General features: G+C 47.1%; 1 protein-coding gene and 1 long non-coding RNA gene across 4 annotated transcripts; one reads left to right on the top strand and one right to left on the bottom strand.

Moving 5' to 3' along the window:
- The first annotated feature begins 45,779 nt into the window (after positions 1-45,779).
- LOC141058479 (alpha-N-acetylgalactosaminide alpha-2,6-sialyltransferase 2-like) lies at positions 45,780-275,165 on the top strand. 3 transcript variants are annotated; one of them, XM_073554702.1, is made up of 9 exons: positions 45,780-46,181; positions 96,712-97,096; positions 99,464-99,629; positions 99,921-100,086; positions 100,176-100,314; positions 104,295-104,398; positions 105,275-105,358; positions 136,047-136,146; positions 160,087-166,691. In XM_073554702.1, exons 1-9 carry the CDS (start codon positions 46,036-46,038, stop codon positions 160,276-160,278), a joined length of 1,482 nt encoding a protein of 493 aa, XP_073410803.1. In that variant the 5' UTR covers positions 45,780-46,035; the 3' UTR covers positions 160,279-166,691. The 3 variants fall into 3 exon arrangements, with proteins under 3 accessions (XP_073410803.1, XP_073410804.1, XP_073410805.1); XM_073554703.1 differs by lacking the exons at positions 136,047-136,146; positions 160,087-166,691 and adding an exon at positions 274,943-275,165; XM_073554704.1 differs by lacking the exon at positions 136,047-136,146 and having other exon boundaries at positions 160,087-160,249.
- On the bottom strand, positions 173,301-175,595 carry LOC141058480 (uncharacterized). Its single transcript, XR_012222181.1, has 4 exons — positions 174,816-175,595; positions 174,297-174,653; positions 173,748-173,808; positions 173,301-173,542 (listed from the first exon to the last, which is right to left on the bottom strand). It is a non-coding gene; the product is annotated as an uncharacterized lncRNA (long non-coding RNA).
- Positions 275,166-288,358: the final 13,193 nt, after the last annotated feature.

Raw genomic sequence — 288,358 nt, 5'->3', positions numbered from 1 at the left:
ACTTTGTGTCTTTGTCCCTGTGTCTCTGTCTGAACTCAGTCTTACCTCTGTCACTCTACTTGTCTGTGGTTCCTTCTCTGCTGTGTCTTTCCTTGTGTCCTTCCTATCTGAGGCTCTGCTCCCTTGCCACTCTGCCTGGTCTGCTCCCTTGCCGCTCTGCCTGCTCGGCTCCCTAGCCGCTCTGCCTGCTCGGCTCCCTAGCCGCTCTGCCTGCACGGTTCCCTAGCCGCTCTGCCTGCTCGGCTCCCTAGCCGCTCTGCCTGCTCGGCTCCCTAGCCGCTCTGCCTGCACAGCTCACTAGCTGCTCTGCCTGCACGGCTCCCTTGCCGCTCTGCCTGCCCGGCTCCCTTGGAGCCCAGCCTACTCCGCACTCCTGTGGCTCTGCCTACTCCGCACTCCTGCGGCTCTGCCTACTCCGCACTCCTGCGGCTCTGCCTACTCCGCACTCCTGCGGCTCTGCCTACTCCGCACTCCTGCGGCTCTGCCTACTCCGCACTCCTGTGGCTCTGCCTACTCCGCACTCCTGCGGCTCTGCCTACTCCGCACTCCTGCGGCTCCGCCTACCTGCACCTCCTGTGTGAACAGGTCCAAACCTGTTCTCCCATATACCACTCCTGCTTGCCCTGTGTCTCAAGCCATCACCTACCTGCTCTGTGTCTCCAAGCCGTGCCCGCCTGTCCTGTGTCTCCAAGCTGTGCCCGCCTGTCCTGTGTCTCCAAGCCGTGCCCGCCTGTCCTGTGTCTCCAAGCCGTGCCCGCTTACCCAGTGTCTCCAAGCCGTGCCCGCTTGCCCAGTGTCTCCAAGCCATGCCCGCTTGCCCAGTGTCTCCAAGCCGTGCCCGCTTGCCCAGTGTCTCCAAGCCGTGCCCGCTTGCCCAGTGTCTCCAAGCCGTGCCCGCTTGCCCAGTGTCTCCAAGCCGTGCCTGCCTGCCAGTGTACCAAGACGTGCCTGCTTGCCCAGTGTCTCAGCCTGCCTGTTAGTCACAACTGTCCAAGTGACTTGTCCCTGAGTGGGATCAGCAGCCACAGCCAGACACCACCCTGGAGTGGCACCTGACAGCTACCTGCCGCACAAGCCTGACCTCACCATCAGAGGCTCCAGTGAAGACCTAGGTAGCTGTCGTAGTCACGCCCCTTCCAGGGTAGCCTGGTTTGTGGCACAGTGGGTCCACAACCCCCCGACTCACGCCATTCAGCCAAGGCATGAGCGTGACAGCAGCAGATAAGGGTGGGGCCATGGTGGTCATGGTCAGGACTGATTACCTAGAGGAAACACTTAGGCAACTTAGTAACAGAGATCTACAAAATCACACCGCATAATCCAATCAACCAGATAGCCTCCAAAGTCAAATCAGTCTTGGATTTTCATTTAGAGGAGGGCACGATAGATAAGAAACTTAGAGATTTTCTTATCAAGTCAGACAGACCCAATAACACCAATATTTTACATCTTGCCAAAGATCAAGAGGCTGCACAAACCACCCGGGCGGCCTATAGTGTCACTAACAGATTCTATTTTGTCACCTCTAGCTATAGTGTTGGAAAAAATCCTCACACCCTTAGCAAAACAAACAAAATCTTTTTTATTGGACACCAATGAATTCATTAGGTTCATAAAGTCACTAGGCTCCCTCTCTGCTTCTTCATTACTGGTCTCATGGGATGTAAACAATCTGTATACATCGATCACACATGAAAAGGGGATGAGAGCTACAGATCAGCTCTTGGAAAAATTAGGTACTGACTCCAAGGTCAGACAATTTTGTGCCAAACTCTAAGGGTACTGTCACACTTAGCGATGTACCAGCGATCCCGACCAGCGATATGACGCGGTCAGGATCGCTGGTACATCGCTAAGTGGTTGCTAGTGAGCTGCCACACAGGCAGATCTCACCAGCGACATCGCTGGGGTCGGGGGTCGCTACTTACCTGTCAGACGAGGCGATCCTGCGTCCTCCCGCCCGGCTCCACGCGTCGCTCGTCGTCACAGCAGGAAGCGCCGCAGGAAGCTGACGACGAGAAACAGTCCAGGACGTTCTCGCGCGATCAGCGATAACCAGCGGGGGAGCGGGTCGTAGGTAAGTATCAGACACAGCGATATCGCTAGCAATATCGCTATAACGTCACAAGTTATAGCGATATTGCTAGCGATATCTCTTAGTGTGACATGCCCTTTAGAGTTAGTCTTAAAAGACAACTATTTTATGTTTGAGGACACCTTTTACATTCAGCAACAGGGCACCGCAATGGGCTCTAATATGGCGCCACCCTATGCCATTGCCTATATGGCAATTTTTGAAGAAACCTTTGTTTACATTCACCCTCTCTTTGCAAAGCATTCAGTTATCTGGCGTAGGTATATAGATGATATTTTTTGCTTTTGGGATAGTTCTTTGGAATCACTCTTACATTTTGACAGGTACATCAACAATATTTGGCCTGAACTAAAATTTTCAATATAGCACAGTAACGAGCAGATCAATTTTCTGGATACCATGATCCATCATGATGGGGATGGCTTGCTGTCTATTGATTTATTTACAAAACCAACTGACCGAAACAGCCTCTTACACTTCAGGAGTTGTCACCAACCGACTATTAAAAATTCTATCCCGAAGTCCCAATTCAAGAGGGTAGATAGGATAGTTTCTGAAGTAAATGTCAAGGGGTTGAGATTGAGGGAAATGGAGAACAAGCTCTCAGACAGGGGTTATCCACGGGGAGTTCTGACAAGGGCTAAACAAAATAGTACACCTACAAGAACCAGTAATAACAACAAGCGCATTCCATTTGTCAGCACCTTTCACCCCTTCTCCAACATGGTACATTCCACGATTAGAAAACACTGGAGTCTTTGCAAAAAGTTATCCCGACATCCCCGAATTTCAATTACCTTTTCTCCCTTGTTTTCGTCAGGCCAGAAATCTCAAAGATAGACTGGTCAAGGCAGATATAGGTTCCAGAATTACCCCTCCAAGACAAACCTTCTTACAGACCCAAAGACAAGGTATCTTCCCCTGCTTGAATTGCTTACAGTGCAATAACGTGCAAAATGGTCCTAAAGTATTCCATCCCCATACGGGACACGAGATTCCCATCAAAGGGTTTTTCACTTGTGATTCTTCTTATGTAGTCTACGTAATTAAATGCCCATGTGGACTAGCATACGTGGGAGAAACTACTCAGGCTAGATGGAATGCTCCCTTCCACACTCTGCCAACTTATGTGCCTTTCCTGAACGTCTCCTCTATAGTGCCTTAAAGTGTGAAGATCTCCTAGTACTGAGTTACACTGGAGTTCCTCCTGACAGATGTTCCCAAGAACTCTGCTTGCACGGCAGACAGCTGTAGCCTGCTTCGGGGACTCTCTACTCCTAAGTCCCAGCTCTCTATCCGTGTTGCTGTTGTGCCCTCAAGTCTTAGATGGGAGTAGTGCATTTACAGCTCACTACTCCACCGGTGTCTGCTGCAGAACCATTAGTGTCCATGCAACCTTGGGGACCGGGCCCCTGCCTTGCGCTTAGAACTTCTAGGCAGGGTTCTTCCTCTAACCCATGTCCTCTGTGTTCCCTTTTACTCCTACGTTCCGTAATTGTCTTTCTCTCCTATGGAAGCTCAGGCTTCAGTTCAACGTCTTTCTCCTTCTTTCCTTTCCCGTGCCAGCTGGCTCAGATCACTGAGGCAGCTGCAGCACTCCTTCCTCCATCCCTCTTCCAGGGATTCCCACTCCTCTCCGAGTGGCTCCCTCTCTCAGCCTCACTCACTGACTGACCTCTAATCCTAAACCATCCCACTCTTTTATATGTTCTAAACTCCACCCACCTCCCAGCACGTTTAGTGTTCCAAGCAGGGAACCACCAAAGGTGCTCTGCCTCTCTCTAGGCAAAGAGCCGCAATGTTGTTTTGCTGAACTACTCTATTGTGTGGGGTGTGAGTGTTGTAGCGTGGTCAGGAGCCCCCAACTTACCTGGATGGTGGGGCACCACTCCTAAGGAGAAGGTGCAGTACCTCTGTGGCGAATGAGCCTCAGGGGCGCCACACAAACAGTAAACTTCACATTGTGGAAAAAAATTCCTTCCCGACTCCACATACGGCAATCTGAATAGCTCCCTGGATCAACGCAATATTAAGGAAACTAGTGTATATACCCTGTAATATTATACTTTCCAAGAAAGGCATCCAGACCCTTCTTAAATTTTAGTAGGGAATCACTCATTACAACCTCATATGGCAGAGAGTTCCATAGTCTCACTGCTCTTACAGTAAAGAATCCACATCTTGATTATGCTTAAACCTTCTTTCCTCCAGACGTAGAGGATGCCCCCTTGTCCTCGTCACATTTGTTGCATGTGACGATTTGATGTCGTTTTGATTGAAATGTAATTTGCAATTCATTGCTTTGTCTAATCTCTTTCTCCCTCTTTTTTCTTAGAACCATTAAATGTCTCTTCCCCATGCACTGGACAGGCACCACTATCACTCATTATGGTACAGTATTGTTTCACCTAGTTAACTTACACATATATGGGTTTCCATTATACCAATAGTTACATTCATCTAGGGACCATATTGTAATCTATCACCCAACCCCTTGGAGATTTGGGATAACCTTTCATGCAGCTCAACTCTGGGTGCCCCTGATATATACCGTACCTTTAAGTTTATTTCTCCCCAGTATCTAGTATTATTAAATGGTAAATTGTTGCGCCCCTACATAGTTATTGATTTATTAGGTAATAGCTAATTTCAATATCCCCTATACAGTCACTATTTCATTTTACATTATTACTTCTAATATTGTACAAAATATACTTGGCAGTATGCCTATTCCACTGGGTCACCTTATGAATAGTGTTTATTAAGATATTGTCCATACAGTTGCAGTGTTCAATTACATCTACCATTCACGTCATTTTCATACTCAGCTCTAGCGTTGCACCCATTGCTCACACATACATCTCCTGTATACATAGCACTACTTCCTGGTGTGCTGTAACAAAGCGACAACCTCTATCTACTAACAGCAGGTTATTGCGCATGCGCGCTCCCCATAGTAGTGGTCACATGACCGCGATGACGCGGCCGTGACGCGCCTCTGTCCAGGGTCTCCATTTGCTATTAGCAGGCCATTGCGCCTGCGCATTCCCCACGGTCACAATCACATGACCGCAATGACGTGGCAATGATGCGCTCCCTGCTGGGATTTAATCCCTGAAGAATGGCACTTGCACAGCGTCCTCCCTGAGTAGCGTTCCTCTGCACCACGGACCAGGGCACACAAGGTAGCAACAGGAGAGGAGGCCTTTTGGCCGTACTCCTCTACCATGTTGGTGTTACATGTTTCCTTATTTTTTTACAGCGCAATTCACTGGCAATTCTTTTGCAATCTCAGATGCGCTTATTACCTGTTTTAGCTGCCCCTAGAATCCAGGTACATTCACGTATTATCGCTGCACTTTTAGACAGCATGTACATTTATACACTGTACAGTTTTGAATTTTATTCTTTGTAGAGCAGAACCCCGCTTCTGGACCCACTCTATTTAGACGTGCATTCTATTAGTTACAGTACATTCAGGTATTGCAGGCTCGTTTCCCCACTCCTAGTGTTATGGGCCTTTTCATAAGATACAAGGGTTTAACATGACTGACATATTTTCTACTTAACCATTACACTGCTTTCTTCCAGCTGAACACCACTTCCGGGCTACGTGTCATACAGTTTGAATTTTATTTCTTATCCACCCTTAACTGCTAATACAGCACGGATGGGAATTCCTCCGGACTTATCGCTCCTCACAGAGCACTCTAGGAATGAATTTCACAGCCATCACCCACTTCTGATCTTTTCTTGATGAATTGTATTTGCCAAGATATTTTATGTTATTTTCTTTTTGCATTATATTATAGTAATTATAGTTATAGTAATTATAGTAATTAAGGTTGAAGGAAGACTTTAAGTCCATCTAGTTCAACCCATATTCTTTTCTAACCTGCCCTAACATGTTGATCCAGAGGAAGGCAAAAAAAAACCCCATGTGGCAAACAGTAAGCTTCACACTGGGGAAAAAAAATTCCTTCCAGACTCCACATACGGCAATCAGACTAGCTCCCTGGATCAACGTAATATCAAGGAAACTAGTGTATATACCCTGTAATATTATACTTTTCAAGAAAGGCATCCAGTCCCTTCTTAAATTTTAGTAGGGAATCAATCATTACAACATCATATGGCAGAGAGTTCCATAGTCTCACTGCTCTTAGGCTAGTTTCACACTTGCTTTTTTTTGCAGCGCGTTTTTCCCGCAAAAAAACGCATTGAAAAAACGCATACAAAAGCATACAACTGCTGCGTTTTTTTCAAGCATTTTTATGAGCATGCATGAAAAAAACGCAGCGTTTTTATGCGTTTGTATGCGTTTTTAGTGCGTTTTTACCGCGTTTGCGTTTTTTTCCAACATTTTTAGGTGGCCCCTCACACTACCCAAACCATGACTTTACTAACCCTAACCCTGACCCTAACCCTAACCCTAACCCTGACCCTAACCCTAACCCTGACCCTAACCCTTAACCAAATCATACTTAACCCTAACCCAAACCCTAAACCCTAACTAACCCTAACCCTAACCCTAACCCTGACCCTAACCCTAACCCTAACCCTAACCCTAACCCTGACCCTAACCCTTAACCAAACCATACTTAACCCTAATCCTGACCCTAACCCTGACCCTAATCCTTAACAAAACCATACTTAACCCTAACCCTGACCCTAACCCTAACCCTGACCCTAACCCTAACCCTGACCCTAACCCTGACCCTAACCCTTAACAAAACCATACTTAACCCTAATCCTGACCCTAACCCTGACCCTAACCCTTAACCAAACCATACTTAACCCTAACCCTGACCCAAACCCCAACCCTAACCCTGACCCTGACCCTAACCCTAACCCTAAACCCCTTAACTAACCCTAACTCTAACCCAAACCCCTAAATTCCATGGTTAAAAAAAAAAAACGCATATGCAAAAAAACGCATACATGAGCATGCCAGTGCGCACATATGCGCATCCATAGGCTATAATGGCCTTTTTTAGCGCAAAACGTGTGCATATGTGCGCATGCGCTTTTTTGCAGGGCCAAAAAATGCAACATGCTGCGTCTGGAAAATACAAACGCACACCCCAAAAAAACGCAGCGCATGAAAATCGCATACATGCGCTTACAAGCGCGCAGGTATGCGCACCCATGTTAAATATAGGGGAAAAAACGCATGCGCACATATGCGTTTTTTTCCAGCGCTAAAAAACGCAAATGTGAAACCAGCCTTACAGTAAAGAATCCGCGTCTGTGAGTATGCTTAAACCTTCTTTCCTCCAGACGTAGAGGATGCCCCCTTGTCCCCGTCACAGGTCTAAGGCCGGAGTCACACTGGCGAATAAATGACGTCACTGAGGCTGCAGGGAGTCCCCGTAATTTAATACAACGAATTAACCCCTTAAATTAACCCCTACAACTCCATAATTTTACCCACAAACACTCATCTAATTAATAGTGATAGACATAACAAAAAAAACATGAAATGAAATGGTTAACTATATGTAAACCATGTGTCATTTCATGTCGGGCTGGAGAATAAATATCCAAAAGCCGGCAAATGTTTCTGCGGCTATTCTGCTTTGATGAACTGTATGAATTAGAAATATATGTATAAATGTGTCTCTATGACATGTATAATATATATATATATATATTTGTGTGTCTAGATCTATTAATTCGTTTGTGTGGGGAACCTGTCATTGGGCTCCATTATATGTCCATTTTGCTATTCTGCGAGAAAATCTCGCCAGACAGATGTCAAAAGGATGCTTACATGCGATTAAAATCGCATCAATGAAGAAAAATCACATAAAAAACGCATCACTGGTTAAGATACCTTTGTGCGATTTCGGGCCGTTAAAATGGGACCGATTTTTTTTATTCATTGTGTGTGACTCCAGCCTAAGAGTAAAAAGATCATTAGAAAGGTCTTTGTACTGTCCCCGCATATATTTATACATTGTAATAAGATCACCCCGAAGCCTTCGATTTTCCAAACTAAATAACCCCAAGTGTAATAACCCGTCTTGGTATTGCAGACCCCCTAGTTCTCTAATAACCTTGGTCGCTCTTCTCTGCACCCGTTCCAGTTCAGCTATGACTTTCTTATACACCAGAACTGTACGCTGTATTCTAAGTGTGGTATGACATTGTATTCTTTTGTTCTCTTTTTACTGTATGTATACTATAGTTTACGCTATGGAAATATTCTGATGAAGGTCCTGTGACGGACCGAAAATGATCAACATTCATTTTGTCTGGATGCACAATAAAAAGAATTGAACTTCTTCCACAATTGAGTGCCAAGTTTCATTTGAACTAATTCTCATTATTTGGGGTGGAGTTGTATCTGCCATACCCAGATTCCATGAATACTAATGAGTACAACATTATCTTACATATGAGTCCAGTATGGATGCGATTTTCTTTTTTGGATTTAGATCTGCAGGGAATAAACAATGAAATCATCATCACTAAAACACACAAAAAACTCTCAGTGGCAACACTATTTTACATGTCCCAAGTAGCTATCCGAAATATACTATCAAGGCAGTCCCGGCAGGGGAATATATCAGACATAAGAGAAATTGTAGCAATGAGAATAATATGCAGTCAGAGTTTGACATCGTAACAGAAAAATTAAAAAAACACAAATATCCGAATTGGATGTTGGAAAGAGCACTCCATATAGCGGATAAAAAAGTACGGGACAACTTGATCATGTCTACCAATACCAAAATTAAAACGGGAAAGAATTAACCATATGTGTCTTTACAATATAGTGCACAGTTTGGACAAATGAAAAGCATCATTAATAAATTTTTGCCAATTCTATTTGAAGACAAAACGTTGGCTGCAATACTTAATAGCGGAGTTAATGTAGTGGCTAGGTGGGGTAAAACCAAAGGTAATTTTGTTTCTTCGAGTACATTCAGTTCCAAAAGTAATAAAAAAAACGTGGCTAGAGGTCAGGTTTTTTTTAATAAATGTGGCAGCAACAGTTGCACTACGTGCAAACATTTTTGATTGATTGATTGAAACATGCATTGGTAGCTAAAACATTTAGTAATCAGGAAAATACACAAGAGTTCAGTATCAAAAAATATATTAATTGCAACTCTATGAATGTAGTGTGCAAAATTAATTGTTCCATTTGTAATGTGTCATATATAGGGTGCACTACACGCAAGTTGAAAACGTGCATTGCAGAGCACCTGCGGGATATTCATAATAATAAAATAAGTCACAATATCTCAGGAGCACTTTATTTTGGAACATAGAGGGATTACAGCTTTGTTACAGGTCAGCGGTATAGAACAAACTGTCAAGTCTGAACGTGGAGGAGATGTCAAAAGATCAAAAGGCTTAAACTGGCGCAATGAGAAAATGTTTCACTATTAAAGTTCTATCATTTTATATGTATATATTGCTTTGTTTTATATTTCTATATTGTCTGTTTTATAATGATCTGTTCAGGAACCACTCAGAAGTTAATGCTATCAGCAAGCAGCTATCATGTGGCAGCTGCCAAATAATTAGCTTAATTTCAGTTTACTTTGATTGGTTCCTGCATACCTTAAATATCCATGAATGTAAGTAGGTGCAGAGCTTTGAGAAAGATCTGTATTAGATTGAAACACGTCGCTTGTACCGTTGCATGCACACTGTCTATGGAGTTCTTTTTACCGCACTGAAAAATTTTTTTGATACGCACCAATAAAATTTGAAGATTTTTAAGGAGCTGGAACATTTTTTCACTTCATTGTTGGAAACACGACATCTAGTCAAGATGGAGTTCCGTGCACCTACGGGTCTGGTTGGTGAGCTGGCTATGGTCTTGTACCTTTTTTTCCTCCTATGATGGTATATGGTTCAGCTTCCCACTGATCATCAAATTTGTGTACTCGTCTCTTTCTTTTGAGCACCTGTTCTCCAGGGGACAAGTGAACTGTAGGCACGTGCTGATTGTAGTTTCTTTATTGCTTCTGTCTTGCTTGAGACAAGCTTCATTCTACACACTCTTGCACTTTGCGGTATTGTTGCTGCCACTCTGTATCCCAGTCTGCATCTGGTGATGTCACCTCAGGTGTCAGGACTCCTATGTCCAAGTCAATGGACAACTTGCCAGGTCTTGCTCTCATTAGGTAGGCTGGTGTGCAGTTGTTGGAATTCACCGGAATGTGGTTGTAGAGATCCACCAGATCTGGCAACTTTTCTGGCCACAGGCTTCTCTCTTCCGGGGGAAAGGTCTTCAACAGATCAATTACCATCTGGTTCATTTTCTCACACATGCCATTTCTCTCTGGATGGTAGGGCATCGTCCTGATCTTCTTACAACCATGCAGGTTACAGAACTCCTGAAACACCTTTGTTTCAAAAGCTGGGCCTTGGTCAGTAAGCACTCGTTCAGAGTAACCATGCGGCCTACAAAAGTGTTCTTGTAACGCCTTGGCTGCTGCCTTCGCTGTTTGGTCCTTGACATGCACGACTACCAGGAACCTGAAGTAGTGGTCCACTATGGTGAGGTCATATACATAGCCTGAACGGCCTGGGGTCAGCTTCACGTGGTCCAAAGCTACCAGTTCAAGCGGCAGCTTGGTGATTATTGGCTGTAACGGGGCTCGCTGGCGGTCTTTCCTGCGAAGGTTGCATGGCCCACACTCTCTGCACCAGTCCTCAATGGCCTTCCTCATGCCAATCCAGTAGAACCTCTTGCGAAGTAGGACCTCCAACTTCTTCCATCCAAAGTGTCCTGCTCCATCGTGGTACGCTTCCAGGACCATTGGTGCATCCTGCCTTGGGACCACTACCTGCCAGACCAGTTTGTGGGTTCGGGAATTGATAATTCTCCGACACAGCTTCCCCACGTAGATGAATAGCTTGCCCTTCTCTTTCCACAACTGTTGGGTCTCTTGTGGGGCATCTGGGCCAGGACGTGAGTCAGCTTGCTTTAGCAGCTCCTTTACCAGGCGGACTGCTGGGTCGCTATCCTGCGTCTCTGCCCATCCATGGTGGGGCAATGGATTGAACGTGGCTTCCCGCTTGACATAGTGCCTGTCCCTGACACAGTGGGAGCACTGGGCTGCTCCAGGGCGGTGAAAGGCTGGTAACTCGATCTCTTCCAGCTCTTCTAGATCTTCTTCCGCTTCTGGTAACTTGGGCATCCTGGACAGCACGTCAGCATTAGCTTTCTTGTGCCCCGCTCGGTACTTGATGGTAAACTTGTAATTGGACAGCCAAGCCATCCATCGCTGCTCCAGTGCACCGAGCCTTGCAGTTTTCAAGTGAGTCAGCGGATTCTTGTCGGTGAAGATGGTTAATTTTGCTGAAGCCAGGTAGTGTTTGAAGCGCTCTGTGACCGCCCAGACTATGGCGAGGAACTCATTAGAAAGAAAGATGGTAGTTTGAAGGAGCTATAGTTGGCAGGATTCCTTTCAGTGGGATGAAGCTTCCTGCTGGCGTAGGCAATCACTCGTTCTTTGCCTTTCTGTACTTGTGATAGCACGGCTCCCAGTTCCACGTTGCTGGCATCAGTATACAGTATGTGTTACCACGCCTGGTCAGGTGAGGAAAATCTCCAGGAGTGGACCCTCTGGACCGTGGCACCAAGGGGCCCCGGGCGAGCTGCTAGTTGGAGCCGACCCCTATACAGGGATTGTTAGGAGCAGGCCTAGGGGTTCGGGTACCACGATAGCTGGTACCGAGAGGGGCGGCTCAGAACAGACTGGAGTAGGAGCACGAGACTGTAGAAGGTAGGACCAGAGTAGGATTGCAGGGCCAGACCACGGACAGCAGGATAAAGCAGGATCACAGGAGACAGGACCGGAGTAGGACTGCGGGACTGGAGCATAGACAGCAGGACGGAGCAGGAACACGGGAGGCAGGACTGGAGTAGGACTGCGGGACTGGAGCATAGACAGCAGGATGGAGCAGGAACATGGAAGGCAGGACTGGAGTAGGACTGTGGGACTGGAGCATAGACAGCAGGACAGAGTAGGACTGCGAGACTGCAGCAGGAACCACGGAATACCGGACTGCGGGAGACCAATGAGTACACGAGAAAGCAGGGCCCAGTGTGCAAGCAAACACGACGATCAGGCGCCTCCCTCAAAGGGGAACGGCCTGATATGCCCGTCTGGCTGCCATTGGTCCGACGGTGCTTCCGGGTCAGGGAATCGCCGGAGCACAAGTGACAGGTGGAAGGCGCGGCCGCGGCCTACGGCGCATGCGCATTGCATGCAGAGACTCCGTCGGCCGCGGACCTCTCAGAGGGGACCACCGCGGCTGTCAGGCTGCGGGGGGCTGCGACGCGGGAGCAGAGGCGGGGTAAGTATACAGTGGCGGCATGACAGTATGAATGGTTGGCTGTAGTCTGGGTAGGCCAAGACTTCATCCCTTGTAAGGGCCAACTTCAGTCAGGTGAAAGACCTTTCCAGTTCGTCATTCCAGTCAAACAAAGGGCTCCTCTTCTTGGCCTTCTTGGGTTGACCCACAAGAAGATTTTGTAGGGGTGCAGCTATCTCAGTGAAGCCTTTGATGAACCTTCGGTAGTAGCCTACCAACTTGTTAGGAACGGCGGAACGCACTAAATTAAAATAAATAATAAAGTGCGTTCGCCGCTCGGGGTCCACCTTGCAGTAGGTGTTACACCGCTGCTAGGTAATGACAGAGGAGCAATATAGCGGTATAATGCGCACGGGTTCAACTTCACCCGAAGTGCGCAGAGCGGGCTCTGTTCACACACAGAGGAGCCGCAACATAAACATACAAAAACACTGAGCCTGTTAGTGTCACAGGCCTCAGGAAAATGCACACACGGTATCTGGTCACAGGAGCAGGACCTAAGACAGAGGAGCTGCGTCCATCTAGACCTACAGTGTGTGCGGCGTTGCTGCTGCGAGCGCCAAGAAGGGCTGCAACTGCAGCGCGGCGTAGGACACTGCCGCTCGACGACAAAGCTAGAAAGCACGCGCAATGTCGGACGCTAGCGTAGAGGTGCGGTGTGCACAGTGGCCTAAGGCTTGCCACTGACTGGCGCTGACTGCTAAACTAATTCCCTATCCACATACGTAATATCAGAGGGAAGGGGTTTTATAATGAGTTGGTCACCAGAATCATACATCCGTCACCATTCACACATAGTAAGTATAAAGTAGTCTAAAGTATACTAGCGCATGGCGGAACGGCCATGCGCACTTTTTATAGCCGTGCGGGACCTTCTAGATCTTCGAGATGGACCAATGAGATCCGGAACAGGACCTGGGCACATGACTCCCGATCTCCAATGGGAGATCGTCTCGTGAGCATGCCCAGTAGGAGCACAGAGGGACTTAGTCTCTGGAGCGGTCTGCTGCAAAGTAATCTCCTCTGCAGTAGAAAGACAGCAGGAGACCACAGAATGTGAGGCTCTGGATTCCTGCAGAGCAGACGCAGAAACCTGACGCCTAACACCAACCTGAGGAACTGCCGCACTTCAAGGATGTTGTTGGGCTTTTGCCAGTTCCGGATAACAGTGACTTTGTCGGGGTCTGGTGCTATGCCTTCTGCGCTCACTATGTGACCTAGGTACTGCACCTTGGGCTTTAGAAGGTGGCACTTGGATGGTTTTACCTTCAGGCCAAAGATGGGCAGGGCCTCGAACACCTCAGCCAGGTGCTTCTGGTGGTCTTCATAGGTCTTGGAGAAGACGATGATGTAATCCAGTTACAACAAAACTCTCTTGAAATTCTTGTGCCTGAGGCAACACTCCATTAATCTCTGTAATGTCCCTGGTGCGATGCAAAGCCCAAATGGCATGTACAGTAGTTGAACTCTGAGAGGCCCATTGGTGTCGCGAAGGCCGTCTTCTCCTTGTCTGCCTCTGCCATGGGAACCTGCCAGTACCCACTGGTGAGATCTAAGGTAGAGAAATAGCGGTTGTCAGTGCAGCTAGTGACTCCTCTATCCTGGGTAACGGAGAGGCGTCCTTGTGGGTAATGCTGTTAATTCACCTGTAGTCAACACACATTCTCATTGTACCATCTTTCTTTCTAATGAGGACTAACGGAGCTGCCCAGGGGCTACAACTGTCTCTGATCACCCCAGCCTCCTTCGTCTCTCGTAACATATTCTTAGCACACTGATAGTGAACTGGGGGTACAGGCCGGTACCTCTCTTTAATGGTGGATGATTTAAAGTGGGGATAAGATGTTGGACCTCTTTTGCCTGCCCAAAGTGTAAAAGGTGTTTGCTGAATACAAGCTCAAACTCTTGGGCTATTTGGTAAACCCCATACGTTTGTTGTGAAGGGGTGGAGTCCGTTCCTACATGCAGCTTTTGACACCAATCCTCTAGCAGTTCTGCAGAGCCATTGTCCTCAGCCTGGTTGGACGAGACCAAGGGTTCTGCTGTCTGAATTGCATTGTGATTGACAGTGAACAGCCTAGCAATGGTGGCAAACCGAGGTAGTTTAGCCTCCTGTTCTCCCCCAAAATGTAAGATGCGTACAGGTACTCTCCCCTAGCGGACATCGACTACCCCCCTGGCTGTCAAGACAGCAGGCCTGCTATTAGAGTACACAGGTTTTACAAGGGCTTGGTAATCTTTACCTCTGATGCCTATGGCTGCCCGACACCAAATTAACATTTCACTCCTCGGGGGTATGACAATGGGGAATGGATCACTCACTCTGACACTGCCAACTTCTCCACCAGACAGCTCTACCTGTTGCCTTTGCAACAGGGCTTTAATCTCCTTTTGAAGGACCTGTTGCTTACTGGAACCAGCAATTTCGGCCACCAGTTGCAACAAAACAATAACCTCGGCAAGACAATTTTCTATTACATTAGTATCTAAGGTCATTATTGTGTTACATTCTCGTCGCGTCTGTCAATGTCTACAATTATCAAACCTTGAGCTTTTAATTCTTCTCGCCCCACTTTAATGGTCACCTCCTTGTACCCCACCTGTTGTGAGTTCATTCTCCCCTTCACCTTTGATGTCTGATGAACTCCCTCTGCTGGTGAAGAGAGGTAGTGAGATTGATTGGGATGGGAAGAACCTGTCATCTGAACAGGCTGAGTGTGATTGGACATCTGGAATTTCTGAGTGGATATAAGGCAGCCGACGCCCTGCAGGGCTGCTGGTGATCCTTTCTGCTCTGAGCTCTTGCATCCAGCTTAGTTCCTGTCTACTAAAAGCTAAGTTTTTGCCCTGCTATTATTCCATGAGATTTTGTCTGGTTTCCTTAGTGTTTGTATTCAGCCAGTCCTGGTTGAGACTGGCTGAATTCCATTTTTGTCTCTGATCAGTTGATCTCTTTGCTCTGTTTTCAGAATATACCTGAGTGCTGATATAGTGATTTTGAAGTCGCTAGGGCCTTTTTCCCTATCAGACGGTTGGGACATTTTTGGTAGGGTTTTTTGCGGATTGCAGCCAGCATCTTTTCTGTCCTGTCCTATCTAGTTAGTTGGGCCCCATCGTTTGCTCAGCCTGTCTTTCTGTCTGTGTTTTCATCTGTATTTTACCGACAATACATGTTGGGGGCTGTCTATTGCTTTGGGGTCTGCTCTGGGGCAGTTTAGATTTCCCCTTTCCTTCTTTAGGCTTATGTAGTTCTCCGGCTGTGACGAGGGGTCTAGGGCACCGTAGGAACCCCCAACGGCTACTGTTAGTTGTGGTGTATATGATCAGGGGTCTGCAATCCGATAGCTACCAACCTCTCCGGTTTTCTGGACTTAGCTTGTATTTTTGTTTTCTCCTCCTCCGGTGACTTATTCATAACAGAATCACCAGCCATACCACAGATTCTAGGGTACTCAATAGCAGGAAAGAATTGTAAAAAAAAAAAAAAAAAAAAAAAAAAGGTCAAAATTTATTTTTTTTTGGTGTATATTTTTTCCTCTATTTCTCTGAGGCCGTAGGGGGAATTTTTTCTCAATGGAGATTAAGCAATTGTCTGATCGTGTGGAGCAGCTTACTGCTGAAGTGCGGGGAATTTCCGCCTATCTTGCTCATTCACATGCTGCTGAACCAAAGATCCCTACTCCTGATCTGTTTTTTGGGGATCGGTCTAAATTTCTGAATTTTAAGAATAATTGTAAATTATTTTTTGCCTTGAAGCCTAACTCATCGGGGAGCTCCGCGCAGCGGGTTAAAATTGTCATCTCTTTGCTGCGCGGCGATCCCCAGGATTGGGCGTTTTCTTTGAAACCTGATGATCCTATTCTGACTGATGTGAACGCATTTTTTCAGGCCTTGGGGTTGTTGTATGATGAACCTAATGCTATTGATCAGGCTGAAAAGGCCCTGTTGGCATTGAGCTAGGGTCAGGATTCTGCAGAGTTGTACTGTCAAAAATTCCGAAAGTGGGCGGTCCTTACTACCTGGAATGATGGTGCCTTGGCAGCTCTCTTTCGGAAGGGTTTGTCAGAAACGGTAAAAGATACTATGGTGGGATTTCCTGTTCCCTCTGGTCTTGACGATTCTATGTCATTAGCCATTCAGGTTGATCGGCGTTTGCGTGAACGCAAAACTGCATGAGAGGTGTTGCCACCTGTTGAACAAATGTCTGAACCTTTGCAATGTGATAGAGTTTTGTCTAAGGCGCAACGTCAGGAGTTCAGATGGCGTAATAAGCTGTGTTTTTTCTGTGGAGATGCCGCTCATATTATTTCTGTCTGCCCTAAACGAGAGAAACGTTTTGCACACACATTTGCTGTGGGTGGTGTTCAACCTAAGTTTCTTCTGGCAATTACTCTGATCTGCTCCCTGTCCACATTTTCCGCTAAGGCTTTTGTGGATTCGGGAGCAGCTCTGAACCTGATGGACTTGGATTTTGCTAAATGTTGTGGGTTTCCTATGACACCTCTGCGGATGCCTATCCCTTTGAGGGGTATTGATGCTACTCCTTTGGCGAAGAATAAACCTCAGTTTTGGACCCAGGTGGTAATGCGGGTCGCCCCAGACCATCAAGAAAATTGCAGATTTTTGGTGTTGCATAATTTGCATGATACCATCGTTCTGGGGTTTCCCTGGTTGCAAATCCATAATCCAGTTTTGGATTGGAAATCTGTGTCTGTGGTGAGTTGGGGTTGTCGGTGTGCCCTTAGTGACGCTCCTATTTTCTCCACCTCTCCCCAGTCGCATGATGTTCCTGACTATTTGGCTGATTTTTATGATGTATTTAGTGAGAATGAGTCTGCGTCTTTGCCTCCTCATAGGAGTTATGACTGTGCAATTGAGCTGAGCCCTGGGTGTAAATTTCCCAAGGGTCGACTTTTCAATTTATCTGTACCCGAGCACGAGGCTATGCGATCCTATATTAAGGAGTCGTTGGAGAAGGGTCATATTAGACCATCCTCTTCACCCTTAGGTGCTGGGGTTTTTTGTGGCCAAGAAAGATGGTTCATTAAGGCCTTGTATTGACTATCGTTCCCTCAACAAAATTACTATTAAATATCAGTATCCGTTACCCCTGATTTCTGATCTATTCTCCAGAGTTAAAGGTGCTTGCTGGTTTACCAAGCTTGACCTCAGGGGGGTGTATAATCTTATTCGCATTAAGCAGGGGGATGAATGGAAGATGGCGTTTAATACTCCGGAGGGACATTTTGAGTACCTGGTGATGCCTTTTGGGCTCACTAATGCCCCTTCTGTCTTCCAGTGCTTCATGAATGATATTTACCGAGACTTTGTGGATAAATTTTTGATCATCTATCTGGATGATATTTTGATCTTTTCCAAGGATTGGGACTCTCATGTGGAACATGTTCGGACTGTGTTCCGGATTTTGAGGGAGAATTCCCTGTATGCCAAGGGATCGAAATGCCTTTTTGGTGTACAGAGGATTTCATTTTTGGGATTTATTTTGTCTCCGTCAACTATTGAAATGGACCCGGCCAAGGTACAGGCCATTTATGATTGGGTTCAGCCCACTTCTTTGAAGGCCCTCCAGAAGTTTTTGGGTTTTGCTAATTTTTATCGTAAATTTATAGCTAATTTTTCTGGTATTGCCAAACCATAGACTGATTTTACTAAGAAGGGGGCTGATGTGCTGAATTGGTCTCCGGAGGCTGTTTCTTCTTTTCAGGAGCTGAAGCGAAGGTTCACTTCTGCTCCGCTTCTGAGATTGGTGCAGGAGCTGTTTTGTCCCAAAAAGATCCTGTAACATCTAAAATGAATCCCTGTGCTTTCTTTTCCCGAAAGTTCTCCCCATCCGAACGTAACTATGATGTGGGGAATCGGGAACTGTTTGCCATGAAATGGGCATTTGAGGAGTGGAGACATTGGTTGGAGGGAGCTAAACATCAAGACGTGGTCCTTACTGACCACAAGAATTTGATTTACCTGGAGTCGGCCAAACGCTTGAATCCTAGACAGGCTCGGTGGGCCTTGTTTTTCACACGTTTTGATTTTGTGGTCTCTTTTCTTCCGGGCACTAAGAATGTCAAAGCAGACGCCCTCTCTAGGATTTTCTTTGCTGATTCTCCTATTGTGACCAAGCCTGCTACCATCTTAGGTGAGGGGGTAGTTCTTTCTGCCATCTCGCCCGATTTGAGACGTGTTCTGGAAGAGTTTCAGGAGGACAAACCTGAGCGTTGTCCCATTGGAAAATTGTATGTTCCTGACCAGTGGAGGAAGAGAGTGATGTCTGAGGTTCATTGCTCCGCATTGGCTGGTCATCCAGGTATTTTTGGTAGTAGAGATCTGGTGAGTCGCTCTTTTTGGTGGCCCACCTTGTCTCATGATGTCAGGAATTTTTTGCAGTCCTGTGGGACTTGCTCCCGGTCTAAACCTTGTTCTCGCTCTAGTGGGTTGTTGATGCCTTTGCCGGTGCCCAGGAGGCCATGGACCCATATTTCAATGGATTTTATCTCTGATATGCCTGTCTCTCAGAGAATGACTGTTATTTGGGTGATTTGTGATAGATTCTCTAAGATGGTCCATCTTGTACCACTCCCTAAGTTGCCATCTTCCTCAGAGTTGGTGCCCTTGTTCTTGCAACAGGTGGTTCGCTTGCACGGGATTCCTGAGAACATTGCATCTGACAGAGGAGTTCAGTTTGTGTCTAGATTTTGGAGGACTTTCTGTTCCAAGCTGGGAATTCAGTTGTCCTTCTCCTCTGCTTTTCACCCTCAGACCAATGGGCAGACAGAGAGAACAATCCAGACCTTGGAGTCGTATTTGAGATGTTTTATTTCCGCTGATCAGGATGATTGGGTTTCATTTTTGCCCTTGGCTGAATTTGCTTTAAATAATAGAGCTAGTTCTGCCACTTTGATGTCACCTTTTTTTTGTAACTTTGGGTTTCATCCTCGATTTTCTTCAGGGCAGGTGGAGCCTTCTGCCTGCCCAGGTGTTGACACTGTGGTGGAGAGAATGCACCAGATCTGGGACCAAGTGGTGGATAAGTTATCTCTCTCCCAGGAAAAGGCCCAGCGGTTTTCCAACCGACATAGGACCATTGGTCCCCAGTTTAAGGTTGGTGATATGGTTTGGTTATCATCAAAAAATATCGCTATGAAGGTGGCTTCTCCTAAGTTTAAGCCTAGATTTATTGGACCTTACAAGATTTTGGAGATTATTAATCCGGTCTCTTTTCGTTTGGCTCTTCCTGTTACATTTAAAATCCATAATGTGTTTCATAAGTCCTTGTTGAAGAGGTTTGTTGAACCAGTAGTTCCTGGGGTGGCACCTCCGGACCCTGTATTGGTTGAAGGTAACATGGAATATGAGGTAGAGAAGATACTGGATTCCCGCCTGGCTAGACGGAGACTCCAGTATTTGGTTAAGTGGAAGGGTTATGGTCAGGAGGATAATTCCTGGGTCTCTGCCTCTGATATTCATGCCAAAAGATTGGTGCGTGCCTTTCATCGGGCTCACCCTGATCGCCCTGGTGGCGTGGATGAGGGTTCGGTGACCCCTCCTCAAGGGGGAGGTACTGTTGTGAGTTCATTTTCCACTTCACCATTGAGGTCTGATGAACTCCCTCTTCTGGTGAAGGAAGGTAGTGAGGCTGATTACCAAGCACCTGGGCAGGATGATGATGACTGGGGGACGGGAATTACTGACTGGATATAAGGCAGCCGACGCCCTTCTGCCTTGTTGGTGATCTCTCTGAGGGATTCTAGGAGACCAGTCTGATTCCTGCTCCACAAAAGCTAAGTTTTCTGCTCTACTTTTTGCATTTGTGTTTTGGTTTTGTTTTGCATTGTTTTCCTTGATTTCTGCCATTCCCTGCTGGGGTGAGCTGAATTCCTTTTTGCTCTGTCTTCAGAAAATACCTGAGTACTGATATAGTCTTTTTGAAGCCTAGCGTCTTCAGGGTTTTTTTCCCTATCAGCTGTTGGCTCTTGTTTTGATAGGGTTTTGGCGGATTACAGACAGCAGCTTTTCTATCCTGTCCTATCTAGTTAGCTTGGGCCCCATCATTTGCTCAGCATATCTTTCTATCTGTGTGAGTGTTTTTTCATCTTGCTTCACCGTCATTATATGTTGGGGGCTGCCTATTGTTTTGGGGTCTGCTCTGGGGCAGTTTAGATTTCCCTTTCTGTCTTTAGGCTATGTAGTTCTCCGGCTGTGATCGAGGGGTCTAGGGCACCGTAGGAACCCCCCACGGCTACTGCTAGTTGTTGTTGATAGGTTCAGGGGTCTGCAATCCGATAGCTGCCAACTTCTCTGGTTTTCTGGACTTAGCTAGTATTTCTGTTTTTGCCTCCTACGGTGACTCATTCATAATAGTTTTGGCTAGTGCAGCCACACTTTTGGTCAGCTCATGGACCTGAAGACGTAGTTCTGCAGATGGGTCATTATCCAGAGTCATGTGCATCGGAGTCAACAGGGGCCTGAGGGAAAAATGCCGCCTTTTGGTGGTATGTGATTGCTGGGCGCCTAGGGGGCACTGTGCGGTTGCCATTTGGTTCATGCAGCACCCGGATGGCCCTGTCTTTTAAAGTCTGCAAAGTTCAGGTCAGGGTTTTGTAAGGCCATGATGCGCAGCTGTGTCCTATGAATGCTGGACAGGAGTCCCTCAATAAATTGTTCCTTTAACAGTCTATCTCCATCTTGCACACTGCTGGGGTCAATCTGCTTTATAGCCCGCAGCGCCTCCTGGAGGTTAAGGGCATAGTCCCGTATGCTGTCTTGCGCCCTTTGTTTGCACCCAAAGAATCTCATTTTTATCTCTGCGGCAGTTTGGGTGTCAAAGGTGTCTTTCAGCTTAGCCAGTATTTGCTTATCAGTCTCTTTATCAGTGTCCTGCCAGGAGACTTTCCCATGAAAATGTTGACATTTTGGCTTTCAGTAAGGGGGTACACATCAAACAAACTGCACAGTCTTTCCTTGAAGTCGCTCAGTGTATGCGACTTCCTTGAGTACTGCGGTAACCAGGCTGCTCCCGGTATGTACGGCACTGATAGCGGCATTATGGGGGTGCGGCTGCTTTTGCCGACAGATCTCCACCTGCGTTGGACATTTGCTCTCCGCCCTAGTTAATCTTAGCCAGGTTCTAAGGTTCCGCTGGCCTACCAGCTCGTCGCTCCACCAGCAGGATGGGTTGCGCACACCCTGGGATTCCAGGCCTCAGCTCCCGGCTTTCTGTAAGCTGACAGCACAGCGCATGCAGTACTTCTCTTTTCGCACTTGTACTCACGCTCCGCCCATGATAACACGCCTCCTCTGCTTCCCGCACACTATGTGGCATTGTAATGGCCTCAATTTTACAACTTTCGCAAAGTCTCTGGCACACAGGATCCAGTAATACTGGGCTTCGATATCCTGTTTGTGACGCCAAAATGGAGCGCCTGCTGGGGCCCTCAGGGTACTCGGTACCAGGCCGTTCACTCCTTAAAGGGGATGTCGCGGTGGCAGTGACCCGGTCTGTGGCTACGTGCGTCCATGCAAAAATGGTGTAAATGAAATTAATGAAAAAGGGGCTTTTTAAAGGGGAAATGTTCGTGACGCCACCTGTGGTTTGAGGTCAGAGGGGACCACCACTGCAATGCAGATCCTCTGGGACTGGTGGTGAGGCAGCAGAGTTGGTATAGCTTCCCACAGGTGGAGCTGAGTCCCAGGGCAGATGTAGTATGTTCAAGATAATAATGATGTAGTATTTTGCAAGGGATGTAGCTGTGCTGAGTGGGTGAGTGGGTGTTGCAGGAAGAACTTGAAAGGACACAGTCAGGTGCAGTTTCCAAAGCTTTACTCACAGTTCTGCAGGTAAAGTGTCCAGGAAACTGGCTACAAATGGTGCTGGAATTCCGATTGCCTGAAAACAATTTTGGTTCCACCTTGCCAGGAGGATTTAGAGGCCTTCCTGCTGTGCTCTCTGTTCCTGGCCTCTGCTGCTTACAGCTAAGCTGCGGCCCTCTTCTCTGTGTTGTTTTCCAACCTGTATAGCAGGCAGAGTGAGCTTATCAAGGGCACCGTCTCTTCTCACTTTCAACCCTGGCTCTTGTGTTACCGCTGTGCTGGCAGATGTCAGTGTGAACAGAGAAGTTGCAATTCTCTGTTCTCCAGAGACTGTCAGGCTTGGAGTCCCCAACTGGTCCAGAACTCTGGCGTCCTCTTTTATCAGAGCTCAGGTCTGGGTGATCTGTAGCATACAGTTCCTCTCCGACACGTACTCTCTTGTCCTAATTTTTAGTTTTCCCACTTTGCTTGCTGGCTGATCGCTTGTATAGCATAGTAATGCAGGAGCATCCCTATGCTATGCAAACTATCAGCGCTGCAGTGACCGTAAAACTTGCTTCATCATGTTCTGAGCATGATCAAACAGCTTTGCTAGTTGTGGTGACCCGGATGTGTTCATGGCATGGCACCGATCCAAGGACAGAGGGGCTTTCTTCCCTCTGACTGCTCCCGCAATGCTACGATCCAGTTTGATTGCTGCATTTAGGGAGTTAAAGTGTCGTAAGTGGTGTGCTTCTGGCACTGAGTGCCGGTGTCAGCTGTCAGAATCAGCTGACACCCAGCGGAGATCGTGCTCGCACAACATCACAGGGGCGTATGGATATGTCTAAGGTGATAAAGTGGTTAAAAACACTTTTTTTCACTTTTAACTATTTCTTAGCCCCCTTATGAGACTTGAAGCTCCGATCAGTCAAACAAGTGTACAATACAAAGCAGTGCAAAAATCATGTCTCCTATAAATGCCAACTAAACGCTGGCTTTCACATGAGAATTGTCATACCAAGCACGGAGGTCTTCAGAACATCTCCTCTCCACCAGGTGATAGCTGAATAATTCTGTCATCATCTGCAGATAAAAATGCGGGATCGACTTTCAAGCCTGAATCAAAGTCAAGGACCCGACGTATGATGTAACTGTATGTAAAATGTCAGGAAGGGGTTAAAAAAACAGTAGCAGAAAAAATCTAAAATGATGATAATTTAAAAAAACAATACTAGCCAAATCCTTGCCATTCTAGCTCTGCTACTTGTTTTGAGTAGCACTCAGCACTGGAGTTGTAGACTGATTTCCATTGAGTAATCCCTTTACAAGCCCAGTGCTGAACGCTCATCAGTGATGCAGCAGTCAGTCTGTCTGCGCTCCAGCCGACAGTGTGACATTGGTAATACTGTATATGCTGAGTGCTTCTGACATTTAGTTAGGGATACATGGTGATTACTGCATAGGCTAAGCTGTGCCACTGTAAGGGAGGGACAGGACTGTAGTCGTGACCTGTATTACTGTAGCAGCTGTGTCTAGTCTTTCCCCTACATGAAACAATACTCTTCTCCTCGGCATACCTGCATCTCCAGATTCAGCTTCACCCGGGCACTTCCCAAGACATAACGGTCCCTCTTCTAGGCAACTGACATCAATGGAGACACAGTCCGAGACAACTTTGATACTTTCTTTACTTAGGATTTTGCACGTTACATCCACAGTTGGTATATCATAACATTTGCTTGCTTCCTCATCTTTCCCTTGTTTGCTGTCACTTCTGTGCGGTACAGGCCCGGACCGAACCGTCTCAGACTGCTTCCCAGTTCTTTCCTGGAGTGACCTCACTAGAATGACATTTCCTTCAGCCTGTTTCGCCCCAGACACGAATTTATCAGTTACAACATTTGGTGGCCCCTGGTAAAGCATCCGGCCTGTCTGTACCGATCTCGTCGAAGCTCCAACTCCCTTCATCTCTTTAGTCCCGCCAACTTCTGCCCTTAAAGCTTTGGCCCAGGCAATCAGATGCCACATCTTCCTTTTCCTGTACTGACTCACTGCTAAGACATGCAGTGGCCATGGGTAACGTGGGCAATAACGAGTTAACGTTATGTGGCTGTTGAGCTGTCCGGGCTTATAGCCCATGTGGACACTTGGGCGCCTTGGCCCCGTCTGACTAAACTACTCTTCAGCACTAACCTTAACTTCCAGCAGCCCCTCCTACAATTAACCCTCTATGAACATCCTATCAGGCTCCACTAGTATACCCTCATCTAGTGGCCCACAACATAATTACATCTACCCGGTCTATGGGGAAACTATATACTAAGAGTGCCCTCCTCTAATATCCCAAGAATGAATGCACTAACATTCCTTAACTGTACATGTACAAAAGGCATATAATATCTGCAATACTATAATACAGGAATACACGGCACTATATTACAGTTTTCTATAAAATGGTAACACATTAATGTGGTAATACCATAAACAATGTGCGGTAATACATAGTTATACATGTAGCAGTACCGCCGGCAATTATCATAAAACACATTTGTAAACATTAAGAACCAGAAGACAATCAGAGGGAAGGGATGCATGAAAGACGTTATATCTCACCCCCTTACACTACTCCCTAGGGCTAGGAACATACTGACTAATGTGTTCACTGCTGAGCTTAAATCAGAGTAATAAGCCCTCAGGTCCTTGCACCAGGAAACAGTGATGCTTACATTTTGGAGATGACACTTATTCCTGTCAGAAGCACTCAGCATATACAGTTTTAGTGCTCTCACAGTGAGGGTCCCCAACAACTGTGTATTTCCCTGATATTGCTGACACAGTTATTTGATTAAGAGAATCAATCCTCTGCTTACCTTCCATCCCAATTTGTTCCATGTCCTTCTCACTGTGTTATCCAGTGCCCTCATTAAGTGTGTCAGAGGGGGCACAGCAGGCAGCCAGTGGCTCTGATTCACCAGCATCTCCTGCAGGTTGTCTGTGACATCTTGCAGTGTTGCTGCAGCGGCCATCTTGCAATAACACCTTGTCCTCCACTGGGGACTTCTGGGACCTCCCTGCCGCATACAGGATCTCGCTGGGGACCCTCCTCTCCTCCTGGTTACCTGGTAGTTTGAAGATTTGCCCCCAGGCTCCGGTGCAGAAACTGCACCCTGCGTGCAAGCACCTCCTGACTGCCTCTGTTCCAGGGGGATGATGGAGATGGTGCCTGGTCCGGTCTCTGTGCCCTGGTGAGGAAAGGCTCAATATCGCCCTGGGGGATGCAGAATGGGTGGAGGAACGGGTCCTTGTCTTTTTAGCCCCTGATTTGTCCATTCTGAGGTACTGGAACCGATTGCTGGGTGGATGGTGGTTAGGAGCAACAGAAAACACGTTTTCCCTCTGCCATGTCCAGCCACACCACCCTGGTGTTGCAAATTTTAGAAGAGATGCGTGGGGATCCCACTGATGTCGGAGAATTACAGATGCGATTGTTTAGCCATGTTCAGAAGGAGGGGGAATCAGTCACTCAATACATGAATGCGTTACTATAGGTGCACGCAGCAATCGCCAAGCTGAATGATGTGGGAGCCATAGGTGTGAGACCTTCTGACGTGATCTTGAGAGATCAACTTGTGGTGGGCCTCCGAGATGTGTCGCTTTGCGGGAGCACTTGAGGACCAATCCGCGATTGACCTTCTTAGAAATCGGGGCGGAAGCGTGCGTGCGAAAGCAGGAGCTGGGAACGGCAGCCTTGACAGGGATGGTTCTGAGCAGTGACGTACCCGCCTCATCCGCGGCTGAACCAGGATGGGCCAGAGAGATCTGGAAGGAAATACAGGAAATGCGGGAAGAGTGGTCTGGCCTTAGAAGAGTCCCCACTGTAGCTCCAAATCCACCCAGAGGCAGGAGTGACTCAGAGTACTGCTTGCCCATTGAACATTGCGAGGAAATGGGGAAACCCTGAGCAGAAAGGCATCTGAGTTGTTTCAAGTGTGGGGAGGTTGGACACTATGCCAGAGGGAGTGTGAGACAGGGGTCGCCCTCTGACTTGGCAGCCATTAAACTAGTGGGCTAAGTGCCGGGGGGACGTCGCCCGGAGCCTGAGAGGCGCCAGGAGGAGAGAAGTCAGTCCCGAATGTCCCCTTGTATGGACTGAAATGAATAGTCAAGCCGTTCGCTGCCTAGTCGATACAAGATCGCAGACGACCACCATGCCGTAAACGTACTTTAGACGTCATTTCCCTGAGGTGACGCGAACAGAGTGGGGCTCAGTAATCAAGCTGTTGGCTGCCAATCAGTTGCCCTTCCCGGTCGCAGGAGTGGTCTGGATGCAGATTAAGGTGTGCGGTAAAGATGTTGGCCGGAAAGGAGTCGCGTTAGTCGCCGGCGACACTGCCAATGATGGAGCCCACGCACTCCCCAGAGGAAGGTGCTTCAACAATTGATACGGGTTGCTGAGACCCAGGAAACGTCAAGCGAAGGGAAGGTTCTAGAAAAGCTGATAGTCCCTGCAGCAACTAAATTTGTTCTACCGCCTAATCAGACCATGCTCACGTTGCCAGTACGGGCTTGTACGCCTCTCGAAGGGGTGGAAGTGCAAATTAAGCCAACTGTTGTGGATCAGAAACCCTCGGGGTTCCTCGTCGCTCGAACATTAGCCACAGTCTATGATGGTAATGTAGTAGTGCGATTCGTCAATCTGGGGGAAGAAGATCTCACCCTTTCACCTAAAAGTGAAGTGGCTCAGGTGCTGGGAATGCCGGAAAAACTGAAACAACCGGAGGCCGTACAATTGGCAGCCATGCAAGGGGACCCCTGGACCCTAGCCGTCATGACGACAACGGAACATTCGCCTAGAGGCCTGAAGGTGGGCCATCGAATTCTAGAACAGATAAGGGCTGAACTGACGGGACTCTCCCCGCAACAGGTGGAACAGGTGGAAGCTGTACTGGAGTGCTACCAGGAGGTCTTCGCTCATCATGAAGATGACTTTGGGTGCACCACGGCTATAGCCCATGAAATCCCCACAGAAAGTGCTGCCCCAATCAGGGCGAGATATCGGCAGATACAGCCTCAGATGTACAAAGAGTTAAAGGAGATGCTGGCTCACATGCTGCAGAGGGGAGTCATACGGGAGAGTCAGAGCCCGTGGGCAGATCCCATTGTTTTAGTACAGAAAAAGGATGGAACCCTGAGCCTTTGTGTCGATTACCGATGACTGAATGTCTGTACAGTGCGGGACTCCTATCCATTACCTCGAATCGAGGCGTCGTTATCTGCCTTGGGAAAGGTAAAGTATTTCTTGTCCCTGGATCGGGCCAGCGGATACTGGCAGGTGCCCATGGCTGAACACGATTGGCCGAAACAGCGTTCATACTGCCCATTTGATTGTTTGAATTTATTCGGATGCCCTTCGGCCTGACTAACGCCCCTGGGACATTTCAGTGATTGTTGGAAATATGCTTGTGGGATCTGAACTTCAAAGCAACACTTACACTACCATTCAAAAGTTTGAGGTCACCCAGACAATTTTGTGTTTTCATGAAAACTTATACTTTTATTAATCAAATGAGTTGCCAAATGAATTTAAAATTTAGTCCAGACATTGACAAGGTTCGAAGAAAAGATTTTTATTTGAAATAATATTTTTCTCCTTCAAACTTTGCTTTCATCAAAGAATGCTCCCTTTGCAGCATTTGCAGCATTGCAGACCTTTGGCATTCTAGCAGTTAATTTGCTGAGGTAATCTGGAGAAATTTTACCCCATGCTTCCAGAAGCCCCTCCCACAAGTTGGTTTGGCTTGATGGGCACTTTTTGTGTACCATACGGTCAAGCTGCTCCCACAACAGCTCAATGGGGTTGAGATGTGGTGACTGCGCTGGCCACTCCATTACAGATAGAAGCTGCCTGCTTCTTCCCTAAATAGTTCTTGCATAATTTGCAGGTGTGCTTTGGGTGATTGTCCTGTTGTAGGATGAAATTGGCTCCAATCAAGTGCTGTCCACAGGGTATGGCATGGCGTTGCAAAATGGAGTGATAACATTCCTTATTCAAAATCCCTTTTACCTTGTACAAATCTCCCACTTTACCAGCACCAAAGCAACCCCAGACCATCACATTACCTTCACCATGCTAGACAGATGGCGTAAGGCATTCTTCCAGCATCTTTTCAGTTGTTCTGTGTCTCACAAATATTCTTCTGTGCGATCCAAATACCTCAAACTTGGATTCGTCTGTCCATAACACTTTTTTCCAATCTTCCTCTGTCCAATGTCTGTGTTCTTTTGCCCATATTAATCTTTTCCTTTAATAGCCAGTCTCAGATATGGCTTTTTAGTTGCCACTCTGCCCTGAAAGCTAGCATCCCAGAGTCGCCTCTTCACTGTAGACGTTGACACTGGCGTTTTGTGTGTACTTTTTAATGAAGCTGCCAGTTGAGGACCTATGAGGCATCGATTTCTCAAACTGCAGACTCTAATGTACTTGTATTGTTACTCAGTTGTGCAGCGGGGCCTCCCACATCTCTTTTTACTCTGGTTAGAGCCTGTTTGTGCTCTCCTCTGAAGGGAGTAGTACACACCGTTGTAGGAAATCTTCAGTTTCTTGGCAATTTCTCTCATAGAACAGCCTTTATTTCTAAGAACAAGAATAGACTGTCAAGTTTCACATGAAAGTTCTTTTTTTCTGGCCATTTTGAGAGTTTAATGGAACCAATAAATGTAATGCTCCAGATTCTCAACTAGCTCAAAGGAAGGTCAGGTTTATAGCTTCTCTAATCAGCTAAACTATTTTCAGCTGTGCTAACATACTTGCACAAGCTTTTCAAGGGTATTCTAACCATCCATTAGCCTTTTTACATAGAACAACACAAAGTACCATAAGAACACTGGAGTGATGGTTGTTGGAAATGGGCCCCTATACACCTATGAAGATATTGCATTGCAAACCAGACGTTTGCAGCTAGAATAGTCATTTACCACATTAGCAATGTGTAGAATGTATTTCTGAATCATTTAATGTTAGCTTCATTAGAAAAAAATGCACTTTTCTTTCGAAAATAAGGAAATTTCTAAGTGACCCTAAATTTTTGAATGGTAGTGTATTTACCTGGACGATATAATTATAGTGGTTTGAAAAAACCACTATATTGTAATCCGAACGCTGCTAACTTATTCTTCTTCTTATTATTATTATTAAGTTGATTTCCGCAATTAATGCGGCCCGAACCGCTACACGCACAGACTCCGTTGAGGTGTCGTTTCGAAGCCAGCGTCCATGAGAGATGTGCTAAGTATTTTTCGTGTCGATCGGATTTGTAGTTTTTGCGCAATTTGCGTTTGAAAATTTTTTTTCCCGTCATTGGAATGCACTGTCTCCAATGCTTTTCAATAGGAAATGGCAAAACGTGCCCTGAGGCGATTGAAATGACAGTTGAGCTCATTGATATGCGCAGGCAGACCCAGTTACTATGCCAACGCCTACGAACTTCACTTGAACCCCAGCACAGAGCCTCTGCCACATAATATCAGCTCTTAAAGCGAAACCCACAGCACAAATGCAAATCTAGCTTCATCACATGACACATGCCCCTGAGAGAGAATGTGTGCGCCAAAGTGGATTTAAAAGAAGCCCAGTGAGCCAAACTAGCTCTTAAAGGGCCAACGCGCCAAAGTGATTGTTAAAGGGCCAGCGCACTCAAATGAGTCTTAAAGGGCCGACACACCAAATCGGAGACTGAGCCACCCCGGCCTCCAAATCGGAGGCTGAGCCACCCCGGCCTCCAAATCGGAGGCTGAGCCACCCCGGCCTCCAAATCGGAGGCTGAGCCACCCCGGCCTCCAAATCGGAGGCTGAGCCACCCCGGCCTCCAAATCGGAGGCTGAGCCACCCCGGCCTCCAAATCGGAGGCTGAGCCAACCCGGCCACCAAATCGGAGGCTGAGCCAACCCGGCCTCCAAATCGGAGGCTGAGCCACCCCGGCCTCCAAATCGGAGGCTGAGCCACCCCGGCCTCCAAATCGGAAGCTCATCGACCCCGGCCTCCAAATCGGAGGCTCTTTGACCTCGGCCTCCAAATCGGAAGCTCAACGACCCCGGCCTCCAAATTGGAGGCTGAGCGACCCCAGCCTCCAAATCTTACCCAGAGTGGCCCCACCCACCAAATCAGACCCAGAGAGGCCACACCCACAAAATAGGAGCCTGAGGGATCCCGGCCAACAATTCAAGCCCTGAGGGGCCCCACCCTCAAAATCGGACCCTGAGGGGCCCAATCAACAAAATCGGACCCTGAGGGGCCCCAGCCACAAAATCGGACCCTGAGGGGCCCCACCCACAAAATCGGACCCTGAGAGGCCCCACCCGCAAAATCAGACCCTGAGGGGCCCCGGCCATAAAATCAGACCCTGAGGGGCCCCGGCCATAAAATCGGACCCTGAGGGGCCCCGGACACAAAATCATACCCTGAGGGGCCCCACCCACAAAATCAGACCATGAGGGGCCCCACCCATAAAATCGGACCCTGAGGGGACCCACCCACAAAATCGGACCCTGAGGGGCAAACACCCACAAAATCCGACCCTGAGGGGCCACACCCACAAAATTGGACCCTGAGGAATCCCGGCAACTAATTCAAATCCTGAGGAGCCCAGGCCACCGAATCGGATCCTCAGGGGCCCCACCCACCAAATCAGACCCTGAGGCCAAAGTGGCCCCTGAGAGGCACCCACATTTAAAACGGATCCTGAGTTGAAAGTCTTGCAGGGGCAGCAGGCAAGTCTCTCTTAAAGGGGCAGACCGGGCACCATTTCAAACCACTATCTGTACTTCCTTCAGGAAATACACATCTAGTTATAGTGGTTTGAAAAAACCACTATATTGTAATCCGAACGCTGCTAACTTATTCTTCTTCTTCTTATTATTATTATTATTAAGTTGATTTCCGCAATTAATACAGCCCGAACCGCTACACGCACAGACTCCGTTGAGGTGTTGTTTCGAAGCCAGCGTCCACGAGAGGTGTGCTAAGTATTTTTCGTGTCGATCGGATTTTTAGTTTTTGCGCAATTTGCGTTTGAAATTTTTTTTTCCCGTCATTGGAATGCACTGTCTCCAATGCTTTTCAATGGGTAATGGCAAAACGTGCCCTGAGGCGATTGAAATGGCAGTTGAGCTCAATGATATGCGCAGGCAGACCTAGTTACTATGCCAACGCCTACGAAGGTCACATGACATCCCAAGGACAGAGCTTCTGCCACATAATATCAGCTCTTAAAGTGAAACCCACAGCACAAATGCAAATCTAGCTTCATCACATGACGCATGCCCCTGAGAGAGAATGTGTGCGCCAAAGTGGATTTAGAAGCCCAGTGAGCCACCCTGGCTCTTAAAGGGCCGACGTGCCTCAGTGATTCTTAAAGGTCCAGCGCACCGAAATGAGTCTTAAAGGGCCGGCGTGCCAAATCGAAAGCTGAGTGACCCCGGCCTCCAAATCGGAGGCTGAGCCACCCCGGCCTCCAAATCGGAGGCTGAACCACCCCGGCCTCCAAATCGGAGGCTGAGCCTCCAAATCGGACCCAGTGTGGCCCCGCTCAAAAAATCAGACCCAGAGTAGCACAGCCCACCAAATCGGATCCTGAGGGGCCCCGCCCACCAAATCGGACCCTGAAGGGCCCCGTCCACCAAATCAGACCCTGAAGGGCCCCGTCCACCAAATCGGACCCTGAGGAGCCCTGCCCACCAAATCAGACCCTGAGAAGCCCCGCCCACCAAATAGGACCCAGAGTGACCCCGCCCACCAAATCGGACCCTGAAGGGCCCCGCCCATCAAATCGGACCCAGAGTGGCCCCGCCCACCAAATCGGACCCAGAGGGGCCCCGTTCATCAAATCGGACCCTGAGGGGCCCCGCCCACCAAATCGGAACCTGAGGAGCCCCGCCCACCAAATCGGACCCAGATTGACCCCGCCCACCAAATCGACCACGAGGAGCCCCGCCCACCAAATCGGACCCAGATTGACCCCGCCCACCAAATTGGACCCTGAAGGGCCCCACCCACCAAATCGGACCCAGAGGTGCCCCGCCCACCAAATCGGACCCTGAAGGGCCCCGCCCACCAAATCGGACCCAGAGGGGCCCCGCCCACCAAATCGGACCCTGAGGGGCCCCAACCACAAAATCGGACCCTGAGGGGCCCCGGCCACAAAATCGGACCCTGAGGGGCCCCAGCCACAAAATCAGACCCTGAGGGGCCCCAACCACAAAACCGGACCCTGAGGGGCCCCAGCCACAAAATCAGACCCTGAGGGGCCCCGCCACAAAATCGGACCCTGAGTGGGCCCGGCCACAAAATCAGACCCTGAGGGGCCCCAACCACAAAATCGGACCCTGAGAGACCCCGGCCACAAAATCGAACCTAGAGGGGCCCCAGTCAAAAATAGGACCCTCAGGGGCCCAGGTCACGAAATCGGACCCTGAGGGGCCCCGTCCACCAAATTAGACCCTGAGGGGCCCCACCCTCAAAATCAGACCCTGAGGGGCCCCACCCTCAAAATCAGACCCTGAGGGGCCCCAGCCACAAAATCAGACCCTGAGGGGCCCCAGCCACAAAATTGGACTCTGAGGGGCCCCACCCACAAAATCGGACCCTGAGGGGCCCCACCCACAAATCCAGACCCTGAGGGGACCCGGCCACAAAATCGGACCCTGAGAGACCCCGGCCACAAAATCGGACCCTGAGGGGCCCCAACCACAAAATCAGACCCTGAGGGGCCCCAGTCACAAAATCGGACCCTGAGGGGCCCCACCCACAAAATCAGACCCTGAGGGACCCCAGCCACAAAATCAGAACCTGAGGGGCCCCAACCACAAAATCAGAACCTGGGGGCCCCTCCCACAAAATCAGAACCTGGGGGCCCCTCCCACAAAATCAGACCATGAGGGACCCCACCCACAAAATCGGACCCTGAGGGGCCCCGCCCACCAAATTAGACCCTGAGGGGCCCCACCCTCAAAATCGGTCGCTGAGGGGCCCCACCCACAAATCCAGACCCTGAGGGGTCCCGGCCACAAAATCGGACCCTGAGAGACCCCGGCCACAAAATCGGACCCTGAGGGGCCCCAACCACAAAATCAGACCCTGAGGGGCCCCCAGTCACAAAATCGGACCCTGAGGGGCCCCACCCACAAAATCAGAACCTGATGGGCCCCAACCACAAAATCAGAACCTGAGGGAACCCACCCACAAAATCAGACCATGAGGGACCCCACCCACAAAATCAGACCCTGAGGGGCCCCGCCCACCAAATTAGACCATGAGGGGCCCCACCCTCAAAATCGGTCGCTGAGGGGCCCCACCCACAAAATCGGACCCTGAGAGACCCCGGCCACAAAATCGAACTCAGAGGGGCCTCAGTCACAAAATCAGACCCTAAGGGGCCCCGGCCACAAAATCGGACCCTGAGTGGCCCCACCCACAAAATCAGACCCCGAGGGACCCCAGCCACAAAATCGGACCCTGAGGGGCCCCACCCACAAAATCGGACCCTGAGGGGCCCCACCCACAAAATCAGACCCTGAGGGGCCCCGCCCACAAAATTGGACCCTGAGGGGCCCCGCCCACAAAATTAGACCCTGAGGGGCCCCACCCTCAAAATCAGACCCTGAGGGGCCACAGCCACAAAATCAGAGCCCCACCCACAAATCCGGACCCTGAGGGGCCCCAGCCACAAAATCGGACCCTGAGAGACCCCGGACACAAAATCGGACCCTGAGGGGCCCCAACCACAAAATCAGACCCTGAGGGGCCCCAGTCACAAAATCGGACCCTGAGGGGCCCCACCCACAAAATCAGACCCTGAGGGGACCCGGCCACCAAATCGGACCCTGAGGGGCCCCACCCACCAAATCGGACCCTGAGGTGCCCCACCCACAAAATCGGGCCCTGAGGGCCCCACCCACAAAATCGGACCCTGAGGCCAAAGTGGCCCCTGAGTGGCACCCACTGTTAAAACGCATCCTGAGTTGAAAGTCTTGTAGGTGCAGCAGGCAAGTCTCTCTTAAAGGGGCAGCCTGGGCAGCATTTCAAACCACTATCTGTACTTCCTTCAGGAAATACACATCTAGTATTATTATTACTATTCAGTTGATTTCCGCAATTAATGCGGCCCGAACCGCTACACGCACAGACTCCGTTGAGGCCTCGTTTCGAAGCCAGCGTCCTCGAGTGGTGTGCTAAGTATTTTTCATGTAGATCGGATTTGGAGTTTTTGCGCAATTTGCGCTTGAAAAAACATTTTCCTCAATGCATTTCAATGGGAAAATGTTGCCATAGGGAAAACATGGGACAGTCGTGAGGTGGCAGTTAAGCTCATTGATATGCGCAGGCTCACCCAGTTACTATGCCAACGCCTACGAACGTCACATGACCTCTCTAGGACAGCGTTTCTGGCAGATAATTTCAGCTCTTAAAGCGAAACCAACAGCTTAAATGCAAATCTAGCTTCATCACATGACGCATGCCACTGAGAGAGAATGTGCGCCAAAGTGGATTTAGAAGCCCAGTGAACCAAACTGGCTCTTAAAGGGCCGACGCGCCAAAGTGATTCTTAAAGGGCCGGCGCACCGAAATGAGTCTTAAAGGGCCGGGGCGCCAAATCGAAAGCTGAGTGACCCCAGGCTCCAAATCGGAGGCTGAGCCACCCCGACCTCCAAATCGGAGGCTGATCCACCCTGGCCTCCAAATCGGACCCAGCGTGGCCCCGCTAAAAAAATCAGACCCTGAGTGGCCCCGCCCACCAAAACGAACCCAGAGTGGCACAGCCCACCAAATCGGACCCTGAGGGGCCCCACCCACCAAATCGGACCCTGAAGGGCCCCGCCCACCAAATCGGACCCTGAGGGGCCCCGCCAACCAAATCGGACCCTGAAGGGCCCCGCCCACCAAATCGGACCCTGAGGGGCCCCACCCACCAAATCGGACCCTGAGGGGCCCCGCCCACCAAATCGGATTCTGAAAGGCCCCAACCACAAAATCGGACACTGAGGGTCCCGGACACAAAATCGGACCCTGAGGGGCCCACCCACAAAATTGGACCCTGAGGGGCCCCACCCACAAAATCGGACCCTGAGGGGCCCCACCCACAAAATCGGACCCTGAGGGGCCCCACCCACAAAATCGGACCCTGAGGGGCCCCGCCCACCAAATCGGACCCTGAGGGGCCCCGGCCACAAAATCGGACCCTGAGGGGCCCCACCCACCAAATCGGACCCTGAGGTGCCCCGGCCACAAAATCGGACCCTGAGTGGCCCCACCCACAAAATCAGGCACTGAGGGGTCCCACCCACAAAATCAGACCCTGAGGGGCCCCGCCCACCAAATAGGACCCTGAGGGGCCCCACCCACAAAATCAGACCCTGAGGGGCCCCACCCACAAAATCGGACCCTGAGGGGCCCCACCCACAAAATCAGACCCTGAGGGGCCACACCAACAAAATTGGACCCTGAAGGATCCCGACCACCAATTCAAACCCTAAGGAGCCCAGGCCACCGAATCGGATCCTGAGGGGCCCCACCCACCAAATCAGACCCTGAGGCCAAAGTGGCCCCTGAGAGGCACCCACACTTAAAACGGATCCTGAGTTGAAAGTCTTGCTGGGGCAGCAGGCAAGTCTCTCTTAAAGGGGCAGCCCGGGCACCATTTCAAACCACTATCTGTACTTCCTTCAGGAAATACACATCTAGTTATTATTATTAAGTTGATTTCCGCAATTAATGCGGCCCGAACCGCTACACGCACAGACTCCGTTGAGGTGTCATTTCGAAGCCAGCGTCCATGAGAGGTGTGCTAAGTATTTTTCGTGTCGATCGGATTTGTAGTTTTTGCGCAATTTGTGTTTGAAAATTTTTTTTCCCGTCATTGGAATGCACTGTCTCCAATGCTTTTCAATAGGAAATGGCAAAACGTGCCCTGAGGCGATTGAAATGACAGTTGTGCTCATTGATATGCGCAGGCAGACCCAGTTACTATGCCAACGCCTACGAACTTCACTTGAACCCCAGCACAGAGCCTCTGCCACATAATATCAGCTCTTAAAGCGAAACTCACAGCACAAATGCAAATCTAGCTTCATCACATGACACATGCCCCTGAGAGAGAATGTGTGCGCCAAAGTGGATTTAAAAGAAGCCCAGTGAGCCAAACTAGCTCTTAAAGGGCCAACGCGCCAAAGTGATTGTTAAAGGGCCAGCGCACCCAAATGAGTCTTAAAGGGCCGACACACCAAATCGGAGGCTGAGCCACCCCGGCCTCCAAATCGGAGGCTGAGCCACCCCGGCCTCCAAATCGGAGGCTCATCGACCCCGACCTCCAAATCGGAAGCTCATCGACCCCTGCCTCCAAATCGGAGGCTCTTTGACCTCGGCCTCCAAATCGGAAGCTCAACGACCCCGGCCTCCAAATTGGAGGCTGAGCGACCCCAGCCTCCAAATCTTACCCAGAGTGGCCCCACCCACCAAATCAGACCCAGAGAGGCCCTGCCCACCAAATCGGACCCTGAGGGGCCCCGCCCACCAAATCGGACCCTGTGGGGCCCCGCCCACCAAATCGGACCCTGAGAGGCCCCGCCCACCAAATTGGACCCAGAGTGGTCCCGCCCACCAAATTGGACCCAGAGTGGTCCTGCCCACCAAATTGGACCCAGTGGGGCTCCGCCCACAAAATCAGACCCAGAGGGGCCCCTGCCACAAAATCAGACCCTGAGGGGCCGCGGCCACAAAATCGGACCCTGATGGGCCCCAGTCACAAAACTGGACCCTGATAGGCCCCTGCCACAAAATCGGACCCTGAGGGGCCCCAACCACAAAATCGGACCCTGAGGGGACCCAACCACAAAATTGGACCCTGAGAGGCCCCGCCCACCAAATTGGACCCAGAGTGGTCCCGCCCACCAAATTGGACCCAGAGGGGCCCCACCCACAAAATCGGACCCAGAGGGGCCCCTGCCACAAAATCGGACCCAGAGGGGCCGCGGCCACAAAATCAGACCCTGAGGGGCCGTGGCCACAAAATCGGACCCTGAGGGGCCCCAACCACAAAATCGGACCCTGAGGGGACCCAACCACAAAATCGGACCCTGAGGGGCCCCTGACACAAAATCGGACCCTGAGGGGCCCCGGCCACAAAACCGGACCCTGAGGGGCCCAACCCACAAAATCGGACCCTGAGGGGCCCTGCCCACCAAATTGGACCCTGAGGGACCCCGCCCACCAAATCGGACCCTGAGAGGCCCCACCCACAAAATCGGACCCTGACGGGCCCCGGCCACAAAATCGGACCCTGAGGGGCCCCACCCACAAAATTGGACCCTGAGGGGTTCCGGCCACAAAAATCGGATCCTGAGTGGCCCTGGCCTCAAAATCGGACCCTGAGGGGCCCCAGCCACAAAATCGGACCTTGAGGGGCCCCACCCACCAAATCAGACCCAGAGGGGCCCCGGCCACCAAATCGGACCCAGAGGGGCCCCAGCCACCAAATCGGACCCTGAGTGGCCCCGGCCACAAAATCGGACCCTGAGGGGCCCCACCCACAAAATCAGACCCTGAGGGGCCCCACCCACAAAATCAGGCCCTGAGGGGCCCCACCCACAAAATCAGACCCTGAGGCCAAAGTGACCCCTGAGAGGCGCCCACAGTTAAATCGTATCCTGAGTTGAAAGTCTTGCAGGGGCAGCAGGCAAGTCTCTCTTAAAGGGGCAGCCCGGGCACCATTTCAAACCACTATCTGTACTTCCTTCAGGAAATACACATCTAGTTGTCTATGCAGCCACCTTTGAAGAACACCTGCGGCGGCTGGAACAAGTGTTAAGTCGACTACAGAAGCACGGCATGAAAGTGAAGCCCCAAAAAGTCACCTTTTCCGCTAGCAAATCGAGTACCTGGGGCACATCGTATCCGCTGAAAGAGTGAGACCTGCACATGAGAAGATAGTGGCGGTACAGGACTGGCCCACCTTGAAGACAGTGAAAGACGTTCGGGCCTTTCTGGGGCTTACTGGATACTACAAAATATTTGTGAGTAATTTCATCTCCATTGCTAATCCACTGCTGGAACTACTAAAGGGGGTGCTGTTGGGTTCAAAGAATCGGACTATCCAATGGGGAGGTAGCCAGGAAGAAGCTTTCCAAGCCTTGAAGATGACCTTCACTGAGGCACCAATACTCGCTTATGCAGACTTCTCGCAGCCCTTCATTCTTCACACCGATCAGCCCTTCATTCTTCACACCGATCGAAGTCTACATAGTCTGGGGGCCGTGCTATCGCAAATGGCGGAAGGGAAGGAAGGAGTGATTGCCTATTCGAGCTGGTCTCCCCACGACTTGAAACGGAACCCAGATAACTACAGTTCCTTCAAGCTGAAATTGCTGGTGTTAGTGTGGTCGATGATCGAAAAGTTCGCTGAGTTCTTGTCGGGGTCCGAAGTCTTGGTGCTCACCGATAACAATCCCCTAGCCCACCTGGAAAAGGCAAAATTCGGGGCCTCGGAACAACTATAGGTGGCCTACATAGCGAAGTATCGGTACAGGATCGCGTATCGAGTCGGACCCGTGAACACACATGCTGATGCTGTGTTGAGGCTGACCCATGAGCGGCTTAGACGTGACCTAGATGAAGAGTTAGAGGCAGAGGAGATTCCAGGTTTTCGGGACCTCGCTAGGTCGTTGGTGGTTACGCAGGGACAGATTGGAGAGGCATCTGGAGAACAGGTGCTGGGACGACCTCGGGATGACTGGGTGTAACTCCAGCAAGAAGATAAGGAACTTGCCCAGTTGAGACAGTGGGTGGCTCTGAAGGAGCTTACCAGCCAGAGTGAAAGATATGCTCTGTCCCAGGGAACTCTGCAGATTCTAAGGCAATGGGATAGACTCCAGTTGGAGGAAGGCTTGCTGTATAGAAAAGTGCAGTTGGTGTGGGAGTTGGGGGTCACCTGGCAAGTGTTGCTCCCAGAGAAGTTGATCCGTGTAGTGGCTACTGAGGCCCATGAGAGAGGGGCTCACTTTCGTCCGTATATCCTGCTGTTCGGGCAAAAGGGACGGGAAATTACAGAGCTGGAGCTGGATGCGGAAGAAGACTACCCATGGACGGGGGTGTCTTCCTGGGTCTGAGAACATTGACATCGGCTGCAGACTCTTCACTGGCTGGTGAAGACCAAGTTTTGGGAACTCCAATACCATGAAATGACGCCTTTTGAGGGACAGCTCTCAAGACCGGAGATTGAGTGTTGGTCCAAGACAAAAAACTCCATATTGGGTGAAAGACCGAGTCGGGTCCGATGGGAAGAAGGAGCGCCTACCCGAATTGTCCACCGTAGCATGTTGCGTCCTTGCTTGTCACAGGGCCCTGAAAAAGGAGAGCGTGCCAGACACCACCGAAATGCTCACCATGACGATTCTCGACTGTGATGAGGAAGAGACACTCGCCTCATTCTCAGACTTGGATAGTCCGCCGCCCGCCAGGACCGAGAAGTGCATAGGCCTGAAATCCCAGAGACGGACCATTCATCGGATCAAGATATGCTCCCGTCTTCTACCACTCAACCTGAACTACACCATGTGGAGCGAACGACAGCTGGAATACTTCCCACTTGTTATGAAAAAGACCAGTTTATTTTGCAGCGAATTATTCAAGAAATGGAAGCGTGTGAGTGTATGATGAACGTCTGATGAAGGAACTCTCGCCTGTGGAATGGCGAGTTAAAGGAGGGCGGTGTAATGGTCAATGTGTGACTGGACACACCGCCTCCAGCAGGGCGAATTTATATGACACACGCGACCCTGGATACACCGCCTCCAGTAAAGCAAATTTAAATAATAAGACATGCAGCCGGATACGCCGCCTCCAGCAGGCGAATTTCAGAAATACACGTGAAACCGGATACACTGCCTCCAGCAGGGCAAATTTAAATAATAAGGGAAAACACCAGGGAAACAATTACAATTTTGGGCCCTGCGATAGGGAAAGGGGATGAGGAAACCTCCTGCACTCCCCTGAGTCAGTGTCTCTACACTCCTACTGATCCCTAGGCCAGTTCCGCACCAGGCGCCGATCTGGATACCTTTAAACCCTAGCTCGCCCTGCACCTACCCCTTTCTAGTGAAATGGCTGGTGCAGAGACTAATCCCACCACTGAACTGAAACACACATAAAGGAAAGGCACAAACAGGGAAACACCACTTAGCTTTGCTCTGTTGCTCTTGCTCCCAGCAACAGAGTCCACCACCAGAATGCAGCTTTCCTCCTGAATAGCTGCCACCAAGCTCTGTCAGAGCTGCAAGGAAATCCCCTCTGACTCCTTCCACACCAGGAATCTGACTGTTCTGCAAGGAACTCTCTCCACCTCCTTTCTCCACCAAGGATGGTATGGTTGGAAATGAACACTATCACCAACACCGGTGAGAGCACATGACAAACCTTTATAGTTAAGCCAGAGGAATCACACCTGTTAGTGATTCCCGTGTAATAATGCTAACCACCACCGGGGGCAAACTAGAACAAAAGACTCCACTGCGTAATAATTCTAATGGCCACCGGGGGGCAAAACCAAACTTAAGCACACAGCTTAAGGAAAAAAAAAGGTTACATGTGCTTTTAACTGTCGTCATCCAACCTGGATCATGACAGTACCCTCCCTCAATGAGGGGCCTCTGGACCCTCAAGACCTCTCCTCATCAGGGAACCACCTACAGAGGGGATGCCCAGATCCAGAGTTCACCCCTGCAACTACCTGCACTTCAGGTTTATGACAAACGAGCACTGCTGGTATTGGCAATGTATGTTCTGGAGGCACCACACATCTCCAAAGTGCCGACCTGGGGAACAAGTTGTGTATGTGCATGTTTGTGGGTAACTCCAGCTGGTAAGTCTCCGGGCCCTGGATAGCCGACACTAGATACGGCCCGATCACTAGAGAATTCAAGACCCCCGCAACACACTTCCTCTGGATGTTTTTGGTGGCCACCCATACATGCTCGTTCACACACAGGTCCAGACCTGAACGTTTATTGCCACACATTCATTTGTTAAAATAAGGTGAACTCTTTCTGGAACTGACAACAGAGGCATCCCCCTGTGTCACCACACTCACACCCCCACAATTCACCAAGGGAAACACCACCCTCCAACCCCTCCTACTACGAGGTCTGCGCCTCTCAGGGTTGGCTAATGGCAAGGGTTGAGCCTTGCCCCTACTCTTCCGCAGCACCTCTGCTGCTCCCACTGGAGAGGCAGGGGATGGTTGTAGAGAGACGGTAGCCCCTAGGCAGCAGCTTTCACACGACTGCTCCCAGCTGACTACTTCCCTAGTCCACCAATCTAAAACCGGGTTGTGTTTTTTAGACCAAGGGGGGGCCCACAACGATAGGTGCTGGATTTCCCTCCAAGACGTAGTATGACTGGGACTCATCATGATGTTCACTATACAGCACAATGTCTTCTACGACTTGGTTTAACCCCCCTGGCTCAGTGGGACAGAGTCAATGGCCTGGACGCTTATGGGTCTGTCCGGCGTCTCACACCTCAAACCATGAGTCTGGACAAACTGAGCATTTACCAGACTGACTTCAGCACCACTGTTCACAAGCACCGGTATGCCCTCAGGTACCTCGCCAACCATCATCTCTGCTGACATAGTACCTTCTGAGGGAGAGGAGGAAATATACACTCCCAGGTCATCTTCCTCCAAACGACCAGGGGGGCACGGCTTCTCTGACAGTACAGAATTTTCGGCGTCAGTGCCAAGGACTAAATCATTAGTCTGCTCACTACAGGGACGTACCCCTTCACCTTGGGGAACACCAGGCAGCACCATGGGGACACCAACTCCACCCACCTTCCTGGGTACGTCCGCCTGTATAAGCAAGTCCTGCTCCCCAGCATGGACTCCACGGCACATCCTGACCAAAGCCGTATATGGACCCTCTAGTTGAGGCAGATGGTAGGCCTCAGACCCATAATTCCGCTGCAGGTGCTGCTGAACCGCATCATTCAGCTCCTCACTAATCTCATGGCTCACCAGAGAGAAAAAAATGTTGTGGTTGGTGATAATGTAATGGTCAATGTGTGACTGGATACACCGCATCCAGCAGGGTGAATTTATATGACACACGCGACCCTGGATACACCGCCTCCAGTAAGGCGAATTTAAATAATAAGACATGCAGCTGGATACACCGCCTCCAGCAGGCGAATTTCCGAAATACACGTGAAACCGGATACACCGCCTCCAGCAGGGCGAATTTAAATAATAAGGGAAAACACCAGGGAAATAATTACAATGGTGGGCCCTGCGATAAGGAACGGGGACGTGGAGAACTCCTGCACTCCCCTGAGTCAGTGTCTCTACACTCCTTCCGATCCCTAGGCCGGTTCCGCACCGTGTGCCGATCTGGATACCTTTAAACCCTAGCTCACCCTGCACCTACCCTTTTCTAGTGAAATGGCTGGTGCAGAGATTAATCCCACCACTGCACTGAAACGCACATAAAGGAAAGGCACACACAGGGAAACACCACTTAGCTTTGCTCTGTTGCTCTTGCTCCCAGCAACAGAGTCCACCACCAGAATGCAGCTATCCTCCTGAATAGCTGCCACCAAGCTCTGTCAGAGCTGCAAGGAAATCCCCTCTGACTCCTTCCACACCAGGAATCTGAGTGTGCTGCAAGGAACTCTCTCCAGCTCCTTTCTCCACCAAGGATGGTTGGAAATGAACACTATCACCAACACCAGTGAGAGCACATGACAAACCTTTATAGTTAAGCCAGAGGAATCACACCTGTTAGTGATTCCCGTGTAATAACGCTAACCACCACCGGGGGCAAACTAGAACAAAAGATAATAATAATCCTAATGGCCACCGGGGGCAAAACCAACCTTAAGCACACAGCTTAAGGAAAAAAAAAAAAGGTCACATGTGCTTTTAACTGTCATCATCCAACCTGGATCATGACAGGCGGGAGTGTAAGGAGGAAGACAGGGCTGTGGTTAGTTGCACGATGCCGGGTCCGGAACTGTCGAGGCTGCGTCCGGTGTTGTCGGGGGAAAGAATGGGGAACCGTACAGGACACCTGAAATGCTGAGAGGGGGAGAGTAAAGGGAGCGTGGGAAAAGAGTTCAGTTTTCCCTCAGGCAGGGAGAGGAGACACAGGTGTGTGCCGTGCTCTGCATGTAGAGAGACAGTGCAGAGCCGGGACTCAGCAGAGGACATGTGAAAGCCCTGCAGAGACAGTGAGTACGCAGAACGTCTGACACCCGACCATACAATGTGTGGTGCTTGCGTTGATAAGCGTGTGGCAGGTACCGCACTGTAAGCATCATCCCACCCGGTTGGCATGAGTGCGGCGGAGCACATACCCGGTAGAGACTTCTACCCCATTGCCTATTACAGCTTTGCAAATTGATGGACTAGGGGCTCAACGGGCAAAACAGGAGATCGCCCGTTGCCGCCAGAATCTTATCCTTGTGTTGGTGGGCGACACCTGAAGACTTCATACCAGCCGTTGCTGGTACTACTACCCCCAGTGGACTGTCTGCGGCTGAGGAACACAAAGACACGATAAGTTCAATACTGTAACTGGACTGCTGTGTTACATTGCAATCTCTTTTGCTGATTTCCTTGTTTTCTCCCTTATTGTTAAAATTAAATTGTTTTACTGTTAACCCTTGCTCTGCCTTTCCTGTGGGTCGCCCTCACACCCAGGGCAGCGGGGTACTCGGTACCGAGCCGGTGTCAGGGGGAATGTGTCACAGCAGTGACCCGGTCCGTGGCCCTGGGCGCCCAATATCAATGGCAGTGATGTTAATAGCGTAATAGTTTATTTAGATAGTTTGTGACGCCACCTGTGGTGTTTGGCAAGCAAGATGTTAAGCCAACGCTGCGTGCAGATCCACTGGGACTGATGGTGTGGTGCAGCAAAGATGGTGTAGCTCCCCACAGGTGGAGCTGTAGTCCCAGGGCAGTGTAGGTGCAATGGATGAGGAGAGGCGCAGAATGGTATAGATGCTGGTACCCAGGTGTAGCGGTGCTGGAATAACTGGAGGACACCAGAGTATGCGGTTCCAAAGCTTTACTCACTGTTTGCAGTTCACACAACTGCCTGCCTCCGCACTGTGTTCTTCAGGTCAGGGCCCCAGCCAACCTCCAGGCAGGATAGGATTCTCCCCTCCACACTCCGCCAATATGTACCTTACTGAACGACTCCTCCAATGCGCCTTTAGGTGTGAAGCACTCCAGTACTTAGTTACCCTGGAATGCCTCTCTCTAGGTGTTCCTAGTCTCTACTTGTATGACAGGCAGCTGTAGCCTGCTTCGGGACTCCTCTCTGCGTCTCGGCTCACTATCCAAGTGCTGTTGTGTCCCAAGTCTATGATGGGAGTAAGGCGTTAGTGGCTCACTACTCCTCCGGTGTCTGTCGCCGGACATAAAGATCCAATCAACCTCGGGGACCGGGCCTTTGCGCTCTGGACTGGAAGGGCTATCTCTCTTTCTCAACCTGCTTCCCACCGTCCTTCTATTATCCTTCGTTCTGATCTGTTCTATCTCTCTTATGGAATCTGTAGTCTCCAGTCTACGTCTCTTTCTCCTTCTCTTCCTTCCCGTGCCAGCTGGCCCAGCTCACTGGGGCAGCTGCAGCACTCCTTCCTCCATCCCTTCTTCCAGGGATCCCCACTCCTCACCGAGTGGCTGTCCTCTCCTACTCCGCCTGCCTTCTTCTACGGACTGACCTCTAATCCTACACCTTCCCTCTCTTTTATATCTAACTCCACCCGCCTCCCCTGCACCTCTCGTGTTACGAAGCCAGGGACCACAAAAGGCACCCCATGACCTTTCCAGCATAAAGCATGAATGGGTCCCTGCTGAACTATCCTGTGTGTGGGGTGCAGGAGTTGGAATGTGGAAGGGAGTTCCCACCCTACCTGGATGGTGGGACACCACACCTTAGGAGAAGGTGCAGTACCTCTGTGGTGACTGAAGCCTCAGGGGCGCCACACCTGCATTACTGCATCCTGTAACCTGCTTACACACAGATAAGGTGTTATCCGAGCATGCTCGGGTGCTAATAGAGTGTCTTTGGTGTGCTCGAATAATTTGTTCGAGTCATCACACCTGCATGTCTCGCTGCTGTTTGACAGCCACAACACATGCAGGAATTTCCTAACGAACAGCAATCCCTGCATGTGTTGTGACTGTCAAACAGCCGAAAGACATGCAACCGCAGGGTCTCAGACATATTTATTGAGCACGAGTTTGTAATTATTAGGAAATGACTTAGCTGTAACAACCCATAGAATAAAGTTAATCTAAAAGTTAAAAAATTGCTGCTGGGTAATTAGCAATAATCTGATATTAGCCAATATCTTACAGTCTGTAAAAGGCTAGTTCTCCTTAAGAATGTCGCACTCTCGCAGTGGCAGTGACTAATGAGTTAATCATTGCATATTTCAAAAGATATATTAGCCTGACACAGATATAAGTGTATGACACAGCTGCCTCTGTACTGTCCGGGAATGCTCTGCAAGAGACTAACATCGTCAGATTACACGCATGCACACACTGTATGCACACTCATGTTAGGACCTGTCATACACCACTGAGCGCGGAACTGAAGAAGGGCAACACTACCAGCCCTGAGCTCACACCAGTGCCCTCACCCATGTACTAGGAATCCCACTGATAAGGCACTCACATGCCGAAAACAGGATCAACACCAGTAAGAGCTGGAAGAATAAAAAATAAAATCTCAAGATGATGCCCTATGTGAACCTACGATCAAAATCCTTAATGAAGATCCTCCTGGCACTATGTCTGGTCACTATGGTAGGACTACTTATTTCACGCAAGGAGCAGTTAGTTAATAATCTATCGCCACTGTGGACCGCCTATTACAAAAGGTAAGAATGCTCGGTGGGTGGTGGAGACCCTACGGACTTATAGGACTTTTTTACATTTTTGATGGATCGAACACTAGGCAGTGTTTGTGATGCTGGGTATCGGATGGGTACTGGGTAAACTTGAAGCTTGTGTTTCTAAGGGCTCAGAGATTGTGACCTTTAGGAAGTGAATGTGAAGTAAAAGTAGCTGATGGGGCTTGTAGTTCCTCTCCGCCATGTCAAAGTACACAGTCATCTGTGCATCTTTGTGTTTAGGTGATGGGTTATATGATGTTTTCCTTAGTTTTTTTGCGATTACCTGTATTTTTTTCTGTGTTAGTGTTTGTATGTGTTTGTGTGTATATGTTATCATTTATGTATGTGCATATCGGTGATTTTTTTTTTAGTATGTGTATCTGTGTATTTCCTTGTATGTGTCTTTATTTTTTATGTAGCTGTGTATACATTTGTGTATTTGTGTCTTTTTTATCTACAGTAAGTGTTTGTATATTTGTTTTTTGTGCTTGTCTTTTTTATGTATTTGTGTTTTTTGTGAGTGTTAGGCTACTTTCACACTTGTGTTTTTTTGCGCTGCGCACCGTGCGCAGTGCAAACGCACATAAAAAACGCATCATGCATTTTTGTGCGTTTTTTTGCGGTTTTGAGCGCTTTTTTAAAAAAACTGATTTTAAACTTGCTCCAATTAGGCCTCTGGCTCCACTCTGTTTCTAGTATTTACCCTGGGCTCCAACACCGCCAGATGCTGCTCAGAAGTGCCGTCTGCACAGTCAACACTTGCTCCTGTGTTATTGGGGTTCAGTAACGTCAGCTGATCCCCTGTTGTTTGTCCGGCAATTTCTCCTGCTCTGTCCACATTCCGGTGGACAGAGCAGGAGAAATTGCTGGACACACAGCCGGGGATCAGCTGACGTTACTGAACCCCACTAACACTGGAGCAAATGTTGATTGTGCAGACGGCACTTCTGAGCAGCAACTGGCGGTGTTTGAGCCCAGGGTAAATACTAGAGACAGAGTGGAGACAGAGGCCTAATTGGAGCAAGTTTAATATCTGATGTTGTGTGAATGTGGAGGGAGCAGGAGATATTGCCGGACACACAGCAGGGGAGCAGCTGGCGTTACTGAACCCCACAAACACAGGAGCTAGTATTTTTCTCTGTGCAGACGGCACTTCTGAGCAGCATCTGGTGGTGTTGGGGCCCAAGGATTACAGTTCAGGTGGTAGAAACATGAACACAACAGGAGACCTGGATACTGTTGCCAACCAATTATTTAATCTGGAAGAGGACTGGCAAATTCTGGCGAGATCCAGGCCTTGTTCATTTTCAGAAAAGTAAGCCGGTCAACGTTATCGGAGGATAGTCGCATGCGAAGGTCTGTTAGTACACCACCTGCGGCACTAAAGACGCGTTCCGATAATACACTAGCAGCAGGGCAAGCCAGCACCTCCAATGCATACTGGCTAAGCTCTGGCCATGTATCCAGCTTAAAGACCCAAAACTTGAAGGGAGAATAGCTGTCTGGGAGTATATTGAGAGGGCCAGACATGTAGTCTGTCACCATCTGACGGAAACATTGCCTCCTGCTGGCTGGAGCCGTCTGTGATGGTGTAGGCATTTGTGGCGGGGACACAAAACTTTGCCACATTTGGGCCATACTGGTCTTGCCTTGTGCTGAGGCGCTGCTTCTGCTCCCTCTTTGAGCAGAGCTTCCTCCATTGCCTCGACGCACAAAGCTGCTTTGTAAAGCACTAGCAGCACTGCTCTCGGGTGGAATGGAGAACATGATGGAATGCACCAATGTGTCTTGGTACTCCCGCATTTTACGCTCCCGATTCAACGGTGTTATGAGGCTTTGTAAGTTGTCCCGGTAGCGAGGATCTAGGAGGGTGTACACCCAATAATCAGCCGTGTTGAGAATGTGGGCGAAGCGGCGGTCGTTTCTCAGGCACTGCAGCATGAAATCAACCATGTGCTGCAGACTCCCAACTGGCCAAGAAACGCTGTCCCCTGCTTGAGGCGTCATCTCTGCCTGCTCTGCATCACCCCACCCTCGCTCTACATACTGACTACTACAGCATTGTGTACCTCCCTCCTCTGGAGAGATGTCTTCCTCCTCCATTGACTCCTCCTCATCCTCACAAAGTGTCCCCTGCCTAGGCCTTTGTGAGGAACCACGTTGCGCAGACTGTCCAGAAGCAGATGGCATTTGTGACTCCTCATCCTCCACCTCTTCCACAACCTTCTCCCTTAGTGCTTGCAGTGTTTTTTGAAGCAGGCAGAAAAGGGGGACAGTCATGCTGACTAGTGCATCATCTGCACTTGCCATCCGCGTGGAATCATCAAAGGCATGCAAAACATGGCAGAGATCCTTCACAGAGGCCCACTCAGTGGTGGTGAAGTGTGAACGGCGCGCAGTGCAACTTGTTTGCGCCTGATGCAGCTGGTACTCCATTACTGCTGCCTGCTGCTCACACAACCGCTCCAACGTATGTAACGTTGAATTCCACCTGATGGGTAGGTCACATATGATGCGATGTTCCGGAAGGCGGAATTGGCGCTGCAGAGCTGCAATGCGCGATCTTGCCATGCTGGAATGCCGCAAGTGAGCGCACTCTATGCGGACCTTGTGCATCAGTGCATCAAGATCTGGATAGTCAATCAAAAAACTCTGCATGACCAAGTTGCGCACATGTGCCAGACATGGGATGTGAGTGAGGTTGCCTAGGCCCAGAGCAGCCACCAGATTTCGGCCATTGTCACACACTACTAAGCCTGGCTGGAGATTCGCTGGCACAAACCACACGTCGCTCTCCTGCTTGATGGCATTCCAGAGCTCCTGCGTTGGGTGGCTTCGATTCCCCAAAGAAATTAATTTCAGTACGGCCTGTTGACGTTTGGCCATGGCTGTGCTCATATCGGTCTTAACAGGTAAGCGTTCACGGGTCCATGTGGAGGTAGACCGTGACGGCTCCTGCAGCGCTGATTCAGAGGAACTGAAGTATGAGGAGGAGTCAATGTGTACAGACTGGATTCCTGCAATCCTTGGAGTTGGCAGAACACATACAGCGCCGCTCTCAAGATCTGTACCCGGCTCCACAACATTTACCCAATGGGCAGTGAGGGAAAGGTATCGTCCCTGTCCATGGTTACTGGTCCACGCATCGGTGGTCAGGTGGACCTTGCTACTGACGGCGTTTAGTAGCGCATGTTTAATTTTTCCCTCCACATGCTTTTGAAGGGCAGGGACGGCTTGCCTGCTGAAATAAAAGCGGCTGGGCACGTTGTATTGTGGGACTGCCAATGCCATGAAGTTACGGAAGGTGTCAGTCTCCACCAGCCTGAATGAGAGCATTTCAAGGGCCAGTAGTTTTGCAATGCCAGCATTCAGAGCCTGTGCTCGGGGATGGTTTGCCGAGTATGGCCGCCTTTTCTCCCATGCCTGTGCTACCGATGGCTGTAGAGTGGTCTGGTAGTGTGAGGATGACAGGGAACGTATTGCTGTGGGTGGAATTACACTGTGTCTCTGTACAACAGTGCCAGAGGTTCTTCTATGGCGATCCTGTGAGGAAGCTGAACCAGCTGTGTGTGAGCTGGAGGAAGAGGCTACAACACGAGCTGAAGAGGTGGTAGGTGGTGCTGTAGGTTGGCCTACGTCTTCAGTGTGTCTTTGTAACTCCACCAAGTGCTTGGTCTGCACATGTTTCCACATATTTGTGGTATTGAGGTTGCTGACACTTTTCCCTCTTTTGACTTTCTGATTACACAGCTTGCATTTGACAAAGCAAATGTCATCTGCAACTGTGTGAAAAAAGGACCACGCACTGCAAGTACTGGGAGCGCCCGTTTTGGGTTTTGGAAGAGGATTGCTCCTAATGGGTGCCAAAGTGGAGGCTACAGGCAACTGAGTCTGCCCCCTCCCTCTCCCTCCTGTTTTGGCCGTTCGGGGAATCTCTTCCTCAGAGCTGCTCCCACCACCTTCCTGTTCCTCACTCCATGATGGGTCAAGGACCTCATCATCTACACTACCCTCTTCAAACACCTGCTTCTCCTGGGTAGTCTCGCCAGCACAGTACGCACCAGAAAGTGGCACCTGAGTCTCATCATCAGATGCGTACTGAGGTGTGCTGCCCATAGGCACTGGCCCACCCGCCTCTTCAGATTCAGAGAGACAAAGCTGTTGCGCATCACTGCATACTACTTCTTCTTCACATTCTAGAATGCTGCTTGGCTGGCCCCCTATTTCCAAGCCAAGAGATTCAGAGAACAGAAGTAGAGATGGCTCCTGTCCTCGGCTCTCTGACTGTCTGGGCAATTTGGCAGGTGGTGAAGAGACAGATGGTTGCTCCTCTCAGGTCCAGAGCACTGAAGATGTGGAACTAATTGAAGTTGATGCGTTAGCTGCCATCCATCCGACAAAGGCTTCAGTTTGTTCCTCCCGCAGCAGTGGGGTATGGCGAGCTCCTACAAAGCTGCGCATAAAGGACTGTTCCCTGATAAAACTGGGGGATGCTGAGTCACTGGTGCCCACAGCAGGCACAGAATCCCCACGTCCTCTCCCTGCTGAAACTCCACGCCCACGTGCCCTACTCCCTGCCTTCTTCATCTTGGTAGACTGATAAAGATAGGCAGAAAAGTACTAAGGGCTTAGTGCTTATTCCTGAACAGCTGCTAACAGGTATAAGAAACACTAATTTTATAAAGTGTGGACTACACCTTAATATGAGCTAATGTGGCCTACACAACTGTAAAGTGGAGTGTTCGGTGAACTTTTTTTACGTGTTTTTTTTTCACAAAAAAAAGGATGTGATCAAAGATGTAAAAGCGATAGTATCACAAACTTTTTGTAGCTATTACAATGCAGGAAGGTAACCTACAATGCAATAGATGAGGCTCCAAAAAATAGGCTAATACTAATCTGACTGGGGCTGCAGGGCACAAGCCAGCAGAAAGGCTCCTCTATCTACTCCTATATAGTGTTTGCAACCAATCAAGCTGGATACGGATGGAAGCACACTAATAGGAGAAATTCAGGAAAAATAAGCAGCACTACAGCAAAAAAGGACAAAGTATGAGGCAGTGATGCACGCTGAGGGGACTACAACCAGAGGTGGCTGCTGAACACACTACAGCGTGAGCTGCACTCACACAGAGACCTCACAGACAGCCATGAACAGTGCAGAGAACTGTGCACTAGCACTGAAAGGCTGCAGAAAGGCTCCGCTATCTTCTCCTATATAGTGTTTGCAACCAATGTAGATGGATACGGATGGAAGCACACTAATAGGAGAAATCAGGAAAAATGAGCAGCAATAACACAAAAAAGGACTATGTATGAGGCAGTGACGCACGCTGAGTGGACTACAACCAGAGGTGGCTGCAGAACACTACAGTGTGAGCTGCACTCACACACACAGACCTTGCAGACAGCTGTGAACAGCGCTGCAAGGCAAGAGAAAGCTACAGCGGTTGATAAAGTAGCCTGGGTAAAGCACTATATAGAAAATCGCTATCTCTAACTATCCCTCAGAGTCTGAACAGCAGCGTCCTGTCCCTAACTGAATTCACAGCAGAGTGAACCCAAAATAGCGGCGGCGGCTTTTATAGTGCATCATGAAATCATTTCAGCAGCCAATCACAGCCGTGCCATTAGTTACCATGCCTACATGCCTAACAGGATGTGCCCACACTTCTTAGGATTCCTCATTGGCTGAATCAAATCAAACTGGCTCATAGCATTATGGGAACTTCCGATTCCGGTATTCGATATGCAAAAAGTATCAGAACTCGGTATTGGAATTCCGATACCACGAATATCGGCCGATACCCGATATTTGCAGTATCGGAGGGCTCAACACTAATAGTGTCCTTTCCATTGTTCTGTCCTTGTATTCTTACCCAAACAGTTTCCACAGAACTCCCAGTCTCTGAAGCTTCAATGTCTGTGCAGATATACGTGTTTCTAACGTAAAATGCAACACCTCCTCCTCATTTATCAAGTCTGTTTCTAGCAAATAAGTTGTATCCTTCTTGCCTTGTATTCCAATCATGTGTATTGTCCCACCAAGTTTCAGTGATTCCAATGACATCATATTTCTTTTCCTGCGTTAGTAGTTCCAATTCTCCTTGTTTGTTGCCCATGCTTTGTGCATTAGTATAGAAACATTTTAGTTTGTGATTGGTTTCTCTTTCTCCAATATTTTTATAATTTTGATTCTTTTGTCTTTGTTCTTCCTTTCCACTTCTGATAGCAGAGTTCTCAATAGCATTTGTCAGGTGTATGGCTTCTTCTGGCCTTTTGCTTCCCTTCCCACATTGTTCTAGTTTAACCCCTTAACCCCCAAGGGTGGCTTGCACGTTCATGACCGGGCCAATTTTTACAATTCTGACCACTGTCCCTTTATGAGGTAATAACTCTGAAATGCTTCCATGGATCCCGGTGATTCTGACATTGTTTCCTCGTGACATATTGCACTTCATGTTAGTGGTAAAATTTCTGTCACGTGTGGACCCGTCCTGTGTGACGCGACCCGCAGGCCGGTAACTGTAAACAGCAAGACGCGGCACGTGATACAGTCCTGTGTGACACGGCCCGCAGACCGGTAACTAAAACAACAAGACCAGGGGAAGGGAAAACAGTTACAACGGTGGGCCCTGCGATAGGAAAAGGGGACGTGGAGACCTCCTGCACTCCCCTGAGTCAGTGTCCCTAATGCTCCTAACGTTCCTTTTGCCGGTTCCGCACCGGGCGACGCTCAGGATACCTTTCTCCCTAGCACACCCTACACCTATCCCTTGCTAGGGAGCTGGGTGGCGCAGGCACTGGCCCCACCGCTGTACTAATACACACGAAGGAAAAACACAAACAGGGAAACACCACTTAGCTTTACTCTGTTGAACTTGCTCCTGGCAACAGAGTACTCCACCAGAATGCAGCTCTCCTCCTGAAACGCTGCCACCAAGCTCTGTCAGAGCTACAAGGAAATCCCCTATGACTACTTCCATGACAGGGCTAAGTGTTATGAATGAGTCACTGAGGAGGAAAAAACAAAAAGCAAGCTAAGCCCAGAAAACCGGAGAGGTTGGTAACTAACGGATAGCAGTAGCCGTGGAGCGTGCCTACGGTGGTCCTAGATGCCTCGTCACGGCCGGAGAACTAAATAAGCCTAAAGAAAGAAAGGGAAAATCTAAACTGCCCCCGAGCAGATCCCAAAGCAATAGACAGCCCCCAACATGTATTGTCGGTGAAACAAGATGAAAACACAGACACAGGTAGAAAGATAGGCTGAGCAAACGATGAGGCCCTCGCTAACTAGAAAGGACAGGAAAGAAAAGCTGCTGTCTGCAATCACGCAAAAAACCCTGCCAAAAAGAATGTCCAATGCGTCTGATAGAAAAAGGCCCTGAAGTCGCTAGACTTCAAATCACTATATCAGCACTCAGGTATATTCTGAAGACAGAGCAAAAGAGATCAACTGATCAGAGACAAAATGGGGATTCAGCCCAGTCCCAGCCAGGGCTGGCTGAACACAAAAACTAAGTAAACCAGACAAAAACTCATATGAACAATAGCAGAGAAAACTTAGCTTTAGGAAGGCAGGAACCAAACTGGAAACCAGGAGCCACAGTCAGGAAAAATCACCAGCAAGAAACTAGGGAGTCGGCTGCCTTAAATCCAATCAGAAACTCCTGATGTCCAATCGCAGTCCTCTTCCTCAGGTGGCCGGTCTCTGCCATTTAGATCAGCTTCATTACCTCCCTTCACCAACAGAGGGAGTCCAGATAGAGAACTCACTACTCCTTTGTCAGCACAGCCAGCTCCCTAACCCTCACCAGAAGCCAGAGGCAAACCCGAAAATGAGCTCACAACAGTACCCCCCCTTGAGGAGGGGTCACCGAACCCTCATCCACGCCACCGGGCTGATCAGGATGGGCCCGATGAAAAGCACGAACCAATCTATTGGCATGAATATCAGAGGCAGAGACCCAAGAATTGTCCTCCTGGCCATAACCCTTCCACTTGACCAAATACTGGAGTCTCCGTCTAGCCAGACGAGAATCCAGTATTTTCTCTACCTCATATTCCACATTACCTTCAACCAATCGAAGAGCCAATCGAAAAGAAACTGGATTAAGAATCTCCAAAATCTTGTAAGGTCCAATAAATCTTGGCTTGAACTTCAGAGAAGCCACCTTCATAGAGATATTCTTTGATGACAACCAAACCATATCACCCACTTTAAACCGGGGACTAATGGTCCTATGCCGGTTAGAAAACCGCTGGGCCTTTTCCTGGGAGAGAGACAACTTATCCACTACTTGGTCCCAAATCTGCTGCATTCTCTCTACCACAGTGTTAACACCTGGGCAGGGTGAAGATTCCACTTGCCCTGAAGAAAATCGAGGATGAAACCCAAAGTTACAGAAAAAGGGCGACATCAAGGTGGCAGAACTAGCTCTATTATTTAAAGCGAATTCGGCCAAGGGCAAAAATGAAACCCAATCATCCTGATCAGCAGATATAAAACATCTCAAATAGGACTCCAAAGTCTGGTTTGTTCTTTCCGTCTGCCCATTGGTCTGAGGTTGAAACGCAGAGGAGAAGGACAACTGAATTCCCAGCTTGGAACAAAAGGCTTTCCAGAATCTGGAAACAAACTGAACTCCTCTGTCCGATACAATGTTCTCAGGAATCCCATGCAACCGAACCACCTGTTGTAAAAACAAGGGTACCAACTCTGAGGAAGATGGCCACTTTGGGCGTGGTACAAGATGGACCATCTTAGAGAATCTATCACAAATCACCCAGATAACAGTCATTCTATGAGAGACAGGAAGATCAGAAATAAAATCCATTGAAATATGGGTCCATGGCCTCTTAGGCACCGGCAAGGGCATCAACAACCCACTAGAGCGAGAACAGGGTTTAGACCGGGAGCAAGTCCCACAGGACTGCACAAAATTCCTGACATCACGAGATAAGGCGGGCCACCAAAATGACCGACTTACCAAATCTTTGGTACCAAAAATACCTGGATGACCAGCCAATGCGGAGCAATGAACTTCAGACATCACTCTCTTCCTCCAGTGGTTAGGAACATACAATTTTCCCATAGGACAACGCTCAGGTTTGTCCTCCTGGAATTCTTCCAGAGCACGTCTCAAATCGGTCGAGATGGCAGAAAGAACTACCCCCTCACCTAGGATGGTAGTAGGCTTGGTCACAATAGGAGAATCAGCAAAGAAACTCTTAGAAAGGGCGTCTGCCTTAACATTCTTAGTGCCTGGAAGATAGGAGACCACAAAATCAAAACGCGTAAAAAACAAGGCCCACCTAGCCTTTCTAGGATTCAAGCGTTTGGCCGACTCAAGGTAAATCAAATTCTTGTGGTCAGTGAGGACCACAACTTGATGTCTAGCTCCCTCCAACCAATGTTTCCACTCCTCAAATGCCCATTTCATGGCTAACAATTCCTGACTCCCCACATCATAGTTGCGTTCAGATGGGGAGAACTTTCGGGAAAAGAAGGCACAGGGATTCATTTTAGACGTCACCGGATCTTTTTGGGACAAAACAGCTCCTGCACCAATCTCTGAAGCGTCTACCTCCACCTGAAAAGGAAGTGAGACATCAGGTTGCCGCAAAACCGGAGCAGAAGTTAACCTCCGCTTCAGCTCCTGAAAGGCCGAAACAGCCTCTGAAGACCAATTCAGCACATCAGCACCCTTCTTAGTTAAATCAGTCAGTGGTTTAGCAATACCAGAAAAATTAGCTATAAATTTACGATAAAAATTAGCAAAACCCCAAAACTTCTGGAGAGCTTTCAAAGAAGTGGGTTGAACCCAATCATAAATGGCCTGCACCTTGGCCGGGTCCATTTCAATAGTTGACGGAGTCAAAATAAATCCCAAAAATGAAATCCTCTGTACACCAAAAAGGCACTTCGATCCCTTAACATACAAGGAATTCTGCCTCAAAATCCGGAACACCGTCCGAACATGTTCCACATGAGAATCCCAATCCCTGGAAAAGATCAAAGTATCATCCAGATAGATGATCAAAAACTTATCCACAAAGTCTCGGAAAATATCATTCATGAAGGATTGGAAGACAGAAGGGGCATTAGTGAGCCCAAAAGGCATCACCAGGTACTCAAAATGTCCCTCCGGAGTATTAAACGCCGTCTTCCATTCATCCCCATGCTTGATTCGAATAAGATTATACGCCCCCTGAGGTCAAGCTTAGTAAACCAGCAAGCACCTTTAACTCTGGAGAATCAAACAGAAATCAGGGGTAACGGATACTGAAATTTAACGTAATTTTGTTGAGGGAACGATAGTCAATACAAGGCCTTAATGAACCATCCTTCTTGGCCACGAAAAAAAACCCAGCACCTAAGAGCGAAGAGGATGGTCTAATATGACCCTTCTCCAACGACTCCTTAATATAAGATCGCATAGCCTCGTGTTCGGGTACAGATAAATTGAAAAGTCGACCCTTGGGAAATTTACACCCAGGTCTCAACTCAATTGCACAGTCATAACTCCTATGAGGAGGCAAAGACGCAGATTTACTCTCACTAAATACATCATAAAAATCAGCCAAATAGTCAGGAACATCATGCGACTGGGGAGAGGTGGAGAAACCAGGAGTGTCACCAAGAGCACACTGACAACCCCAACTCACCACAGACACAGATTTCCAATCCAAAACCGGATTATGGATTTGCAACCAGGGAAAACCCAGAACAATGGTATCATGTAAATTATGTAACACCAAAAGTCTGCAATTTTCTTGGTGGTCTGGGGCGACCCGCATTATCACCTGGGTCCAAAACTGAGGTTTATTCTTCGCCAAAGGAGTAGAATCAATACCCCTCAAAGGAATAGGCGTCCGCAGAGGTGTCATAGGAAAACCACAACGTTTAGCAAAATCCAAGTCCATTAGATTCAAGGCCGCTCCTGAATCCACAAAAGCCTTCGCGGAAAATGTGGATAAGGAGCAGATCAGAGTAATTGCCAAAAGAAACTTAGGTTGTACACCACCCACAGCAAATGTGTGTGCAAAACGTTTCTCTCGTTTAGGGCAGACAGAAATAACATGAGAGGCATCTCCACAGAAAAAACACAGCTTATTACGCCTTCTAAACTCCTGAAGTTGCGCCCTAGACAAAACTATCACATTGCATAGGTTCAGACATTTGTTCAAAATGTGGCAGTGCCTCCCTTGTAGTCTTGCGTTCACGTAAACGCCGATCAACTTGAATGGCTAATGACATAGAATCGTCAAGACCAGAGGGAACAGGAAATCCCACCATAGTATCTTTTAAAGTCTCAGACAAACCCTTCCGAAAGAGAGCTGCCAATGCACTATGTAGTAAGGACCGCCCACTTTTGGAATTTCTGACAGTATAACTCTGCTGGATCCTGACCATGGTTCAATTCCAATAGGGCTCTCTCAGCTTGATCAATAGCATTAGGTTCATCATATAACAACCCCAAGGCTTGAAAAAATGCATCCACATTAGTCAAAACAGGATCTTCAGGTGTCAAAGAAAACGCCCAATCCTGGGGATCGCCGCGCAGCAAGGAGATGACAATTTTAACCTGCTGCGCAGAGCTCCCTGATGAGTTAGGCTTCAAGGCAAGAAATAATTTACAATTATTCTTAAAATTCAAAAATTTAGACTGATCCCCAGAAAACACATCAGGAGCAGGGATCCTTGGTTCAACAGCATGTGAATGAGTGAGATAGGCGGAAATTCCCCGCACTCCAGCAGCGAGCTGCTCCACACGATCAGACAATTGCTTAATCTCCATCAAGGAGAAAAAGAAAAAAAAAAAAAAAAAAAAAAAAAAGAATCCTCCTACGGCCCCAGAGAAAAAGAGGAGAAAATATACCTATAAAAAAAAATTCTGACACTTTTTTTTTTTTTTTTTTTACAATTCTCCCCTGCTTTTGAGTACCCTAGAATCTGCAGTATGGCTGGTGATTCTGTTATGAATGAGTCACCGAGGAGGAAAAAACAAAAAGCAAGCTAAGCCCAGAAAACCCGGAGAGGTTGGTAACTAACGGATTGCAGACCCCTGATCCTATCCACAACAGCTAGCAGTAGCCGTGGAGCATGCCTACGGTGGTTCTAGATGCCTCATCATGGCCGGAGAACTAAATAAGCTTAAAGAAAGAAAGGGAAAATCTAAACTGCCCCAGAGCAGATCCCAAAGCAATAGACAGCCCCCAACATGTATTGTCGGTGAAACAAGATGAAAACACAGACACAGGTAGAAAGATAGGCTGAGCAAACGATGGGGCCCTCGCTAGCTAGAAAGGACAGGAAAGAAAAGCTGCTGTCTGCAATCACACAAGAAACCCTGCCAAAAAGAATGTCCAACACGTCTGATAGAAAAAGGCTCTGAAGTCACTAGACTTCAAATCTCTATATCAGCACTCAGGTATATTCTGAAGACAGAGCAAAAGAGATCAACTGATCAGAGACAAAATGGGGATTCAGCCCAGTCCCAGCCAGGGCTGGCTGAACACAAAAACTAAGTAAACCAGACAAAAACTCATATGAACAATAGCAGAGAAAGCTTAGCTTTGGGAAGGCAGGAACCAAACTGGAAACCAGGAGCCACAGTCAGGAAAAATCACCAGCAAGAAACTAGGGAGTCGGCTGCCTTAAATCCAATCAGAAACTCCTGATATCCAATCGCAGTCCTCTTCCTCAGGTGGCCGGTCTCTGCCATTTAGATCAGCTTCATTACCTCTCTTCACCAACAGAGGGAGTCCAGATAGAGAACTCACTACTCCTTTGTCAGCACAGCCAGCTCCATAACCCTCACCAGAAGCCAGAGGCAAACCCGAAAATGAGCTCACAACAGCTAAGACAGTGCTGCAAGGAACGTTCTCTAGCTCCTTCCTCCACCAAGGATGGTTGAAATGAATACTATCACCAACCCTGATTGCAACACCTGTGACTCTTTTATAGCAGAGCCAGCAATCACACCTGCATTATAAACATGTGCACTTAGCTAAAAAAAACAGAGTGCAATGAAGCTCACCACCACCGGGGGCAAACTTAGAACAAATGACACCACAGTGCAATAATCCAAATGGCCACCGGGGGCAAAAACCACACTTAAGCACAGCTTAAAAAAAAAAAAGGTTACCTGTGCTTTTATCTGTCCTGATCCCGCATGCATCTTGACAATTTCATTCAAATAACTTGCATTTATTTGTGAAAAAAATGGAAATTTGGCGAAAATTTTACAATTTTCCAACTTTGAATTTTTATGCCCTTAAATCACAGAGATATGGCACACAAAAAGCTTAATAAATAACATTTCACATATGTTTACTTTACATCAGCACAATTTTGGAACTAAAATTTGAGCAGCATTTTCTCGTTTTTGGAACACCATTTTATTTTTAGGGACCACATCACATTTGAAGTCACTTTGAGGGGTCTATATGATAGAAAATACCCAAAAGTGACACCATTCTAAAAACTGCACCCCTTAAGGTGCTCAAAACCACATTCAAGAAGTTTATTAACCCTTCAGGTGCTTCACAGGAATTTTTTGAATGTTTAAAAAAAAAAAAGGAACATTTAACTTTTTTTCACAAAAAAATTAACTCAGGTCCAATTTTTTTTATTATACCTGATATGTGGGGGAGAACCACTGTTTCGGTACATGGCAGAGCTCAGAAGGGAAGGAGCGCCGTTTGACTTTTTCAGTGCAAAATTGGCTGGAATTCAGATCGGACGCCATGTCACGTTTGGAGAGCCCCTGATGTACCAAAACAGTGGAAACCCCCCACAAGTAACCCCAACTAGACCCCCCAAGGAGCTTATTTAGATATGTGGTGAGAACTTTGAACCCACAAGGGCTTCACAGAAGTTTTGTAACGTACAGCCGTACAATTAAAAAATCACATTTTTTCCACAAAAATGATCCTTTCACCCCCAATTTTTATTTTCCCAAGGGTAACAGGACCCTAAAAGTTATTGTGCAATTTGTCCTGAGTATGCTGATACCCCATATGTGGTTGTAAACGACTATTTGGGCGCATGGCAGAGCTTGGAAGGGAAGCAGCGCCATTTTACTTTTTTGGCTGGAATTGAGATCTGACACCATGTCGCGTTTGGAAAGCCCCTGATGTACCAAAACAGTGGAAACCCCCCACAAATGACACCATTTTGGAAACTAGACCCCGCAAGGAACTTATCTAGATGTGTGGTGAGAACTTTGAACCCCCAAGGGCTTCACAGAAGTTTATAACGTACAGCCGTACAATTAAAAAATCATATTTTTTCCACAAAAATGTCTTTTCACCCTCAATTTTTATTTTTCCAAGGGTAACAGGACCCCAAAAGTTATTGTGCAATTTGTCCTGAGTATGCTGATACCCCATATGTGGGGGTAAACCACTATTTGGGCGCATGGCAGAGCTCGGAAGGGAAGCAGCACCATTTGACTTTTTGGGCTGGAATTGGGATTGGACGCCATGCTGTGTTTGGAAAGCCCCTGATGTGCCTAAACAGTGGAAACCCCCCACAAATGACACCATTTTGGAAACTAGACCCCCCAGGGAACTTATCTAGATGTGTGGTGAGCACTTTGAACCTCCAAGGGCTTCACAGAAGTTTATAATGCCTGGGCGTAAAAATAAAAACATGATCATTTGGTCCCCAATGTTTTTTTTCCCAATGGTAACAGGAGAAATTGGACACCAAAAGTTCTTGTCCAATTTGTCCTGAGTACGCTGATACCCCATATGTGGGAGAAAACTACTGTATGGGCACACGTCAGGGCTCGGAAGGGAAGTAGTGACGTTTTGGAATGCAGACTTTGATGTAATGGTCTGCGGGTGTCATGTTGCCTTTGGAGGGCCCCTGATGTACCTAAACAGTGGAAACCCACCACAAGTGACCCCATTTTGGAAACTAGACCCCCTAAGGAACTTATCTAGATGTGTGGTGAGCACTTTGAACCCCCCAGTGCTTCACAGAAGTCATAACGCCCAGGCGTGAAAATAAAAAAATCATATTTTTTCCACAAACATGATCTTTTAGTCCCCAATTTTGTTATTTTCCCAAGGGTAACTGGAGAAATTGGACCCCAAAAGTTGTTGTCCAATTTGTCCTGAGTACGCTGATACCCCATATGTGGGAGAAAACTACTGTATGGGCACATGTCAGGGCTCGGAAGGGAAGTAGTGACGTTTTGGAATGCAGACTTTGATGGAATGGTCTGCGGGTGTCATGTTGCCTTTGGAGGGCCCCTGATGTACCTAAACAGTGGAAACCCGCCACAAATGACCCCATTTTGGAAACTAGACCCCCTAAGGAACTTATCTAGATGTGTGGTGAGCACTTTGAACCCCCCAGTGCTTCACAGAAGTCATAACGTCCAGGCGTGAAAATAAAAAAATCATATTTTTTCCACAAACATGATCTTTTAGTCCCCAATTTTGTTATTTTCCCAAGGGTAACTGGAGAAATTGGACCCCAAAAGTTGTTGTCCAATTTGTCTTGAGTACGCTGATACCCCATATTTGGGAGAAAACGACTGTATGGGGACACGTCGGGGCTCGGAAGGGAAGTAGTGGCGTTTTGGAATGCAGACTTTGATGGAATGGTTTGTGGGTGTCATGTCGCATTTGGAGAGCCTCTGATGTGCCTAAACTGTTGAAACTCCCCACAAGTGACCCCATTTTGAAAACTAGACCCCTCACAGAACTTATCTAGATGTGTGGTGAGCACTTTGAACCCCCAAGTGCTTCACAAAAGTTTATAACGCCTGGGCTTGAAAATAAAAAAATCATATTTTTTTCCACAAAAATCATATTTTTGCCCCCAATTTTTTATTTTCCTAAGGGTAACAGGAGAAATTGGACTCCAAAAGTTGTTTTTCAATTTGTCCTGAGTAGGCTGATACCCCATATGTGGGGGTAGAACACTGTTTGGGCACATGGCAGAGCTTGGAAGGGAAGGAGGACCATTTAACTTTTTCAACGCAGAATTGGCTGGAATTGAGATCAGACTCCATGATGCGTTTGGAGAGCACCTGATGTGCCCAAACAGTGGAAACCCCCCAATTCTAACTCCAACCCTAACCCCAACACACCCCTAACCCTAATCTCAGCCCTAGCCCTAATCCTAACCCTAACCGGAAAATGGAAATAACTACATTTTTTTAATTTTATTATTTTTCCCTAACTAAGGGGGTGATAAAGGGGGGTTTGATTTACTATTTATTGCAGGTTTTTATGTTTGGCAGCTGTCACATGCTAAAAGACGCTTTTTATTGAAAAATAGTTTTTGCATCACCACATTTTGAGAGCTATAATTTTTCTGTATTTTGACCCACCGAGTCATGTGAGGTCTTATTTTTTGCTGGACGAGTTGACGTTTTTATTGGTACCATTTTCAGGCATGTGACTTTTTTGATTGCTTTTTATTCTGATTTTTTGGATGCAGAATGAACAAAAACCAGCATTTCAAGAATTTCTTTTGGGGGCGCGTTTACATCGTTCCGCGTGCGGTAAAATTGAGGCGGTTTTATTCTTTGGGTCAGTACGGTTACAGCGATACCTCATTTATGTTGTTTTTTTATGTTTTGGCGCTTTTATGCAATGAAAACAATTTTATATAAAAAATAATTATTTTCGCATCTGCGAGCTATAACTTTTTATTTTTCACTGATGACGCTGTATGGCAGCTCATTTTTTGCGGGACAAGATGACGTTTTCAGTGGTACCATGGTTATTTATATCCATCTTTTTGATCGCGAATTATTGCACTTTTTGTTCGGCGGTATGATAATAAAGCATTATTTTTTGCTTTGTTTTTTATTTTTTTAGGGGTTCGCTAAGGGGGATAACTAATGGGACAGTTTTAAAGGGTGGGTCGTTACGGACGCGGCGATACCAAATATGTGTACTTTTATTGTTTTTTTTTTCTATTTCCAAAAATTGAATTTATTAGGTAATATTTTTTTTTATTTTAATTTATTTAGCGACTTTTTTATAAATTATTTTGACACTTTTTTTTTTTTTTTTTACTTTTTTACAATGTCCCAGGGGGAACATAACTGTCATGTGACAGATCACTGTGACAGATCAGGGATCTGTCACAGGCAGTGCAGAGGGCTTCCTCGTGCCTGCGCTTTGCAGGCATGAGGAAGTCGGCTCCCTGCAGGCCCCCGATGGTCCCCGCCACCATTTTGGATCCGGGGACCTGCAGGGAAGGAGGCCCCCGTGGCAGCGCTGCACATCGCGCTGCTGTGGGGGTCACAGGGAAGCACGGAGGGAGCCCCCTCCCTGCCGATGCTTCCCTAACCCCCAGTACACTGTGATCGTGTTTGATTGCAGTGTGCCAGGGGTTAACGTGTCGGGGGCGGTCCGTGACCACCCCTGACACATAGTGCCGGGTGTCAGCTGTGATAATTAGTTGACACCCGTTCGCTATCATTGGCGCTCACCACGTGAGCGCTACTGATCGCTATGACGTACTATCCCATCCCTGGGGATTAACTCCCAGGGCACATGGCCGGGCTAGTACGTCATATGGCAAAAAGGGGTTAAAGCTCACCTGATGAGTGTAGCAAGGCGACTTCCAAATACATGTTTTCCAGTCTTCGTAAGGTGCACCCCATCTCTAGCAAGTAGTCCATTGTATAGGTAATTCACTCCGTGATCCAGAAATCCAAATCCTTGCTGACGGCATCATCGACGTAGCCAGTTGTTCACCTGCAGAATCTTATTCCACCTCCTTGTTCTATGGCCATCCACTGGGAGGATGGAAGAGAAGACCACCTGCGCTCCCAGTTCTTTCACTTTCTTACCTAAGTTTTCACTGCAGATGGTTTCCAGGTCGTTTCTTGCGGTGTCATTTGTCCCCACATGTATTAGCAGGAATGGGTAGTCATCTGTAGGTCTGAAGAGTCCTGATATCCTGTCAGACACATCTTTAATTTTTGCACCTGAAAGACAGCACATTTCTCTTTCCCCATGACACCACTCTCCGTTTCTTGCTCACAACATTTTTCTTTCTCCATCCAGTAGGACTCTGAAGGCGTACAAGGTTGCTGTTTGTGGGCAAAGTCTTATGCTGATGTATTTCTTCATCGTTTTCCTGCGTGAGCCTGGTACTGGTTCCTTAGCAGTATGGGCACTGACTGCTTCCCGATCCTACTGCTTCTCTGGGTCACATGTTTCCATTCCTCTGTTTCTTCAGGTGCACTTCGAATTTCTTCTTTCTGTAACATGAAGAGATAATTCTGCTCTGTCTAAGAACTCTTCACCTTCCTTAATGATCTTCAACGTAGCTAACCTCTTCGAGATTTTGCAACTTTTCCTCCAACAGGGACACAAGCTTGCATTTGTGGCAGGTGAAGTTTGGCTTTTCTACTGGTAAGTCTGTGAACATGTAGCAAGAAATGCAGCTCACCAAATGGCTCCTGGCCTCTTCCATATTGTTATTGTTAAAGAGATTTCAAAGAGATGACAAAAATCTTCAAATCGATGACTGTATGTAAAGGCCCCGTCACACACAGCGATCTCGCTAGCAAGATCGCTGATATTGTGATGTCACAGCGATCTCGCCAGCGAGATCGCTGTGTGTGACGGAGATCAGCGACCGGCCCCACTGCCGGGTATCGCTGATCGTGCTCGATCGTCCTGGGTCATTTATTGATTGCTGGTTTCCCGCTGGCCAGCACGCATCGCTGTGTGTGGCAGCGAGAGACCAGCGATCAGCGACGCTGGACGCTGATTTCTAATGTAAACATCGGGTATCCAGGAGCCGCGGCTCTTGGATACCCGCTGTTTACTTTCGAAACCGGCATACATGCTGGTTTCCAAGGTAAACAGCGGGTATCCACGAGCCGCGCGGCTCTTAGATACCCGATGTTTACCTTGGAAACCAGCATGTACGCCGGTTTCCAAGGTAAACAGTGGGCATCCCAGAGCCATGGCTCCTGGCTACCCAATGTATACATTAGAAACCAGTTTGCTCGCTGGTCCTGATCGCTGGAGGGGCTGTCTATGTGACAGCTCACCAGAGATCAGCCTAACGATGTCCCGGCGATCCCATCCATGTCGGATCGTTGGTGGGATCGCTGGGACATCATTATGTGTAACGGGGCCTTTATATGTGTACTATTCTGTGTACTATGTGCTCTTATCTGTGTATATCTGTGTATATCATGAATGACTGACAGAACTTCTTCAGTAGACGTGACTAAACTATGTGGCACTGTGGCTAACAGAACTTGTTCAGTAAACGTGCCTGAACTACATCACACTGTGACTGATAGAACTTGTCCAGTAAACGTGACTGAACTATGTGGCACTGTGACTGTTAGGGTCGGCGGAACGCACCAGATATAAATAATGGAAGGCGCGTTCGCCGCCCGGGGTCCACCGTGCGGTAGATGACAAGACCGCTGCTGGACAATGGCAGATACGCTAGAAGTGCGATACAGCGCTCGGGTTAACGTCACCCGAGAGCCTGAGAGCGGACTCTGTTTAGTCACAGAGACGCCAAAGTATGAACTAGACGTAAAGGCTGAACCTGTTAGCTGCACAGGTCAGCCGGCGTGTGGCGTCGCAGCCGCGAACACCAAAAGCTGCTACTACTGCAGCGCGGCCGTAACTGAAGCCGCTAAGCGACGATGCCGGAGGAGCCGGGCACCGACGGACGCTAGTGTAGGTGAGGAAGGCTCAGTGGCGTGTAGCCTGCCACAATCTGGAGCTGACTAACCCAACATACTGTCACCATTCGTAATATCCGAGGGAAGGGGTTTCATAATAAGTCAGACACCAGTCCATGCATCCATCACCATACACACAGCATAATATGCTACACTAGCGCATGGCCGAGCCGCCATGCAGGCTTTTTATAGCCATGCGCTTCCGGGACCTTCCAGTACTATAGGAAGGACCAATCAGATCCGACATAGGACCTTCACATGTGACCCCTGCTCTCCACTGAGAGGACAAGTTGCGGGCATGCCCAGTCGCACGGCGCGAGGACTTAGCCTCTAGAGCAGTTCCCTGCAAAGCAGGTTGCGTTATCATTGCTGCACCAGAGGTGGCAGCAACATCCAGGCTCACAGAACGAGTCTGCGGGGAATGCCTGGTTCGCCGAGATTGCTGAGCAGGAGTCCGAGCGGTCGGAGGAGAATGGGAGACCGCAGGATGTCTGGCTCTGGATTCCCGCTGTGCAGTGCCAGGAATCCGACGCCTAACATTACCCCCCCTCCTAGGGCCCCGCCTCACTGCGCTCAAAGGCCGCGATCAGGAGCGGTGCGTGAATATTTTCCACCGGCTCCCAGGTCCGAGCCTCGGGCCCATGACCCTTCCAGTCCACCAAATAAAATTTTTTGCCACGGACAAACCTGCGCCCCACTATGGCGTTAACCTCAAACTCATCAGACGATAAGTCTGATGACCCGGCAGATGACTCAGAAAACCGGACCATGTGAACTGGTTTGAGGAGGGACACATGGAACACGTCCGAAATGGCCAAATGTGGAGGTAGAGCCAGGCGGTAGACCACCGAGCTAAGTCGCTCAAGGACCTTGAATGGTCCAATGTATCGCGGTGCGAACTTGGGAGACTCAACCCGCAGTTTAATGTTTCGGGTGGAGAGCCATACCATGTCGCCAGGGGAGAAGCTTGGCGCAGGCCGCCGATGCATGTCGGCGGACGCCCTCATCCTTTCTTTAGATGCCCGGATAGCATCCTGAGTGCGATCCCAAATGTCCCGGGCCTCCACTGCCCAGTCTGCCACCCTGGAGTCAGTGGAGGACACTGGCATCGGGACAGGGACACGTGGATGTTGGCCATAGTTTAGGAGAAAGGGCGTCTGACCAGTGGAATCAGCCACCGCATTGTTTAGGGCAAATTCTGCCCAAGGTAGCAAGGATGCCCAGTCATCCTGCCTGGCAGAGACAAAATGTCGTAAATAGGTGACCAAGGTCTGATTGGCTCTCTCGACCAAGCCATTCGTCTCGGGATGGTAAGCGGAGGATAGATTTAGCTCGATGCTGAGTAAACTGCAGAGCTCCCTCCAAAACCGAGACGCAAACTGGGGACCACGGTCACTCACGATTTTGTCCGGCATGCCATGTAGACGGAATACGTGTTTAATGAACAAGGTGGCCAGACCTCGAGCGGAAGGCAGGCGTGCGAGTGGCACCAGATGCACCATTTTGGAAAAATGGTCGGTGACCACCCAGATGACCGTACTGCCACCAGACTTGGGCAGGCCAACTATGAAGTCCATGCCAACCATCTCCCATGGTCTATCCGCCACTGGCAGGGGAAACAACAGCCCCGCCGGCCTCTGTCTAGAGGGTCTGTTCCGAGCACACGAAACACATGCCTGCACGTACTCCTTGACATCTCGAGCCATATGTGGCCACCAATATGACCTTGCCAGGAGTTCGGCGGTCCGTTTTTTACCAAAATGGCCACCCACTCTGGAGGAATGTGCCCAGGCGAGGACCTCCGGCCGTAGCTGAGGAGGCACCAAGGTCTTGCCCGGTGGTACCGACTCGAGCGCAACTGGAGCCACGGTCGTAAAACTCTCCGGCGGGAGAATTAACCGAGGCTCAGCTTCTCCTTCCTCCGCTGAGACCACTGAACGTGAGAGAGCATCCGCACGGACGTTCTTCTCTCCAGAGAGGTAGTGGAGGGTGAAGCGGAATCGTGAGAAGAAGAGCGACCACCTGGCCTGACGGGAATTCAGGCGTTGGGCCGTCTGTAGATAGACCAGGTTTTTATGGTCCGTATATACCAGAAAGGGAAACCGGGCTCCCTCCAGGAGATGTCTCCATTCAGAAAAAGCCAACTTCATGGCTAGCAGCTCCCTGTCGCCGATGGAGTAATTTTTCTCCGCCGGTGAGAAGGTCTTGGAATAGAAGAAGCAGGGGTGCTTCCGACCTTGAGCATCCTTTTGATAAAGGACTGCTCCTGCACCGACGGAAGAAGCGTCTACCTCAAGGATAAACGGCTTATCCACATCGGGACGATGTAATATGGGAGCGCCAGCAAAATGTGATTTTATAGCCGAGAAGGCCTTGGAGACATGTTCTGACCAAGCATTGGGGTTAGCTCCTTTCTTGGTGAGAGCAACCAAAGGAGCCACCAGTGTGGAAAAGTGTGGTATGAACTGGCGGTAGTAATTCACGAACCCCAAAAAGCGCTGCACCGCTTTGAGGGAATGGGGTTCCTGCCAGTCCATTACCGCTTGTAGTTTGGCCGGATCCATGGCCAGCCCCTGGGCCGAGATGATATAGCCCAGGAACGGCAAGGACTCCTGCTCAAACTGGCACTTCTCCAGCTTGGCAAATAACGAGTTCGCCCGCAGACGGTCAAAGACCCTGCAGACGTCTCTCCGGTGGGTGGTCAAATCTGGCGAAAAGATGAGTATGTCATCCAGATAGACCACCACCGAGGTAGAGAGCATGTCGCGGAAGACGTCGTTGACAAAATCTTGGAAGACAGCTGGGGCATTACAAAGGCCAAAGGGCATAACCAGGTATTCGTAATGGCCATCCCTGGTATTAAAAGCTGTCTTCCATTCGTCTCCTTCGCGAATGCGGATCAGGTTGTATGCACCCCGCAGATCTAGTTTAGTAAAGATCCGGGCCCCCCGCAACCTGTCAAATAACTCAGAGATCAACGGTAGGGGGTATTTGTTTTTAACCGTGATAGCATTGAGACCTCGGTAGTCGATGCAGGGGCGTAGCTCTCCGTTCTTCTTCTGTACGAAGAAGAACCCGGCACCAGCCGGTGACACCGATTTTCTGATGAAACCCCTAGCCAGGTTCTCCCGGATATACTGGGACATAGCCTCCATCTCAGGGAGTGATAAAGGGTAAACACAGCCTCGGGGAGGCTCTGTGCCTGGCAGGAGATCAATCGGGCAATCATAGGAACGGTGCGGTGGGAGCGTCTCCGCAGACTTCTTAGAGAAGACGTCCGCGTAATGGTGGTAGGGTTTGGGGAGCGAGGAGAGATCCGCAGGTACTTCTGTGGAAGCCACCTGAACGCTGCCCCTCAGGCACCTTCCCTCACAGTCCTTGCCCCAGCCCAGTATCCTCCCTGAAGCCCAGTCAATATGCGGGGAGTGGCAACGAAGCCAGGGAACTCCGAGGAGCACCTGATCGATGCCATTGGGCATAATTAGCAGGGACAGAGTCTCCCGATGTGAGGGTGAAATAGAGAGTCCGAGTGGGGCTGTCTGATGGGTCACCTGAGATGGTAACGGTGCCCCATTTACCACCCTGATGGTCAGAGGTTGGGGGAGTATCACCAGAGGGATAGCGTGTCTCTGGGCAAAAGTCGAGGACATAAAGTTCCCCTCGGCCCCGGAATCCAGGGTGACCTCTGCCTCCCAGGAGGAGGACCCACTATCTAATGTACCCTGGAACACCGGTTTGGGTGAAAAGGGTCCCACCTTGGATTGACCACCACCTACGGCCACTGAACGTGGTCGTCTTTTCGGCCGCTGAGGGCATGTGCCAGCCGAGTGGCCCAACTGTCGGCACTGATAACAGCGCACAGAGGTTCGCATCGGACGCAACTTAGTGCCGGTGCGAGACACCTCCATAGGCTCAGAGGAGAGGTGCGCCTGTGCGGGAAATTTCAGCGGCTCAGTAAAGGTGGGAGCCAAATTAACCCTACGTTTGGATTGCGCTCGTTCCAACCCGCGCTCCGTGTAGCGGAGATCAATGCGGGTGGAAACGGCGATCAACTCCTCCAAACTGGTGGGAATCTCCCTAGTAGCTAGAGCATCTTTTACGTGCTCAGCCAGGCCTCTCCAAAACACCGGGACCAACACTTTGTCCGGCCACTCTAACTCGGAAGCCAGTGTCCGAAACTGGACAGCATGATGGCTAACAGAAAGTGACCCTTGTGTTAAAGATAACAGTTGGAGAGCCGTATCGTGGGTGACCCGTGGTCCCAAGAAGACTTGCTTCAGAGCCGCGAGGAACTGAGCAGCCCCCTGTACCACGGGATCACCACGTTCCCACAATGGCGTGGCCCACTGTAATGCCCGGCCAGACAACAGAGAGACAATAAATCCCACCTTAGCCCGCTCCGTAGGGAACCGTGCAGCCAGCAACTCCAGCTGGATGGAGCACTGACTAACGAATCCCCTACAGGAGACACTATCACCCGAAAACTTATCGGGGAGCGGGAGGCGAGACATTGTCGGCAGGGGCAAAAGTGTGGGCGCACGTGAGACAGCCTCAGCGACTGTCTGAGCAGCAGCTAGCGCAGCATTCGCAGCTGAGTTGGTGCTCTCAATAGCCGCCAACCTGCTCTCCAGCTGCCGAATGTAGCGCTGCAGCTGCTGCACGTCTGCCATTGCCAGCCAGACCCTGGCGCTAGTGTAATGTTAGGGTCGGCGGAACGCACCAGATATAAATAATGGAAGGCGCGTTCGCCGCCCGGGGTCCACCGTGCGGTAGATGACAAGACCGCTGCTGGACAATGGCAGATACGCTAGAAGTGCGATACAGCGCTCGGGTTAACGTCACCCGAGAGCCTGAGAGCGGACTCTGTTTAGTCACAGAGACGCCAAAGTATGAACTAGACGTAAAGGCTGAACCTGTTAGCTGCACTGGTCAGCCGGCGTGTGGCGTCGCAGCCGCGAACACCAAAAGCTGCTACTACTGCAGCGCGGCCGTAACTGAAGCCGCTAAGCGACGATGCCGGAGGAGCCGGGCACCGACGGACGCTAGTGTAGGTGAGGAAGGCTCAGTGGCGTGTAGCCTGCCACAATCTGGAGCTGACTAACCCAACATACTGTCACCATTCGTAATATCCGAGGGAAGGGGTTTCATAATAAGTCAGACACCAGTCCATGCATCCATCACCATACACACAGCATAATATGCTACACTAGCGCATGGCCGAGCCGCCATGCAGGCTTTTTATAGCCATGCGCTTCCGGGACCTTCCAGTACTATAGGAAGGACCAATCAGATCCGACATAGGACCTTCACATGTGACCCCTGCTCTCCACTGAGAGGACAAGTTGCGGGCATGCCCAGTCGCACGGCGCGAGGACTTAGCCTCTAGAGCAGTTCCCTGCAAAGCAGGTTGCGTTATCATTGCTGCACCAGAGGTGGCAGCAACATCCAGGCTCACAGAACGAGTCTGCGGGGAATGCCTGGTTCGCCGAGATTGCTGAGCAGGAGTCCGAGCGGTCGGAGGAGAATGGGAGACCGCAGGATGTCTGGCTCTGGATTCCCGCTGTGCAGTGCCAGGAATCCGACGCCTAACAGTGACTGACAGAACTTGTCCAGTAAACGTGACTGAACTATGTGGCACTGTGACTGACAGAACTTATTCAGTAAACGTGACTGAACTATGTGGCACTGTGACTGACAGAACTTGTCCAGTAAACGTGATTGAACTATGTGGCACTGTGGCTAACAGAACTTGTCCAGTAAACGTGACTGAACTATGTGGCACTGTGACTGACAGAACTTGTCCAGTAAACGTGACTGAACTACATCACACTGCGACTGACAGAACTTGTCCAGTAAACGTGATTGAACTATGTGGCACTGTGGCTGACAGAACTTGTCCAGTAAACATGATTGAACTATGTGGCACTGTGGCTGACAGAACTTGTCCAGTAAACGTGACTGAACTATGTGGCACTGTGACTGACAGAACTTGTCCAGTAAACCTGACTGAACTACATCACACTGCGACTGACAGAACTTGTCCAGTAAGCGTGACTGAACTATGTGGCACTGTGACTGACAGAACTTGTCCAATAAACGTGACTGAACTATGTGGCACTGTGACTGACATAACTTGTCCAGTAAACGTGACTGAACTATGTGGCACTGTGACTGACAGAACTTGTCCAGTAAACGTGACTGAACTATGTGGCACTGTGGCTGACAGAACTTGTCCAGTAAACGTGACTGAACTATGTGGCACTGTGACTGACAGAACTTGTCCAGTAAACGTGACTGAACTATGTGGCACTGTGACTGACAGAACTTGTCCAGTAAACATGACTGAACTATGTGGCACTGTTGTGTCCCACGAATGGGAACAACCTGTAATGTATATTTCTCTGTGTTTAGTTTTTCCTCCAATCAGCAAAATTCCCTGTTGTTGCTAGGTAGAATTAGACAGTGTGAAAATTGTCTCTATGTCCCTCCTGTAGTTGAGCTCTGCATTAGGTTGCTCCTCCCTTCTTCTGCAGTTTAGCCTACAGCAGCCATCACTCAAGATGCATGTGTACTCCCCTGTAAAAATTACTCCTTTCTACCTACTGTCCATTGTAAACTAATACAAGATTTTGGAAGAAAACAGCATCGTTTCTCCTGGTCTTTCTACAGTTGCATTGCCAGTGTAGTTAAAACTACTGAGGACGACAGGTGGTGAAAGTACGAGTTACACAATTATCTAAGAAGCTGATAGTTAGGACACTTGGGATTCACAGCAAGCAGGAAGAGTCAGAATAGTAAAAAGGAATAGCTGTGACCAGGGATAGTATACAGCTGTAAACCAAGAAGAGGATTTTTTATAAGCCTAATGTAAAGCCACAACAACAGCAGCTGCAGACATTCTCTTGCTCTTCACTTCAGAAAATTGCACAGTGAAAGATTTAACCTGTTACTAAGAACAGTTCACAGCCTGTAATCAGGAGAAAGGATCCATCTATAGCTATTGAGAAGCTGCAGTTTACATAGACTTGTTTCTTGCTCTTAGTTCAGCTTGTTGCAACTTTGTATTGGTCTCCTTGACAACCAGGAGCAGAACAGACCCCACCCTTGCACTTCTTCCACTATGTCCCAGGCTAAAAGAACCCTTTCACTGCCAGTCCTGCAGCAGCAAGAAATGGAAACAGAACTTCTCACAGTTCGCAGTGAAATATCCAAAAGATCAACCAATCCTACATGGAAAGTCAAAGAGAACCTAGAATCCACCAAAGGTGAATTGCTACACCACACAACTTCCCTATGGAAAAGAGTACTAGACCAAGCTACTGTCTTGACTGTGCCCAGCTCTCATGAGCTACCAGCAGAGGGAGCGCTTGAACAATTGTACTCTGCATGCCAGTCTTATAAAGACACTTGTAAAAATACATTTCTACTCTGGTGAAATTAAATATGCAAGAGTCTTTAAAGGAAATCCAGGACTTCCAACAGCTCAATGCAGAACGAGACTGCACCGTGCGTGACATTGTGGACAATATAGAAGCAAAAATCACACACATGTCAGAAGCTGCATCGCACAGATCCAGGTCCGCTAGGCGCTAAAAGCACTCAATCAAGTCAAGCTCATCTAGGTACTCAAACCTCAGTGAGCAATTCATAAGAGCATGTGCTGAAGTGGAATCTACAAAAGTGCAAGCAGTTTTCGCCCGAAGGAAGGCAGAGAGGGAAACGGAATCTACACGCAAGAAGGCAGAGATGGAAATGGAATTTGCATGCGAAAGTGCGGAAATAGAAGCCCTGCAGAAGGAATATGAACATGCAGCAGCCATGGCAAAGCCAAAGGTCTTCCAGCAAGCCCTAGGTGGGAGCCAAGGAGACAGCTTCGATTTGTGTGAATTTGACACAGAAGACTCACTTAAACACACAAGATACTACGTGCTGAGCCAAGCCAGCGAACCTCTAACCACCACCAACATTCCCGTCAGTACCGTCCCCTCTCCAAAGCATCAAGATGTCGATCCGCCTGCAGCTCCCAGCATTCAAGGTCAGTCCAATGTACCACAAACATTCAAACTCAAACCTCCTTCATGCGTCTATACAGGGCCTGACCCAACACCTCAGCAAATGCCATACGCTAATGTCTACATGCAACCTAACATGCCTACAAGGCACTACGCTCCCGACAACTGTGTGGTTCCAGCCCCGCATACAACAGAGATCATATGCCACAAACCGGTTGCTGGTCTAAACACCTACGCCACTCCGTATCTTCCCATGTTCTTGAACCAAGAAGATAAAACCCACGCTAACAGCATCACTCAGCCAGCAAATGTTTCTCCAAAGTCAGAAAGAACAGACATGTCCGATTTTGCAAGGTACATGATACGCCGAGAACTCACCAACACCGGTCTCACAAGGTTCGACCACCAGCCTGAGAATTACAGAGGTTGGAAATGTGCCTTTAAAGCTGCAATTCGTGACCTTGTCATCACTGCTGCTGAAGAGCTGGATCTGCTAATCAGGTGGCTTGGACCTCAATCCACAGAGCGGGTCAAGAGGCTCAGATCCATCCACATCAGCAATCCAGCAGCTGGTCTCATGGCTGCATGGGTCAGATTAGAACGTAGCTTTGGCAGTCCTGAAGCTATAGAGAATGCACTGTTTAAGCGTCTACAGGATTTCCCCAAAATATCTGGCAAGGACAGTTCAGAATTCCTAGAGCTCAGTGACCTGCTCCTAGAGCTCCAGTTAGCCAAAGCAGACACGCACCTACCTGGTCTCAGCTACCTGGATACCGCTTGGGGCATTAACCCAATAGTTTCTAAGCTGCCATACAATATACAAGAGAAGTGGACCACTATTGGGTCAAAATACAAAAGATCCAATCAAGCCTCTTTTCCTACATTTTTCTTCTTCTGTGACTTCATCAAGGAGATTGCAGAGTGCAAAACTGAGCCCAGGTTCTGCTATGAAGAACCCAGTGGCTCTGCATCATACCCTAAGTACGGGAGTTTGTGTTGCCACAACAGTAACCGCAGCGGTCTGGTGTCTGCAAAAAAGACAGTTCTGCCTACACCGACATCAGCGCCAGACAAAGACAATGAAGGTGAGAAGGTGGAAAATCCGAACCGCCAGTGTCCAATTCACAAATTGCCACATCCCCTAAAGAAGTGCATTGGCTTCAGGAAGAAACCCCTTCAAGAACAAAAGGAGCTCTTGAAGAAGTTTGGAGTATGCTTCAGGTGCTGCGCCTCTACCGAACATCTTGCGAAGGACTGTGTCATCGCCATCAAGTGTCTAGAGTGCGACAGCGAAGACCGCGTACAAGTAGAGTTGAGCGAAACGGGTCGGTCATATTCAAAAGTCGGCGACTTTCGCTGAAGTCGAGTTTCATGAAACGAAACCCGACCATAGCGTGAGGTCGGCCAGGAGGTCGGCGACCAGAGCGCCAAAGTCACGTTTCAAAAGATGCTTCCAGCGCCCTTTTTCAGCCAATGATGGAGGACGCACACTGTGGGCAACGCAATGACATAGGCATCGGTCACCACCATCTTTGAGAAGGGCATGCAAGTGATTGGCTAGCTTTGTGTGGCATCACAGGGGCTATAAAAGGGCGTGAATGCCGACCGCCATCTTACTTCTGCCGATATTAGCATTAGGGAGAGGTTGCTGCTGTTGATTCAGAATAAGGGAGAGCGTTAGGCAGGGAAGAAGAACCAAAAAACTGCTTCTGCTGTTCGCGGTTTCCACTTACAACACAACACTTTGTGTGCAGTGACAGGGGAGGCTCTATTTTTGTGCATCAGCTCTGTTGGTTATTAGGCTGCCTTATAAGGCTACCTGAGAGCTGCATTTTTTAAAAGCAAAAATACTTTTCTTCCTCTTTTCTGCACAGTTACCAAGTGTTCATTTTTCCACCCTTTTGTGTGTGCAGCAGTCCTGCTTATTAGGCTGCCTGCGTCCTTTCTTGGACTGAGAGCATCATTGTCAGCGTCCTCAAATCTCTAGTGAGATCCAAATTCTCACCAATCCTATAGACACCCTCCACCTTGTCACACACCATCCAATTTCAGCCTGTTACATTGAGGTGTAATCTCTCCTGGGCCTGAGACAATAGTTCTGCGTCCTCAAATCTATAGTGATATTCAAATTCTCACCAATCCTATAGACACCCTCCACCTTGTTATACACCATCCAATTTCAGCCTGTTACATTGAGGTGTAATCTCTGCTGGGCCTGAGACAATAGTTCAGCGTCCTCAAATCTATAGTGAGATTCAAATTCTCACCAATCCTATAGACACCCTCCACCTTGTAATACACCATCCATTTTCAGCCTGTTACATTGAGGTGTAATCTCTCCTGGGCCTGAGACAATAGTTCTGAGTCCTCAAATCTATAGTGAGATTCAAATTCTCACCAATCCTATAGACACCCTCCACCTTGTGATACACCATCCAATTTCAGCCTGTTACATTGAGGTGTAATCTCTCCTGGGCCTGAGACAATAGTTCTGCGTTCTCAAATCTATAGTGAGATTCAAATTCTCACCAATAGTAGATACACCTTCTACCTTGTTTTACAGTACCATATAGCTGGTGCTATTTTGGGTACATATTCACAAAAATGAAGTATGGTGGAAGACGGCATGGAAGTGGGCGGGGGTTGCCAGCTGGTCCAGATGGTGGTGTTGCATCTGTGGGTAGTGGCAAAAGCACAATAGCACCTAAGGCAGGAGGTGTTGAGCCTGTGTCATCGTCTGGCTCCACAAGGCCTCGAAGGCTCACTCTTCTGGGAGTAGGTAAACCACTTTTAAAGCCGGAGCTTCAGGAACAACTTTTGGCTTACATTGCTGACACAGCCTCCAGCTCTCTCGCCTCCTCTTCTGAAGTTTCAAAAAATAAAAGCACTGAGTCGTCAGTGGAGGCTCCTGGTCAGGAACAACACCTTTCCTTATGTCCTTCACTCCTACCAAAGGTGAAGGATGTGTCAGGCCACACTACCGATTACTCCATGGAGCTCTTTTCACATACCATGCCTGGGTTATCAAGTCAAATCGTGAATTCCCCAATCCAAGATGAATCTGACATGGAGTGCACTGATGCACAGCCACTGCTAGATTTTTCTGCTGGTACATTCACTCAGAGCACTACATTCTCCTCGCAGTGTACTGAGGCAGAATCAGACCCTGATGAAACTCAGGTGCCCCTTCCCACATACTATACCACCTTACACGGTGACACAGAGGAAGGTGCACATGAAATTGAAGAGGAGATGATGGATGACCCAGTTGTTGACCCAGATTGGCATCCATTGGGGGAAGAGGGTGCCGCTGCCAATAGCTCAGAAGAGGAGGAGGATCCACAGCAGGCAACGACATTACAACAGCTGTTATCTGGCATGACCATAGCAGTCCAAAAACGTGTTACAAAAACCAAAAGAATTGCAGGACAGCTTGGCCAGACGGTCAAATTAGCACAGCGTGCAAGGCCTCAAAATGTCTTCCATAGTAGGAAGAGTGCAGTGTGGCACTTTTTTGAACAAAATCCTAATGACCAGGCAAAAGTTATCTGTAAGAAGTGCGCAAAGACCTTTAGACAAGGGAAAAATCTGAGAAATTTGAATACCAGTTGCATGCTTAGACATTTAACCACCATGCACTTGCAAGCGTGGATGGACTACCAAACCTCACGTAACACATGTGCACCTGCTCCGAAGGAAGGTAGTCAGCAACGCTACATCGCTTCCCCCACTGTAAGCCCACCAGTTAGCACACCACCAGCAGCAAATGTCGAGGTGTCATTGCAAGGGCAAAGCAGTCATGGAATCACAATGTTATTGCTATGAAAGACTGAATCTAGGCCAACAGCAACACCACCAACACCATCACCATCACCAACCCTCTCTCAGTCCGCCATGTCCCCCGCTAGTTCCACCATATGCAGCTCTCAAGTCCAGCTCACCCTACCAGAGACTCTGAGTAGGACAAGAAAGTACTGATCCTCTCATCCGCGTACACTGGCTTTGAACGCCCACATTGCCAAACTAATCTCGTTAGAGATGATGCCCTACTGGTTGGTTGAAAGCAAAGCTTTCCACGAGCTCATGGCCTACGCAGTACCACGCTATGACCTACCCAGTCGGCACTTCTTTTCGCGAAAAGCCATCCCAGCCCTCCACGTGCATGTGAAAGACCGCATTGTCCATGCACTCAAGCAATCAGTGAGTGGAAAGGTGCACCTCACAACAGATGCATGGCCCAGTAGGCATGGCCAGGGCCGTTACGTGTCCATCACTGCACACTGGGTTAATGTGAATGCAGGGTCCACAGGGGACAGCGGTGGTGGGACAGTGCTGCCTAGCCCACGGTATAGGAAACAGTTAGCTGTAGGCGTTCGACCCTCCTCCTCCTCCACCTCCAGAAGAGAAAGCTTGTCCACAGAGCGCAGTCGCATGAGCACTCCATCCGCAGCTGCCAGTGTTGCACACGAGTTGTCCCACTATCGAACAGCTAGTGGTGAGCGTCAGCAGGCTCTGTTGAAGATGATGTGCTTGGACGACAACAGACACACCGCGGAGGTACTGGCCGACTACTTGCAGCGACAAACTGAGTCATGGCTGGGCAGTCTACATCTTGAGGCAGGCAAGGTAGTTAGTGATAACGGCCGGAATTTTGTGGCAGCCATAGCCCTTTCAAAACTCAGACACATACCTTGCCTGGCTCACACCTTGAACCTAGTGGTGCAGTGCTTCCTCAATAATTATCCCGCGTTAACAGCCCTGCTCCATAAGGTGCGAAGACTGTGCTCGCACATCCGCCGGTCGCCCGTACACTCCAGTCATATGCAGCAGCTGCAGCGATTGCTCCAACTTCCCAAGCACCGCCTAATTATCGACATTGCAACAAGGTGGAACTCCACCCTGCACATGGTTCAGAGGCTGTGCGAACAGAGGCAGGCTGTAATTCATTTGTGGGAGGATACACAGGCAGACAGTTTGCAGGCAGACATGGAGTTGTCTGGTGTGCAGTGGTCGAAGCTGAAAGACCTCTGTAAAGTCCTTCATTGTTTTGAGGAATGCACCCGGCTGGTAAGCGCAGACGACACCATCATAAGCATGAGCATCCCACTTATGCATCTGCTCATGCAAACTTTGACACACATTAAGGAGCAGGCATCTGCAGCCAAGGAGGAAGAGGAGGAGGGAAGCCTTGATGACAGCCATTGTCTGCTCAGGGAAGTCTCGTGGACAAGGTGGAGGAAGAAGAGGAAGAGAAGGAGGATGATGGGGATGATTATTTTGGGGAGGAGGATGCTTCTCAGGGGGCAAGAAAAAATGTTGGCGTGGCAAGGTCATGTACAGGGTTTGTGCGTGACTGGAGGGATGTTGATTTGCCAGAAATTGCTCCTCCACCCAGCACTCGCAGTGCATCATTGACACCTGGAACTTTGGCCCACATGTCTGATTATGCCTTGCAGATTCTAAAAAGGGACCCCCGCATTGCCAAAATGATGAACGATGACGACTACTGGTTGGCCAGCATCCCGGATCCACGCTATAAAGGCAAATTCCAAAACATCATGCCACAGGAGAACCTAGAGCTAATATTGGCTAACAAACAAGCAACTCTGGTAAACCGTTTGTTTCAGGCATTCCCAGCACACAGCGGCGGTGATGCTTTTTCAACGAGCCGTAGGGGGCAACATGGAAGAGGTGTTCATGGTGCACACAGCCGAAGTGGCGCTGGACACAGGGGTTTCATGACCATGTTGTGGACTGATTTTTCAAGTACCGCTCACACGACTGGTAATACTGCATCGATCGAAAGTGACAGGAGACAGCAGTTGTCAACTATGGTAACAAACTACTTCTCGTCCCATATCGATGTTCTCCCTCACCAGTCATTCCCCTTTGACTATTGGGCCATAAACTTGACACCTGGCCTGAATTGGCACAATATGCCTTACAGGAGCTCGCTTGCCCTGCTGCTAGTGTGTTATCTGAAAGAGTCTTCAGTGCTGCTGGATCAATCCTGACAGAAAAAAGGACCCGTCTGTCGACCCAAAATGCTGATGATCTAACCTTCATTAAAATGAACCATGCATGGGTTTCAAAGGATTTTGTCCCACCCTCCACTGCTGACACGTAGGATGTCAGAAAAATGGCTTGCTTTTGTCCTCCTCTTCCACGGACTTCTCCAATTACTCCATTTGCAGCTGCTGAATGTCCAACATCAACATATGCCATTTTTTTACCTCCCTAACTGGGCTGCCTCCCCCCCACAGGGCCGGGGTCACCACCTGTCACACGCACCCGTGCGAGTTTCGTTGCCCTGGACAGGTGGGTGGGCACACTCTTTGGCAATGGCACTGGCACAAGGTCCCTCATAGTAGAATCAAGTGCCTCTGACGGTGGGGGTGCACACCCGCCATCAGACACACCGGCGTACTATGAGGGGCCCTGTGCCAGTACCGCCGCCCACGAGTGGGCCCCCCCTGCTTGCTCAGGGCACCAGCACTTGCAATACTTACCTCTCCCTGCTCCACCACTGTGTAGTCTGGCCTGTTAAATACTTCACTGGGACTGCCAATACAAATTTGGTGAAATGATAGATTATGGTTAAGACGTAGCTATGCCCTGTCCTGCTGGGCTCTAGCTTCAGATGATCAATGGCTTCCATTTGTTATGGACGTCGACTCACAATGAGATGCAGTGGTGGTTTATCATCAGCTTTCACGGTTTTCCGACTCACAGATGTGTGACATTCCTGCCCACATTTTTAAATGTGTTCTCTCATGCCAATCCAATAGAATCGCCTACGGCCTGTGGCTTGTGTCTTTTGCACTCCAAAGTTACCTGACAGATCATGATAGGCAGTGAGGACAATGTCTACATCTGTCCCTGTGATCACAATTTGATGGAGATGAGTAACGGTGATGGGTTCCACGGTACTGCGATACAGCAAACCTTTCTTCACAAGAACTATTTTCGCTGTCTCCACAGACAAAGTAATTGAGGGTCAGAAACGCCTCTGAGAATTCTCCCGGGAGTTTTTACCGTGATTAGTAATTCTAACATTTCTGCAATCAGTCCACTTTCCGTCTGTACTTGTATCCATCTCGTTTCCTCTTGCGGAGAGTCTGGACTGTCTTACTGAGACTGAAATATATATGAAGATTGAAAAATACCCCAACAGTGTATACTGGTGTACGCTTCGAATACAAAACCCTTTTTCTACTTTTTAGATTCTTGTCTAATCCATACTGAGGCTGTGAGTGTCTTTGTTGGACTCCGGAAATATACACGCAGATTTTTAATGTTAAACTATGCTATATATACCTGCTATCCAGTGATACTGTACCCTTTCTCAACTTTCTACAATCACGTCGAATCCATACTGGGCCTGAGACCGTCTGAGTCTGCCTCCTGATATATAGACATAGGTTTTTAATGTTTAAACTATGCTATATATACCTGTTATCTGGTGATACTGTACCCTTTCTCAACTTTGTACAATCTTGTTGAATCCATACTGGGCCTGAGAACATCTGAGTCTGCCTCCTGATTAGAGATGAGCGGTGTTCGATTCGACCTGTTCGCCAAGTTAAAATTCCAGCTATTTTGGGCGGTGTTCGAGCCATTCGTCGAACTCGAACACTTTGCTTAGAATTCGGCTGTTCGAGGTTCCGTTCAAGAACGGTTTGTTCACCAAAAGCGTAACTTCATTTTCACATTAATAATGGTTTTCAATGTTAATAGACTGTTTCATGGCATAGTAGTGGTGTTTGGTAGCAAAAAGTGTAGTACACCTGTCAAGGAGCTACACCGTGTGTGTTTCTATTTATTTTTTACCGCATCTTGTCCAGAAAATTGTTTTGGGCCTTGTAGCACTGTCTGCTACTCAGCAGAGGAGCCCACCAGGGAACCAAGCTATGCCGCCTGTTTATGTAAGAACTGCGTGCTACTCAGCATAGGAGCCCAGCTGTTAAGTAAGCTATACCACCTGTGGTTTGGACACTTAATTTTTTCACATTATTTCTGGAATGCCGGTTAGGCCTAATTCCGGAATTCCGGTTGACCTGCACTTACTGGGAAATCCTCGTTCGCGGGGAAGAATTGTAATCCCAGATCCCCATCACTAACGGGGTTCAGCGGGTTATCTGCACCTGTAAGGGTATGACAGACCTGTTATTGATCGATCTCGTGTGCCAGAGCCTCGCGTGTCCCTCTAGTAAGCTTGACGCGTACTGCAGGGGCATGCCGGAGTCTCGTTCGTTAACGGAATTAAGCTGACAAATCGCTAGCACTACTAAAAACGGACATCCACCACCACCCACAGAATCAACAAAGCTTGCAATCTGTCAATCTTTTCTGTAGCTGGCATGGTTGAGGTTTCCCGGGGGGTGTCGAATTAAGCCACAGGCTCCACTCCTGGTGGTGCCCTTCTGGACATTCCTTTAAGGTTCAGCTTTGCAACCATACTGCCCCCGAAACCAAACACTTTGCCTTCATGGATGCTGTTCGGAGGTTCGTCGGAATAACGCCGCCCGATCAGCAGTTGGCCTAATTTATGGTGGGAAGTCCGACGGTATATGATCGTCTTCGATTTCAGATTTTTACTCTTTTTTGGTATTTTAGCATGAACCAATCTCTCAGCATGAATATCGTAAGCAGAAACCCAAGAATTATCCTCCTTGCCATAACCTTTCCACTTGACCAAGTACTGGAGTCTCCGTCTAGCCAGGCGAGAGTCCAATATTTTCTCTACCTCATACTCCAAATTACCCTCAACCAATACAGGGTCAGGAGGCGCTGCCACAGGAACTACTGGCTCCACAAACCTTTTCAACAATGATTTCTCAAAAACATTATGAATCTTGAAAGTACCTGGAAGAGCCAAGCGGAAAGAAACAGGGTTAAGGATTTCCAAAAGTTTATAAGGTCCAATGAACCTTAGCTTGAATTTTGGAGACGCAACCTTCATCGGAATATTTTTTGAGGACAACCAAACCATATCACCCACTTTGAACCGGGGACCAAAGGTCCTATGCCGGTTGCAAAACCGTTGGGCCTTTTCCTGAGAATGGGACAACTTGTCCACAGAATACACACTTGGGCAAGCAGAAGCCTCCACCTGCCCCGAAGAAAATCGAGGATGAAAAACAAAATTACAGAAAAGCGGAGACATCAAAGTGGCGGAACTAGCTCTATTGTTTAGAGCGAATTTGGACAGTGGCAGAAATGAGACCCAGTCATCCTGATCAGCAGATATAAAACATCTCAAATAGGATTCCAAAGTCTGGTATGTTTTCTCAGTTTGTCCATTGGTCTGAGGATGAAATGCAGAGGAGAAAGATAACTGAATTCCCAGTTTAGAACAAAAGGTCCTCCAAAATCTGGAAACAAACTGGACTCCTCTGTCTGACACAATGTTCTCAGGAATCCTGTGAAAACAAACCACCTTTTGTAAAAACAGGGGCACCAACTCAGAAGAAGATGGCAACTTCAAGAGTGGTACAAGATGGACCATCTTGGAAAATCTATCACAAATCACCCAGATAACAGTCATTCCCTGAGAGACAGGGAGATCAGAAATAAAATCCATTGAAATATGGGTCCATGGCCTGCTGGGCACCAGCAGGGGCATCAACAAACCACTAGAACGAGAGCAGGACTTGCACCTGGAACAAGTCCCACAGGACTGCACAAAATTCCTGACATCACGAAATAAGGCAGGCCACCAAAAAGACCAACTCACCAAATCTCTGGTACCAAAAATACCTGGATGACCAGCCAGCGCAGAGCAATGAATTTCAGCCATCACTCCTTCCCTCCACTGGTCAGGGACATACAATTTCCCCACAGGGCATCGTTCAGGCTTGTCCTCCTGAAATTCCTCCAGGGCAAGTCTCAAATCGGGTGAAATGGCAGAAAGAACCACACCCTCACCCAAAATGGTAGTAGGCTCGGTCACATCAAGAGAATCCGCAAAGAAACTCCTAGAAAGGGCATCTGCCTTAACATTCTTAGTGCCAGGAAGAAAGGTGACCACAAAATTAAAACGCGTGAAAAACAAGGCCCACCTAGCTTGTTGGTATGGACCACAACTTGATGTCTAGCTCCCTCCAACCAATGTCTCCACTCTTCAAATGCCCACTTCATGGCCAACAATTCTCGATTCGCCACGTCATAGTTACGTTCAGATAGGGAAAATTTTCGAGAAAAGAAGGCACAGGGATTCATCTTAGAGGTTACCGGATCCCTTTGAGACAAAACGGCTCCTGCACCAATCTCGGAAGCATCTACCTCCACCTGAAATGGGAGTAAAACATCAGGTTGCCGCAGAATCGGAGCAGAGGTGAATCTCCGCTTAAGCTCCTGAAACGCCGAGACTGCCTCTGGAGGCCAATTCACCACATCAGCACCTTTTTTGGTCAAATCCGTCAGTGGTTTAACAATACCAGAAAAATTACTTATAAATTTACGATAGAAATTAGAGAAACCCCAAAACTTCTGAAGAGCCTTCAGAGAAGTGGGATGAACCCAATCATAGATGGCCTGTACCATGGCCGGGTCCATTTCAATAGCAGATGGGGACAAAATGAATCCCAAAACGAAATCCTCTGTACACCAAAGAGACATTTCGATCCCTTAACATACAGAGTATTTTCTCTCAAGATCCGGAACACAGTCTGAACATGTTCCACATGAAAATCCCAATCACTGGAAAATATCAAAATATCATCCAGATAAATGATCAAATACTTATCCACAAAGTCCCGGAAAATATCGTTCATAAAAGACTATAAGATGGAAGAGGCATTAGTGAGCCCAAAAGGCATCACCAGGTACTCAAAATGTCCCTCCAGAGTATTCAAAGCCGTCTTCCATTCATCCCCGTGCTTGATGCGAATAAGATTATACGCCCCCCTAAGGTCAAGTTTGGTAAACCAACAAGCACTTTTGACCCTGGAAAATAAATCAGAATTCAGGGGCAATGGCTACTGATATTTAACAGTGATCTTATTAAGGGAGTGATAGTCAATACATGGCCTTAATGAGCCATCTTTCTTGGCCACAAAAAAACCCAGCACCTAAAGGTGAAGAGGATGGTATTATTGACCCTTCTCTAATGACTCCTTGATATAAGATCGCATAGCATCATGTTCAGGTACCGATAAGTTGAAAAGCTGAAAGTTGAAATTCTTTCCTTCTTTTGAGTACCCTAGAATCTACAGTTGGCCGGTGATTCTGTTATGAATGGGTCACCGAGGAGGAGAGCGCAATAGGCAATGCCACCAAAACACCAGAGAGGTTGGTGGCTCAGCGGATTGCAGACCTCTGATCTTAACAACACAACTAGCAGTAGCCGTGGAGCGTTCCTACATTGCCCTAGACGCCTCATCACACCCGGAGGACTAACTAAGCCTAAAGATAGAAAGGTGAAATCTAAACTGCCCCGGAGCAGATCTCCAAAGGAATAGACAGCCCCTAAACATATTGTCGGTGAGACAAGATGAAGCACAAACACAGACAGAAAATAGACTGAGCAAATGATGGGGCCCACACTGACTAGATAGGACAAGACAGAAAGGGCACTGTCTGCAATCACGCAAAAACCCTAATAATTCCAACACGACTGATGTACAAAAATACTGAAGTTTGAACAACCTCGCCCCCCACTATATCAGCACTCAGGTGTGAACTGACGGTTAGCAACAGGCTAATACAGCAGGGGACTGAGCAAACAAACACAAGATACAAAAATACGGGGCAGGAGCCAGCAGCCCCAGGGGGACAAAGCTGACCCCTGACAGCAAGGCAAAAACAGTTGCAGAGGGTTTAGCAAATGACACTTAGCTGAAAAAATGCAGGATCAGGCAGCAGACAGAAATCCTCAGTAAGCAAAGAAAGGAGTATCACTGGCAGTCACTGAGAGAAGTCTGCTCGCTTACGTAGTCCCAGTCACTACCACCACTCCTCGAATTATCTTCTGCAGCTGTTGGGTTAACATCATGTTGACCAGCACCACTACCAGCAGTATCCACCAGAGGGAGCCTTGCCTCAAAAGTCGGATCAAGAGAGCTCACAACATTACACCTTCTCCCACCACAAGCCATGGCAGGGAGAGTTCAGACCAAGCGACAACCAAGTTGCGGTATCTTCCTCATACACCGAAGTCTGCGGAGAAGGTTTTCGAGACAAGTCCTGCACAAGTTGCAAAATTTGCCTGGCAAGGGTCTATCCCAAGGGTCATCCAGAGAAGGCAGTCAAGGTGTACGTTAGTCTTGACGATCAGAGCAACAAATCACTGGCCAGGTCAGAACTCTTTGACTTGTTTGACTTAAAATGAGATGTCTATCCTTACACTTTGGGCACCTGCAACGGCATTATAAAAACCTCTAGAAGAAGGGCCGGTGGTCTCATAATAACTTCTCTTGAGAAGGACGCCATTGAGATACCCACGCTTGTTGAGTGTAACCAAATTCCATTCAACAGGGAAGAAATCCCAACGCCAGAAGTCGCTCTTCAACATTCTCATCTCAGAATGATAGTCAAAGAGATGCCACTCCTGGACGAAAAGGCAGACATCCTAATTCTACTCAGCAGAGACATTATACGACTGCACAAGATGCGTCAACAAATCCATGGACTACTCAATGAACCGTACTCCCGGCGCCTCGAGCTAGGCTGGGTTATCATGAGCAACGTCTGTAGTGCTCAGACAAAGGATCCAAGCAGCATCTCCTCTTACAAAACGCTTATCACGTCAGGTCACCACGACTTGTTCCCCCTGCCAGACCCACGTCATTACTAGATGAAGGAGGAATCAAATGACACTAAATGACAACAACCATCTGACAATTCAAGTCTGCGTTATCCTCGAGATTACAACCTCGAGAGAACAGCACTCGGTCCTACAACAAAGGACAACAACTCACCACCTACAGAGGAAGACAAGGTGATCATCAGGGTCACGAGCATCAAACCCACCAATGACAACTATAACAGCTGGGTAGCTCCCTCACCTTCCCTTCCCACAGACTGAGTTGTCAAGGGATTCACAGCAAGTAACTGCTAAGTTCCATCACAAGCCTGGTCAAGCCGAAGCCATGCTAGACTTCAGTGCTCAGAGTGAGAGCCCCTCTCTCAACAGCCTACCTCTTACCAATGGTGCTAGCGTTTTCCCCATGCAACGCAGCCTCAGCATACTGCCGGATGTCGAACAAGACACGTTCACTTCCCAAGCATCACCCTGTGATGAACTTCCTATCGAACGAGGAGCCTTGCCTGTTCAAAACAGCATCCATGGTCCTCGGGTTCAAAACACCCATCGCAGTTCAAGGCAGGGAATCACTGAGACAGCTTGCTACTCAGGGCATCAACAGGAACACTATGTTACCATCTCAGAGACAGCAAAGGTGGGAGATGGGGAAGAAGTCCCTAAAGGCCTTACAGCAACTCCAAGTCCTGCACCGTAGTTCTTTAAAGATTCTTTCAACCGTCATCAAGAGACAAGTCTATGTTTCTTACGACGAATCTACGAAGACTACAGCTGCAGGAACCTCTCCAAGTGCTTCAGTTTGCTGGCTCCTTCGAAAAGGAGTCACATGAACGTAACTTTGTTGCTGAACTCTCCCACGGCGGGGAGCATACCTTCGCATGCTACTGCTGTGCTAGGACACAGGATTATCAGCATCCAACTGAACTTTAACTTTCCCTTATGGACTGGAACTTCTACTGTTGGGTTGGTGGAAGAGTTGGCATGTTGCGGCTTCCCCAATCCGAAGATGGGTTTCTATTGGACTCATTTTTCATTATGTTGCATTGTTTTTCTTCTCTCCTCTCATTGCAGGTTTCACGACGTCGAGAGACAGAGTCGTCTTCTTATCTCGCACAAGGACTTATGAAATCTGACGATTTCAGACAGGGAGTGTTGTATCCCACGAATGGGAACAACCTGTAATGTATATTTCTCTGTGTTTAGTTTTTCCTCCTATCAGCAAAATTCCCTGTTGTTGCTAGGTAGAATTAGACTGTGTGAAAATTGTCCCTATGTCCCTCCTGTAGTTGAGCTCTGTATTAGGTTGCTCCTCCCTTCTTCTTCAGTTTAGCCTACAGCAGCCATTACTCAAGATGCATGTGTACTCCCTTGAAAAGGTTACTCCTTTTTACCTACTGTCCATTGTAAACTAATACAAGATTTTGGAAGAAAACAGCATCGTTTCTCCTGGTCTTTCTACAGTTGCATTGCCAGTGGAGTTAAAACTACTGAGGATGCCTGGTGGTGTAAGTACAAGTTATACAATTATCTAAGAAGCTGATAGTTAGAACACTTGGGATTTACAGCCAGCAGGAAGAGTCAGAATAGGCACTGTGGCTAACAGAACTTGTTCAGTAAACGTGACTGAACTATGTGGCACTGTGGCTAACAGAACTTGTCCAGTAAATGTGACTGAACTATGTGGCACTGTGGCTAACAGAACTTGTTCAGTAAGGCCTGTTTCACATTTCCTTTTTTGACGTCAGTCAAAATCCGCCAGTTTTTTTGGCGGATCCGCTTTTTACCCCATAGACTTGCATTAGTGGCGGATGTTGACTGACGGTCGTCCGTTGGATCCGTTTTTTGACGGATCCATGAGAATTTTAGCGGTTCCCGGGCGGAACAGACGGACTCTGAAACGTCATTTTTTTGCTTTGACGGTCCGCTATTTTTAAGCGCGCATGCCCGGAAGATTTGCTCCACAAAACATTTTATCCCTGAAATTCTATCTCTCTCCTTTTCCAGGCTGCAGTTGCTTTAAATTTCCGGCACTTTCCACCTTTGGCGGATCTGTCCTAAAAGCGGTCCGCTGACATCCGTATGTCACAAAACGGAGGCGGATCCATTTTTTTTTCCTTTTGGTGGATTTCAGCTGACCGCCGACAACTGAAATGTGAAAAAGGCCTAAACGTGACTGAACTATGTGGCAGTGTGACTGACAGAACTTGTCCAGTAAACGTGACTGAACTATGTGGCACTGTGACTGACAGAACTTGTCCAGTAAGCGTGACTGAACTATGTGGCACTGTGACTGACAGAACTTGTCCAGTAAACGTGACTGAACTATGTGGCACTGTGACTGACAGAACTTGTCCAGTAAGCGTGACTGAACTATGTGGCACTGTGACTGACAGAACTTGTCCAGTAAACGTGACTGAACTATGTGGCACTGTGGCTGACAGAACTTGTCCAGTAAACGTGACTGAACTATGTGGCACTGTGACTGACAGAACTTGTCCAGTAAACGTGATTGAACTATGTGGCACTGTGGCTAACAGAACTTGTCCAGTAAGCATGACTGAACTATGTGGCACTGTGGCTAACAGAACTTGTCCAGTAAACGTGACTGAACTATGTGGCACTGTGACTGACAGAACTTGTCCAGTAAGCGTGACTGAACTATGTGGCACTGTGGCTGACAGAACTTGTCCAGTAAACGTGACTGAACTATGTGTCACTGTGACTGACAGAACTTGTCCAGTAAACGTGACTGAACTATGTGGCACTGTGACTGACAGAACTTGTCCAGTAAACGTGACTGAACTATGTGGCACTGTGACTGACAGAACTTGTCCAGTAAACGTGATTGAACTATGTGGCACTGTGACTGACAGAACTTGTTCAGTTAACGAGACTGAACTACATCACACTGTGACTGACAGAACTTGTTCAGCAAAGATGAGTGAACTACGCCGCGCTGTGAGTGAGGGTTAAATTCCGCGCCAATATCGCTGATTGCGCAAATCCGTGTGGCAGGAGATGACTTTCAGTTAACGTGACTGAACTATGTGGCACTGTGACTGACAGAACTTGTCCAGTAAACGTGACTGAACTATGTGGCACTGTGACTGACAGAACTTGTCCAGTAAACGTGACTGAACTATGTGGCACTGTGACTGACAGAACTTGTCCAGTAAACGTGATTGAACTATGTGGCACTGTGACTGACAGAACTTGTCCAGTAAACGTGACTGAACTATGTGGCACTGTGGCTAACAGATCTTGTTCAGTAAACGTGACTGAACTATGTGGCACTGTGACTGACAGAACTTGTCCAGTAAACGTGACTGAACTATGTGGCACTGTGACTGACAGAACTTGTCCAGTAAACGTGACTGAACTATGTGGCACTGTGGCTAACAGATCTTGTTCAGTAAACGTGACTGAGCTATGTGGCACTGTGACTGACAGATCTTGTTCAGTAAGCGTGACTGAACTATGTGGCACTGTAACTGACAGAACTTGTCCAGTAAACATGACTGAACTATGTGGCACTGTGGCTGACAGAACTTGTCCAGTAAACGTGACTGAACTATGTGGCACTGTGACTGACAGAACTTGTCCAGTAAACGTGACTGAACTATGTGGCACTGTGACTGACAGAACTTGTCCAGTAAACGTGACTGAGCTACGTGGCACTGTGGCTGACAGAACTTGTCCAGTAAACGTGACTGAACTATGTGGCACTGTGGCTAACAGATCTTGTTCAGTAAACGTGACTGAACTATGTGGCACTGTGACTGACAGAACTTGTCCAGTAAACGTGACTGAACTATGTGGCACTGTGACTGACAGAACTTGTCCAGTAAACGTGACTGAACTATGTGGCACTGTGGCTAACAGATCTTGTTCAGTAAACGTGACTGAACTATGTGGCACTGTGACTGACAGATCTTGTTCAGTAAGCGTGACTGAACTATGTGGCACTATGACTGACAGAACTTGTCCAGTAAACGTGACTGAACTATGTGGCACTATGACTGACAGAACTTCCTCATTAAACGTGACTAAACTATGTGGCACTGTGACTGACAGAACTTGTTCAGTAAACGTGACTGAACTATGTGGCACTATGACTGACAGAACTTCCTCATTAAACGTGACTGAACTATGTGGCACTATGACTGACAGAACTTCCTCATTAAACGTGACTGAACTATGTGGCACTATGACTGACAGAACTTCCTCATTAAACGTGACTAAACTATGTGGCACTGTGACTGACAGAACTTGTTCAGTAAACGTGACTGTCACTGATTGGCCGCGGCCGGCCGAGCGCGACCAATCAGCGACGTGGCATTTCCGTTGCAAACAGAGAGACAGACAGACAGAATTAGACGATTATATAGTAGATGGTTATGTGTGTATGAAAAGTGCATATCTGTGTGTTTTATTGTGTATGTACATGTGTTTAGTGTCAGCTTGTATCTTTCTAGAACGTGTGACTTTATATGAGTGTATGTTTTGTGTATCTCTTTCAGTTCATATGTACTCTATAAGTGTGTGGGTATATATAATAATAATCTTTATATAGCGCTAACATATTCCCCAGTGCTTTACAGTTTGCACACATTATCATCACTGTCCCTGATGGGGCTCACAATCTAAATTCCCTATGAGTATGTCTTTGGAATGCGGGAGGAAATCGGAGTACCCGGAGGAAACCCGCGCAGAACATACAAATGCAGATGTTGTCCTTGGTGGGATTCAAACCCAGGACTATTCACTGTACCAACATGCTGCCCTATATATATATATGTGTGTGTGTGCACAGTAAATCTTGGTGCTTATATACATGTCCTATTTGTGTAATTATTGGTTTGTTTCTAGAATTGTATTATATCTTTGTATGCATGTTTATTACTGTATTCCTGTGTTTTATATGTAAATTACATTATTTGTGGGTTTGTGTGTATTGTGTGTGTATGTAATTTGTCTGTGTGTATTTGTGGCGCCCCTGAGGCTTGAGTCGCCACAGAGGTACTGCACCTTCTCCTAAGGTGTATTGCCCCACCATCCAGGTAGGCTGGGAACTCCTTTCCGCATTCCAACACCTGCACCCCACACACAGGATAGTTCAGCAGGGACCCATCCTTGCTTTATGCTGGAAAGGTCATAGGGTGCCTTTTGTGGTCCCTGGCTTCGTAACACGAGAGGTGCTGGGGAGGCGGGTGGAGTTAGATATAAAAGAGAGGGAAGGTGTAGAATTTCAGGTCAGTCTGGGCTGAGTCCCAGAGTAGGAGGTCAGTCAGACGAGGGTCTGAGAGAGAGAGAGAGAGAGCAGGCTGACAGCAGGTCAGCCTGAGAGGAGCTCAAGGCGGAGGAAGGCAGTCAGTCAGGAGAGGCTGAGGACTGGTCTTAGTGGAACAAGCTCCCTAGGGAAGGAATAGAAGGAGAAAGAGACATAGACTGGAGACTACAGATTCCTTAAGAGAGATAGAACAGATCGGAACGAAGGAGAATAGAAGGACAGTGGGAAGCTGGTTAAAGAAAGATAGAGAACCCTTCCAGTCCAGAGAGCGCAAAGGCCGGGGCCCAGTCCCCGAGGTTGATTGGATCTTTATGTCCGGCAACAGACACCGGAGGAGTAGTGAGCAGCTAATGCCTTGCTCCCATCATAGACTTGGGACACAACAGCAACCGAATAGAGAGCCGGGACGCAGTGAGGAGTCCCCGAAGCAGGCTACAGCTGTCTGTCATACAAGTAAAGACTAGGAACACCTAGAGAGAGGCATTACAGGGTAACTAAGTACTGGAGTGCTTCGCACCCAAAGGCTCATTGGAGGAGTCGTTCAGTAAGGTACATGTTGGCGGAGTGTGGAAGGGAGAATCCTATCCTGCCTGGAGGTTGGCTGGAGCCCTGACCTGGAGAACACGGTACGGAGGCAGGCAGTTGAGTGAACTGCAAACAGTGAGTAAAGCTTTGGAACAGCATACCCTGGTGTCCTCCAGTTATTCCTGCACCACTACACCTGGGTATCAACCTCCATACCATTCTGCGCCTCTCCTCATCCATTGCACCTACACTGCCCTGGGACTACAGCTCCACCTGTGGGGAGCTACACCATCTCTGCTGCACCACACCATCAGTCCCAGTGGATCTGTATGCAGCGTTGGCTCAAAATCTTACTTGCCAAACACCACGGGTGGTGTCACGAACTATTCTAATAAACTTTAACACCATTAACATCACCGCCATTGATATTGGGCACCCAGGGCCACGGACCGGGTCACCGCTGCTGTGACACATTCCTGCCTTGACACCGGCCCGGTACCGAGTACCCCGCTGCCCTGGGTGTGCGAGGGCGACCCATATTATAGTGTATGTGCTTCTACTTAGTGTCTGCTTGTATCTGTGTACATGTGTGACTTTATATATGTTTTATATGTGTATATTCTGCGCGTCTGTTAGTTTATATTTATGCTATAAGTCTTTATACATGTGTACAGTGTATATAGGTGCTTACACATATGTGCTATTTTGTATATTATAGTTGTTTTTATATATATAATAAATTGCACACAATTACTCAATTACTAATTATGTGAGTTCTATAGTCTATTGGCCTCTCAGGATTTTATTTGGGGTATCAGACTACAGGGGGCTGAATTCACATGCACATCTCAATTTTCAGATTTATATTTTTAAAGTACAGTGGGGAAAAAAAGGTATTTAGTTAGCCACCAATTGTTCAAGTTCTCCCACTTAAAAAGATGAGAGAGGCCTGTGTAACAACTCTGCTGGCATCACTGCATGGCCTACCATTCCCCACTCACCAACTTGCTCAATGCTCCAGGCCATGCTGTGAATTATGTTTACCGCCAGCTCCTTGCCTTGCCTCCTGTCTGCTGTGTTCATGTTTCCTGACTGTGTGTATAGGGGGGCTGGCGCCTGAAGTCTCTGCTTCTTATGGAGTCAGGGTGCACCTGGCTAATGTGTCCCTGACCAATTACCTAGAGCCCTCTACTATTTAGGCCTGCACCAACCACTGGAACTTTGCCTGAGCAATGTCTAAACTCAGTTAGTGTTTTGCTGCTGAGTAAGCTCACGAAAGTCGAGGCAGGGACGTAAACCGCCATCCTTTTTCTTTACAAAAAAAACCCTGCCGCCACAGGTGAGACTGAGGGACGGATGTGTCCTTTGCGAAGACTCTCAGCAATGTAATCTTTCATGGCCAAGCGCTCAGGGCCAGATAAATTAAACAGACAGGCTTTAGGCAATTTAGCCCCCGGGACTAACTCGATAGCGCAGTCAAAGGGTCTATGTGGCGGCAACATCTCGGTCTCGCTTTCAGAGAAGACATCTTCGAATTCTTTCAGGTACTCCGGAATACCTTCCAGCTTGACAGATGACACAGATACAGATTTAACAGGTTCAACCAATAGTGCAGACTTATCACCTAACATCGAATCATTAAACCCCCACTGATCAATCTCCCCCGTTTTCCAGTTAATGACTGGGTTATGGCGTTGTAACCAGGGCATGCCCAACACCAGTCCTGCTGGTATATTGTCCAGAACCAAACAACTTAAGTTTTCCACTTGGGTAGCGCCCCCTTTGAGCGAAAACAAGTCAGACATAAAGAGAATTCCCTCTTTAGTGAGGGTGGAGGAGTCAATGGCCACCACTTTGATCGGAACCTTAAGTCTAACTGTCCCTATCTTACAACGTGTGGCCAATTGGGAGTCAATAAGATTGATGGATGATCCGCAGTCCACGAAAGCTGTAGAGGGAAAACAACAACCGTCCACTAACAGCTCCACTTGAAGCAACACCTTAGAAAACGAGGAAAAGGGTACCTGAGGGTCTGAGTAGTCTCCCTGCTGACTACCCAGACCTAGTCGTTTCCCGTCGACCGGGTTGAGGATGGACAATCAGGACACTCCCTTTTCCAATGTCCCGTTTTACCGCAGTAGAAGCATAACTGCTTTTCTCTCCGGCGTTGTCTCTCCTTTTCCTTCAGGGAGAGAGCCCCTACAGTCTCTTTTCCACTAGGGAACAATGGAGTCTCCGCCTGCATCACCCCCCTGACCCGCAGTCTGCGGTCCATCCGGACGGCCTGGGTCATGGCGTCCTCGAGTGAGTTAGGTGGGGGATGTAATGCCAAGGCATCCTGTAACTGCTTGGACAAGACTCTGTGAAAGAGTCCTCGGAGTGCATCGTCGTCCCAAGAGACCTCTGCGGCCCAGCGGCGGAACTCAGTACAAAACCACTCAACCGAGTGTTTCCCCTGACAGGCACTCATCACCATGTCCTCTGCCAATCGCACTCGGTCCGGCTCATCATATATGTGCCCGAGGGCCTCAAAAAACACATTCACAGACACTCTCTCAGAGGCAGTAGGAGGAAGGGAGAAAGCCCAAGCTTGTGGGGACCCTCTTAATAAAGACATAATGACCCCAACCTTCTGACTTTCGTCCCCAGAGGAACGTGGCCTCAAACTAAAGAAGAGTTTGCACCTCTCCATGAAGACCCTGAACTCCTTTTTGTTCCCAGAAAAGAAATCAGGCAGTTTAACAGGTGGTTCTGGGGACACCAAAACAACATCACTCGCCCCAGCCCCCAGAGACCCAGCAGCTAAAGCCCCCCGCACTGTCTCAGAAACCTGCTGCTGAGAACGAGCAAGAGCTTACTGCTCCAGAGATAAACCCTGAAACATCTGACTCACAGTTTTTTATTTGCTCAGCTAGAGATTGTATGGGATCCATATTTCTCAGCAGAGAAAAGAAAAAAAAAAACCCCAAAAAAACTTAATGGTCAGTTATAATGTCACGGTCCTGTCAGCGCCGGCATGCAGCCACCGCGGAGCAAGGACTCACCTACACTGCAGAGGGGCCCGGGGTCAGACACGGCCGGATAGTTCAAGCAAACAGGACCTGGAGAAGTTAAAGTCAGTGAGCAGTGAAGGACCTACGGTCATGTGACCGCAAGGGGGTGGGGCTTAGCGTCCTGCTGTCAGAGATAGGCAAAATACTATACAGGAATGCTCAAAGTCAGACAAACCAGGTCATACATAGAGATAACAATAAAGTACCAGGGATGAGATAGAACGGATAGTCGGGGACAGGCAGTTGTCAAAGCCAAACAGACATAGAAGGTACCAAGCAGAATCCAACAAGCAGTATCCAGAGAACAGACCGAGTCGTACACAGAGTATCAGATAAACAAGAACACAGCACAAACACACTCAGGGGTCACCACACAATGCCAAGGGAGAAAGTATAACTGACAGGGATGGGAGCGTCCTGAGGCTATAAGAAGCTTTCCCAGAACCAGGGAGAGGCCACAATCATAAGCCCCAGGTGTACAGGTAAGCCTGCACTGGGATCACAACCTTTAACCTCAGAAATGCCAGTCATCAGCACTTGTTCCAGACATTAACCCCACATGTGCGAGTCAAACCCGCACTGAGACCATGACAGTTCCTCTGGCCATGCACGTGATAGTTGTTGGGCAAATTATTTCCAATTCGTTTGGAAGACACCTATCTTTCAACCATCTACCTCATACACATAAACTCTACATTTGGTTGAGTGTTTATGCGTTTTCAGTGGGAGAGAAGAGAAAGTCCAACTGCCCGATCCTTCTGCCGAAATTGGCTGGTTTGGCTGACAGTCATCTAATGTGTATGATACATTTAATGGCACTTTTTATAATGATCTAAAATCTACCTCTTTTAGAATCAGAAACTCGGGCTTTTGCTCAGCCCTTGTTCGTGCTTTTTTTCTTTTTGCTGAACATCATCCTGTTCAGATTGGCAGAGTTGTAAAAACACAAACCCACCCTAAATTTACCAGAAATGTACCTAGAGAGATGACTGCCCCATAGTCTGGACTGGTCATGAAGGAATTTAACTTCTATTTCTGAAAGGCTAGAGGCCAACCTCTTGGACCCACTATTAGAGGAGAACGTGATCAACCATTTTAGAATTTTGTAGGTATTTTGATTGATCTCGAGAAAGTATTCAACCTATCTGACCTCATCTGATCCTCTTTTACAGCCATGTTGACCTGATAGAAAACTACATTGGTGCTAAAGAAATAGAAAAAAGAAAAGAAAGACCAGAGATGACCATACAACAGTCTCTACAACCTGAGGGTACCAACACAACCTCCTCACCAAAACCAATTGAAAATGTTAGAAAGTCATCTACAGTCACCAGGAAAACTACAAAAGCAACCTCTAAACCTCTAAATGAGTCCATCAAGCTACAAAATAAGTCAGCAAAATCACATGTGACCACCCAAAGACCAAATGTTACGTCCAAACCACAGAATGTAAAAACTAGAAAACCTATACCAAAACCAACCAAAAAGAGTTCGCCCTCAACAACCTTCAATTACTTGGGAGATAAGTATGCGACTGATGAGACGCACGTCCATTCTGTAAGTCCAAAATTTTGAAATGTGAATACTACAAATTAATTTTTCCATTGTTTGATAGCAGATTATAGTTGGTTGCTGCTTCAGTGTTGGTGAAGAATCTGTTAGGGGTTGAAAACATTAGAATTTTACTTGGTTCAGGATGCTCCAGGAGCATGGGGGTAATCATGATTCATGGATGAGATGAAGGAGAGAGATTATGGAGTTCACGGTGCTACCTCTTCTTTGGAATGACATCTAAAGATGGTCACCCAGTAAAAATTAAGACCTAAACTGTGGAGGAATTTATTTATTGTTTTGATTTCTCCTGTCAAAATCCTACAAGGTCATTCCTCCATTCTGGAAAGGAGAGTGCAGGTTCACATACTCCCATAGTCTAATGGGTGACTCATCATTTCCCATAGCATCCGTAGAATATTCATCTATGAATCATTAGCCCGTAAATATATGCCAAGGTATTTCTCATTGGTACAACTACTACACGGCCACCTAGATATTAAAGTGGCCAACATTGATTAACTTTAGTAATAAAGTAAACTAATGTAAAATGTGTTGTAAATCTTATTTCTTTCTTATTTATTTTGGAAACCAGCAGCAAACTGTTCATCGATCAGGTCTCCTCTTAAAAATATCAGAAATCTGTTGATGAATGTTTTCTTATTATTAAATAACACTTAACTTATTAACACCTCAGTACTACTGAATCCATGCAAACTGTTGTTTATGGATCTTACTATGGCTCTGTGCCTTTTAGCAGTAAAGGAACCTCCTGGTTTATTAGGAGCTCAGATAGATATGTTCTGTGTACGCGTTTCTTTTGTAAACATGAATCACCTGCTTGCTGATATATTAACGTCACCAGACACCGTGACACAGAGAAAAGAAATACTGAGAGAACAAATAGTCTTCATGCTGTAACTGACTAAGGGTACCGTTACACCTAGCGATGCACCAGCGATCCCGACCAGCGATATGACGCGATATGATAAGTGATTGAAGAAGAAAAGTAGAAAATTCCCACATCCTGGAGAAGAACTTATTATCTACTGATGACTGGGTCACGGGTAAAGGCTTACATCACCGTCATTACTGGGGACAGGGGAGGACAATCGGATGGTTGTAGGAAGGTAAATCTGGATGTCCACCAAGCCTTGGGTGAAGAACATGGGAATGTGAACAAAGTTGTACCTGGCCATATTGGCATGACACGCTGGATTGACCAATACTGTACATATACTTACGGTAATTCAAACGATCCCTCTTCATAGATGCCATAGACAAGACTGGCTTTTGTTGAAATGGAGCCAAGTGTAGCATATTCTATTGACTAAACCACCATAGTAAACCATATAGTGACCCAAAAATAATACTATCCATGCTTATGCCAAAAGGTTCACAAATAACACAATCCAATCAATAGTGACCACCCAAAGCCTCCCTGATTTATAAAGTGAGTTCCTGACAAGGTGAGCATCTGCCCCCTGATGACTAGTTGATATCACCGATGGGAAGTAGCAAACAAATTCTTAAACTCTTGTAAGTGGACAAACATAGACAACCACTTTGGATTATGTTTCGTGTTGTCTGACAACATTGTCAACCCAATCTTCGCATTCACAACTCAAGGATCTCGCTATCAGCCATGTTCAGTCACAGCCAAAAAAAAGGTTCCTTATACTAGGAGCTTCTATGTGAGAAGTTCTTCCTCCTTTTGTCTTAGACATGTGGTCAAAATTGTTGTTACCCCTCGTTTAATGACAGAAAAAAACACAGTGGTCACAGAAATAACTTGAATCTGGAAAAGTCAACCTTCAAACATGAGACAACCGGAGCTCTTGAGGAGTGGGCCAAAATACCTGTCGAGAGGTGCAGAAGTCTCTTTGACAGATACAGGAATCATTTCATTGCAGTGATTGCCTCAAAAGGTTGTGCAACAAAATATTAAGGATACCATCATTTCTATCCAGGCCTATTTCATGAATTTTATTTATTTTTTTAAAATTCTGTGAAAGCATGGTTGAAAAACAATGTCTGACTTTCATTTGTTCATTTTCATAGATTTTTTATTTATTACTACTTTTGTCAGATTCAAGTTATTTCTGTGACCATTGTGGATTTTTCTGTGATTAAATGAGGGGTACCAACAATTTTGACCACGTGTGTAGGTCAGTGACCAGCCTACTGCTCAAAGAATATACAGCTCATTGTTTAGGCTAGGGCTAAGAGAAGGTCTTCAAGAAACCATCAAATAGTTGGGAAATATATGGGGGTCAAACAATAGTCCTTCAAAAATATAGAATTTTGAAGAAACCTTTGGACAACCTCTATACATAAGAGTTCAATGAGTTCTTCACCTTCACATCTCCGCAGAAATGTCCAAACCGCATCAGAGATAAGCTCCGGAGCAAGGAATTTCAAAATATGTTTTTGGAAAAAATACCAGTTTTGCAGAGGAAGAAACACGCTCAGGAGTCAGAATATGAAAGACTTAAGAAATACAGTGGAGCTCAAGGGTGGATGGGAGTCACCTGGGAGAGTAAGTTACTTACTTTTTCCGTAGACCGTATGTTCTCTGTCTATCTCTAAAGCATCACAAAGAGCTGAAACTGTGACTAAGATGCTCCAAAATGGACATCTACACTAGTAGTCTTAATTTATCAAAGGCTTGACAAGATACTTAAAACTCCAAAATCATACATTTTTAGGTGATCCTTTACTTCCTTAAGAAATAATCTACCCATGTAACACAGACAAAAAAGTCATGGTAGTCACGCTCATGGAAGCCATTTGCATAATAACTAATATGTTCTTGTATATATTTCCCCAGTTATTAATAAAACTCTGAATCTGCTGAACTCTACGGGTAATGCCTACATGTTCGACACCTGGCGAGGGCAGTCACCTTGTATTCGATGCGCCGTGGTGGGCAATGGTGGCATTTTAAATGGATCCGGAATGGGACAAGAGATTGATTCCCATGACTATGTCTTCAGGTATGGTATATCTTCATGTAAAAAAAAATCCAACAAGGAGGCCATAAATAATGCCTTTCTCATCTTCTGATTATTGGCTTATCTTGCAGGATGAATGGTGCCATTACAAAAGATTTTGAGAAGGATGTTGGCAACCGAACTTCGTTTTTTTCTTTTTCTACAAATACACTGATGAACTCATTATATGCATATGGCAACAGTGGATTCAATGCAGTTCCTAGAACACCGGTGAGATATACAGACTGGTTAGCATTGTTAGCTGTAGTTTGATAGTTTGATAATAGCATCTTAACAACAAACTAAAAGAGTCACCCTAAAACTATGTGCCCATGATCCAGATGTAGCAGTGCTTTGAATGCAGCATATTTTCGCCGTGTCCAAAACGCTATCTTCTATTGGCCGCAGGTAAATCCACATGTGTTCACTGAACCATGCGGATTTACAGCATTCAGTGCATTCTATTGTTTCAATTTCTGTTGCGGAGACTAGCGTCTCTGCAGGAGGAATTGACATGCTACGTTCCTGAAAGACGCACCGCATGTCAGTGTCTGTGGTTGATCCGTAGGCGCACATGCACGCATAGTGGACACGAAGAGGCCATCTCAGCTAAATCTGGATTGCATGGCTGAGCAGTGGCATGATTTGACCGCTCAGCCTGAAAACGCAGATCACATTTTGACGTCAGAGCTTGGAACTGTAGCTGAGGTCTCAGGCTCAGCTCAGTGTCTCTTGGATTCATGGCTGAGACGTTGCATCATGCCACTGCTCAGTCATGCAATCCAGACATAGCTGAGTTGGCCTCTTTGTGGGACAAATAGGTTGTTGTCGGACAGGTGTGGAATATGGTGTTTTATTATTATGCTCAAAGCAAGTGAGCATTTCTGCTACACAAAGCAGGGCTGAAGCTCTGCTGTGTGTGTAACACAAGTGATGATAAGATCGCAGCTTCTAGTCTCCCATGTAGACTATTGAAGCTAGTAGAAAGTAAAAATGTTTGTAAAAATATTTAAAAATATATAAAAGTTTAAATCACCCCGATTTAAAATAAAACAGTTAAAAAAATATATAAAATACACGTATTTGGTATCGCCGAGTTCAGAATAATCCGATCTATCAATATATTAAAAAAAATGAATCCGATCTGTAAACGGCGTAGCAAGAAAAAAGAATCAAAATGCCAGAATTCCGTTTTAGGTTGCCGCAACATTTCGTTAAAATAAAATAACGGGAGATCAAAAGACTTAGCATTTATTGAACATGGTAAAAAAAAAAAAACTATTGTGGAAATGCACTTTAAAAAAAAAAAAAGTTATGGCTCTGGGAAGAAGGGGAGCAAAAACCGGAAACTCAAAAACAGAAAAACCCAAGATGGTGAATGGGTTAAATAAATAACTTAAACAATTTTTTTATAAGCAGTTAAGCTAAAGCAGTAAAGCAGACTGATGTGGGCTGCATCCGCAGTCAGCTTTACCTTGGCTGGTAATCAAAATTAGAGGGGTCCCCATGCATTTTTTTTATTTAAATAAATTATAAAAAAAAAAATGGTGTGGGTTCCCTTTTATTTTTTATAACCAGCCAAGCTAAAGCATACAGCTAGGGGTTGGTATTCTCAGACTGAAAAAGGGCCATGGATATTGGCCCTCATGTTATGAATGGGTCACCGAGGAGAAAAAAGCAAAACAAGCTAAGCCACAGAAAACCAGAGAGGTTGGTAACTATGCAGATCCCTGATCTTACCACACAACTAGCAGTAGCCATGGAGCGTGCCTACGATGTTCCTAGATGCCTCGTCATGGCCGGAGGACTAAATAAGCCTAAAGCAAGAAAAGGGAAAACTAACTGCCCCAGAGCAGTCCCCAAAGGAATACATAGCCCCCACACATGTATTGACGGTGAAACAAGATGAAGGCACAAACACAGACAGGAAAATAGGCTGAGCAAATGATGGGGCCCAAACTAACTAGACAGGAAGGAAAGACACTGTCTGCAACCTGCAAAAAACCCTACAAAATAATGTCCAACACTTCTGATAGCAAAATTAACCCTGAAGTCACTAGACTTCTCCCACTATATCAGCACTCTGAAATATTCTGAGACAGAGCAAAAAGAGACGGAACTAGTAAGGGACAAAAAGCCAATTGGCAAAATACTGATAAATAAGAGTGGAAATTCAGCACAGCCCCCCAACCGGGGCTGGCTTGACCACACAAAAAATTGAATAGACCAACAAAATCAAGTGTGAACATTAGCAGAAAAACTTAGCTTTAGATGACTGGAACAGAGCTGAAAACCAAGAGCTGACAAGCCAGAAGGAATCACCAGCAACTGAATAGGGCGTCGGCTGTCTTAAAATCAATCTGAGAATCCTGAGATCCAATCGTCATCCTCATTCTCAGGTGGCCGATCTCCACCGATCAAACCAGCCGCACCACCTCCCGTCACCACCAGAGGGAGTCCGGAAGGGGAACTCACAACTGGTGAACCAGAGAATGAACTCACAACACCCTCCCAGCCTAAAAAAAGCAGACCACAGCCACCTCAGGAATGGCGCATCTATTAGATGTGCTAATTCTGGCACTTTGCCCAGCTCTTCCCACTTGCCCTGGTATAATGGCAAGTGGGGTAATATTTGTGGGGTTGATATCAGCTTTGTATTGTCAGCTGACATAAAGCCCACAGGTTAGTAATAGAGAGGTGGCTATTAGACACCCCCATTGCTAACCCATAGTCTAAATGTAATAAAAACATACGCAGAGTAAAGTCCTTTAATTAAAATAAAAACAGACTCATTTATTTGAAATAAACACTCACCACCCTCTTTTACCCATTTATTACTGTAAAATTAAAAATAATAAAACACCATATTCCTCACTTGTCCGATGACAATCCATTTGTTCCATGAAGAGGCCAACTCATCTACATCTCGATTGAATGGCTGAGTGGTGGCATGATGCGATCACTCAGCCGTAATTCCAGCAGACACTGAGCATTTTTTAAAATTTGTTTAATTTATTGCACTGCTGCAGGTGGACTAATACTCTCATTGTATGTCTGCTCTTGCTGCCATCAGCGAGACCAGGTGTAGGATGATGAGATTTGTACTTTTATCAGCCGACGCCTGTGACCAAAGGTAACTTTTTTACTGCCTGACAGTGTGGAAACCGCAGTGCTCTGACCAGTGGTAAAAAACTTACCGCTGATCAGAGATGATGTTTCTTGTGCTATCACTCAGATGACAGCGTGGGAAATGCCAAATGTTTGGGTTGTTAAGTCCAAATAGTAACATGGCCTTCAGGGAGAAGTCCTTGTTTGGGGTCCATGCACCGACACTAGATGTTCGGTACGGACCTCGAACTTTACTATTTAAGTTCGCCCATCCATAGTTCCCTCATCCAAACCACATTATATAGTTAATGATAATAGACGACATTGCCCTGCCCACTAGGATTTCTGTGATCCCTTTGATTAATGTGATCCATATTGCAATACTTATTTTGTCGCTTATTTTACTGTGTGTGGGTATACCGTCCATGAGAAAATGGGAGAACTTTGCCTCACATGGTGTCCAACTGTGATGAAAAAGGCATATGATATTACAATAAGCCTGGGGAACCACTAAGGGAGATGTACTAGTAAAGTATTGTAAGCAGGGATTGAACTTTAGGTTGTGCAGAAGTTGCAGTAACAGCCGACTAAGCTGTCCAATCACAAACACAATAGAAGAACAACAGTTGTGGGGGCAATGCGTCAAGTTATACTTCTAAATGTGACTAATGGCACCATTTGTATGCATCACCAGAAGTGGTATAGAGTGTGTGGTCAGGATATTCAAAGACTTAGGTCTGAAAATTTCGATTACAGAATGCTGAGCTTGTCATATGGACCCACCTGTCCACGCTCATCGCTAATTTGGAGAGGGTGTCACTTGAGTTATCCCTGGAGCCACTCAATAGATATTGTGTTTTACTTGTCATTCTATGGAAGATATTGTTATTATTAGATTTTAATAGAGCTCACTGGGAAAAACTAAAACTTATACATTATATTATATCTAGTTCAGGGCCTCAGAGTTTCCTGTTGTGCTTTTTCGCATGCCTCACCCCTGAGGAACATCTTATTGAATGCCTGTGTGGCTAAAATAGATTGTAAGCTTAGTATTGCATCCGGATCATTACCAGGTTTCTTACTATAATCCTTAATTTTCACAGGAAACACGCTATGTCGTTTTACCAGATCATGACAGAGACTATTTAATAGTGTTAGGAGCTCTCACCAACACCATCATTGATAAAGGAACAGACAAAGGAAAAGAGTAAGTAATTTCCATTATGTACAACTGGATTTCTTGCTAAGTGGAGCAGACATTTTAAATGTGCCACATTACTTATCTTTAATTTCAGTCTGTGTTATACTCCAGGGCTGCATTCATTCGCAACTGTGGACTCTTCAGAGCTGAAATCTTCCCAGGCATGTCACCCTATTCTATTAACCATGTAGGAAAATCTTGCCTTTCAATTACAAAATTTTAGCTGAGAAAAGATGTTGGATATTGGGGTTCGGAGGAGTCTGGCAACAACCGTGCTGACGGTTTCTAATAAAGAAGCTGAAAATGACACCAGTATCAATGCCAAACCACAGACATAGAAAGAAGTTGAGCCCAGATGCCCCAGTATAGTATTCCTTGCACTGTCTATACAGCTCAATGTAGAGGTTGCCAAGATTGATTCTTTTATGTGGCTCATTGGTTAGCACAAATACTCTGTCCTAGGTTCAAATCACACAAAGGTGTTTGCATGGGTTTCTTCCGGGTCTTCTGGCTTTCTCCCAATGGGGACAGTGACAATATCTGTAAAGTGCTGTGGCACTTCCTGCTGATGTTACCTCTCCATTTGACTATATGAAGAGTGGAACTATCAGGAATTGGTAAAATGGTGTCACCATTCTCCCGAGAGGTGAAATCCTGGAGGAGGAAATTAATATCTAGTAAGAACTTAGAAAAAATAGTGGTGACAGGGGGCCAAGGTGCAAAACAAGTAAATCTAATTAAACCTCACTAAAATATATTTTTTTATAATTGCATTTATTAAAAATGAAGAAGTAGCAGAAAAGATAAAAAAGAAGAGGGACTTTCTCCCTTCAGGCATTTATTCTAACCATAGTTTAACCCCCTTCTTTTTTATGTCCATAGCCCTGCTAAATATTTTGGGAAGAACCTGACAACAGAACATTTTAAGATTCTGCACCCTGACTTTATGCGTTACTTAAGAAACAGGTGGGTTCTTTATCTTCACTGGCTATAAATATATGCATAAATGTGAATATAAGTACAGGGGGGAAAAGTATGATACACTACTGATTTTGCATGTTTTCCTACCTACAAAGAACAGAAAGGTCTGTAATTATTATCGCAGGCACACTTCAACTGTGAGAGCCAAAACCTTTTAAAAAAATCATTGTATGATTTTTACATAATTAGCATTTTATTGCATGAAATAAGTATTTGATACAATAGAAAAACAGAAGTTAATATTTGTACAGAAACCTTTGCAATTATAGAGGTCAGACGTTTCCTGTAGTTCTTAAACAAGTTTGCACACACTACAGCAGGGATTTTGGCCCACTCCTCCATACACATCTTCTCCAGACCTTTCAGGTTTTGGGGTAGTCGCTGGGCACCATCATTGTCATGCTGGAAGACTCAGCCACAACCCATCTTCAATGATCTTACTGAGGGAAGGAGGTTGTTGGCGAAAATCTGACGATACATGACCCGATCCACCCTCTGTCACGACTGCAGCCGCAGACGCGGCCCAGCAGGCGCCTCCATGCCGACGGCGAGGGGTCGGGCGTCCCCCGGGGACGCAATATGAACCCTCTATACCACAGAGGGGGACCCGGCCTACCCGAACTAGGAAGGGCAGGGACCGGGATACTGTGGCAGCTGAGCATGTGGACAAGGAAACATAGGACTTGATGACACCGCACAACTTCAGGTAAAAAAAGTAAAGTTTACTTAAAGTAAAGTCACAGTACATAGACAAAACCAGGACACGAGGTCATCAGGACATCAGGACACACGAGGTCATCAGGACATCAGGACACACGAGGTCATCAGGGCATCAGGACACACGAGGTCATCAGGACATGAGGGTACACAAGGTCATCAGGATACACAAGGTCATCAGGACATCAGGACACACGAGGTCATCAGGAAACACGAGGTCATCAGGATACACGGGGTCATCAGGACATCAGGATACACGAGGTCATCCAGACGCAGGCAGGACATCAGGGTCACCCACAGGACATCAGAGTCACCGGCAGACATCAGATGGGAGTCGTTTGGTTCCGGACATCCAACACGACCTACAGGCACCACTGCAGTCATCCAGCTCCAGGCTACAGGCAGCGGTCATCAGGTTCCAGACTGCGGTCGTCAGGCTTCGGGCATCGGACCTAGGAAGGAACTCAAGCGTGATGGTGCCAACACCGCAGGATTGCTGGGCCTGCATGGAGCTAGCACCGCATGGTAGTCAGAGCACAGCATAGTATATGCTCAGCAGGAACACCGGTTACAAGAGCCTCAGAGTCACTGGGTGCAGGGCTCCAAACACAGAGGGATTCCAGGTACATAACACAGCAGACAGTTCAGACATGGTCAGGTACAGGACAGGCACAGGATCAAGGATTCAAGCCTGGATACACTGCCTCCAGGGCAGGGCGAATTCAGACAGGGTCAGGTACAGGACAGGTACAGGATCATGGATTCAGGCCCGGATATACCGCCTCCAGGGCAGGGCGAGGGAACAGGACAAAGCAGGAATCAAGGCAGGGAATTTGGTACCATAACCGAGACCGACGAGGTCCACAGACACGAGACACACATAGCAAAGTCCAGGAGCTTTGTGAGTTGTGAGTAGCTCTGCCCCACCAATAGGGCAGGGTAAGTTTATAAAGGGGTTTCCCCTCAGCAATTGGCTGGGGACAGCATTTCAAGTACACACACTAACCCTGATAAAAGCAGGGAAGGTGTGGCTGCGCACGCCCTAAGCACACACAGAAACCATTACAGCACAGTCAGTGCAGGAACTGCAGCCTAGAGCACCTGGCCATGGCTGCTAGCCAAGACACACATAGAAAGTCATGCACCAGCTGCAAATCACCTCACAACCCGCGGACAGCTTCCACAGCGGCGACCAGGGACCGCACATGCGAATGGTCAAGCAGCAGAGCAAAGACCCAACACCACATTTGCAGCTACGCAGCAGAGCAGGGAACCGAGCAGGCTCCACACAGGTAAAAGCTAGCAGTATCCCAGCTCAATTAGGGGGAAAGGAGTAAGGGGTTAAAGCAAAAAACATGCATTGTCACGCCGACAACCAAATACAAACAGAACGGCGTGACATTCTCCCTTCAATAAGATGCAGTTGTCTTATCACCATTGCAGAAAAGCACCCCAAAAGTTCCCCCACCATGCTTCATGGTTGGGATGATGTTCTTGGGGTTGTACTCATCCTTCTTCTTCCTCCAAACACGGCTAGTGGAGTTGATACCAAAAAGTTCTATTTTGGTCTCATCTGACCATATGACCTTCTCCTATGTCTCCTCTGGATCATACAGATGGTCATTGGTGAACTTCAAATGGGCCTGGGCTTGTGCTGGTGTGAACAGAGGGACTTGCGTACCCTGCAGGATTTTAATCCACAAAAGCATAGTGTGTTACTTAAGGTAATGTTTGAGACTGTTGTTCCAGCTCTCTTCAGGTCATTGATCAGGTCTCCTCAGCCTCACATGTAGTTTTTGGCTGATTCCTGATCTTTCTCAGAATCATCCTTACCCCACGAGGCAAGATCTTGCATGGAGCCCCAGACCGAGCAAGATTGACAGCCATCTTGTTTTTCTTCCATTTTCTAATAATTGTGCCAACAGTTGTTGCCTTCTCACCAAACTTCTTGCCTGTTGTCCTGTAGCCCATCCTAGCCTTGTGCAGGTCTAGAATGTTGTCCCTGGTGTCCTTAGACAGCTCTTTAGTCTTGGCCATGGTAGAGAGGTTAGAGTGTAATTAATTTAGTGTGTGCACAAGTGTCTTTTATACAGATAACAAGTTCAAATAGTTGCAATTAATAAAGGTAATGAGTGCAGAGTAGGAGGGCTTCTTAATGAACAACTAACAGTTCTGTGAGAGCCAGAATACTTGCTGGTTGGTAGGTGACTAAATACGAATACTAAAAATACTTATGGTTTTCTAAGTGTTTTTAAAAAAATATATCTGAAAATATAGACATGCATTTGTATTCAGTCTTTTTGGATATGTCAGAACATTTTTAGGCTAAATGCAAAACATTATGTGTGACTGAAAACTAATACTGTACATCCCCCTAAAGCACCATCCTTACTGTCAGACATGGTGACGGCAGCTTCATGCTGTGTGGACGCTTTTCATCAGCAAGGACAGGGAAGCTGGTCAGAGGTGATGGGAAGATGGATGAATCTACAGGTGCTTCTCACAAAATTAGAATATCATCAAAAAGTTAATTTATTTCAGTTCCTCAATACAAAAAGTGAAACTCATATATTATATTGAGTCATTACAAACAGAGTGATCTATTTCAAGTGTTTATTTAATGTTGATGAATATGGCTTACAGCCAATAAAAACTCAAAAGTCAGTATCACAGTAAATTAGAATAATTAACAAAAAAACCCCTGCAAAGGCTTCCTAACCGTTTCAAAAAGGTCCCTTAGTCTGTTTGAGTAGGCTCCACAATCATGGGGAAGACAGCTGACTTGATAGATGTCCAGAAGGCAGTCATTGACACACTCCACAAGGAGGGTAATCCACAAAAGGTCATTGCTAAAGAAGCTGGCCGTTCACAGAGTGCTGCACCCAAGCATATTAATGGAACGTTGAGTGGAAGGAAAAAGTGTGGTAGAATAAGGAGCACAACCAACCGGGATAACCGCAGCCTTGAAATGATTGTTAAGAAAAAGCCATTCAAAAATTTGGGGGAGATTCACGGGGAGTGGACTGCTGCTGGAGTCATTGCTTCAAAAGCCACCATACACAGATATATCCAGGATATGGGCTACAAGTGTCACATTCCTTGTGTCAAGTCACTCATGACCAATAGACCACGCCAGAAGTGTTTTACCTGGGCCAAGTGTAGCGAGATTGTAAAGTATCATGTATTTTTCCCTGATTATCACATTTTCTGGAACATTCCAGAATCTTCTATTCACATACTGAACTCTGCTATGCCAGTTGTGAGGGCTTGACCCCCCTTCCTTTTCTTAGCTTGCCAGCAGCTGCAACTTTCTCTCACCCACAGCCTGTTATACCGTCCACCCCCCTTTCCCCCCAGACTCCACACACACTCTTTGTAACCTTTGTAAGCTGAGATACTAGTGAGTGATTTCCCTCATCCCAGCAGGGAGCCATTTTCCCATGTGCTCTGACTTCTCATAGACAATAATGAGAATCTAATCATTTGGTCATAAAGCGATGTGAGTGTGTGATAGAAAAATGACAGATATATATTTGGAACGTGCTTTGACAGAGCGCCTCTTGCTAAATTCTAGCTTCAGCGGAATCCGAGAAGTGGATTCCTGTGCAGCCGGGACAGCCCGATGCTTCGTGTTTGGTTTTGAATGAACGCCAGCGACAGGCTGAATAAGATGATACTATGTGCATTTCTATACTAGGTACCCTCTGCGAGATATGATTATTATAGTTTTCTTAGCCAGATTGTAACTCTGAAAGCAGGGGGAAGACTGGCACAAACCAGCCCCTTTAGTGATGTCACAAGCCCAGAGGTATAAGGTGCTTTCCTGCAGTCTGCAGTCATTCTAGCCTGGGAAACTGCTTTTGCCAGACCTTCTGATTCATAGTGACGTCTGGCTCCTCCCACCAGCATGATTTTGCCTAAAGATGATCTAAGCAATACGTGAGTTTATTTCTTCTCTTAATCCAATTTTATTTGTAATTGCTTTGTACATAATTTAATTGTCTCATATTGTAAAATCTTTTTATATCTTCTGCAAATACTGCCTATCTTTTGAGAGTAAAATATAAAATTATTAGTTCCATCTCCATGTTCTATACCAAACTTTTACGTGCCTGAAGTTGATTACGCTATAAATTTGGGTTGGTTTCGTACCCCTTTATTAATTTAAATATTGATACAGAAATCGGAAGCTGCTGGCAGCGAACTGTGGTCTGGGCTAGGTGGGCTAGCTGGCGGTGATGGAAGGTTTTTTATAAGCTGTTTGTCTGGCTGCGGCCAGAGCCTTTATAATTCCCTCGCTGCAGTGGGCCTAATAGCCAGTGCACAACAAGTAGCCAGTCTGGCAACGAATTATCCTAGGTGCAGTTCCCTGACTGACCTGAGGGTAAAGGGGGCGCCAGAGAGCTGCAAGTTCCAAAGCGGAACCAAAAGTGGGATATACATAAATCCCTGCAGTTCGTGACATATTGTGGCAGCAGTAGGATAACTACAAGCCCCTGCGGTAAATTGTTAGGGCAAGATTAGCTTGCTGTTTTCATCACAGTGTGGCAGCAGTGGGATAACTAAGATAAGCCCCCTGCGCATGTGATAGCCGTGTGCTGGCCAAAGGTCACACCCCTGATCATGACACAAGGAGAAAAAGAACTGGACTGTTGCTCAGTGGTCCAAGGTGTTGTTTTCAGATGAAAGTAAACTTTCCATTTCATTTGGAAATCAAGGTCCCAGAGTCTGGAGGAAGAGTGGAAAGGAACACAATGCAAGCTGCTTGAGGTCTAGTCTGAAGTTTCCACAATCAGTGATGGTTTGGGGAGCCATGTCATTTGCTGGTGTAGGTCCACTGTGTTTTATCTAGACCAAAGTCAGTGCAGCCGTCTACCACGAAATTTTAGAGCACTTCATGCTTCCCTCTGCCGACAAGCTTTTTGGAGAAGGAAATTTAATTCTCCAGCAGAACTTGGCACTTGTCCACATTGCCAAAAGTACCAATGCCTGGTTTAAAAACAACAGTATCACTGTGCTTGATTGGCTAGCGAACTCGCCTGACCTTAACCCCATAGAGAATCTATGGGGTATTGTCAAGAGGAAAATGAGACACCAGACCCAGCAATGCACATGAGCTGAAGGCTGCTATCAAAGCAACCTGGGCTTCCATAACATCTCAGGAGTGCCACAGGCTGATCGTCTCCATGCCATGCTGCATGGATGCAGTAACTGATGCAAAAGGAGCCCCGACCAAGTATTGAGTGCATTTAATGAACATACATTTCAGTAGGCCAACATTTTAAAATCATTGTTCAAGCTGGTGTCATAAAGTATTCTAATTTACTGAGATAATGACTTTTTGGGTTTCATTGGCTGTAAGCCATAATCATCAGAGTTTCCAGGGCCAACTACCCCACCTGTGGCATACACAGAGAGGAGGTAACGACAAGCTTAAAAAGATGACAGTCCATTGAGGTACAAGACCAGGTGAATGGAAGGTCACGTCCTGGCTTCTCCAAACATTTCCATGGAGCCAAGTGACCAGAGGGTCCCAATCCTGGCTTTCACAAACGTATCCATGGGGCTTAGGTGACCGGTGGGTCCAAATCCTGACTACTCCAAATGTTTCCATGGGTTCAGTGATGGTCAATGGAGCAGATCTGTATTCTTCCAGTTGGAGCCGTGGTCACCTAAGCTGGCATCCTCTAGAATGACAAATGACCATGTCTTCACTGCTGTCAGAGGCATATATCCCCTTTTTATAGTCTACAACTTTTCTTCAAGCCATCATTTACAGGTAAATGGGAAGAATGGTGACGAGATCAACTTGCATTGCTTGATTATTTAATTTATTTGCATAGTTTTTCCTCCTCTGTTTTGCAAGTCAACAAACTAACTGGCATGGACAATGTGTAATCAACATATCAGCAAACATCATGGTTCAATTATCCTGTGTCTCTGTCATTCAGGATAAGAGCACAATATGTTACAACAAATGTCAACAAAAAAGTCAATATTACAGGCTTATACAAACAAAAGACTGTGTTTTCTTGACCAAACACAGAACAAACACATAAATTCAAAAGTCAACATATAGATAACAGTTTACTGATACTTGCTTACTGAAAATAGATGTCTGGTAAATTAAGATAAAATGCTGTGTAGTCACATATACATTTAAGTTTGTAGGTGTAACGTGAAAAAAATTTGGAAAAGTTCAAGCCCAACCGTGCCAGTCTGTCTTTAGTTTGTTGTACTCCTTAGCATCCTGCAGGTCAAGATCGTAGTACGCTTTCTGCAGTTCCTCAGTAAGGTATGGAGCTAGGACCTCAGTCCATTGCTCTGGGGGCAGTTTCTCCCTGTCTGCCACCCTCTCAAATACAGTCAGGAAAGCGTTGTCCTCCAGAGTCATCTTCTGTAAGGCCTCCCATACTGTTCACCTCACTCAGATACCTTCACTTTGGCTGGTAGGTCATGCCACCTTCCTGGCAGTTTATGCCAGGAGAGCCATTTCCTGCTGCATCTGCTGCTGATGCTGCTTTAACTCCTGCTGCTGGATAAGGAGTTTTAGTCTCTTGTTTCTGCTGCTGCAACTGCGGATTGGCCTGGACCAGTTGCTTAACAAACTCCTCCATGCTTTCAAACTGTGTTCACAATGTTAACCAGGACATTCAATCTTTACAGTGCAATCGCCTGTGTTACTTCATGCCAGCATTCTCCACCAACTGCAGGCATTCATGCTCTCCAGTAGGCATTAGGTAGAGTTCACAGATGCACTAGAGTCTTGGGTCAAAACAATGTAACGTTTATTTCTACTGGTTGCCCAGTATCAAAACAAACCCATGAACACAAAATCCCTAGGTTTGTACAGGTGCTATCAAATCAAGATAGACCCTGGCAACTCCCACACGGCTGAGCTAGTTACCAAGTTTGGTCAAACACAGCAGCTATTGTCCATAGAAACCACTGATTCTTGCAGTCTGATGCATATGACTGGTGCAGTCTCTTCTCAGAGAGAGATTCTGACTTGTCTCTCTCTAGCTCTTATCCAATCCACTCTGGTATGTCTCCCCCACCTAACTGACTAAGGTAAACACCTAGCCTGGTTATATGCAGGGCCAGTGAGGTGCACCTAATCAGAACCTGTGAACTAGGATTTGACCCTAACCTCCCTGCTATATAGATATATATATATATACAGTACACTAGCAGACAGAAGAGGACCCCTGATCAAGTGCAATACATGGGCCTTTTGCAGTCCAATTACTTATCGAAAGGCAAAATTACAGCTGCTTTAGAGGTGGAAATTGGCGCCCTTACCCTTGGGCCCCTGTGCGGCTGCACAGCTTGCACCAATTATATGAAAACAAACGTTTTACAATAAACTAAAGAAATAGGAACAACATAGATAGCACAACTTTGCTAATATATCTGGATTTTCCAAATTTAGCCCCCCAAAAGCCACTTTTACTGACTACTGCAATCTTAAAATGATTCACCTTTTCATAGCAAGCATTTTTAGTATTTAGTAGTGCCTCTCTGACTGATATAATATGCTGAATACGTGATGAATAACTAGACAACAGAATCTGACAGCAATTCTGAGGTACATTAGCCCATTCCTCATGGGTAATGGCCTACATGTCAATAATATTGTTGGTTTGTGAAAGGGTGGTCCAAAAAGTTAAGAAAAAATATCATAGCCTTACACTAATAAGGAAAAGGCTACAAAATCGAATGCAGTGAATGTTCCCATAGAGACAGATGGAAGTAGAGCTTACAAGTTATAGTAGCACAAGCTGCACTACCTGGACATGACAGGAACACGAAGTTGTAGCCGATTGTCACCAGATTTCTGAGGAGGCAGGTGGTCACAAACCCTCAAGAGTGAAAAATAGCTACAGCTAGATTTGGCAAAAAAGCGATGTCCAACAGAACATTGATCCCATGCATTCCTTAGCGTCCACCAAGCTTTGGTTTCAGAAGTCCTGGAAGATTCTTGAGCCATAATTACAGTACAGACTTAAACCCTGCAGAAAATGTTTGTTTGGATGTGTAGAAGGCATTGGCAACAAACCCATGGGGAAAGGACTAAGATTCCTCAGAAATGCTGCCAGAAGCTTGTGTCTGACTATGCATCATTGTTGCAGCTGGTTACAACAGCCAGAGGGGCTCTACTGAGTATTAAAGATGCTGCAATTCATTAGTTGTGATTTTTAGGTCACTTTCCTTTTTTTGTCTTGTGGTATTAGTTGCCGTTTTTGGCGCCAAATTTTTCAAAATGCTGCTCTTGATTTGGCGAAAAGTCAAAAATGGTCTTTTTTTTTTCTTGTCTTGAACTCTTTTTATGAATTTTTGGTGTCAAAGGTCATACTGTGTGCAAAATGGTGTAAAAATTGTTCCAAAATTGTACTTAAAAGGACACCAAGGGAGAGACTGGAGTGGAGTTGCACCAAATTCTGAGACTATTTAAAAGGTGTAATTGAAGAATCTGGCAAAACATCTGGAATTGGCAAAATTTGCCCATAAAGCAGAAAAAGGTGCAAATATAATAACGAATTAAGTGTAAACAATAAAAGGCGCAAGACACACAGAACTAGACAAAAAACGCGTGCAAAGGCAATGATGAATTTGACTTTTCTCTGTTCCTGTGGTTGGTGCTGTTATGGAGGCACAGTAGTTGTCAATGTTATAGGGACCCTGCCGTTGGCTTTGTAATGAGAGCAATGCGGTTGTCGCTGTTACAGGGGTACTGTAGGTGATATCATTATAGAGCAACATTTCTGCTATTATTATGGGAACGGTACAGTTATGGGCAATATGCAGGAACGGACTGGGGCTGAAATTCAGCCCTGGCATTTGTAATCACACAGGCCCATGCTGTCCCCATCCCCAAGCACCAGATGTGGATATACAGTGGGGAAAAAAAGTATTTAGTCAGTCAGCAATAGTGCAAGTTCCACCACTTAAAAAGATGAGAGGCGTCTGTAATTTACATCATAGGTAGACCTCAACTATGGGAGACAAACTGAGAAAAAAAAATCCAGAAAATCACATTGTCTGTTTTTTTTTCATTTTATTTGCATATTATGGTGGAAAATAAGTATTTGGTCAGAAACAAGCAATCAAGATTTCTGGCTCTCACAGACCTGTAACTTCTTCTTTAAGAGTCTCCTCTCTCCTCCACTCATTACCTGTAGTAATGGCACCTGTTTAAACTTGTTATCAGTATAAAAAGACACCTGTGCACACCCTCAAACAGTCTGACTCCAAACTCCACTATGGTGAAGACCAAAGAGCTGTCAAAGGACACCAGAAACAAAATTGTAGCCCTGCACCAGGCTGGGAAGACTGAATCTGCAATAGCCAACCAGCTTGGAGTGAAGAAATCAACTGTGGGAGCAATAATTAGAAAATGGAAGACATACAAGACCACTGATAATCTCCCTCGATCTGGTGCTCCACGCAAAATCCCACCCCGTGGGGTCAGAATGATCACAAGAACGGTGAGCAAAAATCCCAGAACCACGCGGGGGGACCTAGTGAATGAACTGCAGAGAGCTGGGACCAATGTAACAAGGCCTACCATAAGTAACACACTACGCCACCATGGACTCAGATCCTGCAGTGCCAGACGTGTCCCACTGCTTAAGCCTGTACATGTCCGGGCCCGTCTGAAGTTTGCTAGAGAGCATTTGGATGATCCAGAGGAGTTTTGGGAGAATGTCCTATGGTCTGATGAAACCAAACTGGAACTGTTTGGTAGAAACACAACTTGTCGTGTTTGGAGGAAAAAGAATACTGAGTTGCATCCATCAAACACCATACCTACTGTAAAGCATGGTGGTGGAAACATCATGCTTTGGGGCTGTTTCTCTGCAAAGGGGCCAGGACGACTGATCCGGGTACATGAAAGAATGAATGGGGCCATGTATCGTGAGATTTTGAGTGCAAACCTCCTTCCATCAGCAAGGGCATTGAAAATGAAACGTGGCTGGGTCTTTCAACATGACAATGATCCAAAGCACACCTCCAGGGCAATGAAGGAGTGGCTTCGTAAGAAGCATTTCAAGGTCCTGGAGTGGCCTAGCCAGTCTCCAGATCTCAACCCTATAGAAAACCTTTGGAGGGAGGTGAAAGTCCGTGTTGCCAAGCGAAAAGCCAAAAACATCACTGCTCTAGAGGAGATCTGCATGGAGGAATGGGCCAACATACCAACAACAGTGTGTGGCAAACTTGTGAAGACTTACAGAAAACGTTTGACCTCTGTCATTGCCAACAAAGGATATATCACAAAGTATTGAGATGAAATTTTGTTTCTGACCAAATACTTATTTTCCACCATAATATGCAAATAAAATGAAAAAAAAACAGACAATGTGATTTTCTGGATTTTTTTTTCTCAGTTTGTCTCCCATAGTTGAGGTCTACCTATGATGTAAATTACAGACGCCTCTCATCTTTTTAAGTGGTGGAACTTGCACTATTGCTGACTGACTAAATACTTTTTTTCCCCACTGTATTACTAATATTACTCTGGATGGAGGAAAGCAAGATTTACTACAAGACCAATATTTCTAATGATACCTGTGGTCTGCTGGGGTAATTGACGGAGTCAGCCACTTTGTGCTCCTTTGCAACTCTTAACAGTATGGGTGTCTTGAGAACATGGATTCTGTTAACAACGCAGCAGACAAGGCAGCTCACAACCAGACAGGCCCTTCTGGCATTTGCCAGAATTGCCAGTCTGGCCCTGGCAATATGTCTGGTATTATAGTGGCACAAAAATTAGCACTATTATTGGAGAACTTCTCCTTTAAGACACAGACTATTGAGTATGGGCAGGTGGTAACTGTAAATATCAGCATTTTTCAATGAGAGATGGATTTCTTCTTGTATCGGGCTTTCTGTCTGTGTGTGTGCAGTGGTGTGTCCTATTTATCAGCTATGGTATAATATCTACACAGCAGATTATTGACCTAAGTATTAGCTTGTAAAATAAAAGGACTGTTCCCATCCGCACTTGCTCAATTGGGATACCTCCAAAAGGAATTTGAGGTAAAGGGGGTCTCCCTGTAATAAGACTCTTAATATGAGAAGGACCATTAGAAGAGAAATGGACAAATATGGTGGCACAATGGCAGGTAGGCTGAGACCTCCTTTGAGCAGGATTAGTTACATCACCAGCCTAGTTACCCTGGTGACCACCAGGCTCAAACACTAATGGAAAGGTAAAGCATGGAAAGTACAGGCGCTCAGTAGTCATACCTATCTAGTTATCAGACAATGCCATCAGGGGAAAATTTGCCTGGACTCAAGTCTACCATGAAGACTAAACTAGTATAGGAAGTAACGACCAATCCAATGTGACGTCACTATCCATATACCTAATTTGTACGTGTTCGTGTGTCTGTGCACAATGAGTCATCCACAGCCCAACCGTGTGTCTGGGCGCAATGAGTCATCCACAGCTCAACAGTAACTTAGATATCATAGTTACTACCACTAGCAGCTAACTGACTATATGCGTGGGCGTAACCATGGATACCTAAGTACTGTAAGGTCCTGTATAGGAGTTAACTGACATGTCTAATAAGGAGAGGAGCTCTCCCTGGTGATGAGTTAAGGCATAAGTCAGTTTTGAATGTTAGCCAGTGAGGTAACACTGTGAGGCAACATTGTGAGGCAACACTGTGAAGAAACATTGGGAGGCAACACTCAGGCAACAGTGTGAGGCAACATTGCAAAGATGGATCAAATTGATCGCGCTGCTGCACATAGAGAAGCGAATCGCAGACGGATGCATAACCTGCGTCTTAATGAAACAGAAGACAAACGAAATTGTCGAAGAACTGCTAATGCAGCCGACAGAGGGCAGTCAGAACAAGAGAAAAGAATGAAGTAATTGAATCACGTAGAACATCTAATGCTGTACGACAACGAGCAACACGCAATGCAAAAAGTGATACACAAATTTCACTAAGACGAGAACAAGATAGAAGACGTGTCCAAAATGCAAGAGCCACTCGACGACGGCAAGTTACATTTGCCGCTAGAGGGCTTCTTAATCAAATTGATGAGACACATATTGAAGAGCACTCTAAAAATTTCAAAGACGAAATGGTGCAGGACAAAACATTCCCTTCTTGCTGCAAGAGAGGGCTCATCCAATTACGTCCCATTTGTATGGATGATCAATTAGTCAAGTTGATGAAAGGAGAGTATCAGCACTCCAATATCTTTATGGCTAATATAAGGCAATACAATAGCTCTCTTGTTTTGGCATCAATGAGAGCACAAGTAGCGCCACCTCCTGGGCATGGTCCATACTGTTTTCGAATTCATGGACAAATTTACCACAGAACTACCCATTGCATCCCGCTGTGGGTAGTACTACCAAGTATGCCCAGATTTATATCTTGGACAGTGAAGAAGCATTAAGTACAAGAGGTCAAGCAAATAAAAAGTGCCTCCCAGCACTGCTGTCATCTCTTGGAGAGAAAATGAAAGCAATTAACCCACTCGCAAGAGCCTTCATAATTATGAGGGAATTTGAAAGAGAGGAAGAGAGGATTGCTGAATTAGAAAATCGCGATCCACTCAAAATAACAATGTCAATTATAAATGGCTGCAATGATGACCAGAGGCGCTACAATGCACCAAGGTGCTATAAAGTAGCTATAATTTATCAAAATGCATTGGGTGAACCCCCATTTAATAGGGACATCAGAATACACTTGAAAAGTGAAAACCAATCAGTTCAAATCAGCTTTCTTCACAGAAAGTGTGATGCTATGACATATCCACTTCAATTCCCATATGGGGACAGTGGATGGACAATACATTTGACAACTCCAATTGCCCTAAGTATACAACATCAAGGAATTGGTGACACTGATCTACCATCCATTCCAGTGGATCAAGATCGACAAGAAAAAAAATCACCCTGTTGCAGTACTATGCATACAGGCCTGCCATTTGTGACGAGTTCAATCCCCTTTTAAATGCTGGGAAGTTGACACAACAATTTATCGCTGACAGTTACGTCAAAATTGAAGCCGACAGGATCGAATATATAAAACCAAATGTAAAGGCATTACACATCGACAGTTATGCCGTCGTTATGGATCACATCCATAATGCTGCGTTACACCAAGGGCTAAAAGCTGGGACACCAATAATTTTACCATCCAGTTTCATTGGCGGCCCAAGAGCTGTACAGCAAAATTACCAAAATGCCATGACAATTGTCCGAAAATTCGGAAAGCCAGATCTTTTTGTTATGATGACCTGTAACCCAAAGTTGAAAGAAATTACTGAAAAGAAACATGGCAAAGGCCAGAGTTCAGACCAGATTTGGTTGCACAAGTATTTAAAATCAAACTCCAAGCCGTGCTTAACGAGAGTTTGAAAAAGCACATTTTTGGACGTGTAGTTGCCCATGTGCATGTAATAGAATTTCAAAAGCGTGAACTACCACACGCTCACATGCTCTCAATCCTTGGAGAGGGAGATAAACAGAGGGACAAAGAAAGAATTGACAAATTAGTCTCTGCTGAAATCCCATATGGGACAACAAATCCAAAACTGCATGAGGCAGTGATGAAGCACATGATTCATGGCCCATGTGGTGAGGAACAACCTGGTGCTATATGCATGACAGATGGTCAATGCGCAAAAAAATTCCCAAAGGATTTTAATACGGAGACAAACCCCAATGTTGATGGTTACCCACAGTACCGTCGACGCAATACTGGGAAAACCAGATGAGGAATGCGAGAAATCGACAATAGATGGGTAGTTCCATACAACCCCTATTTATTACTCAAGTACAATTGCCATATCAATGTTGAGGTATGTGCTTCAATAAAAAGTGTTAAATATCTTTTCAAATATGTATACAAAGGGCATGACCGTGCTAATATTAAGTTTGATACATTAATGAACCAGCCATTTACCTAGATTCTCGGTATATAAGCACCCCTGAGGGCATGTGGTGAATCAGAAAAAATAAAATGCATGATGCTTCACATACCATTAAAAGGCTGGCTGTGCACCTTGAAAACATGCAGCAAGTGTTTTTCGAAGATGGTAAGGATGATATGGTTATTTCAGATTCAAAAGCCTCTACATTGCAGGTGTATTTTGAGCTAAACAGAGTTGACGCTTCTGCCAGTCTGTATTTGTTCAGTGAAATCCCTGATCACTATGTCTGGGATAGAAATGCTATACCAGAAGGATGGAAAAAACATCTGGCTCAATTTGGGAAAACAATTGCCCGAATGTATACAGTCTCTTTAAGAGATGGTGAGCTGTATTACCTAAGACTCCTTTTACTTCACGTAAGAGGAGCTAAGTCTTAGGCTACTTTCACACATCAGGTTTTCGGCGTCAGGCGCGATCCGGCGTCGTGCCGGAATGCCGGATCCGGCAAATGTTTTGTAAAACCTGATGTGCCGGATCCGGTTTTCTGCCGGATCCGTCTTGTTCTTGACAGACAAAACCGGATCCGTCTCATCCGGTTCATCCGTTTTTCTATCCGTTTTTCGACGGATTACGCCGGATCCGGTTTTTAAAATTGACCCTTGTGGCCTTCCGAACGGGATTGGCTACTGGAAAACTATATATAGCATGTTCCTACAGCCCTTCTTTGACAGGTTGTAGTGGGCAGAGCTACTGAGCATGCTCAGACCAAAAAAAACCGGATCCGGCTACCGGATCCGGCTTTCGCCGGATCAGGCGCATTGCGGCGCTCATAGGCTTTCATTGTGTGAAAAAGCCGGACGCGCCAGATCCGGCGTGTCCGGCTTTTTCGCCGGAGACAAAAAACGTTACAGTAGCCGTTTTTTCCAGACGCCGGATCGCGACACATTGCCGGATCCGGCGAAAACCGGATGAAACGCATGGCCATCCGGCGCGATCCGGCGCAAATGCAAGTCAATGGGGGGGGAAACCGGATTCTTTTCTTCCTCTTTTCTGCACAGTTACCAAGCGTTCATTTGTCCACACTTTTGTGTGCAGCAGTCCTGCTTATTAGGCTGTATGCTGCCATACTTGGACTGAGAGCATCAATGTAAGCCTCCTAAAATCTCTAGGGAGATTCAAATTCTCCCCAATACTATATACACCTTGTACCTTGTCATACACCAGCCAATTTCAGCCTGTTAAATTGAGGTGTAATCTATAGTGGGCCTGAGATAATTGTTCAGCCTCCTAAAATCTCTAGGGAGATTCAAATTCTCCCTAATACTATATACACTTTGTACCTTGACATACACCAGCCAACTTCAGCCTGTTAAATTGAGGTGTAATCTATAGTGGGCCTGAGATAATAGTTCAGCCTCCTAAAATCTCTAGGGAGATTCAATTTCTCCCCAATACTATATACACCTTTGTACCTTGTCATACACCAGCCAATTTCAGCCTGTTAAATTGAGGTGTAATCTATAGTGGGCCTGAGATTATTGTTCAGTCTCCTAAAATCTCTAGGGAGATTCAAATTCTCCCCAATACTATATACACCTTGTACCTTGTCATACACCAGCCAATTTCCGCCTTTTCAATTGAGGTGTAATCTATAGTGGGCCTGAGATAATAGTTCAGCCTCCTAAAATCTCTAGGGAGATTCAAATTCTCCCCAATACTATATACACCTTGTACCTTGTCATACACCAGCCTATTTCAGCCTGTTAAATTGAGGTGTAATCTATAGTGGGCCTGAGATAATTGTTCAGCCTCCTAAAGTCTCTAGGGAGATTCAAATTCTCCCCAATACTATATACACATTGTACCTTGTCATACACCAGCCAATTTCAGCCTGTTAAATTGAGGTGTAATCTAAAGTGGGCCTGAGATAATAGTTCAGCCTCCTAAAATCTCTAGGGAGATTCAAATTCTCCCCAATACTATATACACCTTGTACCTTGTCATACACCAGCCAATTTCAGCCTGTTCAATTGAGGTGTAATCTATAGTGGGCCTGAGATAATAGTTCAGCCTCCTAAAATCTCTAGGGAGATTCAAATTCTCCCCAATACTATATACACCTTTGTACCTTGTCATACACCAGCCAATTTCAGCCTGTTAAATTGAGGTGTAATCTATAGTGGGCCTGAGATTATTGTTCAGTCTCCTAAAATCTCTAGGGAGATTCAAATTCTCCCCAATACTATATACACCTTGTACCTTGTCATACACCAGCCAATTTCAGCCTTTTCAATTGAGGTGTAATCTATAGTGGGCCTGAGATAATAGTTCAGCCTCCTAAAATCTCTAGGGAGATTCAAATTCTCCCCAATACTATAACACCTTGTACCTTGTCATACACTAGCCAATTTCAGCCTGTTCAATTGAGGTGTAATCTATAGTGGGCCTGAGATAATAGTTCAGCCTCCTAAAATCTCTAGGGAGATTCAAATTCTCCCCAATACTATATACACCTTTGTACCTTGTCATACACCAGCCAATTTCAGCCTGTTAAATTGAGGTGTAATCTATAGTGGGCCTGAGATAATTGTTCAGCCTCCTAAAATCTCTAGGGAGATTCCATTTCTCCCCAATACTATATACACCTTGCACCTTGTCATACACCAGCCAATTTCAGCCTTTTCAATTGAGGTGTAATCTATAGTGGGCCTGAGATAATAGTTCAGCCTCCTAAAATCTCTAGGGAGATTCAAATTCTCCCCAATACTATATACACCTTGTACCTTGTTTTACAGTACCATATAGCTGGTGGTATTTTGTGTACATTTTCCCAAAAATGAGGAAGTATGGTGGAAGAGGCTGTGGAAGTGGGCGGGGGTTGCCAGCTGGTACTGATGGTGGTGGTGGTGGTGCATCTGCTGGTAGTGGCAAAAGCACAATAGCACCTAAGGCAGGAGGTGTTGAGCCTGCATCATCATCTGGCTCCACAAGGCCTCGAAGGCTCCCTTTTCTGGGAGTAAGTAAATCGCTTTTAAAGACGGAGCTTCAGGTATAAGTTTTGGCTTACATTGCTGACTCAGCCTCCAGCTCTTTCACCTCCTCTTCTGAAGTTTCAAAAAATAAAACCACTGAGTTGTCAGTGGAGGCTCCTGGTCAGGAACAACACCTTTCCTTGTGTCTTTCACCCCTACCAAAAGTGAAGGATGTGGCAGGCCACACTACCGATTACTCCATGGAGCTCTTTTCACATACCATGCCTGGGTTATCAAGTCAAATCGTGAATTCCCCAGTCTAAGATGAATCTGACATGGAGTGCACTGATGCACAGCCACTGCTAGATTTTTCTGCTGGTACATTCACTCAGAGCACTACATTGTCCTCGTAGTGTACTGAGCCAGAATCTGACCCTGATAAAACTCAGGTGCCCCTTCCCGCATACTATACCACCTTACACGGTGACACAGAGGAAGGTGCACATGAAATTGAAGAGGAGATGATGGGATGACCCAGTTGTTGACCCAGATTGGCAACCATTCGGGGAAGAGGGTGACGCTGCCAATAGCTCAGAAGAGGAGGAGGAGGATCCGCAGCAGGCATCGACATTGCAACAGCTCTTATCTGGCAGGCCCGTAGCAGTCCAAAAACGGGTTACAAAAACCAAAAGAGTTGCAGGACAGCTTGGCCAGACGGTCAAATTTGCACAGCATGCAAGGCCTCAAAATGTCTTCCATAGTAGGAAGAGTGCAGTGTGGCACTTTTTTGAACAAAATCCTAATGATCAGGCAAAGGTTATGTGTAAGAAGTGCGCAAAGACCTTTAGCCGATGGAAACATCTGAGAAATTTGAATACCAGTTGCATGCTTAGACATTTAACCACCATGCACTTGCAAGCGTGGACAGACTACCAAACCTCACGTACCACATGTGCACCTGCTCCGAATTAAGGTAGTCAGCAACGCTACATCGCTTCCCCCACTGTAAGCCCACTGGTTAGCACACCACCAGCAGCAAATGTTGAGGTGTCATCGCAAGGCCAAAGCAGTCAAGGAATCACAATGTTATTGCTACGAAAGACTGAATCTACGCCATCAGCAAGACCACCAACACCATCACCAACCCTCTCTCAGTCCGCCATGTCCACCACTAGTTCCACCACATGCAGCTCTGAAGTCCAGCTCACCCTACCAGAGACTCTGAGTAGGACAAGAAAGTACTCATCCTCTCATCCGCGTACACTGTGTTTGAATGCCCACATTACCAAACTAATCTCGTTAGAGATGATGCCCTACTGGTTGGTTGAAAGCGAAGCTTTCCACGAGCTCATGGCCTACGCAGTACGATGCTATGACCTACCCAGTCGGCACTTATTTTCTCGAAAAGCCATCCCAGCCCTCCGGCTGCATGTGAAAGACCGTATTGTCCATGCACTCAAGCAATCAGTGAGTGGAAAGGTGCACCTCACAACAGATGCATGGTCCAGTAGGCATGGCCAGGGCCGTTACGTGTCCATCACTATGCACTGGATTAATGTGGTGGATGCAGGGTCCACAGGGGACAGCAGCGGTGAGACAGTGCTGTCTAGCCCATGGTACAGGAAACTGTTGGCTGTAGGCATTCGACCCTCCTCCTCCTCCAGAAGCGAAAGCTTGTCCACAGAGCGCAGTTGCACGAGCACTCCATCCGCAGCTGCCAGTATTGCACACGAGGTGTCCCACTATTGAACAGCTAGTGGTAAGCGTCAGCAGGCTGTGTTGAAGATGATGTGTTTGGGCGACAACAGACACACCGCGGAGGTACTGGCCGACTACTTGCAGAGACAAACTGAGTCATGGCTGGGCAGTCTACATCTTGAGGCAGGCAAGGTAGTTAGTGATGACGGTCGGAATTTTGTGGCAGCCATAGCCCTTTCAAAACTCAGACACATACCTTGCCTGGCTCACACCTTGAACCTGGTGGTGCAGTGCTTCCTCAATAATTATCCGGAGTTAACAGCCCTGCTCCATAAGGTGCGAAGACTGTGCTTGCACATCCGCCGGTCGCCCGTACACTCCAGTCGTATGCAGAAGCTGCAGCGATTGCTCCACCATCCCAAGCACCGCCTAATTATCAGTGTTGCAACAAGGTGGAACTCCACCCTGCACATGGTTGAGAGGCTGTGCGAACAGAGGCAGGCTGTAATGCATTTGTGGGAGGATGCACACGGGCAGGCAGTTTGAGGGCAGACATGGAGTTGACGGTGTGCAGTGGTCGAAGCTGAAAGACCTCTGTAAAGTCCTTCAGTGTTTTGAGGAATGCACATGGCTGGTAAGCGCAGACAACGCCATCATAAGCATGAGCATCCCACTTATGCGTCTGCTCATGCAAACTTTGACGCACATTAAGGAGCAGGCGTCTGCAGCCGAGGAGGAAGAGGAAGAGGAGGAGGGAAGCCTTGATGACAGTCAGCCATTGTCTGCTCAGGGAACTCTCCTGGACGAGATGGAGGAAGAGGAGGAGGAGGAGGATGATGGGGATCATTATTTAGGGGAGGAGGATGCTTCTCAGGGGTCAAGAGAAAATGTTGGTGTGACAAGGTCAGATACAGGGTTTGTGTATGACTGGAGGGATGTGGATTTGCCAGAAAGTGCTCCTCCACCCAGCACTCGCAGTGCATCCTTGACACCTGGAACATTGGCCCACATGTCTGATTATGCCTTGCAGATCCTAAAAAGGGGCCCCTGCATTGCCAAAATGATGAAAGATGACGACTACTGGTTGGCCAGCATCCTGGATCCACGCTATAAAGGCAAATTCCAAAACATCATGCCACGGGAGAACCTAGAGCTAATATTGGCTAACAAACAAGCAACTCTGGTAAACCATTTGTTTGAGGCATTCCCAGCACACAGCAGCCGTGATGGTTCTCGCACGAGACGTAGGGGGCAACATGGAAGAGGTGTTCGTGGTGCACACATCCGAAGTGGCATTGGAGACAGGGGTTTCATGACCATGTTGTGGACTGATTTTTCAAGTACCGCTCACACGACTGGTAATACTGCATCGATTGAAAGTGACAGGAGACAGCAGTTGTCAACTATAGTTACAAACTACTTCTCCTCCCATATCGATGTTCTCCCTCACAGGTCATTCCCCTTTGACTATTGGGCCTGTAAACTGGAAACCTGGCCTGAAATGGCACAATATGCCTTACAGGAGCTCGCTCGCCCTGCTGCTAGTGTGCTATCCGAAAGAGTCTTCAGTGCTGCTGGATCAATCCTGACAGAAAAAAGGACCGTCTGTCGACCAAAATTGTTGATGATCTAACCTTCATTAAAATGAACCATGCATGGATTTTAAAGGATTTTGTCCCACCTTCCCCTGCTGACACATAGGTTGCCAGAAAAATGGCTCGCTTTTGTCCTCCTCTTCCTCGAACTTTTCCAATTCCTCCATTTGCAGCTGCTGAATGTCCAACATCAACATATGCCATTTTTTCAACCTCCCTAACTGGGCTGCCTCCCCCCCAGGGCTGGGGTCACCACCTGGCCCTCGCACCCATGCGAGTGCCGTTGCCCTGGACAGGTGGGTGGGCCCACTCTTGGGCGACAGCACTGGCACAGGGTCCCTCATAGTACAATCAAGTGTCTCTGACGGTGGGGATGCACACCCGCCGTCAGACACACCGGCGTACTATGAGGGGCCCTGTGCCAGTACCGCCGCCCACGAGTGGGCCCCCCCTGCTTGCTCAGGGCCCCAGCACTTGCAATACTTACCTCTCCCTGCTCCACTGCTGTGTAGTCTGGGCTGTTAAATCCTTCACTTGGACTGCCACTACAAATTTGGTGAACTGATAGATGATGGTTAAGACGTAGCTATGCCCTGTCCTGCTGGGCTCTATCTTCAGATGATCAATGGCTTCCATTTGTTATGGACGTCGACTCACAATGAGATGCAGTGGTGGTTTATCATCAGCTTTGACAGTTTTCCTACTCACAGACGTGACATTCCTGCCCACATTTTTAAATGTGTCCTCTCATGCCAATCCAATAGAATTGCCTACGGCCTGTGGCTTCTGTCTTTTGCACTCCAAAGTTACCTGACAGACCATGATAGGCAGTGAGGACCATGTCTACATCTCTTCCTGTGATCACAATTTGATGGAGATGAGTAACGGTGATGGGATCCATGGTACTGCGATACAGCAACCCTTTCGTCACAAAGAACTGTTTTCGCTGTCTCCACAGACAAAGTAATTGAGGGTCAGCATCGCCTCTGAGAATTCTCCCAGGACTTTTTCCCGTGATTAGTAATTCCAAAATGTCTGCAATCATTCGACTTTCCGTCTGTACTTGTATCCATCTCGTTTCCTCTTGCGGAGAGTCTGGACAGTCTTACTGAGACTGCAATTTATATGAAGATTTAAAAATACCCCAACAGTGTATACTGGTGTACGCTTCGAATGCATTACCCTTTTTCTACTTTTTAGATTCTTGTCTAATCCATACTGAGGCTGTGAGTGTCTTTGTCGGACTCCGGAAATATACACAGAGATTTTTAATGTTTAAACTATGCTATATATGCCTGTTATCCGGTGATACTGTACCCTTTTTCAACTTTCTACAATCTTGTCAAATCCATACTGGGCCTGAGACCGTCTGAGTCTGCCTCCTGATATATAGACATAGATTTTTAATGTGTAACCTATGCTATATATACCTGGTATCCGGTGATACTGTACCCTTTCTCAACTTTCTGCAATCTTGTTGAATCCATACTGGGCCTGAGACCGTCTGAGTCTGCCTCCTGATTAGAGATGAGCGGTGTTCGAGTCGAACTGTTCGCCAAGTTCAAATTCGAGCTGTTTTGGGCGGTGTTCGAGCCGTTCGTCGAACTTGAACTTTGCTTAAAATTCGGCTTTTTGCGGTTCCGTTCGAGAACGGTTCGTTCACCAAAAGTGTAACTTTATTTTCACATTAATATTGGTTTTCAATGTTAATAGACAGTTTCATGGCATAGTAGCGGTGTCTGGTAGCCAGCGGTGTAGTACACCTGTCAAGGAGCTACACCGTGTGTGTTTCTAATAATTTTTTACCGCATCTTGTCCAGAAAATCCTTTTGGGCCTTGTAGCACTGTCTGCTACTCAGCAGAGGAGCCCACCCGTGAACCTAGCTATACCGCCTGTTTATGAAAGAACCAGTTTTTGACTGCATTTAGCCCAGTTAATACTTTGGGCCTAGTAACTGTGTCTGCTACTCAGCAGAGGAGGCCACCCGTGAACCAAGCTGTGCCGCCTGTTTATGTAAGAACCATTTTTTAACTCCAATTAGCCCAGTCAATACTTTGGGCCTAGTACCTGTGTCTACTGCTCAGCAGAGGAGCCCACCCGTGAACCTAGCTATGCCGCCTGTTTATGTAAGCACTGTCTGCTACTCAGCAGAGTTGCCCACCCGTGAACCAAGCTATGCCTCCTGTTTATGTAAGAACTGTGTGCTACTCAGCAGAGGAGCCCAGCTGTTAAGCAAGCTACAGCACCTGTGGTTTGGACACTTAATTTTTGCACATTCTTTCTGGAATGCCGGTTAGGCCTAATTCCGGAATTCCGGTTGACCTGCACTTACTGGGAAATCCACGTTCGCGAGGAAGAATTGGAATCCCAGATCCCCATCACTAACGGGGTAGCGTGCATGCAGCCCCGGACATGTAAGGGCATGACAGACCTGTTATTGCTCGATCTCACGTGCCAGAGCCTCGCGTGTCCCTCTAGTAAGCTGGACGCGGACCACGGGGGCATGCCGGAGTCTCGTTCATTAACGGAATTAAGCTGACAAATCGCTAGCACAACTAAAAACAGCCATGCACCACCACCCACAGAATCGAGAAAGCTTGCAATCTGTCCATCCTTTCCGTGGCTGGCATGGTTGAGGTTGCCCGTGTGGAGTCCAATTAAGCCTCAGGCTCCACTCCTTGTGGTGGTGCCCTTCTGGACATTCCTATAAGATTCAGCTTTGCAACCATACTGCCCCCGTAAATCAAACACTTTGCCTTCATGGATACTGTTCGGAGGGTCGTGGGAATGACGCCACCCGATCGGCAGTTGGCATAATTTATGGTGGGCAGTCCGACGGTATATGATCGTCTTCGATTTTAGAATTTTTTTTGTATTTCAGATTTTTATTCGAGCCTTTCTTGACTTTATAAGGGCATGACATGCCTATATCTGTGTCTCCTCCTCCTCCATTTACTCCTCCACCTCTTTTCTATATGTAGTTGCCCTTTTCCATATGCTATTTGTGTCTTCTGAGTATTTTGTCTGCTTTGGGACACCTTTTAAGGTGTTTTGTATGTGTTTTCTATGTGTTTGTATGTGTTTGTGTTTGCCTGCCATTGTTTTCAATGGGGTTCGACAAACATTCGACGAACTTGCCTCCTGTTCGACGAACCGAACCGAACTTGAACACTAGCGGGGTGGCTCAACACTACTCCTGATATATAGACGTACATTTTTAATGTTTAAACTATGCTATATATACCTGGTATCTGGTGATACTTTACCCTTTCTGTCAGAAAGTCTTCCTCCACCCACCACTCTAAGTGTATTATTGACACCTGGAACATTGGCCCACATGTGTGATTATTTCTTGCGGATCTTCTTTTTATATTGTGGTGTGATCCTTCCTGAGCACGTGAGAGTCTGTGGGTTACTCCTGCAATTTATATGTAGATTTAAAAATTACCCCAACACTGTATACAGCTGTACGCTTGTTATACATTACCCATTTACTGCTTTTTATATTCTGGTCTAATCCAAACTGACCAAGTGAGAGTCTGTATCTGACTCTGGAAATAAATACTGAGATTGACAATGACCCCTACACTTTATACAGCTGTACGCTTCAGATCCATTACCGTTTTACGGCTTTTTATATTGTGTTGTAATCCATACTGAGCCTGAGAGCATCTGTGTCTGCCTCTTGAAATATATATGGAGATTTAGAATGTTTAAACTATACTATATATACCTGCTATCTGATGATACTGTACCCTTTTTCTACTTTTTATATTCTTGTCTAATCAATACTGAGCCTGTGAGCGTCTCTATGAAATATATATGGAGATTTACAATTATCCTTTGACTGTATACAGTTGTACGCTTCAGATACAGTACCAGATGTTATTTTGGGTACATTTTCTCCAAAATTTGGAAGTATGGTGGAAGAGGCCGCGGACATGGGCATGGGGGGGCCAGCTGGTACTGATGGTGGTGGTGCATCTGCTGATAGTGGCAAAAGCACAATAGCAGCTAAGGCAGGAGGTGTTGAGCCTGCGTCATGGTCTGGCTCTGGAAGGCCTGGAAGGCTATCTTTTCTGGGAGGAACTAACCGCTTTTAAAGCCGGAGCATCAGAAACTGGTTTTGGCTTACATTGCCGAAACAGACTCCAGCTAATATGCCCTCCTCTTCTGAAGTTTCAAAAAATGCAAGCACTGAGTCGTCAAGTGCTGGCTCCTGGTCAGGAAGAACCCCTTTCCTTGTGTCCTTCACCCCCACCAAAAGTGATTGATGCTGCAGGCCACACTTCACATTAGTCCATGTAGCTCTTTCTCACATACCATGCCTGGGTTATCAAGTCAAATCGTGAATTCCCCAGTCCAAGATGAATCTGACATGGAGTGTGGGTCGCCAGCCAGGGCAGTGGGGTTAATCGGTACCGGGCCGGTCTCTCAGAGGGATGTGTCATGGGGGTGGTGACCCGGTCCGTGGCCCTGGGCGTCCATGCAATGGGGTGAATGACGTTTATAGGTGAATGATATGTGACGCCACCTGTGGTTTCTGAGCAGATTGACCAGCGCTGCAGTGTCGCGTCTCTGGGACAGATGTTGTGGTGCAGCTAAGATGTAGAAGCCCTGCACAGGTAGGGCCGTAGTCGCAGGGCAGATGAAAGAGTTGGTAGATGGTGTGCAGTGCAGGATGTAGCAGAGCCGTGCGCCAGGTGCAGGAGAAAGATGACAGACACAGTCGTGCAGTTCCTTTCCTGTACTTGGTAAGTGCCGTCCAGGACCCAGAGTACAGATGGAGAAGGAGTTGGTCAGCCTGGAAGCAAATTAGGAATTCTCTCTCTGCAGATAGGTAGTGTGGCCTCCGTTCTAGCGCTTATCTGAGGTACTCGCAGTACTGAGTTCACTGAAGTTCCTCCTGTTGACTCTCTTTTGGAACTTTCTCGTATGGCAGGTAGCCGTAGCCTTTTCCTTCTGGCTCACACTCATCGCTGCTGGGGCCTCCGAGCCTTAATTGGGAACAGAGCATATACAGCTGCTACTTCCTCCGGTTTCTGCTGCAGAACCGTCAATGTCCCTACAAACTCGGATACTGGAATCCAGACCATGCGCTCCAGCTAGGAGTGAGCCTTAACTCTGCTCATCCTCCAGCTCCCCTTCTCACGTCCACACACTTCCCCTTCCCTTCACAGACTGCCCTAACTTCCCTCCTCCCGACCACAGAGAGCAGCTCCTCAGCAGTCAGGTTCAGAGCTCTCCTTGCTGGCCTGGAGTGGGAACTGTGTTGTGTGTTGGTTTAACTGCTAGAGAGATCCTTCGTTGCACCCAAACATGACATCACACTCCCTTGGAGGAAGGTAATGCCACTGTGACGACCGTACTCCTGGGGGCGCCACAAGTGCACTGATGCCCAGCCACTGATAGATGATTCTGCTGGTACATTGACCCAGACCACTACATTCCCCTTGCACTCTACACAGCTAGAATCTGACCCTGATGAAACTCAGGTTCACCTTCCCGCATACTATACCACCTTACACGGTGACAAAGAGGAAGGTGCAGATGAAAGTGCAGGTTCCTTAAGCAGGTGGGGGGGCATACTCATGGGCGACGGCACTGGCACAGGGCCCCTCAAGTCCAAGTGCAGAGAGATGGAAGATGGGGACGACGAGGAGTCCAGAGTACAGGGATTCCCTAGCAAAGAGACTTATTTAATTGTTTTAAAGGTTGGGAGCAATTTTTGGGGAGCACTATACTCTGGAGAATGATATATGGGGCCCACCATACACTGGAGCATTCCAAAGGTGGACATCAGACACTGGAGCAGCATTTACAGGGCCCATTATACACTGGAGCATTAGAAATGGGGCCCATTATATATGGAGTATTATTTGGGCCCATAAGACAGTGGAACTTCATCCATGGGGACCAACATATACTGTAGCATTATGTGGAGCTCATCATATACTGTATCGAACATTATATGGGACCAATGATTCTGTATGGAGAAATATATGGGCCTCATTACTCTGTATGGCGCACTATGCGGTGGCCCTAATACTGTATGGAGTAATATACTGTCCGTTTTTGGAGCTATTGGAGAATTTAAAATGGATATCAGTCATGTTATGTAAGAAGTAAAGTATTTTCCATTGTACTATACCGCTATTTCTCTGCCGTTTCAGAGGATCATGAATTGTGGCATGTGTTAAAGGAGCCCAGTGACACTCTTTGGCCTGGGGTCCACGAAAATCTGGAGCCAGCCCTACCCCCCCCCACAACTTTAGCCAAATAACCCCCAGTTTTCAATGCCTAACTATTATAATAAAGTAAATTAAGGTTGACAAGCTTAAGTAATAATTGATGTGTTTGGCATTAAAATGGGCACTGTAGATGTGTTCCCTATCCTCGACTTTTCTTCCCCATTGACTTGCATTGGGTTTCGTGTTTCAGTCGGCCTTCGACTTTTCACGATAATCGGCCGATTGCATTCGACCCTTTTGCGAAAGTCGGGTTTCATGAAACCCGACTCGACCCGAAAAAAGGCAAAGTCGCTCATCTCTAAGCTAAACCATTGGCATTATGGCAAAAATATAAAATCGAATTTATGGAGGATTACACAAGGCGGTATACTCCAGAAATTGCTGAGCAACTGGCTCTTCGTGATATTAATAAAGTGCTCTTAAGCAATAAAAAGTCCTGTGCTGACTACGAATTGGCAACTCCAGTAAATGTTCCAGATGAAATATTGGACCAACTGAATTATGCTGTAATAAAGCAGGAGGCTGAGCAAAATTGCGGAACAGAAGGGTGTGATTCTCACAGATTACCCTGTAGAGTTTCTTAACTCTTTGAATCCCACAAGGTTGCCTCCTCATGATCTAAAGCTGAAACCAGGAGCTGTAATTATGCTCCTGCGCAATCTTAACAGAAAGCGTGGCCTTTGTAATGGCACAAGACTTTATGTGAAAAGCTTAAAAGCAAACGTTATTCACTCCGTTTCTTTAAATGGAAAAGCAAAGGGTCAGACAGTTCTTATTGCAAGAATTGACATGATTTCCAAAGATAAAAACTTGCCAGTCCAGATGCGACGGCATCAGTTTCCTGTCATGTTGGCTTTTGCAATGACCATGAATAAATCTCAGGGACAGGCCTTGGATACTGTAGGAATTTATTTGCCTCTCCCAGTGTTTTCACACGGGCAGTTATATGTGGCTTTCTCCAGGGGAAAGAAAAGCCAACAAATAAGGGTTAAAATATTTGAGACCCAGAAAGAAGGTAAACTTATTCCTAACTTTGCCAAATGGTTTACCGTCTACTATGTGTACAAAGAAGTCTTTTATTAGGATTTTTAACAATTGTAAAAGCCCAAAAATTTTGTACACAAAAGTGGGACAAACTCCTAGCCACGGTCTACGGACCAAACAAAGGGCATGGGTAGGGGCTTGGGGGCAGATCCCAAGTGCGCTCAACCATGTGAAATAGCTTACGCTCAGGAACATTGAGGGATAGCGCTATCGGATAGCTCTATTTGTTCATTTCCTTTAGGAATAGAGCTATGGGATAGCTCTACCCGTGCACTTTCTTCATGGATAGCGCTATCGAATAACTGTACCCAAACAGTATTAACTACAGAGCTTTTTCACACACAAGGTAGGAGTGGCAACAGAGGTACACCAGGTATTTATGTTTGCTGTTAGTCTGTACATATGCTAGTCTGATGCGTGGTTACACCCCATTGCGTGGTTCGTAATCCCAGTGCGCACCCGAAGTGCGCACAATCACTCGTAAGTACTATAATACTGCCCCCTATGTACAAGAATATAACTACTATAATACTGCTCCAATGTACAAGAATATAACTACTATAATACTGCTCCTATGTACAAGAATATAACTACTACCCACATTTAAAAGGGGATTGAACTCGTCACGAATGGCAAGCCTGTATGCATAGTACTGCAACAGGGTGATTTTTTTGTCGATCTTGATCCACTGGTATGGATAGTAGATCAATGTCACCAATTCCTTGATGTTGCACACTTAGGGCAATTGGAGTTGTCAAATTTATTGTCCATCCACTGTCGCCATATGGGAATGGAAGTGGATATGTCATTGCATCACACTTTCTGTGAAGAAAGCTGATTTGAACTGATTGGTTTTCACTTTTCAGGTGTACTCTGATGTCCCTATTAAACGGGGGTTCACCCAATGCATTTTGATAAATTATAGCTACTTCATTGCACCTTGGTGCATTATAGCGCCTCTGGTCATCATTGTAGTCATTTATAATTGACATTGTTATTTCGAGTGGATGGCGATTTTCTAATTCAGCAATCCTCTCTTCCTCTCTTTCAAATTCCCTCATAATTATGAAGGCTCTTGCGAGTGGGTTAATTGCTTTCATTTTCTCTCCAAGAGATGACAGCAGTGCTGGGAGGCACTTTTTATTTGCTTGACTTCTTGTACTTAATGCTTCTTCAGTGTCCAAGATATAAATCTGGGCATACTTGGGAGTACTACCCACAGCGGGAGGCAATGGGGCAGCTCTGTGGTAAATTTGTCCATGAATTTGAAAACAGTATGGACCATGCCCAGGAGGTAGCGCTACTTGTGCTCCCATTGATGTCAAAGCAAGAGAGCTTTTGTATTGCCTTATATTAGCCATAAAGTTATTGGAGTGCTGATGCTCTCCTTTCATCAACTTGACTAATTGATCATCTATACGAATGGGACGTAATTGGATGCGCCCTCTCTTGCAGAAGGAAGGGAATGTTTTGTCCTGCGCTATTTCCTCTTTGAAATTTTTAGATTGGCAGAACTGACATCGAAATGTCAGTTCGCCAGCATAGTGCTCTCCAATACATGTCTCATCAATTTGATTAAAAAACCCTCTAGCTGCAAATGTAACTTGCCGTCGTTAAGTGGCTCTTGCATTTTGGACACGTCTTGTTCTCGACTTTGTGAAATTTGTGTATCACTTTGTGCATTGCGTGTTGCTCGTTGTCGTGCAGCAGTAGATGTTCTACGGGATTCAGTTACTTCATTAGTTTCTCTTGCTCTGGCCGCCGTCTGTCGGGCTGCATCAGAAGTTCTTTGACAATATCGTTCATCTTCTGATGCAGGTTACGCATCCGTCTGCGATTTGCTTCTCTATGTGCAGCAATCAATTTGATCCATCTTTGCAATGTTGCCTCACACTGTTGCCTGAGTGTTGCCTCACAGTGTTGCCTCACAATGTTGCCTCACAGGTTAACGCTCAAAAAAGGCTTATGCCTTAACTCGTCACCAGGAAGAGCTCCTCTCCTTATTAGATATGTCACTTAACTCCTATATAGGGCCTTACAGTACTTAGGTATCCATGGTTACACCCACGCATATAGTCAGTTTGCTGCTAGTGGTAGTAACTATGGATACCTAAGTTACTGTTGAGCTGTGGATTACTCATTGTGCCCAGGCAGACGGACACGTCCAAATTAGGTATATGGATATTCTTGCACATAAGGGCAGTATTATAGTAGTTATATTCTTGTACATAGGGGCAGTATTATAGTATTTATATTTTTGTACATAGGGGCAGTATTATAGTAGTTATATTCTTGTACATAGGGGCAGTATTATAGCAGTTATATTTTTGTACATAGGGAGCAGTATTATAGTTGTTATTCTACAGAAGTGACTATGTGCACATGGTGCTAACTTGTGCTCACATAGGGCCATAATCTGGCCTTGTCTGGAGGTGGTTTTATAGGTCTTAAATCCTCAGATTAATTTTTATTGTTTTACTTTTACAGGTTCCTCTATGACACGATTTTAAAAACAAAAAGTCATAACATTTATCGCCCGTCCACCGGAGCCACACTGCTGTTGGCTGCCATACACACTTGTGACCAGGTGAGAGAGCACATTTTTGGGAGGCCGGATTGTTACTATAAAATATCACTAGTGTCCAGTAGTGAACACTGTGTGCGTGTGCTAACAGAGCATGAAGAAATTAATGAGCTGGTAGCAATCAAAATACAGCTCCCTGCCCAAGAATGCGGTCCCTGAGAATCTGCCCAGGGCCTGATAAAAGGTCATCGAGGGTCGTAAATGGCCCAGGGGCCTAAGGTTCCCCACCCCTGTCCTAAAGGGATGTCTACAGTTCAGGATCTTCCTGGGTTAGTGATCTCCTCTGACAAAACAGAACAGGACCATCCATGTATCGCAGGCTATGGTGGCCATCAGGGGCGGGACTACCGCGGTCTCAGCGGTCGCCGCTGCGACGGGGCCCGGAGTCTTTAGGGGCCCGATTGCGGAGCTGCAGCCGCTTATTGGCTGTGCAGCTCCGTTCTTGGGCTGCCAGGCTGCAATTGGCTGTGATTGCAGGACCTGTGATTGTTAGGAACGGCAGAACGCACTAAATAAATAAATAATAAAGTGCGTTCGCCGCTCGGTGTCCACTGTGCAGGTGTTAACACTGCTGCTAAATAATGGTGAACACTAAATATGGCGGTATTATTGCACGCGGGTTGGACGTCACCCGGTGTGCGCTGAGCGTACTGTTAGCTTCACAGAGGTATTAACATAAATACTGTGCCTGTTGGACCCACAGGTCTCAGAGAAGTGCTTGCACGGTATAAGGTCACAGGAGCTGAACCCTAGGCAGAGGGTCAGAGTCCATTTAGACATACCGTACGTGCGGCGTCGCAACTGCGGAAGCCAAGAGGAGCTGCAGACCGCAGCGCGGCGACAGACACTGCCGCTAATCAACAATGCCCGATAGCAGGCGCACTGTCGGACGCTAGCACTGTGGAGGATGCTGTTTTGGCTTGGAGCTTGCCACTGGCTGGCGCAGACTCTAAACCTAAGTCCCTATACACACTCGTAATATCAGAGGAAGGGGATCTTAATGAGTCATTCGCAGGTTCATGCATCCATCATCATTCACATAGTAGCAACTAGAGACTATACTAGCGCATGGCCGAGCAGCCATGCGGACCTTTTATAGCCGTGCGCTTCCGGGACCTTCCAGATCTCTGAGATGGACCAATGAGATCAGGAGAAGGACCTGAGCATGTGACTCCCGATCTCCAATGGGAGATCGTCTCGTGAGCATGCCCAGTAGCGCGACGAGAGGACTTAGCCTCTGGAGCATTTTGCTGCAAAGCAGCCTGCATTGCTATTGCTGACCCAAAGGTGGCAGCATCAGCCAGACCCACAGAGCAGGTCTGGGCAGAGAGTCTGGGATGCTGAGACTGCTGAGCAATCTCCTCTGTGGTCGATAGACAATGAGAGACCGCAGAATATGAGGCTCAGGATTCCTGCTGAGGCGCTGTAGGAACCCGACGCCTAACAGTGATGAGGTCACAGGAGGGGAGGAGTCAGGGGTCACATGATCAGGAGTTTCCATGTCTGAATGTCTCTGCTGTGCTGGTCATCATGATGCTGGTGAGGGGAAGTTTATGTGTGGGGGGTCTGGAGGGATTTACAGGGTGGATGTAGCAGAGACATGTGTGTACAAGGTGTACAGAGCGGAGCCGTGTGTACAAAGTGTATGGAGCGCAGCTGTGTGTGTACAAGGTGTACAGAGCGGAACCATGTGTGTACAAGGTGTGCAGAGCGGAGCCATGTGTGTACGAGGTGTATGGAGCAGAGCCGTGTGTGTGTTAGAGGGTGAAGCACAAGAAGATTCAGAGGGGGGGTTACCTTCTCCGCTCCTGATCTGGAACCACTTGGCCAGACAGCAGGCTTGCTAAGAGGAAGACTTTCTGCCCTGGACGTACTGGGTCATGTGACTGCTGGGAGGAGAGAGGAACAGGAAGGAGGGCAGCCTGAGAGCGCGTGAAGCTCAGAGCAACATGTGCAGGGGACAGGGCAGGTTGCAGCTGCACGCAGGAGAGAAAACTTGGGTCGCCCTCCCAGGGCTGTGGGGTACTCGGGACCGGGCCGGTGTCAGTGGGATGTGTCACAGCAGCGGTGACCCGGTTCGTGGCCCTGGGCGCCCAAGTAATGGTGGAATGTATATGTAGTTAATAGTTTGTGTCGTCACCTGTGGTGCTCGGCAAGGAAGGTGTTAAGCCGACGCTGCAGACAGATCCTCTGGGACAGATGGTAGGATGCAGCAGTGATGGTATAGCCCTCCACAGGCAGGGCTAATGTCCCAGGGCAATGTAATTGTAATGGTTGTGGAAAGGCGCAGGCAGTGTAAAGAATGGTACCCAGATGTAGCAATGCTGAGTGGGTTGGCGCCAGAATGAATGGAGGACACCGAGGCTTGCAGTTCCAAAGCTTTACTCACAGTCTGCGGTACACAAGGGTGCCTGCCTCCGGGCCAGAGACTCAGCCAACCTCCAGGCCAGATGGAAAGCTCCTCTCCAACACTCAGCCAACATGTACCGTTCCTGAACGACTCCTCTATTGCGCCTTAAGGTGTGAAGATCTCCAGTACCGTGGTACTCTGAAGTTCCTCCTGTCAGATGTTCCTAACAATTCTACTCGTATGGCAGACAGCTGTAGCCTCTCTCGGGGACTCCCTTCTCCGGAGTCCTGGCTCTCTAATCAGTTGCTGTTGTGCCCCGAGTCTTAGTTGGGAGTAGTGTCTGCTGCAGAATCATAAGTGTCCATACAACCTCTGGGACCGGGCCCCGGCCTCGCGCTGAGAACCTATAGGCAGGGTTCCTCTTCCAACCCACGTCTCCTCTCTGTTCTCCTACTCCTTCGTTCCGCACTGTTCCTTCTCTCTCATATGGAAGCTTAGGTTGCAGTTCTACGTCTTTCTCCTTCTGTTCCTTTCCCGTGCCAGCTGGCTCAGATCACTGAGGCAGCTGCAGCACTCCTTCCTCCATCCCTTCTTCAGGGGATCCCCACTCCTCCCGAGTGGCCTCCTTCCTGACTGACCCTCTGTCAGACTCAACCTCGACTGATCTGTAATCCTACACTTTCCCACTCTTTTATATATCTAAAATCCACCCACCTCCCAGCACATCCAGTGTTCCATGCAGGGAACCACCAGAGGTGCTCTACTACTCTCCAAGCACTAAGCCGCAATGTGGTTGTGCAGAACTACCCTGTTGTGTGGGGTGCGAGTGTTGGAGCATGGAAAGGAGTTCCCACCTTACTTGGATGGTGGGGCACTACACCTTAGGAGAAGGTGCAGTACCTCTGTGGCGACTGAGCCTCAGGGGCGCCACAAACTCCCTTTCAGAGGACAAATCCAGGGGGACTCTTCAGAGAGACTGCATCTTAAGAGTACGTGAGAACAGAGCCTGCAGTGACTGGAGAGGTGCACTCTGACCCTCGTGCAGAGACAGTGACCCCCGTGCATAGCCCCGGTACCTGCGGTGTTGGTGCAGAGCCCCTGACTCCTGTTGAGAGGCTTATAGAGACACAGAGCCCTTGATTCCTGCGGAGAGACTGTTTAGGTTTGGAGCATAAACTCAGAGCAGGGGATACCCGTAATGCCTTGTGTTCCCCCTGCCTTTCTTCATTAATCCCCGAGACCCCTGTTGTGGGTCCTTAGAGACTGCAGAGCCTACAGTGACTAGAGTGACGACAAGTGCCGCTGCTGACGGCGCCGACGCGGGAGAAGACGATCCTACAAGCAAGTACTCAGCAGACTGATAAGTTCCAAGACCACCTGTTTCTAACTTATACTTTTTTACTGTTTGATATACTGCTTTAAAACCAGTTTAACCCCCACTGCTTTCTCCATGCGAGGAGTATCATATCCCTGTAAATAAAACCCTTTAACTTTTGATCTGTCTCGGTTCCGTGGTGACATACCAGCACCTGCACGTTTATTACATTTGATGTAGTCGGCAGGATGTCACACAGTAGCACGGATGGGGCAGATCAAGCAGTTGGGGGAGGCCCCGGGTCTAGCATTTCCCTGGGAGCCATGTTGAATAATCTGCCAAAGTTTACTGGGAGTAATGTGATGTTGTGGAGTTGGACGGAGTGTATCCGGCGACTGATGCAGATGCATCCCATGACACCGGCCCTGGAGGCAGAGATTGCATTAATGGCCCTGGAGGGGGAGGCACAGAATTCTGTTATGCTTAGGTCCCCCCGAGAAAGAGATACCCTGGACAAAGTGCTGCGCATACTTAAATAGACGCATGGGGATCCCAATGACGTAGGAGAACTGCGCATGTGACTGTTTCACCGGGTGCAAAGAGAGGGGGAGACTGTGACACAATTTATGAACGTCCTGCAAGAGCTCCATATTGCCATCAAATGGAAGGACAGCGTAGATGTAGGGTCAGTTGACGTTGTGCTCTGGCAGGGCCAGACTGGGACTAAAATTCAGCCCTGGCATTTGAAGTTACACAGGCCCACTAGTCACATGGTGACTATATAATATCTTTGTACACTTGTAGGTTACAAGAAGTGAGAGGAGATTAACACGACTATATAACATGTAGTCACAGCTGTGCCCAGTATTTCAGCTCAGTCCTATTTATTGCTTTTAGGTACAGTACTCCTCCCAAAGCTCTGTCCCCTTTTGTACGCACGGTCACAGAATTCCTGGCAGAACTGCAATCCATTGGGCAACCAGACCCCCTGGTCATAGTTGCCCCTATCATACCTCCCAACTTTTGAAGAAGGGAAAGAGTGACAAAGACTGCAAATTTTAGGCCACGCCCGGCCACACCCATTTCGCAACTAGTCACACCCATGTCCACGCCTAATCGCACCCATTTAGTACTGCTGATCACACTGACTGGTACTGAGGGCACAGTGGCTGGCATTATGGGCACACTGACTGGCACTAAGGAAGAGAGAAAACAGAGAGAGAGAAAAAAGAAAAAGAGAGAGAAAGAAAGGAGAGCGAGAGAGGAAGAAAGAACAGAGAGAGAAAGAAAGAGGGGAAAGAAAGAAAGAACAGAGAGAGACAGAGAAAGAACAGAGAGAGAAAGAAGTAAAGAAAAGAAAGAACAGACAGAAAGAAAGAGAGGAAAGAAAAAGAAAGAAAGAGGGGAAAGAAAGAACAGAGAGAGAGAGAAAGAAAAAAGAAAGATTAGAGAGAGAAAGAAAGAACAGAGAGAGAGAAAGAAAATGAGGGAAAGACAGAACAGAGAATGAGAAAGAAAGAACAGAGAAAGAAAGAAAAAGAGAGCAAGAAATAAAGAAAGATTCTATAAAGATACTATAGTAGCCCGGCTCCCATTGTAGTGCCCACCTGAGCCTCCCGGTGCAGGAAATATCATGATCTGCTCACATGGCCGGCATCCCCATTTCCAAGGCGATTCTGCTGTCTGCGCTGTCGGAGGAGGACACGGTGATGGATCTGAAGCATTCCTGGTTCCGTCACAATCTCCTCAAGAAAGTATCTCATTTCCGGTCAGCTTCCAGCACATCACTTCAGGTGGAACGTCATGTGTGTGTTTCAAAATGCTCCTCGGGGCTCCGCCATGTACTCCTGTGTCCGTGGGAAAAGCCCTCTTTGTATGCTTCGTGCATACTTGGCTACGCTCCGTACATCCTATACACATATGGCTCCACTCCGTACACACACGGCTCCACTCCGTATACCCCATACACATGGCTCCACTCTGTACACCTCGTACACGTGCGGCTCCGCTCCGTACACCTCGTACTCACGCGGCTCCGCTCCGTACACCTCGTACTCACGCGGCTCCGCTCCGTACACCACATACACGTGCGGATCCGTACACCTCGTACACACGGCTCTGCTCCGTACACCTCGTGCATGCGGCTCTGTTCCGTACACCTCATACACACACGGCTCCTCTCCATGCACTTCGTACACACACGGCTCCGCTCCGTACACCTCGCACACACACGGCTCTGCTCCGTACACCTCGCACACACACGCTCCTCTCCGTACACCTCGTACACACACGGCTCCACTCCGTACACCTCATACACACACAGCTCTGCTACATCTACCCTGTAAACCCCTCCTGACCCCACACATACTTACCTCATCCAGCACCATGACAACAGCACAGCAGAGTCTTGCAGACACCAAGAGGCAAGGCTGAGTGCACAGGACCTGTGATGAGGTCACAGGAGGGGCGGAGTCAGGGGTCACATGATCAGGGGTCTGGACAAAGGCTCCTGATCATGTGACCCCTGACGCCTCCCCTCCTGTGACCTCATCACAGGTCCTGTGAACAGAAAAGAGAGCAGGCAAGCGACGCTGTGAGTGGCTGCGGGGGGGAGGTCTCATGCTACGGCGAGGATGGGGTGCATGACGGCTTATCTCCCTGCAGTGCGGGAGGGTTGGAAACTATAAACAACATGCCTGCAGAGGGCCGGCGGCAGGAGCAACAGCCAGGCCAGTGACCGCACCAGCTGGCAAGCGGCCAGATGATCGGGCGCTGCCGCCCGCGGCCCACATGACAGCGGCCCAGCGGGAAAATGCCCGGTTTTTTATATTATCAATCCGGGCCTGTGCTCCGGGACCAGCTGGTGATGGGTTTGCACGATATATTGATGAAACAGGCCCTGCGAGAGCGCATGGGCTTAAAGCCAGAAATAACTTTCTCTAAAATTGGCAGTGAGGCGCGTGCGCGAGAGCAAGAGCAGGGAGAGTCAGGGCGAGTGGGGAAGGTGCGGAGCGGGGAGGTAACCACCCCCATGGACACTATCTGTTAGAATCTGCTCAGTTTGTGACTATCCGCCATTTTCTTGTAGTGTTCTGGCTGCTGGTCTTTTTCCCCTGGTGCTGGGTTTGCCTTTGGTCAGGTGATTGCATCACCCTTTATTAGCCTGCACCTGTCTCCCATTCCTTGCTGGACAACAGTGTTTATACGCTTGAAGTCTGGCTTGGAGCCTTGCCTTGCTTTCTGTGTGTTTAATTAGTGCAGTTCTGTGACCTCTGGTTCTGCTAGTCTTAGTTTTTGTTTTCAGTTTGTTTCTGCAGCCTTCTTTGTATTTTCTGTTAGGAGGTGACCCGTTTTTGTACCCAGTCCTTATATCTTTCAGGGACCCCCTTCCCCCTATTTATAGGTCTTCACTTGAGATTAGCCTAGGATCATTGTTGGGTCTATTCACAAGGAATGGGTCACCCACCCCATCATAGGGTATCAGCCTAGTCGCAGTGCAAGGTCAGTTCCCCCCCTACTCTAGTCCTGTGCTGCAGAACCGTAACACTATCCCTCAATGGGTGGAAGACCTGAAGATGGAGATTAGACAGATCCATGAAGAAATGGCAGCCTCAAGAAGAACTCAGGCGATAGAACCCGTCCCTATGGTTCAGGACAGAGAAGCTGCCCCCGACGTGAGATTGATACTACCCGGAGGAGAAGCCCCCGTACGTGTTATACCTGTGGAGAGCCCGGCCACATTGCCCGGTGGTGTCCCCAGTGGAGCCGACCATCCCCGCGCCATCCGTTAAACTAGGTGGCTCTGAGCCCGAGGGATGCTGCCCGGAGCATGAAGATTGGAGGAAGAGTAGCAGAAGTCCCACCAGGCTTGTTGCCCCCTGCTCTGGGCACAAATCAATGGAAAAGCAGTGCAGTGCCTGGTAGACACTGGCTCACAAGTGACCACCATGCCTGAAGGATATTTCTGCCATCACTTCATGGAGGCACTACGGCCAGAATGGGTCCCAGTGATCAAACTTATGGCAGCTAACCACTTACCCATCCCGGTCGCAGGGGTGGTATGGATGAACATAGAAGTCTCGATAAAGATTTAGGAAGAAGGGGCATAGTACTGGTGGATGGAGAAGCAGCTAAGGACCATACCGTGACCCTGGGCATGAATGTGCTTAAAGATCTCGGAAGCCTTGTTTAACGAGTCCCTGGAGCAGTAACTGCAGCAATGGAGCGACCAAACCTTTCAGAGGAAGGTCTTTCTGGCCCGGGAAGCATATGGTGACGGGAAGGAACTTGGCAAAGTCATCGCACCCACCTCCGTTAATTGTGTGCTACCCCTGGACAGACTGTGCAGCCCCTGACTGTCCGAGCTGGTATTCCGCCGGAGGGGGTGGAGATTCAAATTGAACCCAGTGGAGTCGACCAGTTGCCATCAGGAGTAATGGTCACATGGACCCTGTCTACCGTGCGGGATGGTGAAACTGATGTAACTTTACCCCCAAAGAGTGAAGTCACTCACGTCCTGGGTCTCCCAGATGAGCTGATCCTGACTGAGACAATACAGCTGACTGCAAGGTCAGAAGATCCGTGGCTAGTGACCGTCAAGGCAGAGGCAGCCCCGAACCCCAGATTGCTGCAAGAGGGGCGACGGATACTGGAACTCATGAGGGCAGAGCTCACAGAACTGACCCCTCAGCAGGTGCCCCAGGTGGAAGCCTTGTTGGGAAAATACCAGGAAGTGTTCGAGAAAAATGAAGACGACTTTGGGCGCGCCATCACTCATGAGATACCCACCGGGGATGCGGCACCAATCCAGGAGCGGTACCGCCAGATACCTCCACAGATGTACCAAGAGGTAAAGGGGATGCTGTCGCAAATGTTGAGGAAGAGGGCGATACGTGAGAGTCAGAGCCTGTGGGCTGCCCCCATATTCTTGGTGAGGAAGAAGGATGGGTCCCTACATTTCTGTGTGGACTACCGCCGGCTCAACACTTGCACAGTGCGAGACTCGTATCCACTGCCGAGGATAGAGGAGTCCCTGTCGGCGCTAGGGAATGCCAGGTACTTTTCCATGTTAGATCTGGCCAGCGGTTACTGGCAAGTACCAATGTCCGAACGAGATCGAGCCAAGACAGCTTTCATCCTTCTGATGGGATTGTATGAGTTTTACCGCATGCCCTTCGGCCTAGCCAATGCCCCAGGTACGTTTCAACGTGTCATGGAGAAATGTCTGGGAGACCTGAACTTTGAAGCCACTTTGATCTACTTGGACGATATCATCGTCTTTGCCCCCACCTTTGAATCATAGAATCATAGAATCGTAGAGTTGGAAGGGACCTCCTGGGCCATCTGGTCCAACCCCCTGCTCAAAGCAGGATTCGCTAAATCATCCCAGTCAGATGTCTGTCCAGCCTCTGTTTGAAGACTTCAATTGAAGGAGAACTCACCACTTCTCGTGGCAGCCTGTTCCACTCATTGATCACTCTAACTGTCAAAAAGTTTTTTCTAATATCTAATCTGTGTCTCCTCCCATTCAGTTTCATCCCATTGCTTCTAGTCTTTCCTTGTGCAAATGAGAATAAAGTTGATCCTTCTACAATGTGACAGCCCTTTAGATATTTGTAGACAGCTATTAAGTCTCCTCTCAGTCTTCTCTTTTGCAACCTAAACATTCCCAAATCCTGCAACCTTTCCTCATAAGACAGGGTTTGCAGACCGGTCAACATTCTGGTCGTTCTTTTCTGAACTTGCTCCAGTTTGTTGATGTCTTTTTTAAAATGTGGTGCCCAAAACTGGACACAATATTCCAGATGAGGTCTAACCAAAGAGGAGTAGAGGGAAATAATGACTTCACGTGATCTAGACTGTGTGCTTCTGTTAATACATCCTAGAATTGCATTTGCCTTTTTTGCTGCTGCATCACACTGTTGACTCATATTCAGTCTGATCTATTAGTGTACCCAAGTCTTTTTCACATGTGCTGTCACTTAGCCCTATTCCTCCCATTCTGTATATGCTTTTTTCATTTTTATTGCCCAGATGTAGTACTTTGCATTTCTCCCTGTTAAAAACCATTCTGTTAGTTGCTGCCCACTTCTCCAGTTTATTTATATCTTTTTGAATCCTCTCTCTCTCTTCTCTAGTATTAGCTATCCCTCCTAGCTTTGTGTCATCAGCAAATTTAATCAGTTTACCCTCAATTCCTTCATCTAAATCGTTGATAAAGATGTTGAACAATACAGGGCCCAGGACAGAGCCCTGTGGTACCCCACTTGAGACATTCTTCCAACTGGATGTGCAGCCGTTTACGACCACTCTTTGGGTCCGATCACTAAGCCAGTTATTTATCCACCTAACAGTTGCCTTGTCCATTCCATACTTAGTCATTTTTTCAATAAGGATTGTATGAGAGACTTTGTCAAATGCTTTGCTGAAGTCAAGATATACTATATCTACAGCATTTCCTTGATCCACCCAATCAGTGATTCCATCATAGAAGGAAATTAAGTTAGTCTGACATGACTTATTAGTTACAAACCCATGCTGACTCTGTTTAATCACTTCATTCTTATCCAGGTACTGAGATACATGTTGTTTAATAATTTGTTCAAAGATCTTTCCTGGTATAGAAGTCAGACTCACCGGCCTATAGTTGCTTGGGTCCACCTTCTTCCCCTTTTTGAAGATAGGAACAACATTTGCTCTTCTCCAGTCTTCTGGGACTTCTCCTGTTCTCCAAGATTTTTCAAAGATTATGGAGAGGGGTTCAAAAATTTCTTCTGCTATCTCCTTCAGTACTCTGGGGTGTAATTCATCTGGACCTGGAGACTTGAATTCATTTAGGTTAGCTAAGTGTTTCCTCACTATCTTTCTGTTTATAGATATCCTGGATTCTTCTATTCCCTTAATAGGACAGTGAAGAACAGTTGATGTTACATTTCCTTTCTGAGAGAAAACAGATGCAAAATAGGAATTTAAAAGTTCAGCCTTCTCAACATCCTGTCTTACCATTTCATCATTTTCATCCTGTAAAAATCCTATAGCATCTTTGACTTTTCTTTTACTTTTGACATATCCCCAAAATCCTTTATTATTGCTTTTGACATCTCTTGCAAGCCTCAATTCATTTTCAGCTTTAGCTAATCTGATTTGTGCCCTGCAGGTTCTGCAGACAGCATTATATTCTTCTTTAGATATGCCTCCTTCTTTCCATTTTATAAACATTTTTTTCTTCCTTTTTAGCATGTGCTTAAGTTCTGTGTTCATCCATCCTGGTTTCCTTAAATGCTTCCTATTCTTCCCTCTTTTCGGAATTGTTAACAACTGTGCTTTGAGAATTTCATTTTTCAAGATTTCCCATCCTTCCTGGACATTTTTGTCTTTAAGGATATCCAACCATTGGATCCCTCCAATTCTCTTTCTGAATCCCTTAAAATCTGCCTTTCTGAAACCTAACCTTGACGTCTGAGTCTTCACAGGTCTTCCGCCTCTAGTTATCCAAAATTCTAAAATAGCATGGTCGCTACCTCCTAGGGTCCCAGCCACTTTTACCTCCTCAACCATTTCCTCCCTGTTTATAAGGATTAGATCCAAGGTAGCAGTTCCCCTTGTTTTCTCCCCTACCTTTTGGAAGATAAAGTGGTCAGCAAGAGAGGATAAGAATTTCCTTGACCTGTTAGTTTTGCCTGAGAGAGATTCCCAACAAATGTCTGGATAGTTGAAATCTCCCATGACAACTATGTCATATTTTTTGGAGAACTTGGCCATTTGATGCATAAAGAGTTCATCCATATCTTCAGCTTGCACAGGCGGCCTGTAGTAAATGCCTACAATGGTGTCCTTTCCATTGTTCTGTCCTTGTATTCTTACCCAAACAGAACATGAAGAACATCTGCAGAGGCTGGAGTAGGTTCTGAGTTGGCTACAGAGGTACGGGTTGAAAGTGAAGCCACAGAAGTGTCACCTCTTCCGGACTGAGATTGAATACTTGGTTGTTTCAGCTGAGGGAGTGAAGCCTTCTCAGGAGAAGATTGCTGCGGGACAAGAGTGGCCGACCCAAAAACTGTGAAAGATGTGCGTGCATTCTTGGGACTCACCGGATACTTTCGACGCTTCGTAAAAGACTTTACCCGCCTTGCATATCCTCTTCTGAAACTGTTGAAGGGAGTACCCTCGTGTGCCAAAAACAGGAACATACAGTGGGGAAAGCGTCAGGAAGAAGCATTCCTAGCCCTGAAGGCTTTGACGAAGGCCCCTGTGCTGGCTTATGCTAACTTATCGCAGCTGTTCATCTTACACACTGATGGGCGTTTACAGGGGCTCGGAGCAGTGCTATCCCAGATGCAGGATGGAAAAGAGCGAGTCATAGCCTATACCAGTTGGTCTTTACATGACTCTGAGAAAAATCCCCAAAAACTACAGTTCATTCAAGCTGGAGCTGTTGGCGCTGGTGTGGGCGATGAAAGAGAAGTTTGCGGAGTATCTGGCTGGCTCAAAGTTCATGTACATACGGATAACAATCCGTTGGCTCATCTAGAGACCGCCAAGTTAGGGGCTCTAGAACAACGTTGGGTAACCCAGATGGCTAAGTTCCAATATAGAATCTCCTACAAGAGAGGATCAAAGAATGTTTATGCTGATGCCCTTTCTCAAGTGAATTATCGCAAACCAGCGCCCAGTGGGGATGAAGAGCTGGAGGCTGTGGAAGTACCGGGTTTTGGAGAGACTGCCTGGACGGTGGCAGCTACGCGGGAAACTGGTCAGGAAGAGGCCCGTGTGAATTTGCTGGAACAGCCCTGCGTTGAGTGGGTCTGAATTCAGCAGGAGGATCAGGAGATAGCCCAGTTAAGACGGTGGGTTGAGTCTAGACAGGGGCCTAGCCAAAGTGAGAGGAGGTCTGCCTCACCTGAGAGGCTGGAGATGCTGCATCAATGGGAAAGACTACGGTTGCAGGATGGTATCCTGTACAGAAAAATGTTCCTCCAATCAAAACTTGGCCTTGCCTGGCAGACGGTTATTCCCTCATCCCTGGTACACCAGTTGGCTACAGAAGCGCATGAAAAAGGAGCGCACTTTGGGCCCGAGAGAACCTTCCAGTGGTTGCAGCGCCTGTTTTATCATCCCAATCTGAGGAACATCGTGGAAAGGGTCTGCCAACAATGCCGGAGTTGTGAACTGGTCAAACCACCGGAACAATGGGCCCCCACAGAGACGGTGAAGTCCTCTGGCCCTATGGACCTGCTGGCCATAGATTACCTGACAATTGGACCCACACATCAAGGCTATGAGCACTGTTTAGTGATGATAGACCATTTTACCAAGTTTGTCCTAGTGACACCTACATGGGACCAGACTGCCGAGTCTGCTGCTCACGCAATCTGCAAACACTTCATTCAGGTGTACGGGTGCCCCAAATGCATGCATTCCGATCAGGAGGCCTGCTTCCTCGGAAAGGTGATGGAGGAGCTGCACCAGCTGTACAAGATCAATAAGTCCCGGACAACTCCTTATCATCCACAGGGAAACAGAGCTTGTGAGAAAGTTAACCGCACCCTGATCCAAATGCTGAGGACTCTGGAAGAGGAACAGAAGGCACATTGGACTGAGTACGTCCCTGAATTGGTGTGGGTATATAACAATCGGAAACACAGCACCTCTGGCTTCACACCCTTCTCTCTGTTCTTTGGGCAGTCCGGGAAGGAGTTGGCAGAGTTGGCAGAGTTGGAGCTCGGGGAGGACTACCCACGGATGGGGGCGTACTCCTGGGTTCAAGAACACCATCATCGGCTACGGACTATCCATCAGCTAGTGCAGAATCGGCTGCAGGAGTTACTGTAGAACATTCGCAAGTCAATCCTCAAAGGGGCACAGCTCTGCGGCCTGGAGATCAAGTCCTTGTGAGGGAAAAGCACCCACACAACAAATTGGAGTGCCGGAGGGAGAAAAGACCGTACAGGGTGAGGCAGCGACTTGGCAGAAAGGGTCCTGTCTACGAGATTCAGCCGTAAACAGACGAAGGGGCCCCCACTCGCACGCTGCATCTGAATATGCTGCGTCCTTGTTTGTCTCAAGATCCTGAACCAGTTCCATTGGCCCCAGTACCTCCATCAGCCGTACCAGTGGTTAATGTTGAAGATGAGGAAGATATCGAGTTTCCCCCAGGGGACCCAGAAACAGGGCTGGTGCCTGAAACTACCAATGTGCTGGGAGTGGCCCATACTCCCGTTCCTCCCACAGCAGCTGACACCACGACCCCTGCTGAATTGAGACGCTCTGAACGTTCAACAGCTGGTGAACCCCCATTCGATACAATCAGGATGAGTTCATCTGGCAGCAGATTGTCAAAAGGAACTTCAGAAATTCTCGCCCATGGAATGGCGAGTGAAAAGAGAGGAGGAATGTAAAGGGGTGAAGCACAAGAAAACTTAGAGAGGTTACCTTCTCCACTCCTGATATGGAACCACTTGGCCAGACTGCAGGCTTGCTAGGGGGAAGACATTCTGCCCTGGACGTGCTGGGTCATGTGACTGCTGGGAGGAGAGAGGAACAGGAAGGAGGGCAGCCTGAGAGCATGCGAAGCTCAGAGCAGCATGTGCAGGGGACAGGGCAGGTTGCAGCTGCATGCAGGAGAGAAGAGAGAACTCCTGTTCAGAGGACAAATCCAGGGGGACTGTGCAGAGAGACTGCATCTTGTGAGTACGTGAGACCAGAGCCTGCAGTGACTGGAGAGGTGCGCTCTGACCCTCGTGCAGAGACAGTGACTCCCGTGTGTAGCCCCGGTGCCTGCGGTGTTGGCGCAGAGCCCCTGACTCCAGTTGAGAGACTTATAGAGACATAGAGCCCTTGATTCCTGCGGAGAGATTGTTTAGTTTTGGAGCATAGACTCAGAGCATGGAACACCCAGATTGCCTTGTGTTCTCCCTGCCTTTCTTCATTAACCCCTGAGACCCCTGTTGTGGGTCCTTAGAGACTGCAGAGCCTACAGCGACTAGAGAGACAAGTGCCGCTGCTGATATCGCCGACGCGGGAGAAGACGACCCCACAAGCAAGTGCTCAGCAGACTGATAAGTTCCAAGAACACCTGTTTCTAACTGTTATTCTTTTTGACTGTTTGATACACTGCTTTAAAACCAGTTTAACCCCCACTGATTTCTCCCTGCGAGGAGTATCATATCCCTGCAAATAAAACCCTTTAACTTTTGATCTGTCTCGGTTCCGTGGTGACATACCAGCACCTGCACATTTATTACATGTATACGAGGTGTACTGAGCGGAGCGATGTGTGTACGAGGTGTACGGAGCAGAGCCGTGTGTACGAATTGTATGGAGCACAGCTGCGTGTGTACGAGGTGAGCGGAGCCATGTGTGTATGAAGCGGAGCCGCGTGCGTACGAAGAGTACGGAGAGAAGCCGCGTGCATACAAAGTGTACGGAGCGGAGCCGCATGTGTATGAGGTGGATGGAGAGGAGCCATGTGTGTACGGAGCAGAGCCACGTGTGTACGAGGTGTACGGAGCGGAGCCATGTGTGTGCGAGGTGTATGGAGTGCAGCCGTGTCTGTACGAGGTGTACGGAGCAAAGCCGTGTGTGTACGAGGTGTACGTAGCGGAGCCATGTGTGTACGAAGTGTACGGAGCGCAGCCGTGTGTGTACGAAGTGGAGCCGCGTGCGTGCGAAGTGTACGTAGCGGAGCCGCATGTGTATGTGGTGGACGGAGAGGAGCCGTGTGTGTATGGAGCGGAGCGTGTACGGAGCGGAGATGTGCGTGTATTTTGGCATTAGGGGGGCCCCATTAGAAAGTTCGCACCGGGGCCCATAACTTTGTAATTACGCCACTGGTGGCCACCAATTCCCTAAATTTCTTGTTTGGCAACATTGATACTAGTAGGCTGATTCTGATACTAAATTTTCACTGGGAATGCTTCACAGCCATAGACAAACAAGAACTTTCATATTACCCCATCTGTACTAAACCACCAGGTATGTTTCACTGTCATTGATCACCATGGGATACTGACATTAACCCCATTTGCCCTAGTTCACCCAAGTTGCTGCCATTGATCCCATCTATCATAGCCCATCATGGTTGCTGGCATAAATTCCAACTTCCATAGACCATTGAGGGAAAGGTCATCACAGGAGGTCCAGGATAGAAGGATGTAATGCCCCCCCTGCATTACATCCTTCTATCCTGGACCTCCAGTGATGCTGACATTTAGGCTATGTTCACACGTGGCGGTTTTTTCGCGCTTTTGCGGCGATTTCAACCGCGCGATTTTGCCACGAAAATGCGAAAAATAAGCATCCCATGCATTCCTATGGGATTCCGCAATGCTGTGCTAATGCTGCGGTTTTTACCGCGGCGGAATCGCTTCGCGGTAAAAAACACAGCATGCTCATTAATTTAGCGGAATCGCGGCGATCCCGCACCCATAGGAATGCATTGTTCTGCTTACTTTCCGCATGTGGCTGTGCACACCATGCGAAAAGTAAACAGAACATTTGCGGATAGTACCCACGGTCCGGAGGAGAGGAGACTGTCCTCCGGGCTTTGGGTACCATATCCCTGTAAAAAATAGAATTTAAAATAAAAAATATTGTTATTCTCACCTACCGACGTCCCGCGCAGCCTTCCCGCCTCTCTCCACGCTCCCGGTCCCAGTAATCCTTTGCGAGCGATGACGTCCGTTCTCGCGGGATCGCGAAGTCTCGCGGTCATTCGCGCGACGTTATCGCGAATGACAGCGAGATGTCGTGATCCCGCAAGAACGGACGTCATCGCGGTAATTCTCGCAAAGGATTACTGGGACTGGGAGCGTGGAGAGAGGCGGGAAGGCTGCACGGGACGCCGGAAGGTAAGAATAACAATATACTGTATATATTTTTTTTATTATTATTTTTTACATCTATCTTTTACTATTGATGCCGCATAGGCAGACTCAATAGCAAAAAGGTGGTCACACTCGTCAAACGCTATGTTTGACGAGTGTGACCAACCTGTCAATCAGTTCTCCAAGCGATGCTACAGATCGCTTGGAAAACGCTAGCAATTCTGCAAGCTAATAACGCTTGCAAAATGCTAGTTTTTCTGCTGGAAAATCGTGGGAATTTAAAATGCGATTTTCCTGCGGAATGGAATTCGGAATTCTCGTGGCAATTTCCGCGAGAGTTCCGCTACGTGTGAATGTAGCCTAACCCTGTTTACTGTAGACCACAATAGGTGCCAATAAAAAGTCCATATGCTCTAGACGACCAGGGTTGCTGGCATTAAATCCAACTTCCCTAAACCACCAGGGATGCTGAACTTAACTTCATCTGCCCTATACAACCAGGGTAGCTGGAGTTAAATCCAACCTCCCTAAACCATCAGCGAGGCAGGCATTTAAACCTATCTGCCCTAGACCACCAGATATTTTGGCATTAAACTCATCTGTCATAGACCAACAGGGTTGCTGGCACTAAATCCAGCTTCCCTTGACCATAAGAGTTGGTGAGGTTATCCTAGCCCATTAAGTATACTGATATTAACTGGTTCACTACTTTAACCACCAAACATTTTGGTAGCTTAATTACAGTATATCCTGAAAGTCCAGATACCAGCAGGGAAGCTAGCATGAACTGGCTTAGATCCCCTGCATCTTATGTAAAAAAAAAAAAGAATAAAAATATTTGTTTTTTTTTTTGCAAAACCATGCCCTTGAAAAGACAACACCTTTTTATGCAGCACGGTGTCTCAGAGGTTAGCACTGCAGCGCCGGAGTCCTGGGTTCAAATCCCACCAAGAACAACATCTGCAAGAAGTTTGTATGTTCTCCCCGTTTTGCGTGGGCTTCCTCCGGGTTCTCCGGTTTCCTCCCACACTCCAAAGACATAGTGATAGGGAATCTAGATTGTGAGCACTGTCGGGAACATTGCCAATAATGTCTGTAAAGTGCTGTCAAAAGTGACCCAGCCTATTTTGACCTTAATGACCTGGCCATTTTTTGCAATTCTGACCAGTGTCCCTTTATTAGGTAATAACTCAGGAACGCTTCAACGGATCCTAGCGATTCTGAGATTGCTTTTTCGTGACATATTGGGCTTCATGTTAGTGGTAAATTTAGGTCGATAATTTTTGCGTTTATTTGTGAAAAAATCAGAAATGTGGCAAAAATTTAGAAAATTTCGCAATTTTCAAATTTTGAATTTTTATTCTGTTAAACCAGAGAGTTATGTGACACAAAGTGGTTACTAAATAACATTTCCCACATGTCTACTTTACATCAGCACAATTTTGGAAACAATTTTTTTTTTGTTAGGAAGTTATAAGGGTTAAAAGTTGACCAGCGATTTCTCATTTTTACAACAAAATTTACAAAACCATTTTTTTAGGGACCACCTCACATTTGAAGTCACTTTGAGGGGTCTATATTTTAGAAAATACCCAAAAGTGACACCATTCTAAAAACTGCACCCCTCAAGCTACTCAAAACTACATTCAAGAAGATTATCAACCCTTCAGGTGTTTCACAGGAACTAAAGCAACGTGGAAAGAAAAAATGGACATTTTAATTTTTACAACATAAATTTTCTTTTAGCCTCAGTTTTTTCATTTTCACATGGGCAACAGGATAAAATGGATGCTAAAATTTGTTGGGCAATTTCTCCTGAGTACACCGATACCTCATATGTGGTCATAAACCACTGTTTGGGCACACGGCAGGGACTGGAAGGGAAGGAGCGCTATTTGACTTTTTGAATGGAAAATTAGCTCCAATCGTTATCGGACACCATGTCGCTTTTGGAGAGCCCCTGTGTGCCTAAACAGTGAAATCCCCCCACAAGTAACACCATTTTGGAAACTAGACCCCTTATGGAACTTATCTAGATGTGTGGTGAGCACTTTGAACCCCCAGGTGCTTCACAGAAGTTTATAACGCAGAGCAGTGAAAATAAAAAATCATTTTTTTTTCCTCAAAAATGATTTTTTAGCGCGCTATTTTTTATTTTCACAAGGGTAACAGGATAAATTGGACCACAAAAGTTGTTGTGCAATTTGTTCTGAGTACACTGATACCCCATATGTGGGGGGGAACCAATGTTTGGGCACACGGCAGGGCTCAGAAGGGAAGGAGCGCCATTTGACTTTTTGAAATTAAAATTACCTCTATTCGTTAGCGGACACCATGTCGTGTTTGGAGAGCCCCTGTGTGCCTAAACATTGGAGCACCCCCGCAAATGACCCCATTTTGGAAACTAGACCCCCTAAGGAACTTATCTAGATGCATAGTGAGCACTTTGAACCCCCAAGTGCTTCACAAAAGATTATAACGCAGTGCCGTGGAAATAAAAAATAATTTTTTTTTCCTCAAATTTTTATTTCCAAAAATTATTTTTTTATTTTTACAAGGGTACCAGGAGAAACTGGACCCCAAAAGTTGTTCTCCAGTTTGTCCTGACTACGCTGGTACCCCATATGTGGGGGGGGACCACTGTTTGGGCACACGTTGGGGCTCGGAAGAGAAGTAGTGACATTTTGAAATGCTGACTTTGATGGAAAGGTCTGCGGGCATCATGTTACATTTGCAGAGCCCCTGATGCACCTAAACTGTGGAACCCACCACAAGTGACCCCATTTTGGAGCTAGACCCCTCAAGGAACTTATCTAGATGTGTGGTGAGCACTTTGAACCCCCAAGTGCTTCACAGAAGTTTATAACGCAAAGCCGTGAAAACAAAAAATTATTTTTTTTCCTCAAGAAAAAAAGATTTTTAGCCAGCAGTTTTTTTTCCATAAGGGTAACAGGTTAAATTGGACCCCAAAAGTTGTTGTCCAGTTTGTCCTGAGTACGCTGATACCCCATATGTGGGGGGCAACCATTGTTTGGGCGCACGTAAGGGCTGAGAATGGAAGTAGTGACGTTTTGAAATGCAGACTTTGATGGAAAGGTCTGCGGTCGTCGTTACGTTTGTAGAGCCCCTGATGTACCTAAACAGTAGAAACCCCCCAAAAGTGACCCCATTTTGGAAACTAGACCTTGCAAGGAACTTATCTAGATGTCTGGTGAGCACTTTGAGCCCCCAAGTGCTTCACAGAAGTTTATAACGCAGAGACGTGAAAATAAAAAAATCATTTTTTTCCACAAAAATAATTTTTTAGCCCCCCAATTTTTTTTTCCCAAGGGTAACAGGAGAAATTAGACCACTAAAGTTGTTGTGCAATTTTTCCTGAGTACGCTGATACCCCTTATGTTGGGGTAAACCACTGTTTGGGCACACGTCGGGGAGGGAGCACGTTTGACTTTTTGAATGCAAAATTGGCTGGAATCAATGGTTGCACCATATCGCGTTTGGAGACCCCCTGATGTGCCTAAACAGTGGAAACCCCTCAATTCTAACTCCAACCCTAACCCCAACACACCCCTAACCACAGCCCTAACCCCAAACACATCCCTAACCCTAATCCCAACCCTAACCATAACCCTAACCCCAACACACCCCTAACCCTAATTCCAACCCTAACCCTAATTCCAACCTAAACCTAGTTCTAACCCTAACCCTAGTTCTAACCCTAACCCTAATTCCACTCTAACCCTAATTCCATCCCTAACCCTAATTCCAACCCTAACCCTAATACCAACCCTAACCCTAGCCCTAACCCTCTTTCCAACCCTAACCCTAATGGAAAAATAAAAATAATTTCTTTATTTTATTAGTTGTTCCTGCTTATGGGGGTGATAAACGGGGGGTTTATTTACTTTTCATTCTATTTTGATCACTGTGATAGACTCTCACAGTGATCAAAATAGAATGAATGAATCTGCAGCCGGCGGGCGCACTGCGCATGTGCCCGCCATTTTCCAAGATGGCGGCACCCATGAAGCAGGACCGCGGGACACTGGGAGTAGGAGAGGGACATCAAAGGTACCGGGGGGGTGAGGGGGGGTCGGAAGGTGGGGGGAGCCTAGAGAAGGGGGAGGGGAGCAGATGGTGACGGCGGCGGCACATTGCCGCCGTCAGTCGGTATCGGGGGTGATCGGCCCCATGAGTCGTGGGGGGGGTCGGATCACTGTCTCCAGCCATGTCTGATGCTACTGCAGCATCAGCCATGGCTGGATTGTAATATTTCATCAATTTTCAGTGATGAAATATTACTATCGCTCTGATTGGCTGTTTCACTTTTAACAGCCAATCAGAGCAATCGTGGTTGTGAAGCCACGCCCCCTGTGGTGAAGAACAAAGCCCCCTTTATCTGCGGGTCGGGTGACCTTTCAGTGACCCCGGTCACCCGACCCGCAGGGGGGCTTTAAAGTCATGACGCTACATAGGCGTCATGGGTCGTTTTGGCACGACTTTTCATGATGCCTATGTGGCGTCAAAGGTCGTGAAGGGGTTAATGGCGCTACATAAGTGAATAAAATAAATAAATAAAAATCCTGCAAGTATTTTGGAATGTGGCAACTTTTATTACTTAGATGGTCATCATCCAAATAATTGTGGATACGGTTACAGCCTTCAAGACAAATATTGTGTGAGACGGCTATAAGGAATCAGTGTTTGTCTAACAAAGTGCAGAGAAAGAAGGAACAAACCACAAGTCAACAATGTGGAGTACTTGTGCTAAGGAACAATATGGCGACGCTACGTAAACAGTTGTGACATGATCGCCACCTACAGATTGGAAATGGAACTGACAGATAACAAGACATAATGGAAAAAAACAGGCGGTATCTAAAATCTCACGAGGACCGCCACCATTTTTATGGTTTTATCATGCCTAGCCAAAGCCGGGGCTTTACAAACCATAATTTTCACCATTCACTGCAATACTGAAGTGTTTCAGTATATAGTACAAGTGATCAAATGATGTCAGGATGGAAAAGGACTAAAGAAAAAAGTAATAAAAGTTTTAAAAGATGTTAAAATAACAAATGTAAATCCCCAGTCTTCCCAAAATAATTAATAAATTAAAACAATAAAAAAAGTAGACATACAGTGACTTCCAAAGTTTCCTCCCCCCGGCATTTTTCGTGTTTTGCTACCTCAGAACCTGGAATTTCACTGTTTTTTTTTGAGGATTTGCATCAGTTCATGTAAAGAACATGCCTACAACTGTGAAGATTTGTTTTTCTTTTTTTTTCTGTGAAGCAAACAACAAATAGGACAAAATAACTTAAAACTTCAGTGTGCATAACTATTCACCCCTCTAAAGTCAGTACTTTGTGGAGCCTCCTTTTACTGCAATTACAGCTACAAATTGCTTTGTATAACTCGCTATGAGCTTTCCACTGGGATTTTTGGCCATTCCCCAAGGCAAAAATGCTCCAGCTCCTTCATGTTAGATGGTTTCCTCTGGTGGACAGCAATCTTCAAGTCTGACCACAGATTCTCAATTGGATTAAGGTCTGGGCTTTGGCTAGGCCACTTCAAAACATTTATATGTTTCCCCTTAAACCACTTGAGTGTTGCTTTAGCAGTATGCTTTGGGTCATTGTCTTTTTGGAAGGTGAACCTCTCTCCCAGCCTGAAATCTCTTACAGACACACAGGTTTTGGTGAAGAATATCCCTTTATGTCACACCATCCATCTTCCCCTGGAATGGGACAATTTGCCTTGTCCATGCTGCTGAAAAACATTCCCACAGCATGATGCTGCCACCACCATGTTTCACTGTGAGGATGGTATTCTTGGGGTGATGAGTTGTGTTGGTTTGGCACCAGACATAACTTTTACCTTGGTGGCCAAAAAATTCAATTTTGGTCTCATCTGACCACAGCAACTTACTTCATACATATAAGGAGTCTCCCACATGTATTTTGGCAAGCTAAAAACAAACCTAACAATTTTTGTAAGTAAAGGCTTTTTGTGCCCTTTCTTTCATAAAAGCCACCTCTATGGAGTGTATGGCTTATTCTGGTCATATGGACAGATACTCCAGTCTTTGCTTGGGTACTCTGCAGCTCCTTCAGGGTTACCTTTTGGTCTCTGCCCTGCCTCTTTTATTAATACCCTTCTTGCCCAGGCGGGAGTTTTGGTTGGTGTCCCTCTCTTAGCAGATTTGTTGTTGTACCATGTTCTTTCCATTTGATGATAATGCATTCGATGGTGCTCTGTGGGATCATCAGAGATTGGGATATTTTTATATAACTCAACCCTGACTTACTCATCTCAACATCTTTGTCCCTGACTTGTTTGGAGATTTCCTTGGTCTTCATGGTGTTTGGTTAGTGCTGCCTCTTGCTTAATGGTGTTACAAACTCTGTGGCCTTTAAGTAAAGGTGTGTATATACGGATAGATCATGGGACGCTTAAGATTGCACACAGGTGGACTTCTTGTCACTAAGTATGTGACTCCTGAAAGCAATTGCCTGCACCTAAAATTTTTAGGGGCTTCATCGTAAAAGGGGTGAATACATATGCACATGCCAATTTTGTTATTTGATCCTATACATTTAATTTATGCCTATATTTTTCTCACTTCACGAACTGAGACTATTTAGTGCTGATGCATCACACACAAATCAGATTACAAAAATATTTAAACACAGGTTGTAATGTAAAAAAGTGGGTATGAAGCGATAGATAAATGGGTAAAAAGCCAAGGGGATGAATACTTTTGCAAGCAACTGTATGCATGTCACATGCAAAAAAGTCCTATCTATGAAAAGCAAAAAAGAATTGAAAAGCTCAGAAATGCCATTTTCAGTCGAAACACCAAATCTGAAATACCAGTAAATACAATAAAATTTTTTCAAAATGTCATACGTACCCCAAAATGGTATCAGTAATAATGTCGGATCGCCACCCAAAAAACAACTGTCGATGGAAAAATCAAGAAGTTATTCAAATCACAGCGTAGTTTAGCATTGCATAATTGATCAGACTTGGAGAATCATTTGAAGTCATAAAAATCAAACCCCCCCCAAAAAATGGTGGGTTTGTGGTTTTATTTTTTTTTCACCATTTCATTGCACTTGGAAATTTAACGTGAATTGTCAATCAAGACTACAACTTGTCCCTCATAAAATTATGGCATAGGAAGCACAGGAGGAAGAAATAAAAGCGCAAAAACATTGGCTGCAGAGTGCCACAGTTCTCCTGGTAGTTGTCCTAAACAGAGGTTAGACATTGGGGTTGCAGTGGTGGTCGTCGCACACAAGCCCTGGCACTACGCCCTATCATTATGCTGGTTTTCAATTCATCATTTTATTTGTATTCATAGGTGCTAACATGGCCCTAAAAATACCGTAATCAAAAAGTTCCTTATTAGCTCATCGAGATTAACCCTCGCTTTTTTTCCCCACCAGGTCAGCGCTTATGGATTCATGACGCCAAGCTACGAGAAATATTCAGACCACTACTTTGACACCACGTACCATAAGGTCAAGTTCTTTGCCAACCACAGTTTCCGTAAGGAGATGATGCTCTGGCAGAAGCTGCATGAGGCCGGGGTGATAAAGCTGTATATGAGGCAGGAGGCGTCACACCCAGTCACGTGAATCAAAATGGCCACCTCGGGACAAGGCCACCACCCTCCTTTCAGAACTGATGGGATAGGACATTGGCGGTGCCAACCGTGTGATGGGCTCTAATTAGAACCTGCCTTTAAAGGTTAGGATGGGCCTTCAGCGATGACCAACATGTCGCTCCCAGCAGACTGAATGGATTTTTTTGTTGGCTTTTTTTTTTAACTTCCTACATCCAAAACTTGAAAAGCTTTCTTCATAAATTAGAATAAATTATTGGCAAAAAAGTCTCACAGCTTTCCCAGACCCCAAATCATCATCTCTGTCCAATTAGGCAGCACAAATCCTTTAATCGAGAAAGGATCATATTCCATCTTATAATCATCCGAACTTTAATATTCCACAAAGGTCGATGATCGGGTTCCCAATAATCCCGAACAGTTTTTAATCTGGGTCAGAACTATAATTTTGTGTAAACCAGGAGTAGAAGATCCGAGAGGAGAGAACCGACAAGGATATTCTGAATTAGGAGTCAGTTGATGGCCAAAGAGAATGTATCGCCATTTTATATTGATAACTAGCTGAAGAGCCCGGCGTTGCCTGGGCATAGTAACCAACTGTGGTTAGTTATAACAAATTATGGTTATATTGCACATAAAAACATTTCACATCATATATTCAACACTACAGATTTGCAACACAAATTAACTAAACGATTACCCAAGTATCCTATCCTGTGTGATACTTTCTGCTGAGCTGTGTATCTAATCCTATCGTGTGTGATACTGACTGCTCAGTCGTGTGTCTAATCCTCTCCTGTGTGATACTGACTGCTGAGCTGTGTATCTAATCCTATCCTGTGTGATACTGACTGCTCAGTCGTGTGTCTAATCCTCTCCTGTGTGATACTGACTGCTGAGCCGTGTATCTAATCCTCTCCTGTGTGAAACTGACTGCTCAGCCGTGTATCTAATCCTCTCCTGTGTGATAATGACTGCTGATCCGTGTATCAAATCCTATCCTGTGTGATACTGACTGCTGAGCGGTGTATCTAATCCTATTCTGTGTGATACTGTCTGCTGAGCCGTGTATCTAATAGACGATAACACCATAGAAATGATAAGAATAATAGGCCTCAGTTACCACAACTGTCTACAAAGAAAACTGTTGCTGATAGCAACCAATCACAGCTCAGCTTTCATCTTTTAAACAGCTCTGGGACAGCGTGGCGAGTTTTGAGTGGCGACTTTTGTGTTTCGACTTTTATGTGGTGAGGGTGGTGTATGTGTGGTGAAATGTGTGCTGAGGGTGGTATATGTGTTGAAGCACGTGGTAGTGTGTGGCGCATTTTGTGTGTGTGTTCATATCCCCGTGTGTGGTGAGTATCCCATGTCAGGGCCCCACCTTAGCAACTGTACGGTATATACTCTTTGGCGCCATCGCTCTCATTCTTTAAGTCCCCCTTGTTCACATCTGGCAGCTGTCAATTTGCCTCCAACACTTTTCCTTTCACTTTTTCCCCATTATGTAGATAGGGGCAAAATTGTTTTGTGAATTGGAACGCGTGGGGTTAAAATTTCACCTCACAACATAGCCTATGACGCTCTCGGGGTCCAGACGTGTGACTGTGCAAAATTTTGTGGCTGTAGCTACGACGGTGCAGATGCCAATACATACACTTTTCCCCCATTATGTAGATGGGGTAAAATTGTTTGGTGAATTGGAACGCGCGGTGTTAAAATTTCGCCTCACAACATAGCCTATGACGCTCTCGGGGTCCAGACGTGTGACTGTGCCAAATTTTGTGGCTGTGGCTACAACAGTGCAGATGCCAATACATACATACACTTTTTCCCCATAATGTAGATGGGGGCAAAATTGTTTAGTGAATTGGAATGCGCGGGGTTAAAATTTTGCCTCACAACATAGCCTATGACGCTCTCGGGGTCCAGACGTGTGACTGTGCCAAATTTTGTGGCTGTAGCTGCAACGGTGCGGATGCCAATCCCGGACATACATACATACATACATACATACATACACACCCACATTGAGCTTTATATATTAGATTATTGATTATGAATCAATTATTTTTTTTTAAACTATTTTTATTAATTTAACAATTTTAACAACCAGGAAAAGGTACAGACAGATACAGCATATTTATGACATTAAGTCAAAATCCCACCTTCCCCCCCCCTCCCCTTCCTACAATCATCATCATTTGAAAGGATTCCTTAAATTTGTGCGTGTCCACTGATGCTTTGTAGCAGGTACCATCTCTCAAATTGCTTCTCAAGTCTGTTCCTAGATTCTGTATCCAAGGATGGAGTAAAAAAACGACCATCTGGTGAAGCACTTCTTTGTTAATTTTTCTTTCCTACCAGTCCATTTTAAACAGAAAATTAATTTGTCAATATTAACGATTTTGACAGAACATTTGAGCGTAACCATTGATGTAATATACTTTTCCTTACTGCTGAGGCCCAAATGACTAACATGGCTTTGGTGTGCTTTGGCAATACTCTTTGGGTCTCCTCTAGGATATTAAAAATAGCCCATTGTGGGGTAAGAGGGAACTCAAAACCACTCAATTGTTGCAACTCAGAGATATCATGCCATAACTTTTGAATTTTTGGACAACCCCTCATATGATGGAAAATGTCTGTATTATGCAGACCACATTTTACACATTGATATGAATTTGTGGGAGATATTCTAGATTGAACGTAAGGGGTAATATAAGCCCTATGTAGCAATAATATGGCCATATCTGTATAACTATTATATGGAATAACTTTCCTTTGTGTCTCAGTAGCTTCTAATATATCTCCCACCTCCAGACCTTCCATGTCCCGTACCCATCTCGCCAGACCCGAGGTTTTGGCCTCCCAAGACCATTCCTTCCGCAGAGTGGAGTATATGGTACAAGTTGACACCAAGTGAGCCCTGCCCTTTCTAAGAAGGATATCCAATTTATCGCCCAAAACGCTCACTCCGTCTGCTAACTATAAACCTAAGGACCAGACTGCGTGCTTGCAGGAATAAGAACAGCCGTCCTTCAAATATGGGATAACGGGCTACTGCCTCGTCAAAAGTCATCATAGAGAAACTATGGTCTAATAGATCCACCCCAAGAGCGCATTTTTGTTGTGCCATAGTTTTATAACTTTTTGGCGGTTTACCTTTCAAAAACAATGGGTTACCCAGAAAAGGCTGGAAAGGTGACAGTCTACCATTCAAATTACGCAATTTCCTCCCTCTTCTCCAAGACAGAATAGTTTGCCACAATATTGGATGATCTCTAATTTCATCAGGGAGTTCCTCGTTAGTCAGATGTAACAAGGCCATTAATGAAATATGTGGGTAAATCTGTCCCCCGCATCCAATCTATTACATATCGTAAATTGTCCGCTATGTTATATCGGACAATATCGGGGAAGTTAATGCCTCCCTCAGATCTTGGGAGTTGTAATTTACATAACCCAATACGTGATCAATTATTTTTCTAACAAAATTGAATGTCATGTTTTAATATTTACTTCTTGGTCATTTTTTATGAAGCCGCTGAAGGGCTGCCATTTTTTTCTGCTGGTATTTGAACACAACACTTAAAGAACTCAATTTTGGCAGCTCCAGGATGTATAGGAGATGCAGTCGGTGTCTGACCACATTTCTTATACTGTGGCGCCCCATGTGCTGTCCAGTTCACAGCTGTTGGGAGAGCCTGGTGCCATTTTGTTGTAGTCCAGAGAGGTGCTCTACGCTACTGTCAAGGTCCAGTCCGGAGTTTATCTTCTGCTGTCTTCACTCTGGACTGGTTATGCGGGGGTTAATCTCCTCAGCCTCGTTCTGGAGTTAGCTGGGCTATTTCAGTCTCTCAAAGCCTGCTGACCAGTGTTGGTGATAGCTCAAGCTTCCAGTTTAGAGCCTCTGGTACCTTGGTGATCCTCCTACCCTTGACCGATATTCACGTGTATGACCCGGACTGATCTCTGACCCCGTCTCTTGGTATTCATCTCTGCTTTTACATTCCCTCTCTGGCATCTGACCCCCCCCGGCTTGTACCCCGACCACGTATTTCATCTCACGTTTTGGACCCCGTGCTCATGTTCTGGCTTTCTGACTCTCGGCTTGGTATTTTGACTACGTGTATTGCTGCTCCTTCTGGTACGTCTGCTCCTGCTAGTTTCTGACTCGGTTCGTCTGACTATTCTCTTTTGTTACCTGTGGCACCTGTGCTGTTGCTCAGGGTTGCTGCTCTTAGGGTGTAACCTCTCTTCCCTCACCAGCTCCCTCTGGTGGAGGTTTCACTACAGCTACAATTTCCCACTGTCACCATTCACAGAGTTTGTGTCACATAGACTTGTCCTGTGTGACGCGACCCGCAGGTCGGTAACTAAAACGACAAGACAAACAAGGGAACGCCGGGGACACAGTTACAACAGTGGGCCCTGCAATAGGGAACGGGGACATGGAGACCTCCTGCACTTCCCTGAGGCAGTGTCCCTGAACACTCCTAACGTTCCCTATACAGGCTCTTCACCTGTCGCCAACCAGGATACCTGAATTTCTCACTAGCTCTGCACCTATCCCTTACTAGGGAACTGGTTAGTGCGGACACTGGTCTCACCGCCGTACTAATATAACATTAGGGAAAACAACAAACAGGGAAAACACACAACTTAGTTTTGCTCTGCTGCAATTGCTCCAAGCAACAGAGTACGGCACCCGGATACAGCTTCCACCTGAACAGCTGATACACCAAAGCTCTGGATGAGCTGCAAAGCACTGTTCCTAATAGCTCCTGTCTCCTCCAAGGTTGGTTGGGGAATGAACAATATCACCAACAGTGATTCAGAGCACCTGACACCTTTTTATAGGAAGGAGGCGAGGGTTAACACCTGCTGGCTAATTTAACGTGTAGTAACCCCAGTGGCCACCGGAGGCAAAACCCATGAGCAGCAACTAGGCTGTAAAAACCCCAGTGGCCACCGGGGGCAAAAACTAACATTAAGCCAGAGGCTTGAAGAAAAAAAAGGTTATATGTAAGCCAAATCTGCCACAATCCAAACATGGATTGTAACAGTTCGGCAGCGAGGTACAGGGCAGTGGCGGTGAGCACAGGTCGGCAGCCTGGTGCTATACTACGAATCTCAGGCTACCAAGCTGTTCTCACCGCATCATGTGTCTATCGAGCCATGTATCTAATCCCATCATGTCATACTTTCCGCTGAGCTCGGTATCTAATCCCATATTGTGAAACAGTCTCCTGAGCCATGCATCAAATCCCTTCCTGTTGTACACTTCGTGTATCTAATCTAAGTGAGTTTTACACAATATATCTAATCCAATCCTGTGTGATATAGTCCGCTGAGCCGTTCATGTAATCCCATCCTGTGTAATACACTCCGCTGAGCCGTATAGCCAACCCTAGCGTGTCATACACTTCGGATATCTAATCCCAGCACGTGATACACTCTGCGTATTTAATCCTAGCATGTGATAAAGTAACCAGTGCATCACCAGCTAACAGCTTTGGCGCTGCCAGCCGTTCTCTGTGACACTGTCCACATCTCAGTATCACTTTGCAGTCACCAACAATATGGCTCTGCATTGTCACCCTAAATTTCATCCTCCCTTATCATAGAATGTTGGAAGGGACCTCCAGGGTCATTGTGTCCAACCCCCTGCTCAATGCAGGATTCAGTTATCCTTTTCGAAACGCCCAGAAGGGGAGGTGACAATAACCATTTGGGCAGACCCCGCCCACAATTACTGCAGTCGTAATGTGAGCTAGCAGGACACTACATTTTAATAGCAAATTTTAGCAGCTGCTCCCCCTAGTGTTTAAAAGTGGAAAATATAAACAATATTTTTCATATTTTATATAATTAAAGAAATTTTTTTAAATTATTTACATTTTTTTCAATTGTTGACTTTTTTTAATGACATTTCAACCCTAATGTTTCGTCTGCAGTGGCCACTACTATCACAAGTTCGTTGTGTTTTTTGCTCTGACTGGGCACACAGGAGACTCCGTCGTTACCAGATCCCCATTTCACCCTTAGAATAGTACATAAAACTCACCGATATGACTTTCCAATAATCCAGACACCCTGTTGATGATGGGTCAAGGAATTTTACTGTGATTTAAAGGCCTGTGGAGAAGTTCTGATATAATAGCAGCCATGTTGGTTGTCTCAAGCACTTATCCCCCAAAATAGTAACTAATATTGGGTTGATTGAAATTAGTAAAAATAGTGGGCGACTCATGAGTGTATTTTTTTTATTTTAGGTGAAGTGCACAAGTATTATTATCACATCTGGTGAAATGTTGAACAAATTATTAATTTATTAATTTTTTTTCTTGGGATAATTGTGAGAATAATGAGATTGTATTTTGTAAAATTTAAATAATAAATGTAAATTTAAAAAAAAAAAAATGAGTCTGTGTTATTGGTCTCCATCCAAGAGGCAGCATTCAAAATGTATCTCCTCCTCTTTAGAAAAGACAAAGGTTGTCTACATTTAGCCTTTAGTAGAAAGTTGCACGAATCTCCCGAAATTTAAGTCGGGTACATGAGCTCAATTCAGAGTGGGTGAGGCAGGGGGGATATGATGCCAATTAAATCTGTCAGTAATTGGTTAAAAAAAAACAATTCTTAAAGGGAACCTGTCATCCCCAAACGCTATGAATCTGCAGATATGGGGCTAATATGCTGGTAATGGTATACTAAAGCGGTGCGGCGACTGCATTAGAAGCCTGGCTACAGGGTGGAAATTAATTCTATTCCTCCCAGGAGCCTCCAGCTTTCAGGAGGCGCAACCAACGTGGTTTCGCACTTAGTGAGTGGCGGCTGTGATGCGCCCCAGAGGCCGTGGGATACTCGCCACCGGGCCCGTTAACTTCAATGGGAAATGTCACAGTGGCAGTGACCCGGTCCGTGGCCTCAGGCGGTTATGTAAAAGGGGTTGAATTGAATGGGGATAAAGTTTATGTAGTGATTCGTGACGCCAGTTGGAGTGTTCGACTGTAGTATAGCTGGCACTGCAGATGATCCCTTGGGGAGTAGATGGTGATGGCAGTGCAGATGTTAACCAGGGCCAACCCCCAGAGATTGTGATGGAAGTAGAAGGCACGGAGTAGTAAGGCAGGAGACAAGGAAAGTCACTTTATCATTTACTGTAGTTCATGTGCAGTTCAAAGGAGATATCGCAACTCTCACCAGGTTACAGTCTGCTCTGGATAATGGGAGTTATCCTTCGATCTGCTTGTGACTCAGTGTGAGCTTCCTGCTATTCTAATCCCTTCTGGAACCAAGGCTTTCCAGAGTCTAAAACTTCTGGTATAGCTTCTACTCACTGTGTATTTCTCCTTTGGCAACTTGCAGCATGGATCCTGGGTGTGAGCAGCTGAAGTTCCCACTTGCACTATCCTTCACTGATCCTAGTTTGTTGCAGTTTTCCCAGGGAAAAACACGATGCTGTTGGTTGTATAATCCCACACAGTCTCTCAGCTTACCACCCTGCTCTGAAAGCATGGATAGTCTAGGGGCTGACACCCTGATGCTTCTTAGCTCTCACTCCTGGAACGAGCACATATCTTATCATGGCTTCCAAGCATTCTTCTCCCTTCTTCTTCACACTGAAAACAACAGCTCTGCTCTCCCCCTCCCAGTTAGGGTGTGTCTGCAAAGCTCTAAGATTCAGACAAGTGAGGGAGTGAGGCAAATTGTGTGAGTGTTGTGGTCTCTAGCAGAGAAAGCATAACGCCCATTTCTCACAAAACACATGCAAAACAGTACATATTTAACCCTTTTGTGGCTGTAAAGACACAGGGCACCGCATTCCCCCTAGTTAAAAGTAGCACATCCTCGGGCTACACAAGGAACATAAGCATATAACAAAATGACATAACATTTAACCTGGGTATGGGTAAACAGTCACATTAACTGAGTTGAGTCATGGATTACAGCCCAAAACCACTTCTGATTGGTTGGATCGTCCCTGAGTGCAGCTGCAGGGCACACAGGCCATAATATGAAATTCACTGCACTGGCTGTTTTAGATGGCTTCCTGCCAAGGCATGATGAACGTTTTTTCTTCTCAAGTTTAAGAGTCTTTATAAGAGTTCTTGTAGTAGAAAAAAAGGCATAAAAACTACTAAAATCTCACATTAGTCCATGTGGGCACAATTTCTCTAACATTTTCAATCACATTTGTGCCCAATGTTATGATAGGTTGACACTCTGCTCTGTCCACCTCTACAACCACGAGACCGTGAGCTTTGAGCTCCACCTTCCCCGCTTTAATGACAACCTCCTTGTACCCTACCTGTGTCAGAGATTGACCATTACTTGCTATTAAAGACAAGATACCATCAGGAAGTTGGGTGAAATCAGCATCAGTCCAATATCTTTGGTACAGTGTGTGAGGCATTGTGGTTACCTGCGATCCAGTGTCCACGAGGGCGGTGAAGAGGATACCATCCACTACCACGGGTATAAGTGGACGTCCTCCGACATACCCGTTCCTCCAGTTAGTTGGACCAGATTGTCTTACTCCTGGGGGTGGTCCTCGCACCCAGGGGTTGCCCATTTAAAGGACATTGCCTTTCAATATGATCAACCTTATGGCACCGTCTGCAGATGGGTCTTCCAGAAGAGTCAAATCGGTCCGTTGTTCTCCTGCCGGAGCGAGTCAGTCGTCGCTGATGTTGTAGCATCCTCTTCGGCCGTTGCCATGGGAGATCATCCGGGCTTGATGCTAGTTGGATCCTCTCTGTAGGGGAACAAGTCTGGAGAGTCTGAACAGTTTTACATAGACCAGCCATATTTTTAGTCAGTTCCTGTACTTGCAGCCGTATATCTGCAATAGAATCATCAATTGGAATCTGCACATGCTGTACTGCAGGCACCTGGGGTGAGGATACTGCCCCCTGGTGGTATGTAACTGCTGGATGTTTAACTGGCTCAGTGCAGACCTAGGTAGATTCTCTTAAGATACGAATGGATCTGTCCTTAAACTGAACAAAGTCCACGCCAGGGTTCTGCAATGACATCATGCGCAGTTGCGCTTTACTGGAATTAGACATAAGACCTTAAATGAACTGCTCTTTCAGCATTTTGTTCTCATCTCTTACACTGTCTGGATCAATTTGTTTAATGGCCTGCAGCGCTTCCTGCAGGTTAAGAGAATAGTCTCTAACAGTGTCCTGTTATTCCTGTCTGCAGCTGAAAAATCGCATCTTTATTTCTGAAGCAGTACGGGTGTTAAAAGTATCCCTTAATTTAGCAAAAATGTATTTTACAGTCTTTTTATCAGTAGCTGGCCAAGATATTTATCTTCTCTCTGAGCAGTGCCACTGAGCTGACTTGTAGGTATACGGACTTTCTGCTCCTCTGACATAGGGTAAATTTCAAACATGCTGCGCAGCTTCGCTTTGAAGTCACTAAAGGTGTGCGAATCGCCATTGTACTGCGGCAGCCATGTCGCACCAAGTATATAAGGTACAGTGAGAGGCAATATGGGAGCTGCAGTTGCTGCACGCTGAGCGTTGCCGGGATTAAACATTGTAATGTAAAATGTCTGTAAGGTAGAACTTTCTAGAATCCTCAATTCTTTCCAGAAAATCACCTTGTCACACAGCAGCATCCCCCCTCCTTATCAGCTGTGTGTCCGCACTGGTAATAGGACACTTCCTCTATAACATTTGGCCCCTCTCCACAGAAGGGAATGCTAATTAGTTAAGGGAAAGCATTTCTTTTGTTCTCAGATCTGTGGCTGAATGAAACTATGGGTGATATTAAAGAGACTGTACCGCAAAAACCATACATCGCCGAGATATAATAATCATATCACTGCGTGGGCAACGAAACCAGCTTTTATAACCTCTAATTTTCGCGGCTCTAACCCCTCCAGAAGCTGAGATAAGGATTGCTCCCAAACGGAGTGTCCTAAGTATGGCATGTCTGAGTTGTTCTATTATATTCGATGAACTACAACCTAGGAGGCCCTCAGTGAGTTGATACAAGCTTCCCTCGTTGAGATATGGTTATCATAAGTTTTTTAGTTAATTGGCAACTTGGAGAAAGGGGGGTTGAACTTCTGCAGACAGCCCCTTTCGTGATGTCACAGACCCTGGGCTATAAGGCACCCCTCCCTTACAGTGCTTCAGTTAAGCTGGAGTTCTGATGCTGAACAGACCTACCCCATGTCTTGGGATGTTTGGCCGCCGCCCATCCCCCGAGCCGCATGGGTTGCCTAATACCAACTAAGCACATGTAAGTGTACTTTCTGCTCTTTCATCCCTGTTATGTTATATTTGTATTGTACATATTTAATGTCTCAACTTTATAGCAACTTTTATCTATGTAATTACTGCCCACATTTTGGGAATAAATGATAAAATCTATTAGCTCTGTCTCCATGCTCTAAGAAATGAACTATGCGCCTTTTTAGATAATCGCTACTAATTTGGGGGTTTGCCACGGACCCTCTTAATTAACTCTTTGATTAAGTAAAGTGTGGCTGGTGGCAGCGTGGTGTGTGCGGTTAGTTAGGCTGGTTGGCCGTCCGGAATGGTCTTATATTGCTGGATGAGTGGCTGTGGCCCCAGCATTGATAATTCCCTCACTGCAGTAGCCTAATTGCCCGTGCACAACAAGCAGCCTGTCCGGCGACTAATTATCCTAGGTGCAGTTCCCTGACTGACCTGAGGGTAAGGGGGACGCCGGAGAGCTGCGAGTTCCAAAGTGGAACTGAGAAAGTGGGATATACATAAATCCCCACAGTTCTTGGAAGGTTGTTAGCAGTGGTGGGGCATCCAAAATAACCCCCCTGCGGTAAATTATTAGAGCAAGATTAGCTTGCTGTGTGTTGGTCACACGGTGCCAGCGGTGGGATAACTAAGATAAGCCCCCACTGTGCCTGTGATAGCCGTGTGCCGGCAGTGCGTCGTGTCCCTCCGTCCGCTAACAAACCCGTGTCAGTGGTGGGATCGTGGCGTATTGGTGGCACCAGCCATGCTGTTCCTCACAGACATCTTCCCCCCAATTAACCCTTGCAGGGGTGCGACTCACCGCTTCAGTTGCTGCAGGTCGTCGCTCCTTTAGGACTTTAGGCACGCATGGTAATCCTGTTCGAATCCTATTCGGGGACGCCAAAAATGACGCGCTCCAGAGGCCGTGGGATACTCGCCACCGGGCCCGTTAACTTCAATGGGAAATGTCACAGTGGCAGTGACCCGGTCTGTGGCCTCAGGCGGTCATGTAAAAGGGGTTGAATTGAATGGGGATAAAGTTTATGTAGTGATTCGTGACGCCAGTTGGAGTGTTCGACTGTTGTATAGCCGGCACTGCAGATGATCCCTGGGGGAGTAGATGGTGATGGCAGTGCAGATGTTTAACCTTCTCCAACCAGGGCTGACCCCTAGAGATTGTGATGGAAGTAGAAGGCATGGAGTAGTAAGGCAGGAGACAAGGAAAGTCACTTTATCATTTACTGTAGTTCAGGTGCAGTTCAAAGGAGATATTGCAACTCTCACCAGGTTACAGTCTGCTCTGGAGAATGGGAGTTATCCTTCAAACTGCTTGTGACTCAGTGTATGTTTCCTGCTATTCTAATCCCTTCTGGGACCAAGGCTTTCCAGAGTCTAAAACTTCCGGTATAGCTTCTACTCACTGTCTTTTCGCAACTTGCAGAATGGATCCTGGGTGTGAGCAGCTGAAGTTCCAATTTGCACTATCCTTCACTGATCCTAGTTTGCTGCAGTTTTCCCAGGGAAAAACACGATGCTGTTTGTTGTATAATCCCACACAGTCTCTCAGCTTATCACCCTGCTCTGAAAGCATGGATGGTCTAGCGGCTGACACCCTGATGCTTCTTAGCTCTCAATCCTGGATCGAGCACGTCTTATCATGGCTTCCAAGCGTTCTTCTTCCTTCTTCTTCACACTGAAATCAACAACTCTGCTCCTCCCCCCCCCAGTTAGGGTGTGTCTGCAAAGCTCTAAGCTTCAGACAAGTGAGAGGGTGAGGCAAATTGTGTGTGTGTTGTGGTATATAGCAGAGAAAGCATAATGCCCATTGCTCACAAAACACATGCAAAACAGTACATATTTAACCCATTTGTGGCGGTAAAGACGCAGGGCGCCGCAGCTGTAACTGCTCACGGCACTGACAGGCGGCTCTGCACTGATGCACTATTGAGCAGGCTGTCAGTCAGTGTTGGGGCGTGGTTACAGCCACCACTCACTATGCACTGAGCGGTGACTGAAGCCACACTGGCTGTGCCTCTATGACTGAAAGCCAGAGGCTGCAGGGAGGAATAATGTTAATTTCCTCCGGTTAGCCAACCTTTCAGTGCGGCAGCCACATGTCTTTACAGCGCCATTAACCTGCAGATTAACGCTGTATCTGCAGGTTAATGAAGATTGGGGACTTGACAAGTTCCCTTCAAACTTATCCATCTTACCACCGCTTGCCTCTGATCGGCTCATCTTCTCTTGTCATCCTTAATAGCTGGGCCTCCTGTTCACCAGGCCTAAAAATGCCATATTACCACATAGGTCACATGGAGCGCAACGCACATCACTGACGTGTCACACCTCATGTGAGGTCATGGGACACAGTAACCAGAATACTAAGACCTGAAGTGGAACAGAATGAAGAAAGACGAGTCAATTGGAGGATTGGTGGCGGGACAGGTATGGTTGTGTCGAGAAGAGTGTGTGTTAACTACTTCCTGGCATTCAATTGGTCAACAACATGTTGGTCGGCCAGCCGCAGGTTTTCCTGGACTCGCCCACAGCGAATCACAAATAAATTAAAAAATTTAGATTCTGGCAAATCTAAATTTGTTTATTTTCCACAAATCAACTTACAGATCTCTAGGAGGTGGTGAGCACAAGAATTAAAGCAAGGAGGGGAGTCACATTCATATAGGGACACTATTGGCATATGGGATCTGTGGTTGGCATATTATCACATACTGGTAGTACATGAGTCTTTTACAATGTAAACTTCCAATAAATCACATCAGACTGCAAGTAATAAAAAAACAAAATAATAGTTTAATCATTAAAAATGAGAGGTACCAGCAAAAATGTGTGTAAAAGACAAACCGGAGAGAAAGCACAAACTAAAGCTCCTGCAGTTGTGTCTGTCACAGGGATGCACAAGTGGGCACCCAGGGGGCACAGGGTGAGGATCGTGAGGGGGGGTTATTTTGCCAAAAACTCTTTACGTTGCTGTTCCAGAAGAGCTTCCAAGTGATCTGCCCTCTTGACTGCCACCTGAAAGGCAAAGTGGGAAGTCAAAGCACCCCCCCTCTAATTATTCCAATCTGCACTAAAAAAAACAGTTGGTGGCCATTGCTAATAGGTTACAGCCTGTACGTTACTGCAGAGCTGCACTCACAATTTTGCAAGCTGCAGTCTCCCAGTATTCTCCACTTGATCAGTGTCTGCACAGCACTTGTGTTAGGTGGTCTTCACTAACCTCGCACTGTTTCCGCAGGCTGTTCACGGTCTCTTCTTTCTTCACTATTGCAGATTTCACTCTGGAAAATAAAAATGTGATCATAATTAGATCCCGGGGCAGAGAAATACCCGCCGGACCATCAATGTATTTCGTCTGTGGGGTCCAACTCCTACACCATTTTTTGCACAACCAAAGAACGCCACCAAGCACAGGAATACAGCTTGGGTTTACCCAATTTCTCAATCACTTTTTCTAATGTATATTCAAAAGGGCAGAGGAATTTGCTCATCTCTAGTCGCAGCAGCACAAAGAATTTCAGGTGAAGGATGTGATGATTCTGTGGGATAGGGTCCAGTGACTGCATTTAGTTGGACTAACACGGTCATAATGTAAGGTATGGAGAATTGTGGGAGGCCACAAACAGAGGGGTCCCCACAAGTCATTCATTGATGCACAATTCTTCCCAGTTTCCAAAATTTCTTAAAGGGAGTTGTCCTCTCAAATCGACCCATTAAAGGATTTGTTCTCAATATGCTGACAACCCCCTTTTTTAATGTGGTGCCTCACCTTTTGTGAACCTCCTCCAGCTCCTCCTCCTTCTCGCGAGTCACCCTCTCCAGCTCCAGACGATGGATGCAGCTTTGGTTGTGACTAGAGAAGAAGTTGAAAGATAACTAGAGCAAAGAACTTGAAATGATGGCACTCCAAAATGATAGAGCATTGCCAAGATTGCAGATAATTGCTCCACTCCCGGGATCGTCCACTTCCTGCTCCTTCTGTTTCATAAGCCCCTGCAGTCTGATCTGCTCCCCCTCCAGCTCCGTCACCCTCTCCTTTAATTGAATGGAATGGTCATGTGACTTCTTCTCGGACAGCTCCAGCTCCTGCAGCTCCGATTCGTACTTGTCACGCACCCTCTTAATCCTACGGAGGCAGAAAAAGGGATCAGGGATGACCGACACTGGAATTCACCTTTAAGTTTTACTCCAATGACTACATCTCACCTGCAACTTCATTTGGAGTCCATCAGCAGCTCTAACCCCCATTCCTACTAATCTCACCCCCATTGTGTTCTGCTCGGGGTACCTGTTTTCGGCGGCCCGCTCACATTCTTCTCTTGCTGTTGACATCTCGGCCTCAAATTGTTGGCTTACTAATTCAATCTCCTTATCTCTCCCCTTCCGCACCTCTTCTTTGAGTTCCCGCTTCCGGGTAAGAAGCCATGCTTCCTAAATAGCAGAGAAAACACATCATAGAAGAGAAATATACTGGCACCATTACATTCACAGCAGAACTCCTCTTTAAATGGGAACTATGCCTGTAATAAAACAGGAACAAAGCCCCTCCTGTATGAGACTGATGAAGGCACACAAGACTACATGCAAGATCTGGGAACATGTAGCTAATATGGGGAAAGTGGAGGATCCTGCTATGACAACAGGTGGTGGAGTAAGTGCTACTATTGCTAGGGGAAAAGGATTACTGCTCTGTCTACTGTTTTGGACATCACTGCTTCTTGTTTCATCCCGCTGCTGGAAGTAGTGGCACCACTATTGTCCTTTGTGTACAAAGATATGGCCCTGCTGTATCTAGAAAAAAATGCAGCCCCCTTCCAGAAAAGTCCAGCACCATTCATGGGTTGTGTCTGATATTACAGTACAGACCAATTCACTTCAATGGAACTAAGCTACTACAACGCACACAACCCATAGACAGGGATGGGCTGTTTCTAGAAGACAGCAGCCATGTTTTCTAATCCTGGACTGCATCTTATAGATCAATGCTGGAGCAGCTACACAGACCTTGGGAGACTGTGATATATGCACAAAGATATGGACAGGCACAATATGGACGTTGTATGCACTGCAAGATCTCAAAAATCCTCTCTACCTGATACAGAATCATCTCATGAATGAGCTTCTTGGGTTTCCTCCCATTACCAACCTACCTAGACGTAATATTTCCATGTGTGGTATTGTGAAGTACAGTATTCAGATGTACAGGACATCTTGTTCTCCAGACTCCATTTTGTGCTTGCGACGCCATTTTGTTGTTTACGAGTTAAATTTTGTAACTTAACTAGATGAAAGTTCATGGTTGTTATGAAACCAGACTGTTCCAGCTTGTACAAGATATGAGACCCTGAAGAATGTGCTATTGTTCTATTTTCTACGTCACGCAACTAGGCACATATTCCGATTTTCTTGCAATCCTATTGGTTTATAAAGTGAATGTGTCACGACGATGTTATTGGTAGCTGAGTACTTTGCATAATTAAGCAAAATACTATAAAAGGTAACATAATAAAGAGGGTTGGGTGATCTGCCTTGATCCTCCCATACAGAGACCCCCGTCTCCGTCTGGTCATTCCCCGTTGCTAGCAACATCCTGTGAATTAATTTGGAAATCACTTGGTCAACCGTGAAGGGTTAATTTAGCCCTCCCTCAAAAGCTACCTCAACAGTTTGGCGCCCAACGTGAGGCCCCCGAATAGGGACGCCTCTGCCCCCGGAGGACTGCAAGACAAAGGACCCTTGGACCCGGACACAGGTGCTGGAAAATTGGGACTGATCATCCCCCACGACAACCACGGTAAGTTGGCAGTTATACTGTTCAGACTGACCGTTGGTGTGGTTTTCCTGTGCTTGTTGCTGCAAAGAGGATCTGAGGTTTGTCCGTTTGTCCTTGATGGTGGGGTGATTCTTGGGTGGAATCATATAGCAGTGCAGTCCCATTGGGCTGAAAAGAGGAAATCGGAAAACCAGGGGAAGAGTCTTGAGGAGATCATTTGCATATTCCCAGTGCCTTCTGGGATAAGTGAAGAGTCTCCGCGAGCTCAACGATCACCAGGTTTTGGCCGTTGCAGCTGGGCAGCACAGTGGCTCAGTGGTTAGCGCTGCAGCCTTGCAGCGCTGGAGTCCTGGGTTCGAGTCCCACCAAGGACAACATCTGCAAGGAGTTTGTGTGTTCTCCCCGTGTTTGCGTGGGTTTCCTCCGGGCACTCCGGTTTCCTCCCACACTCCAAAAAACATACTGATAGGGAATTTAGATTGTGAGCCCCATCAGGGACAGTGATGAAAATATGTGCAAACTGTAAAGCGCAGCGGAATATGTTAGCGCTATATAAAAATAAAGTATTATTATTATTATTATTAAAAGAAGAAATCGGAAAACCAGGGGAAGAGTGTTGAGGAGATCATTTGCATATTCCCAGTGCCTTCTGGGATAAGTGAAGAGTCTCCGCGAGCTCAACGATCGCTGGGATTTGGCCGATGCAGCTGAAAAGAGGAAATCGGAAGACCTGCGCCAATAGGCGCGCGAATTTTGGCTCATCTTTCATCGTTTTTAAGAAATCTCAATATGGAAGAGGCCAGGAGCCATTTGGTGAGCTGCATTTCTTGCTACATGTTCACAGACTTACCAGTGGAAAAGCCAAACTTCACATGCCACAAATGCAAGCTTGTGTCCCTGTTAGAGGAAAAGTTGCAAAATCTCGAAGAGAGGTTAGCTACGTTGAAGATCATTAAGGAAGGTGAAGAGTTCTTAGACAGAGCAGAATTATCTCTTCATGTTACAGAAAGAGAAGAAATTCAAAGTGCACCTGAAGAAACAGAGGAATGGAAACATGTGACCCAGAGAAGCAGGAGGATCAGGAGGCAGTCAGCACCCATACTTCTCGTGAACCAGTACCAGGCTCTCAAGCAGGAAAACGATGAAGAAATACATCAGGATAAGACTTTGCCCACAAACAGCAACCTTGTACGCCTTCAGAGTCCTCCTGGATGGAGAAAGAAAAATGTTGTGAAGAAGAAACAGAGAGTGGTGGTCATGGGGGATTCCCTGTTGAGAGGAACAGAGGCCGCTATCTGCAGACCGGATATAACTTCAAGAGAAATATGCTGTCTTCCAGGTGCAAAAATTAAACATGTGTCCGACAGGATATCAGGACTCTTCAGATCTACAGATGACTACCCATTCCTGCTACTACATGTGGGGACAAATGACACCGCAAGAAATAACCTGGAAACCATCTGCAGAGACTTTGAAAACTTAGGCAAGAAAGTGAAAGAACTGGGAGCGCAGGTGGTCTTCTCTTCCATCCTCCCAGTGGATGGGCATGGAACAAGGAGGTGGAATAAGATACTGCAGGTGAACAACTGGCTGCGTCGATGGTGCCATCAGCAACGATTTGGATTTCTGGATCACGGAGTGAATTACCTATACGATGGACTACTTGCTGGAGATGGGGTGCACCTTACGAAGACTGGAAAACAAGTATTTGGAAGTCGCCTTGCTACATTTGTAAGGAGAGCTTTAAACTAGAACGTGGGAAGGGAAGCAAAAGACCAGAAAAAGCCATACACCTGATAAATGCTATTGAGAACTCTGCTATTAGAAGTGGAAAGGAAGAACAAAGACAAAAGAATCTAAATAATAAAAATATTGGAGAAAGAGAAAACAATCACAAACTAAAATGTTTCTATACTAATGCACAAAGCATGGGCAACAAACAAGAAGAATTGGAACTACTAACGCAGGAAAAGAAATATGATGTCATTGGAATCACTGAAACTTGGTGGGACGATACACATGATTGGAATACAAGACTAGAAGGATACAACTTATTTGCAAGAAACAGACTTGATAAACGAGGAGGGGGTGTCTCATTGTATGTTAGAAACGCGTATATCTGCACAGAGATTGAAGCTTCAGAGACTGGGAGTTCTGTGGAAACTGATTGGGTAAGAATACAAGGACAGAACAATGGAAAGGACACCATTGAAGGCATTTACTACAGGCCGCCTGTGCAAGCTGAAGATATGGATGAACTCTTTATGCATCAAATGGCCAAGTTCTCCAAAAAATATGACATAATTGTCATGGGAGATTTCAACTATCCAGACATTTGTTGGGAATCTCTCTCAGGCAAAACTAACAGGTCAAGGAAATTCTTATCCTCTCTTGCTGACAACTTTATCTTCCAAAAGGTAGGGGAGAAAACAAGGGGAATTGCTACCTTGGATCTAATCCTTATAAACAGGGAGGAAATGGTTGAGGAGGTAAAAGTGGCTGGGACCCTAGGAGGTAGCGACCATGCTATTTTAGAATTTTGGATAACTAGAGGAGGAAGACCTGTGAAGACTCAGACTTCAAGGTTAGATTTCAGAAAGGCAGATTTTAAGGGATTCAGAAAGAGAATTGGAGGGATCCAATGGCTGGATATCCTTAAGGACAAAAATGTCCAGGAAGGATGGGAAATCTTGAAAAATGAAATTCTCAAAGCACAATTGTTAACAATTCCGAAAAGAGGGAAGAATAGGAAGCATTTAAGGAAACCAGGATGGATAAACACAGAACTTAAGCACATGCTAAAAAGGAAGAAAGAAATGTTTATAAAATGGAAAGAGGGAGGCATATCTAAAGAAGAATATAATGCTGTCTGCAGAACTTGCAGGGCACAAAACAGATTATCTAAAGCTGACAATGAATTGAGGCTTGCAAGAGACGTCAAAAGCAATAATAAAGGACTTTGGGGATATGTCAAAAGTAAAAGAAAAGTCAAAGATGCTATAGGATTTTTACAGGATGAAAATGATGAAATGGTAAGACTGGATGTTGAGAAGGCCGAACTTTTAAATTCCTATTTTGCATCTGTTTTCTCTCAGAAAGGAAATGTAACATCAGCTGTTCTTCACTGTCCTATTAAGGGAATAGAAAAATCCAGGATATCTATAAACAGAAATATAGTGAGGAAACACTTAGCTAACCTAAATGAATTCAAGTCTCCAGGTCCAGATGAATTACACCCCAGAGTACTGAAGGAGATAGCAGAAGAAATTTTTGAACCCCTCTCCATAATCTTTGAAAAATCTTGGAGAACAGGAGAAGTCCCAGAAGACTGGAGAAGAGCAAATGTTGTTCCTATCTTCAAAAAGGGGAAGAAGGTGGACCCAAGCAACTATAGGCCGGTGAGTCTGACTTCTATACCAGGAAAGATCTTTGAACAAATTATTAAACAACATGTATGTCAGTACCTGTATAAGAATGAAGTGATTAAATAGAGTCAGCATGGGTTTGTAACTAATAAGTCATGTCAGACTAACTTAATTTCCTTCTATGACGGAATCACTGATTGGGTGGATCAAGGAAATGCTGTAGATATAGTATATCTTGACTTCAGCAAAGCATTTGACAAAGTATCTCATACAATCCTTATTGAAAAAATGACTAAGTATGGAATGGACAAATCAACTGTTAGGTGGATTCATAACTGGCTTAGTGATCGGACCCAAAGAGTGGTCGTAAATGGCTGCACATCCAGTTGGAAGAATGTCTCAAGTGGGGTACCACAGGGCTCTGTCCTGGGCCCTGTATTGTTCAACATCTTTATCAACGATTTAGATGAAGGAATTGAGGGTAAACTGATTAAATTTGCTGATGACACAAAGCTAGGAGGGATAGCTAATACTAGAGAAGAGAGAGAGAGGATTCAAAAAGATATAAATAAACTGGAGCAGTGGGCAGCAACTAACAGAATGGTTTTTAACAGGGAAAAATGCAAAGTACTACATCTGGGCAATAAAAATGAATATGAGTCAACAGTGTGATGCAGCAGCAAAAAAGGCAAATGCAATTCTAGGATGTATTAACAGAAGCATACAGTCTAGATCACGTGAAATCATTATTGCCCTCTACTCCTCTTTGGTCAGATCTCATCTGGAATATTGTGTCCAGTTTTGGGCACCACATTGTAAAAAAGACATCAACAAACTGGAGCAAGTTCAGAAAAGAGTGACCAGAATGGTGACCGGTCTGCAAACCCTGTCTTATGAGGAAAGGTTGCAGGATTTGGAAATGTTTAGTTTGCAAAAGAGAAGACTGAGAGGAGACTTAATAGCTGTCTACAAATATCTAAAGGGCTGTCACATTGTAGAAGGATCATCTTTATTCTCATTTGCACAAGGAAAGACTAGAAGCAATGGGATGAAACTGAATGGGAGGAGACACAGATTAGATATTAGAAAAAACTTTTTGACAGTTAGAGTGATCAATGAGTGGAACAGGCTGCCACAAGAAGTGGTGAGTGCTCCTTCAATGGAAGTCTTCAAACAGAGGCTGGACAGACATCTGACTGGGATGATTTAGCGAATCCTGCTTTGAGCAGGGGGTTGGACCAGATGGCCCAGGAGGTCCCTTCCAACTCTACGATTCTATGACTTCATCCGGGAGTATGGTTGCCTGAAGAGGATCAATTCTGACCAAGGCGCTTGTTTTCAAGGTTGAGTGATGGAGGAGTTACATCGTCTGTACTGGATTGTGAAGTCAAGGACAATGCCCTATCATCTTCAGAGGAAAGGAGCCTATGAACACTTCAATTAGACGCTAATTCAGATGCTCTGAACACTGGAGGAAGATCGGAAAATACGGTGACATGAGTACGTGGCTGAATTGGTCTGGGTGTACAACAACCGAGAACACAGTACAACAGGATACACTCCGTATATTCTGCTGTTCAGGCTAAAGGGACGGGAAATTACAGAGCTGGATCCAGAAGAAGACTATCCATGGATGGGGGTGTCTTCCTGGGTCCGAGAACATTGACATCGGCTGCAGACTTTTCCCCCGGCTGGTGCAGACTAAGTTTCGGGAACTCCAACACCATGAAGCGACGCCTATTCGAGGGATAGCTCTCAAGGCCGGAGATTGAGTGTTGGTCCGAGACAAGTGGCCCCGAGGCAAGTTGGAGAATTGATGGGAAAAAACCCTGTATCGGGTGAAAGGCCGAATTGGGTCCGATGGGCCAGTGTATGAAGTTCAACCCGAACAGGAAGAAGGAGCGCCTACCCAAATAGTTCACCGTAGCATGTTGCGTCCTTGCTTGTCATAGGGCCCTGAAGGAGAGAGAGTGCCAGACACCACCGAAATGCTCACCATGACGATTCTCGACTGTGATGAGGAAGAGACACTCGCCTTGTTCTCAGACTTGGATAGTCTGCTGCCCGTCAGGACCAGAGAAGTGCGTAGGCCTGAAATCCCTGAGACAGCCAATTCATCAGATCAAGATATACTCCCGTCTTCTACCACTCAACCTGAACTACACCATACGCAGTGGACGACAGCTGGAATACTTCCCACTTGTTATGAACAAGACCAGTTTGTTTGGCAGCGAATTATTCAAGAAATGGAAGAGTGTGAATGCCTGATGAAGGAACTCTCACCCGTGGAATGGTGAGTTAAAGGAGGGCTGCGGGTACTTGCATGATGCCGGGTCCGGAAGTGTCAAGGCTGCGTCCGGTGTTGCCGGGGGGAAATAATGGGGAACCGTACAGGATTCCTGAACTGCTGAGAAGGGGAGAGTACAGGAAGAATGGGAAAGGAGTTCAGTTTTCCCTCAGACAGGTAGAGGAGACACAGGTGTGTGCCACACTCTGCATGCAGAGAGACAGTACGGGGTCGGGACTCAGCAGAGGACATGTGAAAGCCCCGCAGAGACAGTGAGTGTGCAGAGCATCTGGCACCCGGCCATACAGCGTGCGGTGCTCGAGTTGAGAAGCGAGTGTCAGGTGTCGGACTGTGAGCATCATCCCACCCGGTTGGCAGGAGTGCGGCGGAGCACATACCGGGCAGAGACTTCAACCTCATTGCATATTACATCTTTGCAAATTGATGGACTAGGGGCTCAACAGGCAAAACCGGAGATCTCCTGTTGCCTCCAGAAGGGATGGTGCTGTACATAACAAGGAAGGGCACTGTATAATAAGGAACGATAATATACATAATAAAAGGAAACTATGTAATGTGTACATCGTTTTCCAAATTATTGTGCAAATTGGATTTAAGTGTCATCGAGATATGATTTTTTGTTTTTCAAATAAGCTCATGTGTGGTGTTTTTTCTCAGGGGGGCTCTTTAGATCACCAAAATCAATCTCATGTATAGTAGAACAAGACACTCCTGTATGAAGGTGCACAAGTAGGGGTCCAATCCGTAATCCAATATATGATGAACTTGGTACTCGAGTATAATGCGAAAAAATAATTTTAATTGCAATTCACAGTAAAATATAATGTTTTGGTCTGTTATAGACCTTCTTCAGACTACAGATTGCCCATAAGTATGTGACACAATAAGATGCTGAAAACTTATATGAAGTGCGGTGCGAGGTAGAAGTGGGATCCCACTGAAGGTATTTTACTTGAGTGCCAAGTTCTTCATATATTGAAATCAATTTCAAACACCTGTGATAATTAGTTTGCCTGGTGAGCCCAATTAAAGGAAAGCTACTTAAGAAGAAGGCTCCACCATTATTAAGCAGGCCATAGGTTTCAAGCAATATGGGTAATAAAAAGGATCTCTTTGCAGCCAAAAAGCGTCAAATAGTGCAATGTAGGACAAGGTATGAAACAAAGGTGCGACATTTAGGCCAAAAAAAAACATACAGGCCACACATTGTTTGCTGTGTTATCTCGGTGCCAGATCATATCTGTGCCTGCTAAAATTTTGCCCAATTTACGTCTTTTTTCTCTTTTTTGCCTGGCTGTCAGTTTTGGTTAAATACACCAGTATGAATTGATGTCAGTGTGTGAATAATGGCAGACAAGGACCTATGCTGCATGTATACTAACTCAAACCAAGCTCCATTTTTGTGTTTTTTTTCTTTGTATTTTTGCATTCTGTGCAAGCTGGGGTGTGGCCTCCCTCTCCTGAGCTAGAAATTGTATTTAAAGGTTTTCCCTGACTGGCGTCCACTGGTTGGGACCCGATCCTTGTCTGCCCTTATTCACACACTGACATCAACTTTGACACATGATAAGGTTTTTAATATTTGACAGTGTAGTACCGCCCCGATTACAGAGTCACCTTGTCGATGGTGGGACGGCTTTTATGCTATATTTGATCAAATACAGTATTACTAAGAACTCTGTATTACTTACATGCACTTTTGCTTTTTATTTATTTAATTACAGCAGGGTTTTTCTCATTTTGTCTTTTGTAGGTTTTGTATGCTTTATGGCCAATTTAAACGTGCGTTTATGTGCTGCATGTATACCAACTCAAACCAAGCTCAATTTTTGTGTTTTTTTCTTTGTATTTTTGCCTTCTGTGCAAGCTGGGGAGTGGCCTCCCTCTCCTGAGCTGGAAATTGCATTTAACAGAAAAACCAAGAGGGGGCACCAATGACTTAAACAGGGATCCAACCTGACCTATAAACAAGAGCATAAATAATAAGAAAGAGAAGTATAGGTCACAAGTAGGGGATCACCCAACACTGGATTTAGCAAGAACATGTAAATCTTTATTTGGACACAAATGACAAACAAAAATTCTAAAAACATTAAAAATCGTCACTCATGTGACATCCACAAAATACTGGGCTCATAATAGAGCCACACCCCCTTGGCTAAACACTCCTGTTAGAAATACAAATGAATAGTCTGAATGATTATATAAATAGCACACCATATGCAATCACAATAACCATAAATATATGGGAAAAGTGCAAACCCATTTGTAGTTACACATACAAGACAATTGTTGTAAATATGAAGGCTGAAAGCAAAGCCCTAAAACCTGAAATTAATATTGCAGTTGGTGCATGTGTGTATTGAGGCATACGATCATAGAAGGATTATCTTAGAATTTAAATATGAGATGTAATACATAGAGAAGCTGTCATAGAAGCAATTGCCAAAAAGTAAAAAATAGTAATATACAATAATGTATGAATAACAAACACTGTTACTCCTATTATAGCCTCATAAACACCAGGCTGGGCATGCATGGTTAAATATTAAAGGCTCTAATAACCCTCTGGAAAATGACAAAACTCAGCCCCAGATTGTCTACATGTAAATCCCCTGTAAGCAGGGCCATACAGCATATCAAGTGACCATCTGCATCTCCAAATGGAGTGGCACAGTCCCTGGCTATAATAATCACCTATGAAACCCAGTGAGGGTGCCTGTAGCTCAATGCACAGGCATCACATGTAAACAGGAGTGGAACCAAGGAGGGCTGTGACCCGACGCGTTGCGCCACGCATTGTGGCTTCGTCAGGGGTGACTGTTTCTCTATGTATTACATCTCGTATTTAAATTCTAAGATAATCCTTCTATGATCGTATGCCTCAATACACACATGCACCAACTGCAATATTAATTTCAGGTTTTAGGGCTTTGCTTTCAGCCTTCATATTTACAACAATTGTCTTGTATGTGTAACTACAAATGGGTTTGCACTTTTCCCATATATTTATGGTTATTGTGATTGCATATGGTGTGCTATTTATATAATCATTCAGACTATTCATTTGTATTTCTAACAGGAGTGTTTAGCCAAGGGGGCGTGGCTCTATTATGAGCCCAGTATTTTGTGGATGTCACATGAGTGACGATTTTTAATGTTTTTAGAATTTTTGCTTGTCATTTGTGTCCAAATAAAGATTTACATGTTCTTGCTAAATCCAGTGTTGGGTGATCCCCTACTTGTGACCTATACTTCTCTTTCTTATTAGGAAAATTGCATTTAAAGGTTTCCCCTGACTGGTGTCCACTGGTTGGGACCTGGTCCTTGTCTGCCCTTATTAAGACACTGACGTCAACTTTGACACGATAAGGTTTTTAATATTAGACATTGTAGGACCTCCCCAACCACAGAGTCATCTTGCCGATGGTGGGACAACTTTTATGCTATATTTGATCAAATACTGTATTACTAAAAACTCTGTATTACTTATATGCACTTTTGCTTTTTATTTATTTAATTACAGTAGGGTTTGGGGGGGTGGAGTTCCTTAGCAGTGTGGAAATAAAATGATTAATTTGCAGATGACAAAATGTTTCTCTAGAGGGCAGATTATATTTTTCTTGAAGGACTGGGAATGGAATAATGCCATCTACATTAACTAGGTGGTGGAATCTAGCGATCCCTGCTGCAATCCATGAGCAAAAACCTAAGAGGTACTCATTGCCTGGGGAAATTGCATATTGCCCTATAGGGGGCAAGGGGCACAAAGGGGGGAACTAGATTCAAAGAGTATTTCAGGCAGTACCTGATTATGAGTTAGTGGGCTTCATAATTTGTTTGCTCTGGGTGGGTAGGAGCCATTACAATACATCGAAGGTCCATGAGTGACATTTAAGGCCCTGTTACACATAACGATGTTCCAGTGATCCCACCAATGATCCGACATGATGGGATTGCTGGGACATCGTTAGGCTGATTGCTGGGGAGCTGTCACATAGACAGCCCCTCCAGCGATCAGGACCAGCGAGCAAGCTGGCATCCAAAGTAAACATCAGGTTTCTAAGAGCCGCGCGGCTCTTAGAAACCCGATGTTTACGTTGCATACCAGCGTGCAGCATCGCTGATCGCTGGCTCCCGCTGCCACACGCAGCGATGCGCGCTGGCCAGCGGAAGACCAGCGATGAAAAAACGGCCCAGGACGATCCAGCGCGATCAGCGATAAACGGCGGGGGGGGGGCGGTCACTGCTGGATGTCACACACAGCAATATCGCGTGTGTGTAGCGGGGCCTTTAGGAGCTTCCAAAGAAAACTACAGAGGACATTCAGAGGAGGCATGATATAAGGTTAATTGAGTTAGCTGGGCTGCTTGGTAGTGTTTAATTAGATTGGGAACTCCCAGACCACCTTTCAGACAGTGACAATAGCTCTATTGACTCCTGGAGCCACCCTTCCAAACAAAGGTGTTAACTAGGCATTGCTTTGTTTTGGGGTAATGGGATGGGACGGGGATTGGTAATACACAAAATACATAGAGTAATTTAGGGAGTAGAGTAATTTTTAGCGCTCATATACAGCTCTACCAGGCGAGCTACAGCTTTAATCTCTTTCCATAAGTCTACCCACTAATAGTGTGAAAGGTTTTTGTAGATGGAAACCGAGTCTGCTGAAAGTGGAGATGGTGAGGGAATAGGGGGTTAGGTGTCTGTAGACTTATTGAGTTTAGGATTAAGTATACAGTTTGCATCACCGCAGAGCAATGTAGTGCCTTGAGCATGCTCAGAGACTAGGTCAAACAGATGGGAGAGAAAGGTAGATCGGTGGGTGTTGGGGGCACAGTAGGAAACAAAGGTCACCACCAGTTCATCTAAAATGGTGCCCGTCACTATTAGGTAGCAGTCATATTTGTCTTCAACTAATGATTTAAAGACAAAGTAGACTGATTGTTTAAACAAATGGCTACACCTTTGGTTTTATTTGAGGCATTGTCACTATAGAAAGTGGGTAAGAGGGGGATGAACTTTGGGTATGTTGTTTTAGAGAAATGTGGATCTTGAAGGCAAATTGCATCTGCTTGTAAAGATCTATTGGGTCGCCCTCCCACGGCTGTGGGGTACTCGGTACCGGGCCGGTCTCTCAGAGGGGAATGTCACAGCAGCGGTGACCCGGTCCATGGCTCTGGGCGCCCATGTAAAAGGGATGAAGTGATGGAATAAAGTTTATGAGTGAATGATTTGTGACGCCACCTGTGGTGTTCGGCAATGAAGGTGTTAAGCCGACGCTGCAGACAGATCCTCTGGGACAGATGGTGTGGTGCAGCAATGATGGTGTAGCCCTCCACAGGCAGGGCTGTAGTCCAAGGGCAGAGTAAATGAAGAGGGAAGGTGTTGAGGAAGAGGGTGTAGTGTTTGGCACAGAGATGTAGCAGTGCTGACGGGGTTGCAGGAAGAAGGCAAGGACACAACAGGGTGCAGTTTCTTTACCTTTACTTTGCTTGGCAAATGCAGTCCAGGGTCCAGATTACAGATGGCACAGGAGCTGGCTAGCCTGGAAGCAACTTAGGAATCTCTCTAGGCAGATGGGTTGTGTAGTCTCCTTCCTAGCGCTTAGTTTTAGGTACTTGCAGTACTGTGTTACACTGAAGTTCCACTTGCTTATTCTCTCTAGAACTCCCTCATATGGCAGACAGCTGTAGCCTTCCTCTTCTGGCTCACACGTCGCTGTTGTGCCTCCGAGTCTTATGTGGGAATAGAGCATTTACAACTTCCTATTCCTCTGGTTTCTGTTGCAGGACCATCAGTGTCCATACAGCGTTGGAGACCGGGCTCCAGATCATGTGCTATAGCTGGGAATGAGCCTGAACTCTCTGCTCAATCTCCTAGCTCTTCTCCTCATGTCCACACACGTTGCCCTCCTCACACGAACTCCTAATTCTCCCTTCCTGGCCCCAGAGAGTAGCTCCTCCCCCAGTTTTGGTTCAGAGCTCCCTCTGCTGACCTGGAATGGAACTGTGCTGTGTGTTGTGGTTAACTGCCAGAGAGATCCTTTATTGCTTCCAAGCATGACATCACACTCCCTAGGAGGAAGGTAATGCCACTGTGGCGACCATACTCCTGGGGGCGCCACATTTCCCCCTAGTGCAATTCAGTACTCCCGGACTGAAGATAAAACTTGTAAACATATAAACAAATGAACAATTATAAATGTAACAAGATTTCAAAAAAATGAAAAATACAAAAACCAAAGCTCAAAAATAGTCCTGATGATGATTAGTCCATGCGTCAATGTCCATGGTCCAATTCCTGAGCAACTGGTAAACTATTTACAAGTAGAGTTTTGACCACACATAGTCCTGTGGTCCAGCTGTCCATTGAAACAAAAGAAAAAAGTCTTACAGAGTCTCTGTAGGCACAAAACTTGAAACGTTGCATATTTACAGATTAACAATTACAAAATTTACCTATATACAAAACCTTAGGGGTGGTATACCTTGGGTACTACGGACAGACCTGCGTAGCACTGGTGTTGTTGAGGACCTTACTGTATGCCTTGTGCTAACTACTGCTGGTGTAGTGTGTGTTGTACTGGCTACATTACTGTTGGTTCTGCGTAGCACAGGGATACTAGATTTCCTAGGACCACTTCTACTCACTGTGGGCATGACAGATTCACCACTGGCAGGGTGAGAATTCTCTTGCTCCACTGCTGGTGTGGCTCTCTTCTTGCACTACCAGTTGGGGAAAGGTCAAAACTGGCACCACTATGGCTTGATTCGCTCTAGTCCAATTTGCAGGGAATTCTCCGAGTATAGTGCTGACCTTTTCTTCTTCTTCTTCTTCCTCTATGGGTTGAAGGTTGTTTTTTTCTTCCATTCTGTCCTTTAGCTGGTCAGGGCACAGTTTCAGATGATCTCTCGACACTGCTGATGATGGTTCTCCTCCATCCTTACTGATAAGGCACACTTTGGTGTTGTCAAAGTTTGATGACAGGACGGTGTAGGGTTCAGCTTCCCATTGGTCATCCAATTTATGCATCTTTCTTTTTCTCTTTAGGACTTGTTCTCCTGGTGACAAGGGAACTGCAGGTGCATATTGATTGTAGTTATTTTCTTGTTTTTGTCTTGCTTGCGCTAGACTCTTTTCTACGCACTCTTGTACTCTACGGTACTGTTGCTGCTGCTCCGTATCACAGTCAGCATCTGGTGATGTCACCTCAGGTGTGAGGACTCCCATATCCAAATCAATGGGCAGCTTGCCAGGCCTCGCTCTCATTAGGTAGGCTGGAGTGCAGTTCGTGGAATTCACAGGAATGTGATTGTAGAGGTCTACCAGATCTGGCAACTTCTCTGGCCACAGATTCCTCTCTTCCAAAGGCAAGGTCTTCAGTAAATAGATCACCACTTAATTCATCTTTTCACACATGCCATTAGTCTGTGGATGGTACGGTGTTGTCCTGATCTTCTTGCAACCATACAAGTTACAGAATTCCTGGAACACATCTGCCTCAAAGGCTGGACCTTGATCTGTAAGCACTCGCTCGGGATATCCGTGTGGTATACAAAAGTGCTGTTGGAATTCTCTGGCTGCTGTCCTGGCTGTTTGATCCTTGACAGGCACGACTACCAGGAATCTCGAGTAGTGGTCAACGATGGCAGAGCATAAATGTAGCCTGAACGACTTGGAACCAGCTTCACATGGTCCAGGGCTACCAACTCAAGTGGTTGTTTGTTATTATTAGCTGCAAAGGAGCTCGCTGGCTGTTAGGGTCCTTTCTGCGCAGGTTACATGGTCCACACTCCCGGCACCAATTTTCAATAGCCTTCCTCATACCAGCCCAGTAGAATCTCTCCTGAAGGCCTCCAACTTCTTCCATCCGAAGTGTCCAGCTCCATTGTGGTATGTTTCCAAGACCATTGATGCCTCCCTCTTTGGGACTATCACTTGCCAGACTTACTCATGAGTGCGGGCATTGATACTCCTCCGACACAGCTTTCCCTCATAGCTGAACAGCCGGCCTCTTTCCTTCCACGACTGCTGGGTTTCTTCAGGAGCATCTGGATCTGGGCGTGAGTCAGCTTGTGACCGTAGCTCCTTTACCAGGCGGACTGCGGGGTCGCTATCCTGGGTTTCTGCCCAGTCATGATGAGGCAATGGATTTAGGGTGGCCTCCTTCATGACAGACCGTCTGTTTCTCACTCCTTGGGCGCGTTGGGCTGCAATTGGCAGGCAGGTAACTCTTTCTTCGAGTGCCTCAGGGTCTTCTCCTGCATCTGGCAGATTGGGCATTCTGGACAGCGCATCAGCATTGGCATTCTTGTGCCCCGCTCGGTACTTGATGGTGAATTCATAGTTAGACTGCCGGGCCATCCATCGCTGCTCCAGTGCACCTAGTTTTGCAGTTTCCAAGTGAGTCAACGGGTTGTTGTCCGTGAAGATGGTAAACTTGGCTGAAGCTAGGTAATGCTTGAATCATTCAGTCACAGCCCAGACTATGGCGAGGAACTCCAGTTTGAACGAACTGTAGTTGTCAGGGTTCCTTTCAGTGGGACGAAGCTTCCTGCTGGCGTAGGAGATCACTCTTTCTTTGCCATTCTGTACCTGTGACAGTACTGCTCCAAGTCCCACATTGCTGGCATCAGTATACAACACAAAGGGTTGGTCATAATCTGGGTAGGCCAGAACTTCATCTCCTGTCAGAGCCATCTTTAGTCGAGTGAAGGACCTCTCCAGTTCCTCATTCCATTCAAATGTAGGACTATTCTTCCTGGCTTTCTTTGCATAGGTGTGGCTATCTCCATGAAGCCTTTGATGAACCTTCGGTAGTAGCCTACCAGCCCGAGGAATTGACGTACTTCGTGGAGGTTGCTGGGCTTCTGCCAGTCTCAGATGACAGTGACTTTGTCAGGATCTGGTGCCACACCTTCTGCACTCACTACATGACCGAGGTACTGTACCTTGGGCTTCAGGAGGTGGCATTTGGAAGGATTCACTTTCAGGCCAAAGTTGGACAAGGCTTCAAACACCTCAGCCAGGTGCTTCAGATGGTCTTCATAGGTCTTTGAGAAAACTATGACATCATCAAGGTACAACAGGACTGTCTCGAAGTTCTTGTGCCCAAGACAGCATTCCATTAGCCGTTGGAATGTCCCTGGAGCGGGGCAGAGCCCGAATGGCATGTAGTTGAACTCACAGAGACCCATTGGGGTGGTAAACGCTGTTTTCTCCTTGTCTGCCTCTGCCACGGGAACCTGCCAATACCCACTAGTGAGATCCAAGGTGGAAAAATAGTTAGCAGTTTTAAGTGCAGCTAATGACTCCTCAATTCTGGGTAATGGGTAGGCATCTTTATGTGTAATGCTGTTAATTTTTCTGCAATTAACACACATTCTCATGGTACCATCCTTCTTTTTCACAAAGACTATTGGAGCTGACAAGGGGCTACAACTGTCTCTGATCACCCCAGCCTCCTTCATTTCCCGCAACATACCTTTGGCACACTGGTATTGTGTTGGGGGGTATAGGCTGGTACCTTTATGGGTGGATGGTCTCCAGTGGGGATATGGTGTTAAATCCCTTTTGCCTTCCCAAAATCTAGAGTGTGTTTACTGAATATTTGCTCATACTCCTGAGTCACTCGGTAAACCCCATTGTTTTGGTATGAAGGGGTGGAGTCAGTTTCCACCTGCAGTTGCTGGCACCATTCCTCCAGCTGCTTAAAAGAGCCATTGTCCTCCACCTGGTTGGATGAGACCAAGGGCCCTGCTGCCTGTATGGCATTGTTACTGACAGTAAGCAGCTTAGCAACTGTGGCATACCGAGGTATTGTGGCCTCCCCCTCCCCACAATTCAAGAGGCGTACAGGTACTCTCCCTTTACAGACATCAACTACCCCTCTGGCTGTCAGGACAGTGGGCCTGCTATCAGAGTACACTGGTTCTACCATTGGCTGGTAATCTTTTCCTCTGAGGCCTATGGCTGCCCGACACCAAATCAACATTTCACATCTGGGGGGTATTGCAATTGGGAAAGAATCACTCACTCTGACGCTGCCAATTTCTCCGCCAGAGAGTTCTACCTGCTGTCTTTGCATCAGGGCTCTGATCTTCTTCTGCAGGACTCGTTGTTCACCGGAACCAGCAGTCTCAGCCACCTGTTGCAACAACACAATAACCTCGGAAAGACCATTTTCAATCAGATTGGTACCAAGAGTCATCATTGGGTTACTTTCTCGTCGATCAATATCTACAACTATCAGACCTTGAGATTTTAACTCTACCCGACCCACTTTAACAGTAATTTCTTTACTTCCCACTTGCGGTAAAGACTGACCATTACTGGCAACTACTGTGAGTTCATCACTTGGGCTGCGAGTAAGTTCAGAATCAGCCCAATACCGCTTGTAAAGGATATAGGGCATAGTTGTCACCTGAGAGCCAGTGTCCAGCAAAGCGTTCATGGGGATGCCGTCAATCACCACTGGGAGGATCGGTCACCCTCCAACATACTTAGCTCGACAGTTCTTTGGGCCTTGTGGTCCTTCTCCTGGGGGTTGGCCCTCTGCCCCAGGGGTTGCCTGTTTAAATAACAGAATCTTGCGATGTGGCCTGCCTTGTGGCAGTGACGACAGATGGGACGTCCGTCCTTGTCATAGTGATCGTTGTTCCTTCCTCGGAGTGGCGGGATCCTCTTCTTCTTTAGCTACAGGACATCCTCTGGACTGGAGGCGAGCTGGATTTTCTCCTTGGAGGATACCTGCAGGGACTGCACGGTTTTAGCAAGTGCAGCCATACCCTTGGTCAACTCCTGGACCTGAAGACGCAGATCTGCAGATGGATCTTTGTCCAGAGTCTGTGCATCAGCCTCCTCAGGGATGGAAGGGAAAGATGTTGCTTCCTGGTGGTATGTAATTGTGGCGCCCCTGAGGCTTCAGTCGCCACAGAGGTACTGCACCTTCTCCTAAGGTGTAGTGCCCCACCATCCAGGTAAGGTGGGAACTCCTGACCACACTCCACACCTGCATTCCACACACAGGATAGTTCAGTGGGGCCACCTAACAGCTTCAGGCTGGGGGTTAGCAGAACACCCTCGTGGAACCCTGCTTCGTAACACGAGATGTGCTGGGAGGCGGGTGGAGTGAGATGATATAAAAGAGTGGGAAGAGTGAGAGTTAAGGGTTGTTGGTTAGTTGGAGAGAGAAGAGAGAAGATGGGTGTCTGAAGGACGTGGTGCAGCAGGTCCCAGTGATCTGGGCTGCTGGCAAGAGAAAGACCAGAGAAAGAGACTGATAAGATTGATAACCTAACTTTCCATAAGAGAGAGAGAACAGATTGGAACAAAGGAGAATAGAAGGACGGTGGGAAGCTGGTTGAAGAAAGATAGAGAACCCTTCCAGTCCAGAGCGCAAAGGCCGGGGCCCGGTCCCCGAGGTTGATTGGATCTTTATGTCCGGCAACAGACACCGGAGGAGTAGTGAGCCACTAACACCTTGCTCCCATCATAGACTTTGGACACAACAGCAACTGAATAGAGAGCCGGGATACAGTGAGGAGTCCCCGAATAGGCTACAGCTGCCTGTCATACAAGTAGAGACTAGGAACACCTAGAGAGAGGCATTCCAGGGTAACTAAGTACTGGAGTGCTTCGCACCTAAAGGCGCATTGGAGGAGTCGTTCAGTGAAGGTACATATTGGCAGAGTGTGGAAGGGAGAACCCTATCTGGCCTGGAGGTTGGCTGGATCCCTGACCTGGAGAACACAGTACGGAGGCAGGCGTGTGTGTGAACTGCAAACAGTGAGTAAAGCCTTGGAACCGCACACCCTGGTGTCCTCCAGTTATTCCAGCACCGCTACACCTGGGTAACAACATCTATACCATTCTGCGCCTCTCCTCATCCATTGCACCTACACTGCCCTGGGACTAAAGCTCCACCTGTGGGGAGCTACACCATCTTTGCTGCACCGCACCATCAGTCCCAGCGGATCTGCATGCAGCGTTGGCTCAACATCTTACTTGCCAAACACCACGGGTGGCGTCACGAACTATCCAAATAAACTATTTCACCATTAACAGCACCGCCATTGATATTGGGCGCCCAGGGCCACGGACCGGGTCACTGCTGCTGTGACACATTCCCCTGACACCGGCCCGGTACCGAGTACCCCGCTGCTCTGGGTGTGAGAGGGCAACCCATAATCGCTGGGCGCCTAGGGGGCTCTGGACGGCTGACATTTGGTTCATGCAGCACCTAGATAGCCCTGTCTTTGAAATCAGCAAAGTCTAGGTCAGGGTTTTGTAGGGCTATGATGCGCAGCTGTGCACTGTGGGTACTGGATAGGAGTCCCTCAATGAATTGCTCCTTTGACAGTCCATCTCCATCTTTCACACTGTCTCTTGGTCAATCTGCTTGACGGCTCGCAGCGCCTCCTGCAGGTTAAGAGCATAGTCCCGTATACTGTCCTGCGCTTTCTGCTTACACCCAAAGAATCTCATCTTGATTTCAGCAGCAGTGCGGGTGTCAAAGGTGCTTCTTAGCTTAGCCAGGATCTTTTTAACAGTCTCCTTATCAGTGTCCTGCCAGGCTTTTACTTCTCTCTGTGCTGCACCTGTTAGCTGCCCAATAAGGATGTTCACCTTCTGGCTTTCCGACAGAGGATACACTTCAAACAAACTGCACAGTCTCTCTCTGAAGTCACTCAGGGTATGTGACTCCCCTGAATACTGCGGTAGCCATGCTGCTCCCGGTATGTAAGGCATGGACAGCGGCATTATGGGGACCGCTGCGGTGGGTGCTACTGGAGCCACAGCCGCGTTGGGCCCTGCATCTTGCGGCGCTGAGGGGTTGGCGGGGGCGTCCGCCGCTGCATCGGCGCGTGCCTCCGACATTCTCTCCCCCCTTGTTAACGTTAGCCAGGCCTCGGGGTTGAGCAGGCTTACCGGCTGCAGCTTTGCAAGCTGGATGATCGAGGCTGCAGGCCTCTGCTCCTCCCACCTCTCGCGCGCTGGCCTCTTCCCGCGTGGCACTTCACTTGTTCGCGCTCTTCGGCTGGCTTTGCCCATGACGGCCCGCCTCTTTGGGTTCCCGCGCGCGCCAAGCAGCGGGATAATAGCGGCAATGATACAAACAGTCTAATGCACACAACACAGTCTCTGGCACACAAGACCCGGGGACACCGGGCTCTGTAAATCCTGTTTGTGACGCCAAAATGGGTCGCCCTCCTAGGGCTGTGGGGTACTCGGTCCCGGGCCGGTCTCTCTCAAAGGGAGGTGTCACAGCAGCGGTGACCCGGTCCGTGGCCCTGGGCGCCTATGTAAAAGGGGTTGAGTGGTGGAATAAAGTTTATGAGTGATTCGTGACGACATCTGTGGTATTCGGCAATGAAGATGTTAAGCCGACGCTGCAGACAGATCCTCTGGGACAGATGGTGTGGTGCAGCTGGGTCGCCCTCCCAGGGCTGTGGGGTACTCGGTACTGGGCCGGTGTCAGCGGGATGTGTCACAGCAGCGGTGACCCGGTCCGTGGCCCTGGGCGCTCAAATCAATGGGGGAATGTAAATGGTGGAATAGTTCGTGACGCCACCTGTGGTGTTCGGCAAGTAGGATGTTAGGCCGACGCTGCATGCAGATCCTCTGGGGCTGGTGGTGTGTTGCAGCCTAGATGGTGTAGCTCCCCACAGGTGAAGCTGTAGCCCCAGGGCAGTGTGGATGCAATGGAAGAGGAGAGGTAGAGGCGGTGTGGAGAATGGTACCCAGCTGTAGCGGTGCTGAATGTGTTAGCGCAAAAATGAATGGAGGACACTGGGGCTTGTAGTTCCAAAGCTTTACTCACAGTCCGTTGTACACACACTCACACAGGTGCCTGCCTCCGGGCCGTGTCCTCCGGGTCAGAGACTCAATCAACCCCCGTGCAAGTTAGGATTCTCCCCTCCAACACTCCGCCAACATGTACCTTTCTGAACGACTCCTCTATAGCGCCTTAAAGTGTGAAGATCTCCTAGTACTGAGTTACACTGGAGTTCCTCCTGACTGATGATCCCAAGAACTCTACGGCAGACAGCTGTAGCCTGCTTCAGGGACTCCCTTCTCCTGAGTCCCGGCTCTCTATCCAATTCCTGTTGTGTCCCAAGTCTTAGATGGGAGTAGTGCATTTACAGCCAACTACTCCACCGGTGTCTGCTGCAGAACCATAAGTGTCCATACAACCTCGGGGACCGGGCCCCGGCCTTGCACTGAGAACCTATAGCCAGGGTTCCTCCTCTAACCCACGTCCTCTCTGTTCTCTCTACTCCTTCGTTCCGTACTTGTCTTTCTATCTTATGGAAGCTTAGGTTTCAGTTCTACGTCTTTCCCCTTCTTTTTCTTTCCCATGCCAGCTGGCTCAGATCACTGAGGCAGCTGCAGCACTCCTTCCTCCATCCCTTCTTCCAGGGATCCTCACTCCTGTCTGAGTGACTTCCTACCCGTCTGACCTTCTGTCAGACTGCCCCCGTCATCCTACACTGTCCCACTCTTTTATGTATCTTAACTCCACCCACCTCCCAGCACATCCAGTGTTCCAAGCAGGGAACCACCAAAGGTGCTCTGCCACCCTCTGAGCAAGGAGCCGCAATGTGGTTGTGCAGAACTACCCTGTTGTGTGGGGTGCGAGTGTTTGGAGTGTGGAAAGGAGCTCCCGCCTTACCCGGATGGTGGGGCACTACACCTTAGGAGAAGGTGCAGTACTTCTGTGGCGACTGAGCCTCAGGGGCGCCACACAGCAATGATCGTGTAGCCCTCCACAGACAGGGCTGTAGTCCCATTGCAGTGTAGATCGGTGTTGGGGAAGAGGGTGCAGTGTCTGGCACAGATATGTAGCAGTGCTGGAGAAGTTGCAGAAAGAAGGCAAGGACACAACGGAATGTAGTCTTTACCTTTACTTTGTAAGTGCAGTCCAGGGTCTGGATTACAGATGGAACAGGAGCTGATTAGCCTGGAAGCAACTCAGGAATCTCTCTATGCAGACAGGTTGTGTAGTCTCCTTCCTAGCGCTTACTTGAGGTACATGCAGTACTGTATTACACTGAAGTTCCTCCTTCTTGTTCCCTCTCAGATCTACCTCGTATGGCAGACAGCTGTAGCCTTCTATCTGTTCTTTTGGCTCACCCGTCGCTGTTGTGCCTCCGAGTCTTATGTGGGAATAGAGCATTTACAGCTTCCTATTCCTCTGGTTTCTGTTGCAGGACCGTCAGTATCCATACAACCTTGGAGACCAGGCTCCAGATCATGCGCTCCAGCTGGGAACGAGCTCTCAACTCTGCTCAGTCCCCCAGCTTCTCTCTCCACGTCTACACACGTTGCCCTCCTCACACTAACTTCTTTCCCTTCCTGGCCTTCAGTGAGCACTCCTCCACCAATTCTGGTTCAGAGCTCCCTCTGCTGGCCCGGAGTGGGAACTGTGTTGCATGTTATGGTTAACTTCTAAAGAGACCCTTCATTGCTTCCAAGCCTGACATCACCCTCCCTAGGAGGAAGGTAATGCCATTGTGGCGACCATACTCCTGGGGGCGCCACACTATAGCTGGGAATGAGCGTGAACTCTCTGCTCAATCTCCCAGCTCTTCTCCTCACGTCCACACACGTTGCCCTCCTCACACGAACTCCTAATTCTCCCTTCCTGGCCCCCAGAGAGTAGCTCCTCCCCCAGTTTTGGTTCAGAGTTCCCTCTGCTGACCTGGAATGGAACTGTGTTGTGGTTAACTGCCAGAGAGATCCTTTATTGCTTCCAAGCATGACATCACTCTCCCTAGGAGGTAGGTAATGCCACTGTGACGACCATACTCCTGGGGGCGCCACACTATGATAGGGGAAAGTTTTAGTGCGTTTGTGTGGGGAGTTAAGGCCCCACACATTGTGTGATAGAATAGTTAACGGCATGGTGCTGAAGATATTTGGGTAAATATGGAGCGCCCCACAGGGCCGTGGGGTACTCAGTACCGGGCCGGTCAGTTCTTAAAGGGGATGTCACGGCAGCAGTGACCCGGTCCATGGCCCTGGGCGTCCAGTAAAGTTAATAAAAGTTGATGATGATGGGGTAGTTTATAGGGGATTTAGTCGTGACGCCACCCGTGGCAAGGGTAGCCGATGTTGCAATGCAGATCCTCTGGGATGGTGTTAGGGCAGCAAAGATGGTTAAGCTCTCCACGGGTAGAGCTGTGTCCCAGGGTAGTTTGGATGTTATAAGTAAAGATGGTGGCTGTGGTGGTGAGTGCGGTGCAGGGCAAGTGAGACGTGAATGACACAGATGATACAGCAGGGTGCAGTTTTCAATATTTTACTCACAGTTCTCTTGTGCACAGATGCCTGCTTAGTGCCGTGTTCTCCAGGTAAGGAGTCTAGCAAACTCCCAGGTAGATTGGGATACACCTTTCCAGGACTCCCTTCTGTGTATTTCTCTCCTGGCCGTCTTACTGTGTGTGGTTTTTCCCTCCTGCCCAGCACCTTCACAAACCGTGTCCCCAAGCCGGCAACCGCGGACCTTGTCGGGCGACATCCTCTGAGTCCCCTAGCTCCTATATGACTGCCTTTTTGGTGAATGAATGTGGTTGTGGTTGAGGTACACGCAGTTACCCCAGCCTCCGGCTTGCTAGCTGAGTCTTGTAGTCCTCCACTAGTCTTAGGAGCCGTTTCCCCCACTGCGACCTGGTTCCTCTACTTCTGGATACGGGCCCCACAGGTTGCTTCTGCACTTCCCGTGCCCCAAGGACCCCTTCTGTCCTCCCAGGAACTTCCTTCAGGCTCCTCTCACAACTCTCTTTCTAACTCTTCCTACTGCAGTCCCTCTCCTTCTCCTCACCAACCAACTGACTGACTCTTTCCAGAACAATCTTCTTACCACTAACTCCTCCCACTAACTGTCATTGCTTACTCACTCTCACCTTCTAAGCTCCTCCTCTTTTTCCTACCTTCCCCACTCATTCCCCAACACCCTTTCCTAGCCTGCCTGGGATGAGGCCATCCTCCCTAAGGGTACACCAGGATGCCCTGACTGAACTGGTGTGTGTTGGGTGCGAGTGTTAGAGTCCTGGGCACTGCCCCCTCCTCACCTGAGAGTTGGATATCACACCTCTGGATGAGGTGCAGTACCTTTGTGGCGACTGGACCCTCAGGGGCACCACAAATGCAAAGGCTATAATTGGTATTGGAAGTCCAAATTTGGGAACGGTAAGGTTAGGTAGGATATTTGAACGAAGAGATGTGACATAAATGAAATGTAGGAAACAAAAGGGGGAAGGGAGGGGCATGACAGGTTATGTGGAAGGCTGAACACAGAGAGCTAAGCAGCAGTATGTAGTAAGAACACAGAGAGCTAAGCAGCAGTATGTAGTAAGAACACAGAGAGCTAAGCAGCAGTATGTAGTAACACTGGAAGGTCATGTAGGTTTGTAAGGAACAGTTTGATCAAATGTATAGTAACTATATGAGTTTTTGGAAGTGGTCGGGATGGGCTGGATTAGCTTAACAGGTAATTGATCTGCTATCACATGTAAGATTAATGACAAATATCAGTGTAGTAGAGTAACTTAGTGATGGATAGAGCCCTGTAGCAGATGGCCTAGAGTTTAAGGTGGTGCTCAGTAGATTGTGCATACTGGGTTAAGCTTCCACCAAGTGAGTTCGCACAAGAAAGTGCCTGAAATAAGAAATCTGTAATACAGTGTATGACATAATAAGTGAACAAGCCCGGTAGGGAATTGCAGTAACAAGGGAACCATTTTAAACAAAAATGTTAGATGACGTTTAGAAAATAACAATATTGCAGAATCAAAATTCGTAGGAAGAAAAAAAGGGAAAACTTAATGTAAACTAGTCATTTTTCTATCCTGATAATGAGATGGAGCTAGGATAAGTAGCCTCAAATGAAAGGAGGGATGAGTGGGTCTCGTGGTCTAGAGTGACGATCTTTAGATTTAGATAAAGTTGATGGTGGTGAAGATTGCTCCAGAGGCAGGGGCGTACATAGAAATCATGGGGCCCCATAGCAAAAGTCTGAATGGGCCCCCCCAAAAAAAAAAATAAAAAAAAAATCAACAGGTGCTCTTAACTCCAGGCATGCATGTTATAGATCAAACAATTAATTTTATAGCTAGTCTTTGATTTTTTTTTCTCATTTGAGTAAAAGAAAAAGTAAAACACTTACATCCAATTTGATATATTCCTTGTAAAAGTCAAAATGGAAGATTAAGCAGGACAACCTCGTTAAGCTGTCTACAATAAGACCAGCGATTATGGAATCTGTCGGCACAAAATGACTGCTCATACCAAATATGTACTCAGCGCACCCTTGGCAGAGCTAGATAGAAAGCAGACAGAAGGTGCCCTAGACTGGCCTCACCAAGGGTGCACTGACAACCTGTACTTTCAGTCATTTTGTGTTCAGACTCCCTTTAAGTTTTTTTTCCCCCCGGAATCTGATTGAATGACAATCGGTCACTATGATGAGTGATACATAAAGGAATTTTAAATGGCAAGAACTACACATTGTGTCTTCCCATCACCTCCCAGGGGTGTTCTAAACAGACAAAAGGCATGATCATCATATCTAGGATGCAAGTATACGTTTTGACAGCGAGAAGGGGTTAAAGCATTCTTGCCCACACATTAATCCTCTATATGCCTTAGTTTCTTGCAAACATCTGTAATCCTGCCCCAGAGTCATAGCGCAGCACAGTGCTATCTCCTCTCCGGCAGCATCGCTCGTCCTCCATCCAATTAGTGTTTAATCGCCGTTGCGTTCTGCTGATTTCAGCTCTTCACTCATTACTCAGGAAAATCAGCTCATTTTCACATTTTTTTTTCCATTCCTGATGTTTATTTTTTCACATTTGGCCCCATTTCTTGTACAGCTGGACGTACTGTAGCATTTAAAGGGGATCTGTCACCCTTTTTATCCCCTATTAGCTGCCGGCATAGACATCGGGGGCTTATCTACAGCATTCTGTAATGCTGTAGATAAGCCCCCGATGTAACCTGAAAGAGAAGAAAAACACGTTATATTATACTCACCGAGGTGGACGGTCCGGTCCAATGGGTGTTGCGGTCCGGTCAGGCGCCTCCCTTCTTCATGTGATGACGTCCTCTTCTCCTGTCCTGAAATGGCTCCGGCACAGGCACATTGCTTTGCCCTGTTGAGGGCAGAGCAGAATTCTGCAGTGCGCAGGCGCCAGACCTCTCCCGACGCCTGCGCACTGCAGGACTCTGCTCTGCCCTCAACAGGGCAGAGCAGTGCGCCTGCGCCGGAGCCATTTCAGGACGGGAGAAGAGGACGTCATCGCATGAAGAAGGGAGGCGCCGGACGGGACGGCGACACCCATCGGACCGGACCGCCCACCTTGGTGAGTATAATATAACGTGCTTTTCTTCTCTTTCAGGTTACGTCGGAGGCTTATCTACAGCATTACAGAATACTGTAGATAAGCCCCCGATGTCTATGCCAGCAGCTGCAGAGCCGAAAAAAGGGTGACAGATTCCCTTGCTTAATTGCCTTCTTTATCTATGTTAGCATGTAATCTGGAGCAGGATGCATCAGGATTGCTACGCATCACAACGCACCGTACCAAAACACTAGTGTGAACGCAGCTCCACTCGTACAGCCCCTAACCAGGTGCCCCCATGTTATATACATGCTCCCAATACATTTTATTATCATTACCACACTGTAACACGGGGCACAAGCCCTTCTAGTGAGGCAGGAAAGATCACTGTATGACAGATCAGCAAACAGACGTAGTCTACATTGTCTGCAGTCTGTTCCCATACAGTTTCATCACTTTCCCATACAGCACATCCCTCGCTTCCGAGCATGCGCAGTGCCGCAAAACGGACACCAGCACGTGGATCCGTGTTGTCCTGGATCCATGTTCCATAGAGCTCCATGTTAATTCCAGACGTGTAGCCGTGGATCCGTGTGTCTCCCTGTGCCAGCGTGTTTTTCAGATGACACAAAACTGCAACAAGTTGCGTTTTTGTGCATCTGAAAAAATATGCAGACACAGCGATCTGTGGGAAAACGGTGACATCTGGATGCACATGCAAGTCTCATCCGTCACCACTGAAAGTCAGTGGTGACGAAAACGGATCCGTGTGCAGCCAAAATATGCAAGTGTGACACCAGCTTAACCCTATATAATGATTGGAGCTGGACCTGATCTCTCCACAGGTTTTACCTAAAATCACTTTATATTCCTTCCCCTACCCTTAGGGCTCATACTCCCTTGCGACAGAGTCGCGTGATTCTCGTGCGAGTCTCTCGCATGGAAACCTGGCGCTGCCGCCGGCACTCAGACCGGAGGGGGTGACTGCATAGAAGTACATGTAACCGCACGCTTCAGTCCTAGTGCTGGCGGCAGTGCCAGGTTTCCATGCGAAAGACTCAGACGAGAAACACGCGACTCTCTCGCAAGTGAGTATGAGCCCTTAGCAGCAACAATTGCCGTCGTCTATCCTCCTCCCTGCAGTGTTGTCCTGAATCCTCCTGGCCCTGCGTTCAACGGGATCCGTTACATAGCGGCACTAACGCACCCTTTGGCCACAGTGATACTAATGCATCCAAAATCGGCCTGTGTTACTTCATGACGCACCCTGGAACGAGGTCTGCAGCATTTGGGGGTGCGCCATGAAGTAACGCATCATGCGTTTGGATGCGTTAGTAGCATTGCGGCCAATGGGTGCGTTAGTGCCGCTATGTAACGATCCCGTTGAATGCAGGGCCATTAACGCAATGTGAACCTGACCTAACACTATGAGAAGATTATATACCAAACAATGTGCGGAGCCTCTCCTCCTGCACATACCATATACTGTATGTATATTCCATGGATGAGGGGACAGTGAAGTATATCTTTATTTGGGACTAAAGGTAACGCACAGCTCATTGCAGATGATGATGATGACAATGTGCTGAGTCCCTCCTCCTACACATAGTCACACGCCATATATGCCATGGAGGAACTGGCAGGATATATTTGGGACTGAAGGGTTAACTCATGTGCATTTATTTACAGCCCACAACTCCACATCTCCTTCTCTCCTGACCGCTCCTCCCCCCAGATGAGTCACAGTCAGGCTTCACTAAGCTGAAGCTGCCAGGCGCCAGAAAAAATTAAAAAGAAAACTCCGCTCTTCTCCCTGCAGAGCCGGCTCATTTCGTTCACAGCAGGGAGCCGGCTCTTTGAATAGGATCGCTCAGGAACGACACATCACTACTGAAGAAGCAATGTTATGTCACAATTCACAGGGAGGAAGCCAAAGTCCTTCACAGTGCTGGACGCTGCATATGGCACACAGGACGCTGCATATCGCACACAGGACGCTGCATATCACACACAGGACGCTGCATGTCGCACACAGGACGCTGCATGTCGCACACAGGACGCTGCATATCGCACACAGTACGCTGCATATCGCACACAGGACGCTGTATATCGCACACAGGACGCTGCATATCGCACACAGTACGCTGCATATCGCACACAGGACGCTGCATGTCGCACACAGGACACTGTATGTCGCACACAGGACGCTGCATATCGCACACCGTACGCTGCATATCGCACACAGGACGCTGTATATCGCACACAGGACGCTGCATATCGCACACAGTACGCTGCATATCGCACACAGGACGCTGCATATTGCACACAGGATGCTGCATGTCGCACACAGGACGCTGTATGTCGCACACAGGACGCTGCATATCGCACACAGGACGCTGCATATCGCACACAGGACGCTGTATGTCGCACACAGGATGCTGCATATCGCATAGGGACACTGTATATCACACACAGGACGCTGCATATCGCACACAGGACACTGCATATCGCACACAGGACGCTGTATGTCGCACACAGGATGCTGCATATCGCACAGGGACACTGTATATTGCACACAGGACGCTGCATATTGCACACAGGACCCTGCATATCGCACACAGGACGCTGCATATCACACACAGGACGCTGCATATCGCACACAGGAGGATGCTGCATATCGCACACAGGACGCTGCATATCTCACACAGGACGCTGCATATCGCACACAGGAGGACGCTGTATATCGCACACAGGACGCTGCATATCCCACACAGGACGCTGCATATCGCACACAGGACGCTGTATGTCGCACACAGGATGCTGCATATCGCACAGGGACACTGTATATCGCACACAGGACGCTGCATATCGCACACAGGACGCTGCATATCGCACACAGGACGCTGCATATCGCACACAGGACCCTGCATATCGCACACAGGACGCTGTATGTCGCACACAAGATGCTGCATATCGCACAGGGACACTGTATATCGCACACAGGACGCTGCATATCGCACACAGGACCCTGCATATCGCACACAGGACGCTGCATATCGCACACAGGACGCTGCATATCGCACACAGGAGGACGCTGCATATCGCACACAGGACGCTGCATATCGCACACAGGACACTGCATATCGCACACAGGACGCTGCATATCGCACACAGGAGGACGCTGTATATCGCACACAGGACGCTGCATATCGCACACAGAAGGACGCTGAATATCGCACACAGGATGCTGCATATCGCACACAGGACGCTGCATATCGCACACAGGAGGACGCTGTATATCGCACACAGGACGCTGCATATCCCACACAGGACGCTGCATATCGCACACAGGACGCTGCATATCGCACACAGGATGCTGCATACCGCACACAGGACCCTGCATATCGCACACAGGACGCTGTATATCGCACACAGGATGCTGCATATCGCACACAGGACGCTGCATATCGCACACAGGACGCTGCATATCGCACACACAGGACCCTGCATATCGCACACAGGACGCTGTATATCGCACACAAGACGCTGTATATTACACACAGGACGTTGCATATCGCATACAGGACCCTGCATATCGCACACAGGAGGACACTGTATATCGCACACAGGACGATGCATATCGCACACAGGATGCTGTATATCACACACAAGACGCTGTATATCGCACACAGGATGCTGCATATCGCACACAGGAGGAAGCTGAATATCACACACAGGAGGACGCTGAATATCGCACACAGGATGCTGCATATCGCACACAGGACGCTGCATATCGCACACAGAAGGACACTGTATATCGCACACAGGACGCTGCATATCGCACACAGGACGCTGCATATCGCACACAGGAGGACGCTGTATATCGCACACAGGACGCTGCATATCGCACATAGGACGCTGCATATCGCACACAGTACGCTGCATATCGCCACAGGACGCTGTATATCGCACACAGGACGCTGCATATCGCACACAGGACGCCGTATATCGCACACAGGACGCTGTATATCGCACACAGAACGCTGTATATCGCACACAGGACCCTGCATATCGCACACAGGAGGACGCTGTATATCGCACACAGGACGCTGCATATCGCACACAGGACGCTGTATATCGCACACGACGCTGCATATCGCACACAGGACGCTGCATATCGCACACAGGACGCTGCATATCGCACACAGGACGCTGTATATCGCACACAGGATGCGGCATATCGCACACAGGACGCTGCATGTCGCACACAGCACAGTGAGGGGACACATTTAACAAAAAAAATCCACCCCAGCCAGCCGGGCTCACCAAATCACCGTCTTGTGTGTGTCCCTGTCCCTGAGTTAGAGAGGCTCATGATGAATGTTTTCTGCTTCCTGCTTCCTGCAATGCAAGCTGCTCTCTGGCTGCCAGGAGGCGTGGCGTTCTTATGCAAATCCAGCCAGAGACTTCAGCCAACTGCTGACTAGGAAACAAGGAAAGGGGAGCTAATCAAGGGGCCCAACCAGGGGGGTATACAGCGGCCGTCGGCTGTCGCTTACATTTAATTAAAGGAGATAGTACTGTGTCAGCACAGCACAGCTGCCAAACCGCAGTGGCCATCGCGGGCCTCCTCACCCATCAGGGCCCCTCACCTCTCTGGGCCCCATAGCTGGTCTGCTACTATTGACGGTAGGCCCCGAGGCCATGGTTTGGTGAGACAGTGGTTGGCACCCACAGGGGATAGGACAGTGTGAACCACATCCAGGAAGCTGATGATCAATTTAAATGGGAATTCCCAACAGTATTTGATATTTTTGGAACAGAGGATTTCAAGGTGTAACACCCCTTTAGGGCTACCATGGTACCCTGGGTGTTATAGGGGGTCTCACCTCTCTAGGGCGCTGTGCCTCCACCCGAATCTTGATTGGAGCTCTGTCTCTGGGGCTGCAGAAGGACAGTTATCTTCTGCCAGAGGCTGATTCGGGAAACCCCTGCCACAGCTTGGTACACACTCAGGAAACAGGAGTAAAACAGTTTAACAGATTTATTACTATGCAGCAGAATTGAGGTGGGTTTAAAGGGATAAACATACAGTGCAATTAACGGTGCTCTATAAAAGTCATATACACATCACCGTCTAATTAAACTCCAACCCTGCAAATATAACGTGGCAGGTTCCCCCTCTTTTGTATTGACTCAGTCCAAACGTTGGGGCCCAGTTGCTGCGGATGTTGGCGCGCAAAGTAACAATTGTGGGTGCACTTAGATGAATGTTGCTGTCAATAGTCTAGGTTGCCGTGTACTCACTGTAAATAGCGCTGATAGAACCACAAGTCTCAGAAGGGCACTCACTGTGTCTCTAACGGCCGAAGGATTCTTTGAACTCCAGTTGGGGGCTGCAGGATTTGGACCTTTATGCGATGGGAGTGCCGGCAGGACTCTCTGGATCTTTGCTCTCTCCAGCAACACGGGTATCTCCGCTGGGTCCCTCACACTCTGCAACTAAAGGGCCTGTCACACTAAGCGATATCGCTAGCAATATCGCTATAACTTGTGACGTTATAGTGATATTGCTAGCGATATCGCTGTGTCTCATACTTACCTATGACCCGCTCCCCCGCTGGTTATCGCTGATCGCGCGAGAACGTCCTGGACTGTTTCTCGTCATCAGCTTCCTGCGGCGCTTCCTGCTGTGACGACGAGCGACGCGTGGAGCCGGGCGGGAGGACGCAGGATCGCCTCGTCTGACAGGTAAGTATCGACCCCCGTCCCCAGCAATGTCGCTAGTGAGATCTGCCTGTGTGGCAGCTCACTAGCGACCACTTAGCGATGTACCAGCGATCCTGACCGTGTCATATCGCTGGTCGGGATCGCTGGTACATCGCTAAGTGTGACAGTACCTTTAGGGGAATCAAGATCCACACCGCTCTGTCTCTCATAGCAAGCAGCAGCCACGTTCTCCCTCCTCTGCACATTTACTTTCACTTTCTTCACAGCGTCCTCCTCCAAGTCCCTCCTTCTCTCTTCTATCATCTCACTGAAACAAGGGTCCCTGGGAATTGTAGTCTTCTGCCACTCAGGAAAAAAACGATTAGTGTCTGTAGGTCCCTGTTTAACAGCCACTGCAAAACTCTTCTTGGGGTCTGTAAGTTCCAATATGTCTGTAGGTGCTCTGACAGTTCCCTGTGCAGGTGTTACATTCTCCCCCGAGTGAGTCATTAAAAGTGTCCCATCACGATATAAGGACTCACCACCTGAAACATGAAGGGGGGTTAGGGCATCCTAACACCAAATTTACATGCACACAAACCACCACCTGGACACATGGGAGATACTGAGAAATAAGGCCAAACAGAATTTGAATTGGGGAGTATCCGCCTAGGGACCTCAATGGTATGTCCCATTCCATCATAGGTTAGAATCATGGGTGGCTAACGTCCCGTTTGGGACAAGTGTGTACCGAGGGGGCCCCCTCCTCAGCCCCTGACTCTTGTCTCTCCAAAATGGGCTCCTCCAGATGGATTTCTTCATTCAATAAATGTCCTTCTTCTGAACTCTCCCCCAATTGTGGGCAGAGCGCATTAGCCTCCAAACAAATGTCCTTTTTTCTTGTTTCCACTTCAGGAGTCTGGTTTACAGGGCCCGAGCCTATGGGGCATGGGTCCTCGGTCCATCTGTAGCTCCATTGACCGTTGGTTTCCCATTCATCCCCAGACTCGCTGTCACTTCCTCCTGAGGCAACCCCAAGCTGGGGTGGGGGTTTACCCCTACGACTTCTCCTATTGCACAGAGGGGTGGTACGACCTCCTTGAATTGGCAATGGTGGTAAAGGGATGTTTTGTCCCACAGGAAACAAATGGTGTTGATGATAGGTTTTGACGGCTCCGCCCCCTTTCTCAGGCTTTACTCTGTAGGCCGGGACACCAGGCGACTTCTCCATCACCACATAAGGGTCAGGACACCACCGATCAGCAAGCTTGTGCTTCCCAGGAAGGCCCAAAAGTTGGATAAGGACTCTATCTCCAGGCAGTAAAACTTGTTCTCGAACTCTACAGTCATAGCGAGTCTTATTGCGCCTCCCTGACGACCCAGAGGCCTGTTCTGCCAATCTGTAAGCTTTTTTCAAATCTTCTTGTAGCTGGGACACATATTTTAAGTAGGTCATCCCATTAAAGTTGTCAAAGGATGTCCCAAAACTGATATCCACTGGTAGCCGGGCCTGTCTTTCAAACATGAGGAAGTAAGGCGATTATCCCGTTGACTCATTTGTGGTGCAATTGCAGGCATGAACCAACTCACATGCCTGCTCCAGTGTCCTTTCTTCCTGGGATACAAAGTGCCTAACATGTTCAAAAGGGTACGGTTGAACCTCTCGGGTTGAGGGTCCCCTTGGGGGTGATAGGGGGTGGTTCTGGATTTCTTGATCCCACAGATAGCGCATAGCTCCTTGATTAGTCTACTTTCAAAATCTCTTCCTTGATCAGTATGGATGCGGGCTGGCAGCCTGTAATTAACAAAGAACTTCTCCCACAGGGTTTTTGCCACAGTAATTGCCCTTTGATCTTTAGTGGGGTAAGCTTGGGCATATCGGGTGAAATGATCAGTGACCACTAACACATTACTGACATTACTTTCATCAGGCTTGATGGAGAGGAAATCAATGCACACTAGCTCAAGTGGGCCATCACTGGTAATGTTCACAAGGGGGGCGGTTCTCAAAGGTAAATTTTTTCTCAACACACACCGGGAGCATGATTTGCAGTATTCTATATCCGCTTCCATCCGAGGCCAGTAAAATCGGTCGGCCACAAGACCCGTGGTCTTCTCGATGCCAAGATGTCCATGATCCTCATGCAGGGACTTCATGACCATCCTCTGAAATCGGGTGGGTAACACCAGCTGTCTACGAACTCCTCCCTTCTGGCGCTTTGCCTCCCGGGATAGTAGTCCATTTCTTACTACTAGCGACTCTAGCTGCCGAGTCAGCAGGACAGACTCCTCTGTTCTCAATGCATTCTTCTCGGGCCTCTAGCCCCTCTTAACCCACCATCGGACTACCCCCACCAACCGATCCTCCTGCTGCACCTTTCTAACTTGATTACGAGTCAGTTGAGGAAGAGAATCTGGGGTCACAATTGTCACTTGGCAGTACAACGGGAGCGCCTCACTGGATGCTCCCAAGAATTCAGCACAGCACTGCATAGGGAGGGCATTAGTTTGATGTCTATGGCACAGAGTCCACCTCCGAGGCAGGGACCTCTATCCATCCTCCCTCTTCTTCCTCAATTAAGGGTTCCGTAGGCAGGCGAGAAAGGGTGTCTGCATCAATGTTACTGATCCCTGGTCGATATTTTAAGCTGAAATCGTACAAAGAGAATGCGGCAAGCCATCGGTGCCCTGTGGCATCCAATTTTGCTGTGGTTCTCACGTAGGTTAATGGATTGTTGTCAGTATGAACCATGAAATGTACCCCATAGAGGTAGTCATGCAGCGTGTCCACTACAGCCCATTTCAGAGCCAGAAACTCCAGTTTGTGAGCTGGGTAGTTGCGTTCACTAGGAGTCAATCCTTGACTAATGTAGTAAACGGGACGCAGATAGCCATCATGGTCCTGGTAGAGAACCCCTCCTAGTCCATCTAGAGAAGCATCCACATGTAACACATATGGTTTACTGGGGTCTGCATAAGCCAACACTGGAGTTTGGGTCAAACATGACTTCAGTTTCTCAAATGCCTCATCGCATACAGGTGTCCCAAAAAGTTCATTAACTCGGAAGTAGACCCTCTTTCTTGACTTTGAGGAGTGGGCTGTCCTCCCGGAAGGGGGATACCCTTGGGTAAGGGCAGTTAATGGCTTCGCAATCCAAGAGTACTGGGGTACAAATCTTCGGTAATAGCCACAAAATCCTAAAAAGGACCTAAGCTCCTTCAGTTTGGTGGGCTTAGGCCAGTTTACAACAGCCTCCACTTCGGCGGGATCGGTGGAAATTCCTTCTCTGCTGACTATGTGCCCCACATACTTCACAATCGTCTGGCAAATTCGGCACTTGTCAAGGGACAACTTCAACCCAGCCTCTTTCAACCGATCCAGCACCTTGAACTACCGCTGGTTGTGTTCCTCCAAAGTCTTCCAAAAACAATAAGATCATCTAGATAAACCAGGACCTCACGTAAGTGCATGTCCCCCACCACTTTGTCCATACATCTCTGAAAAGTGGCTGGAGCACCTGTCAGTCCTTGAAGCAGTCTCTTAAACTCGAAGAACCCAATGGGGCAGATAAAAGCGGTCTTCTCTTGATCTTCTTTTGACATGGGTATCTGACAGTAACCACTGCGGAGATCTAACACAGAAAACCATTGGCTCTCTTGCAGACAATCCAAAGCTTCATCGATTCAGGGCACAGTGTACTGGTCAGGGACCGTACGTTTGTTCAAGGTACTATAATCCACACACATCCGAGTAGCTCCATTTTTTCTTCTTGCTATCACGATAGGGGAAGCATAGGGGCTACTAGACTCTATGATGACTCCTGTGTCCAGCATACCGCGTAAATGCCGCCTGACATCTTCGATATCCGCCGGAGCCAATCTTCGGGATCTCTCTTGGAAAGGCTTTTGATCCTTCAACCGAATGCGATGCTCTACTCCTTGGGCAAGGCACATGTCCTATTCGTCCAGAGAGAACACTGCCCCCTGCATCATCATGCCGTTGATGACCAGCCTCCTGTCTTCTCCTTCCAGTTCACTTCCTTCAAAACAAGCGTCAAAGCTTTCAGGCTGTAGTTCCCTCTTCTCCTCCTCCGTTTTCACATAAGCTTCCAAACAGACTGGGTGGATGGATAGGGTCTGCGAATAATTTTCTCTCCCAATTTCCCGACACCACTGAGCTTACGTACTGAAGATGTTAGCATTTGTCCCCACTATGACAGTGGTTGGTCTCTCATCTGCCTCTGCCTCCGGGCAGATTAACACTATGATGGGTATCTCTTTATCCACTCCAACAACAGTCTTTGGGAATCGTAAGGTCACTGACACGTACCTTCTGTAGGGGTAGCTGTGCTCACTCAGTCCACACACCACGAGTCCAGACAACGGTTTCAGAGGCACGTTGGATAAATATCTCTTATACCATCCTTCGAAGATGATGGACACTTGAGACCCGCTATCCAGCAATACTGTGCAAGGTTGACCATTGATATATGCAGGGACATGTGGGGCTGGTCCCACTAAACCTTCAGGCAGTGTTTCCGATGAGGCACTATTGGATGGGGCGGTAGAGTAGGACTTAGCTGCTGATGGGGGCACCGTATGGGGTTCTACTGGCCCCCCCTTCCCGTTTCCCGACTGCCCCTGAGTCTGATCGGGAAGATTTGAAGAGTTCTTTGAGCTCCACTTCTTTGGACACTGACGAGCCATATGGTCTGGACTCCCACAAACAAAGCACCCTTTTGGTTTCCTACTCTTTACTCACAGAGGTCATCATTCTCGCTTCCTGAAACCAAGGTTTTCTTCTCGGCTACCTCCGCAGCATTTTGTAGCCGCTGTATTGTCTTGGCCTGGGCACTTAACAATTGTGTAATCTGCTCCCCCTGTTTCTCGATGACTGTCAGCAGCTCCATCTCTCGGCAGTCGGCTGCTGGCTTCAGGGCAACAGTAGTCACCCGAGGGGATGTCTTCTCTCTTGCTGCCAAAATAACCTCCTACTTGCGAACTTCCTTAAGCAGCTCATGAAAAGAACCAGGAATCTTCTCTCTGTCACAAGACCTCATCCGCTGGGCAATTGGATCATGCGTGAGAGCTCCTCTGAGTACTTGTTCCAGACAACACTGATCAACTTCTTTAGGGCTGACTCCACCTTTAGATACTATTCTATGAACAAGCTTGTCTAGTCGGTAGAGATAGTCGGACATCTTCTCATCTGGCAGTTGGTAGGTGGTACGGAGTTTATAGAGAAGATCAGTAGCATCTTCAGGGGATCGAAAAGCATCTTCTAAAGCACTCATATAATCTTTATAAGTTGCTTGTGGCTTGCTCCGCCAAGCAGCCTGCACCACTTCCATAACAGTACCCCTCAAACTTTCTACTATTCTCTGCTTCTTTACGGCATCCGTGCACTCCCACTCTTCTAAGCACAGCAAAGTGACATCCCTCCAAGTCTCATATTCTTCTTCTCCAGCAGGGGTGGGGAGGGCACCCGAGAAAGTTCTTAGACGACGGTAGTTCCCTTCTGGCTGCATCTTTGTGGGTCACCCTCCCAGGGCTGTGGGGTACTCGGTACCAGATTATGAGTGATTCGTGACGCCACCTGTGGTATTCGGCAATGAAGATGTTAAGCCGACGCTGCAAACAGATCCTCTGGGACAGATGGTGTGGTGCAGCAATGATGGTGTAGCCCTCCACAGGCAGGGCTGTAGTCCCAGGGCAGTGTAGATCGGTGTTGGTGAAGAGGGTGTAGTGTCTGGCACAGAGATGTAGCAGTGCTGGAGAAGTTGCAGAGAGAAGGCAAGGACACAGCGGAATGTAGTTTCTTTACCTTTACTTTGTAAGTGCAGTCCAGGGTCCAGATTACAGATGGCACAGGAGCTGATTAGCCTGGAAGCAACTCAGGAATCTCTATATGCAGATAGGTTGTGTAGTCTCCTTCCTAGCGCTTACTTGAGGTACATGCAGTACTATATTACACTGAAGTTCCTCGTTCTTGTTCCCTCTCAGATCTACCTCGTATGGCAGACAGCTGTAGCCTTCTATCTCCTTTGGCTCACCCATTGCTGTTGTGCCTCCGAGTCTTAGGTGGGAATAGAGCATTTACAGCTTCCTATTCCTCTGGTTTCTGTTGCAGGACCATTAGTATCCCTACAACCGTGGAGATCAGGCTCCAGATCATGCGCTCCAGCTGGGAACGAGCTCTCAACTCTGCTCAGTCACCCAGCTTCTCTCTCCACGTCTACACACTTCGATGTTGTGAGTTCATTTTCCCCTTTGTCACTGAGGTCTGGTGAACTCCCTATTCTGGTGAAGGAAGGTAGTGAGCCTGATTATCAGGCACCTGAGCCTAATGAGGATGACTGGCTGAGTGGAGTCACGGACTGGATATAAGGCTGCCGACGCCCGTCTGCCCTGCGGGTGATTTCTCTGTGGACTTCTAGGACACCAGTCTGATTCCTGCTTCCCTAAAGCTAAGTTTTCTGCTTTGCCTGTTTGCATTTATGTTTTGTTTTTGTTTTCCTTGCTTTTCTGGATTCTGCCATTCCCTGCTGGGGTGAGCTGAATCTCCTTTTGCCTGTTGCTCTGTCTTCAGAATATTCCTGAGTACGGACATAGTTTTTTGAAGCCTAGCGTCTTCAGGGCCTTTTTCACTGTCAGTCTGTTGGCTCTTATTTTCATAGGGTTTTTCACGGATTGCAGACAGCAGCCTTCCTGTCCTTTCCTATCTAGGTAGTTTGGGCCGTCTTTGCTCAGTCTATCTTTCTGTCTGTGTTAGTGTTTTCATCTTGCTTCACCGTCATTATATGTTGGGGGCTGCCTATTGCTTTGGGGTCTGCTCTGGGGCAGTTTAGATTTCCCCTTTCTTTCTTTAGGCCTATTTAATTCTCTGGCTGTGATCGAGGGGTCTAGGGCATCGTAGGAACCCCCCACGGCTACTTTTAGTTGTGATAGGATCAGGGGTCTGCAATCTGATAGTTGCCAACCTCTCTGGTTTTCTGGACTTAGCTAGTTCTGTTTTTGCCTCCTACGGTGACTCAATCATAACAGAATCACCCGCCATACCGCAGATCCTAGGGTACTCAATAGCAGGAAAGAATTGTGTTTAAAAAAAAAAAAAGAAAAAAAAAAAGTGTGTGTATATTCTTTCCTCTATATCTCTGAGGCCATAGGGGGAATTTTTTTTTCTCTCAATGGAGATAAAGCAATTGTCTGATCGTGTGGAGCAGCTCGCTGCGGAAGTGCTGGGAATTTCCGCCTACCTTGCTCGTTCGCATGCTGTTGAACCAAAGATCCCTACACCTGATGTATTTTTTGGGGATCGATCTAAATTTTTGAGTTTCAAAAATAATTGTAAATTATTTTTTGCCTTGAAGCCTAACTCGTCAGGGAGCTCCGCGCAGCAGGTTAAAATTGTCATCTCTTTGCTGCTTTGCGATCCCCAGGATTGGGCATTTTCTTTGAAACCAGATGATCCTATTCTGACTAATGTGAACGCATTCTTTCAAGCTTTGGGGTTGTTGTATGACGAACCTAATGCTATTGATCAGGCTGAAAAGACCCTGATGGCATTAAACCAGGGTCGAGATTCTGCAGAGTTGTACTGTCAAAAGTTCCGAAAGTGGGCGGTCCTTACTACCTGGAATGATAATGCCTTGGCTGCTCTCTTTCGGAAGGGTTTGTCAGAAGCCGTAAAAGATACTATGGTGGGATTTCCTGTTCCCTCTGGTCTGGACGATTCTATGTCATTAGCCATTCAGGTTGATCGGCGTTTACGTGAACGCAGGATTGCACGAGAGGTGTTGCCACCGGTTGAACAGACGTCTGAACCTATGCAATGTGATAGAGTTTTGTCTAAGGCGCAACGTCAGGAGTTCAGAAGGCGTAATAAGCTGTGTTTTTTCTGTGGAGATGCCTCGCATATTATTTCTGTTTGTCCTAAACGAGAGAAACGCTTTGCACACACCTTTTCTGTTGGTGGTGTTCAACCTAAGTTTCTTCTGGCAATTACTCTGATCTGCTCCCTGTCCACATTTTCCGCCAAGGCTTTTGTGGATTCGGGAGCAGCGCTAAACCTAATGGACTTGGATTTTGCTAAACGTTGTGGATTTCAGATGACACCTCTGCAGACGCCTATCCCTTTGAGGGGGATTGATGCTACTCCTTTGGCTAAAAATAAACCTCAGTTTTGGACCCAGGTGGTCATGCGGGTCGCCCCAGACCATCAAGAAAATTGCAGATTTTTGGTGTTGCATGGTCTGCATGATGCCGTTGTTCTGGGGTTTCCCTGGTTGCAAATTCATAATCCAGTTTTGGATTGGAAATCTGTGTCTGTGGTGAGTTGGGGTTGTCGGTGTGTCTTTAGTGAGGCTCCGGTTTTTTCCACCTCTCCTCAGTCGCATGATGTTCCTGACTATTTGGCGGACTTTTATGATGTATTTAGTGAGAATGAGTCTGTATCCTTGCCTCCTCATAGGAGTTATGACTGTGCTATTGAACTAAGCCTGGGGTGTAAATTTCCCAAGGGTCGGCTCTTCAATTTATCTGTACCCGAGCACGAGGCTATGCGGTCCTATATTAAGGAGGCGTTGGAGAAGGGTCATATTAGACCATCCTCTTCACCCTTAGGTGCCGGGTTTTTTTTGTGGCCAAAAAGGATGGTTCTTTAAGGCCTTGTATTGATTATCATGCCCTCAATAAAATTACTATTAAATATCAGTATCCGTTACCCCTGATTTCGGATCTATTATGTAGAGTTAGAGGTGCTTGCTGGTTTACCAAGCTTGACCTCAGGGGGGCGTATAATCTTATCCGCATTAAGCAGGGGGATGAATGGAAGACGGCGTTTAATACTCCGGAGGGACATTTTGAGTACCTGGTGATGCCTTTTGGGCTCACTAATGCCCCTTCTGTTTTCCAGTGCTTCATGAACGATATTTTCCGAGACTGTGTCGATAAATTTTTGATTATCTATCTGGATGATATTTTGATCTTCTCCAAGGATTGGGATTCTCATGTGGAACATATTCGGACTGTGTTCCGGATCTTGAGGGAGAATTCACTGTATGTCAAAGGATCGAAATGCCTTTTTGGAGTACAGAGGATTTCATTTTCGGGATTTATTTTGTCTCCGTCAACTATTGAAATGGACCCGGCCAAGGTACAGGCCATTTATGATTGGGTTCAGCCCACTTCTTTGAAGGCCCTCCAGAAGTTTTGGGGTTTTGCTAATTTTTATCGGAAATTTATAGCAAAATTTTCTAGTATTGCCAAGCCATTGACTGATCTGACTAAGAAGGGTGCTGATGTGTTGAATTGGTCTCCGGAGGCTGTTGCTTCCTTTCAGGAGCTGAAGCGAAGATTTACCTCCGCCCCGGTTTTGCGGCAACCTGATGTCTCACTCCCGTTCCAGGTAGAGGTGGATGCTTCTGAGATTGGTGCAGGAGCTGTTTTGTCCCAAAAGGATCCTGTAACATCTAAAATGAATCCCTGTGCTTTCTTTTCCCGAAAGTTCTCTCCATCTGAACGTAACTATGATGTGGGGAATCGGGAACTGTTGGCCATGAAATGGGCATTTTAGGAGTGGAGACATTGGTTGGAGGGAGCTAAACATCAAGTTGTGGTCCTCACTGACCACAAGAATTTGATTTACCTAGAGTCGGCTAAATGCTTGAACCCTAGACAGGCTAGGTGGGCCTTGTTTTTTACACGTTTTGATTTTGTGGTCTCTTTTCTTCCTGGAACTAAGAATGTCAAGGCAGACGCCCTCTCTAGGAGTTTCTTTGCTGATTCTCCTGTGGTGACCAAGCCTGCTACCATCTTAGGCGAAGGGGTAGTTCTTTCTGCCATCTCGCCCGATTTGAGACTTGCTCTGCAAGAGTTCCAGGAGGACAAACCTGAGCGTTGTCCCAGTGGAAAGTTGTATGTTCCTGACCAGTGGAAGAAGAGAGTGATGTCTGAAGTTCATTGCTCTGCATTGGCTGGTCATCCAGGTATTTTTGGTAGTAGAGATCTGGTGAGTCGCTCTTTTTGGTGGCCCACCTTGTCTCATGATGTCAGGAATTTTGTGCAGTCCTGTGGGACTTGCTCCCGGTCTAAATCTTGTTCTCGCTCTAGTGGGTTGTTGATGCCTTTACCGGTCCCCAGGAGGCCGTGGACCCATATTTCAATGGATTTCATCTCTGATATGCCGGTCTCTCAAAGAATGACTGTTATTTGGGTGATTTGTGATAGGTTCTCTAAGATGGTTCATCTTGTACCACTCCCTAAGTTGCCATCTTCCTCTGAGTTGGTGCCCCTGTTTTTGCAACAGGTGGTTCGCTTGCACGGGATTCCTGAGAACATTGTATCTGACAGAGGAGTTCAGTTTGTGTCTAGATTTTGGAGGATTTTCTGTTCCAAGCTGGGAATTCAGTTGTCCTTCTCCTCTGCTTTTCACCCTCAGACCAATGGGCAGACAGAGAGAACAAACCAGACCTTGGAGTCGTATTTGAGATGTTTTATTTCCGCTGATCAGGATGATTGGGTTTCATTTTTGCCCTTGGCCGAATTTGCTTTAAATAATAGAGCTAGTTCTGCCACTTTGATGTCACCTTTTTTTTGTAACTTTGGGTTTCATCCTCGATTTTCTTCAGGGCAGGTGGAGCCTTCTGCCTGCCCAGGTGTTGACACTGTGGTGGAGAGAATGCACCAGATCTGGGACCAAGTGGTGGATAAGTTATCTCTCTCCCGGGAAAAGGCCCAGCGGTTTTCCAATCGACATAGGACCATTGGTCCCCAGTTTAAGATTGGTGATATGGTGTGGTTATCATCAAAAAATATTGCTATGAAGGTGGCTTCTCCTAAGTTTAAGCCTAGATTTATTGGACCTTACAAGATTTTGGAGATTATTAATCCGGTCTCTTTTCGTTTGGCTCTTCCTGTCACATTTAAAATCCATAATGTGTTCCATAAGTCCTTGTTGAAGAGGTTTGTTGAACCAGTTGTTCCTGGGGTGGCACCTCCAGACCCTGTATTGGTTGAAGGTAACATGGAATATGAGGTAGAGAAAATACTGGATTCCCGTCTGGCTAGACGGAGACTCCAGTATTTGGTTAAGTGGAAGGGTTATGGTCAGGAGGATAATTCCTGGGTCTCTGCCTCTGATAGTCATGCCAAAAGATTGGTGCGTGCCTTTCATCGGGCTCACCCTGATCACCCTGGTGGCGTGGTTGAGGGTTCGGTGACCCCTCCTCAAGGGGGAGGTACTGTTGTGAGTTCATTTTCCCCTTCGTCACTGAGGTCTGGTGAACTCCCTATTCTGGTGAAGGAAGGTAGTGAGCCTGATTATCAGGCACCTGAGCCTAATGAGGATGACTGGCTGAGTGGAGTCACGGACTGGATATAAGGCTGCCGACGCCCTTCTGCCCTGCGGGTGATTTCTCTGTGGACTTCTAGGACACCAGTCTGATTCCTGCTTACCTAAAGCTAAGTTTTCTGCTTTGCCTGTTTGCATTTATGTTTTGTTTTTGTTTTCCTTGCTTTTCTGGATTCTGCCATTCCCTACTGGGGTGAGCTGAATCTCCTTTTGCCTGTTGCTCTGTCTTCAGAATATTCCTGAGTACTGACATAGTTTTTTGAAGCCTAGCGTCTTCAGGGCCTTTTTCACTGTCAGTCTGTTGGCTCTTATTTTCATAGGGTTTTTCACGGATTGCAGACAGCAGCCTTCCTGTCCTTTCCTATCTAGGTAGTTTGGGCCGTCTTTGCTCAGTCTATCTTTCTGTGTTAGTGTTTTCATCTTGCTTCACCGTCATTATATGTTGGGGGCTGCCTATTGCTTTGGGGTCTGCCTCTGGGGCAGTTTAGATTTCCCCTTTCTTTCTTTAGGCCTATTTAATTCTCCGGCTGTGATCGAGGGGTCTAGGGCATCGTAGGAACCCCCCACGGCTACTGTTAGTTGTTGTGATAGGATCAAGGGTCTGCAATGCGATAGTTGCCAACCTCTCTGGTTTTCTTTTTTTTTAAATTCTTTATTTTCAGGTTTAAACCACACCGTAAGACACAACACCATTTTACAAATACAGATGGCTAATTATTGCTTAGACGTCGGTCCAAGGTGAAAAGAGGGGGAAAAAAGGGGGGGGGGGGAATGTGGGTGAGAAAAAGTAAAAAGAAGAAGGGAAAGGTAAAGAGGGATACATAATATTAAACAATAACAATAACATCAACACAAAGTAGTCGCCGGCATTGACACTAGCAGTTGATGAGTGTATTTATGAAAATAGAGTAGGTGGACTGTTCTGTAAGTAACCATGGAACCAGCTACCCCAATATAAAGGCCATCAGGTCTAAGTAAGACTTCATGTATTATCCGATTTCTCACCCCGAGGATTATCCCCCAGATATCTAGTCCACGGGGCCCAGGTCGACACATAAGATTTGTGATTGAAGATCTCCCAGCTAGACAGCTCCTCCAGACGAGAAATCTGATTTATCTTAACATGCCACTCCTCCAATGTGGGGGGGGGCAACATCTTTCCAATGTACAGCTATCAGCTGTTTTGCAGCACTTAGCATCAATGGGAGTAAGCCATGCTTTTTTGGTAAGAAATCCTTTGACGGGCACGAAAGAAGAACCTCCGTAGCCCTGAGATTTGTCTTTATTAGTTGCAATTTTTTGAGAACTAGCTCAACACCGTCCCAAAAATGTCTCAGTTTGGGACAATCCCAGAATATGTGTGTATGATGTCCTCCAGAGTTGAGGCATCTCCAACAAGCATCATTATCAGCAAGACCAATCCGAAAGAGCTTCGCGGGAGTCCAATGCCACCTGGTCAATATTTTATAAGAATTTTCTTGCAAAAGAACACACCTAGAGAATCCCCGTGCACTAGATAGCATTCTAGATACTTGTTTCTCTGTGAATGTAGTGTTAAGTTCCTTTTACCAGGAGTAAATAAATGAGGGCTTAAAGTGTACTCCCGAAGAGATCAGATGTGAGTAAATACGAGACAAGATTTTTAGCCGTGGAAGCGGAAGTTTGATCATAATATCTAACCAGGACCAGTTTGATTTGGTCGGGAATTTCTTCTTAAATTGCAGAAGCGTACGTCGAATGTGTTGGCTCTGAAGAAAATTAGTTGGTTGAATCATTGCATTTGGTGGCCAAACTCCTCCCTGTAATATTTTATTACCGTAAAAGCTATTCAATGTATCTCTAGGGAGGGTAGACCATAGATTATAAGGATCTTGAAAATCAAAATCCAATAGATACGGTATTGAGCCAATCGGCGTTAACGTCGAGGGAAAAGTGTCCTCTGGTAGTTCCCCCAACATCAATCTTTTAATACGTAATGTAGTAGAAGTTATCTCGTCTAGACTAAGAGCAACCGGTGGTTTAGCCCTAGTCCAGAGATAAGGCAAACCCCTCGGGCCCAGTAAAGCCAGGTCGACACAAGTTCCCTCCCCACCCTCAGCGCAAGACACCACCTTTAACCATCTGCCAAGGTGGATTGCTTTATAATATAATAGGGGGTCTGGGACTCCCAATCCACCAGAGGAGACTGGATAAGTAAGAAGCCTATAAGGCAACCTAGCCGGTTTAGATTTCCAGATAAATTTTCCTATTAGTGACTTTAATGACCCGAAAAAGGTCAGGGGTATCTGAATCGGTACCATATTCATGGCATAGAAAATGATAGGCATGATATATGCCTTAAACACGTTGATGCGACCCAACCAGGATAAAGTGGGTAGGTTATATTTATGCATCAGGTTGGTAACTTTTTTCAGTAAGGGGATGAAATTACTTTGAAATAGGTTAGTGGGGTCCCTAGTTATGAATATTCCTAAATATTTAATAGCGCCGTTAGCCCAAGAGAAGGGAGTCTGTGTACGAAGAATGGAAAGTTGAGAATGAGGGAGAGTGATATTTAACGCTTCAGATTTGGCTAGATTAATTTTAAAATTGGAAAGAGAGCCAAACTGTTGAAAAATTCGGAGGATGATCGGGAATGCCTGAGACGGGTTGGATATGAGGAAAAGCAAATCATCCGCGAAAGCTAGCGTTTTAAGTGTCCCCGGACCCACCGACAACCCCTCTATGCGTTGTTCTTGTCTGATGCTTTGTATCAAAGTTTCTATAACTAAAATGAGCAAGGATGGGGACAGAGGGCATCCCTGCCTAGTCCCGTTGTGAATCTCCAAACTTTTTGATAGGGTGCCATTTATCCTGACCCTGGCCGTCGGTTGAGAGTAGAGAGAGAGGACTGCTGTTATATATTGAGGAGGGAAGCCAAATTTAATCAACACGTGCTCCATGAATCTCCAGCACACTCTGTCAAAAGCCTTCTCGGCATCCGTTGACAAGAGTACCAAGGGGACCTGCCGGGTTTTGGCAAACATTATAGACTGTATGACCCTAGTGGAGTTATCTTTCCCTTCCCTACCCCTCACAAAGCCCGCCTGGTCCGCATGAATTAATTTAGGTAAAAAGTTGCTTATTCTACCCGCTAGTATTTTAGCCCACAGTTTTATGTCCGCATTAAGTAATTAGATTGGTCTGTAGCTGGTGCACAAGTTGGGATCCTTACCCTCCTTCGTGAGAACCGTAATATATGCCTCCAGTGATTGCTTAGGGGGAAGCTGGCCTTTCAAATAGGAATTAAACAAGGTCACCAAATGGGGTAAGAATGATTTTATAAACTTTTTATAATATATAATGGGGAGACCATCCGGGCCTGGGGCCTTTCCATTTGGAATGGTGGAAAGAGTATCCAAAATTTCTTTAGGGGTAACCGGAGCAGTTAATAAAGTTTGGCCTTCCGGGGTTATTTTAGGTAGATTTAGTGGAGTCAGGAACTCTTTAATTTTTTCTATAGCTTTTATTGGGTCTTGCATGCTACCTGGTATGCTTAGATTATATAAGCTGTCATAAAAGGATCTAAACTCCTCGGCAATGTCAGCGGTCTCGAAAATTGAAGAGCCATCCAGAGTTTTGAGTTGCCTAATAAACGTCCTGTCCTGCTGCTTTTTAAGCAATGAAGACATAAGCTTACAACTTTTATTGCCATGGAGATAGAACCTCTGTTTGCATCTCATATAGGTTTTGGCCGATTGGATATTTAAAAGATTTTTTAGCGAATTCCTTAGGTCCGTCAGTTCAGTTTGTATCTTATTTACTTGAGATCTCTTATGCAATCTTTCCAAGGAATTAATTTGGTGCAAAATAGACACAACCTGTTTTGTCCTTTCTTTTTTGAGATGGGAACTCAAAGCTATAAATTCTCCCCTCATTACCGCTTTATGTGATTCCCACACCACAGGTATGGGTGGGCCAGAGTGCAAAGTTGTCTGAAAAAAGAATTCGAGAGTGTCAGTCAGTTTCGTAATGTGGGAATCTGAATCTAATAATGTCTCATTAAGCGACCATGACCTGGCTGGTCGCGGAAGGGTTTCTATGCCTATGTCGAGAAAAATAGGAGCATGGTCCGATAGTGAGATAGTGTCTATGGTCGCATTTTTGACTAGTGAGAGGTTAGTTGTTTGTGTCAATATATAATCAATTCTATGATAGCTACCACACAGATGGGAATAAAAAGTGTAGTCTCTGCCCGAAGGAGAGAGTGTCCTCCAGGGGTCTATCAAGTGTAACTCTTGGAAAGAAAGGTGTAATTTTCTCAGTGCCCTTTGAGAAAGGGTCGACTTGCCCGTGGAAGTATCCAGGGATGGATTAAATGATACGTTAAAATCTCCCCCCATCAGCAATAAACCCTCAGTAAATAATTTTAAGGTATTTATTGTTTTGCACAGCCATCCAATCTGATTCTTGTTTGGGGCATATAAGTTACATAGGGTAACTTTAGTATTGGCAATAAGGCCCTTCAGTATAATATACCTTCCTTCGGAATCTGAAAGGCAATCATGCAAGACAAAAGGAACATTTTTTTTAATAGCAATACTCACTCCTCTAGACGCTGACCCACCCGTACTATGATACCAGGTCGGGTAACGAGATCTAGACATGTCTGGTACTCTCCCCGCTTTAAAATGTGTCTCCTGCAGAAAGACCACACTAGCCTTTTTTGCATGCAGAAGGTTCAATACCTGACTTCTCTTACACGGGGAGCGTAGACCTTTTACATTATACGAAGCCACTACTATAGTGGCAAAATTTTCCTTATCACCCATAGTAAAATAGATGTAGCAAAAGAAAAAATAAATGATAAAGTGTCCCATGCCGACGGGCTACAAAAAATACAAAATACAAGGTAAAATAACAGTAACCGTTAGATAACAGTAACCAACTACCTGCCTGCGGCAGGAGCAGGGGGTCCAACATACCCCCCATGACAGAGCAGGGAATTACATCCCCAACACACGAGTAGTACATGTTAGCTTATAAGGCAGTTAAATGAAAGCAGCAACACCTAGGCAGGTGCCAATCAAGGCAAACCAAAGTGATCCAAAACATTGCAAAGTTAAACAGAAACTACCGGGTCCATATGCAAGAAAATACGACTAGACCGAATAAAACAGAATTCAGGGGGGCATCTCTTTTCTTGCCCCAGATTTCCCTCGTTTAGGGGGCATGCGTCTCTTCACTGAGGCCCAATCCCCCTGACCTCCTGTATAAGCGTTGATAGGAGGAGGCGTGCGAAGATCCATATCCAAAGGTAACCATGAAGGAATATCAATAGGAGCAATGTCAAAAGTGTCCCATATTTTGTTTAAATCTTCGGGACTCCTCACTGTTATTTGTTTGCCATCCCCATTTACCGATATTCCAAACGGAAACAGCCATTTATAGAGAATTTTACGCGAGCGTAGTATCTATAATAATAAATGCCCTAACCAGCTTCCGGTTGTAACAACTTCCGTCCAGTTGTAACCGGTGACGTCACCACACACACACGCACGTTAACCCTCAACACACCACACCGCCTCAACACACACTCCTCTCACCTTTCACCTCCACTCATGTCCACTCACTCTTTCACTCCACATACGTTCCTTTCTCTCACTCCGTTTCTCATACTCACACCGTCATCGTCGCTGCCCCGACATCTTCCTCCGCCGCCGCGATCCAGGATCCAGACATTCTCCAGGCCGCCGACATCGGGATCCAAAAAGATGGCGTCGGCGAAATCTCGCGACATTACGCCGACGCCATTTTGGATCCCGATGTCGCCCATGCCAGCGACATGTTGTTGCGGCGACGCCATCTTGAATATCGCGGGACTTCACGAAATCCAAGATGGCGTCCCGCAAGAACATGTCGGCGGCCTGGAGAACGTCTGGATCCTGGATCGCGGCGGCGGAGGAAGATGTCGGGGCAGCGACGATGATGGTGTGAGTATGAGAAACGGAGTGAGAGAAAGGAACGTATGTGGAGTGAAAGAGTGAGTGGACATGAGTGGAGGTGAAAGGTGAGAGGAGTGAGTGTTGAGGCGGTGTGGTGTGTTGAGGGTTAACATGGCAAGAGGTGTGAGGCTGTGTGCACACGCTGCGGATTTTGCTGCGGTTCCGCAGCGGTTTTGGCCGCTGCGGACCCGCAGCAGTTTTTGCTGCGGTGTACAGTACCATGATTCCCTATGGGAATCAAAAACCGCAGTGCAGACGGTGCGGAATTTTCCGCGCGGATTATCTGCGGTTTTCAATCCGCAGAAAGAATTGACATGTCAATTCTTTCTGCGGATTCTCCTGCGGTTTGCCATCTCCTCTATTGAGGAGATGAAAAACCGCAGGGCAAAACCGCAGAGCAATCCGCAGGTAAAACCGCAGGTCTTTTGACCTGCGGTTTCACCTGCGGATTTTACAAAATCCGCGCAGATGAATCCGCACCTAATCCGCAGCGTGTGCACACAGCCTTAACGACGTCGGCGAAATCTCGCGAGATTTCGCCGACGCCATCTTGCATTCGTTAAATTGCGTCATTTACCTCACGCCGACTTGCTGTGCGGACGCTTGGCATTGCCTGTACCACCATAACTACTGCTGCCTTGGTCCTATGCCTGTTTACTGCCGGTGTCTAATTACAGGGCCAATTTGCCTATACTGCCATAACTATTGCTACCTTGCTACTCTGCCGGTGTCTAATTACAGGGCTAATTTGCCTCTACCGCCATAACTACTGCTGCCTTGCTCCTCTGCCGGTGTCTAATTACAGGGCTAATTTGCCTCTACCGCCATAACTACTGCTGCCTTGCTCCTCTGCCGGTGTCTAATTACAGGGCTAATTTGCCTCTACCGCCATAACTACTGCTGCCTTGCTCCTCTGCCGGTGTCTAATTACAGGGCTAATTTGCCTATACCGCCATAACTACTGCTGCCTTGCTCCTCTGCCGGTGTCTAATTACAGGGCCAATTTGCCTATACCGCCATAACTACTGCTGCATTGCTCCTCTGCCGGTGTCTAATTACAGGGCCAATTTGCCTATACCGCCATAACTACTGCTGCCTTGCTCCTCTGCTGGTGTCTAATTACAGGGCTAATTTGCCTCTACCGCCATAACTACTGCTGCCTTGCTCCTCTGCCGGTGTCTAATTACAGGGCCAATTTGCCTCTACCGCCATAACTACTGCTGCATTGCTCCTCTGCCGGTGTCTAATTACAGGGCCAATTTGCCTATACCTCCATAACTACTGCTGCCTTGCTCCTCTGCCGGTGTCTAATTACAGGGCTAATTTGCCTCTACCGCCATAACTACTGCTGCATTGCTCCTCTGCCGGTGTCTAATTACAGGATCAATTTGCCTCTACCGCCATAACTACTGCTGCCTTGCTCCTCTGCCGGTGTCTAATTACAGGGCTAATTTGCCTCTACCGCCATAACTACTGCTGCCTTGCTCCTCTGCCGGTGTCTAATTACAGGATCAATTTGCCTCTACCGCCATAACTACTGCTGCATTGCTCCTCTGCTGGTGTCTAATTACAGGGCCAATTTGCCAATACCGCCATAACTACTGCTGCCTTGCTCCTCTGCTGGTGTCTAATTACAGGATCAATTTGCCTCTACCGCCATAACTACTGCTGCCTTGCTTCTCTGCCGGTGTCTAATTACAGGATCAATTTGCCTCTACCGCCATAACTACTGCTGCATTGCTCCTCTGCTGGTGTCTAATTACAGGGCCAATTTGCCTATACCGCCATAACTACTGCTGCCTTGCTCCTCTGCCGGTGTCTAACTACAGGGCCAATTTGCCACTACCACTTCATAACTACTGCTGGGCAATTACAGGGTCAATTAGTATCTGTTTACTCTACAATACTCCAGGACGCCTTCTTCACTGCCAGATAACTGCCAAATAGACTCCTTTACCTGTGCCAACATGAGTCATAACAAAAAGTATGCCAATGCCAGTGAAAGGAAAGCAGCTTTAGCACTACGACAAAAACAACGCCATGCTAATGAGACTCCTGAGGAAAAACACCATCGCCTTGAGAAGATTAAGGCTTATAAACGCCGTCGCCTCACACACGAATCCCCTAACTCTAAATCCATAAGATTGGCTGAAGAAGCCTCTGCACGCCGTCACCGCCGACAACAGACGGCCTCTTCCTCATCATTATTATTAGACTCACAACAGGATGCTTCCACATCAGCATGTGGAACAATTTACTGCTACACTTCATCCCATATGCCGTTCACTGACATAACTAATCAGCAATCTGTTTCTGCCCTATCAATACCACCATTCAATACCGATGCACAGTATGCCAATGTCAGTGAAAGGAAAGCAGCTTTAGCACTACGACAAAAACAACGCCGTGCTAATGAGACTCCTGAGGAAAAACAGCATCGACTTGACAAGATTAAGGCTTATAAACGCCGTCGTCTCACACACGAATCCCCTAACTCTAAATCTATTACATTGGCTGAAGAAGCCTCTACACGCCATCACCGCCAACAACAGACGGCTTCTTCCTCATCATCTATAATAATAAATGCCCTAAGCAACTTCCGGTTGTAACAACTTCCGTCCAGTTGTAACCGGTGACGTCACCACACACACGCACATGTTAACCCTCAACACACCACACCGCCTCAACACACACTCCTCTCACCTTTCACCTCCACTCACGTCCACTCACTCTTTCACTCCACATACGTTCCTTTCTCTCACTCCGTTTCTCATACTCACACCGTCATCGTCGCTGCCCCGACATCTTCCTCCGCCGCCGCGATCCTGGATCCAGACGTTCTCCAGGCCGCCGACATGTTCTTGCGGCGACGCCATCTTGGATTTCGTGAAATCCCGCGAGATTCAAGATGGCGTCGCCGCAAGAACATGTCGCTGGCGTGGACGACTCGGGATCCAAAAAGATGGCGTCGGCGAAATCTCGCGAGATTACGCCGACGCCATTTTGGATCCCGATGTCGTCCGCGCTGGCGACATGTTCTTGCGGCGACGCCATTTTGGATCGGCGAAATCCCGCGATAGTCAAGATGGCGTCGCCGCAAGAACATGTCGCCGGCGAGGACGACGTCGGGATCCAAAATGGCGTCGGCGAAAACTCGCGAGATTTCGCCGACGCCATTTTGGATCCCGACGTCGTCCACGCCGGCGACATTTTCTTCCGGCAACGCTATCTTGACTATCGCGGGATTTCACGATACTCAAGATGGCGTCGCCGCAAGAACATGTCGCCGGCGTGGACAACGTCTGGATCCAGGATGGCGCCGGCGGAAGATGTCGGGGATCGTGGAGCAGCGGCGATGACGGCGTGAGTATGAGACGGAGTGAGAGAAGGGGTCGTATGTGGAGTGAAAGAGTGAGTGGAGATGGTGAAAGGTGAGAGGAGTGTGTGTTGAGGAGTGTGTGTGTTGAGGGTTAACATGGCAAGAGGTGTGATGCGATAGCATCGGGCCATAATCTAGTTTCCAATAAGGGTCTCAGGATTCTTCTCTTTGCAAGGGTCGACGGCGCAATGTCCTGGTAAAGTTGGATAGCAGATCCTTCGTAGGCGAGATTTTTAACGTCCCTTGAGGCAGACAAAATAACATTGGTGTCCACATAACTCAACAAGCCACAGATCACATCCCTCGGGGGTTCAGAAGGCTTAGGCTTGGGTCTGAGTGATCTATGGACCCTCTCTATTACAATTTGGTCGCATTTTTCTTGCGGGATTAGGAGGGCAAAGATTTCTTTTGTGGATTTTTCCAGTATTTCTGCAGAGACACTTTCAGGCAATCCTTTAATCCTTATATTTTTTCTGCGACTTCTATTCTCTTGATCTTCTAAGGCTAGAAGAGAGTTATTAAGCTGTGTTCTGTGGTAGTCCAAATGATCCCTCATGGCATTAGAGTGGCTAATGAGAGAGGACTGAGATGATTCAAGGGACTCCACTCTGTTACCAATGTGTGACAAATCTGCTCTCATACCAGATATCTCTGTAACCAAAGGTTTTAATGCTTGGGCCAGAAGTTTTTTGAATACTGATCTAGAGAACTTCCCAGAGTCTGAGTGGGTAATATCGCTGCCTGAGACATCATCACTTGAGTCCGAGTCCTCGACCTGTTCCTCCACCTCAGCATTTGCATGCAGCTTTTTTGGTGTGGGCCTAACCGACCCAGGTTTATTTTTCAGAAATTTCTCCATTTCGCTTTGCCTGCCTTGATGTACACTAGTAGCCAGCGGTTTTGCACGCTCTTTATTAGATTTAACCATAATGCTGAATTAAAGCGTGCATTTGAATCACTCCTCGTGCATTCAGGGAAAGTCTACTAATGCATATTCATAGGTGAAGATAACCTCATGCGTCTTAAAAGGTGGAGCGCTGACATGAGTAAATAAGGCCCTGATATGGTGCCCTATATATAAAGTTTCACACTGCTGTGGTATGGGATTAGGCCGGTCTTAGCGTCTCTGGAATGGGTGAGCGGTACCCCCAATCCCCCAGTCACTGTATGCAGCAGGAGCGACTGTCTCAAAATCCCTGGGCGATTCACCAGGAGCACCCAGAACTGCGGCCACCCTCTGATCACCAGCCAGGCACTTGCGACCAGCTCACCTCCCTCTCCTCCGGTAAGCAGACCTTCTCCTTCCTTTCTTTAATAGTCAGCGGTCTCTCCTCCAGCATAGGCCGCGGCCCTCCACCACTTCCCACGGCTCTCCGCAGACTGCTGACCTGCCCAGCTCAGGAAGAAGCAGGAAGAAGCAGCAAAGATGGCGCCTGACCGCCTCTGGCGCCAAGGCCCGTTCCCCGCGACCGCTCTCCTCTCAGAGAGCCGCGGTTCCTTCCACGCCGTCCTCCACCACTCTCTCCTAATCCATCTCCCTCCGGGGGGCACGCAGACACCATCGTTGGGGTCCGAAGAGGGCTCACTTCGTGGCTGGCAGCGGGAGCAGCAGCACAACACGTCCTCCCCACAAGCGATCCAGACCACGCCCCCACTTCTCTGGTTTTCTGGACTTAGCTAGCAGTTCTGTTTTTGCCTTCTACGGTGACTCAATCATAACACTTCGACCTCCTCACAGAACTGACTCCTCACTTCCTTTCCTGGCCCTCAGAGAGCACTCCTCCCCCAATTCTGGTTCAGAGCACCCTCTGCTGGCCCGGAGTGGGAACTGTGTTGCATGTTATGGTTAACTGATAGAGAGACCCTTCATTGCTTCCAAGCCTGACATCACCCTCCCTGGAGGAAGGCAATGCCATTGTGGCGACCATACTCCTGGGGGCGCCACATTCCCCCCTAGTGCAATTCAGTACTCCTGGACTGATAAAAAAAACATAAACATATTAAACTCTGATTTGGCTTGTATCCTAAGTCATACTACAAGACTCATTAAAGGGTTGATTGTGACTTGTAGGATCGCTACTACCAATAGGTGGCGCTGTAGAGTAAAAGTCCTCTTTCTTTCTGAAGAGGCAATTTGCATATTATTTTCCCAGAGGAGCATTGCACGGCGAATAAGTCTCCTTACCTTGACAAGCCACAGCTGGCATGTCACTCTCCGCAAGGAGAAACCTTACTTCTTAGACCCTAGTCCAGAGCCTCTCACCTTGCCAAATCAGATCTCATACTTTGCACTGACGAGAGCCAACAGCTCGAAACACCGTGTCTGCAAATTGAGATTCTGATTTGGCTTGTATCCTAAGTCATACTACAAGACTCGTTAAAGGGTTGATTGTGACTTGTAGGATCGCTACTACCAATAGGTGGTGCTGTAGAGTAAAAGTCCTCTTTCTTTCTGAAGAGGCAATTTGCATATTATTTTCCCAGAGGAGCATTGCACGGCGAATAAGTCTCCTTACCTTGACAAGCCACAGCTGGCATGTCACTCTCCGCAAGGAGAAACCTTACTTCTTAGACCCTAGTCCAGAGCCTCTCACCTTGCCAAATCAGATCTCATACTTTGCACTGACGAGAGCCAACAGCTCGAAACACCGTGTCTGCAAATTGAGATTCTGATTTGGCTTGTATCCTAAGTCATACTACAAGACTCGTTAAAGGGTTGATTGTGACTTGTAGGATCGCTACTACCAATAGGTGGCACTGTAGAGTAAAAGTCCTCTTTCTTTCTGAAGAGGCAATTTGCATATTATTTTCCCAGAGGAGCATTGCACGGCGAATAAGTCTCCTTACCTTGACAAGCCACAGCTGGCATGTCACTCTCCGCAAGGAGAAACCTTACTTCTTAGACCCTAGTCCAGAGCCTCTCACCTTGCCAAATCAGATCTCATACTTTGCACTGACGAGCGCCAACAGCTCGAAACACCGTGTCTGCAAATTGAGATTCTGATTTGGCTTGTATCCTAAGTCATACTACAAGACTCGTTAAAGGGTTGATTGTGACTTGTAGGATCGCTACTACCAATAGGTGGCGCTGTAGAGTAAAAGTCCTCTTTCTTTCTGAAGAGGCAATTTGCATAAACATATTAACACATTAACACTTATTAATGTACAAGATTTAAGAAAAATGAAAAATTACAAAAACCAAAAGCTCCAAAAATAGTCCTGTGACGATTAGTCCATGCGTCAATATTCATGCTCCATTCCTGGGCAAATGGTGAACTATATACAAGGGGTTCTTACAGAGTCTCTGTAGGCACAAAACTTAAACGTTACATATATACATGTACAGGTTAACATTTACATTATTTGCATAACTCATTTAGATGCGAAACCTGAGAGGTGGTATGCGTTGGGTACTACAGACAGACCTACGTAGCTCTGGTGTGGGTAAACTGGGTAGTAGCCGTCTATGGACTCTTAGACTCACCATGGGTATGACAGATTCACCACTGGCAAGGCTAGGATTCTCTGGCTCCACTGCTGGTGTAGCATCTGCTACCTGAACTTCCTGATTTTCAGAGTTCTCTTGAGTCACTTCTGCTTGTACTACCAGTTGGGGAAAGGTCAAAACTGGCACCACTATGTCATTATTTGCTCTAGTCCAATTTGCAGGGAATTCTCCAAGTACAGTGCTGACCTTTTCTTCTTCCTCTATGGGTTGCATGTTGTTTTGCGCTTCCATTCTTTCTTTAACTGGTCAGGGCACAATTTCAAATGATCCCTTGATACTGCTGCTGAGGCTTCTCCTCCATCCTTACTGATAAGGCACACCATGGTGTTATCGAAGTTTGATGGTACGATGGTGTAGGGTTCAGCTTCCCATTGGTCATCTAATTTATGCATCCTCCTCTTCCTTTTTAGGACTTGTTCTCCTGGTGACAAGGGAACTGCAGGTGCATGGTGATTGCAGTGCCTTTCTTGTTTTTGTCTTGCCTGAGCTAGACTCTTTTCTATACACTCTTGTACTCTTCTGTACTGCTGCTGCCGCTCCGTATCCCTGTCAGCATCTGGTGACGTCACCTCAGGTGTAAGGACTCCCATATCCAAATCAATAGGCAGCTTACCAGGCCTCGCTCTCATTAGGTAGGCTGGAGTGCAGTTGGTGGAATTCACAGGAATGTGGTTGTAGAGGTCTACCAGATCTGGCAACTTTTCTGGCCACAGATTCCTCTCTTCCAAAGGCAAGGTCTTCAGTAGGTCGATCACCACCTGGTTCATCTTTTCACACATGCCATTGGTCTGTGGATGGTACGGTGTTGTCCTGATCTTCTTGCAACCGTACAAGTTACAGAATTCCTGGAACACTTCCGCTTCAAAGGCTGGACCTTGATCTGTAAGCGCTCGCTCGGGGTATCCGTGTGGTCGACAAAAGTGCTGTCGGAAGGCTCTGGCTGCTGTCCTGGCTGTTTGATCCTTGACAGGCACAATTACTAAGAATCTTGAGTAGTGGTCAACGATGGTAAGAGCATAACTGTAGCTTGAACGGCTTGGGACCAGCTTCACATGGTCCAGGGCGACCAACTCAAGTGGCTGTTTGGTTATTATTGGCTGCAGTGGAGCTCGCTGGCTGTTACGGTCCCTTCTGCGCAGTTTACATTGTCCATACTCCCGGCACCAATTTTCAATGGCTTTCCTCATATCAGCCCAGTAGAACCTCTCTCGGAGCAAGACCTCCAACTTCTTCCATCCGAAATGTCCAGCTCCATTGTGGTATGCTTCCAAGACCATTGATGCCTCCCTCTTTGGGAATACCACCTGCCAGACCAACTCATGAGTGCGGGCATTGATACTCCTCTGACACAGCTTTCCTTCATAGATGAACAGCCGGCTTTCCTTCCACAACTGCTGGGTTTCTTCAGGAGCATCCGACTCTGGGCGTGAGTCAGCTTGTGACATAGCTCTTTCACTAGGCGAACTGCGGGGTCACTATCCTGCGTTTCTGCCCAGTCATGATGAGGCAATGGATTTAGGGTGGCGTCTTTCAAGCCAGACCATCTGTTTCTCACTTCTTGGGCACGTTGAGCCGCAATTGACCGATGGAAGGCAGGTAACTCGATTTCTTCAAGTGCCTCAGGGTCTTCTCCTCCATCTGGCAGATTAGGTATTCTGGACAGTGCATCAGCATTGGTATTCTTGTGCCCTGCTTGGTACTTGATGGTGAATTCATAGTTAGACAGCTGAGCCATCCATCGCTGCTCCAGTGCACCTAGCTTGGCAGTTTCCAAGTGAGTCAACGGGTTGTTGTCCATGAAGATGGTAAACTTGGCTGAAGCTAGGTAATGCTTGAATCGTTCAGTCACAGCCCAGACTATGGCGAGGAACTCCAGCTTGAACGAACTATAGTTGTCAGGGTTCCTTTCAGTGGGATGAAGCTTCCTGCTGGTGTAGGAGATCACTATTTCTTTGCCATTCTGTACCTGTGACAGTACTGCTCCAAGTCCCACATTGCTGGCATCAGTATACAACACAAAGGGTTGGTCATAATCTGGGTAGGCCAGAACTTCATCTCCTGTCAGAGCCATCTTCAGTCGAGTGAAGGACCTCTCCAGCTCCTCATTCCATTCGAATATAGGACTCTGCTTTCTGGCCTTTTTGGGCTGACCCACCAGAAGATTTTGCATAGGAGTGGCTATCTCAGTGAAGCCTTTGATGAACCTTCGGTAGTAGCCTACCAGCCAGAGAAATTGACGTACTTCATGCAGGTTGATGGGCTTCTGCCAGTCCCGGATGACTGTGACTTTGTCAGGATACGGTGCCACACCTTCTGCACTCAGTACATGACCAAGGTACTTAACCTTGGGCTTCAGGAGGTGGCATTTGGAAGGCTTCACCTTCAGGCCAAAGTTGGACAAGGCTTCAAACACCTCAGCCAGGTGCTTCAGATGGTCTTCATAAGTCTTGGAGAAAACAATGACATCATCAAGGTACAACAGGACTGTCTCGAAGTTCTTGTGCCCAAGACAGCATTCCATTAGCCGTTGGAATGTCCCTAGAGCGGTGCAGAGCCCAAATGGCATGTAGTTGAACTCACAGAGACCCATTGGGGTGGTAAACGCTGTTTTCTCCTTGTCTGCCTCTGCCACAGGAACCTGCCAATACCCACTAGTGAGATCTAAAGTGGAAAAATAGTTAGCAGTTTTAAGTGCAGCTAATGACTCCTCAATTCTGGGTAATGGGTAGGCATCTTTATGTGTAATGCTGTTAATTTTTCTGTAATCAACACACATTCTCATGGTACCATCCTTCTTTTTCACAGACTATTGGGGCTGCCCAGGGGCTACAACTGTCTCTGACCACCCCAGCCTCCTTCATTTCCCGCAACATACCTTTGGCACACTGGTATTGTGTTGGGGTATAGGTCGGTACCTTTCTTTTATGGGTGGATGATCTCCAGTGGGGTTATGGTGTTGAACCCCTTTTGCCTTCCCAAAATCTAGAGGGTGTTTACTGAATACCCACTCATACTCCTGAATCACTCGGTAAACCCCATTCTTTTGGTATGAAGGGGTGGAGTCAGTCCCCACCTGCAGTTGCTGGCACCACTCCTCCAGCTGCTTGACAGAGCCATTGTCCTCCACCTGGTCGGATGAGACCAAGGGCTCTGCTGCCTGCATTGCATTGTTACTGACAGTAAGCAGCTTAGCAACTGTGGCATACCGAGGTATTGTGGCCTCCTCCCCACAATTCAAGAGGCGTACAGGTACCCTCCATTTTCGGACATCAACTACCCCTCTGGCTGTCAGGACAGTGGGCCGGCTATCAGAGTACACTGGCTCTACCAATGCTTGGTAATCTTCCCTCTGAGGCCTATGGCTGCCCGACACCAAATCAACATTTCACATCTGGGGGGTATTGCTATTGGGAAAGAATCACTCACTCTGACGCTGCCAATTTCTCCGCCAGCGAGTTCTACCTGCTGTCTTTGCATTAGGGCCCTGATCTCCTTCTGCAGGACTCGATGTTCACTGGAACCAGCAGTCTCAGCCACCTGTTGCAACAAGACGCAACTAGCAGACGCAATGCTGACGCTTGGGCTGCTGTAGTATGGAGCATAGCGCGCTGGCGCTTGGCGCTGGGTACTGGCACTAACACAAACACTCACACATGCGTAGTATCAGAGGGTAGGGGTTTCCAATGAGTCAGTCACCAGTCCATGCATCCATCAACAAACATACAGCAGCAGTATGGCTACACTAGCGCATGGCGAAACGGCCATGCCCACTTTTTATAGCGCACGGGACCTTCCGGAAATCTCCAGGAGTCCAGGAAGAGCCAATAGGATCTGGAGCGGGACCTGAACACCTGACTCCCAAAGTCCAATAGGAGCTCGTCCCGTGAACATGCCCAATAGATGGAATAAAGGACTTATCCTCTGGAGACAGTTGTTGTGAGACAATCTCCTCAGCAATCCCTTCTGCTGCAGCAGATGGGCAAGAGACTGCAGCATGTGAGAATCTGGGTTTCTGTATAGACATGTCCGAAACCAGATTCCTAACAATAGGAACCACTGGCTCAACAAACCTCTTCAACAGAGATTTGTGAAATACGTTATGGATCTTGAACGTAACTGGAAGAGCCAATCGAAACGAAACAGGATTAAGAATATCCTAAATCTTATAAGGACCAATAAATCTTGGCTTAAATTTAGGAGATGCAACCTTCATAGGAATATTCTTAGACGACAACCAAACCATATCACCCACTTTAAACCGGGGACCAATGGTCCTATGCAGGTTGGAAAATCGCTGGGCCTTTTCTTGAGAGAGTGACAACTTAGAAGATTCCACTTGCCCTGAAGAGAATCTTGGATGAAACCCTAAATTACAGAAAAAGGGTGACATCAAAGTGGCAGAACTAGTTCTATTGTTCAGTGCGAATTCGGCCAAGGGCAAAAATGAGACCCAATCATCCTGACCAACAGACATAAAACATCTCAAATAAGACTCCAAGGTCTGGTTTGTTCTCTCAGTCTGTCCATTGGTCTGGGGGATGAAACGTGGAGGAGAAGGATAACTGATTTCCCAGATTGGAACAAAAGGCTTTCCAGAATCTGGAAACAAACTGGACTCCTCTGTCGGACACAATGTTCTCAGGAATCCCATGTAACCGAACCACCTGTTGTAAAAACAAGGGCACCAACTCAGCGGAAGATGGCAACTTTGGGAGTGGTACAAGATGGACCATCTTCGAAAATCTATCACAAATCACCCAGATAACAGTCATTCTCTGAGAGACAGGAAGATCAGAAATAAAATCCATTGAGATATGGATCCATGGCCTCTTGGGCACTGACAAGGTCATCAGCAACCCACTAGAACGAGAACAGGGTTTAGACCGAGAACAAGTCCCACAGCACTGTACAAAATTCCTGACGTCACGAGATAAGGCAGGCCACCAAAAGGACCGACTCACCAAATCTCTGGTACCAAAAATACCTGGATGACCAGCCAATGCGGAGCAATGAATTTCAGACATCACTCTCTTTCTCCACTGGTCAGGAACATACAATTTTCCCATAGGGCAACGCTCAGGTTTATCCTCCTGAAATTCCTCCAGGGCACGTCTCAAATCGGGCGAAATGGCAGAAAGAACTACCCCCTCACCTAGGATGGTAGTAGGCTCGGTCACACTAAGAGAATCGGCAAAGAAACTCCTACAAAGGGCGTCTGCCTTAACATTCTTAGTGCCAGGAAGAAAAGAGACCACAAAATTAAAACGCGTGAAAAACAAGGCCCATCTAGCCTGTCTAGGATTCAAGCGTTTGGCCGACTCCAGATAAATCAAATTCTTGTGATCGGTGAGGACCACAACTTGATGTCTAGCTCCCTCCAACCAATGTCTCCACTCCTCAAATGCCCACTTCATGGCCAACAATTCCCGATTCCCCACGTCATAGTTGCGTTCAGATGGGGACAACTTTCGAGAAAAGAAGGCACAGGGATTCATCTTAGAAGTCACAGGGTCTTTTTGGGACAAAACAGCTCCTGCACCAATCTCAGAAGCATCTACCTCCACCTGAAATGGAAGTGAGACATCAGGTTGCCGTAAAACTGGAGCTGAAGTAAATCTCTGCTTAAGCTCCTGAAATGCTGAGATAGCCTCAGGAGACCAATTCAGCACATCAGCACCCTTCTTGGTCAGATCAGTCAGTGGTTTGACAATACCAGAAAAATTACCTATAAATTTACGATAGAAATTAGCAAAACCCAAAAACTTCTGGAGGGCCTTCAAAGAAGTAGGCTGAACCCAATCATAAATGACCTGTACCTTGGCCGGTTTCATTTCAATAGTCGATGGAGATAAGATAAATCCCAAAAATGAAATCCTCTGTACACCAAAGAGGCATTTCGATCCCTTAACAAAATCCGGAACACAGTCCGGACGTGTTCCACATGAGAATCCCAATCACTATAAAAGATCAAAATATCATCCAGATAGATGATCAAAAACTTATCCACAAAGTCACGGAAAATATCATTCATAAAGGACTGGAAGACAGAAGGGGCATTAGTGAGCCCAAAGGGCATCACCAGGTACTCAAAATGTCCCTCCGGAGTATTAAACGCCGTCTTCCATTCATCCCCGTGCTTGATGCGAATAAGATTATGCGGCCCCTGAGGTCAAGCATAGTAAACCAGCAGGCACTCTTAACTCTGGAGAATAAATCAGACATCAGAGGTAACGGGTACTGATATTCAACCGTCATCTTGTTAAGGGAAAGATAATCAATACACGGTCTTAATGAACCATCTTTCTTGGCCACAAAAAAAACCCCATCACCTAAAGGTGACGAGGATGTTCTAATATGACCCTTCTCCAATGACTCCTTAATATAGGATCGCATAGCATCATGTTCGGGTACTGATAAGTTGAAAAGCCGACCCTTGAGAAATTTACACCCAGGCATCAACGCAATTGCACAGTCATAACTCCTATGAGGAGGCAAAGACGCAGACTTGCTTTCACTAAATACATCAGAAAAATCGGCTAGATAATCAGGAATATCATGAGTCTGAGGAGAGGTGGAGAAAACAGGAGCGTCCCTAAGAACACACTGACAACCCCAACTCACCACAGACCCAGATTTCCAATCCAAAACTGGATTATGAGTTTGCAACCAAGGAAAACCCAGAACAATAGTATCATGCAAATTAGGCAGCACCAAAAATTTACAATTTTCTTGGTGGTCTGGGGCAACTCGCATTGTCACCTGGGTCCAAAACTGAGGTTTATTCTCCGCCAAAGGAGTAGCATCAATACCCCTCAAAGGAATAGGCGTCTGCAGAGGCGTCATGGAAAAAACACAACGTTTAGCACAAAAACACAAAGTCCAAATCCATCAGATTCAACGCTGCTCCTGAATCCACAAAACGCTTCATGGAAAATGTAGATAAGGAGCAGATCAGAGTAATTGCCAAAAGAAACTTAGGTTGTATACTGCCCACAGCAAATGTATGTGCAAAACGTTTCTCTCGTTTTGGGCAGACAGAAATAGTATGAGAGACGTCTCCACAGAAAAAACACAGCTTTTTACGCCTTCTAAACTCCTGACGTTGCGCCCTAGACAAAACCCCATCACATTGCATAGGTTCAGACGTTTGTTCAAAAGGTGGCAGCGCCTCCCGTGTAGTTTTACGTTCACGTAAACGCCGATCAACTTGAATGGCTAATGACATAGAATCATCCAGACCAGAGGGAACAGGAAATCCCACCATAACATCTTTTACGGTCTCTGATAAACCCTTCCGAAAGAGAACTGCCAATGCACTATCATTCCATGTAGTAAGGACCGCCCACTTTCGGAATTTTTGACAGTATAACTCTGCAGAATCCTGACCCTGGTTTAATGCCAACAGGGTTCTCTCAGCTTGATCAACAGCACTAGGTTCATCATACAACAACCCCAAGGCTTGAAAAAATGCCTCCACATTAGTCAGAATAGGATTTTCAGGTGTCAGAGAAAAAGCCCAATGCTGGGGATCGTCGCAAAGCAAGGAGATGACAATTTTAACCTGCTGCACAGAGCTCCCCGATGAACTAGGCTTCAAGGCCAGAAATAAATTACAATTATTCTTAAAATTCAGAAATTTAGACCGATCCCCAGAAAACAAATCAGGAGTAGGGATCTTAGGCTCAGCAGCATGTGACTGAATGAGGTAGGTGGAAATTCCCTGCACTTCAGGAGCCAGCTGCTCCACACGATCAGACAATTGCTTAATCTCCATTAGGAAAAAGAAAAAAAAATCCTCCTACGGCCCCAGAGAAAAAAGAGGAAAGAATATAAAAAAAAAATTAAAAAAAAATTCTGACACTTTTTTTTAACAACTTTTTCCTGCTTTTGAGTACCCTAGAATCTGTGGTATGGCTGGTGATTCTGTTATGAATGGGTCACCAAGGAGAAAAAAGCAAAACAAGCTAAGCCACAGAAAACCAGAGAGGTTGGTAACTATGCAGATTGCAGATCCCTGATCTAACCACACAACTAGCAGTAGCCGTGGAGCGTGCCTACGATGTTCCTAGACGCCTCATCACGACCGGAGGACTAAATAAGCCTAAAGCAAGAAAAGGGAAAACTAACTGCCCCAGAGCAGACCCCAAATGAATAGATAGCCGCCACACATGTACTGACGGTGAAACAAGATGAAGGCACAAACACAGGCAGGAAAATAGGCTGAGCAAATGATGGGGCCCAAACTAACTAGACAGGAAAGGAAAGAGACTGTCTGCAACCTGCAAAAAACCCTACAAAAATAATGTACAACACTTCTGATAGCAAAATTAACCCTGAAGTCACTAGACTTCTCCCACTATATCAGCACTCTGAAATATTCTGAGACAGAGCAAAAAGAGACTGAACTAGTAAGGGACAAAAAGCCAATTGGCAAAATACTGATAAATAAGAGTGGAAATTCAGCACAGCCCCCAGCCGGGGCTGGCTGACCACACAAAAAACTGAATAGACCAACAAAATCAAGTGTGAACATTAGCAGAAAAACTTAGCTTTAGATGGCTGGAACAGAGCTGAAAACCAAGAGCTGACAAGCCAGAAGGAATCACCAGCAACTTAATAGGGCGTCGGCTGTCTTAAATCCAATCTGAGAATCCTGAGGTCCAATCGTCATCCTCATTCTCAGGTGGCAGATCTCCACCAATCAAATCAGCCTCACTACCTCCTGTTACCACCAGAGGGAGTCTGGAAGGGGAAAAGGGGAAGTCACAACTGGTGAACCAGAGAATGAACTCACAACAGACCCCCTTCCCAATGAAATTCATAGAATCATAGAATCACAGAGTTGGAAGGGACCTCCTGGACCATCTGGTCCAACCCCCTGCTGAAAGCAGGATTCGCTAAATCATCATTGAAGGAGAACTCACCACTTCTCGTGGCATCCTGTTCCACTCATTGATCACTCTAACTGTCAAAAAGTTTTTTCTAATATCTAATCTGTGTCTCCTCCCATTCAGTTTCATCCCATTGCTTGTAGTCTTTCCTTGTGCAAATGAGAATTAAAGATGATCCTTCTACAATGTGACAGCCCTTGAGATATTTGTAGACAGCTATTAAGTCTCCTCTCAGTCTTCTCTTTTGCAAGCTAAACATTCCCAAATCATGCAACCTTTCCTCATAAAACAGGGTTTGCAGACCAGTCACCATTCTGGTCGCTTTTTTCTGACCTTGCTCCAGTTTGTTGATGTCTTTTTAAAATGTGGTGCCCAAAACTTGACACAGTATTCCAGATGAGGTCTGACCAAAGAGGAGTAGAGGGCAATAATGACTTCACGTGATCTAGACTGTATGCTTCTGTTAATACATCCTAGAATTGCATTTGCCTTTTTTGCTGCCGCATTTCTTCTTGTGTAGAGCAAGACAGGGAGGGGGGAGCAGTTGAATTACCCCCGCCCATCGCACCGGACCGTGGCATTTTACATACATCTGAACCGATATAAAAAAGGTATTTATGCATGAAATGTGCGGGGTCAGGGGGAAGCAAAAGTACTAAGAGAATCCTTATGTGACACACAATTGAATGATATCATTATATGATATCTCAAAAAAGGGGTGACAGATTCCCTTTAATAGGACAGTGAAGAACAGTTGATGTTACATTTCCTTTCTGAGAGACAACAGATGCAAAATAGGAATTTAAAAGTTCGGCCTTCTCAACATCCTGTCTTACCATTTCATCATTTTCATCCTGTAAAAATCCTATAGCAGCTTTGACTTTTCTTTTACTTTTGACATATCCCCAAAATCCTTTATTATTGCTTTTGACGTCTCTTGCAAGCCTCAATTCATTGTCAGCTTTAGTAATCTGATTTGTGCCCTGCAGGTTCTGCAGACAGAATTATATTCTTCTTTAGATATGTCTCCCTCTTTCCATTTTATAAACATTTCTTTCTTCCCTTTTTATCATGTGCTTAAGTTCTGTGTTCATCCATCCTGGTTTCCTGAAATGCTTCCTATTCTTCCCTCTTTTCGGAATTGTTAACAATTGTGCTTTGAGAATTTCATTTTTCAAGATTTCCCATCCTTCCTGGACATTTTTGTCTTTAAGGATATCCAGCCATTGGATCCCTCCAATTCTCTTTCTGAGTCCCTTAAAATCTGCCTTTCTGAAATCTAACCTTGACGTCTGAGTCTTCACAGGTCTTCCTCCTCTAGTTATCCAAAATTCTAAAATAGCATGGTCGCTACCTCCTAGGGTCCCAGCCACTTTTACCTCCTCACCCATTTCCTCCCTGTTTATAAGGATTAGATCCAAGGTAGCAGTTCCCCTTGTTTTCTCCCTTACCTTTTGGAAGATAAAGTTGTCAGCAAGAGAGGATAAGAATTTCCTTGACCTGTTAGTTTTGCCTGAGAGAGATTCCCAACAAATGTCTGGATAGTTGAAATCTCCCATGACAACTATGTCATATTTTTTGGAGAACTCGGCCATTTGATGCATAAAAAGTTCATCCATATCTTCAGCTTGCACAGGCGGCCTGTAGTAAATGCCTACAATGGTGTCCTTTCCATTGTTCTGTCCTTGTATTCTTACCCAATCAGTTTCCACAGAACTCCCAGTCTCTGAAGCTTCAATCTCTGTGCAGATATACGTGTTTATAACATACAATGCGACACCTTCTCCTCGTTTATCAAGTCTGTTTCTTGCAAATAAGTTGTATCCTTCTAGCCTTGTATTCCAATCATGTGAATCGTCCCACCAAGTTTCAGTGATTCCAATGACATCATATTTCTTTTCCTGTGTAAGTAGTTCCACATTAAACCAAATTAAACCCTAGCAGCCTATTAGCATATTGGTTACTCCAGCAGCTGCTAAGCACAGCTCTGCTGAGGTGAACAGAGATTTAACCCCTGTACTTCCATGCACTAATACTGGTTGCCCCTACAGTTCCTGATGTTACCCTGGTCACCTGGTCACAGCTTCAGTGGCAGTTTCACCTATAGCACCTTCCCACGGAGTTGAATGTGGCAGGCATAAATGTGGGTCCAGCTACTCCTCTTCTGATTCATCACACCACCGTTCTTCAAGTCGGCACAGCAAGCACTCCACGCATTTGCATCAGAGGTCCAGAGATGTCACAGATCCCTGTCCTAGATAGCACTCTCCATTCTCTTCAGAGCTAACCAGCGCATCTGTGAGTCCCAATCGTCAACCTCATCCTCATGGAGAAAGACCCGAGTCGAGGATATCTGGGTCGCCCTCCCAGGGCTGTGGGGTACTCAGTACCGGGGCCGGTGTCGGTAGGATGTGTCACGACAGCAGTGACCCGGTCCGTGGCCCTGGGCGCCCAAGCAATGGGGAAATGTAATGGTGTAATGGAATAGTTCGTGACGCCACCTGTGGTGTTTGGCAAGCAAGATGTTAAGCCAACGCTGCGTGCAGATCCTCTGGGGCTGATGGTGTGTTGCAGCATAGATGGTGTAGCTCCCCACAGGTGAAACTGTAATCCCAGGGCAGTGTATAGGCGCAGGCGGTGTGAGGAATGCTGGTACTCAGATGTAGCGGTGCTGACGGTGTTGGCGCACAGATAAATGGAAGACACCAGGGCTTGCAGTTCCAAAGCTTTACTCACAGTTCGTGGTACACACTGGTGACCGTCTCCGTGCCGTGTCCTCCGGGGCAGAGACACAATCAACCTCTCGGGCAAGTCAGGCTTCTCCACTCCAACACTCCGCCAACATGTACCTTTCATGATCGACTCCTCTATTGCACCTTTTAGTGTGAAGAGCTCCAGTACCGTGGTACTCTGAAGTTCCTCCTGTCAGATGTTCCCAACAACTCTACTTGTATGACAGACAGCTGTAGCCTCTCTCGGGGACTCCTTTCTCCAGAGTCCTGGCTCTCTATTCAGTTGCTGTTGTGCCCCAAGTCTTGGATGGGAGCAGTGCATTCACAGCCAACCACTCCACCGGTGTCTGCTGCAGAACCATAAGTGTCCATACAACCTCGGGGACCGGGCCCCGGCCTTGCGCTGAGAACCTATAGGCAGAGTTCCTCTTCCAACCCACAACTCCTCTCAGTTCTCCTACTCCTTCGTTCCGCGCTGTTCCCTCTCTCTCCCATGGAAGCCCAGGCCGCAGCTCTATGTCTCTCTCCCTCCGCTCCTCTCCCGTGCCAGCTGGCCCAGGTCACCGAGGCAGCCGCAGCACTCCTTCCTCCATCCCTCCCTCCAGGGATCCGTTCTCAGTCTCTCCTGACTGACTGACCCTCAGACTGATCTGAAATTCTAAACTTTCCCACTCTTTTATATCTAACTCCACCCACCTCCCAGCACATCTCGTGTTATGAAGCAAGGACCCACGAAAGGTGCTCTGCTACCCTCTAAGCATGGAGCCGCAATCTGGTCCATTGCTGAACTATCCTGTGTGTGGGTGCAGGTGTTGGAGTGTGGAAAGGAGTTCCCAACTTACCTAGGTGGTGGGGCACTACACGTTAGGAGAAGGTGCAGTACCTCTGTGGCGACTGAGCCTCATGGGCGCCACATATCATCCAGGGCTTCTAGCCTGGCTAAGAAAAAGGCTTTTGGTACAATCTTTTGATAATCAGTGGTGTGCAGGTGCGTGGCCCCATTTGCAGATGGACCAAGTATTTAGCGAAAACCTTCCTTTGCTTGAACTTTTTCCTATTGTTGTAGCTGTTGAAATACGGGTGGCCATTTTGCCAATAGAAAGTTTGTTTTTAGAATGACACTTTTAGTTTGGTTCAATGCATACATTGTTTGTCTTCATCTTTTCTCTAGCACTGTTGTGTTTGCATCAAAATATCTGGTTTAGTTCACTCTATGTCCCAGGAATTGATAATTGTGTTGCTGATGTTTTATTAAGTTTTAATTGGCAGATTTTCAGAGAGCGCCTCCCCACTGCTCATCCGGTGGGTTTGCCTTGCCAGTCTTCCCTGTGGGATCCAGTGACGAACAGCTGATGCCTTTAGTTCGATCTTCCATTGCCCATTTAACATGGCAATCTTATGGTAGGGCTTGAGGAAGGGAGTGCCTCTCAGGGCCGGACTGAGACCAAAAAACAGGCCTGGCACAAAAAAATTCACCAGCCCACATACAATGAATGTCCTCACCCAAATCGTAGAATACTGGCAGGTTGTGCCAACTTTTGCTTTAGCTCACACGCACACGTATCTAACACACACACGTATCACACAGCTCACACGTATCACGCATGTATCTCACACATACACACACAGCTCACACGTATCACACACACATGTATCACACAGCTCACAAAAGTAGCTCACACACAGCTCACGCTCACACACAAACACACACAGCTCACACACACGTATTTCACACACACACACAGCTCCCACGTATCACACACATATCTCACACACACACATATCACACAGCTCACACACACAAGTAGCACACACACACAGCTCACACTCAGCTAACACGTATCACACGCATTTTTCACACCGTTCACACACACAGCTCACGCTCACACACAGCTCACGCTCACACACAGCTCACGCTCACACACAGCTCACACACACGTATCACACAGCTTACACACACAAGTAGCTCACGCTCACAGCTCATGCTCACACACAGCTCACACACACAGCTCACACACACACGTATCTCACACACACACACATGTATCTCACACACGTATCTAACGCACGTATCTCACACATACATGTATCACACAGCTCACACACACAGCTCACACGTATCACACGTGTATCACACAGCTCACACACAGCTCACACACACAGCTCACATATCACACACGCATGTATCACACAGCTCACACACATAGCTCACGCTCACATGCACAGCTAACACACACAGCTCACACACGCATGTATCACACAGCTCACACACAAGTAGCTCACACACAGCTCACGCTCACACACAGCTCATGCTCACACACACACAGCTCATGCTCACACACACAGCTCAAACCCACACAGCTCACACATCACGCATGCATGTATCACACAGCTCACACACACACACACTCAAGTAGCTCACACACACAGCTCACGCTCACACACACAGTTCACACACAGGTATCTCACACACATACGTACAGCGTCGGACTGGAACACCTTGGGCCCACCAGAGAAAATCATTCTTGGGGCCCACTATGTAGCTGCATAGAGTTAAATACCAGACCACCAATTGTGCGGTAAAACACGCTAATATCAGGGTATAATATAAGGTTGTACATGTCTTAATTATGTAGCAGGAGTTGGGGTAGCCCCCTCATAGAATATAAAGCAGCCCCCTCATAGAATATAATGTAGACCCCTCATAGAATATAATGCTGCCCTCCTCATAGGGTATAATGCTGCCCCCCTCATAGGGTATAATGCTGCCCCCTCATAGGGTATAATGCTGCCCCCCTCATAGGGTATAATGCTGCCCCCCTCATAGGGTATAATGCTGCCCCCCTCATAGGGTATAATGCTGCCCCCCATAGGGGTATAATGCACTCCCTCATAGGGTATAATACTGCCCCCCTCATAGGGTATAATGCTGCCTCCTCATAGGGTATAATGCTGCCTCCTCATAGGGTATAATGCTGCCCCCTCATAGGGAATAATGCACCCCCTCATAGGGTATAATGCTATATAGATATAGAGTTAGATAGATATAGATAGAAAGATAGATGTAGAAATAGATATAGAGATAGATAGTAGATAATGGATAGAAAGTAGATAATGGATAGATATAGATAGAAAGATTCATAGAGATAGATAGAGATAGATAGAGATAGATATAAAGATAGATATAGAAAGAAATATAGATAGATAGATCGATAGGTAGATAGATATAGAGATAGATAGAAAATAGATAATGGATAGATAGATAGATATAGAGATACATAGCTATAGATAGAAAGATATAGAGAGATATATAGATAGAGATAGATAATAGATAGAGATATACAGATATTATAATAATAATAATAATAATATAGACATATATAGATAGCTATAGAGATAAATATATATAGATGGCTATAAATAAAAATAGATATAGAGATATATATAGAGATAGATAGATATAGAGATAATAGATAGAGATAGATAGATATAGAGATAGATATAGAGACAGATAGATATAGAAAGATAGATATAGAGATAGATATAGAGATAATAGCTAGATATAGAGATATGTATAGAGATAGACAGATATAGAGTTAGAAAGATAGATAGATATAGAGAGAGATATAGAGATAGATAGAGATAGCTAGATAGATAGATGGATAGATAGATATAGATAATAGAGATAATAGATAGATGTAATAGATAGATATAGAGATAGATATAGAGATAGATAGATAGATCAATATATAGATAGATAAAGAGAGAGATAGAGATAGATAGATAATGAGATATAGAGATAGATATAGAGATATAGTGTTAGATAGAAAGATAGATATAGAGATAGATAGATATAGAGATAGATAGATAGATAGATATAGAGATAGATAGAGATAGATAGATAGATAGATAGATATAGAGATAGAGATAATATATAGATAGCTATAGAGAGAGATATAGAGATAGATATAGAGAGAAACAGATATAGATATAGAGATAGATATAGAGATAGATAGATATAGATATAAAGATAGATAGAGATAGAGAGAGCGGTAGATAGAGAGAGAGATAGATATAGAGAGAGATAGATACAGAGATCGATAAATAGATAGAGAGATAGATATAGATATAGATAATAGATAGAGATAGATAGATAAAGATAGATAATAAATATAGAGATAACAGATAGATATAAAGATAGAGTAAGATAGAAATATATAGAGATAGGTAGATATAGATAATAGAGATAGCTAGATAGATAGACATAATAGATAGATATAGATATAGATAGATATAGAGATAGATAGAAAGATAGATATAGAGATAGATGTAGAGATAGAAAGATAGATATAGAGATAGAGCGATAGATAGATAGAGATAGATAGAGATAATAGATAGAGATAAATAGATAGATAGATAGATAGAGAAAGATAGATAGATATAGAGATAGAAAGATAGATATACAAAGAGATAGATATAGAGATAGAGATAAATAGATAGATATAGAGAGAGATATAGAGAGAAATAGATATAGATATAGAGATAATAGATATATATAGAGATAGATATAGATATAGAGAGAGATAGATACAGAGAAAAGATATAGAGATAAATAGATAGAGAAATATAGATAGATATATACTGTAGATATAGAGATAGAGCGATAGATAGATATACAGAGAGATAGATATAGAGATAGATAGAGATATATAGATAGCTAGCTATAGAGAGAGATATAGAGATTGATATAGAGAGAAATAGATATAGATATAGAGATAGATAGAGATAGATATATAGATATAGATATAAAGATAGATATAGAGATAGATAGAGCGATAGATAGCGAGAGATATAGAGATAGATAGATACAGAGAAAAGATATAGAGACAGATAATGGATAGATAAATATATAGATAGGTATAGAGATAGATAGATATAGATATTAGATAGAGATATATATATATAGATAAAGATAGATAGATATAGATGGTAGCTAGATAGATAATAAATATAGAGATAATAGATATAGAGATAGATAGAGTAAGATAGATAGATATAGAGATAGATAGACATAATAAATAGATATAGAGATATATATAGAAAGATATAGAGATAGATAGATAGATGTAGAGATAGAAAGATAGAGCGATAGGTAGAGATAGATATAGAAATAGATAGATATAGATATAGAGATTGATAGATATAGATAATAGATAGAGATAGAAAGATAGATAGATATGAGAGATAGAGAGAGAGATATATAGAGATAGATAGATAGATAGAGAGAGAGAGACAGATAGAGCGAGAGATATATAAAAAAAAAACAAAAAACACAATACTCACCTCTCCTCCTCGCTCCCACGCTGATCCCGGCCTCAGTGTCAGGAGCTGCCCCCTCTGCCAGACACACAGCGGGTGCGCGATGTAGTGACGTCATCGCGCACTGGCTGTGAGCCAGGAGCAGAGAGGACTGAGGGCGGCGCCGGCCCTGATTTACAGCTGTAGTCTGCAGAGCGGCTTACTGGGCTGGGGGCGGGGCCTCTGGGGGGTGGAGACCTGAAATGATATTCACTGCTTCGCAGTGAATATTCATTTCTCTTTAGCAGCGGGGACAGGGGCTCCTGCCTCCTGACACCCGCTGCTGCTCCGCTGGCAGGGGCCCCCATAGCAGCTGCATGGTGTGCGACACACCACTGGCTGGGGGCCCCTGGAGCAGCGGGGCCCTAGGCAACTGCTGGCCCTGTATGCCTGCAGGTGCCAGGGCCCACCAGATGCCAGGGCCCACCGGAGAATCCACCGGTTCTCCGGTGGGCCAGTCCGACGCTGCATACGTATCACACAGCTCACACGTATCACACACATCTCGCACACACATATCACAAAGCTCATGCTCACACACACAGCTCACACACACAGCTCACACACAGACACACACACACACACGTATCTCACACATGCACGTACCACACAGCTCACACACACACGTATCTCACACACACATATGACACAGCTCACACACACAGCAGGAGAAGTTGTCACTGTGCTGGCAGGAGCTTATCTCTCCCTGGGAGCATGCCACTTATGCTGACCTTTCATCTTTATTGCTGCTGGCTGTCTCCATCAGGCTGAATTCACACGTAGCGGTTTTTTTTTAACGTTTTCGCAGCGTTTTTAAACGTGCGATTTTGCTGCGAAACTGCAAAAAAAAGCATCCCATGCAATCCTTTGCCATTCCGCACGTGCTGTGCTAATGCTGCATATTTTTCCACGGCGGAATTGCATCGCGGAAAAATACACAGTATGTTTATTCTTTGTGCGGAAACGGGGAAAATCCACACACATAGGAATGCACTGGTCAGCTTACTTTGCATGTGGCTGTGCCCACCATACGAAAAGTAAGCGGAACATTTGGGAATGGTACCCATGGTCTGGAGGAGAGGAGCTTCTCCTCCAGGCTCTGGGTACCATATCCCTGTAAAAAAAAAAAAAAAAATAAAATAAAAAATCATGTTATTCTCACCTTCCGGCTGTCCTCGCAGCGTCAGCAGGCCTCATTGATGCTCCCGGCAACTCCCGTTCCCAGGGATGCCTTGCGACAATGACCTTTGATGACATCGTTGTCTCGCGATACCATAGGGATCTCCGTGGGAATACCACACGTGTGCACATAGCCTCAGAATTGAGCTGCCCAGAAGGACAGGAGCACTGGCCAATCAGTGGCAACCTGGGTTCTGGGCAAAGCATTCAGGGCAAGAGCCCCCGGAGTTTTCACGTTAGCGACGCCTCTGGAAGACAGCACACCAGCGTCAGACAGAGAGCAGAGAGGCGTCCTGTGCGCGCCGAGGCGGCCTTTTCAAATTTCTGACTAAGCCCTGTATGCGCGCACTCTCCTGCTTGCCCGCACTGACGAGGGCCGCGGCCGTGCTCACACACTGACGCGGGCGCTGCAGCCCTTATCGTCGCGTGCACCAACAAATCGCGAGCGCACACAGAGCCTAGTCAAGGTTAAGGGGCCTGCAGCCCATTTTGTAGTTTAGAGCCGCCAGCCAACCGGGAATCTGCCCGGCTCGGCAGATTAGCAATTTGGGCCTGGTGCCTCTTGATTAAGGGAAGACCAGTCCAAAATTGTTGCCAGTCCTGACATGAAGTAGCAATTGAGTTTATTTTGCAGCTCCGTAAGAAGGGAGCTTCATAGTTGGTGCCGTGGTCTGCCTGGAATTTCTGTTACGGTCCTTCTAGGGTTAATCCTATGTGGCCTCTCTTTGGTTTGGGGAGGGCTATAAGTAACCGCACCGGTGCTATGCTCATTGTCAGTGATACATCCATTCCTGGCTGAGTAGCTGACCCTTGTATACCTGTGTATATTGCCTGCTTCTGTACAATTGCTCTGTGTATGACCCTTTCCGTTTCCCGTTTTAAATTCGTCTGCTGATTCTGTACTTTATGTGATACTCTTGGTTCTACCCTGGCTATGTCCCTGACTTCCCGTCCACCTGTTCCCTTGGTACTGCGTTGCTCTCTCTGGCTTCTGACTCCCCGCTTGCTTCTTACCGCTCTATTCGTGTTACCCGCTTGTTACTGCGCTGCCCTCTGGTCTGACCTCGGCTTTACTGACGATTCTCCTGGCTCTGCTGGGTCCCACTATCCCTAGCTCCACCCCAGTCACTCCCCCAGTGGTCACGTGTTGCAGGTCCTGGTCCTCCTGCAGCCCACTTTCAGCCGTGTTTACATTCCATTGCAGGAGTCCTCGCGTTTCCCCAGCACGTCTTTGGACACATGTACAGTCTCTGGTGGTGAGTCTGATACAGTGTCCATCATAGTTGGTTTGGCTTTTTATTTTCATCTAGTTGAAGAGCCCGGCGTTGCCTGGGCATAGTAACCAACTGTGGTTAGTTATAACAAATTATAATGATTATATTGCACATAAAAACCATGCATCTAATCCTATCCTGTGTGATACTGACTGCTGAGCCGTGTATCTAATCCTTTTCTGTGTGATACTGTCTGCTGAGCCATGTATCTAACTCTATCCTGTGTGATACTGACTGCTGAGCCGTGTATCTAATCCTATCCTGTGTGATACTGACTGCTGAGCTGTGTATCTAATCCTATCCTGTGTGATACTGACTGCTGAGCAGTGTATCTAATCCTATCCTGTGTGATACTGCCTGCTGAGCCATGTATCTAATCCTATCCTGTGTGATACTGACTGCTGAGCTGTATATCTAATCATATCCTGTGTGATACTGACTGCTGAGCCGTGTATCTAATCCTATCCTGTGTGATACTGGGCTCCCCCTGCGCGAGGGGAATGCGCGGGGTTAAAATTTCACCTCACAACATAACCTATGACGCTCTCAGGGTCCAGAGGTGTGACTGTGCAAAATTTTGTGGCTGTAGCTACTACAGTGCAGATGCCAATACATACATACACTTTTGCCCCATTATGTAGATAGGGGTAAAATTGTTTGGTGAATTGGAACACGCGGGGTTAAAATTTCACCTCACAACATAGCCTATGACGCTCTCAGGGTCCAGACGTGTGACTGTGCCAAATTTTGTGGCTGTAGCTGCGACGGTGCAGATGCCAATCCCGGACATACATACATACATACAGTACACACCCACATTGAGCTTTATATATTAGATTATTAGGATGGCCAGACATCACTAAGGCCTTTTTCGTTAGATAGGCTTTAAAAGGGTGAAAGAGGCACAAGCCAGCATGGAATGTACATGCCCAACTTCTCTCTCCTTGTTGGGTCATATAATTTCTCTTACACCTGTGATTTGTTGTTTCCACATTGAGTCATCTTTTTCATCAGCTGCATTTGCGATTTCAGTTTTTGGCACATTACCCATTAGTGAATTAGCTCCTGTGACGGAGTCAGCTTCTGCTGAGTCGATTTCTAGAGTGGACCCTCTGGGTTGTGGCACCCACCTAGGGCGAGCTGACCTTGTGAGGAACCACCCCCTATACAGGGAATGTCAGGGGCAAGACCAAGGGGGTGAGCCACCACAACTGCTGGAACCAGACGGCCGGCTCAAGGAAGACACGAGTGTGAGTGTCTGGCAAAAGGGAATGTGCAGGATAGAAGACAAGACAAAGCGTGGTCTCAGGGTATCTTCATTAAAGCGTGGACTCAGGGTAACATCAGGTGCAAGACATAATTTCGAGGACAAAATGATACACAGCAAGGGATGCGAAGGCACGCCAAGGTCCAAGGCATGGTAAGTGTTAGGCATTGGACTCCGGACATTTGGCAACGATCAACAGGCTCGGCACATCAGGCTGCGGACATCAGGCCGCAGTCATCAGGCTCCGGACCTCTGGCAGCGATCGGGAGGCAAGCCAGGCAAGGAGGCACGCCAGAGTTCAAGACATACTAAGGTCCAAGGCAGAGTTCCAGGCAGGATGCGTGCTAGGAGACACACCAGGGTCCACGGTAGAGTTCAAGGCAGGGTGTGTGCTAGGGGGCACACCAGGGTCCAAGTCAGGGTGCGTGCTAAGGGACACGCCAGGGTTCAGGCTAGGGCAAGGGCCTGCACATGCTAGGAGGCACGCCAGGATTCGTGCTAGAGGGCATGCCAGGGTACAGGCTAGGGCCTGTGCGTGCTAGAGGGCACGCCAGGGTACAGGCTAGGGTCTGTGCGTGCTAGAGGGCACACCAGGGTGCAGGCTAGGGCCTGCGCATGTTAGAGGGCACGTCAGGGTACAGGCTAGGCCTGTGCGTGCTAGGAGGCATGTCAGGGTTCATGGCAGGGCCTGCGCGTGCTTTAGAGAAGCACGGGGAGGTATGCCAAGGAGCAGGCTAGGGCCTGCGCGTGCCAAGAGGGCATGCAAAGCACAGTGCAGAGACAGCTTGAGTGCAAGGAAGCACAGAGCACGGCTGGGGCACTGGCTAGCTCGTCGGGCTGAGGTTCAGACAGGCGGGCAAGACTGAGGCAAGCATGGCTGAGGCACAACAGGCGGACACAGCTAAGACACTGGCTGACGAGCACAGCTGAGGCACAAGCAGGCGGGCACGGCTGAGGCACAAACAGGCGGGTGAGAGAAGGCCAGGCATGTGCAAAGGGCACGCGAAGAAACAAGGCAAGGCAAGGCTAGGCAAAGTACAGAACGAGGAGCGGAACGTAGGCAGAAGCACAGAGACGGGTACAAGAAAGAGAAGCGGAGCGTATGCTAGAGCCCAGAGCCGGGTCCGAGACATAGAGTAGAGTACAGACAGGTAGCGGAACGTATGCTGAGGCACAGAGCCGGGTACAAGGGAAAAGCGGATCGTATGCCAGAGCACAGAGCCGGGTATATGGCAAAGCACAGAGTATAAGACGAGACTTGTGCTAAAGGAGCACGGGAAGGTAGAATACAAAGGTAATTCTTAAAGCAGAGTACAAGGCCAAAGCGCATACAGACCGCACGGCGAGGCACAGTACGGAAACAGGCTTGTGCAAGAGAGCACGATAGGACAAAGCAAGGAAGGAAGCAGAGTTTGTGCAAAAGGAGCACAATAAGATAGAGGTTAGGAAAGACAGGCAAAGCAAGAGAACATGGAGAGTACTACACGGCTAAGAATAGCAAAGACAAAGCATGGCACAAAAGACAGTGCAAGACATGGCACAGGACAATAGACAGAGTACAAGTACAGAGCGGGTGCAGAGATGCACAACAGGGCAGGACCAAACAGCCTAGCAGGGAAGCAACACGATACTCAGGCCCCAACCATAGGAAGAGGTGGTCTGATATAGGGCATTAGCATCTGGACTTCCGGGTCAGGACCAGTTGAGGACTACCGGGTCGAGTCCTCCAGGATCATAGAGAGGATCACATGGTCAGGTCCTCCAGGACCAAAGAGAGGATTGCTGGATTTGGTCCTCCAGGACCATAGAGAGGACCACAGCAGGCAGAGCAGAGACTGGCACGCACAAAGCAACGGCATGCATCCATGGTGAGGTACGCGTGCACACTAGCGATGGCACACAGCCATGAGAGGTAGCACATGTGCGCACAAGCAATGGCGTATAGCCATGAGGTGCACGTGCACACTGCTCCAGGGGTCATGCAGCATAACAGTCATGAGGTGCGCGTGCACACTGCTCAGGGGTCATGCAGCATAACAGTCATGAGGTGCGCGTGCACACTGCTTCAGGGGTCATGCAGCATAACAGACATGACGGGCATGACAGTTCCAACTTCAAAAACAGGTCAGTGGTTGATTTATTACTTGACATAGTGACTGTTGGGGCTAGGCTACTTTCACACATCAGGTTTTCGGCGTCAGGCGCGATCCGGCGTCGTGCCGGAACGCCGGATCCGGCAAATGTTTAGTAAAACCTGATGTGCCGGATCCGGTTTTCTGCCGGATCCGTCTTTTTCTTGACAGACAAAACCGGATCCGTCTCATCCGGTTCATCCGTTTTTCTATCCGTTTTTCGACGGATTACGCCGGATCCGGTTTTTAAAATTGACCCTTGTGGCCTTCCGAACGGGATTGGCTACTGGAAAACTATATATAGCATGTTCCTACAGCCCTTCTTTGACAGGTTGTAGAGGAGAAAGTGCAGGTTGGAGAGAAGAGCAAGTTACTGGCGAAGATGGATGTTGTCATTGGAAATATTTTGAAGAATTTGGCGGATTTTATAGCGGAGGCAAATCGTTTGAGGGTGATTGTTCTGGAGAAGGAGAGAGCGAGACAGCAGCGCATCAGGCATCGTAGACGACGTTTGTGGATCCACCCCATCACAGCCAAGAGAATGACGCGTGGGGTCTATTCTACACTCTGCATGGACCTTCGACGAAACCCGGATAAATTTTTTGGATATGTTAGGATGAAAATGGAGAATTTTGATTACTTGGTGGAGCGCATTGCACACCGCATAAGAAAAGCGGACACCTATTGCCGCTTCTCTGTTTCACCCGCAGAGCGTCTGATGGTGACTTTAAGGTAAGCCACATTTATTGGATGTGATCGCATCAGAGCACACTTTCACTGCAATCTTGTTGGTGGTAATTTGTATCTCCAAGTGTTATAGGTCAGTTTTGGTATGTAATGCTGTGATTTAAAACTAATTTATTGTTTGTTAATTCCCCACAGATTTCTTGCAACTGGAGAATCCCTTTCATCACTGCATTTCCAGTACAGACTCGGGATTTCCACCATATCTGGAATTGTGAAGTACACATGCCGTGCACTGTGGGACTCCTTAGCTGAAGAGTTTTTACCAGAGCCCACAACAGAGAGGTGGATTGAAATTGCTGACAAGTTTCAACAGATATGTCAGTTTCCAAACTGCTTGGGCGCTGTGGACGGGAAACATATCCGCATTGTAAAGCCAGCTGGATCGGGATCGGAATATTTCAATTACAAGAAATATTTTTCAATTGTCCTCATGGCCATCGCTGACGCGGAATACAAATTTATTGCGGTTGATATTGGGGTCTATGGCCGCTCCAATGACTCTCAAGTTTTCAAACTGTCTGCCATGGGGCGTAAACTGTATGGAAACACATTCCAGTTCCCACCACCTAGACCGCTGCCGCAAACATCTGGTCCACCTATGCCATTTGTCTGTGTAGGGGATGAAGCCTTCCAGCTGTCAGAACACCTTTTGAAACCGTACTCTAGCAGAGGATTGACAAGACCAAAACGCATTTTTAATTACCGCCTCACAAGAGCAAGAAGAATGGTTGAATGTACCTTTGGTATTCTGACAGCCAAATGGCGGGTCCTATTGACTGCGATCAACCTCAAGACAGAAACTGTGGACGAGGTGATCAAAGCGTGCGTGGTACTCCACAATTTTGTTATCTGCAAGGAACCCATTTTTTTGAGGACACCTCTGAAGAAACCACCTTGCAAGATTACCATGACATTACCACTAGAAGTTCTGTGACGGTTTCAGTAATGAGGGACAATTTTGCACTATACTTTATGTCACCTCAAGGCAGAGTACACTGGCAGGATGACAGAGTGTGAAAGATTTGTGCCCTAACCAAACTTGTGTACCTTCTGTACCAACAGTATATACCTTTGCCAACCAAAGTTGGCTATCTTGTCATGGTCTCTATTTTTAGCTTTAGGCCACAGGTGTGTACCTGGTTGTGTTTTATGCAAAGTATTTCACCTTTTAACAAAAGTTGTGTACATTGTTAGGAAATCACCAACAATAAACACAACTTTTTAGGTGAAATACTTTGCTTCAAACACAACCAGGAACACAACTGTGGCAAAAAGCTAAAATTTACCCACAGTTATATACCTAGTTTTGAATACCATTTCACCTTTTAAATAACCTGTATTTAACCTTTTTCGCCGCAGAAAGAAATGACAGACAACCAGTGTAAAATAATTTAACTTTTATTGAAAAATGTTTTTTTTAGTAAACTTTTTTAAAATGTTAATAAACATGTTTAATAAAAATTTGAAACTATAAAACTGAAACCATAAAACTGGTCATTTTTATTTAAATACACACATTATAATTCTGTGTAGTGTGTGGTGGAAATACTGCTGTAGGGGCTGCGGGACACTTCGACACTGGGAGTGTGGAGAGAGGACTGGGATCGTGGTGGGGAAGGAACAGTTAGAGGTGAAGGTGTGGAAAAAACTACAGAATGGGTGGACACGTGGGAAGCAGAAGAGGTGGTGGGTGGTGGAGTGGAGGGTTGGGCAGGGACTGTAGGAGCAGATGATGTTGATGGCAAGTTGTATGGGGAAGGAGTTTGGTACGGGGCAGGTTGCTGGAAGTGGGGAGATGTCTGGTACGGGGCAGGTTGCTGGAAGTGGGGAGATGTCTGGTACGGGGCAGGTTGCTGGAAGTGGGGAGATGTCTGGTACGGGGCAGGTTGCTGGAAGTGGGGAGATGTCTGGTACTGGGGAGGTTGCTGGTACTGGGGAGTTTGCAGGTACTGTGGAGGTTGCTGGTACTGGGGAGGTTGCTGGTGCTGGGGAGGTTGCTGGTGCTGGGGAGGTGGATGGTGCTGGGGAGGTGGATGGTGATGGGGAGGTGGATGGTGCTGGGGAGGTGGATGTTGCTGGGGAGGTGGATGGTGCTGGGGAGGTGGATGGTGCTGGGGAGGTGGATGGTATGTAATAGGAGGGGGAGGATGGAAAGTGGCTGGAGGTGGATGGTATGTAATAGGAGGGGGAGGATGGAAAGTGGCTGGAGGGGGTGTAGATGTAATAGGAGGGGGAGGATGGAAAGTGGCTGGAGGGGGTGTAGATGTAATAGGAGGGGGAGGATGGAAAGTGGCTGGAGGGGGTGTAGATGTAATAGGAGGGGGAGGATGGAAAGTGGCTGGAGGGGGTGCAGGTGGAGGAACTACTGTGGTGGGAGGAGGAGGTTGGGAGGTAACTTCCTGGAGAGCAGTGTGGCATGAATGCATTACATGCATCTGCTGGGCAGGAGAGAGCGTTTCCATGCGCTCCACAACAGACCTGAAAAAGGTGTGGTTTGGCGAAGATCTTGCTTCTGAATGCATGGTTTGCAGAAGTGTCTTCACCTCCAGAATGCTGGAGTTGATCTGCTGATAGTCTGCGGAGATTTGCTCTGACAAGACTTTTAGACAGTACTGGAAAGATGCATTCAGATGCAAGAACTCTGGCGCATAAGTCTTTTCCTGACCCCTCTGCCGCTGCCGCCCAGTACCCGCAGGTGTACTAGAGGTGGCAGGGGCAGAAGGGTGGGGTAAAGGGAAAGCGATCTCCTCACCAGCAGCTTCATGTAATGTAGGCGGCCACGATGCTCCTGTGCTGGTGGATGGGACAGATGGGTCGAATGTGTTGGAAGGCTGGGAAGGTGCAGATGTACCGGGGCGGTCGAAGTGTCCCTCGGTGCCGGTCTCCTCAGGGATCGCCTCAGAAGGGTCCAATCGTGCCGGCTCCCGAGTGCTGCTCACCGTGCTGTGGAATAAAGAGAAAAAAAAACAATTAAAATACTGACATGGTATGGCCCTGGCTGAAAAAAAAATTTACATCTAACATTTTTTTTCACATGTGGTGTGTAATATTTACCTTCTGGTGACCATTGTTTCCCGGAGGAACGACAGGGCTTCTGCGTACTTGTACTTGCTCCTGCGTCCTCCAGATCCACTCGGGGCCCGCATCTCTTTATTGAACTCCTTCTTGAAACGATCTCTCACAGACCGCCACCGATTCACAATTCTGTTCCCTGAAACGAGAAAGGAGTGGTTAGTATACAACATCAGTGTTTCCCAAACTCCAGTCCTCATGGTCCCCAGGGGTCATGTTTTCAGGATTTCCACAGTAAATAGAAATCCTGAACACATGATCCGTGGGGACCACGAGGACTGGAGTTCTGGAAACACTGGTTTAAATCAAGCAACCGGTACTGTATATACTTACGCTCTGTAATCTGGGCCCGAACATCGAGGTCCTCCCAGCGTCCCACAAGGAGCGAACAGATTTCCTCCCAGAGTCGTCGGGTAACGATCAGGTCAGCGTGGCGGCGGTCAGCCATATTCCAGAGCGGCTCCCTTTCTCTGACGAGATCGATGAGGCGGTCCACATCAATCCCTCCATCCTCAACGTCAGAGTCGGGAGCACGCTGTGAAGGCTGTTAAAGAAAAAGACAAAAATAACATAATTAGCCTCCACAAAAGAAATGAAATAAAAAGTGCAAAAAAAAAAAAGCAAAAATATTTATACTTACACGCTGGTGACCGCCGCGTTGCTGTCGCCGACGACCCTGGGAGGCACTGCGAGGACCTCTTGGCCAAGCACCAGATTGGGAAGACTAGAGAAGAAAACAAAAAAAGTTATGTCTTTGGATGTAGGCATTTGTTTGCTGTGTGTGGTCTGCAGAACATTGTTTTCTATGTGTTGTGTGTAGTGTGATGTTGTGTTTCTGCGTTTGATGCAAAAAACTTACCAATTGTGAGCCCACTCCAGGTGTCTGTCCACCCCTTCCTTCTTCTTCTGGGAGCTCCTCTTCATCTTGTGATTCCTGTTTTGAAATAAAAGGCCATGAATAGACATATATTACAGAGAAGATGGATTTTGGAAATAAAAACTTACCGTCAAACGCTGACGATGCGAGGGAGGGCTCCCAGAAGATGATGTGCTGTCTTCCTGGTGGCCACACTCCATGCCTGTGGGTGGTGTTGCAGCTGCTGCCATTGCTTCTGCTGCTGCTGCTGCTGCTGCATCTATTGGGCGGCTGTTGAATAAAGAGAAACAAAGGGCCAATGAATATCTTGATATTCAATAGCCCTAGTTTGGAGGAATGGGTGATTTGATAATTACCGTCTCTCATCTGCTGCTGGACTCCCCTCCCGTTGTTCAGCATGCTGCTCCAATTGGGGTGGTGCTGATGGTGCTGCTGCAGATGTCTCCTGCCTTCTCCTGCGCCTGGTTGCTGTCTTGGGTGGCATGTTGGGTGTGGCTGTGGGTCCCACTGTCTTGCTTTTATATATGTCTTGTGGGCAGAGCTACTGAGCATGCTCAGACCAAAAAACCGGATCCGGCCGCCGGATCAGGCTTTCGCCGGATCCGGCGCATTGCGGCGCTCATAGGCTTTCATTGTGTGAAAAAGCCGGACGCGCCGGATCCAGCGTGTCCGGCTTTTTCGCCGGAGACAAAAAACGTTACAGTAGACGTTTTTTCCAGACGCCGGATCGCGACACATTGCGACACATTGCCGGATCCGGCGCAAACCGGATGAAACGCATGGCCATCCGGCGCGATCCGGCGCAAATGCAAGTCAATGGGGGGGAAACCGGATCCGGCATTGCATTTCGCCGGATCCGGTTTCTGTCAAAAGCGCCGGATCGCGCCTGAAGGCGAAAACCTGATGTGTGAAAGAGGCCTAACACAATACGTTTCCATGTGTGCCGCTCAAAAACAGACCCAGTGAGCAGGGGCACTTGGGTTCTTTTTCACTCGGTTTCTGGTTCAGTTTGCCCAGTTAAATTAATTTACAATTAATTATTTTAGGATGTAGATGTGGGGGTATTTTGTTCTTGTCACTTATGGATGGATCTTCCTTAACAAAATTTCAAATTCAAGTGATTTTTTTCGTAGGTGTTTATAGGTTGCGGGAGTTTACTCAGGGAATCACGAGATACATTCTTGTCAAATTGGGTCGCTATTGAGGCTGCCATTGCAGGTTTGTCCAAGCAGAGTTTCAAAGTATTAGTATGTGGTGTTCAGTTTGTTTTGTACGATATTTAGACCTGATTTATCAACTTAATTTTTCTTTTATTTTGGATTTTTAGGTTCTGCCAGGCAATCTGAGTAGCTATTAGGCCATTCTTATTTATTCTGGGTAGCTCAGGAGGCTGAAAGCCATGCAAAACCTGGACTTTGGGGGGCATTGATGTGAATTAGAGAGTCAAAGTTTTGCAATGGCTCAAGTCTTACATGAGGTCGTCAATATTGGGAGAGATGTTGCTGGTCCAGTGATATGCGTTTTACATGTGGGTGGCAACATCCATTGTCCCTGCAAAGTGACCAAATTGATAATGATGATGAGATTGAGCCTGGATCATTTCCCTAGTTTCTTCCCTGAACTCCTCCTGGTTTGGTTCTGAAAGAGTTCTTCGTGTGTATGTGATCGGAATGTGTAAATGTTTGCAATGTGTAGCTATGTGTGTAATAGATAAGCACGAAAAAAACGGAGAAAAAGGAGTTGTTCAAATGCATATTAAACAATTTTATTAGTTGTAAAACAACAGCAGTAAAAGTCATACAAAGTTATAAGGGGCAAAGTACAAAAAGATAAATCAGTGAATATACCAGACCAGCTATGTGTCCTTCAAGAAAGTCCCAAGTAATATCCAATACTGTAAGTTCAGGTGCGGCAGCTCACCACTTTAGTCACAAAAAACATATGGCAGTATTATTTATAGGCACAATAGACCTCACAGTAAATAGTCATCAGTGGGAACACACCACTTCCCAAAAAGGGGAAGGAGGAAAAGGCCAAGGATGGAATGAGAATAAAGGCTAGATGGGACCCTAAGGTGCTTTTCACGTGCAACATTTTACAGCTTTCTCAAGGGGATGAATTAAAAGATACAGGAAGGACCTTATGAACTCTATGACCCCAGGCACGTGCAAGTAACGTGTTTAACAGGCGGCCAATGATATCACTCTTATCAGCGCATGCGCACCGGGCCCACTGCACCTGGCAAAGATACCACAGGCGTCATGCCCCAAGTGCGTATGAGTGGGGACGAGTGTAAAACGAGGCCCCCGAGCAAGCACACCAGGATGCCGGGATTCGTGACCAGGGCACAGCTGCACGGCGAGCATGCGCACAGTGCGTATATTGGCCCCACAACGACTGTCACTAATATAATATAGACTATTTCCACATTAATAACAACCGCAATCCAGAAGTTAGGCTGGTTTCACACTTGCGTTTTTTTTTGCGGGATTTTAGCGCTAAAAAACGCATGCGATTTTTTCCCTATACTTTGCATGGGATGCGCTTATGTGCGCATACACATGCGTTTGTATGCGTTTTTCCGCGCATGCGTTTTTTTGCGGTATGCGCTCGGGCGCACAAAATGCATCCTGTTGCATTTTTTTGGCGTCCGACTTGCCTCAAAAAAACGCATGCGCACGCAATGCGTTTTTTTACAGCAAGACACCCATTATAAGTCTATGGGTGCGCATATGTACGTATTGGCATGCTTATGTATGCGTTTTTTTGCGCATGCGTTTTTTTTTTTACCATTAGTTGGACAATGGAATTTAGGGGTTTGGGTTAGAGTTAGGGTTAGTTAAGGGGGTTTAGGGCTAGGGTTAGGGTTAGCTAGGGTTTAGGGTTAGGGTTAGTATGGTTTGGTTAAGGGTTAGGGTTAGGGTCAGGGTTAGGGTTAGTATGGTTTGGTTAAGGGTTAGGGTTAGGGTCAGGGTTAGGGTTAGTATGGTTTGGTTAAGGGTCAGGGTTAGGGTTAGGGTCAGGGTTAGGGTCAGGGTTAGGGTCAGGGTTAGGGTTAGGGTTAGGGTCAGGGTTAGGGTCAGGGTTAGGGTTAGGGTTAGTAAAGTCATGGTTTGGGTTAGTGTGAGGTGCCACCTAATGTTGGAAAAAACGCAAACGCGGTAAAAACGCACTAAAAACGCATACAAACGCATAAAAACGCTGCGTTTTTTTCATGCATGCTCATAAAAATGCTTGAAAAAAACGCAGCATTTGTATGCGTTTTTTCAATGCGTTTTTTTGCGGGAAAAACGCGCTGCAAAAAAAAGCAAGTGTGAAATTAGCCTTACAGTGGCTCCAAAAATAGTGGTACAGTAATTTCATTGTGGAGTAAAGTGATTCCATTGTAGGAGAGAGTGGCCATGTAGAGGAGTCTAGATCCAGCCAATGTGAAGGCATGTAGTGACCAAAGGCAGGGGTACCCCAGGTACATCCTGACATCAGTGAAAATATAATCTTTTCTAGCAATAAAGATTCAAAATAAAGCACAAAAAGTATAAAAACACTAGAACTCTAAGATGTAAAAATGAGAATGGGGATAAGGTTGCAGGGATACCATTAATTACTTATAGAAAGGAAGAGAAACTCAAGGACTCATTCAGGCCATTTGGGGTCATAGTGCGAAGAGTGACAATCCATTTTACCTCACACTGAGCCAAGGCTTTTTTAACATTGACACCACGGGTGCCCAAGAGGATGGCATCAATCCCCCTTACTTGAAATGATCTCAGATTACAATCATGATGTGTCTTGAATTGACGGAAGATTATTTTGAGCTCAGATAAATCAGCCACTGTCTTGGGCGCACCAAAATCACTCACATTCTCATGAACATGTACCCTGAATTCTCTTGATGTGAGGACAATATATGCAAAATAAATAATACTAATACTGCCACCTGAAATCCAATGTCTGATCTGATATTCTTTCTGGCCATCTACAGAGTGGAAGGTAGAGCATCAAAGGATATTGGCGCAGGCAAGGCAGTGGCCACATGGGAAAAAGCCAAGGGTTGGTCCACGTGACCCGAATGGATTGCTTTTTGCCGGTACATAATGGCTTTTAACCAGGAGGTCATATTTTTTATGTCCTCGAGATCATTAGGAGAAAGTCACTCAGGGAAGGCCAAAGGGAGGGATCCGTGAGCAAAATTGGCCAATGTTTGGACATACAGTTGTGGCCAAAAGTATTGACACCCCTGCAATTCTGTCAGATAATACTCAGTTTCTGTTATGGTCGGCGGAACGCACCAGATATAAAATAATAGGAGGTGTGTTCGCCGCCCGGGGTCCACCGTGCAGTAGATGGTAAGACCGCTGCTGGGTAATGGCAGATGCACCAGAAGGTGAAGTAGTGCGCACGGGTTAACGTCATCCGAACGCTAGGAGCAGCTCTGTTCAGACACAGAGTCGCTTGGCAGAAATAAATGTAAAGACGCTGGCCCTGTTAACGTCACAGGAGCCAGCGTGTGGCGTCGCAGCCACGAATACCAATAGCTGCTGTTAATGCAGCGCTGCGGCAACTATAGCCGCAAGCATCGGTGCCGAGATCCGGGCACCGACGGACGCTAGTGTAGGCGTGGAAAGCACAGTGGCGTGTAGCTTGCCACAAACTGGAGCTGACTAACCCAACTCACAGTCACCATTCGTAGTATCCAAGGGAAGGGGTTTCATAATAAGTCAGTCACCAGTCCATGCATCCATCACCATACATACACAGCATAATATGCTACACTAGCGCATGGCCGAGCCGCCATGCGGGCTTTTTATAGCCATGCGCTTCCGGGACCTTCCAGTACCCTGAAAAGGACCAATCAGATCCGACACAGGACCTGAATATGTGACCCCTGCTCTCCAGTGAGAGGTCACCTTGCGGGCATGCCCAGTAGCACTGCATGAGGACTTAGCCTCTGGAGCGGTTCCCTGCAGAGCAGGTTGCGCTACCATTGCTGCACCAGAGGTGGCAACAACTTCCAGGCTGTGAGAGCGGGTCTGAGCAATACGCCTGGCTCGCCGTGATTGCTGAGCAACACCTGGAGCGGTCGGAGGAGAATGGGAGACCGCTGGATGTCTGGCTCTGGATTCCTGCTGTGCAGAGTCAGGAATCTGATGCCTAACAGGCATCAACAGACACAAATTCTTTGGTATTATTATCTTCATTTAATTTGTCTTAAATGAAAAAGCACAAAAAGAATTGTCCTAAAGGCAAATTGGATATAATTCCACACCAAACATGAAAAAGAGGGTGGACAAAAGTATTGGCACTGTTCGAAAAATCATGTGATGCTTCTCTAATTTTTGTAATTAACAGCTACCTGTAACTTACCTGTGGCACCTAACAGGTGTTGGCAATAACTAAATCACACTTGCAGTCAGTTGACATGGATTTAAGTTGACTCAACCTCTGTCCTGTGTCCTTGTGTGTACTACATTGAGCATGGAGAAAAGAAAGAAGACCAAAGAATTGTCTGAGGACTTGAGAAACCAAATTGTGAGGAAGCATGAGCAATCTCAAGGCTACAAGTCCATCTCCAAAGACCTGAATGTTCCTGTGTCTACCGTGCGCATCAAGAAGTTTAAAGCCCATGGCACTGTGGCTAACCTCCCTAGATGTGGACGGAAAAGAAAAATTGACAAGAGATTTCAACGCAAGATTGTGCCGATGTTGGATGAAGAACCTCGACTAACATCCAAACAAGTTCAAGCTGCCCTTCAGTCCGAGGGTACAACAGTGTCAACCTGTACTATCCGTCGGCGTCTGAATGAAAAGGGACTGTATGGTAGGACAAAACATAAAAAAGCCAGGCTGGAGTTTGCCAAAACCTACCTGAAAAAGCCTAAAACGTTTTGGAAGAATGTTCTATGGTCAGATGAGACAAAAGTAGAGCTTTTTGGGCAAAGGCATCAACATAGAGTTTACAGGAGAAAAAAAGAGGCATTCAAAGAAAAGAACATGGTCCCTACAGTCAAACATGGCGGAGGTTCCCTGATGTTTTGGGGTTGCTTTGCTGCCTCTGGCACTGGACTGCTTGACCGTGTGCATGGCATTATGAAGTCAGAAGACTACCAACAAATTTTGCAGCATAATGTAGGGCCCAGTGTGAGAAAGCTGGGTCTCCCTCAGAGGTCATGGGTCTTCCAGCAGGACAATGACCCAAAACACAGTTCAAAAAGCACTAGAAAATGGTTTGAGAGAAAGCACTGGAGACTTCTAAGGTGGCCAGCAATGAGTCCAGCCCTGAATCCCATAGAACACCTGTGGAGAGATCTAAAAATGGCAGTTTGGAGAAGGCACCCTTCAAATATCAGGGACCTGGAGCAGTTTGCCAAAGAAGAATGGTCTAAAATTCCAGCAGAGCATTGTAAGAAACTCATTGATGGTTACCGGAAGCGGTTGGTCGCAGTTATTTTGGCTAAAGGTTGTGCAACCAAGTATTAGGCTGAGGGTGCCAATACTTTTGTCTGGCCCATTTTTGGAGTTTTGTGTGAAATGATCAATGTTTTGCTTTTTGCTTCATTCTCTTTTGTGTTTTTTTCATTTAAGACAAATTAAATGAAGAAAATAATACCAAAGAATTTGTATTTGCAATCATTTTCAGGAAGAAACTGAGTATTATCTGACAGAATTGCAGGGGTGTCAATACTTTTGGCCACAACTGTAATGTCCAGCATGCCTGACCACTCGTGGATGAACGTTGAAATAAAACAATTTTTTTGATTGTCCAAAGCAGAAGGTTTCTTCTGATATAGAAGCCCAACACGAAAAGTGAGGTGTGCCCTGTCATAACCACGCTTGACACATCTGTGACTATACCCACAATGAGAAAATTTGTCTTTGAGTTCAGAAGTTTGATGCTCAAAACCTGTATCAGTTTAGCATTTCCGCCTCATTCTTAGGAACTGTCTGACCAGGACGGCCCTAATGGTGGCCGGATTATGAGCTGAATGAGCATATATCAATGCATTGACTGATGTCGACATCACTCCGAATAGACAGATCGTCATCTATCTCCAGAGTGATGTCCAGGAAGTCGATTTTTTCATGGCTATAATTATAGGTAAGTTTGATGTTATGTGAATTGATGTTTACTTTTTCCATGAACAGCTCTAACGTCCCGTGTCCTTCCACAATATAATCTATATATCTTAACCAGCACAACACATGGTCAGCGGCGCCAACGCCCTCGTCGCCAAAAAGGAATTTCTCCCATGAGCAGAGGAAGAGATTAGCATACAAGAGCACACAGGCCGCGCCCATGGCCATGCTGCCTCTCTGCAAATAGAAACGATCCTTAAAAGTGAAAAAATGTTGGGTCCAGGACGGAGGCCTCTAAGAAGAGGCTGACTGCTTCCAGGCCCTGGGTATGGTTGACACCAGTACAAAGAGTTTCACTGTCTTTTGTCACTAATAAAGTACCACTCTCCACAAATACGCTGTCAACCCTGGTAAGGACGTCTGTTGTGTCGCTCAAATAAGATGGTAGTGTCTCGACTATCAGTTTTAGGTAAAAGTCGATAAACTTACAAATGGGTCACATAGTCCCGCCAAACCTGACACAATCGGAAGCCCAGGTGAGTTGATGGCATCCTTGTGGATTTTAGGTAAGAGGTAAAAGGTTAGTATTTTGGAGTACCTCACAGATAGACCATCGAGAACCCCTTTAGTGATGGTACCCTTGTAGGGAGGAGGACTCCCGTAAGATGTCTGGGCCAGAATAAAGGGGGCCGCCATCTGGGTTCCGGAAGGAACGGGACCCGGGGGACAATGAAGGAGAGCAGGCGACTGAAGGGGACAGAGCAGCAGGGGGCGGGGAAGGGATAAAAGGAGGAGGGAGCGCGCTGAGAAGGCAGTTGGCAGAAAGGCTGACAGGAAGCCGTGGAAGATAGAGAGGGCTGGTTTGACAGATGTTGATCCGCGGGAAGACCGCCAGGGGTCTGTGGAGGGTAAGTGACGAACACATCGGCCAAAGACTCGCGTTTTACTTCATTTTGGGGCCGCTCTCCGCCTGTTGGCAGCCGCAGCCATTACCGCTAATGCGGCCGGCCCGCGACCCCGAGTCTCCACTGTGATGAGACATCAGCCCTCTCTGGCAGCCTGTACACTGCCTCCCTGCCTCAGCCCGCGGCTGCGGCCTTCTCATCACCGACTACAGTGGGCGTCATCTCGCCATAGTCGCCAATCGAGGCCTACTCCCCACCTACCAAGGGACCCTGAGTGTAGGCCTGCTAACCGTCACTTCTGCAACTGTGACACATTCCCGCTTTGGAGACTGGAGTCGGTTGAGACTTTCTGAGAGTCCGTCCCCGCTGAGTTTACTGGCGGTCATTTCCCAGAGGATTACTTCAGGGCCTGTTGTGCCCCAGCAGCCAAGATCCTTCAGGGCCTGTTGTGCCCCAACAGCCAAGATCCTTAAGGGCCTGCTGTGCCTCAACAGCCAAGATCCTCCAAGGCCTGCTGTGCCCCATCAGCCAAGATCCTTTAGGACCTGTTGTGCCCTAACAGCCAAGATCCTTCAGTGCCTGTTGTGCCCAACTTCTCCTGGTTGTTGAAACGCCCAGAAGTCGCGGCCGTTCTTCAGCAGCTGGACTCAGCGGTTGCGAAGTCAAAGCAGCCACACCCACGGCGTCGAAACAGGCACCTCAGCGTCTTCAAAGCAGACACACCAGCGATGCCGAAGGACGTCTGGAAGGATAAGTTGACTTTAGTAGATAAGGACCCGAAGTTGGCCGTTTCGAGGCCCATAATAGCCGGCTTTGCCGGGTTAGTCGCATTCTCGATAAGCAAAGTACTGTTATTGTTGTTGAGTCCCTGCGTGGACAATTGGTGTTATTCCTTTTTGGGTTGCACAGCCCTACTGGTTCCAGTTCATAAAAGTTGCTTTACAAAACCACACCTAGTCTCGTGCCTCGTCACTGCATCCTGAGAACCTGCTGGTACCTACACCCTCTACAAAGGCTCTTGCAAGGATCCTCTGGAGTTCAGCCGAGGAGGCCAGTGGATTGTAGGTCAGTTTAGTATACGTTGTGGGGCACCTAAGATGACGAAGTGCCTCACATTCGTATTTGTCTTTAGGCCACACAATGATGTCCCCCCCCCCTTATCGTCTGCCTTGAAAACATCATCGGTAAAGCTTTGAAGTTGTCTAATGGCATCCCGCTGTTGGGAGGTGAGATTATCATATCTCTGTCTTGTAGATAACTTCTTAAAATCATCTGCCACCATCTTAATGAATATATCAACAGCGGTGCTCAACGATAAGGGGGGAACATTGTTGATTTGGGCATAATAGATGTGGGGAACTTACCATGGTGCTCCATGATCTGCTCTCCCAGTAATCCTTCTAAATTACACAGTGCCTCCCTCTCAGTTTCGGTCCAGTAGTCCAAGGGGCTTGAACGTTTGTTATGTAATTTCTTTAGTATAAGTTTACATGAAAATAAATGTAAATCTTTTAATGCTGAAAAGTGATGAAAAGAGTTAGTTGGTGAGAAGGTTAGACCCCTGCTTAGGACATCATATTGAGTATTAGTCAAAACATGAGTGGACAGGTTGATTACTTGAAGACATCCCTGGGGCGCCCCACTGGATTGCTTTCCCTCAGACGCCTTGGTCTTAGTTGCCTGTTGAGTTTTAATTCTTGTGGTGGTATTACCCGATTCACGTGAACCATCTTGTTTTGACCTATGTGGGGGAGGGAGGTCATCACATAAAGAGATATCAGACCTGATTGAAGCAGATCTGGACTGTGAGTTCTGTCTACTGCGATTAGAAAGTCGTGAGCGTTTCGTCGGGTGCCTCCATTTGAAGACTCTCTCAGTTAGCTTGTCTCTAATATCTCTTTGGAACTTTTTAGTTTAACAGTTTATACCTCAGAGGCCCATTTCTGGAGGTCCCCATCAACCTTTTCATTACATTTCTTCAAGGCTATAGTAGACAGACCACTTTTTAAAGTTGTCTGCAAAGCCTCGATCTCCCCCTCAATGGTAATCAGGGAATCATTATTAATTTCTTTAACCCCTTAATCCCATATGACGTACTATCCTGTCCATGTGCCCTGGGACGGGATAGTACGTCATAGCGATCAGCGGCGCCCACGTGGTGAGCGCCGCTGATCGCGGCCGGGTGTCAGCTGATTATCACAGCTGACACCCGGCACAATGTGTCAGGGGTGGTCACGGACCGCCCCGACACGTTAACCCCTTGCACACCGCGATCAAACACGATCGCGGTGTACCGGGGGTTAAAGGGAAGCATCGGCAGGGAGGGGGCTCCCTCCGTGCTTCCCTGAGCCCTCCACGGCAGCGCAATGCGCAGCGCAAAGCGCAGGCACGAGGAAGCCTGCTGCACTGCCTGTGACAGATCGCTGTCAATTTTATCGCATGCGGAACGGTGTAAACGAACCCCCCCAAAAGAAATTCATGAAACGCTGGTTTTTGTTCATTCTGCGTCCCAAAAATCGGAATAAAAAGCGATCAAAAAATGTCACGTGCCTGAAAATGGTACCAATAAAAACGTCAACTCATCCCGCAAAAAATAAGACCTCACATGACTCGGTGGGTAAAAATATGGAAAAATTATAGCTCTCAATATGTGGTGATGCAAAAACTATTTTTACACTAAAAAGTGTCTTTTAGCGTGTGACAGCCGCCAAACATAAAACCCCGCCATAAATAGTAAATCCAACCCCCCGTTATCACCCCCTTAGTTAGGGAAAAATAATAAAATTAAAAGAAAATGTATTTATTTTCATTTTCCCATTAGGGTTAGGGCTAGGGTTAGGGTCAGGGTTAGGGCTAGGGTTAGGGCTGAGATTAGGGTTATGGGTGTGTTGGGGTTAGGGTTGGAGTTACAATTGGGGGTTTCCACTGTTTGGGCACATCAGGTGCTCTCCAAATGCAACATGGCGTCTGATCTCAATTCCAGCCAAATCTGAGTTGAAAAAGTCAAATGGTGGTCCTTCCCTTCCAAGCTCTGCCATGCGCCCAAACAGTGTTTTACCCCCACATTTGGGGTATCAGCCTACTCAGGACAAATTGCAAAACAACTTTTGGGGTCCAATTTCTCCTGCTACCATTAGGAAAATAAAAAATTGGGGGCAAAAATATCATTTTTGTGGAAAAAAATGATTTTTTTATTTTTACGCCCGGGCATTATAAACTTCTGTGAAGCACTTGGGTGTTCAAAGTGCTCACCATACATCTAGATAAGCTCCATGGGGGGTCTAGTTTCCAAAATGGGGTCACTTGTGGGGAGTTTCAATAGTTTAGGTACATCAGGGGCTCTCCAAACGCACATGACACCCGCAGACCATTCCATCAAAGTCTGCATTCCAAAACGACACTACTTCCCTTCCAATACTCGACGTGTGCCCATACAGTAGTTTTCTCCCACATATGGGGTATCAGCGTACTAAGGACAAATTGGACAACTTTTGTGGTCCAATTTCTCCTGTTACCCTTGGGAAAATAAAAAAATTGGGGACTAAAAGATCATGTTTGTGGAAAAAATACGATTTTTTTATTTTCACACCCGTTCGTTATAAACTTCTGTGAAGCACTAGGGGTTCAAAGTGCTCACCATACAACTAGATAAGTTCCTTAGGGGGTCTAGTTTCCAAAATGGGGCCACTTGTGGGGGGTTTCCACTGTTTAGGTACATCAGGGGCTCTCCAAAAGCAACATGACACCCGCAGACCATTCCATCAAAGTCTGCATTCCAAAACGTCACTACTTCCCTTCCGAGACCCGACGATGTGTTCCCATACAGTAGTTTTCTCCCACATATGGGGTATCAGCGTACTCAGGACAAATTGGACAACAGCTTTTGGGGTCCAATTTCTCCTTGTATCCTTGAGAAAATAAAAAAAATGGTGACTAAAAGATCATGTTTGTGGAAAAAATACTATTTTTTTATTTTCACGCCCGGGCGTTATAAACTTCTGTGAAGCACTGGAGGGGTCAAAGTGCTCACCACACATCTAGATAAGTTCCTTAGGGGGTCTAGTTTCCAAAATGGATTCATTTGTGGGGGGTTTCCACTGTTCTGGTACATCAGGGGCTCTCCAAACGCGACATGGTGTCCGATCTCAATTCCAGCCAAAAAGTCAAATGGCGCTGCTTCCCTTCCGAGCTCTGCCATGCGCCCAAATAGTGGTCTACCCCGACATGTGGGGTATCAGCATACTCAGGACAAATTGCACAATAACTTTTAGGGTCCTATTACCCTTGGAAAAATAAGAATTGAGGGTGAAAAGATCATTTTTGTGGAAAAAATATGATTTTTTAATTGTACCGCTGTACGTTATAAACTTCTGTGAAGCCCTTGTGGGTTCAAAGTTCTCACCACTATCTAGATAAGTTCCTTGGGGGGTCTAGTTTCCAAAATGGCATCACTTGTGGGGGGTTTCCACTGTTTAGGTACATCAGGGGCTCTCCAAACGTGACATGGCGTCTGATCTGAATTCCAGCCAATTTTGCATTGAAAAAGTCAAACGGCGCTCCTTCCCTTCTGAGCTCAGCCATGCGCCGAAACAGTGGTTCCTCCCCACATATCAGGTATCAGTGTACTCAGGACAAATTGCACAATAAATTTTGCAGTCCAATTTCTCCTGTTACCCTTGGTAAAATAAAAAAAATTGTGAAAAAAAGTTAAATGTTCATTTTTTTTTAAATATTCAAAAAATTCCTGTGACACACCTAAAGGGTTAATAAACTTCTTGAATGTGGTTTTGACCACCTTAAGGGGTGCAGTTTTTAGAATGGTGTCACTTTTGGGTATTTTCTATCATATAGACCCCTCAAAGTGGCTTCAAATGTGATGTGGTCCGTAAAAATAAAATGGTGTTGCAAAAATGAGAAATCACTGGTCAATTTTTAACCCTTATAACTTCCTAACAAAAAAAAATTTTGGTTCCAAAATTGAGCTGATGTAAAGTAAACATGTGGGAAATGTTACTTATCAAGTTTTTTGTGTGCCGTACCTCTGTGATTTAAGGGCATAAAAATTCAAAGTTGGAAAATTGCGAAATTTTCAAAATTTTCGCCAAATTTCCGTTTTTTCACAAATAAACGCAAGTTATTTGAATGAAATTTTACCACTAACATGAAGTACAATATGTCATGAGAAAACAATGTCAGAATCACCGGGATTCATGGAAGCGTTTCAGAGTTATTACCTCATAAAGGGACAGTGGTCAGAATTGTAAAAATTGGCCCGGTCATGAACGTGCAAACCACCCTTGGGGCTTAAGGGGTTAAGGATGGTCAAAAAGCCAAAAGAATGAGTGTTGGATAACTTTTTTCCATTTAGATTTAAAAACATTGTTCTCAACCAAAAATGATGGGAAGACTTGGACCCTTAGGCCGGTTTCACTTCTGAAGGTGCGCCGTGCGCGCCGAAATGCAACATGCTGCATTCGGCGCACACGGGCGCACCTTCAAAAGTGCGCAGCGCACGGCAAAATCCTGCTAGCCCACGGCCAGCGCACGATCTGCGCACCCTATGCTAAAGATAGGGTGCGCAGATCGCAAGCGTCCATGTGCGCTAGTAGGCAGCGATGACCGGATGGGGCGGGCAGGGAGCCGGGAGGGGGTGAGGCTTAGTGGCGGCCGTGCGCAGGCCATCGCTGCGCTATAAAGCGCAAATGTGAAACCGGCCTTTGTCCCCTAGGGATTAATCCCTTTTGATCTTTAAGGAAAGCATGATTCCACCAGATCCAGGTTCTCTTCCTAGGTAATTTCTTGCATTTTATGCATATTTCCTGCAAAACCTTTACGTTGGGATAAGCAAGTGCCATCCCATGCTCGAAAATCCATAAGAAGCCTCGGAACTACTGTGAGAAATACAGAAAAGCATATAAATAAACATAAACCCAAAGGTATAGGATGTGTGGGCAAAACGCTGTACCATGGCATAAATTTATTACACATTGAAAAAAGGAGAACAATTCACTCCATGTATATATGGAAAAAAAAACAGAGGAAAAGTAGTTGTTCAAAAGCATATAAACAATTTTATTAGTTGTAGAAAAACAGCAGTAAAAGTTATACAGAGTTATAAAGGGTAAAGTACAAAAAGATAAATCAGTGAAAATACCAGATATGGGTCCTTCAAGAAAATCCCAAGTAATAACCCATATTGTAGGGTCTGGTGCAACTACTCACCTCTTTAGTCACAAAAAATATTTGATAGTCTCTATATATAAAATTGAATGTGTGTGTGTGTATCACCAACCAATCATGAAGAATCTTTCATTTCAACACAGCTGTTTAAAGAAGCTGAGCTGTGATTGGTTGCTCTGAGCAACAGTTTTCCTTGCAACCAATCACTAAGCATCTTTAATTTCACCAGAGCTGTTTAAAAGAAGCTGAGCTGTGACTGGTTGCTATGAGCAACAGTTTTCCCACTCCAGAAAACACCTCAGCAGACAATGACATGGTGGGAGAAATCTAGCATCCCTGGGAACATAAGCTCCCAGCCATTGTCTGCCCTCCAGAAAGAAGCAGAGAGCACATGACAGAAATGAATCACCCCTCCCGTGCCCATATACCCATCACACATCCTCCATCCCATAGGCACATTTTCCCTCTTAAAGGGATCATTGGTATGGAAGTTAGGGCAATTCCACTAGGCGCTCTGGTTCTGACCCCAGGCCCCACTTAAAGAGATCCCCGGTATGGAAGTGAGGGCAAAGCCACTCTGCGCTTTGGTACTGACCCTATGCCTCTCTTAAAGGGATCCCTGGAATGGAAGTTAGAGCAAATTCCTCTGCACTCTGATTATGAGCCCAGTCTTCTATTAAAGGGTATGGAAGTTAGGACAATTCCACTGAGCATTCTGGTTCTGACCCCAGGCTCTCTTAAAAGGATCCCCGGTATGGAAGTTAGAGCAATTCCACTCAGTGCTCTGATTCTGACCCCAGGCCCCTTTTAAAGGGATCCCCGGTATGGAAGTGAGGACAAATCCCTCAGCGCTCTGATTCTGACCCCAGGCCCCTCTTAAAGGGATCCCTGGTATGGAAGTGAGGGCAAATCCACTCTGTGCTTTGGTACTGACCCCAGGCCTCTCTTAAAGGGATCTCCGGTATGGAAGTGAGTAAATCCCTCAGCGCTTTGATTCTCATCCAGGGTTTCTACTCAAGGGATCATTGGTATGGAAGTGAGGACAAATCCACTCAGCGCTCTGGTTATGAACCCAAGATGACGGGATGATGTGGGATATTAGGGGTAGTAGTCTGGTGGCTCTGGCTGATGGGATGATGTGGGATATTAGGGAGAGTAGTCTGGTGGCTCTGGCTGATGGGATGATGTGGGATATTAGGGGTAGTAGTGCGGTGGCTCTGGCTGACGGGATGATGTGGGATATTAGGGGTAGTAGTCTGGCGGCTCTGGCTGATGGGATGATGTGGGATATTAGGGGGAGTAGTCTGGTGGCTCTGGCTGATGGGATGATGTGGGATATTAGGGGTAGTAGTCTGGTGGCTCTGGCTGTTGGGATGATGTGGGATATTAGGGGGAGTAGTCTGGTGGCTCTGGCTGATGGGATGATGTGGGATATTAGGGGTAGTAGTGCGGTGGCTCTGGCTGACGGGATGATGTGGGATATTAGGGGTAGTAGTCTGGCGGCTCTGGCTGATGGGATGATGTGGGATATTAGGGGTAGTAGTGCGGTGGCTCTGGCTGACGGGATGATGTGGGATATTAGGGGTAGTAGTCCGGCGGCTGTGACGGGATAATGTGGGATATTGGTGGTAGTTGTCTGGTGGCTCTGGCTTACGGGATGATGTGGGATATTAGGGGTAGTAGTCCGGTGACTGTGACTGGATGACGAGGGATATTAGTGGTAGTTGTCTGGTGGCTCTGGCTTACGGGATGATGTGGGATATTAGGGGTAGTAGTCTGGTGGCTCTGATGGGATGATGTGGGATTTTAGCCATTTTGGGCAGCGAGATCCTGTCGACTACACCAAATGTAATACCACGGCAGACGGGGATAGCCTCCTCGGTAGCTCCAGTACTCACTGTGCTGGAGGCTGTTCCATCTCCGGTATGCTGTTCACCTTTGAGACTCAAATGACTACAGATGGAGGCTGGAAACAACTTAAACAGTTCAACTTTATTCTCTTCAGGGCACAGCACATCCACAACGGCTTCAGGACTCTTTACATGGTACCAGCAATACATCTTCATCTACAGCAGCACACTACTTCTTCTGTTACACACAGTTGGACCACACAAGCAACCGAGCACGCCACATGGAACACAGTGAACACGGCACTTCGATTCTTCTTCCTGCGACCGACCAGCCCACGAAGGTACCTGTCTACTCCGTTATAGTTCACCCCTTTACGGCACTGTTGCTCCTGTACGTGTTCTAGGTTTGCAGCTCACTAGACTCTCGACACAGCTCCTGCACTCCAGCTGTCACTTCCACAAGGGTTCACTCACTGACCTCCCTGGCTTGACCAATTGCAGACACAGGCTGGTTTCCACAGACTGGCTTTGCTGTCACTTCAGCTCCTCGACTCAGGCTGACGTGATATGGGTCCTTCAAGAAAATCCCAAGTAATAACCCATATTGTAGGGTCTGGTGCAACTACTCACCTCTTTAGTCACAAAAAATATTTGATAGTCTCTATATATAAAATTGAATGTGTGTGTGTGTATCACCAACCAATCATGAAGAATCTTTCATTTCAACACAGCTGTTTAAAGAAGCTGAGCTGTGATTGGTTGCTCTGAGCAACAGTTTTCCTTGCAACCAATCACTAAGCATCTTTAATTTCACCAGAGCTGTTTAAAAGAAGCTGAGCTGTGACTGGTTGCTATGAGCAACAGTTTTCCCACTCCAGAAAACACCTCAGCAGACAATGACATGGTGGGAGAAATCTAGCATCCCTGGGAACATAAGCTCCCAGCCATTGTCTGCCCTCCAGAAAGAAGCAGAGAGCACATGACAGAAATGAATCACCCCTCCCGTGCCCATATACCCATCACACATCCTCCATCCCATAGGCACATTTTCCCTCTTAAAGGGATCATTGGTATGGAAGTTAGGGCAATTCCACTAGGCGCTCTGGTTCTGACCCCAGGCCCCACTTAAAGAGATCCCCGGTATGGAAGTGAGGGCAAAGCCACTCTGCGCTTTGGTACTGACCCTATGCCTCTCTTAAAGGGATCCCTGGAATGGAAGTGAGTAAATCCCTCAGCGCTTTGATTCTCATCCAGGGTTTCTACTCAAGGGATCATTGGTATGGAAGTGAGGACAAATCCACTCAGCGCTCTGGTTATGAACCCAAGATGACGGGATGATGTGGGATATTAGGGGTAGTAGTCTGGTGGCTCTGGCTGATGGGATGATGTGGGATATTAGGGAGAGTAGTCTGGTGGCTCTGGCTGATGGGATGATGTGGGATATTAGGGGTAGTAGTGCGGTGGCTCTGGCTGACGGGATGATGTGGGATATTAGGGGTAGTAGTCTGGCGGCTCTGGCTGATGGGATGATGTGGGATATTAGGGGGAGTAGTCTGGTGGCTCTGGCTGATGGGATGATGTGGGATATTAGGGGTAGTAGTCTGGTGGCTCTGGCTGTTGGGATGATGTGGGATATTAGGGGGAGTAGTCTGGTGGCTCTGGCTGATGGGATGATGTGGGATATTAGGGGTAGTAGTGCGGTGGCTCTGGCTGACGGGATGATGTGGGATATTAGGGGTAGTAGTCTGGCGGCTCTGGCTGATGGGATGATGTGGGATATTAGGGGTAGTAGTGCGGTGGCTCTGGCTGACGGGATGATGTGGGATATTAGGGGTAGTAGTCCGGCGGCTGTGACGGGATAATGTGGGATATTGGTGGTAGTTGTCTGGTGGCTCTGGCTTACGGGATGATGTGGGATATTAGGGGTAGTAGTCCGGTGACTGTGACTGGATGACGAGGGATATTAGTGGTAGTTGTCTGGTGGCTCTGGCTTACGGGATGATGTGGGATATTAGGGGTAGTAGTCTGGTGGCTCTGATGGGATGATGTGGGATTTTAGCCATTTTGCAGACACAGGCTGGTTTCCACAGACTGGCTTTGCTGTCACTTCAGCTCCTCGACTCAGGCTGACGTGATTCCAAAGGCTCTTCTATTAGCCTCGCTAGCCCTTTAGCTCCCAGTCTCTAGGTAAAGGGCCTCTAGTGACACTACTCACTGGCTGTTGCTGTAGGCACTCTCTTCACACTTCTGCTCAGGATGGCTACCCCCAGCTGCTCTCTTCTCTGCTCTGCCTGTAAACAGGAAATCTCTCTCCTTTTGCTTCCGGCTAGCCACTCCTCTCATGTCCCTCTAGTTAACCCTTCTAAAGGCTCCCTTCTGGCTGTGCTCAGTGCCCCCATCTAGTGTCCCTTTACTAATACTACACTTATCTCAACATATCTATCTAACTAATGTCATGTGGCCGCAAACACACATGTACATAACACACATACACATGACATGCATACTGCACACAGACATGTAAGGAATACAACAAATATACACTTCTATAGGGCTAGGCCCTGACCTCCTCACAGTATATTAGGGGTAGTAGTCCAGTAGCTCTGGCTGACGGGATGATGTGGGATATTATAGTGAATGTGTCTATGTGGAGTGAGCGGGGCTATACACTCAGCTTTATATATATAGATATAATCATTATAATTTGTTATAACTAACCGTAGTTAGTTACTATGCCCGGGCAGCGCCGGGCTCTTCAGATAGTATTATATAAAGGCACAATAGACCTCACAGTTAACAGTTATCAGTGGGAACACACCACTTACCAAAAAGGGGAAGGCTGAAAAGGCCAAGGCTGGAAAGAGAATAGAGGCTAGATGGGACCCCAAGGCACTTGTCGCATTCGACGTGTTACAGCTTTCTCAAGGGGATGAATAAAAAGACGAAGGAAGGACATTATGAACTTGGTCACGTGCAAGTAACGTGTTTAGCCAGCGGCCAATGATATCGCTTTTATCAGCGCATGCGCACTGGCCTCACTTCACCTGGCAAAGATACCATTGGCGTCATGCCCCAAGTGCGAGGGAGCGCGTGTAAAATGAGGCCCCCTAGCACGCGCACCAGGCATAGAGACGCCGGGATCCATGACCAGGGCACAGCTGCACAGCGCGCATGCACACAGAGCGTGTATTGGACCCACAAAGAGCATCATAAATATAATATAGGCTATTTCCACATTAATAACAAGGGTACTCCAAAAGTTATAGTGGCTCCAAAAATAAAGGTGTGTGTAATGTATAAAGATATTTTGATTTTATATGTGTATGTATGTGGGAGTAATATGTAAATGCATGTCAAGTTTAAAAAATGTGCATATTTTATGTGTTTGCAAGTAATATGTTTGTATGTAATATGTATGTAATATGTTTGTATGTAATGTGTTTGTATGCAAAGCAGTAGCGTCCACGCTGTGCAGAGATGAGGCAGTGACCCAGCAAGTTCAAACAAAAAAATGTGCTTAATGTCCACCAAAAACGCACAGTGCACATCACGCTGTATCCTCCGGATCGCAGCCGGGAAGCAACAAAAACAGTCCGTGGCCAGTTGCCGTGAGCGACCGCGCTGCCCTGGTATGCAAGGAGTGCCAGACGTTGGCTCAGCTTGGCCCTGTGTTGCCTCACACAGGGAACTCTGCAGACCACTGCTCTGTCTCTGTGCAAGCCAGAACTAACTCACACAAAGCCCTTTCTGCAGGGTTTTTTTTTCCTCTCTTCAATCTGTGGCTATAGGCCACTTATAAGACCTGGGCTGGAGGAAATGGACTGGACCCCACTACCTTCCTGCAGTCCATTTAAAAAATAAAAGCCCATACTGGGTTTTTCTGAATAAACTCCTTGGTCCAAAAAACTTGACCAGGCTCAAACTCACTTTTATTCTGCCCTGTGAATCACAGGCACACTGCTGTGACAACAGGGCACTCCAGTGGATCTAATATGCTTCTGAGCGCATTCTGGGGGACACATAGCGACCCTCACATATAACTCCGGTTGCTGCCTCACATACCTCCCCCCCGTTCAAACTTGTGGGGTTGAACATTTGTCACCATACAGGGGGCCCGTGACAGGGCATCCACATTTCCCTGTGCCTTCCCCGCCCTATGTTCCACTGAGAAACTGTAGTTTTGTAGGGACAGGAACCATCTGGTGACTCGGGCATTCCTCTCTTTTGCGTTTCTCATCCAGACGAGGGGGGAATGTTCTGTTTCCAAATGAAACTGATGCCCCAGCAAATAATAGTGTAGGCACTCCAAGGCCCATTTAATCGCCAAGCACTCCTCCACTACGCTATAATTTTTATCTGCCGGGGTCAGTTTCCTGCTCAAGTAGGTGACTGGATGCTCATCTCTGTTCACCTCTTGCGACAGCACCACACCTAGACCTACCTCCGAGGCATCGGTTTGTACAATAAAGGTCTTTTTGAAGTCAGGACTATAATGCTTTTTCCGCCTGAGGATTCCATGGACCATCATTGTCCTTTTACCTTTTAAGAGGTCCATTAGGGGTGCTGATTCCCCCACAAAATTGGGTATAAACCGGAGGTAGTAACCAATGATGCCAAGGTATGCCATCACCTGCTTAGTACTTAAGGGCTTGGGCCAATTTTGGATGGCCTCAATCTTGTTTACTTAGGGTTTGATCACCCCGAGACCGATCACGTAACCCAAGTACCGAGCTTCTGTGAGCCCTATCGCACATTTCTTTGGGTTTGCTGTTAACCCTGCGACTCAGAGCGAGTCTAACACGGCTTGTACCTGGGACAGGTGGGTCTCCCAGTTGCTGCTAAAGGTGACTATGTCATCTAAATAGGCCGATGCGTATTTTCAATGAGGTTCTAATACTATGTCCATCAGCCTCTGGAATGTGGCTGGAGCCCCATGTAGCCCAAAGGGTAAGACAACATAGTGAAACAGAACCTCTGGCGTGATAAATGCGGTCTTCTCTTTAGCTGATTCTGTCAGGGGAACCTGCCAGTACCCTTTAGTGAGGTCGAGCGTGGTGAAGTACTGGGCCTTTCCCAGTCTTTCAATTAGCTCGTCCACCCGAGGCATTGGGTAGAGATCAATTTTTGACACCTCAGTTAACTTCCTGAAGTCATTACAGAAGCGTAACGACCCGTCTGGTTTCGGTATTAGCACAATGGGGCTAGCCCACTCATTCCGGGACTCTTCAATGACTCCCAATTGAAGCATTTGCTTCACTTCAGCCGCTATCGCTTGCCTCCTGGCTTCTGGCACTCGGTATGGTTTCATCCGTACCCTAACCTGGGGCTTGGTGATAATGTCATGCTGTATCACCGAGGTTCGTCCCGGCAGCTCTGAGAATACATCCGTATTCTGCTGCACTAAAGCTCGAGCCTTCGGTCGCTGCTGTTTTGTGAGGGCGTCATTTATTTTTACCTCACACCCAGCCGGGTCCTTGGCCATAGCCAGAGGGAGCCCCGTTTGTATGACCGGAGTCGCCTCTGTAACCAAACATTCTCAGTCCTTCCAGGCCTTTAGCAGGTTTACATGGTACAGCTGCTCAGGTTTCCTTTTCCCAGGTTGGTATACCTTATAATTCACTTCCCCCACTTTTCCCCATATCTCATAAGGCCCTTACCACTTGGCCATGAGTTTACTCTCTGGGGTGGGTACTAGTACCAACACCCGGTCTCCTTCTTTAAAGGTCCTGACCATGGCCCGTTTATTATACGTGCGGCTCTGAGCGGCCTGGGCATCCAACAGATGCTCCTTTACTATGGGCCGCATGATGGCAATCTGATCCTGCATTTTTATTGCATACTCAATGACACTCTTATGGGGAATGGACTCCTGTTCCCATGTCTCTTTGGCTGTATCTAGCAATCCTCTTGGGTGCCTGCTATACAATAGCTCAAACGGGGAGAACCCTGTTGACGCCTTCAGTACCTCGCGAATGGCGAACATTAGATAGGCAGTAACACGTCCCAATCCCTCCCATCCTTGGCGATTATCTTTTTTAGCATGGCCTTGAGGGTCTTATTAAACCTCTCCACCAACCCACCGGTTTGTGGATGGTACACCGACGTGCATAGCTGTTTGATTTGGAGTAGCTTACACAGCTCCTTGGTCACCTTAGACATAAATGGAGTACCTTGATCGGTAAGGATCTCCTTGGGTAGCCCTAAGCGACAGAACATGGGGCGAACAGTTCACGGGCTAAGTGTGGTGGAGTGGTATCGCCTCTGGGTACCGGGTGGCGTAATCTACGACTACTAATATGTGCTGGTGGCCCCGGGCGGACTTTACAAATGGCCCTACCAGATCTATCGCAATCCGCTCAAAAGGTACCTCTATAATGGGCAGAGGCACCAAAGGACTCCAGTAGTTCGTGGTTGGTGAGGTTAGTTGGCACTCCGGACATGTGTCGCAATACCTTTTGACCTCAACATAGACCCCAGGCCAAAAAAAATCCACAATATGCGAACTAGCATCTTTTTGGCCCCCAAATGCCCTCCCAGCATGTGAGAGTGAGCTATATTGAGCACCTCCCGACGATAGCGTTGAGGCACCACCAGCTGTTCTACCACCTCATCCCTGATTTTATCAACCCTGTACAGTAACTCTTGGTTGACCTCCATCTGGGGAAACTCCTTCTCTGCACCAGGTTGTTGAGCCACCCCATTTACCACGATTACTCTTTCCCTGGCCCGGGTCAAAGTAGGGTCTTGGAGCTGGGCCGTCCCGAACTTACCAGGTGACACCTCCAGCTCAGGAATCGGTGAGTTCTCCTCAACTTTTCCTGCCAACACCTCTAGGGGAAACCTACTATGCTTTTACTGTAGAGCCTCTGGACATTGGAAAAGGAATTGCCCCTCCTGCCCTTCTTCAGTGAAACCATCAGAGAAACGACTGAGTCTGGGCAACAATCGAGGAGGTTGTTCAGACTCCCAGGTACATTTTTCTCTCTTATAAAGATGGTGCTCCAGGTTGAATTGGAACTTGCTGGCGGTCCTGTTATGACCACCGCCTTTGTTGACTGTGGTTCCTCCATTAATCTGATTGATGCCCAAGTTGTGATTCTTAATAAGATAGGGACAGTCAGGTTGAAAGACCCTGTTAAAAATGTGGCTGTGGATTCATCCCCTCTTACCTGGGATGGAATTTGTTTTATGTCTGAAGTTTTTTCTATGAAAGTGGTTTCCACTTACGTGGAAAAGTTAAGTTGTTTCATTATGAATAATCTGCCCTGCAGGACTGGTATTGGGGATGCCCTGGCTGCAACGCCACAATCCTCTCATTGATTGGGTGAAGAGGGAGATCACCTGATGGGGTTGTAACCCGATTCCTTTTGTCAATCCGATAAAATCTGTATCTGTGTCGTCTGTCGGTCTGGAGGGTATTCTGGAGTACCTGAGAGACTTTGAAGACATGTTTTCCGAAAGTGAGGCTGAGGCACTCCCACCACATGGACCGTATGATTGTGCCATTGATTTAATACCTGGAGCCAAATTACCCAAGGCTCATTTGTTTAATTTGTCTGGGCCTGAACGCCAAGCTATGAAAGAGTACATCAAAGAGAGCCTTCGCAAGGGGCATATTCGGCCCTCGGTCTCACCCGTGGCAGTGGGGTTTTTCTTTGTAAAGAAAAAAGATGGTGGGTTGCGACCGTGCCTCGACTTTCGGGAACAGAACAAAATTACCGTTGAGAACACATACCCTCTCCCGTTGATTCCCGATTTATGTAACCAACTCACGGGGGGCCAAATGGTTTTCTAAGCTCGATCTACAAGGGGCTTATAACCTTATAAGCATCCGCGAGGGGGACGAATGGAAAACAGCGTTCCTGACGACTGAGGGGCTGTTTGAAAACCTTGTTATGCCATTCGGCCTCACTAACGCCCCTGTTGTTTTTCAGAACTTTATTAATGTTGTTTTCTCTGACCTGATTGGGCGTTATGTAGTCATTTACCTGGATGACATCTTGGTATACTCTGAGGACAGTCAGTCACACTTACACCATCTACGTACGGTTCTTATGAGACTACTGGAGAACCATTTGTACGCTAAGCTGGAGAAGTGCACATTTTTTATGCAAGAACTGTCTTTTCTGGGTGTAATTGTATCCAGGGAGGGATTCCGCATGGATCCAGGGAAGGTTCAGGCCATTACAGATTGGGTGCAGCCTCATGATCTGAAGGGGTTGCAGCGATTTCTTGGCTTCGCTAACTATTATAGGAAGTTCATTAAAGGGTTCTCACAGGTGGTGAAACCCTTGACGGACCTCACTCTTGAAGGGGCAGATGTAAAAAAATTGGTCCGTGGACGCAAAAAATTCCTTCCTTACATTAAAGAAATGCTTTACTTCAGCCCCTGTGTTGATACAACCCGATTCGTCAAGACCTTTTATCGTGGAGGTCGACGCTTCGGAGGTGGGGGCAGTGTTGTCCCAGGGCTCCTGACTAACCTCAAACCCTGTTCCTTTTTTTCTAAAAAGTTCTCTTTGGCCGAGAGAAACTATGATGTTGGCAATAGGGAATTGTTGGCAGTTAAATTGGCCTTTGAAGAATGGAGGCATTTTTTGGAGGGGGCCGCTCATCCCATTACGGTCATCAGCATCACTGATCATAAAAACCTGGCCTATATGGAGTCTGCTAAGAGACCGACCCCCAGACAGGCTCGGTGGGCACTTTTTTTTGTCTCGATTTAATTTTACAATTACATTCCGACCAGTGCCTAAAAATGTAAAGGCGGATGCCTTATCCCGAAGTTTTGATTCTGTGTCCCCTCCAGAACCTCCTTCCTTCATTTTTCAACCAGGAGTGGTTGTAGCCGAAGTCTCCTCTGAGATACAGAGAGAGATTCTGGAAGCACAAGCACAGGCTCCCAGGAATAAACCCCCAGGTAAATTGTTTGTACCCTAACATTTCCGTCTCACACTCCTGCAATAATTTCATGATTCTGTGTTAAGTGCACACCCTGGAATTGCAGCTACCCGAGGGGCAGTGGCCAGGGGTTTTTGGTGGCCCTCTATGGGTAGTGATATCAAAAGTTTTGTAAATACTTTTGGGGTGTGCGCTCGCTCTAAAAGCTCTCAGATTCGGCCGGGGAATTGGTGCCTTTGCTAATTTTCCCACTTCCAAGGGCAAATCATTGGTATGGGTAGTGGTTGATAGATTTTCTAAGCAAGCCCTCTTTGTGCCATTACCTGCATTACCATCTGCTGAAACCTTGGCACGCTTGTTTATACAGCACATAGTTCAGTTGCATGGAGTGCCTGTGAACGTGGTGTCGGACAGGGGTGTGCAATTTGTGGCCAGGTTTTGGAGATCATTTTGTAAGAAGTCGGGGGTCACATTATCATTCTCCTCTGCCTATCACCCGGAATCCAACGGACAGACTGAACGCACCAACCAGTCGTTGGAGCAGATTCTGAGATGCCTGGCCTCCTCCAGACAGGAAGACTGGTGTGAGGTATTACCCATGGCAGAATTTGCATTCAACTGTCGTATTAATCAGTCTACTGTACTGGAAAGTCTCCCTTTCAGGTAAATTATGGGTTTGTTCCGCAGTTTGGGGAATTTTCCCGTATGGATTCGGGTTGCCCTGGTGCCGAGGGGATGGTACAACAGTTAAAAACCCTCTGGAGGGAGGCGCAGGGGAACATCTCCAAAGCCCAGAAGAAGTTTAAACATTTTGCTGACAGGAGGAGGGGGGTGGTTCCTGCATTGATAGTGGAGGAAAAAGTCTGTGTCATGCCGTCATGTCCGTTATGCCTGTCATGTCCATCATGCCCACCATGTCTGTTATGCCGCATGACCCCTGGAGCAGTGTGCACGTGCACCGAACTTTCATGCCTGTCATGTCTGGTATGCCACAAGACTCCTGGAGCAGTGTGCACGTGTACTGAATTCTCATGCCCGTTATGTCTCGTGCCGCAAGATGCCTGGAGCGGTGTGCACGCGTGCCTTACCTCATGGCTGCACGCCGTTGCTAGGTAACCATCCGTCTCTGCTCTGATTCTGCAATCCTCTGTATTCCTGGAGCTCCTGATCATGTGACCTTTCCTATGTTCCAGCACTGTCTGATTCTGCAATCTTCTATGTATTCCTGGAGCCCCTGATCATGTGACCTCCTCTATGGTTCAGCCCAGTCTGATCTGCTCTCTATGATCCTGGAGGACTGAACCGGAAGTCCTTCCCTGATCCTCACCCGGAAGTGCAGGTGCTATGGTGCTATATCAGACCGCCCCTTCCTATGGTCGGGGCCTGAGTATCGTCTTGCTTCCCTGCATGGCTGCTTGGGTGGTTCCTCACAAGGTCAGCTTGCCCTAGGTGGGTGGGTGCCACGACCCAGAGGGTCCACTCTAAAGAAAAGTCGACTCAGCGTAAGCTGACCTCGTCTCAGAATACTCAGGCCATGGACTCCGATGGTATCTCGGCCACCGTTCTGATGAAAATTCAGACCCGGCCCCATGTCCTCCGAACTTGCTTGGAAAATTGTGGCAGCCAGAGAATGAAGACTTCCTTGTCTACTCGCAGTCCTCCCCACTGGATTCCCGTGTCTTCATCTGTGGCTCCTGTATCTGGACCGGTGCAGGTGTCCGTTTCATGATGGTGGATCAACGTGTTGGAGTGGCTTGTACTAAAACTCTGGATTCAGCCGAAAAAATTTTTTTTTCCTTTCTCTGCCAGCCCCAGCAAGAGGGGGCTTAAGGAGGGGGGTACTGTCATGCCTGCCATGTCTGTTATGCCTGTCATGCCCGCCATGTCTGTTATGCCGCATGACCCCTGGAGCAGTGTGCACGTGCACCGAACTTTCATGCCCGTCATGTCTGGTATACCACATGACTCCAGGAGCAGTGTGCACATGTACTGAATTCTCATGCCCGTTATGTCTCGTGCTGCAAGATGCCTGGAGCGGTGTGCACGCGTGCCTTACCTCATGGCTGCACGCCATTGCTAGGTAACCATCCGTCTCTGCTCTGATTCTGCAATCCTCTGTATTCCTGGAGCTCCTGATCATGTGACCTTTCCTATGTTCCAGCACTGTCTGATTCTGCAATCTTCTATGTATTCCTGGAGCCCCTGATCATGTGACCTCCTCTATGGTTCAGCCCAGTCTGATCTAGCAACGCTCTCTATGATCCTGGAGGACTGAACCGGAAGTCCTTCCCTGATCCTCACCCGGAAGTGCAGGTGCTATGGTGCTATATCAGACCGCCCCTTCCTATGGTCGGGGCCTGAGTATCGTCTTGCTTCCCTGCATGGCTGCTTGGGTGGTTCCTCACAAGGTCAGCTTGCCCTAGGTGGGTGGGTGCCACGACCCAGAGGGTCCACTCTAAAGAAAAGTCGACTCAGCGTAAGCTGACCTCGTCTCAGAATACTCAGGCCATGGACTCCGATGGTATCTCGGCCACCATTCTGATGAAGATTCAGACCCGGCCCCATGTCCTCCGAACTTGCTTGGAAAATTGTGGCAGCCAGAGAATGAAGACTTCCTTGTCTACTCGCAGTCCTCCCCACTGGATTCCCATGTCTTCATCTGTGGCTCCTGTATCTGGACCGGTGCAGGTGTCCGTTTCATGATGGTGGATCAACGTGTTGGAGTGGCTTGTACTAAAACTCTGGATTCAGCCGAAGAAATTTTTTTTTCCTTTCTCTGCCAGCCCCAGCAAGAGGGGGCTTAAGGAGGGGGGTACTGTCATGCCCGCCATGTCTGTTATGCCTGTCATGCCCGCCATGTCTGTTATGCCGCATGACCCCTGGAGCAGTGTGCACGTGCACCGAACTTTCATGCCCGTCATGTCTGGTATACCACATGACTCCAGGAGCAGTGTGCACATGTACTGAATTCTCATGCCCGTTATGTCTCGTGCTGCAAGATGCCTGGAGCGGTGTGCACGCGTGCCTTACCTCATGGCTGCACGCCATTGCTAGGTAACCATCCATCTCTGCTCTGATTCTGCAATCATCTGTATTCCTGGAGCCCCTGATCATGTGACCTTTCCTATGTTCCAGCACTGTCTGATTCTGCAATCCTCTATGTATTCCTGGAGCCCCTGATCATGTGACCTTCTCTATGGTTCAGCCCAATCTGATCTAGCAACGCTCTCTATGATCTTGGAGGATCTGAACCGGAAGTCCTTCCTTGATCCTCACCCAGAAGTGCAGGTGCTATGATGCTATATCAGACCGCCCCTTCCTATGGTCGGGGCCTGAGTATCGTGTTGCTTCCCTGCATGGCTGCTTGGTTTGCTCAGTCACTCCCTGTATTCTGTGCCCCTGCACTCTACTCTGTAGTGCGTCTCTGCACACACTCTGTGCTTGTACTCCATCTCTTGTCTCGTGCCTTGTCTTGTGTTCGTCCTTTGTGCCATGTTTTGTCCGTGTCATGCTTGGACTTGTAGTCTTTCCGGTGTTCTCTGCCTTGCCTGCTTTGCCATGTCTTGCCTTCATTATGCTTTGCCTTGTGGTCCTTCCTATGTTCTCTGTCTTTGCTTGTTCTTCCTTGCCCTTTCCTATGGTGCTCTGTTGTGCCTCCTGGCACACGCACCAATCCTCCTCTCTTACCTATGGTGCTCTGTCGTGCCTCCTGGCACATGCACCATTCCTCCTCTCTTACCTCTGGTGCTCTCTTGCACATTTCCACTATGTCTCAAGGTTCTCCCTTGACCCGGCTCTCGGCTTCGGCCTACGCTCCGCTGCTAGCTCTGTTCTTGCTCTGACCTGGCTCTGTGTTTCTGTCTACGTTCCGCTCCTTGTTCTGTATCCTGCCTAGCCTTGCCATGCTTCTTACTTTGCCTTGCCTTGTTTCTTCATGTGCCCTTTGCAGTGCCCTGGCCTTCCTAGCCTCCTGCTTGTGCCTCATCCGTGCCCGCCCTAGCCGTGCCCGCCTGCTTGTGCCTCAGCCGTGCTCATTGGTCAGTGACAGCTGTGTCGCCTGCTATGCCCCAGCCGGGTTCGCTGGAGTCTTACCCGTCCCACTAGCCAGTGCCCCAGCCGTGCTCTCTGTGCTTCCTTGCACTCACGCTGTCTCTGCACTGTGTTTACGTGCTCCTCTCTTAGCTCGTGCAGGTCCTCGCCTGCCCCGTGGCATACCTCCCCATGCTTCTGTAAAGGTATGCGCAGGTCTTGCCATGTACCCTGTCGTGCCCTTTCACACGCACAGGTCCTAGCCTGTACTCTGTCTCTGGCGTGCCCTCTGCACGCACAGGACTCTGCCTTGAACACTGACCCTGGCGTGTCTCTCTGCACGCGCAAGGCTCTGCCTTGAACCCTGACCCTGGCGTGTCTCTCTGAACGCGCAGGACTCTGCCTTGAACTATGACCCTGGCGTGTCCTCTGCACACGCAGGACTCTGCCTTGTGCCTTGGTGTGTCTCTACACACGCATCCTGTCTTGTAAGTTGAACTTTGAACCCTGGCGTGTCCCCTACACATGCACCGTGTTTCGCACTGTGAACCTGGCATGTCCCCTACACACGCACCTTGCCTTGCACCTTGCCCTGGACCCTGGTGTGCCCCTAGCACACACCCTGTCTGGAATCCTGCCTT

This window comes from Dendrobates tinctorius, unplaced genomic scaffold (assembly GCF_039654945.1).
Source record: "Dendrobates tinctorius isolate UK_male_01 unplaced genomic scaffold, ASM3965494v1 ptg000212l, whole genome shotgun sequence".
Classification (NCBI taxonomy): domain Eukaryota; kingdom Metazoa; phylum Chordata; class Amphibia; order Anura; family Dendrobatidae; genus Dendrobates; species Dendrobates tinctorius.
This window is presented reverse-complemented; position numbering and strand designations above follow the sequence as displayed.

What these genes read in the sequence shown, in the direction of transcription:
- LOC141058479 (XM_073554702.1), top strand. Translation starts at nt 46,036, where the DNA reads ATGATGCCCTATGTGAACCTACGATCAAAATCCTTAATGAAGATCCTC. An exon ending in ATGCAGTTCCTAGAACACCG is followed by an intron (nt 100,315 to 104,294) that starts GTGAGATATACA and finishes TAATTTTCACAG; the next exon opens with GAAACACGCTATGTCGTTTT. An exon ending in GGAACAGACAAAGGAAAAGA is followed by an intron (nt 104,399 to 105,274) that starts GTAAGTAATTTC and finishes TTATGTCCATAG; the next exon opens with CCCTGCTAAATATTTTGGGA.